The 214,269-nt window shown below is 34.1% G+C and overlaps 17 protein-coding genes, 3 long non-coding RNA genes and 1 other non-coding gene across 49 annotated transcripts; 6 read left to right on the forward strand and 15 right to left on the reverse strand.

The window, feature by feature from the left end:
- The first annotated feature begins 1,653 nt into the window (after positions 1-1,653).
- LOC105332567 (uncharacterized) lies at positions 1,654-3,497 on the forward strand. 2 transcript variants are annotated; one of them, XM_011435202.4, is made up of 2 exons: positions 1,654-1,847; positions 2,590-3,274. In XM_011435202.4, the coding sequence occupies exons 1-2, from the start codon at positions 1,833-1,835 to the stop codon at positions 3,130-3,132; spliced, it is 558 nt and encodes a 185-aa protein (XP_011433504.3). In that variant the 5' UTR covers positions 1,654-1,832; the 3' UTR covers positions 3,133-3,274.
- A 2,046-nt stretch (positions 3,498-5,543) lies between these two features.
- Positions 5,544-29,887, reverse strand: LOC105332566 (exportin-6). 2 transcript variants are annotated; one of them, XM_034455088.2, is made up of 24 exons: positions 29,715-29,887; positions 28,814-28,904; positions 28,434-28,546; positions 25,830-26,027; positions 25,420-25,579; positions 24,396-24,542; positions 23,789-24,221; positions 23,496-23,622; positions 23,280-23,389; positions 23,085-23,193; positions 22,817-22,909; positions 22,341-22,570; positions 22,136-22,228; positions 21,833-21,983; positions 21,410-21,556; positions 20,998-21,187; positions 20,575-20,730; positions 20,117-20,231; positions 19,577-19,636; positions 19,142-19,253; positions 9,967-10,137; positions 9,532-9,630; positions 7,273-7,503; positions 5,544-5,845 (listed from the first exon to the last, which is right to left on the reverse strand). In XM_034455088.2, the coding sequence occupies exons 1-24, from the start codon at positions 29,715-29,717 to the stop codon at positions 5,744-5,746; spliced, it is 3,441 nt and encodes a 1,146-aa protein (XP_034310979.2). In that variant the 5' UTR covers positions 29,718-29,887; the 3' UTR covers positions 5,544-5,743. The 2 variants fall into 2 exon arrangements, with proteins under 2 accessions (XP_034310979.2, XP_034310978.2); XM_034455087.2 differs by having other exon boundaries at positions 23,789-24,224; positions 29,715-29,886.
- Positions 10,306-12,801, reverse strand: LOC136270228 (uncharacterized). The gene is made up of 2 exons (XR_010707975.1): positions 10,624-12,801; positions 10,306-10,556 (listed from the first exon to the last, which is right to left on the reverse strand). It is a non-coding gene; the product is annotated as an uncharacterized lncRNA (long non-coding RNA).
- A 220-nt stretch (positions 29,888-30,107) lies between the features above and the next one.
- LOC105332565 (mitochondrial import receptor subunit TOM22 homolog) lies at positions 30,108-31,771 on the forward strand. Its single transcript, XM_011435199.4, has 3 exons — positions 30,108-30,297; positions 31,112-31,351; positions 31,512-31,771. Exons 1-3 carry the CDS (start codon positions 30,199-30,201, stop codon positions 31,629-31,631), a joined length of 459 nt encoding a protein of 152 aa, XP_011433501.3. The 5' UTR covers positions 30,108-30,198; the 3' UTR covers positions 31,632-31,771.
- Positions 31,772-35,819: 4,048 nt separating this feature from the next.
- Positions 35,820-41,059, reverse strand: LOC105332562 (N-acetylglucosamine-1-phosphotransferase subunit gamma). The gene is made up of 9 exons (XM_011435197.4): positions 40,935-41,059; positions 39,694-39,742; positions 38,853-38,987; positions 38,453-38,536; positions 38,119-38,212; positions 37,835-38,032; positions 36,649-36,804; positions 36,311-36,377; positions 35,820-36,166 (listed from the first exon to the last, which is right to left on the reverse strand). The coding sequence occupies exons 1-9, from the start codon at positions 41,047-41,049 to the stop codon at positions 36,051-36,053; spliced, it is 1,014 nt and encodes a 337-aa protein (XP_011433499.3). The 5' UTR covers positions 41,050-41,059; the 3' UTR covers positions 35,820-36,050.
- LOC105319575 (18S rRNA aminocarboxypropyltransferase) lies at positions 41,043-45,587 on the forward strand. The gene is made up of 6 exons (XM_066067204.1): positions 41,043-41,264; positions 42,564-42,768; positions 43,050-43,243; positions 43,373-43,549; positions 43,697-43,772; positions 45,247-45,587. Exons 1-6 carry the CDS (start codon positions 41,144-41,146, stop codon positions 45,458-45,460), a joined length of 987 nt encoding a protein of 328 aa, XP_065923276.1. The 5' UTR covers positions 41,043-41,143; the 3' UTR covers positions 45,461-45,587.
- Positions 45,400-61,464, reverse strand: LOC105332560 (vitamin K-dependent gamma-carboxylase). Of its 4 annotated transcripts, none has more exons than XM_011435191.4 (17): positions 61,350-61,464; positions 60,824-61,018; positions 60,241-60,403; positions 59,539-59,694; positions 58,963-59,128; positions 58,675-58,753; positions 58,304-58,410; positions 58,029-58,192; positions 52,054-52,235; positions 51,705-51,839; positions 51,299-51,430; positions 50,965-51,119; positions 50,624-50,802; positions 50,347-50,477; positions 49,904-50,051; positions 46,682-46,835; positions 45,400-46,520 (listed from the first exon to the last, which is right to left on the reverse strand). In XM_011435191.4, the coding sequence occupies exons 3-17, from the start codon at positions 60,389-60,391 to the stop codon at positions 46,397-46,399; spliced, it is 2,163 nt and encodes a 720-aa protein (XP_011433493.3). In that variant the 5' UTR covers positions 60,392-60,403; positions 60,824-61,018; positions 61,350-61,464; the 3' UTR covers positions 45,400-46,396. The 4 variants fall into 4 exon arrangements, with proteins under 4 accessions (XP_011433493.3, XP_034310981.2, XP_034310982.2 ...); XM_034455090.2 differs by having other exon boundaries at positions 61,356-61,446; XM_034455091.2 differs by having other exon boundaries at positions 60,824-60,951; positions 61,350-61,421.
- Positions 61,465-62,406: 942 nt separating this feature from the next.
- LOC105332558 (disks large homolog 5) lies at positions 62,407-95,289 on the forward strand. 7 transcript variants are annotated; one of them, XM_066067619.1, is made up of 26 exons: positions 62,407-62,811; positions 63,204-63,239; positions 77,063-77,122; positions 79,430-80,755; positions 83,137-83,353; positions 84,454-84,589; positions 85,935-86,062; positions 86,340-86,439; positions 86,600-86,672; positions 87,027-87,130; positions 87,243-88,558; positions 88,673-89,022; positions 89,129-89,213; positions 89,734-89,896; positions 90,321-90,423; positions 90,522-90,651; positions 90,784-90,961; positions 91,153-91,255; positions 91,393-91,615; positions 91,756-91,970; positions 92,086-92,127; positions 92,345-92,446; positions 92,794-92,921; positions 93,229-93,338; positions 93,478-93,587; positions 93,865-95,289. In XM_066067619.1, exons 1-26 carry the CDS (start codon positions 62,520-62,522, stop codon positions 93,969-93,971), a joined length of 5,937 nt encoding a protein of 1,978 aa, XP_065923691.1. In that variant the 5' UTR covers positions 62,407-62,519; the 3' UTR covers positions 93,972-95,289. The 7 variants fall into 7 exon arrangements, with proteins under 7 accessions (XP_065923691.1, XP_065923692.1, XP_065923697.1 ...); XM_066067620.1 differs by lacking the exon at positions 63,204-63,239; XM_066067625.1 differs by lacking the exons at positions 62,407-62,811; positions 63,204-63,239 and adding an exon at positions 73,645-73,890.
- Positions 95,290-97,502: 2,213 nt separating this feature from the next.
- On the reverse strand, positions 97,503-100,602 carry LOC105342108 (uncharacterized). 2 transcript variants are annotated; one of them, XM_034455095.2, is made up of 6 exons: positions 99,341-100,602; positions 98,574-98,684; positions 98,407-98,487; positions 97,981-98,066; positions 97,827-97,904; positions 97,503-97,714 (listed from the first exon to the last, which is right to left on the reverse strand). In XM_034455095.2, the coding sequence occupies exons 2-6, from the start codon at positions 98,627-98,629 to the stop codon at positions 97,632-97,634; spliced, it is 384 nt and encodes a 127-aa protein (XP_034310986.2). In that variant the 5' UTR covers positions 98,630-98,684; positions 99,341-100,602; the 3' UTR covers positions 97,503-97,631. The 2 variants fall into 2 exon arrangements, with proteins under 2 accessions (XP_034310986.2, XP_011447267.3); XM_011448965.4 differs by lacking the exon at positions 98,574-98,684 and having other exon boundaries at positions 97,506-97,714; positions 99,341-100,594.
- Positions 100,603-107,625: 7,023 nt separating this feature from the next.
- On the reverse strand, positions 107,626-108,903 carry LOC136270037 (uncharacterized). Its single transcript, XR_010707669.1, has 4 exons — positions 108,768-108,903; positions 108,044-108,129; positions 107,868-107,945; positions 107,626-107,788 (listed from the first exon to the last, which is right to left on the reverse strand). It is a non-coding gene; the product is annotated as an uncharacterized lncRNA (long non-coding RNA).
- Positions 108,904-113,844: 4,941 nt separating this feature from the next.
- LOC117684151 (uncharacterized) lies at positions 113,845-115,456 on the reverse strand. Its single transcript, XM_066066255.1, has 5 exons — positions 115,308-115,456; positions 114,904-114,981; positions 114,436-114,524; positions 114,261-114,339; positions 113,845-114,115 (listed from the first exon to the last, which is right to left on the reverse strand). Exons 1-4 carry the CDS (start codon positions 115,373-115,375, stop codon positions 114,269-114,271), a joined length of 306 nt encoding a protein of 101 aa, XP_065922327.1. The 5' UTR covers positions 115,376-115,456; the 3' UTR covers positions 113,845-114,115; positions 114,261-114,268.
- A 1,258-nt stretch (positions 115,457-116,714) lies between these two features.
- LOC136270039 (uncharacterized) lies at positions 116,715-118,464 on the reverse strand. Its single transcript, XR_010707671.1, has 4 exons — positions 117,853-118,464; positions 117,458-117,535; positions 117,231-117,316; positions 116,715-117,114 (listed from the first exon to the last, which is right to left on the reverse strand). It is a non-coding gene; the product is annotated as an uncharacterized lncRNA (long non-coding RNA).
- A 2,016-nt stretch (positions 118,465-120,480) lies between these two features.
- On the reverse strand, positions 120,481-123,096 carry LOC105323877 (integrase/recombinase xerD homolog). Its single transcript, XR_010707557.1, has 2 exons — positions 123,040-123,096; positions 120,481-122,118 (listed from the first exon to the last, which is right to left on the reverse strand). It is a non-coding gene; the product is annotated as an integrase/recombinase xerD homolog (transcript).
- On the reverse strand, positions 122,091-124,962 carry LOC136269775 (uncharacterized). The gene is made up of 3 exons (XM_066065862.1): positions 124,950-124,962; positions 124,422-124,850; positions 122,091-124,371 (listed from the first exon to the last, which is right to left on the reverse strand). The coding sequence occupies exons 1-3, from the start codon at positions 124,960-124,962 to the stop codon at positions 123,485-123,487; spliced, it is 1,329 nt and encodes a 442-aa protein (XP_065921934.1). The 3' UTR covers positions 122,091-123,484.
- Positions 124,963-126,774: 1,812 nt separating this feature from the next.
- On the reverse strand, positions 126,775-129,587 carry LOC105324110 (uncharacterized). 2 transcript variants are annotated; one of them, XM_011423166.4, is made up of 5 exons: positions 129,363-129,587; positions 128,996-129,067; positions 127,622-127,707; positions 127,463-127,540; positions 126,775-127,385 (listed from the first exon to the last, which is right to left on the reverse strand). In XM_011423166.4, exons 1-5 carry the CDS (start codon positions 129,431-129,433, stop codon positions 127,276-127,278), a joined length of 417 nt encoding a protein of 138 aa, XP_011421468.2. In that variant the 5' UTR covers positions 129,434-129,587; the 3' UTR covers positions 126,775-127,275. The 2 variants fall into 2 exon arrangements, with proteins under 2 accessions (XP_011421468.2, XP_065922325.1); XM_066066253.1 differs by lacking the exon at positions 128,996-129,067 and having other exon boundaries at positions 129,363-129,517.
- Positions 129,588-132,315: 2,728 nt separating this feature from the next.
- Positions 132,316-135,252, reverse strand: LOC117684150 (uncharacterized). The gene is made up of 5 exons (XM_034455096.2): positions 135,030-135,252; positions 134,145-134,222; positions 133,692-133,780; positions 133,496-133,580; positions 132,316-133,348 (listed from the first exon to the last, which is right to left on the reverse strand). The coding sequence occupies exons 1-5, from the start codon at positions 135,095-135,097 to the stop codon at positions 133,327-133,329; spliced, it is 342 nt and encodes a 113-aa protein (XP_034310987.2). The 5' UTR covers positions 135,098-135,252; the 3' UTR covers positions 132,316-133,326.
- A 607-nt stretch (positions 135,253-135,859) lies between these two features.
- On the reverse strand, positions 135,860-137,521 carry LOC105323423 (uncharacterized). 2 transcript variants are annotated; one of them, XM_066066252.1, is made up of 5 exons: positions 137,330-137,521; positions 136,930-137,007; positions 136,696-136,781; positions 136,281-136,580; positions 135,860-136,232 (listed from the first exon to the last, which is right to left on the reverse strand). In XM_066066252.1, the coding sequence occupies exons 1-5, from the start codon at positions 137,401-137,403 to the stop codon at positions 136,162-136,164; spliced, it is 609 nt and encodes a 202-aa protein (XP_065922324.1). In that variant the 5' UTR covers positions 137,404-137,521; the 3' UTR covers positions 135,860-136,161. The 2 variants fall into 2 exon arrangements, with proteins under 2 accessions (XP_065922324.1, XP_011420810.2); XM_011422508.4 differs by having other exon boundaries at positions 135,860-136,580; positions 137,330-137,519.
- Positions 137,522-141,267: 3,746 nt separating this feature from the next.
- On the reverse strand, positions 141,268-164,422 carry LOC105329786 (myosin heavy chain, striated muscle). Of its 12 annotated transcripts, none has more exons than XM_066065964.1 (38): positions 164,286-164,422; positions 162,735-163,026; positions 162,344-162,487; positions 160,231-160,387; positions 160,021-160,048; positions 159,402-159,534; positions 157,622-157,714; positions 156,983-157,046; positions 156,099-156,197; positions 155,767-155,870; positions 155,537-155,675; positions 155,307-155,425; positions 155,071-155,220; positions 154,798-154,968; positions 154,515-154,697; positions 154,284-154,410; positions 153,265-153,332; positions 152,958-153,163; positions 152,563-152,820; positions 152,187-152,268; positions 151,671-152,054; positions 151,354-151,563; positions 151,131-151,276; positions 150,883-150,973; positions 147,856-147,912; positions 147,642-147,728; positions 147,388-147,554; positions 147,039-147,117; positions 145,493-145,935; positions 145,010-145,359; positions 144,690-144,930; positions 144,392-144,584; positions 144,048-144,308; positions 143,711-143,950; positions 143,417-143,617; positions 143,156-143,320; positions 142,195-142,214; positions 141,268-141,687 (listed from the first exon to the last, which is right to left on the reverse strand). In XM_066065964.1, exons 2-37 carry the CDS (start codon positions 162,939-162,941, stop codon positions 142,197-142,199), a joined length of 5,865 nt encoding a protein of 1,954 aa, XP_065922036.1. In that variant the 5' UTR covers positions 162,942-163,026; positions 164,286-164,422; the 3' UTR covers positions 141,268-141,687; positions 142,195-142,196. The 12 variants fall into 12 exon arrangements, with proteins under 12 accessions (XP_065922036.1, XP_065922027.1, XP_065922035.1 ...); XM_066065955.1 differs by lacking the exon at positions 142,195-142,214 and adding an exon at positions 142,890-143,013; XM_066065963.1 differs by lacking the exons at positions 142,195-142,214; positions 147,039-147,117; positions 159,402-159,534 and adding exons at positions 146,310-146,388; positions 159,032-159,152.
- A 2,404-nt stretch (positions 164,423-166,826) lies between these two features.
- Positions 166,827-184,229, forward strand: LOC105329747 (meiosis inhibitor protein 1). Of its 2 annotated transcripts, XM_011431113.4 has the most exons (29): positions 166,827-167,135; positions 168,659-168,706; positions 168,987-169,060; positions 169,149-169,254; positions 173,483-173,683; positions 175,365-175,574; positions 175,694-175,739; positions 176,172-176,242; positions 176,337-176,436; positions 177,054-177,188; positions 177,907-178,104; positions 178,302-178,446; positions 178,790-178,944; positions 179,188-179,312; positions 179,408-179,498; positions 179,577-179,688; positions 179,795-179,840; positions 180,061-180,185; positions 180,307-180,435; positions 180,603-180,674; positions 180,761-180,863; positions 181,097-181,192; positions 181,294-181,404; positions 181,571-181,704; positions 181,879-182,124; positions 182,213-182,294; positions 182,900-183,009; positions 183,217-183,357; positions 183,720-184,229. In XM_011431113.4, the coding sequence occupies exons 1-29, from the start codon at positions 166,898-166,900 to the stop codon at positions 183,783-183,785; spliced, it is 3,516 nt and encodes a 1,171-aa protein (XP_011429415.3). In that variant the 5' UTR covers positions 166,827-166,897; the 3' UTR covers positions 183,786-184,229. The 2 variants fall into 2 exon arrangements, with proteins under 2 accessions (XP_011429415.3, XP_034310992.2); XM_034455101.2 differs by lacking the exon at positions 180,307-180,435.
- LOC105329748 (protein transport protein Sec24A) lies at positions 183,841-196,385 on the reverse strand. 3 transcript variants are annotated; one of them, XM_034455099.2, is made up of 23 exons: positions 196,073-196,385; positions 195,185-195,700; positions 194,844-194,936; positions 192,579-192,671; positions 191,296-192,194; positions 190,875-191,108; positions 190,605-190,714; positions 190,395-190,497; positions 189,453-189,579; positions 189,219-189,328; positions 188,885-188,951; positions 188,502-188,666; positions 188,224-188,381; positions 188,034-188,135; positions 187,796-187,919; positions 187,525-187,683; positions 187,239-187,406; positions 186,843-186,953; positions 186,554-186,732; positions 186,309-186,446; positions 185,918-186,115; positions 185,145-185,248; positions 183,841-184,974 (listed from the first exon to the last, which is right to left on the reverse strand). In XM_034455099.2, the coding sequence occupies exons 1-23, from the start codon at positions 196,161-196,163 to the stop codon at positions 184,860-184,862; spliced, it is 4,164 nt and encodes a 1,387-aa protein (XP_034310990.2). In that variant the 5' UTR covers positions 196,164-196,385; the 3' UTR covers positions 183,841-184,859. The 3 variants fall into 3 exon arrangements, with proteins under 3 accessions (XP_034310990.2, XP_011429418.3, XP_065922037.1); XM_011431116.4 differs by having other exon boundaries at positions 187,233-187,406; XM_066065965.1 differs by lacking the exon at positions 194,844-194,936 and having other exon boundaries at positions 187,233-187,406.
- A 6,239-nt stretch (positions 196,386-202,624) lies between these two features.
- Positions 202,625-205,242, forward strand: LOC105329785 (epididymal secretory glutathione peroxidase-like). The gene is made up of 3 exons (XM_066066405.1): positions 202,625-202,899; positions 203,698-203,933; positions 204,444-205,242. The coding sequence occupies exons 1-3, from the start codon at positions 202,698-202,700 to the stop codon at positions 204,699-204,701; spliced, it is 696 nt and encodes a 231-aa protein (XP_065922477.1). The 5' UTR covers positions 202,625-202,697; the 3' UTR covers positions 204,702-205,242.
- Positions 205,243-214,269: the final 9,027 nt, after the last annotated feature.

Here is a 214,269-nt window from a genome sequence, read left to right on the forward strand (position 1 = left end):
TAATAAAATCTGTCTAATTCACTTAAAGTGTCTCTTCTAAAACATTTATGCATCGATAGGTATACAAAGACGAGTGTCTCATGTAGAATATGATCAACCATGGCGGATTATATACCTCGAATTATGTAATTCTCTCAACAATCTTCGTCTCTCTCCATTAATCTACATAGCAGGTCTGTAGCGTGTGAGAGTTTCTCTTAGTCCCGTTCTCGAGTAAAACGGATATTATTACAAGCGGAACAGATCAAACAGATTATCTATGATTATCAATGACTATTATTAAAGAGACTGATTCATCGAGTTCATTTTAGTCCAACCAAAAAAATCCTAAACTTGAAATAAAGTGGATATAAAATTTCACAGGTTTAAAGTTCATAATCAGCAGAAATAGTTTGTGATTTTTTTTAAACCGGAATGAGTATTCGATATAGTTCAATAGAATTTTTATAAAAATCATCAATTCATCATCAAATTTATTATCGGGTGCCGCAAAACTTGCACAAACATGTTTTTTTTTTTACCAAGCTAAGACCCAAATGCGTATCGATTAGGTTTTTTCAATGAAGGTAATAACTGCGGCATAATAGAGTTAGACGACTCCGAAAACCGGGTGTCTGGAAAATCTCTGGCTCAAAAACACAAACCCAATTCTGTTCTTCGTCGGTGTCGCTTAGAATCGTTTATTGTTTTTTACGTTAAGTTGCTCTTTGTATATAAAACACATGGCTGTGATAACAGGATTGATGTATTTAAATTATTCCTAGCTATTCCAAGTCCCATTCAGTGAGCCTCTTGCGCAATTTTTGAGATAAAAATCATTGAAATGTTTTCGGTTATGGTTTACTTCCAGTTATTGAATAATCGCGTTAAACAATCGTTCTTTCAAGTTTTTATCTCAAACGGAGATATTTAGGACAGTTCTATACGTAAATTTGTCATTTTTTTTTTCCAAAACTGCCATGGAAACATAGAAGAGAGAAAAAAAATTCTTGTTCAATGGAATTATACTACCTATAGTCATTTTTTTAAAATGACCATCAAATATCTAGAGATAATTCCTTAAATATGAAGGGAAAAAACTGAACTTATTGCAAAAAATAGATAGTTTTCAACGTTGCTTGCTGGAACCAAACTATAAGACCAGATTAACGCGGGTGTCATAGAGAGCCATAAATACAATTTTCACCTGAAAATATATTTCATTTTGACAATGAAATTCAGTTACAATATTATCATTGAAATTGTTTTTAAATTCGGTCTCGATTTTGCACTAAACATTGCCAACTGTTTAATGAAACCGACATCAGTATTTTTACATTTTGTCACGTTTAAAATTTTCCAATTTTGATCATGTGTATACCTTGTCAGTAAATGAACACCTTTGCCATCAACAGAGAAACATTGGAAATCGAATGTCACTAAATTGCGTATTACAAAAGAAATTATCAGTGCTGTCAAATAAAATACATGTAATGGGTTTTTACATTTAAAAAAAAACTTTTAAAATTTACTGTTGTCGATGAAAAGTGTCGTTAAACAAGGAAAATTTACAATACTCCCATTCGTCATTCACCCACCAAAAAGAAAAATCCGAAAAAAAAATATTTCAAAATATTAGAAAAAAGCAGGTGTTAACAGGTCGGCGTGGCGGAGGAATTCTACGAAGTAGGGTGCCCGAACCAGGAAGTGAAGTAGAATGCTCATACCAGGTCTTTCCAACACCTTGTGCAGCAATCAAAACGTTGTAATTCATTAGGAAATTATTGGAAACATGTATAAAAGTACTCTTGACCTCTGGATAGTATTTGGGATTTTTTGCACTTCGATAAGGGATGATTAAAATATACGTAAGTACTTTTAGTTTAACCGCGTGAATAGAGAAGGTAAAGAAATATACCGGTATTTATATATATGCGAGTTAAATTGTAAATGGTAATTCGTCTGATGAATAGAAAACATCGCTAGATATATGTTGTGAAACAGAGACGATCCTGATTTTAAGAATGTGTAAACATTTTGAAAAATAATGCATTATCTATTTTTTTTTGTATAATGTCCTCTGTTATCTGTTTTCCAGTGATTGCATAAAATTTTACAACGGCATATTTTTGGTGACATGGGCAACAATTTTTTGATGTGCCCTCCAAATATAGCTGGCAAATAAACACGTTTGAGACTTAAAGTACTCAAATGCATAATGGAATTTTGTTACTATTCATCATAAATTTCGGAATTAAGTTTTTTCTCTAAACAAGTCGCGACAAAAGTGTGCCCATGAATAAATTTCTGCATTTTATAACACATTATTTTGAACAATTATTCAAATAAAAGAAAGAAAAAAATATTATATTTTTTAAAAAATCTATTTAATTTTACGATGTAACTTCAAACGCAATGAATGTGTAAAATCTTGATAACAGCCACGAAAATTAACAAGTACATGTAATATAGGTGTATTCGGCAATAATTTAGTTTCCTCTTATTTTTATGTTAAAGTATAAGGTACATCTCTAAATAGAAATACTCTAAATAGAAATACCGGTACTTCAAAGCGTTACTCCTGTTTGAAGAAAGCTGATTTTGTTACAGATTCAGCAGTTATTAGTTCTGGGAGTATTTGTGGATCTTTACTTCAACTTATGCCCCGATCCTATGCGAGTGAAGATTCTAGGCAGTCGCAGGAAACAAGTGATCCTATCGCCCTATATTTACGATCTCGACTGGTCTTTCGGTATGATCGCTTCATTGAACACAAAGACGGATAAAAACTGCGACTGTCAAACGCGCTCCGAGAATAAAACCATCAATATATCCGGGAGCAGGAATTGTTCCTTAAAGGAGCTTAGTAGAAAAAAAGTGGTGGACAGTTGTCCATATCACTACCAACTGAACTACGACCGATTCAGGATACCCCAATCTATAATACAGGTCAAATGTAACTGTGATAATTGCATCGGAAGGAAGCCCGACGGATCTCTACAGGAACTGCATGACGGGAGATGTACAGAGGTCATGATTCCCCGCAAGGTTCTCAGGCTCTGCAGCAAAAAGAGGAGAAAGGTATACACAGTACGGATCGAGGAGTACGCGGTGGCCTGCACGTGTCAATGGCCTAACCCTAACCAAGTCTAAGTGAACATAATCCAAGAATCGCCGCGTCCAAGACAAATACCTCAGTGTTGTTACAGATGTGTTGTTGTTATTTTTATACTTTTGTTAAATTTAAAGACTATTTTTATACACTTTTTTGAGAATTTTATTTTACAATGCAGTATAATGTCGGAGTGTCCATTCCGTTAAAAGTCCCGGGGCTGTGAACGCATATAGTCCATTGTGTCCCGGGGACGAGGAACAGCTTCATTGTGTTACAATCCGATTTCTGCTTTTTAAAAAAGAAATTTTTGTACATATGGTCAGTGCATATTTTGAGTGGACAGGTATAAACTTCAGCCTTGAGTAAAGGCTATCCCTGTCCACTTTTCACCAAAAAAAAAAAAAAAAAAAACAACAGTTAAAAGCTAAATGGCATAAACGTTTTGTGTGTGTGTGTGTGTGTGGATGAATTATTTGTTCTGTGTATGATGATTTACTTTTAACCAAGAATATGCATTCATACATCTTTGGTTTATTTGTCCATTGAATTCACGTCTTTCCAAAAAGGGAGTTAACGCTTGTCAAAACAGTACAACATACAGTCACTTCCATCTACAATGGATTTTGGATTGTGATAAATAGAATATTTGAGAAAATTTTTCCAATATTTTAAAATTGTGTATAGTATACATGTTTATATCAAAGTTTATCAATGGGTAGCTGGAAAACAAGCATTATGGGCCTTCTAAAATATTACACCGAAAGAGCTGCATTCTACACCATTACACGACCCAGAATTGAGGGATCTGTGCTGCAGGTTGTATTGCTCAAAACAACTAATGAACCCAGGAGACAATATCCTTTAAGTTAAATTTATACTTCTGTAATATGAACTTTTATTTTATTTTAAAAGTGTGTTTTATTTGTAAATTGCTGTTTTCTGTTTTATAGTGCATTCATTATATTTATCAGCTCTAGCATTATGTGAGAAATGTAATAATTATTGTCCCGAAAATATTTTCTGCTAATATAGATCAAATTATCAAATACACGCTCTCGAGTGATATGTTGACTTGCCAATTTAAAGTACTTATTTGTTTTATCATTATGTGAATATATAAACTGTAAATACATGTAAATGAATGCACCGGTGTTTTGTTTCATACAAAAATTGTTCATTCAGGGTTCTCCATCTTTACAATTTTGCAGTAGTGCAAAAAGAAAGTCATTTCAGTGCATGATCATGCATCCTTTTTGGCGATCAATGACAGACACTGTGATAGACACAAATGTCTATAGCTACATCATTATTACTTGAACACCAATTTGAGTGGAATTAATAACTAAATCAATCTGCAGAAATTAAACATTCAATGAAGTAAGAATTGTCACAAAAATTGTTGTAAGTAGGGCTTTTGTTCAGTAATAGAACGTTCTTAAAACTTTGAAGTTGAAAGAAAATGAAAAAAAATTAGAAATTGAAGAAGTTTTAAATCACAATATTCCATATCTATTTTCTCAAGAATAATTATCCTCTTCAGTATTTACTGAAGAAACCCATAGCAAAAAAAAAAAATTTAGTGTGTCAAGAAATATTCTTTGACAGAAAACAAGTAAGCTGTGGTTGTTGTTGAACAGAAAAAAAACTAATGGAGAACCTTGGCATAAATGTAATATGCACATTCCTTGAGATCTTAGCAAGACTGGTTTTATATTACTTTCACTTTTCAAGTAACTCTCTAAAACTTCTTCTTTGATATTGGTGAGATAAATGTCTATATTCAATATGTGCATTTTGTTTTTCACTTGTTTTCACTCTCTTATTCATGTGTATTAAGATAAAAATATATAATCTAAAGTATTTTGTTTTATGGGTTTTACATTGAGTATTGTTGTTTTACATTACATAACACTGTGCAAATTGAAGAAATCATTAGAATTATTCTATTTTCATCTTGGTGGTAAAATTGCACACCTAGAGTACCTTTCAAGTATTTAAATTTCTGAGGGACTTTGTCAATGACAGGCTGTAAAGCTGCCTTCTTGACATGAAATAGTGCACAAACCAGAAAACTGGGTTAGGAGATTTACATAGATAAGACTTCTACCAGTTTTGTCAACATGCTATTGACATAGCAGTCTGGCACCAAGCTATTTTCTGGTGGTGTATGCATGAAAATAGTATTGAAAATTAAATCAGAAAATCTGAACAAACATTAAATTGATTTAGCCAAAATCCTTGCTGCTTCTCAACAGCAGTCACAATGATTTATGTGATTTTTTTCAGGATGCTATAGTTTCAGGCCCTTAAAATGAAAATATTATCTGATATAACACATGTATCTTAAATAAATTTATAAGGTTTTCAAATCATATAGATTCTGTTTTTTAGAGTCTTAAAATGTATGTAATTTAAAACAGGAAAATTTGAGAAAAAAAAACCACAGACATTTTCTTTTAAAATTTATTGGTGATTTTGTCAAAAATAATTTCAAAAAAACGACAGTATTGTCGTTTTTTCTTTACACATGCATTTTATTTATATGAACTACACATAAAAACTGCCACAGAAAAGACACAAAGCTTGCCCTTGTAGCAGATCCTTAGCAACAACTGCATGTACAGGGTGAGAGAACAATTCAAGATATACTTAAAATGTGACTGAACCTTCAGGAAGACTACTGTTAATCAGTCTGTAATATCTCAAGTCGTTCACAAACCGATTCACATTCTGAGTAAAAGATGGCAAATCCTGCAGATAAAGAAACAACATAGTCTGTAAAACAATGTACGACTCAGCATAAAGGTGCACACTTTAACTAATCTCTCGCATATCTGAGATGGTTATGTAACGATTTATCTAAACACTATTGTTAAAAGAATTTAAATTCATTATTGTAGCTTTTGTGAAGTATGTGAATTTAAGAGTCTTTATCAGAGCATTCAAACAAATTAATCAATTCATGTTCATGATTTCAATTCATGAATTCATGTACTTATATGTATAGCATACTAAATTCACAAAAATGAACTAAACATGGTTTCACATTTGATAAACTAGGTTTATCTATAAGCTATAGTTAATGAATTATTAACTATAGTTTTTATCTGTAGAACCATATTTATAGTTTATGAATGCTAATTTAAGTTTGTCTGTAAATACCGTATTTCCAATTTTTTTTAACGAGTCACAAAAATTTGGAAAATGGGGAAAATCTGTAACATTTTTCATTTGCGTATGTCATTTTTAGCGATTTAATAAGTTTCTTATAGAAAATGCTACAGGACAAAATTTTTGCATATTCAATAATTTGCGATTCAAAAGAGGTCGCAAAAAAGTGAAAATTAGATCATCACGAAAATTACAGTATATACGGTAAACAATAGATTATACTGATAAATATCGATTCCCATCTGTGAACTATAATATACATTCATTAACTATAGTTAAGAGTTGTTTATCATAGTTTCACAAATCATTGCAATAGCAAATGATTGTTTTCAGTGTGAGTTATAGTTTACACTTCTGAAACATTGATTACAGTTAAACTCGGTTATAGGGAAGTCCTAGGGACCAAAGGATTTACTTCGTTATATCCGTAATTCGTTAAATCCGTATAACAAATTCGTAATAATAACTTGGCAAATTCACTATATACATGTTTTCTTTCACAAACTATAATTTTTACTTATTGAGGCTTAGAATTAAAATATATTACTTTGATACCTAAAATGATCGGACTGTGGGTCGAAAATTTATATGAAAATAAATGTATTCAAACTATTATGTGAAATAGTAGAGCAAACTACTATTAAACTGAAAGAAATTCGTTATAAAAGTGTTATATTTCATTATTATTAACTTTTACAGGACTCAAAATCAGTTCGCTATATCCGTAAATTCGTTATATCCGAATCCGTTATATCCGTAAAATTTTGCAAAGGTTTGTTAAGAATTTTCCTGGGGACTCAAAAAACTTCGCTATATCTGAGAATTTGCTATATCCGTGTTCATAGTAAACGAGTTTTACTGTATTGTGTTAACTTTTATGGTTTTCAGATGTGAAATAAAGATTAACATCGTTAACTATAGTTTAAACCTAGTTTTCTGTCTGTGAAACTATGTTTAGCTCAAATTTGTGAGTTTGAAATGCCATATAAAGGGGTTTTACAATTCACCTTATCTACTTTGAAATTCCTAACGAGAATATTTCGTTGATTGGCGTCCAGTCCTTCACAAGAAGACACAAAGTGTGGCAAGAACTCAGCATAGAATCGGCTGAAGTCCGCGGAGGCCATGTTGTACACTGTCACAACGATTTCCTCATGAAGCAGGTCATGGGATTTATGCACCAAAACTTGCACAAGAACATTCAAAAACTGTAGTAGCATCACTTCTCTGAAGATTGGCTACAATGAATGGAAATGCAGAGTTTTTTCAATTGATAATAAAGATATTGGAAGAAAGCACAAAAACATTAAAATACTGAAGTACATGTAGCATCACTTCTCAATAGATTGGCTACAATATATTAAAATGTACTTTATGTGTATTTGTAAAAAAGAATTTGGAGTAAAAGCATCACAGTTAATAAGTAATGCTTTCCTTCAAATCTTTTCTCATCTTTAAGCATCAAGTAGAATGTTGGTTGTGTAGTAAAGGGACAGGACATATCACTTGATTTCTATTCTGAAATTATGCTAATTTTAGCTATGCTAATTGGAAGGAATTTAAACCAGAGTGATTCTAATTTATATCAACTGATAAGACAGTCACGGTTTGGTGGATCACCATGTGAATGTTTCTAGTCAATTTATAATCCAGCATTAAAAACTCTAGTGTGTCAGCCAGTGAAGCAGCAAATGGCTTGTTCTCTGAATTTTGTTGACACATTTTACAGTTTATCGTTTTTGCCACTATAACTTCCTGGTTCTTGATTTAGCTAGCTTCATATATCGTCTAAAACCCAAAGAAACATAATACTATTATCGCTGGTTCTTCCAATTGCAAAGGCTTGGGTGGGTACATTTATATGATTTTGATGACTGCATTTCAGCAAAAAGTGTTAGTATGAGCATCAGGTCTTTACATCAGTTCTGTTATTTGATACTTTTGACACCAAATTATGCAAATAGTGCTTGAAATCCTGTACACCTGAAGGTCACAAATTGAATTCTGTGATTAAGTGCGGTATGATAATTTGTCTGCACAGTCTGGTATGATATAGGACAGACAATATCCAAAAATAAGCTAAATTAAAGTACATTTCCTAAAATAGAACACATATCTAACTTGCCAAGTGACAATTAACCATGTGGTTTTCAAGATTAAGTTAAAATTGTTAATGGATTACACACAGCAATTACCCTAAGTAAAAATACATGTTCAATATATAGCAATATTTAACCCCCCCCCCCCTCCCAAAAAAAAAAATAAAAATAAAAAGCCTCAACTTCTGCCCAATTGCCTGGGCAGTGAATTACACAATTTAACATCTGGACATTATGAACATAATAATAATAATATATGACTTAACTACTGCTATCATGACTGTGACAGTACAGAAAAAATATTATTAAATCAATACATTTTCACTATGTGGCTACAGGGACCATCAATTTCGCAATTTAATTAAAGAAATTCATGGACATCATAAGTAAAGAAATTCATGGACATCAAAACCATGCATTAGTTTTTTCTCAAATATATATGGAAGTAAAGAATGGCCATGTTGGACCTGCCCTAGGGCCTGAACCCCTATCCCATGGACCATGAATTTCACAATCTAAGTAGAGGACTTTATGGACATCAGAATCATGCATTTAGTATTTTTCCACAAATGTGGAAGTAGAGAATAAGATTTTTGAAAATTTGGCAGTTTTTGCTTATTTGGTCCCACCTATGAGGCCCAGGGGATAGTAAGGTCATAAATATCACAATTTAGATTCCTCTTATCCCAGAGTTTACATTTATATGCCATCAAACAATCTGCAACATACATGTATCTTCAAATGTCTTAATATTTTGAGCAAGGATTCAACCACTTTTTCAATTAATCTTTGAATTTTATCACTGACAATTAATCTATCTTTATACCAAAGTTAAACTTGAATATTAAAGCTATCAAAAAATACTTAATACAAGTGAATATGACTATGCAATATACATGAGTAACACATCTTAATAGATCCCGTAATACACAATACAAAATTAACTTCTCTTCGGCCATTAAACTGAGCTCCAAAATATGACCAAAGAACCAAAATAGTTCAAAATGACAGTGTCTAAAAAGATGCAATTAATAAAATATCAATCCAAATACATTTTGCAGCCCTGAGTTACATATTTCCATCAATGATCTTGAATAGATTCATATTACTAATAAAGTGGAACTACTTGAGCAGTTCTTTAGTCTAATTGATTCATCTGAAACTTACTTTTTGGTAAAGTTTCCATTTGGCATTCAAGGTTTCTAAAGATTCCAGGTTTTGTTTAAAGACAGCAAGGTCTGGTTGCAGGAATGATTGGCCGTATGACTGAAAAGGAAACCAAAAGCCATTGAAAGCAGTGGAGTCTATATCAAAGATATACAATGTAGTCTTAAATCATAGCAACATCTTTCAATGGCCTTTCATTTGTTAGAGTTTAAATCACCAAATCAATGGTTTTTTTTATAAATATACAGAAAAACATATGAAAAGTCATCATAGATACATCAAATAGACTATAAGATTTTTGTTTACCATTCCGCCTTCCTGTATCAATTCACTTGTTATGTAGTAGGTAACTAAGTATTACTTTTGAATATACATACAGTAGTTCTGAGTTACGAATTGAGGTCAACAGACCTCAGATGTCAGCATGCTACAAACCTGCATGATGGCAGTGAACTGTTGGGCGTTCTGGACATCCCCATTTCCATTCTGGGGGGACTGAGAATGTAAAGTCTTTAGGACACTTCCCTTGAAGAAATAACGCCAGTTGTTCATTATCAACTCATGGACTAGTCTATATAAACTTTGTTTAATATCAGGAGATGGACGCTGCAAGAAAAAAGAATAGCATGGAATCATTTTTATGTTACGAACAATATGTAATAAAATTGGATGCAATAATAAAGGGTAGACAATAATTTTTAACATGTAATCATATTTATATGATTAAGCACATTTAAAACACAACATTCCTTTTTACACCTGCAAAAGATAACAAACAAGAGGCCCATGGGCCACATCGCTCACCTGAGGAACAACAGGTATGATAAAGTCAGCTTAATGGAGTCATAATACAATCTGGACAATGTACATTAATACATGTAGATCCTGTATAAATAAAATCCATTTTTCCCCCTTGGAACTCGGATAGCCCTGATTGCTGCCAATATTTACAAGAGCAGACTTTAATCACCGCTCCTGCACATATATAGGGACTCAACGTTACGCAGGCAGGGATGACCGCACACCTACGCAACTCAACAGGTACAAACATTAACGCAAGCAGAGATAACGCAAGCAGGGATGACCGCACACTTGCGCCAACAGCTCAACCTAACGCAGGCGCCGCAATCACCACCAATACAAGCAGGTATGACCGCACACTTGTATTAATGCGATACAGGGCAGAAATGACCACACATTCTGTATCGTTGGTTAGAAAAACACGAAGATTAGATAGACCAGGGATGTTAACACCCTCAATCTCTCCGTACCTGTTCAAGTTTAACCCCAAACAGTCGCTCGGTACAAAGCAATAGACACTGTCCCTATATATGTGCCGGCCTAAAATAATTCATAGTATCTAAAAATTGGAAATCAAAAATAAACAAACTAATCCAGCCTAACCCAAAACTACTTATGCAAAACAACTTATATACATTGAATATTTATTATTGTATAAAAATAATCATCACAATAATTGGTTAACAGTGGATGCATTAATTAAAATAATCAAGAATCAATAAATCAAGGGCAATAACCCAAAACAGTAATACAAAAAGATTCTAATGAAAAAATAGCTGCCTGCTTCAATTTTATAGTCATATCACATGTTGAGTATTGCAGTTCTCAAAAAGATCCTTTACAATTGTTTATATATGGGATATTTTGCTACATCAAACTCTGAACCTTCTTGTGAGGCCGAAGAATTGTCCTGGAGCCAAAGTCTTAACAATTATAAAGAATCATCTTGCTGATTAATTACTGGGGCAGTAAACAAAGGTGAGAAAAAGTCTGTAAATAAAACCCCAGAGACTGACCAAATAAAACAAAAAAAACTGGTTCAGCTGAATTTAAAGTCGGCGCCTTCATCAGTTAGAAATTTAGTGGTCTCGGACAAAAATCCCCCCAAGAAGCCTAGAACAAGCAGTAGTGATCAAACCCCAGACGGCGATTCAGACTTCATTACAACAATACAGGATAGTTTAGCAGAAATAAAGGAAACGATGGTGAAAAAATCCGACATTAAAGATATAGTGACAGAAATAATAACTGGGCTCAAAAACGAGTTAAAAAAGGAAATAATTTCAGAAATAAAAAAAGATCTCACAAAATCAGTCACTGACCATGTCAAAACAGAGTTTGAAACCAAAATAGAGAAACAATACAAAGATTTCAACTCCAAAACAAAAGAAATCGAAGAGGGGTTCAATATGGATTTCGAAAGCCTTAAAGAAAAACTACATTCACAAACACGAGACATCAGAATCCTTCAAAGCTCTCTTAAAGACTGCCAAATAAAATCTGAATCTGCTATTGTCCTTTCAAATCAGAATCAACAATATTCACAAAAAAACAACATAAAGTTTGTGAAATGGGCCGAAAAAACTAACGAAAATCTGCGCCATGATCTCTGCCACATTCTCAAGAATGCGATCAACCTTGACCTGGATCCTACCGATATTCTCGAAATCCACCGTATTCCGAACGGAAACCAGAGAGGACCCAGGCCAGTGATTGCTAAATTTCGAAATTCCGAAAGTAAATTGAAGATCATTCGTAACAGGTCCAACAGCGAAATCAAAAAAGTGTTTACAATGCATGACCATTTGACACCAGCAAACGCCAAACTCATACGTGATTTAAACAACGATGAACGTATCCAGACCGCATGGTATTATAACGGAAAGGTATTTGCACTTGACGAAGAGGGACAGCGGTACAAATTTGACATCATGGACACAGTAAGTGATAAGTTGAAAAAACGGTAATAGCGGAGTCATTGTAAAATCAATTACCTCGGGATCGGTTTGACAAACTGAAAGTAGATCGGGATCGGCTTTACCGGAAGTGACATTTACTGTTTACCTGTGTGTATGTGAGATGCTAGTGTGTGAAAGGAAATTAAAGCTAGGTGCGAGAGATTACTGTGTATATGTTATTCAATCAGGTAGGGAGTTGCTTGTCTTGTTAATATTTACTGTAAATAATAGGTGATACTTTAAAAATTGCAAGGATTAACTGCCAGGGTTTATCTACAATATCAAAGCGTATAGATGTTTTTGAATTTTATAGAAAAAAAGGTTATTCGATTTTATGTTTACAGGACACACATTTTATAACGGAAAGTGAACCTATTATAGAATCACAGTGGGGATATCAGTGTATTTTTAACTCTTATAAGTCTAATGCGCGTGGGGTATGCGTATTGTTCAATAATAGTTTTGAGTTTCATATCCACAATATTAAAAAAGATGGGGAAGGTAATTTCCTTGCTGTTGATCTTACCATAGAAGAAACCAGGGTTACTTGGTCCAAACTCTGACCAGCCAGGTTTTTATAAAAATATTAGAAATATATTTTTAGAATTGGATAATGAGTTTTTTATTTTATGTGGAGATTTCAATCTTGTTCTCAATCCAGATATAGATACCTACAACTATAAGTATATAAACAATCCAAAGGCTAGAGAAAAACTTTTAGAAATTATGGATGATTTGCAGATAGTGGATTACTACAGGGTCTTAAACCCAGGTAAAAAAATATATACATGGAGAAAAAAAACACCTTTAAAGCAAAGTCGCCTTGATTATATTTTGATTTCAAACAGTCTGTCTAATATAGTAGAAAATTTTGATATTAAATCAGGCTACAGATCTGACCATTCTATTGTTATTTTAGAACTAAAGTTTAACCCTTTTGAAAGAGGTAGGGGGCTTTGGAAATTTAATAGTAGTTTACTGACTGACATGGTTTTCATTGATAAGGTTAAAGAAACTATAGATAGAGTAAAGAGTCAGTATGCATACAATGCTGATATTCATACATTTTTCAGTAAGGATATAGACGACAGTATATTCCTAGAGGTGCTTCTCATGGAAATAAGGGGTCTTTCTATTTCATACTCATCTCATAAGAAAAAGGAAAGAGAGAAGATTGAAATCTCCCTAGTTAATGAAATAACATCCTTAGAATCTCAAGAACACATTAATTTTGAACTAATAGAACAAAAAAAATCAAATCTTGAAAATTTAAGAAAACACAAACTTCAAGGCCATTTCATAAGATCTCGAGCAAGATGGATCGAGCAGGGAGAAAAACCAACAAAATATTTTCTAAATTTGGAGTCTAGGAATTTTCTGAACAAAACTATCAAAAAAGTGGAACTTGAAGAAGGGGAAATTATATACAAGCAATCGAATATATTGAATCACGTCAAAGAATTCTATGAAAATCTATATACATGTGCTGATTCAGATTTAATAAATATTAACCTTGAAGAAATTATTAAAGTAGATATTCCTAAGTTAGAACCAGATATATCTAGCTCGTTAGAAGCTGAAATCTCTGAAAAAGAAGTTCTTGAGGTTCTAAAAAATATGAAAAATAACAAATCACCAGGTAGTGATGGTTTTACAGTTGAATTCTTTAAATTCTTTTGGAAGGATCTAAAACTTTTTATCTTAAATGCAATCAACCTTATTTTTCTGAAAAAGGAACTTCCTATTTCCCAGAGATTGGGAATTATATCATGTTTACCAAAAGGTGACAAACCAAGACAGTATTTGAAAAACTGGAGACCCATCACTCTTCTGAATGTTCTCTATAAGCTTATATCAGGATGTATTAGTTATCGAATTAAATCTACACTAGACTATATTATATCTGATACACAAACAGGCTTTCTTAAAGGAAGATATATTGGAGAAAATACTAGAATTATTTATGATTTAATGTCATTCACTGAAAATGAAAACATACCAGGTCTTTTAGTTCTTATTGACTTTGAGAAAGCCTTCGATTCTGTTTCATGGTCCTTTATATACAAAGCTCTAGAATACTTTGGATTTGGAAATAATATTATAAATTGGATAAAGATTCTCAACAAAGATTTTAAGGCTTCTGTTTTACAATGTGGCTTCCTGTCAGAACAGTTTAAAATCCAAAGAGGATGTAGACAGGGTGACCCAGTAGCTCCTTACTTATTTTTGATATGTGCAGAAATTTTATCTATTCTCATAAAACAAAACTTTGATATTAGAGGTATAATTGTTAATGGCAATGAACATAAGATTTCTCAGTATGCAGATGATACTTCACTCATCTTAGATGGTTCACCAATGTCACTTTTCGCAGCTCTTGATACTTTAGAATTTTTTTCACACATTTCAGGTTTGAAGATAAACAGCTCTAAAACAAAAATTGTATGGATAGGTTCTAAAAAATTTTCTAATGAAGTTTTTCACCATTCACGTTGGAAACTTGATTGGGGCTCCACTTCTTTTAATTTACTTGGAATAGAATTTTCTGTCGACTTAGATAAAATGACATCACTAAATTATAACAAACAACTGCCAAAAGTTTTTTCTCTAATTCAACAATGGAGGAGGAGAATTTTAACTCCCATTGGGCGCATCACGGTTGTAAAAAGTTTGATTATTCCAAAACTTAACCACCTGTTTATTTCACTTCCAAATCCAATACAAGATGTCATTCTATCTCTTAGTAAGAGCCTGTTCGAATTCATTTGGAATTCAAAGTGTGATAAAGTTAAGAGAGAAATTGTTACTCTCGATTACCTAAAGGGTGGTTTAAAAATGGTTAACATTTCTAATTTCATGGCATCTCTTAAATGTTCATGGATTAAGAAATTAACTCAAGGCTACAAACCATGGATGGACTTTTTTTTATCAATAAATGGTAATGATTTTGCAAAAAAACTTATTGATTTTGGTGATGATTTTCTATCATGCATGGTTGTTCAAAGAAACAATACTGTGGAATCATTAGATTTCGTGGTGGCTCAATTTTCGTGGATTTCGTGGGTACCTCTCATCCACGAATTCACATCCTCCACGAATAATATATTAAGGTTATAAAGTCATATTTCGTTTTGTAGGTATAAGAAAATACACGAAATTACGTCCCCACGAACCTATAAAATTTCAGCAATCCACGAAAATTGGCCCCCACGAAAATTAATGATTCCACAGTATTTTTTGGCAAGATGTTTTTAATTCTTGGCTATGCTATACTAAGAAAATGATTAAAAGCTCATTAAATACCAAGAATGTTTTCAATATTCCTGTGTGGTACAACCCAAATATAAAAATTGCATGTAAATATGTATTTATCAAAGATTGGTATATGAAAGGGGTTAAAATCATTGGAGATTTTATGAATGAAAATGGAAACATATTGTCAAGAATAGATTTTACTGAAAGATTCCATTTTTCATATATACCTCCAATGTTATATAATAGTGTTATATGTGCAATATCAAAATACTTGACATATTTGTCTATTGATAAGTCTACTTTGAAGAGAGACTGCACTACATTTATGCCATTTTATTATGAGTCTATTTTTTTGAAAGAAAAAGTAACAAAGCATATATACATATGTTTAACCTTAAATGATTGTGTACCTACAGCTATCAACAAATGGAATGCTGAGCTATGTGATATTTTGCCAAATGATCTCTGTGTACATGATGTTTTTAAAATATGTTTTAGAACTACCAATGATTCAACTATTAATTGGTTACAATATAGAATTCTCCATAGAATTCTTCCTGTTAAATATTATCTTAAGAAAATCAGAATTACTACCTCTGACTGCTGTACTTTCTGTAATGATATGCCTGAAACTATAAAACATGTTTTTGCAACTTGCAAGAAAATCCAGTCTCTATGGAATGCACTTAGTATACTTATATATGAGAAATGCAACAAAAATGTTAATTTTGATGTTTGTAATGTATTATTTGGTGTTTATCCCCTTGTTTGGGAGAACAGAATTCTAAACTTTATAATCCTATATACAAAACAATATATATTTTTATGTTTAAAACAAAGTAAGAAGCCACATTTTTTAGGGCTTTTACACTATTTAAATCAAAGATACAAGACTGAAAAGTATATTTATATTCAGAAATCAGAAATTGATGAATTTGAAAAAGCATGGTCTCCTTGGATTGATTTTATTAATCATCTGGCAGTTTAGAATTAACATGTGTACAATAATGCATCAATTTAATATTTTATGTTTTTTGTTTTTTTGGTATTCTGTTTTTTTTCTTTCTTTGTTTTTTTTGTCTGGTTTTTTTCACATGGATTGCAGTTTTACTGCATAGGCATAACTATCACAAGCAACTACCCTACTCTTTATTTTATAATACAATATGGGATGAAATGTGAGTATGTGAGAAGTGAGAGAGTAAATGTTTCATAAAATGATTTATATATTTAACCTTTGTTTACAATAAAAAAAAAAAAAAAAAAAAAAAAAAAAAAAAAAATTCTGAGAAGAAGATTTTTAAAGATTTACTCTTTATTCCTATGTAAAACTTTAACACCCCCCCCCCCTATGTGGCCTCACCCTACCCCCAGGGGTCATGATTTTCACAACTTTGAATCTACACTACCTGAAGATACTTCCCACAAGTTTCAGCTTTCCTGGCTGTTTAGTTTCTGAGAAGAAGATTTTTAAAGATTTACTCTATATATTCCTATGTAAAATTTTAACACCCCCCCCCAATGTGGCCTCACCCTACCCCTAGGGATCATGATTTTCACAACTTTGAATCTACACTACCTGAGGATGCTTCCACACAAGTTTCAGCTTTCCTGGCTGATTAGTTTCTGAGAAGAAGATTTTTAAAGATTTACTCTATATATTCCTATGTAAAACTTCGACACTCCATTGTGGCCCCAACCTAACCCCAGGGGTCATGATTTTCACAACTTTGAATCTACACTACCTGAGGATGCTTCCACACAAGTTTCAGCTTTCCTGGCTGATTAGTTTCTAAGAAGAAGATTTTTAAAGATTTACTCTATATATTCCTATGTGAAACTTCGACCTCCCACTGTGGCCCCACCCTACCCCTGGGGGTCATGATTTTCACAAATTTGAATCTACACTACCTGAGGATGCTTCCACACAAGTTTCAGCTTTCCTGGCTGATTAGTTTCTAAGAAGAAGATTTTTTAAAGATTTACTCTATATATACCTATGTAAAACTTCGACCCCCCATTGTGGCCCCACCCTACCACCGGGGGTCATGATTTTCACAACTTTGAATCTACACTACCTGAGGATGCTTCCACACAAGTTTCAGCTTTCCTGGCTGTTTAGTTTCTGAGAAGAAGATTTTTAAAGATTTACTCTATATATTCCTATGTAAAACTTCGACCCCCCATTGTGGCCCCACCCTACCCCCGGGGGTCATGATTTTCACAACTTTGAATCTACACTACCTGAGGATGCTTCCACACAAGTTTCAGCTTTCCTGGCTTTCTGGTTCTTGAGAAGAAGATTTTTGAAAATTTCTCGAAATTTTTCATTAATTTCTAATTATCTCCCCTTGAAAACGGGTGTGACCCTTAATGTTCACAACTTTGAATCCCCTTTGCCTAAGGATGATTTGTGCCAAGTTTGGTTGAAATTGGCCTAGTAGTTCTTGAGAAGATGTTGAAAATGTGAAAAGTTTACGGACAGACGGACGGACGGACAGACGGACAGACGGACGACAGACAAAATGTGATCAGAATAGCTCACTTGAGCTTTCAGCTCAGGTGAGCTAAAAACATAAACAATCTCCCTCAACACTACCAGGTTTCTCTCAATACAGATGTACATCTCTGTACAGGGGTCAATGACATCTCATCCAAACTTTTCAATGACACAAAAACTCATCAAAACAACTAGCTGCAGAACTGTAACTCCACAGGAAATTCAGATTGAAGGATCATGAAGCTACAGAACTGTAACTCCACAGGAAATTCAGATTGAAGGATCATGAAGCTACAGAACTGTAACTCCACAGGACATTCAGATTGAAGGATCATGAAGCTACAGAACTGTAACTCCACAGGAAATTCAGATTGAAGGATCACGAAGCTACAGTTCCATATATACAAAAAACTGTACATTTATTTTACAGAAAAAGTTGCTCAAGGTTTTGGACTTATTAAATTTATTTCGATGATATTCTGTGAAAATTATAATTGTACGGATTGAACTGTAGATCCACAGTCGGTCAATCCAAATTTTCCGTGGAGATACAGTTCTGCAGCTACTAGACAACAAGTGGTAGAATGAACAACTTGTAGATATGACACCTAATTGACACAACAATTTACTGACACTCATTGCAAAATGAATAAAATTGTGACCTGTTTTTATCTTTATTGAAAAAACAAAATTGATAACATCAATAGGAGTTGTTATGCTCAAAACCTTCAGGGATGGACATCAATGTCACCTGAGTTCTATTAGTTACCTGTATCATATCATTACAACTGGTAATTTACCTGTGCTATGATAGGGTGAATTTGATCCATTAATATCACACTCAGGTAAAAATACAATGAAACTGTACTAGCATCAGGTTCCGCAATCATAATTTTCTTTTTCCAACCAATACATTTCAATCATATCTTGAAACTGCATGTGACAATTTTAATATTGTCTTGTGTATGTGCAAAATTGGGATCAATTGCAGTATGTGAAAATATATATATATATATTACTTTTGTTAACATGCATTTTGAAGTAAAAGATAGTGTTGTAATGTGACATTTAAACCAACTAATAACAAAGAATTTACCTGTGCTATGATAGGATAAATCTGATCCATACATATAGATATCACATTGGGTAAGAATGCTTTAAAGGCAGACCCTGGTTCTTGTACAATCAGCTCCAAAATCTTCAGGAATCTATAACAAAAAAATTCATTTTGTTAAACAGATCACAATGCACAAACACATGTAACCCTATCCCCAAATATTGCAGATGTCTATAGTCTTACAGGACAACAAAAAATGCGCGTACAAAATAACTTAAGGAGAAGAATTTAAAATCAGTCTTTCCAGTAAACATCTACATGGATATATGGTGAAGTTTTTAAACAATTAATTTTATATGCATTAATTTCAAGCTGCAATCTGCAAATCTTTTGGATGCAAAAATAATTCAACATATAGTACTCAATGTACAATGTTCAACATATACCGGTAGTACTCAATGTACATGTACATACTTTTCAACCACTTTATGTGCAGCACTACTTTCATGGCAAATGCTTTCTGCTAGTTGTTCTCTGTAAAATATCAACAAATATTTGCATTAAAGAAAGTTATTAATGGCAATGGAAATAATGCAGAATTTGTTAAAACAATTGTGTGTACAGTATTAAGATACATGTATCTGTGTGGAGTCATTTTAGACAATATCTACCCCAAAACAACCTAAGAAATATTCTTATCATTATACTTGTACATGTATGTTCATCTTGATAAGTAGTATTACAAACAATTGAATTCTAAAAATAAAATGTCACCATTCTGCCAGAGAAAAAGATCTATTTTCACAAGGAATTTTAAACAATTGTAAGGAATGCTTTTCAAATATACATAAACTTAACTCAGGACATCAAATACAAGTACATGTATTATACACAATGAGATTCTTTGACATCTATGTAATGGTCTTTATTTTTTATCTTTTCGATCTGACTTTGGTAAAACTGATTATTGAAATTGAAAAAATATGAGTCAGTTAAGATGTTACAACAACATACTGTGTGAAAAGAGTCATAAAAGTCTGTATGGTTTGTTCTGCAAAAGGAACTCCCATCTGAACCCGAAGCCCTTGGAACAAGGACAGGAAGAAACTCATCAAGGAGTCAACCACATCTATAAAGGTAAGAAAACCAATCGGTTTAATATCAAATTACAATTCAATACACAACACAACATTATTTCCTTATAATAACTGAAATTTTTTTCAATTCCTTACAAGCAAATTTTACTGTAAAAATATGCATTCAAAACTTCTTTCACAGTCATTCTAAATTTCCCAATGACCTCACTTTTAACAATCACAATAATCAAATAAGAATAAGGGGAATTTCAAATGAGAAATTTGAATTTCCCTCTTCCTTGCATTGAATTCAATCACGTAATTTTATACTGAGAAAATAACAAACATCTCGCAAAAACTGAAATCAAGTTCTGCATCTAGTTACATCACACCTACCTGGCTGATGCAAATAGACAGGAAATACAGCTAGCGCCACTTCAATGACTTCCTGTAGAGACCGATAACAGATTTGTTTACTTTTAACCACCTCCCCGGCAACATTCTCTATCCAATCCTCAAAAATCTGCAAGGTCCTCTTTATCACAGATTTAGCTGAAATTTTGATTAGCCACAATAAAGATATTTCTAGATCCTAACACTGTACAGAAAAGAGTCATAAACACATCAATTGGCAAAAAGTGAAAACAATATCTCTGACATGTCTTATCAAGTCAAGTCATATGCAAAAAATATCAGGTGTGTAGGGTGAAAAAAATATATCCAGTATATTGTTTTTTCTAGGTATGGAGGGGCACTGAGCCATAAAATGAATATATCAAAATGGAATACTGGTTGTAAATTTTTATTATGAATATGTACCCTCCTCCAGCAATCCTTTGTTGGCTGCTAAAGCCCTGGGATTGCTAAGCTGAAGAAAATGCCTGGCTATCTGTCTGACAAATGCTTGATGATCCTCTGCCCGACTGGTCCAGTTCTGGTCTGCATCTGCTACATTAGGCCAAGGCAGGATCAAGCTGTGAGACAGGGCTCTGTAAACCAACAGCTGTACCTGTCAAAGCAAAGACATCAAATCAAAATATACAAGTATCAAGAATCCATGTACCAGTAGTAAGAATGCAGGTATGATTAAAAAGAATAAAGGACAGTAAAATATTTTAGTTTATTCCACTACCAATATTTACCATCAAGTTTAACTATGATATGAATTTTGAATAAAATCATAAACAAATTAAATCAGTGAGAGTAACAAAGGAAAAGTATGGATACTAACCTCCATTGTGAGCTCAACATACGCTCCTTGACTAGCGTGTTTACACAGGGTCTGTGTACTGGAGAGGTGAAGAAGGAACTGGGGCCGCACTGTGGTGGTGATTGACAGTAACAGGTGTGCACTGGAATGGACTATTTTCTCTGGAATCTGAGACAGAATAAAACCACATTATATACATATATATACAGATATGTATATATACACTGCATTGGCATGTACTCTAAAAAACTTTTATGCATTTTCAATGCTTGCTTTTTTTGGTCAAATAAAAAGAATTACAAATTAAAAGAATTAATTCTACAATACTGGACAAATCTTTGTAAGATTAACAGCACCCGGTAAATTTTCCAGATTCACAATCAATCATTGACAAATAGATTTTAATGTGTTATATACTAATATGTACTAATAATAAGAGTTTACCTCTTTAGAAAACATAGGTACAATAGAGTCTAGAAGAGTTGATATAAGAGATGCAAATTTATCTTTATCCAAGTTGACTTTGTGTGTCTCACTGTAAAACTGTGACAGCCAATGGGCAAAGGCCTGTATTGATGAAATGGCTTGAGCATGCCTGTCAAAATAGAATCATTTTAAGAAGAATGTGTAAATGAATGTACTTCGAAAAGGAACAAATCTTCTGAATATAATTTTTAAAAACATTATCAAAGTTTATATCACATGTGGATGTCATCTTAGTAGAAGTTATATCTTTTAAATACTTACACCCCAACAAAATCGGTGTGAAGGACATTTTGTATTGTTGATGTGACATTGAAAAGCTGTGACTTAGAACCATATACAACTGTATTTACTAATCTGAAACAAGAACACAACATAACACATGTATAAATATACAAAGTCTACAGTTCTATCATATTCACAATCAACAGTCTCAAGAGCTTGGGTTTATTGAGAGAAACATGCCCACCTTTCCAACAACATCGTGCCATCTGTAAATCGCTCCAGAAACTTCTCTCCAATAAAGTGTTCAGCCAGCCTTCCTAGTGCTTGTAAAAGAGAGGCCAAATCTCGCAGCGAACAATGCAGCTTCCGACATTCATTCTCTGCAGTTATTGTCAAGTGTCTGCCTTGTGCATTATTTCTGACAAACTGGTCCAGACCAAGATAAATATCCAAATGCTCCCTGAATGGTTCATACTGCAGTCAAAATACAAAATGTGACATATTGCTTATTAAAAGGTCTATGCAATTGCAGTTTGAAATTTAAAATGATAAAGGAAACAATGTGCCTGCCATATTAACAGCATTAAAGACATACACATAGGTATAACAGTTAAAGAAGTGCGAGCTCTAAAATAGAGTTTCTTTCAGGAGGTCCTGCTTTTTTTATTCTTTTTTTTTTTGGCATTTAATGCTTGTAGCACTGGAAGTTATAATTCTCACCAATAGCCGGAATGTCTCTGCTGTGTAAATTTCGGCCACTTTAGCAACAATTTCCAAACTCTGACACAAGAAGGTCTGCCATTCTGTTTCATTCTGTTTTCAAAAAGGAGGACAATATTATGAAGCTCAAGTTTAACAGTTAATTAATTCAGTACACCTTTGAACCAAAAACCTTCTATAATTACAATTTCACAACAGTTTTGAACTTTTAAATGCCGACATTATTCCAAACAAAATTCATTAATTGTGGGTAATACGAGGAACCTACATCGTCATCCAGAACTTCATCGTCCAGTTCCTCCAGCTGTGACTGGTTGTAGCGGAACTGGAGTTTGTGTAGCATATTAGAGACCAGGGATAACAGAGCTTCCTGGTATCTACAATCAAAAGCAAAATCAACTAAATATATCTCTGTATCTCTTAGTATCTGCTGAATATTACCAGTTGGCCATGTGTAGAATACCTTGACACAATTGCTGCGCTATTTGTGGATCTGTCTTTTAATTTATCATCCAGGTAATCCAGGAATGTATTCCATGTGTCCAGACAGTTATAAAATCCTTCATTTGTTGGCTTCAAACAAAAATATGCATACACTAAACATTCAAAAGCGTGAGCATTCAAACATGTTCTGAATGCACTGTAACAATTAAACTAAAGTCATACTAGAGCTTTTTACCTGTCTGAAAGTGTACTTCAACAATAAAGCCAAAAATTCTAAAACCGGGAACTGAGGATTGGATTCAAATCTCTTTAAATGTATACCAACAAATAATTTAAGAAAGTCTGTAAACTTCTCCACATAACTGTAATAAAATAACAACGTATTAAATACATGTAGTAATATTTATCAATATTATTACAGTAATATTAATCAATAATAACAAATATGCAGATAAAGCAAGATTTTTAGATTCCAAAATTATACTGTTACAAAAAATTATTCAAAAAGATCTAAGTTTGCACTCATACCTTTCATCTATTTCTGACAACCTATTTCCTGTTGAATTTGTTCGACTATCTTTGGTTAATTTTTGTAGTAAATAAAATGTCTGTTGAAACATTTGAAGAAGATAGTCCTCAAATTCTACTGGAACACAGTTTTTGGACAGCAACTCATTAATACAGTTCATTGCTAGATTTCCTAGCACTTGTGTATTGGTGCTAAAGTTTGAATTCACACTGGTACTGGATTTCCGTATTTCACATCCAAATCCAGCAAAATGGAACACAGTACTCAATAGAGAAGGGGTAATCATTGAAGACAGAGGAATCCAGCTGAAGTACTGGGCTAAACATTTCAAAGCTAAACAACACAGATTTTGGGATTCAACATCTAAGGGAGGTAATGCTTCCAGTGGAATTCGACAGCTTGGCGATTTGAACATGTTGCTGAGCACATTTCCTGCTTTAAAGACAATAGAGCAACCCAGCTTCATTAAACATTTTACAAAATATTTTCAAGTTCTTTTTTTTTCCCCTTCAGTATGGTTATTTCAATTAGTGTGTCAAAATTTTAGTCTTTAGTGCAAAACATTTGATCCAAAAATATTTTATACTCATCAAACAGTATATTTACCAGTATCACTAGATTCTAGAGGAGAACTGAACAGCATCACTGATGAGGATCTCCGGCGGGTGGATCCATCTTCTCCTGAGGTGGGAGATGGAGGTGGAGTAGCAGCCACCAAATGGCGGTGCTTCTCAAGGACAGACTCCAAAATATCTACAAATATACAAAACAATTTCAATACACATGTAATTACAGAAAAACTTGTTCAATCAAGCAATTGGTGGTTCTGTAATTTTTTGTTGTTTAAGAAAATGTGGCCAGATTGGAAAATATTACATCTTCAAGGTCCAGTATTACATGTGTATTTTTTATAAAGAACTGCTAGTTTGCTACATAATAAGATTAACAAATTGTCACTATTGACCATGCATGAATTTGTTTTATACATATTGCCAAAGATATATGCTCAAAAAATCTATTATGTTTATTGCCTCTGCACTGATATTGATATAATTTGCACAGTTTTATATTTTATTACGGTAGTTAAAACTCAGTATTTTTCTGTATTTTTAAATACCATTGAATCAATTACTGTTCATGAACATTCCCAAAAAGGCAATGCTTTTGTGGCTCTTTTTTGTAACAAATTTTGATAAAAATTATGAAGTATCTCCATAATGTAAAGGAATCCAACACTTCATTAAACAAAAGATTTTTTGAGTCTATGTTGTAAGAACTGAAATTGCTGAGAGAGAACAGACAATAGGTCTATAATCGTCCAATAATTAACGAATGAGGTCAGTTAGGATCACTATTAAAAACAAGACGAAAATAAATGGCTGGACTAAATGAGATAATTCACACTTATTAAAAGTAGGGTCTTAACCTGTAATCTGTCATTGATCAAAAAAGTTTTAGGCGCTTACATAAATAGTCTGGTTTGATTGGACATGCCAGGTTGCATGATATCCAGATTTTACAAATTTTACTGTATGTGTGTTTAAATTGAAATGCTAAATACAGTGTATTAATAAAAGATGAAAGCCCATAATCTTGCACTAATATCAATGAACTAGAAATTTTGTCATACTGCTTAGCAAGCTTAGAATTGTAGGAACTTGTCCAAGAAGAAGACGCTGTAGCTCCTCTTTTCTTGCCATGCTGAGATCTTCTCTAGGAGAAGCGAGCTCTTCTGAAGAAGTGTGCAGAAGGATGATCCCAAGGACAGCTGTTTCTGGTTGTTGAGCAAGCTGTAAGTAGAATTCAATGCCCTTAATAATCAATTAACATGCATACTCAATTCCTTTTTTATTGGTACCTTCAAAAAATGATTTTAAAATATTTGTTTTATATATCCGGTTGTACTACATAAAGTATCATTCATGTGATGAACAGAATAATATATGTACTCCAATTTTAGTCATTAATATATTAATAACAATGGTAGGTTTTTTTTGTCTTCAAGCAAAATAGCCAACACAGTATCATTTCTGTGTGTACCTGTAGAATACTAGAGAAGAAGTCGGGGTAGAAGTGGGGCCAGTCTATTCTGCCAATATCCACTACTAACTTGACCAGTTTGTTTCTGATGTAGGTTGGTACTCTGTTGTGATGTTCCAGTAGGAAACGGTTAAGTGTGGAGCGGATTTCTAACTTATGCTGACCATCAAAACCAACCCACTGCTTGTTGATCAAGCTCTGAAAAATGAAAGAATAAACACTTCGTTTCTTTTCTCAACTTAAAACATACACACAGGAATTCTAGAAACCACAGATACCTGATACATATAATTATGTAGAATGAAGACAACCGTATTCACTTTTTTTTAATCTTAACCATTGTTACACCACAGGTTTTAACAAGTACCAATAAATGTGCAGATGTACATGTTCCTCTATCTGACATGTCAATATGAAGACAATTTGGAATGAGCAAAACCTTTACATCTGCTTGAAATTACCAGGGGTTTATTCTATGCAATAGGACTGGTAAACATAAAGTTAAAAACATTGGTCTATTTGATATATGATATAATTAATTATAATGTACCCTCTCAAGTATTCATAGATTCTTCATCACTTCACTGCTGAAGTTTATAGTGAAGCCACAAAAAATGCATATTTTCAGTATGTTATATATTTATCATAAGAAATAGACATACAATTCTACATTGTAACTGATTGGCTTACAATATGCTCTGTAAGTATACTTCTTTATACATGTTTACTTCTTTATATGCCTTTGAGCACATTTTTTCTTCTTTTGATAAATCATAGATGCATATAGTATGTATACTAGCTTATATGTATTTCTAATACCCAGTACGGTATATTACATCCCATATATTGGTACCAAAGTTAATATTCTAAAAAGAAATACAGGTGATTCTCGATAACTCGAACTTCAGGGGACCATGATTAAACTTCGAGAGATCAAGAGTTCGCGAGATCGAAAGTTTTAAAAAATCTGGAAATTTTTGTTTCGGTCATTTTGGTTCTAAAATTATAGTAGCCGGAAATTTATATATTAATAACTTGGAAGGATAGTCTGACATGATTTCAATCGTATTTTCTACTACATTACTTCAATTTCAACAATACAGAACTTAGTTGTGTGGTTTTTAATTGTATTTTTCACGTTAAAAAACTTTTAAGCATATTATGTTTTCTTAATCATTACGTTAGAATATTTTAAATAAAGATCGAGCAGTTTACCGTAACTTTATAAGTTATTGAAATAAATAGATCAGTTACAAATTACCTATCTACCCTTTGAAGGAAGCAAGGGGTAGCGTCACTTACGTAATCAACCAATTACCACTATCTCGCTAGCCCCCAGGAGTTCACTCAACCATCCAGGTAAGGTCCACGCGGAGCTATAATTATACGCTTGATCGGCCGCGTGTGTACACAGCAACCACTTCGAGTTATCAAGAGTGAAAAACAATGAAATATGTATAACAGGACCCAGGTTTCACTTCCAGAGATCAAGAACTTCGAGAGATCGGAGTTCGAGAGATCAAGAGTTAATTTGCTTAGTTATATAGAGAAAAAAATTGGGACCGTGAGTTCACTTCGAGAGATCAAGAACTTCGAGAGATCGAAGTTCGAGCCATCGAGTGTCACCTGTACTTATTAATATTTAAGGTCAAGATCTAGTAAATGAAAGAAGCCTACAGGTTTATGAAATTCGGGATATAAATTCTTTCAATATTGCTTTGCAACAATAGCTTTGGTTGTTATGGTGTAGTAGCTCCTGAATTTCTGGTAAACACAACAAAAATCATGTTTTTGGTAGTAAATTTCTAAGTACATGTAATATGAAGAAAATAAGTAACAAATCTCAGAGCTTTAACCATTTTTAACCAATGAAATATATCTAGAATGCCTACAATTTCTCCAAAAATGACATTAAACAAGCTATTGGCCTCCTCTTCAAAATGATGTCAAATTTAATATAAGTATCGTGACTACATTTTCCAAAACTTGGTAAAGAATGTGAAGAAACAGTTTCATTTTCTACATAGCTCCTTTAAAGCCGTACAGTACGGAAAAAATTTTCATCAAATCAACTATGATATCATAATGGTTCTAGCACCTAAAAGACACTCTGGAATCATTAACTAGGGGTGCTTTCCATTAAACCAGCATCGCCAGATTTTCCGGTGTTGCCTTCATCACCAAATGCTGGAACACACGTTGCTGGCGAGCAATAGTGGCAACGCATTTTTTCATTGCAGAATAGGAAACAATATGGTGTAAAGGTTACCATATTTTACAAAACTTGATTTCTGTAACTAAAGTTTGTCCTGCTACATCAAAAAACATTAAAACTGCAAATAGCCAACTTTTCTGGACCACATTTTGATATAAGTATCAGTTTTAAGCTGCAATCGTCATTGTGACATTGCCAACTGTTCCATTAACGTCATCGTTTACCGATAACGTCGCCGACGAGGCAACGTTAATGGAAAGTGCGCTAGATCTTGACCTTAAACACAAAATACTTCATGTACTGTACAGGAGGGAGAGAGTTTTATCAAATTTGTGCAACATTCTAATATTTAGATATCTAATTAATAAAAGTTATTAAGCAAAATTTACCTCAATAGCAGTCATACAGAACATCATAACATATTCATTGTTTGTGTTTGCCAAATAATATAAACAATGCTGCCAGGCATCTCTGGTCTGGGTAAAATTATTTAGGATTTCCTCTGAAATAGATCATTCTCTACTATATCATCATCATCATCATCATCATCATCATCATCATCATCATCATCATCATCATCATCATCATCATTTATACACTTATCCATATTGATAAAATTTGGAAATAACTTTGAATTAAAATCATTTTCTCTGATTTGTCACTGTATATAAAAAATTTGCAAATAAAATTTCAAGAGTAAAATAAGTTGACCTGACATTGCTGATTGAATTAAATATTGTATGGTTTATATTTCTTATATATTTCTCACCTATATTTCTTTTTCGTTCATTTGAAGTTCGTCCATCAAAGAACTCTGTCATCAAGTTCTCCAGGGCTTTGAGGGATGACTGGTCAGAGGCCTGAAATTTATAAGTACAAAATTAATTTCAAACAAGGTAGCTACCCAGTATTTTCCCCTGTACTATATATTGGCTCAATTTCATCCAGCATAAATGTGATCAAAGTGAGGTGATTCTAAAGTTGATTATTCATATTTATTTATTCACCAATCAAGGGCCCTCAGGGTGGCATATACATAAAAAAAAAATAATATCATGATTATAACAAATAATGAATGAAATAATAGTGCAGGTTCATATTACAGGCAATATGAAAACAATCATTTCAAAGGTAAGGAAAATTAATATGGTTGGAACGCACAGAACACATATCAAAACGATAAACTGTATATCATTACAAAATTGATGCGCTTGCCGTAATGCTAGCACAGTTTACATATTAGTAATTAAAATCCCCAAGCTAAGACTGAACACTTTAAATGCCATAATGAGCAGGGAAAGAAGATCTATACATATAGTGATATACGTGGATTGAAAATTACCTAAAACTACAGAATTTCAACCCAATGTAATGCTATGAAATTTGGCATTATCAACTGGCTTATAATTCTTACAGTTGAAACCTCTGGACAATTAATTGAACATAGAAGGAAGCTCCAGTAACAGTTCACCAATGACTGGGGATATTTTTATGGTCGTTTAAAGTCTCCATTAGAAGGTTGAAACATACACAAAATATTGAAACGCTCCCAGATAAGCTTTTTAAAAAAATATTCATTCAGCATCAATTTACATTAAATTTCCTGCATTCAGCTTGTTAGGTCATCCCCCCTTTGAGTGATGGATAGAGGTTTTGTATACATTACTTACCATTCTTTTTCTTTTTTTATATACTACTGATTTTCGTCAACAAGTCTAGGTTAAACAGAAATAATTTTTCGCGATATTTTTCAAGAAACTGCTCAAAACATCTTCTAATTTGATCAACCCATTTTTTTTTCTTGTCAGACGACAGGTTGATGAAACTTCTCGAGGACTTCCGAGTATGACGCGTTTATTATACAATAGATCGTGATCAAATTATTCGACTTTGAAAAATATGAAACTCATTTTGCTTTCTGAAATAAATGAAATGTTCTGGGAAAATATAAATCTTGTGTCTGTAAACTTTTAGGGAAGATGACATCCTATATACAATGGTATTCGCTTCACCAAATGTAATCACCAAAATGTTTTGATCAGGATAATTATTCAAGCGCACTTTAAATAAGTTTGCTGACACTGATCAAGGTTAGAGCACGAGTTTGGTAATTCAACATTGCATAGTGCTGGAAATTGCATGTCATATTAACTTATGGAAATACCTGCTTCTGGTGACCAGATAATGGAACTTACAGGGGACAAGTTGAAGGAGTTAACTAATGCAATTGAGGACGAAGAGGATGACGATGAGGTAAAACTAAATACCACGGACTTGTAAATCTATAGTCCTATTTGTTGCTAAACAAATTGTGTTTGGAAAAAAATGTGTTACCTTTGCATTTTGCGTATTTAGATATGAAGTGCATCTTTTTAAAAGATGACACAATAATGCATTATTATGTGCAGTTAAAAGTTAGCTCAACATATGCATGTCGTCCAAAATTTATTTCATTTTGACAAGAAAACTAATTTATTAAATTTAATGTACTCATGTTGAATTGCCAAAAAATGTAGTTTAAATTTCCAGCTGCAACTCACATCCTTTCCCATTAAAATTAGAGAATCTCACATTTGATCTCTGACAATTTTTCTATACAATACTGATCTGACCTAACCTAACAGAAAGTAAACTTAAAGTTAAAACCCTTGGTTTACTAGAGTGGACACAGAAAGTAAAAACCGTTCAGAAGTATACCCCTGAAAGCAGACGCAAATGTGTATTTTGAATATACAAGGGGCAGGAATTACAAGCGAATTACCTTATAAGCAATAAGATGGTATGATAAAAGACGGGCCTGCTTCACACTTCATTGCGTTCAGTGGAAAAGGAAAACCGCAAGTAAACCCAAATTAACCAAGAGTGGACCCAAAGTAAACCCCAAGTGGATGCAAATTTTCAAAAAGCAAACTCAGAGTAAACTTCAAGATAACCCCGAAAGTAAACCTGTGGTTTAGTTGGGGTCTGCTCTGGCATTAGGTTGGGTCTGATCGGTACTGTATATGTATTCTTTTGTAAAGATGAGACCAACAAATACTGACAATGAACATAATTGTATTTGTTTCAGGAATTGGATGAAACCCTAGTAGAAAGATTAATTGGGCTAACAGAAATGTTTCCAGATTCAGTCCGTAATGCTGTCTGTAGTGCAGGATCCTTTTCATGGAAAGCCATGCAGTGGAGTTTCTCATTCAGCAAGAGTGCAATGTGGGTAGCTGTGTCTGCAGGAACAATACTGGTTCTACCAGTGATGTTCGAAAATGAAAGAGCACAAATGTTAGACCAGCAAAAGCAGCAGGAAAAACAGGTGTGTTAAGATTGATCTTTACCTATTTTCATATCTTTTTTCATAATGGTAATCATGGTCAAAGAGTTAAAAAAAACCCATGTGATCAGAATACAGTTACTACTACATGGTAATGAGAGTATGCATTAAATAACACATGAAATGAAAAATTCTGTTTTAGATTTTATTAGGACCACATTCAGCTATGTCAGGGCCAGGAATGGTGCCTCCGGGAATGTTGCCACCAGGCATGGTACCCCCACCCCCATCAATGGCACCTCCCCCTCCTGCCTCGTCTTAACCCTTGGTCTTGTGTACAGATATGTGATTCATTTTTCTGTTGTTTAAATGATCATTGTGTGTTGTATAAATGTGTGTGTGGAATATGTATGGATATGAGTTATTGTAGCAGAGTGATGAAAATTAAAGATAATTTCGAAACACATAGTTTTTTATTTTTGTTTTTTTTATTAGGTTTTTGAAATACTGTAGAAGCAGAAATATTTGTTGAGGATTTAATTTTGTTATTTTCGTTGGCAGTATTTATTAATGAAATTAAATCCATGCTAATTTTTAACCAAAGTACATGTACATGTATTCATAAATACAAAGTTGAATTTAGAGATTAAGATGTGACTATAAAATTAAATTTCAACGAGATTGTATTTGGTTTAAAAACAATGAAATTTATGTGCTTCTGCGGTATGCCTCTGCATTTCTGCTATGAAAATTTCACACACTTAGCATTTCTTTAGCCAAAGTTTTCTTGATCAGAAGAATGAAAAGAAAATGCACTTACTTAACTTAAAATGCATTTCATTATCTCAGATTATTCTCATGACATTATACTACCCCACGATATTAGTCGCAGTAGGTGATTCGGAAATTGTTTTGATCTTTGGTCAGTCAGTCAGCCCAGTTTTAATGGTCAGTAGAACTCTTCTTAAACCACTGCACACAATTTGGAGTTAACAAGGTGATTCCTTTATACCCCCCCCCCCCCAACCTTCGTTTGCGGGGGTATAATAAGGACATAATTTATACATGAGCTTATGGGTCATTATCAAAATATGCAGACTTTTGAAAAATGTAAAACATGAGAAAATCATTGCTGAAAAAATTACTTTGATTGCAAAAAACACATTTAACAAACAATGAAGTATAACATCTAAAAATTTGCAAACATTGGAATCTACCATTTAGCTGATAATTAGACTAAAATGTAATGAACTGTAAAAATTTGGTCAGTGGTGTAACAGGCATATAGTATAGGAAAAAATTCTTAAATAAAATAAAATAATTCTTTTAAAATGATGGACATAAAGTTTATATCAACAAACTTCATTTAAAGTTATCAGAATTAGATAACAGAAAATATTTGACACATTTACATATTGACCAACATAACATTTGAGACAAAGTCTTGATGTTACTCAACAAATTTTTAATTTGAGCATTAAAAAGAACACAACTGGATTTTTCTTTTTATGGAGCATAAAAAAGACATTACTATAAATGCACTGGTGTTTTCAAATATACATGTATCATTGCCAGTTAAATTTATTTGGAGAAAAATGTACATGTTACACCACTGATTATTATGTTTTACCACTGACTTAAAGTTACACCAATGACCTAGCGATAATAAATAAGAGATAAGCGCATTAAATTTTGTAAAATAAACTAATCTCTTTTTTTGATTGCATTTAAAACATGATAAATTTGATCTTAAATAAAAGTTTTCGTACCTCATTCTTTCATAATCTGAAGAGAGATACACTGTTACACCACTTATAATCAGTGTTACACCACTGACACAAAAACGGCATGTAGATGTTTTTTACACGAATTCACTCATTCTTTGATGTTATATTTCATACTATTGGCATCCACACACTTTTATCTACCTTGTATCGAGTTCGAACTTTCTTTGGCTCATCAATCTCACAAACAACATCGTCAATACTATACCAGCTCATATCAATCATACATTTTGGACAATAAAATTGAATTTTCTCCAATTTTCTCCAAAATCTATGCATACAACTCGTATAAACTTCCTCTTTGTTTGTATATGTTTCTTGAAGCTCAGCTAGCATTTGTTACCTTTAAGAATTTGAAAGATTTTAGTATAACATAATAGGGAATGTGAAATGTCAGTGGAATAACATATCTTATAATACACTATAAGTCATTAAAAAGTTTGATTTTTTAATAAAAATAAAATGTGGATAATTTCAATTCTTTATTAGAATAAATTTGTTTTTACTTTTATCTTTTAATCAAGTATTTAAATGAGTAAAACATAATTAGAGCATACAAAATGTCAATGGTGTTTCAAATAATGTCAATGGTGTAACAGGTCTCATTTTCCAGATTAAGAAAACACAATTGCAATTAAATAGTCAAGCTTTCTTTATTGTGACAGTGTCTAACTTGTAAAATTGATAAATAACAATTGTTCAAAATGCTCAAAATATAAATGAAATGGAAGGAAAAGTAAAATAACTAGATTCGATCTCGTTGCGAGCAACGAGTGGGTCTTCCGTCCGATTTTTGAATAGATTAGATTAAACTTATCAATTCAAAGATAAAATCGTTGATCTAAGCAAAAAAAATGAAAAAAAAATTTTGCGGCACTCGAGGCTTGAACCTGGGTCGCCTGGGCCATGTCCACGACTATATCGACTGAGCTACTCGGACTCTCGCTTCAGGACTTTGACGCTTAATTTCTCGAGAACGCCTTGATCGATTTTGAAACAAATTACATATTCTGAATCAGTAAAAGGGTCACTATCATCTTATTGGAAAAAATATATAAAAATAAAAAGTTGAAAATTTTCATTTTTTAATTTTGCTTCCGGTGACGACCGGAAGTGACGGCGAACATTCTCTATACCGAGGTGCACCAGGAAATCGATAGATCTATCATCTCTGAAATTTTCAGCTCTCTATCTTTGCTCGTTTTTGAAAAACCTGAGCGACAAAATTGACTTTTTAAAATCGTAAACGGACGATAACTTCCGACCGGAAGTGAATTTTCAAAATCTGTTTCAGCGGTATAAATTTCAGATAACGAGGGTTCAGTCCTGAAAATTTGAGAGAAATCGATCGTCCCATCTCTGAGAAATCGCCTGCACAAAATTTGTAAGACAAAAAAAGAATAATAATAATAATAATAATAATAATAAGAAAAGTGAAAAAGAAACCGAAGAATAATAGAAGGGTCTTCCGCTGAAGACGGAAGACCCTAATTAAATAATGTCATGTGGTGTAACAGTTTTTTCAGTGGTGTAACAACAATTTTTGGTTACGCCACTGACCGTTATACCACTGATGTATCCATAGTAAATGTAGCAGTATGACCCAAGAGAACAGATACTACACAAAGCTACATAGCCTATGTTATAATGTGATAAACATTCATCATTTATGTGAAAAACTTTTTTGTTCTTTCATATTAGAAAACCTTAAATAGCACGTTATCCCACTGACACAATTTACATTGTATTTTTCGGAGCATACTAACATTTTCTGTCATATTTTCTATCACAATGATGTCATCACTGATACATTTATCTTTTTAGCAGCAGGGAATGATATCACTATGATCTGGGGGATTCCAACTGTAGTACAATATTATTTACTTGATGTATTTTAAGATATTTTTATATAATTTGCCTTGTAACACCAATGACAAAAATTTTTTGTACAAGCATACATCTCATCAAATTCATTGTTTTTAAAAGAGAACTTGTTAAGGAGCATAGCAGAAATTAAAATATGAATGTTGTTTTGAAAATTAACGGTGATTTTTGGAATACAGCATCAATATTATTGAAGATATTGTAGGGTAAAGACGTTGGAAAAATTTAATGACAACATAAATTCACTGAAATCTCATAACAAATAATATTTTTTTCATACTTTAAGCAGTAAAATTGTCGATTAATTTGTTCAACAATATAGGTTGAAGTTTCTAAAATCCAATGGTACTGTATATATTCCCCAGAACATTATTTTTCGCCCTTTAAATTGACACTGACACAAAAGGCTGCATATTTTGAGAATGACCCTTATATACACAGGGAATTTCTATTGAATTATGGCACTCTGATTCAAATTTGTTTATGGTTCGAATCTTGTCCTCATCAGTATTGTTCTTGTCAGGGTAACTCTTCTGAACTCCTCACTCAACAAAATCTCAAGAAATCTTATAGTTAACCATACTCTAGCCTGTGCACGCACAGGTTGATCAATTAAGATGAACAGAATTAAAGTATTGCTGAAACCATGCCCCTTCTACCATCCTTTCTCTCCATAAGGTTTGTGTTTCCAACAGACTTTATGGGTGGAGATCATGGAAGAGAGTAACCCCTCTCCAGGTTGGATGGTCTTTAACCAAATTTACTTCTATTCAAATCATTATAACACATTGTATTTGAGCATGCCTCAGATATAGGATTATTTGGACATTGACAACAGAAGAAAAGTTATTATTTTTAGTTTAATACATAAAGGGCATTTCAAATAAAAAATACATCACATGTAATATAACTAATATTGCACAGGATCCAGTCTTCAGTTTAAACCACCATTTTAACATTCATTCAATATAATGAATTCTAATGAACATAATGAAAACCAAAGATATGTTATAAATGTATAATGAATGCCTCAGTTAAATATAAATGATTTTATGAATTGTTATAAATCAATATCATGTCTTTGTTTTGGATATTGATTTCAAAAATTTCCCCACTTTACTTTTACGTTTAGACTTCTTTGTCTGTGTTGATTCTGATGTTGAATTACCAGATAAAACATCGGTAGCATCTAAAATTTGAAACAAAGCATATTTTAAATGAAAAAAGTGGAAACATTTTAACTGAAACCCACAATTCTGGATATTCAATTGTGTTCATGGGTCATGAGTGCACCCAATGCACAAAACAGCTTGTCAGAAATATCAAAATTTACCTTTACTTTCTTTCACTGCTAAGAGAGTTCTCAATCCTTCAATTTCTTTCTTCAGTTTTCTATATTCCTGAAAAAAGCAAAACACAAAATAATAAGATTCTTGCTACATGTACCAGGAACTAAGATGTACTGGTATTATAATACCCTTGATATTTTTTTCATCACATAAATAATCAAAGAATTGTCAACATCAATTACAAGTTTTCTTTGATTGACACATTATAAGCAACATTACTGGTAAGTTATAATCCTACAGAAAATGAAAAGTTGTAGTACATATATTGACATTATAGTAATCTAATTCTGAGTGGTTTGTAAACAAATTGCAAGTAATTTACCTCTGTACATTTAAGCAAGGTATCAAACTGTCCGTTTTCTTCTTTTTTCTCCTCTTCCTCACGCTTCACAGCTTGTTCTGATAAAAGCTTTTTTTCTTCTTGTGGAATGTAATATCCAGCTTTCTCGAAAATTTTCCGCAGTTGTTTTTTATACCCCTTAAGAAAAAACAATGTTTTACATTCAGATACTTATGACTAAATTCACTTGCATAGTATATATCATAGTCAAATGTTGGAGATGATATTCAATACCAATATTTTTATTTAACAATTATTATTAAAAACAAGTTTCATTTAAAATTGAATCAAATTGTGCCTGCATTTATTAAGGAGGTTGGGCAATCAACAAATTATTCCTCGGATCTACCCTAAAGTTCTAGAGATCACCTAGTAAACACAAGAGATGAAACACTTATGCATGCCCCCTCCCTTTGAAACATCTATGAAGAAAATGAATGGAAACTGCAAATAATGGGAATTTTTCTACGTCAAAGGGGCATAACTCTGTTGAAAATTGCTCGATTGTAATTAAAATCAAACTTGACCATAAACATTATTATGACAAATCTGTATATTAAATTTCATTTCAATATGTTCAAGCTTGAAAGGAAACTGCAAATAACTGGATTTTTTCTAAGTCAAAGGGGCATAACTCTGCCAAAAATTGCTCGATTGTTATCAAAATCAAACTTGACCATAAATATTATTATGATAAATCTGTATATTAAGTTTCATTTCAATATGTGCAACCTCCGCAAAGAAAATGAACGGAAATTGCAAATAAGTGGAATTTTTCTAAGTCCAAGGAGCATAACTCTGTCTAAAATTGCTCAATCATATCCAAAATTACAGTTGACCTAGATATTATTATAATAAATCATTACACTAAATCTCATTTCAGTATGCCCAACCTCTGCGAAGAAAATGGATGGAAACTGCAAATAAGTGGAATTTTTTAAGTCCAAGGGGGCATAACTCTGTCTAAAATTGCTCAATCGTACTATCCAAACCTCTGCGAAGAAAATGAACGGAAACCATTGGTGGATTTACCGACCGACCAACAGACGAACAGCAGCAAAGCAATATAACAAACCCTAAATATACAGCGCTCTTCTTCTAAAGAGATATTAAACATAGACAAAAACATTAAAATAGAAATGAAGCTATCTAGCTCAATAGATTATACTTTCTGAGTAAGCTCCTCCCTGTGGAGCTCCCCCTCCAGCTCATCCCACGCCCCCTGTAGCTCCTCACTGAGGGTGGGGTACACTAGCATCGAGTCTCTGTGACAGACGTAAGGGGAGATAAATCTCATGTGGTAGTTACAGGTGGACGGCTCTGTTACGTTCACTATGTCATGCTTATCTCCACAAACAAAAATCACCTGTAAAATAATCACAAGAAATACTGACATAATTAGAATCACTCACTAAGCTTTATATTGAATTTCAATTGTTCTAATTGCTCTACCTTGACAGTTCGATGAATATCACCACATTTTTCACCCTCTCTCATTTCCATGGCAGTAAATGTATTATTCTCAATCTCCCACTCTTGCCATACCCTAAAAGACAATACTGTAGTTGTATTTATATTTTAACAGGGCAGCTGAATTGAAATCCTTCTTTTAAATTTTGTAAATGTGAAGAATAAACAAAGCATTTATGCATTTCAGTAATGTCAAAGCCTATTGTTATATTCCTCACACAAAAGCTGAGAAGTGTAACAATAAACTTTCACATATTATGCAGATGGTCAAAAATAAGATATTGTTTGAAAATAGGTTTGATTTACGACATCTTACCCCAGTACTCCGCTAAATGGATTCCATCTGTAGGACTGTTCATGTTGAGTCACATTAAAGAATGGACAAAGCTCATATCTGTACCTTAAAATCAAACCAACAAAAACGAAGTTCATGAATTTCTCTATCAAGTAAAATTTAATATACATTGTAGAAACTTTTCAGATTAATCTTCATCATTATGTACAGTCAAACTTTGTTATCTCGAACTAGATAGGACTGTTTAAAAACTTAAACATATTCAAGTATTCGAGAAATCAAGGGTAAAATACTTTAAAAAAATAAATAAATGGTTGGGACTTACAAATCACTTCGACATATCCATTGTATTTGAGATATCAGTGTTCAAGATATCAAAGTTCAACTGTACATGTTCAAAAGAAATAAAATGGATCCTCACTCGTTCATCTCCTTTGAGAAACATTTCCCATAGAGCCTTTTTAAATGAGCAGGTCCTGAGAAATTACTTGGCTGTATCCTCATCTTTAATTTTTTGTCATCTGTTGTGTGACTAGCGAAGTTGTAACTGTTGAGACTGTAGCAAAACAATAATCATTAAATCATTTTCCCAAATAGACAAATAAAAAGTGCCCTGTCTGCAGTAACATGGCCTTGACCTTGGTCATATGACTTTAGATCAAGGTCATGACAAACCCATGGGTCAGGACTGTAAACTGTACCAGATAGCTTCAGATGTTTCATGTTAAAGTGTGACTGACAAGATCATTCCTATAAATTCTCTATTTTATTTGTTTGTTTGCAGAGGGTATAAAATTAAAGAAGACGCCCATTGGCTACATTGCTTATCTATATCATATTATCATAATATTAAACAGACTAAAGGAAGTTCAGGTGAGCTAATTATATTTTTCAATTTAAAATCTTATTGACATCTTATAAAACAAACTTATAAGATATTAATTCCATGTCTATTGAAAAATCAATTAATGGCATCAGCCGCTTGTACTTTCTTTTGCGGTCTAATATACTGGCAAGTAAGTACAATCATGTATTCCACAAAAGCCAATGTTCTACAATTCCTTACAACTATAAGCCTATAAGTACATAATATACTCTCTTCAGGTAATATTAGTTACAAAGTTATGTAGGTAGTCTAGGGACTGGGTACGGGATGATACCTGGTTATTAAATTTCATACCTGGGGAGCTGAAGCTCCACGTGAAAGCTGTTAGCCAATGATATCCTTACGATTTAGCAGGAGGTAAGAAATAAGTACTTACCCATAGCTGGATGGTTCCTCAACAATTTTCATGCTAACCATCTCTGAAACTAAATTTAAAATCACTAAAATTACTAAAAAACTAAATTCTAAAGTTAAATATGTATTTAAACATGAAAGGAAAATTAAAAAAAATACTATGAGTGATAAAAAAGGAGAAAGAAGATTTGAAGTTAAACTTTGATGGTGACTTGCATTGGTAATATGTTTTCTGTCAAATTCTCATTAAAACAACTACAAGTTCATTAGTTTCTTTATCTCTGGTAAAATTAATGGTCAATGCCAATGAATGTTAGGCCAATAAAAAAAACAACAAAAAATTCATAAGATAAAAATTCTACAACTTTGTCTGGGCCTGGTTGACTTAATATTTAAGCATTGTTTATTAATGACCCAGACTGAAGCTTGTTTGTGTTGTGGCTCAGTCACAGGTAGAACTCCTGACTAGAGTTGAAGGGGTTTTTGGTTCTATTCCTGGTCCAGCCATGTTTTCAATGAATTCATATGCTTATTCCTCCTTTCCAATAACATTTGGTGCAGTGACCTGCCCCTGGAACTGACATGTTAACTGCTGCCAAGGGAAGAACTGATGATCGATCATATAAGGAAGGAACAATGTTGTAGTTGGTGCTATATTGACCATGGATATTGGCCTGGATAGCTCAGTGGTAGAGCTCTTGACTTGAGATGCAGGGGTCCTGGGTTCGACTCCTGATCTAGTCATATGTTTTCAATGAACTTATATATATGCTCATTCCTCCTATCCTTTACACTTGTCTTGCTAAGAAATCCAAGAAAACACAACTTTCAGCTAATGATTATATATTTCGATCTCGCCTTTGTTAATTCACTATATCATATTCATGTGTTGATAAAGTGACATAAATATACTCTGGTGAGAAATAGTTCTTCTCAAGAGTTGCTCTTAGGCTAGTAGAGTCAGTGGAGAACAAGTCCATGTGACTTCACTGGCATGGGTGCTTATGGAGAAGACTATACATAGCCAAATGCCTTCAAAAATAATGCTGGAACTATGATTGAGTAGGCTTATCACCGATTCAAAGGCTGTTGGCCTACTGATACACTAGACATGAACAAGACTGACACTCATGCAGCATTGTCGGAACCGACCAGGGGTACTCGTAGAGAAAATTTTTGGAATAATTCTAATAACGTCAATATATGATCATAACAAAAAGCATAGAAAAGATGACAGTCAAAATCAGTTTTATAAAAACTAACCTGTGTGTTTCATAACCATCAACAGACACAATAAAATAGGTAAAACGTGTTCAAATGCAATACAGATGCAAAACAATCTCCTCCTTTTCGTCGAAGCAGACATGTTTTTCTTCATCGGGAACCAGCAAAGGTCACATGACCACAATATGGCTGCGCCCATGTATTAAAATGCTTTAACAAAATTTTGGTAAACATGATCAACTAGGAGAATGGGAAAGCACAATAAACAGTTCACAGGAAAAAAGAAAACAAACAACGACAGAAGGCGACACAGAGACGACAAGTTTGATGTCGATAAGTGTAACAGAGATTTTGGCTCATGTCAGATTGGTAATTAAGATAAGTTCCGATTACAGGGGGTATTGGAATAGCTTGTTTAGAATAGCATCATTAACAAAATTGGGCACCTCTAAGGAAAATGACCACAGATTGGGACCACTCGCCCAAATGAGATATAAAAGCCCGTTTGGGATATATAATATCCAGAATGGGATATAAATTTGAAGTGCATGAAAAAAGGGGGAACACAGTACGGTAATTTTTAATGTACCATGTAACAGGTATTTTCTGCGTCTCGAAATTTTTGCGATGTAGAACCTAAGAGGTATCAAATTACATTCTGTGTTTCCAATTTTCGCGATTACATTTCTCCGCAAAAATTGAATTCAAGTATAATATTACATTTTACAGGACTCCACTGGGATAAGTACTGCTGATAGCGAGTGTGATTAGGGTGTACCCATTTAATTCATAACCAGCCACCTGTTGATTCTAGCTGCAGTATTTGTTGGGAGGCACAAATATTTTACAAATAAAGATTAAAAAAAAGTTTTTTGTGACCAGCTGTAAGCAAATTACGTGTTTATGTTTGACTGACTTCGTATTATTTAGGTTAATTGTTCATTATTGAATATATGGTATATTGAATGACACTTTTCTTAAGTGAGTGTTCAATATCTATAAATTAAAGACTGCTGTTGGTTTTAATAAGATTTGCAGATTAATTTCATACAAGCGCTTGGAATATGTGTAACCTGAAAAATTAATCACGTCTGATAATTTTGTTACTTTTTGTGTGTGTTTTTTTAAATGAACAATTATATTATAAAATGATTTAATTAGTATAGTAAGTGTGAATTTTTAGAACTGTTAACCCAAACGATATTGATCAGAAATGATGCATATTATGAGTTTATCACTGGTGATTACCAAATACAGACTATTGAGTAACATATTGACCACATTTTTGATTACAACTGCATGCATTTAGTGTATAATTGAAGAATATTTTGCTATTTTATGTTTTGCGGATTTTTTACACCCACAAAATACCGCAAAAAATATATAGCAACATAAAATACCTGTTAGACGGTATATCCAAATACCGCTAAATGTATATAATTATATAAAGTGCAACAAGTTTTGGTTACCAATTTTTCATATAATTCTATGGTTTGTATTATATTGACTCCCAAAAAGTTTTGGATCCTGTAAATTAACTTTTATTCGAATGCAAGAAATTTTTGCGAGGTTCATGAGAGCCTCGTTGTTGTCAATATTTATTGTATAATTTATAGTTACCAATTTAAAATTATTTTATGCCACAATGATATTTGCATGAAATTTCAGACAGTGATGAAGAATCTCCATCATATGCCCCTGAAAACTTCCCATGTCCATTAGGCATGTGGGATTTGGAGCATTGTGATCCCAAAAAATGCAGTGGTAGAAAACTAGGACGATTGGGATATGTGAAAACTCTTAGACTGCAACAGAGGTTTAGTGGACTAATACTGTCACCAATGGGGGTCAAGTGTGTGTCTCCACAGGACAGGTACCAAACAAAACTTACCAACACTTTGCATTTTGTTTACATTAACAAACAGTCAAAGTGTGACCCATTTGGAAAAAATGCATGTACTGGTGCATGCTTGTATTTAATACATGTATTTATATATTAAATAGATGAAATACTGGAGGTGAGATGTAGCAATATAGATTAATAAATAACAACAGAAAAATAGAAAAATAAAAAAATTAATGATAATGACTAAATATAGACTCCATGATAATTCATTTGAAGTAGTTAAATTTTGAGAATGACCTCTTCTTTAGGGAGATTGTGGGGGAGCATGGAGTGGCCGTGATAGATTGCTCCTGGGCTCGATTAGAGGACACCCCCTTCTCTAGAATGAGAGGGGGCCACCCTCGTCTCCTTCCTTATCTGGTGGCCACAAACCCAATCAACTACGGAAAGCCGTGCACATTGTCCTGTGTAGAGGCTTACGCTGCAGCTTTCTATATCACAGGTAGTAACAAAATGATGATTGTGATAGACAGAGGAAATCATATACCAATGTACTTTCATTTTGAGAGGAAAGTGATCCATCATATATGTGTGCAATACTGTAACTAAATTTTAACCAATTACATTGTAGGATACAAAGAACTTGGTGAAATTCTCCTGAAAAAGTTTAAGTGGGGTCATACATTTTATGAGGTGAATGAGGAATTGCTGGAAAAATATGCCAAGTGTAAAGACAGCGCTGACGTTGTGGCAGCTCAGAAAGAGTACTTAGAACAGTTGGAAGTGGAACACAACAAGCCTAAACAAGGTAGGAACACTTTATAAACAGTAACATTGTATGCTTTCTCTTTAATGAAGAGAATTTTACATTGCTGTTTTTTCATGCTGATGAATATGGTCATTCATAATCACGCACAGTATTAAATTCTTTTTGCTTTGTTTATGTTGTCTCTAGATCTGACAGACATAGACATGGATCTGGAGCACTGTAATCCAAACCGGAGAGTGGGAGAACTTCCACCTAGTGACAGGTTTGTGAGAATCACAAGAAACTTTGACTGATTGGTCTTATACTGTCTTATACGAGGGTTGTTCGGAAATTATTGAGACATTTCCATTTCTAAGTGACGAATTAGGGTGAAAATTGGCATGAACATTGAAGAAACCTTTACAAATAATTAAAGAAAGTAATATTTAAAAAATGTTCAATATTTTGTTTACAACAGTAGATAAACAAATCGGTGGTCGGGGTACCCGGCGCAAGCATAAACTCGGAGAATAAGAAAACTAAAACATCGTTTATCTAAGTGTCTGCAAACTTGCAGCTTATACTAAAAGAAATCAGATTATATATGTCCATTTTGCTATTCATTGTGACTAACGTTTGATCAAGTTTCACTAGTGTTTGAGTTGAAATACGGATATAGTACAGATATATTTACCAAGCAATAGGAATTTGAAAACGACAGTATATAGAAATTTGACGTCAAGGCGGCGCAGCAAATATACATCAAATTGATGGAAATATTCTGAAAAAGACCTTTTAATGCCACACAGTTGCTTTAACAAAAACTATACGATGGCAAGGGATAAAGAACTTCAGTTTATCGTCTTTTTTCACTAATTGTTTAGCTAGAATACAGACAAAGTGACCAAATAACAAGTACTTTTTACACACTAACTGATGTCAACAGTTCAAAAATATGTACACAGAATCACGGTAGAAGATATTTCACAGTAATTTGACCTTTGGTTAGAAATGACCCGATTTTCCCCCACAAAATTCAAGTATAGAGGGAATATGCAAATGTTGACATCTTGAAATGTAAACAAAAGATGAGAAATGAAGAATTAATTCTAATTTCCCTTTGTTTGTAAGCTGTTTAAAACATAGGATCAATAGGAAGCGTTAAAATGACGTTGCGGTAAGTTTGCGGTTGCGCCGGGTCACTGGGCGATGGCAACTTGGTCTGCTTACCAGGAATGTTCTAATCATGCTATGGACAATACATTTTTTACATTGATAAACTCTATCCTTGTGTACATTTTGGTGAAATTTCAAGGGTTTATCTTTTCCCCCAAGGAAATAAGAGTACATGTCTCAATAATTTCCGAACAACCCTCGTACTATGTTGTTTAACATAGTACCTGCAGATAGAACATTTTGTATTTAAGTTGGTTGTTTTAAATTTCCACCAACTATATATTTGATCACAGTTATGATAATGGAAGTAAATGTACTACATGTATTGGAAACATTTGTGTTTCCTTTGCTTTGGTAGTAGATACTGATTTCTCCACATGTGATTGGCAGACTAATGGTAGCACGACACTTGACTGATGTTACTGAGTATTATGCCCTCTTTTATATTATTGAAATAACAAAAATAAATGATCTTCATTGTCAGTTATTGGTAATCATATATTTCGTTCTACAGGAAGCAGTTTTGACAATGAGTACCTGGTAGTTTATTTTCACTATTTTCTATTGTTTGAATTTTCAAGTTCTGATGACAGTGAAGAGGAAGAAGATGATGATGAAGAAGAGAAGGAGAGAGAGGAGAAGAACGAAAATGAGGAGGAGGAGGAAGAAGAGGAGAGTGAGGAGCAGCATTCTGCTGAGGAGTGCAATAAGAGGGACAGTGCTTGTGGAGGCACAGATAAAGGGGAATCTCCCAAATCCAAGCCTCACAAAGGAACCTCAACAAGTCCAACTTAAAATCTCAATATAGTGAAGAAGCTAGTACATTAGAAGATACACTTTAAACCTGTTTTTAAATGTATATACATGTAATTTATAAAGTATTATGAAAAAGATAAATAAATAATGAATTGATGCATTAAAATTGTTTTTTTAGTTACAGATAAAGCGTAAAGCTCTTTTTGTCAAGTAAAAAAAAAGGTGTTTTATTACATGTAGTATTCACTGAGTATTAACACTAGTCCTATATTTCTTTTTTTTTTTTAATCTGTATTTTCATTTGAGCTATTTTATGCTGAATTACATACTCAAGTGCTGTAATAACAAAATACCAAATTTCCACTTTTCATGGTATAGAGCACAAAAATACAATTTAAAAAAAAAGCATTTTAATATTAAACAAATGCCAAAAATTGCACAATATTTAATCTTTGGAAAACAAAAGTAATCTAATGGGACTGCCATGACTATCAAAAAACAGACAATACACAAACTCACTTTTAAATAATGAAGCTAAAATGTAAACTGGATTTCATTTATGCATAATAAGTTTTAAATTATATTGTACAAATATGTCAAATTTTAAAACATAAAAAATAAAGCTTACATGTATATGATCATCATAACAGTGTAAATATATGGATACAAAATATTCCATCTAAGATCATGAAATTATTACTGACACAAAAATTATACTGTTTGTTGTTCGTTATTCAAATTCACTGAAATGATAAATGCTTGCAATAATATTTTTTACATACACTGTATAATATCAAAAAATATATTTACATTAATCACCCTAAACACAATGAATTATACATGTATTCACTCAAAAATAACTTCTCAATCTTTAATACATGTACTTGGTTGGTCCATACAAGATTAGCAAATTGTCGTTTGCCTATATACACTTGTTGATCCCGTAATTGCAAGAGGAACAGTCTGAAAAGAAATCTAGGTAACAGTTTCTGGTAAGATAGAATTAGCCTTTTCATTTTCACTATATTTTTTGTCCAGAAAATCATCAAACGAAGACCTCAGCACAACACTCTGCAAAGCTCCAACCAAAAATGTCCAGCTGTAAAATGTAAATAATTACTTATATTATACAATAATACATATAATACATATATATCATATTATTACATAATATTGATATTAGTACGTGTATATGTTATATGGTGATAAAAGTCTGTTAAAACAAGGATAATGATCTATTCATCGTACGATTGCCATTACCTTCTAGTGAGCATCTTTACTTTTTTGGTTATGAATTCTTTGACTCCATCCAAGAAAGTCTTTTCCTTTACTTCAGTGTGCCTTCTTTCAATTTCTTGCCTCACATCATCAACATATGGGTCCTGTCTGGATAGTTTTCTCTTGATAGCTGTTTCTGGAATGATAGAGACATGTAATACTATATGCACCCTGGTACTTTTATTAAAAATATGCATTGAAAGGTTTAATTCAAAATTTCCAAAGCAAAGATGGATCATATACTGAATGTACAAAAAAATATTTAAAACATAGGTAATCACAGATTACAAAGCTCACCAAGAGGAGACATCACCCTTATGAGACTTCACCTTTATGTGACCACCTTAATCATATTTAATGAAAATCATACTTTATGATCTTGGATATTCATGGATTCTGTTTTGACACAATATCGTATATCATCTGTTAAAAAATTGTATGATAATCATATGTTCATATGTTAATCAATACAATAATATAAAATTAAATATTGCATCCTATCATATTAACAACATATATCATATACTACAATAAAATACCATAATAAACAATGATGAGATATAATATTGTAACGTATGATATGACATTGTATAGTGTTATACGTTATTGTATTTGATCACATAATACAATATCATAATATATAAAACAATATAGTATTATATTAAAATATCATATTACATAATACATCTTAACATTGAAACATATGATATTATATTGTATAATATAGTATTATATTTTGTTATACTTTCATGTTAAATACTGAAATCTGATTGGTTAAGACGCAGTTAATAATATTTACTATTACCCTCAGCATTAGCAACGCACTTGGCAACGGGTAACATTAAAAAATGTTACATGCGCGAAAATTATGCGCGTACGGTTCGCTGTAGAATTCACGTTATTCCTATATAAAAGCAGTAAAATTTTCTTAAAAATTTAAAAAAAGACATTCAGTATAACAAAATAAATAGTGCCTGTTTGGGAGGATAACAGTTGAAATTGACACCCCTCGAAAACCATTGTCAACCTCCGCTTCGCGTCGGTTGACAATGGTTTTCTCGGGGTGTCAATTTCAACTGTTACCCTCCCAAACAGGCACTATTTATATAGTATGATTCTTTATCATTTTTGATACATAATATGATATTGTATCATATGATACAATATAATTTGATACAACATTGTATCATATCAAATGATACAATATTATGTGATAATATATAATATAACAGTATAATATTAAACAATTTCATGTGATATAATTCTATATTACAGAAACTAATATCATATTATACAATATCGTATGATACAATATTATAGAACATACAATATTGTATCATAGGATACAATATTATATTTTGCAATATCTTATGTAATAGTATCATGTGATAAAATAATAAATTAATAATACAAATAATATTATACAATATTGTATCATAATATACAATACTATACATATTAAACGATATCATGATACAATATCATAACATAAAATATCAAACAAATTAATACAATATCATATCATATAACTTTTTATTATATTACATATGATATTATATTGTATCATATTAAACAATATTGTTTCATACCATACAATACTATATCATAGGAATCATGTGATATGATTTATCAACAAACACATCTATCTATCAAGCAGGTTTGAGTGAGGTAGGAGATTTCTTTAGCATCCTTGATTATGGAGATCAGGCTCTGCATCTGAAGCAACCTCTGCCTTTCATTTATAATATAGTTAAATCAACTATGCAAGCTATCATCTATAAAACATGTGACCTGTTCCAAAAAGCTAAACCTCATCCAGCATCCGAAACCTATGGCTCAGATTCAGCATTCAAGCCTGTCAGGTGCATCAGTATACATAAGACGCATCTCCATGCCAGTTTGGTGAAGTTCAGACCAGTCTAAGATATCATCATCAGAGGGCACTAGCAATTAAAACCTTAACCTGCTCCAGCATCCGCAACCTATGGCTCAGATTCAACATCCATGCCTGTCAGGTGCATCTGTATCATAAGACACACCATCCATTCAAGTTTGGTGAAGTTAGGACCTGTAATAACTAAAATATATTTTTTAGCATCCTTGATAATGGAGATCAAGCTCTGCATCTGAAGCTTCCTCTGTGATTCATTCATATTACAGTTTAATCAACTATGCAAGTTTGAAATAGTACTATTATCTATTAAACATGTGACCTGTTCCAAAAAACTTAACCATATCCAGCATCTGAAACCTATGGCTCAGACTCAGCATTCAAGCCTGTCAGGTGCATCAGTATCATAAGACGCACCATCCATGGAAGTCTGGTGAAGTTAGGACAAGTAATAACTAAGATATAATCATCAAAGGGCACCTGTTTCAAAAACTTTAACCAGCTCTAAAAACATTAACCACCTCCAGCATCCGAAACCTATGGTTCAGATTCAGCATTCAAGCCTGTCTGGTGCATCAGTATCATAAGACGCACCATCCATGGAAGTCTGGTGAAGTTAGGACAAGTAGTAACTAAGATATAATCATCAGAGGGCACCTGCAACAAAAACTTTAACAAGCTCTTAAAACCTTAACCTCATTCAGCATCTCTTACCTATAGCTCAGATTCAGCACCCAAGCCTGCCTGGTGCATCAGTATCATAAGACACACCATCAATGCAAGTTTGGTGAAGTACGGACCAGCAGTAACTTAGATATTACTATCAAAGGGCACCTGCAACAAAAACTTTAACCTGCTCCAAAAACCTTAACCTCCTCCAGCATCTGAAACCTATAGCTCAGATTGAGCACTCAAGCCTGTCTGGTGCATCAGTATCATAAGACACACCATCCATGCAAGTTTGGTGAAGTATGGACCTGCAGTAACTTAGATATTGCTATCAAAGGGCACCTGCAACAAAAACTTTAACCTGGTCCAACAACCTTAACCTCCTCCAGCATCTGAAATTTAGGACTCAGATTCAGCATCCAAGTCTTTCAAGTCCATAAGTAGGTCCAGATGCATCATCCATGCAAGTTTGGTGAAGATAGGACAAGTAATAGCTTAGATACAGGACCTGCAACAAAAACTTTAACCAGGTTCCGGACGCCGACGCCGAGGGTATAGCATAAGCTCCCCCTGACTTCGTCTCGGTGAGCTAAAAAATGACCAACATTCACACAAGTAAACTCATTGCAACAGAATCAACTCACCTGCACTTATATTTTTCTCACTCATTGTTTTCTCAACTGTCTCCACCTTCTCCATAATTTCGACATAAGTAGTGTTGATATAGATATACATGTAACAGGAAGGTTCCTCAGACACTGTGTGAACTTTGTGGAACTGACCAGGGGGCACCTGCAAAATACCCAAAAAATTTAATGTTGACTTCAGCAATGGTAAAAGTGAAACATCAACTGAATGTACATGTATTTATTTCTTTAAAAGAACATCATCATCAAGGGGGGATTTGAATCAACATGTCTGTTTGTCCACCTGTCTGTCCAACTTTCATGTCCGATTCAAAACTTTTCTGAGAAGTTACACCAGTAAAGTTGCCTATGACCCAAGGATGACCCTGATGAGGTCATTGGGCAAGGTTAAGGTCACTCCATTGCATTACTTAAAATATTTAAGTGTCCCAGCTGCTCACCTGAATTTTATCACCTGGGTTGAGGCTGTAATTCTTTTTTAGCTCCACAAGCTCCACCAAAACACTCCCCGATAGTAAAGTGATGCTAGTGTTCCCAAGATCTTCTTGGATAAAAGCTTCCAGGTGAAGCCCTGAAGATGGAAATAAAGGGAGACTACTTGTGACTTCAGAGTGTTAAGAGAATACTTTATAATAATATAATTTAAAAGTATGAATACAATAGGTTAACAAACATTTAATGATTTACTGTACTGAATAGGTATTACAAATATATTACCTGGGAAATCTGCCACAAAAACAACATCTGTATAGTTAGAGGTATCTATCAGCTCCTTTTCCATCTCCTGTAACTTGGATCTCCATGGTGATAAATCAAGTAGCAATGGCATAGCAAAGGAGACCTCTTTAAAGGGGGACCACTCCACATCCATTATATTTACTCTGGGGTCAAACATTCTGTCATGTTCAAATGCAAAATTTATTAACACAGTGCCTTTATTTAAGTATACAACCAAGTCAACTTTACATGATTTGCACTCGTAAAAGTAATGGTAGTTTATACAACATATATACAGGCAACAAAAGAAAAAAAAAATCGTAGGAGACATCAAAACAAACCTTTGTTGAAATCTTTTATTCATTGATTTCCAAATGTCAAAATAGAGTTCCACTGACATGTTGTAATTTTTCAAGATGTCTGCCACACAATGTGCATACTGGACTACCATGTCTCCATGGCTACTCCATCTTTTTCCAACACTATCAACAAATGCCTATGATAAAATAAAAACAACAAATGTTATTGTTTTTTATAAAACTGAACCAACAGTTAAGGTTACTTATACCTGTAAAAGTGCCATCCCATCTGAAATTGTCTTTCTTTGTATATACCTAAAAATTTTCTTTGAAATATCTTGCCAATTGCAGTGATCTTAAAAAATGTGAGACTTACAGCCGGATCAAGGAACCCTTCTTTTCCTGAGATCTTGTCCTTATAGGAGAGTCGCACATGCTGTGTTGTCCAGGAATGAACCATCATATCCCAGGAGTAACCATAGAGACCATTGGTCCAGTTGTTGTACCCCTATAACACAGAGTCCCATTCTTACAGTTCTCTTTTATGTGTTAATAATATGTACAATATATACATGTACCAGTAAAAAACAAGTAGAGGTTACCTAAAAATCAACCATAGTTGTTCCAAAAATCAATAAAACACCAAAAAAGCTTGCAACAATTTCTCTCTCTCTCTCTCTCTCTCTCTCTCTCTCTCTCTCTCTCATTCATGCTTACTTGATAATAGATTTAAAATGGTGATACACAGGTAGAGAGAAAATGATGATTCATCAAAATTTTACCTTTGTTATTCCATGGGAATATGGCAGGAACAGTTGTATAGCAATATGTATAATGGTAAATGTGACTCCAAGTCTGTGAACCAGTGAGGGAGAGGTGGGTGGGGCTGATTGGGAGTTAACAGGAACTTTATTATCCTGTGCATAGGGAAAAAAGTTTTTAAAATAACATGAAATAAAGAAAATAATATAAGAAAAACATACCCAAAGAGTTTGAAACAATAACTTTTCTTTTTATTACATACATGTACATGAAAACTGAAGATTGTTTAGAATGAAAGTTCAGACTGTTTGGTTTTACAACTATCCTTAATTATCCATAATATGGGTAAGTTATGCACCATTATCATACCAGATTCTCTCCCTCTGGCTTGATCTCCTCTTTGCTATATAAACAGTGAGAACTGGATTGGATTTCTGTTTCGGTCGAAAACAGAACTCTCAAAAACTTTGGCAGTCTGGGAATGACTTTCCTTGGCCAATCCACAGCACAGAATAATGGCAGAGTTGCAAGCATGGCATAGGGAAACATTCCTGGAAAAATCATATAGTAATATATTTTATTATATACCCATCACTTTTCCCTTCTTGATAGTGTCAAGTTTACATCAATATCTATACTTACCTGCATCAACTTTTTGCATTTTCCCCGAGCTGCCTACGATCATGCCTGAACTTTTGAGACCACCCCTGTGGTATCATCTAGTGTTTACCCATAATGCACAAGCATACTTCCGTTTCAGTTTTGTTCGGGCATTCGAGAAGAAAAGCCGCGTGTTTTTCTTCGATTAAAATTTCTTAAGCCTGCGGTCTTAAAATGTCTGATTCATTTAAAATTTGCGTAAAATGTAATAGAGAAATGACCGTTTTGGATGACCACGCAGAGTGCTATAGACACAGAGTTTGCAACGAAGCATTTCCATGCGAAGTTTGCAGTAAGTGGTCAGAGGAAAAACGGACGTTGATCAGAAAGATGATCGAGCGAAAGAAATCTGAAGCGGGGAGAAAGTCAGCTACATTGCCAAATCCAGAAGTTCCCTCTGTGGGGAATAGTGGCAATCGTTCTGATAGTCAAGTTTCCTCTGCGGGAAACGTAGCTGCGTCAGAAATTCTTTCTCCGACAGAAATGAGTCAAAATGGCGGCGACTTGACGCAGGGTTCAGTCCCACCTCAAGTAGGTAATTTTCCGCCTTTCGTGTTGGGGAATTTCGAAGCCCAATGGCAGCAATATCAAGAGAATTGCATGAAAAGGTTGATTGACGCTAGAATTAAAGAGTTGGTCCAGGATTCGAATAAACAACCGACTATTGCTATTACGTCTGATGTTCGTTCAGACAGGGCGTGTAACAGGTTCGATAGATTTCGACCGTCAGATGATCAACGCTCCAGAGAATCGGTTGACGATGATCTGGTAAGCCACAGAGGTGAAACTGATCAAGTCTTAAGCAATTCACTTGATGATGTTATTGATGTTCACGAGGATAATCGTTCAGAGTTTGATAACTCTGTCTTGGGTTCAGTACATACGCATGACACAGACTCTAATGGTTCATGCATGGTAGACTGGAAAAATTTTGTTAAAAAAGTGTCTACAGAACTGAACATCAACTCAGTTGATGCCTCTGAAACTCAGAGCCGAGACTTCAAATCATACATGTCAAATCGTTTGATTGGGACAAAATCATCTACCCCACAACAGTCTTTGCCTATGGATGGGTACATTTTAAACACATTAACAGATGTTGATGAAGAATTCCAGCGAAAAGGTGCGATTCGGACTTATAAAGCATCAGATGATGAAAAATACCGAGTCGCTTCTTCCGACTTTGACAAGTACTGCACAACGCCGCGCCTTGATGACAACATTGAGGACAGCAGTTTTACAACAGGGAGAAAAGGAAACAAAAATTCTTATCGTTTCCGCAACCCTATGTTGCATTCACGCAACAATGAGTTATGGAAGATAGATCAAGGATCTCGACTTCTTCTAAGAGAGTTGACATATGCCTCTCTAATTACGTCCTACGTTGATAACGTTGTATCTGATGAGGACAAGACAGAGGCCCTACAAGCACTCATGCAGGTGTTCAAGTCAATGGCTGATGTTACTTCCCGCATGTTAGTGGGTGCAGTTGCAGCCCGCAGAGCCATTCACATTGAGGATTTGGCTTTTAAAAACAAAGCAACTGAAAACAAACTCCTTGTACAGACAACTCTGAATCCTAAGCTCTTTTGTGGGAAGTATTTTGATATTCTTCACGCAAGTGCAGAAAGTATGCGCGATGCTAAAGAAACACAGCACCTGAGGGGTTCAAAGCAGAGAGATGGTTCAGCCCTCAGCTCTGCAAGGAAAAGAAAGAGAGATGATTCAGTGGGCACCTCGGAACCGAAAGAACAGCAGTCATCCTTTGCAAAGAAGGGAAAGTTTGCTGCAGAAAAGAATCAAAAGACTACTATAGGAAGAGGACGAAATTTCAATTCAAGAGGTTCCTTCAGAGGTCAAACTCGTGGCTCTGCACAAGATCGTTTGGGGTTTCGTCCCCCAAAGTAATTTTGACGGATCAATTAGAGACTCGACTCGAGTTGCAGAAATCAGCCAAAGTAGGCTGTCGGATCATTTCGTACCACAGGGAGTGGATGAAAATTACATCCGACGATTGGATTTTAAAAATAGTCCAGGAAGGACTCAAACTTGTGTTCATAAAACATCCTCCAAATACAGGAGTAAGAATAACAAATGTACAAGATGTCGTCCAAAGACAATGTATTTTAGAAGAAATAGAAAGTTTATTAGAAAAGCATGCCATAGAGATTGTTCCCAAGACCCAGGAAGGTCAGGGGTTTTACAGCACCTTTTTTGTTGTTCCAAAACGAGACGGAGGTTACCGTCCGATTCTCAATTTGAAACCGTTAAATATATTTCTCCAAAATCAACATTTCAAGATGGAGTCTCTAAGGTCAGTAATACAGGCTCTGAATGTAGGAGACTGGGTGGCATCAATAGATCTAAAGGATGCATATCTACATGTTCCAATTTATCCAGAAGACAGGAAATACCTCAGGTTTTGCATAGACAATATCCATTATCAATTCAGGTCAATGCCCTTCGGTCTAGCAACAGCCCCAAGAGTGTTTACGAAATTAATGGGGGCAATAGGTGCACATCTAAGAAGTCAACAGATTTCCATTTATATGTACCTGGACGATTGGCTTCTCAAAAATGCAGATCGAATGACATTAGTTCATCAACTAAGGAGAACTTTGTTTCTGCTGATGGACTTGGGCCTGGTAATAAATCAATCCAAGTCAATTCTGCAGCCAACGCAACAGATAACTTATCTTGGAGCACTATTCAACCTCCAACAGGGTATGGTCTACCCCAGTTTGGACCGTTTTCTCAGTCTGTTTGGGGCAATTTCTACCATGGTTATGGAATCTTTTATCCCAGCACGTACATTCCTCAGAATCCTTGGTTTAATGGCAGCCTGTATAGATTTGGTACCTCTTGCCAGACTCAAGATGCGTCCCATTCAGTTCTGCCTTCTGTCCCAGTGGCGTCCACATGTGGACGAACTGGATCATCTGATTCAAATGGACAGTTTCCTCATCCCACATCTTCTCTGGTGGATAGAGAGAGGGAATGTTCTGGCAGGAACGTCTATTCTGAGCTTCAGAGCAGACCTAACCTTGTGGACGGATGCATCAACTTACGGGTGGGGAGCCCACCTAGAGGATCGCAATGTGTCGGGGAAATGGACGGTGATAGAACAGTCATCACATATAAATCTGTTGGAACTCAGTGCAGTGGAGAATGCACTTCATCACTTCAGGGACAATGTCAAACACAGGCAAGTCTTGCTGAGGACAGACAATTCAACAGTAGTGTCTTACATCAATCGCCAAGGGGGGACAAAGTCTGCAGCCCTATGCGTGATGACATGGAGGATTCTGCATTGGTGTCACCTTCTCGGGATACAGCTCAAAGCAGCTCACATTCCAGGGAAAAAGAATGTAATAGCGGATCAGTTGTCCAGAGGGCGACAAATTCCCAAGATGACAGAATGGAGTCTCAACCAAGAAATAGTTCAGCAGATTTTTCGAGTTTTTCCCACTCCAAACATAGATTTATTCGCAACAAGGGAAAACCGGAAACTAGCAGTGTTTTGTTCTCCGTTTCCAGACCCCTTGGCATGGGAATGCGATGCGCTAGCTGTAGATTGGACAGGAATGTTTGCATATGCATTTCCGCCTCCCATATTAATTCCGAAAGTACTCAGGAAAGTGGAACAGGAGTCGTGTGTTCTTCTCCTCATCGCTCCGTTTTCACCAAGACAGTCATGGTTTCCAGACCTACTACATCTATTGGTCGACATTCCAAGGGAACTTCCAATAATAAGAGACATGTTGACTCAAAGAAGAGGGCAGTTCATTCATCCAAGTCCAGAAAGTCTGCATCTGGCGGTTTGGAAAATTTCAAACAACAAAGAACAGAGAATAGATTTTCTGAGAAAGCTAAGTCATTTATCTTCAACTCACGAAGACAGTCAACAAGAAAAATGTATGATGCTAGAATACGAATCTACAAGGAATGGTGTGCCAAGAACCAAAAGGATTCAGTTGAGGCCACTGTAGCTGATTTAGCAGACTTCTTCATCTATTTGCATGAAGAACGTAGTTGTAAGCCAAATACTTTAATGGGTTATAGGTCAGCGATAGCATCTATGCATAAGGGTTGGAGCAATAGTTCTGTCAGTAACAACACTGATCTGTCAAAGTTAATAAAAGGAATATACAATTCTGAACCTAATGTACGACCATTACTTCCAAATTGGGATTTGCCGACTGTTCTTTGGAAGTTGTGTGACTCCCCATTTGAACCGATGAATTCATGCGATATGAAGTACCTTACATGGAAGACAGTGTTCCTTGTGGCTCTGGCAACAGCATCAAGAGTAAGCGAAATTCAAGCTCTTTCAATTGGAGAGTCACATTTACGTCTTGAGCAGAATGGAATACGTTTATTACCAAATATACAGTTTTTAGCCAAAACTCAGAGATTAGGAAAGCCATGGAAACCAATATTCATACCAGAGTTTAATAGCTTTGCAACAGACAGTAGAGACTTGCTTTTGTGTCCTTGTAGAGCACTTAAAATGTACCTAAAAAGGACAGAGTCTTCTCGTGGTGATGAAAAGTGTTTATTCTTGACTTACAAATCGGACTCGCAAAAACCAGCATCCAAGAATTCAATTTCAAGATGGATTGTGTCACTAGTAAAGTTTGTGTATGAACATAACAGTGAGACCTTATCTCATGTGCGTGCACATGATACAAGACGATTGGCAACTTCATGGGCCCTTTTCAATGGTGCAACTCTAGAAGAAATTCTACAGACAGCTCATTGGGCAACAGAAAACACCTTTACTTCATTCTATATGAGAGATGTTCCTCAAGGAGAAGCTCGCTTTGCCAAGTCATCAGTTCTTGATACATCGAGATGGGCAAAAGAAAAAGAACAAAAATAGAATATCTTTTTGGGTGAGTGTATTCTTTATTTTACTATTATATGATAGTGATTGTAATCCCGCCCAATATTTCTGCTACAAATTCTGCAAAAAGTTGATGCAGGTAAGTATAGATATTGATGTAAACTGGAGGTTTTTAAAGGTAAAACCCCTGTTTACGAGATATCTATACTTACCTGCATCACCCACCCCTGTTAATTGGGTCCTAGTTGTGTAGGCCCTCACAAAACTGAAACGGAAGTATGCTTGTGCATTATGGGTAAACACTAGATGATACCACAGGGGTGGTCTCAAAAGTTCAGGCATGATCGTAGGCAGCTCGGGGAAAATGCAAAAAGTTGATGCAGGTAAGTATAGATATCTCGTAAACAGGGGTTTTACCTTTAAAAACCTCCATTTTAGAGAGTGTGATCCGATTATCTGGATCACCACACTCTGGTTTTACAATTCCGTATCACTACTCTCTGAAACTGATGACATAGTACACATGCATCCATAACGTCTCTATTTTAGTGCGTTTTAAAAGAGTTCATTTCAAAATAGCATTGTTATATAAGTAAACGTCAAACAGTTCACTTCAAAAACAAAGTTTTGTAATTAAAACTTTTAAATAGACAAGGGTATATAATAAATTTATCATTATAACTGTAACTTAATCCAAAGAGCCGGATCACGTCTTGTTGCCAAGCACGGATCATCAGATCAAACTGGACGCTTTGCGTCTGGAATATTTTTTATATATATATACTACTAAGTACCCTTACAGAGTGACAAATGCAATTATTATAATACATATACCCACCTATGGAAAACATTGTGGAGTTCATGATATGAAATGAGGACAGGAAGAAGATGGCAATGGGTCTAGTTTTGTCAAACAACAGGAAAATTCCTCCAAACATGTCAATAGTCAGGCCTCCAATGTGTACAATAAATAAATCTATCTGCTCATCCGTCAATAAAAGCCTAAACAGGAATAATTGAGACAGAATTTATTATAGGCTTGACAATTATTTTTTGTACTTTGACAAAACAAGAAAGTAAATGGTGTTGAATTTGCACGACAATGGATTTTACCTAAATGGATCAAACACCCAGTTTCTGGACAATTTCTGCATGGAATACCCAGTGATCCAGTCCTGGTCTAACTTCTTTAAACCAGCAATGAAGTACACCAGAAATATCTGAATCAAAGGAAATGTTCACTTTTAATAATATCTGAAAATGTTGGGACACTGGGACTTTTAACAGATAATAATAATAGACAGTCAAACCATGGTCACTTAAACTTGAATATTTTGAATTCCATGGAAATATCAAATGATTTGAAAGTCCCACCCATATATGTACATGTATTCTATGCATTTAAACCTCCATATCTGGAATCTCGGATATCTCCAAGTTTTTTTTACTGAGTTTGTTATAATGAGATTTGACTGTATTAGTACCTGTGTTCTGCAGATGAAGTAATTCCAAAATGGCACATGTGCATTGTTGATAGATTTGTTAATCAGGCCATCTAAGGACCTAGAAGATAAATAAGTACATTTATCAATTGTTAGGACAATGAATCTCTAAAATAACATTTCATATTTAATTATAATATTCCAGTAGTGTTCATCTTTGATGTTCAAAACTACTGATTAATAAGAACTATAAATTTCCAAAACAGAAATTACTGGATATATACAATGTGCTGATGCAGTTATGGTACAATTGAACAAGAATGTATTTACCAACACCGGTTACCATCTACTGCCATTAGAAGAATTCCCATCAGGCCATACAGATAGGAGTGGTTGTTCCATGCTGTTTTGTCCAACAGGATTATGTACCAGTAGGTCGAGCTAAATAGCAGACAGCTGATGCGATAAAATAGTCCTAAAGTTATACCTAGGGCACCTGTCAGTGACACAACACACAGTCAATCAATAACTTTAAAAGGCTTGCATTTGTAATATTACAAAATTATCCCATAGGGTCATGCACCTTCAAGAAATTGTTTTTATGCCCCCCCCCCCCCCCCCCCCCCCCCTGAGCTGACTGACAAAAAGGTATGGTAGTCTACTTAACAAATTTTCATAACCAGTAACAATCAAAGATGATTTTCACTTTTTTCTTTTTAAATCTAGCTGTACTTGTTTACAAATTAATTATTTTATCAACTTTTTGTGCAACTTTAAAGAGAAGATTAATTTACCTCCATCCCCCCCCCCCCCCACCAGAAGACGTTTTTTAAAGGTGGCTAAGTGCCCCAAAGGTACTGTATCAGCCAGTTTTAGTAATCTACAGTACTGTACTATTATTACTACCTATAAACATAATGAGATATATGATATACATCCATTCCAGTGTTGCCACTTTGAGGTCACTGAAAAGAGGGAACCTGCAGACATCTTTCCTACCCCACCTAACGTCTGCATGGGACATTCCTCTCTCCTGGGGAATGTCAATCATCATCAGAGTACCTGTAAAACAATTTATTGGGATCAGTACAGAGGTGCTGACATCACCTCACTCATGGTCAGATTAAGTCAATTATGTACCAGCATCATTCATAAATAACCTCATATGTGAGGGAATGCACTTGTATGTGTGTTGTTTCTCTTACATGTACTTCTAATCATTAATGTGTGGTCCTTTTTTTCTTGGGGATGTCTAAACTACCCCCCAGCCCCTCCCCTTCCCCTCTCAATCTGCACCGCAAGTGAGACTTCTAATGATTACATTGAAATTATGGTAGATTAAAAATTGTCATTGCCATTTCAAAAAAAAAAAATATCATCTAAAATAGCATCTGACTAAAAAAATATAATGTCATTATAATGATTCATCAAAGATTTTATGGGAAATACAAAGTCCCACTAAAATAATTAATATATACCAGTACATCTGATGATATAAAAATCAAATGCGACCAGTTCTCCCACAGCAAATCAATACTTTGTGATGTGAACAATTAACATCACTAATGATAGCCATTAATGTTTTACACCTAGGGATAAAACCTTTACCAAAGGCAATCCTCAGAACAGCCAAGTTAGCTGGGTCTGTGGGTTGACACAGGTATCTTAAGACGGAAGTGGAGGGTGAGGCTGCACCCCTGTTAGTGTCCATCTGCTTGGGTGTGTTGGTGGACCCCCTCTGCTTTCCTTTGTTCTTCATTATTCTGCTTATCTGTAAAATAAACGTGAACATCTGAGCATCTCACAAAACAAAAAATTCTGCAATTATGTCATATAGTTGACTTGAATTATTTAAAAAAAAGTTAAATGGGAGGTTGAAAAACCTTATAGCTACACGTAGACATTTAAGACCTTATTGCTCTTATTTTTCCAATCTTAGTCCAATAACTGTAATATTGATATACTTGGTCATAATCATAAACATGCAGTGTTTAACCCTTTAATCTATTTACTTTGATTATAACTTAACCAACTAACAGCTATAGAGACACCCAGCTAGTGCAGACTGGTACAGTACCTTACCATAGAGAAGTGCATAAATGTGGGTTTAAGCTGAAGTAACTTGCCAATTAAGAAATGATTTAAATTAACATTAATGTATTGTTAGATCTAGAATCCCTTTCATACTCACTTAAAGAGTATCCTTAGCTGAAATTAAGTACTCTCATGGAAACAAAGAGCTGTGTGATCCTGAAGAAACTCTGTATATCTTGAATCCCAACAAGATTCTGCGATGAGGATGGGTTATCTAGGATTAATCTGTGTGGGCAATGTAACATAAAGGCTTCACTGCCTGATAACAATCTCCTTCCTACCACCAAACATGCTGCATATACAAGGGGAAGAAAATCAATAATTGTCACTTTTCTGATGTCTGTTATAATTGAAATACGATACAAGTGTCATCGGAATAAAACCAGAAGAAAGTTCATTGATCTTCACATAAAAAAATCACATTCAGAAAAAAATTTAACTAATGGTCACTCATACATGTAAATGCATGGTTGCATGTGTAGAGAAAATTAGTCCACACTCAAGTTCCAATGATTTTCATAAGAACAAAAGAAGGGTAATCAAATACTATCCTTAAGATTGATGATAACTTAAATGCAATAAGGCCATGAGGTGGAAATACAAATTCAATACAAATTACACACCTTTACCTAGATGAAGGATCACAGCAACCGCTCCATGTGATGTCAACTTCCTGCTTGATAAACCAAAGTATGGAAACCTCATCGGGTCTCATGTTAACATTTCTTAAAGAGATTGTTGACATCTTCTGCATTCGAAGGTAAATCGGAACATCTCGCACAATTTTTCAACTATATCAACCGGGTACGTTTCATGTCGTTTGCAGTGCAAAATCCCCGAAGACTTTCAATTTTTGGTTGTGTATTGAAACCTGAAGCGATAAAGGGAGCGTTTCAAAACAGAAAATCTGGACTTTTTTCATTCTAGATAGTAGATGAACGTAGTTTGGTCACAAAGGTATTTATGATTATGAAATATTAATATTGATGGAAGCAAAAACTTGAGACAGAATATAAAAATGCTATGACTAAAAAATATATATACTTTACTGTACCAGCGCCACACTGACATATATCAATTACAGGTCTACAGAACTGCAATGCATTTTGTTTCTTTTGCAAATGAATGGATATTTAATACTTTTCCATGTTAGTCAGTTTAGTTGTTTTGTTGACTAGTATTGTTAAAAATGAGTCATTTAATATACATGAGGAATGATTCAATATGCAAAATAACATGTAATGATTAATGTACTTTTAAATTAAAGGACTGTTTTAGTACGTGCAATGAAATTATCAACAAAAAGTACAATTAATTATAATAGTAATTTATACTATTTTTATTATTACAATAAAAGGGACAGCTTCGATTAAGATTCTTAATAAAAAAAATTGTACATATCACAAATCAAATGTTACGGTGTTCTCTATTCGAACACACCACATCCTTGCAAATCATGTTATTATAGCAAACTCAGCGTTCCATATACTATTTTGTAAACAAATCAAATAAAAGTGTGCATTAATTGATTTTTAATAATGAATTTATCAAGAAATTATTTTATGCTATATTGTTTATGAATTTGATATTTAGTTATTTAATATTGCTATTAATTTTGTTTCTCCGTTAAAAAAAATACCCAAATTCGAAACTACGGCAGGTTCCCCGATCAGCTGCTCGAAATAGCATTATTAGATCAAACATGGCTGAAATCGAAGTGGTACGTTTCAACTCATAATGTCAATATATATTCTATCGGTTTGTGATCGGTAGTATGTCCTGTGACATACACCATGGAGGAAAGATACAAGGAACTTTTGAAGATTCACCATGAAAAATTTGCTACCACTATTGAAGTGGAGCGGCTTTACCCGATTCTACAGGGCGCCCAAGTGCTTACGACCGATGACATATTGGAAATAAACAAACATCATAGAAGCGATGAAAAGGTCGGGAAGCTGTTGGAAATAATTCAACAGAAACCGCACTGTCCTTTCCAGAAGCTGTGCTTTGCTTTACAGTCTACGTATCCCCAATTGTTAACTACAATGTTTCTGGGGCAAAATCTACCGGATACCAATACAGGTGAGTTATTTATCAGCCCAATCAATACATGTGCACTGTTAAAAAAGCCGTCTCAATGTCATGATGTAATAACTGGTCTGCAAACAGAGGGTTCGCAAAATTTTGATAAAAGTTAAGTTACCAAGCAACAAACGAAAACTTGACATTTAACAAGCATGCGGCATGTTTTAAATGATATATCAAAATGATATAAATATAAATATTGATATTGAACTATTGATTAAGTGGACATTACTGAAAAGTTGTAAAAAAAAAAAATGACAATTACCCTGGTACAACAATAAGATTCCCAAAAATTGAATGTCTGAGGATGGTATTTTATTAAAGCATTTCTTTATACAAGAGATTTAGTATGGAAAGAAGTACAAAATTATTTTTATTAACTTTTGTAGGTGGGAGCCCATTTGATATTTTATACCAAGACAGAAGTAAGTAAATTAAATAGAATGCATGCTTTATTTATCAGTATATAAAATAAATTGGATTTCTGATCCATTCTAAATTTTGAATATATTTTTATTATTAGATTAAATAGATAGGGTTTCATGGTCCATATGGTTTTTGGCTGTAATTGTCAATCATTATAAGTAAAGTGTTCACAATAGCAGAAATCTGCTTCGGAAATCCAATAAATTAAAAATCTCAACAGAACATTTGTCAGTTTATTAAAAGAAAACAGCTTGATTTAAACTAAAGCACCATGGGACATTTTTTCACATATCAGTTGTCATTTTAACTGGTGATTTTTATCCCTATCACAAGTAACATATTCTGAATTATTGATGTAACATTGTATCTCTGTTTTTAAGTCATGAAAAGTCTTGGTTGTAAATATATATATAAGTCTGACTCATTTGACTTGAACAACAAACATTATTTTTATTCCTATTACAACTAATGTGTATTCTGAATTATTGATGTAAAATTGTCTCTTTGTTTTAAAGTCTTGAAAAGACTTGGTTGGAAATAATATTATACATAGTATCTGTATAATTTGAGTTGAACAACACAGGTACTTTTAATGTAAAGAAAGGACAAATGGAAGAGTCAGACTGTCTTAGTCAAAATTGTACCGGTACTGGTAATTAATTATGATGCCAAATTACCGGGATATATCTCTATGATTTCAGAAGTATATTTGTGTCTTTGTTTTCTATGAGTCTTGTTCTTTTTTTGTCGCTCTGTGGTAATGGCCGGTCCTTTGTTTTGTCTGTGATTGATTCAGTGGTACGCAGTGCAGAGTTAAAGTGAACTAAACTGGTACATTGTTACCGTAGTGGGACAACCAGTCACAGACAGATGACAGTTAATATGATTGTAGGAACCAGTCAAGCATGGCACTTCAAGTCAAATCAACCTATTACGCTGCACTTTTAATTACCAAAATCCACCCTATTGAATTCATGTCCTGTTTAAATCAAAGATAAGGTCCTCAAACCTTGACAGTGGAACACACTGTGCTAGCTGCCAGAGGAACCAGAAATTAAGACTGTGATAAGGCCTTTGTTTTCTAAAGTGTTGAGCCAAGATAATTACAAATGTGTTTTGATATAAAGCCTGAACACACCCAGCCCCTTGATGCATTCAATCTATGCAACCGAAAAGATTAATTTGTTTGTTCAGACAAAATTATATAAAAATAACAACAACGCAGACTCGTATAAATGCACAAAGAAAGCCCTTTTTACCAGGTAATTTTATTGATCAGCTGATTTAGTGCACAGAATCTTAATATTTACCTTTGTTATTGAAAGTGTATAAATCATGTGCACTTGCTCACTGCATTTAAAAGAGTATAGTACACATTAGCATAAAGATCACATGAGAACGCCTCAGTTTGTAACCTGTAGTTTCCTCTTTGATAATGATCAAGAAAAGTATAAATCTTTTCCACAAATTAATGTTTATCATTATGACCTTACATGTATTTTTGTATCCTACTGTATGCATAATTAATTATAAAACACCCAATGACCTTCATCCCATCAAATACAAGCCTAAATCACTGTACTTTTTCACACCGGACTGTAAATCCCAGGGTTCTTTTTTTCCAAGGTAGCTGAGATTATTTTAGGCAAAGTTTAAAGGAAACTAGTAGTAGTCTATCAAAGTGAAGTCTGACATTAGTGTATATAAATGATGAATGGGCCTCAACAGATGTGAAACAGCTGTCAATTACTGATTTTAAACTAAGGGGGTGTCCCATGTTGAATGATTCAGGTTGTTTTACTTTCTCTTTTTTTAATTTGAGATAATGACATCTCCCCTGGTCATCCCCCAAGAATCGGCGTCATCATTGTAATTTTCAGTCGACTTCCTCCTTACCTATAGGTCAAAACATGATGACACATACTAAACAGAACTTGTTTTCAGTCGTTAACGCAAGTCATTCATATGCATACATTTACAATTTAAAGCACACAGGGAAGACTGCCTCTATTCTATATAATAATGACAATGCTAAGTGATAGGGCAGAGATTATTAATCATTTTGACCATGGGAAATAAACATTTGCATAGCTTTTTGTATAATGCAGTGAACTTTTACTCTTTTGTCTGTCGATAAAAGGCTTTTGTTCTTTGTTGTTTTGTGCAAGGAGTATGACAGTCTCACTATAGTGTTACATTTACAGAATTATTTATTATCCTAATTAAAGCAGATTAAAGTTACAAAAGCTCACTGTTTAGGATGTAAGTGGTTATAAATTTATTTTAGGTCAGAAAGAGAAAGTACAGTATTACAATTGTCTCCTTGTCAGGTGCAAATTATATAAATAAGATCTCCATCACAACATTAAAAGTAATACAATTTTGATGGTCCAGTACTTTTTATAAGATCTCTAAAAAAGTGTATGATATAGTAATTTAATACTGCTGCTGATGAAAAAAATAGGGATATGTATCATATTGTTAGGTGCTGGTAAATTAATTAAGAAGAATATTAAATGTTCAGACAAAGAAGTTCAATATTATCAATATTCTAACGTAGCAGAAGTTATAATTAGCTTGGTCTATAATTAACATTGTATAAAGAAAGACAACTCTGGTAGCTAGTCTCAGAAAAACATTCAATACAAAGTAGACTGATTTAAAACCTAGTGTTATGATCTTGTTATTTTGACCTGGATAGTTATTTACTTCAATTCAATCTACCAATATTCAATCAACAACTGCTTAATGATACATAGGGTGACGTACAAGGAAGAAAATATTGATGACAATTAATAGAAATGATATTGATTAAACAACAGGCAGTGGGAAAAAAACTCAGCCGCACATAATTTTTACTATTTGGATGATTCATATGATAAAAGAAGAGAAAGACTGGTATGTCACAGTAACGATACAAAATATATAGATTAAGTTGCTAAAAACTTTTCTCTGTACTAAAACATGAACAGAATTAAGGTAGTCCTATACTCGGCACTTAATGGGCTCAATCATTAAAAGCTTAGCTTTAAATGATAAATATACATTCTAGCAATACATATACAAAAGAAAATATGTATGTTTACATGCTAGTTTGTTTGTTATCACCTCTCAGACGGGTGTACCCCCTTGCGAAAATTATTGACAATTATGAAATTTGCCAGACGTCCGTTTTTCATAAAAATAATTACAAATTTTGGGAAAATTAGAACTGAACATACAAAATAGAGTATAAATATTTATTTAAGCCATATCTCATCAATAATTTTGCGCAATTTTTTGTAAGTAAGTACGCTTTAAAGACCTGATGTATCAAAATAGAATACAAAAAATGCAATGCTAGTATCACGTTTGGTAATTTTTTTACTATTTTATGGACTCAAACTTAAATTTATGGTGTTTATTCTATAGATTGACATCTTAGAAAAAAGATATGGTAAAATAAATTATATGTTGACGGATTACTTTTCACGCTATAAGCTCTAAACCAAGTAGATCCTGACGAAAAAATCCGTAAAAGTCACATTTTGCTACAGTTTTCTGCCTAGATCTGTCAACAATGTTAGATATCATTTAAACATTAATTAATTGACGATTGATTAAATTCAAAATAGCTTCTGTCTCTAAATTTAAACCGGTTTTAGTAAAAGAAAAAGAAAAATTTGGGGGGGGGGGTCAAAACAAAGAAGATATAAGTATACCTGAGATTCTGGTTAATCAGAAACTTCGTTTTTCATTTTACTTTCACAGAATAGAGTTTTTCAACATTAATCATTTCTATCTCTCATAGAATACATATATTACCGTTCTAATTGCTGATTATTGCCATTGTTTACAACAGCGATGTACAGCAAAATCAATACCGGGTATCAAAAACGCTGTGTAAAAGTCGAACCAATATTGTAAAATCTGTATTATGACGTAGTGTGATACTAGGACTACTTTAATAGACAAGTTGGTGTATTAATGAAACAATTAAAGTTATGATCATCAGTTAATTTTGATAATTTAATCTTTTAATACACTTTGATTTTCTGTAGTTTGGAAAGGTCTTTGACAAACCATCTCAGTCTTATATTGCATATCCGGTAATTTTGACGATGATCTAATTTTAGCATTTTTTGCGACTTTTTTAAAATTGCAAATGATTGAAGACGCAGAAATTATATCCTGTATCATTTTCTATAAGAAACTTTTTAAATTGCAAAAAATGACTGATGCAAATTAAAAATGTTACAGATTTTCCCCATTTTTGCAAATTTTTGTAACACGCGCAAAAAAACCCCCTAATATACGGTTGTTCTTTTTTAAATTAATATATGCAGTTAGATTTTTGGTACAGGTTATGTGGATAAAAATTAGCTGTCACCCTGACACTTGCTGTGTACTCCCAAGAGTGGGATACATATGAATCTCTTCTCAGGTGTAACTGTTACAGCTTTACTGATGTATTAAAAATTGTCAGTGACAAAAATGAATGACTGGGAAAGTATCAATATCAATGTCAATTTCATCTAGATTGGCTACTTAAGAAATAAACAGCAATTTAAAAAGTTCATTGGGATATGAACTTGGTTGGTCACGTGATCAAATCCTGTAAAGCCCAAAGGGCCCAAAGGGTTTCTCAGAAGATTTGATCACATACCAACCAAGTTCATATCCCAGTGAACTTTTTAACATTGCTGTTTATTACTTATGTTTACGTTTGAGAATGGCAAACTGTTCAGAATCATTAATACAACAGTGCTTTTACATTTACAATATTGCAATTATCAAGCGATAAGCGCATGCGGTTATCATTGTGACGTCACGAAAACATTCATACCAAATTGAACGTTTTCGTTAGCTATTCTATAGGTTCATATAAGGAAGCATATTTGCAAATGTAAATATTTGTTAATGTGACCAAACTGTTCATAGTGTCAAAATACATTGTATTATTCATACCAGTAACATGCTGTAATAAAAATCAGAAATGTCAATATTTCATGAAGGCATGCATTACTTTCATATTTATCCTTTGTGTAATTTGCACTATGTGCAGCAAATGACCAGATGCAGATTTATTAAAAAGTCCACCTGCTCGTAATGCAGTATGCCTTGCACATTGGCCATCAAATGCTACTTTGTGTGCAGAGCTACACTTATACAGGTGTGCCGACTGCTGTGAGTGATTTGGAACAGGAAGTCTCTCCAAGTTAGGATCCTGAATGTAATGAATGAAGTGATACAGCTGCTGAGTAAAAACTCAGTACACAATCATTTCTGATTCCAGTGCCATTTACTGGTTCTTGAGTCGATCTTGATGCTTTAGTATTAATTCTTCAGAATCTGTATAAGCCAGGATCACGATAAAAGTCATCATACAACTGTAATGGGGTCAAATGCTATTCACAGACTTGTACTGTTCATCCACTGTTATTTCTTCTCCATGTAAAATGTATCAATAGTATATGTATGTAAAGTTACAAGTTGCTTAAGGATTTCTTAAACAGTTGTGATATGTATGTTTTGTATACAGAACATTCAGATGGATGATTGTTGGGAGGATATGCTGTGTGTAATTATTTTCTACTCTGTGACTATTGCCTGGCAGTACAATATTTTATATAATGCTGTATAATCACATTGAAATTGCACAAGCTGTGGAATTGTAAAGACAAGCTTTCACCACAGGTGATTTTTAGCTCACCTGAACCATGTCAGGGGCCAGATTTCATTTTATCTGGTGAAATATTTTGGAGCAGAACAAATTCAAGTAACTCCGAATCTTATATATGTATATAGTGGCAGGGTGGTGCATTTTTGGTTTCATTACATAGTTAAACATTTTCTATATGAATATCCAGTTTCAAACCTTTTAGAGAAGGTCAAAGATTTAGATGCAGGTCTTATTACCAAGTATCTATAGACCAATGTATGATCCAGAGCTGCAAAAATAATGTATCTTGGGATGCAGAATGCAACTAGTTTTAAGTTCCGGTATCTATGAGCCAGGTACTAAAACAACACTTGCATGAATGATGCATCTTTTGATGCAAAATACAAGTCATGCTGCATGTTACCTATAGTCTGTTCCACAATATTTATGCAGCACATTTGGCCAATTTTTAATTAAAATACACATAAACATGAGAGAAGTGCAATTGAATTGACGAAATGGAAAATTTCCAAGATATCTTCATGGACATATCATTTTTCACTCAGAAAAATTCACGGATTTATTACAGAGATTTATAATGGGGAATGTTTACATTTTTTCTCCATTCGGAAGTCATTTGGAATACCTCGCGCAATTTTTCAATCGTATCATCTGTGCAGCAATACAAAATCCCTGTAGATATCACCTTTTAAGTTGTGTATTGAAACATGATAAGCTGGAGGGGGTGTTTCAACTCAGAAATCTTGGAAATTTTTCATACTTTTGAATGAACATCGTTTAAATCCTGAGTTATATATAAATATCGAGTACCGGTAATTAAGCAAAATGTGAATCGAGGATATCTTGGGACATAGTATAGGGTATATTCTAAGTGAATGAGTAGGTAACAGGCTGATTCTCAAACATTATATTCATGCATGCTATCTTTAGACAAGAAAAGGTTATAAATGACATGATACCAGAAAGCACCAACAAGACCATGGAATATGATACAGTACTAATATACATGTACCAGTATTTGAAAAAAAGTTTGGTCAATGTACCGGCAATATGCTTCTCGAGACTGTGTGGGTACAGTTTGAAATAACAATATCATTGCTACTTGAGTCTTGTTGGTACAATGTCTGATGACAATATCTATTTATCTTTCAAGAGAAAAAAAGAAAGAGAGGTAGACAATTCATTAATAGATTTTTTTTTTTTACCAAAGACTCAATAAGGTAAGCTTTGTGACCTAAACGTGGTGTTTGATACTGAAGTGAAGTAATTTGATGTCAACATCTCTATCTTCACACTTTATAATACTTTTAACGTATCCTTTAGATACACTTGATATACAGTTAGAATCGTTATCAGAGTCTTTTTTATGTCCGTCGGTGGTTAAGACACGCTATTGCTGAGGGTCTTTGGAGTGTCCCCTTCCGATTTTACGTTGATTGCGGTCACTAGCTGGTGATGTAACTCAGTACCCACTTCACTACTTCTGTAGTGTATTTTGCTATAATAAGCTTATGCTTTTGTTGCACTTCTGGCTGATGTTAAATGTGTTTTTGATTGATACTCTATTCACACAAACAAAGTACTTCACCTGCATGTTCGTCAGAAGCTGTTATTAAGCAATATGGTGTCACTGTTATAAAATTTGTTTTTATATTTTTTTAAATTGTTGTTTATTCATTTTTTTCCCCCCATTTTAATTTGACGTAAACAAAGTACATGTACATGTATGCTTTGATGGTCAAATCCAAATATAAGGTGCATGAAATTTATCTTTTGAAATTCAATATTAAATTGATATTTACATGTAGATGTTCTGTATAAATTTTAGATTACATGGAGTCTGTACTCTGCACATCATCTTCAGGTCTTTGTCTGTAAAATCAAGTACAATGCACTCATTCATTCATTAAATGCTTCATTAGTAATGTCTGCATTGTAAGTGTTTATTTCGTGTCTGCAGACATAATGTCAGATTTTTATGTACATGAATTAGGTGACTAGGTCAATTAATTACTGCATGTTAATTAATGCAAACACAAAGATCATGCCAAATTAAAACAATTTTAAAGGTTTTCTGGTGCTCATGTTGTATTTTAACCATGTTATATACATGTACACCATTGTCAATTTAACATCTTTGTTTCACATAAAAAGGGCTGCTTTTGCAACTGAGACATAGATACTGAGTGTATTTATTTATGCATATATAATACAATTCTACTCTAACACTGTTGATCCATGTCAGCATCACAAGGAGTGTAGGTGAACAGTGATTATGATTAAATGCATCCTTACTAGTAACTAATTAAACAGAAGTACCCTAAATTGCATCTTTCCAAGTCAAGGGTTTCTGATCCAAACCTCTAGATCTTGCATTTTTATATGTGGGGAGCGGAGTGGACTTAAAACCTTTGGCTAGCAAAGATGCCCCAGTTGATAACAGATGTATTATTGAATGCATGAATAGGTAAATCAGCTTAATGAATGTGGATCCAGTGAATGAATTACAATGTAGAACTTTATTATTATGGAGTCCTTTACAAAAAGTCGATGATTCACCACCAATAGAAACATATGTAAAACTGATAGTCGGGAGAATGGTGAATGGATGAATTTCACAGGAACATGACGAATCTTGGTCTATGAATGGTGATGGATAGCTGCAATAATGTAGCCCTCTCCCGATTTTTTTTTTTTTTTTTTTTTGGGAGAGGGCTACAACTCCATAGGATCTCCGTAATGGTGCAAGTGCGGGAGTGATTCACTCCCGCAACGATTTCGTCTCAAATCGTATATAAATGACGATAACATCTGCATTTCTTACCTGAACTCAAATATTGTAGATGTCTATGGCATAAATTAATCCAAAAATATCAGGTATAGTCCATATATCGGTTATTTTTCGTGTATGTCAACAACGCAAGTTGAATTTGTCCGCCATGTTTACTGACCTTGACCGGTTTTATTTTGAGACAGCCAATGAGAATTTAGGAGCGGATCTTGAACTGAATATAGGAATTCCCCGATTTTAAACATAATTAACGCGGTAAATATGAATTTTTCATTACATACCAGTTCCTTAAATGATGTTTTAGTGATAGAACGAGGTTAGATAAATTATTTATAGTGACATTCACGTTATCAAGCCCATCAAAACTCCAAGCGTAAATCCCATAATATCACGCGAGAACTGTCATGGCTGCTGAAAAAGACGACTGGTAAACATGCTGATGTGTTTTATCTGTTTTTGATTTATATGCGGTTAGTTTGTTCAACCTGAATTAAAAAATCATTTTATCTAAAGGAAGTCAATTATAAAATCGATCTTTTCAGACCGAAGTCAGTCGCATTAAAAATTTAATTTTGCACCATTACGGAGATCCTATGGAATTGTAGCCCTCTCCAGTAAACATCAGATATAAAAAATCGGAGAGGGCTACATTATTGCAGCTAGGTGATGGAGGACCTAAAATAAATAACAGTTTACTGTGATCGACTGCTGAAAACAAGTGTTATTAAACTTGGATAAACTCTGTAATTATTGAATGTGGTATATACACCCAAAATTAAGGGAAATTTGTATCGAAGTTGAGTCATACAAAAGTGTTTTTAAAATGTCAACTCAAATTGTGTATATACATTGTGTATATGCGCAGTTCTTAATTTCAACCAAGTAAGAAAGATATGCATAGTATTGCAGCTACAAAAGCATCGATAAGTGTCATGGGGGATTAATTGGTAGTTTGATATTTTGCCGGGAATTTTTTTTTTTTATCACTGATGCTCTAATTTTCATTATATCAGGAAATATAAGATGATGCACCCTACCAAGAGATTCCTGATTAATAATTCCTTGACAGTATTCACAGCAATAAACATTTATCTACAAAGTGAATGTTAACTCATGTAAAGAAACCCAGAGGGTGACATAAATAATAAATATTGACTGCTGCATTGAGTGGATTATATCTCAGGGCTATTGATCGCATGCATGGATGAGTTCTCCTCTGTTTTAGCACTAGCTACCTTGTATAAATGTGTGTCAGTTTATAGCACTCTGCAAATGATTAATGATTATTTACAAATGTTTGAAATATGCACTGTTTGATACAAACTTGATTTCCTGACTCTAATCAACTGAAAAAAAATATGCAGATGCAATTGGAAGAATTTAAAGTTGATCATGACTTACGAAACAATAAGAAATTGTATATGCCTCGGTAATTATTCGTTATTTTCCACCGAAGCACTGGCTGTCATATTATCAGTCTCATTTACAGTCCAGTGACTGAGAAGGATCATGTTGGACCATGTATGTGTCTAATCTTAATTATTCTGCTTAGATAATTTCCATACATACTAGTGCTTAGTTACCAAACAGGGTGACCTCCTATCATTGTGAAGAGCAACAAGATGCCACCATAAATCTCTGTCAAATTCGGACACTTTGGATATTGTTTATAAAATTTTATACCCCCCTAGTATCACTTGAGATAAGGCTTTGTTTTTCTCCACTAATTTTCTGAAGAAGAGGAAGATTATGTACTGCTCTTTCTGTGAGGGCCACCCATATGTAATATACAGCACAGCTGTTATTGTACCTGACCCCACCCTCCTTACTTCAGAAGAAGGGAGTCGGAGATGTCTGTCTCCACTCAGTGTATCGGGGTCACTTGCCTTTCCCTGTATGCATGATTGCTATACTGTAGTGCTTTATCATTCTACCGGGGCAGTAGACCAGAACTGTAGTGTCAAACCCAGTCCTGTCAGTGGAAACACATTAGCATTCCTGGTCATTCCCCACCAGGTTGTCAGGATTTCCCTAGGGATCAGGAGAATTGTGGGAAAAACACTCAGTTTTTGCAGTGAAGTTGTTTCTATTTTCAAGACTGTTTTGTATGTTTTTGTGGATCCTTGTTTTGTAAACTAGCTGCTGATTTATACAGAGACCTTTTATAAATAGCAACTCATCACGACTCATGACCCAGGTAAGCAAAAGGAGATACTTATGTCAACAAACCAGTGACTCCTGCAGGTCTTATCTGTTACTTTGTGAATCTCTGACATTTTCTTTGTAAACTTCAAAGTTTGAAAATAATTTTGAATCTGGAGAGGTATGTCCTACATTCTGCCACATGGTTGACTGATTTTTGTTGGTTTTGAAATTTTTGACCAGAGGGGATTGAGTGCCCTGAGAAGTATTTGCAAATAACATATCAGTATAATCTCTTGCACAGATGAACATACAGGTTAAGATGTGAAGGGAGAAAATGATGAATTGATGTAAATTAAGATAAAATTGTCAGTCATTTTGGTCATTTTTTTTTCAACCATATTTGTTAATAATTTTTAATTTGTTTTGGCAAAAGATACAATAGATTTACATCTGTTTCAAGCAGTGAATATGTGTATCCAATCTCTCAATTTTCTGTCTTACTGAACATTTATTGTCAGTAAGAAGTGTGGGAAAAATTTCCAAACAAGGAATTTTTAAATGTACTTTGAATGCTGGTGAACAATGAAACTTGTGTACCTTTTGATTTAAAAACCCCCAGCAAATATTATATCCATTCTTTACAGGCAAAATTGATATACCTCCCACAAGGATTTGGAATTGAATTAGGCAATTCCTGAATTGTTGATTTGGTATTTATAGAATATTTGATTCAAAGTTTACTGGTATTAGGCAAGCATCCTGCAGCCATTTGTACCTAGAATAATCCCATTTAGTTTGGTCCACAAGAATAAATGTGTATTTTTCAACCCAATCCTGCAATTGATCATAGGAACTTAAAGAAGTCAAGGTTATATTTTGCACCAAGACAACAGAAAGTAAATGCCAAGCTGGCATGCTTTGATCTACTGCATTAGATATCACAGATTCCTTATTTATTGTATATAACCCTGTGCTTACATTACACTATATGGTTCATCAGTGACTCTTGTGTTTGAGAATGACAGCTGTTTCAAGGTTATCTACAAGTGTTTGAAGATCAGTAATTACTATTATGCTACTGGTATCTACAGAATTATTGTTTTCCTTGTTTTGTAGGAGTTGATGTAACTTCAAAGTGGTTGATAGGCTTTATTAACAGTAGCTTGATTATGTTTAAAGATGGTTTAACCCACTGTGAGTCGAGGTTATTAGTGTGGCGAATGAAGTTAGATTAGAAGAGTACAACTCGATCCTTAATTAATCCTCTTTTCAGACAAACAAACAACTCAAACTTTTTATTATCCTTCATGTACATATGTTGCTCAATCTTAGAATAAAAAAAATATCTTTATATTTTTTTAAAATTCTTATTAACAATCAGAATTCTTAGTAACAATCAAACAATGAGATGCAAGAAGTTAGATTGAAAAAGAAAAAAATTAAAGCATTAGAATAATTGGTTTTATTTGGATCATATTTTCAGACTGGAAGTTGACTGTTTATTCCCGTGCGTGTTCATATCCATTGTTCTCTTCTACGAGGTGTTTGTATATTAGCATTGATTAAATGATCTATAAATAATTAATAATGTTATAAAAAGTCTAGATCAAAAAAGTGTTTGCACAGTGCAGAACCTGTGAACTGGGGCCGTTCATTGATTTGCTATGGTAGATGTGTGGTTTTACCTTGATGTGTTATTGATGGGGTGACTCTCTTGGTGGTGTTTACTTTTCTATCTGAGGGATTTAGTCGGGCGTTGTTGTGATGTTTTTACTGTGACATCCAATGGAGAGATGGATGCTGCAGGCCAGTTATGACAACAGGGCTAAGATGGTGGACTTCAGTGGTCATCTAGCCAAAGGTACACTTGTGCCCAAAGGTAAATGTAGCACAGGTAAAGATTTCTTGAGGTGTTTACAGGTGGGAAATTTACTTTCAAATGTTTAAAGTAGAGTGCTTTTTCTGGCCTGGTAAAGACTATTTGTTTTCCAGTTTGGAGCTAACTAAATGTCTTTGTTGCAAATGTGTATCTTTATCGCCAGATTTTAAAATAGACCTAACAAGTCGGATCAGAAAGCCATAAACAAGACACCCTGATCTGTGGTTTTATGGTGTATGAACTGGATGAACCTGTAGTAACTCTCAGTCTTTGTTGTATATACCTGAGGAAAATCTCACAATAGGCTTTCTGTCAGAAATTTTTAAGGTCAAGACGAGGAGGAAAACCAAGGACAAAGCAGCTGAATGACAAAGGGAAAATGTATTTAACCTATCATCATGACTTGTCTTCTTCATATTTTACCTTGGCTCTGAATTTATTGTTCCTGTTTGATTTGTTGTGTCTGCTGCTACATGAGTTAACCTTGGATGGGGAAATGTTTGATGGTTACCACTGATGTATGTAGGTACATATATATTGCTGATCACGGCCATTGTTCCTGTCAGTTATTGCACACCAAGCAAGATCTCACCAAGTAATATCTCTAGCAATAAATATTGGCCCCTGGGATTCAATATTGCTTGTATTCATCTGTGTTTTCTGGTGGTATATTGTATCTAATTGAATGTTTGTTGGCAAGTTTAGTATGGAAAACCCACATATATACAGGCTGGTCACAGCAGATTACAACCAATGCCTTTATTGTACCCCATCAAAGATTGCATGAGCTTTTGATCTGTACCAGAATTACTTTCTCTTTGCAGCAACACCTGTTGTCAAAGCTTTAACATCTTACAACAGGTGGCTTCTTTAAGATTTTAATAAGGATTAGCAATGATATTTGACTTCAAGTTCATTTTCAACTTTCTTTCATCTGCGATAATATTTCATTTTCTTTGCAAAATTTAGTTAAATTTAAATTATTTTGCCATTGGAATGAAAATGGATATGTTTGTATAAAAAGGTATGCACAGATTATTGTTTCCCTAAAAATATGAATAAACATCATATGTGACATGTTGTTTTGCTTTCCATTACTGGAAAACAACCTTGAATATTTGACACTGGTCTCAGAAATTGGTTTATAGATGAAACAGTTTTTAGTATAAACTTAAAAGCAATGCTTGTTGAATTTCTGATAATCCCTAGAAGGTATGCAATTCTACCTAAGGTGAATGCCTGAAAGTACTTGAAAATACTTCAATATGAAGCATTTTTGTGGTTTCAGAAACAGATGCCTAATTAGATAAAGCATATGATTACGCTTTTGTTGTCTTTTTTCCAGATTCCCAGTCTTTATCTCTAACATCTGATTCAGAAGACGACATTTTGAGCAGTCATTCAGGTAGGATCATACAAGACTCTGCTTCCTTCACTATTCTATGCATTAACATGTCAGGGCCGATTTTTTTTTAACAGCGATGTCAAAATGTGAGGCATTTTTTTTTTGTGTACAGCAGATGTTTCCATTGGAATTATTGCAGTATTTTTGCTACTTCTGGCTTTTTCAGTTTTCTCTCTTTTTAAACAAACCTGATAGTGTGTTTACTTGTCTGCCTATTCTGTCATCCTGAATTCATAACATTTCTCTCTATCTCCAATTTAGCAAGAGGTGATTTACATTGCCATGTTTTTAGTGCTCTTATGTCATTTGGGGTCTGGAGTGGCATAAAGTATATAAGGCCCAAAGAACCTCAACTCAGTAGACATTGGTTTGGAATCCAGTTATTCATGTGCAAAGAAAGCAGTTTTGAATAAAAGCTGTTTTGTAAAGTGACTTGGTTGCAATTTTTTTTATAGGTTTAGTACTTTGGCATGTAAATACTAGACTGTTAATGGTTTACAGGAATGGTATAATTTGGCAAGATTTGCATTATTTTGGTTGACTAATTGAACATGTTTATCCAGATTTTGGACACAGCGTCTGTAGGCTAGGTAAAGGAGTGACTGTGTAAATGGCTAAGGACTTTGACCCCATGTAGAAGTGATATGTGCATGACTCTTTGACACAAAGATGATGGATTATTCACTGGCCTCCTTGGAGATTATGATCAATTAATGAACCTTTTATGGTGCTCTAATAATATCCACCATGTAGCTCTATACGGCTTTAGTTGTTACTTTAATGCCGTGGTTAATTAACAAGCAAGATGCATGGGTTTGTACATATTAGTGTGAAAAGACTTAAGTGTGACAGAATTTTAATGAAGTACGAGATATAGCAAAATCTTTCAAGTAAACACATTATTTTTAGCTTAAGAAATTTTTCTCAAGTATTTAAAGTACCACTGCACAGAAGTAAATAAGCCTTACTAAACATTATGATCAAGAAGTGTTAATCGGAAGTCAGTAGTGCTGAAAATCCTTCTACAACAAGAAAGAAGAAAAAGGAGATTAATTTAATAACACTTAGAATATTGCATGATTAATTCAATAACTCCTAGGCTATTACATGATCTTTTTTCCTGTGAACTCCGTGGAGACCCTCTTGTTAAATGTGGGTTAATTGTGTTTCATGATACAATCACCACTATCCAGCTTTTGATCAGCTTTTCGTCTGTGACCCCTGTAACCTTTGAGAATAAACAACAGCAGCAGCTTCTGTGAGCGGGATATATATCCCAGAGTTCCTCAGCATATGGCCAATCACTCAGATTGAGCTACTGGATGTGCGAGTGTTTTTCTCTCTGCACAAAAAAGTTTATACTGCCATGTTTAATGTTGAAACTGGCAGCAAAAGTCGTGTAGTGTGGTTGTTTTTAGTTGGTTTAGTGTGGTTCTACTAGTTCACCATCATGCAAGGATTACGACATCATAGTGCTGCTAGTCCAAGGCCTCGGGTAAAATATGGGTTAACTGTGGGAACAGTCGGACATCATTTGGGTAAGTCCTTATCAAGATCCTACGACTCTCCCTATTATACGATAGTCTTTATTGATACATGTATGAGAAGAGCATCTTTGCCAGCAGTTCAAATGTTCAAGGCCCAAATGCTTTGAATCAACCCTCTGAATTCATCACCTCCTTGAAGGTGAAACTTGAGTCAGGAAATGAGAACCTGGAAGGAAAGATCGGCCAAAATCTGAGGCCATCTGCTCCTGGGAGAAAGAGAGATGTGCAGGTGTCTTGCAGGTTTGACCTGGGTCATAGTGAAAGCATGTTTCTGTTTACTTCTAAAGTTTCTCCTCCTACTCACAATCAGAACTCCCATGCTGAGTTTGTGAATTGTGTGAAATTCCCATGAATCAAATCTGATGAATTAGCCAGCTCCAATTTTCTGTATGACTGACCTACTTATCTGTACTTTTTTCTTTCACTCTCTCTATTTCTTCATTGGTTGTAATTGGTAAATGGCTTGATATGAGATTTCATGAATGAGGATATTGGTTAAGAGGGCATAAATTGTAACCTCATGTTTTGGATATATCTAAATTATGGTAAGTTAATACAAGTAGCCAGTTTGAAGGAAAGAGTTAATCAGAACTCTCCTTTGGAAAGCTACTTTAGATAAAAATTGTGTATAAGAAGGCTTAGAAATATATAGATGTTGGCACTGTAGATGTTTCTTGTCACTTGAAAATCATGTAATAATAATACACTACAGGCAATATACATCAATTTGAAAGTAATAAAAATTATTTGAATTTTGTAGAGAATCGATCCCAGGATTTGGATCCATCTACTCCGCTAACCTACACCAGAATTATCCCATCCGATGAATACGACTACGAGCTTTTAACACACAAACAAGATGATGGGCATCACAAGCCCAAGACATCTGTAGACAAAGGAAAACATGGAATAAATGGGGACTGGCATCAAGAATACCATAGACTAAGATCTCAGTGTGAGAGAGCCATGAGTGAAGTACAGTCTCTGAAGCGGTCCCAGGAGGACACGATTCGTAGGTGTGAGCAGGCAATGCGAGAGTCCGACTCAAATCGTCAAAGATACATAGCAACTCTAGGAAATCTCCAACAGTCCAAAGAAGAGATCGAACATCTACATGGGGAAATTAAAAAGTTGGAATCTGAGAAAAAGATTTTAGAACAAGAATACAGAAATCTACAAGATGAAGATAAGCAGGAGATATCAGACTTACGCAAACAGTTACGAACCATCATTTCTGAGAAGGGTTCAACTGATGGAATGGCAAGGATGTACGATGAAACATTGCAAAAATATGAATTGTTGAAAGAGGACCATGATTTACAAAGAAAAGACTACACAGAAATTTTCACTAAACACAATGACTTGATGACAAAATTTGGTATGTGTAAAGATGAAAACACAAAACTTATGAAACTTAACGAAACTTTGACAAGAGAAAGAGACAGTTTGAAGCTTGACAGAAATATCCTCAAACAACAGTGTACATCTGCCATCAGAGACCTGGCCAAAGTAACACAACAGCGGGATGAAATGATGAAGGAATCAAACCACCTTCTTGCAGTTCAGAAACAAAAATACGAAAGTGTTGTGAAAGACAGGGACGCTGCAAGAAATGAATATAATCTCGTGTGGGCAGAGAGGGACAGTGTTCACAAAGAAATTAACCAACTCCAGGATAAGTTAAATGAGGTCACACAGAAGAACCAGACCATGGAAATGGAGAAAAAGAAAGCAGGAGAGGAAACAGAAATGTTGAGGCGAGAACTTCTAACAATAATTCAGCAAAAGGAAGAAGCAGACAAAGAGCGAGAAGAAGCTCAGAAAAGGTATGGTGATGTGAAATCCAAGAATGATGACCTGGAAAACCAGAGGGATGATTTCAGAAAGGATTATGTGATGGTGACACAAGAGAGAGACATCGCTCGTAAGGAGAGACACGAGGCAATTAAAGATCGGGATCGGATATTACGGGAAACCTATGAAAGGGAGAGAACCCAAAAAGAACAGGCCGAAGAGATTGATCAAGTGTCCAAAGAAACAGAAGCTCTGAAGAAGATCATCGAGAAGTTACAACATGATTTGTCAGGTAAGTTCATTCAACTGGATTTAAGACTTCAAAGCAACAACACTTACAGGCTGTTAGCTCTGACATGATTATTATTTGAGAACATGATATGGGTGTTCATTTCTAGGTAATCTTCTGGGGACTTGTTTGTAAGACTCAGTAAGTTATTTGATTTTTTTTATGAACAAGAAAATGCAATTATTGACAATTTCCTCTGGATCGGAAAAAAAAGTACAAGTGATTAATCAGATGTGACTTTAGTAGACATAAGAAGTTAGCAGACACTGAAGATACAATAAGGAGAGGAAAGTTAATTGAGATCACCCATGTCTAAGTTTAACACTAAATTACCTCAATTTCCTGTAGAAAAAAAAATTGTCACATCTGTTTTACACTTGAAGTCTTAATGAATTATATCAATTACCACTGAACAAACCATACTCTATAATGAATGAAGTAGATCCAGACTAAATATTGAACCAGATAGGAGACAGTAAAAAGATTAAAACTCCTGACCCAAATGTACACTGACTTTAGTATTGGCTCTGTTTACGTTAGAATGGACATGCCTTTTGTACAGTGTTTAGGTGTAAGTCTGTGTGTATATACCATCAGTGCAAACCATGTTATTAAATTGGATGAAACAGCAGCAGTGGTGCTCAATTTATTTGGTGTGTGACTCACTTGTTCCTAGAGATAAACTATTTTACAGCACCCAATTTGTGTCATTCAAGTTTTTAGTTAGATAAGATTCTCCGCCATTTACAATATGACTGCTGACTTTATCACAAAACATACAGAGAAGAGTTTCGATGACTTAACAGATTGTTTTTCAAAGTTGACAGTGTGAACACGTTTCAGAGAGCCAACTTGATTTACCATATGGTTCGCTTTTCTCAATGTTTTCATTTAAAAGAGAGTTTAATCTTGTTGATTTAGTTTCTGATGGAGTAGAGTTGCACAAAATCACAGAGAAAAAAAATCTGGGAATGGATCTTGTGGTGAACTTGCCAAGTCATGCCTGTTTAGTCTCTCTGTACTTACTTTCAGTTTTAACATAAACTTGGCCTGCATCCAAAATATATATTTTATTGATTGATAAATGCCTATCAAATATCAGAAAATCTGGAACACATCAGAACAGAGTAAATACAAGCACAAAATGAAATGCACTCTGTGGTTGTCGCGGCCCTTCTCATTTTGTGAAAAACAATCAAGTGCTCAGGTTTATACCCCAAAATGTCTCAATACACACTATAGATAAACAAACTCATTAGTTTTTGGCAGATTAGGGTTAGGCAAAGAGATTTGTCTTTTGCAAACTGGGTTCAAACACTAAATGTGCCAAAACCCAGTTTGTTGTATGTGTGCTAGCTGGGTTTGGGTCTCGAGATGGGGCTCAGTTGGATGTGTGGGGCTTCATGGCTGTAGATGAGATCTCTATAGTGAGAGAGTTGGTTCACCTGATGAAAAGTCATTGATGTGTATCTTCTACTCCCAGCATGGAGGCCCAAAGGCAGTAAATATTGTGGATGTAGTTGGGGGGTTGGAGGGGGGGGGGGGGGGGGGCTTCACAGTTTACTGATCACACAGTTGTTTACCTTCTGTATGTCTCAGTGTAATGCAGAAGTTATTATGGCCTCTTAATCATGATTGGTAGTGCTTGTCTGCTTAATGACTGTTTGCACTCTAACTAGGTAGACCAAAATATATCAGATTCAATCCTACATAATCTTAGAAATAGCTAATATTCTGCTCCCTTGATAAATGAAGAAACACATTAATTCAACCAATGACCCCCAAATCTTCTCTGATTGAAGAAAAAGACATAATCATTAGACGGTAAGGATTATATTCTCTGCTTCCTCAATATACAGAGGATTATTGCTAGGTTTAGAAACCCACAACATATTCTTTCCGAGAATCTGATTGCTGCTTTTTTTTTAAGGAGGCAGATGTGCTTTCCATATGGAAATGTTTATTTGATTTTACCTCAGGTGATGTACAAAGATGGGAATCTTTTTATGAACGAGAATGAAAAATGCATCTTTTTTAAACTACCACACAGGATTTAATGTTCTGAAGATTTTTATGATTTTCCTCCCCCTGTTTATCTATTAGAATTGATTTTAAAAGATCATCAAGTGCACTTAAATAATTTCATTGATAATTATTAAACATCTTGAAACAGATTTTTATCACTTGAAATTTCTTTAAGACCACACAAAGTGAATAAGTGCATGCATGGTTTTGAAATTTCAACTTTTCTGCTTCATGGTAGTTTTGAGTTTGAATGTAACATCATACACATCAAGCTGTTATGAACTTTCATAAATTCTAAATAAAGTTTTTATTGCCTTGAGAAAAATTTGTATATCTTTGTGTGAATTCTTGAATTGTAGATGCCAAGACGGAGGCAGAAAAGTCGAAAAAGAATCGAGACTGGGCCCTTGGTGAACGGGACAAGATTGTACAGGAGAGAGAGGGGATCCGGTCACTGTGTGAGAGTCTCCGTCACCAGAGGGACAGGGCGGTCAGTGACAAGGCCCAGGCACTGAGGGACTATGACAATATCAAGAAGGAGAAAATGGAGGCATGTAAAGAACTCAAGGAAGTCAGGTGTGTTTCACTGGGCCAATAATCTTGCAACGAGATACACCTGCTAATGCACAGATCGTGTAGTTCATATGGCAGTCAGATAAACCTGTAAACAAGCCTATTATTAATTTAGTATTTTTAGAGAGATACACTTGTATAAATAAATCATTTAAGAATTATGTAAAGAATACACCTAATAGGTTTAGTCTTTTGATTCTTTATTTGAATCAACAGTGGTGAAAGTAAGAGTTTTGTTGTATTTGGGATCTGAAAAAGTAGTTGATTGCACAAAGCAAATCTAAAAATTTTCCTTTTGAAAAGAATTTGGCTTCGGGAAGTAATTTAGATGTAAAGGAATCAAAAGATGTTTTTTAAGTTTTAAGCATGTGTGTGGGCTTGTATTCCTGTGGAAATCAAACAAACCTATTTCATGTTGTACTAGTCAGTCTAATATAGCAGAAAGAAAAACATCCTGATATTTCTGTTTGAGACCCAATTGGCGAAATACATTAAAATCAAATCACATCAAAATGTCATGTTTGAAAATACGCCTGATTGCAAACCATTGATAAGAGATCAGTCAAAGAAAACTTAGCCTTCAAATGATATCAGCAATGAAGAAAGTGCAGATGACATAGAATGCTCTCTCTCTACAGTATAGTACTGCATAACTGTCTGTCTGCAATACACTCAGTACTAGCCAGGGTTCACGGTGATATATCTCAGATTCTCAGCCTGATTACAGTAAACCTGAGAGGTGACGGATGATGCGCAAACAGAGAGAGAGGGGGGCACTGAGTTTAATGATACAGAAAACAAAGATGGGAAATCGTCCTGTCTTCATGAATCACAGATTTTTATTGTGCTCTGGTTTTGTCTGTTAATTTATATATGACACTCTTTTGAAACTTGCACAGTGAGGTGTTATTACTCAAGCATTTTATAAACAGATGTGTTGCCAAGCTTTGTGCATCTGTTTGTATGTGTCAAGGAGGGGGGGGGGGGGGGTTGCGGTTTAGCTTTGTTGTTTAGAATTGTCATTATTAAAGAATACAGTTTTTTTTAATATCATCAAACTGTGCTTTAAATGTTTTAAATGTTTAAATCTGAATTATTGACAGGGAGAAGTATGAGGCCATTATGGAGAAAGAAGCCAGGAAGAGTCAGTTGAATGGTGTTGGACACAACCACAGTCGAGACTCCGCCATTGATGCCGACCTACAGGAGCTGGAAACTGAAACTGTGCAAGTAGACATTGTAAGTTGAGGGGCAGACACCATCAGTATATAGTCACCTTGTCTAATCATTTAAATATACCCAAATTTCATAGAATAGCATTGCTCTTTAGGGGCCATTTTAGTATTTTATACCTTTTATAAAATTCAAGGAACACATGCTGGTACATGTATTAAGATGGATTGGGAATTTCATAATTAATTCCATGAAAACTCACTGAAAAGCCTGGCACTGTATTATTCGCCCTGCATTGTTTTACTACTAGTCAGCACAATTAGTGTGCTTTTTCACTGGCGTTGACAGGATTTGTGGATATGCACCCTGTGCTCTTGTTATTGTTAACAAAAACTAAAAAAAAAATCAAACAATTATCAAACAAGTCTGTGGATGCCTCAGATTTTAGAAGTACAAAAGAAGTCATTTTATCAGGGTTAAAAAAACATCAATAATGAACATTATCTGCGTAAAACAGCAGAAAAAGAAGTAGAACAAGTTTCTATGGGTTTTAAGGTGTTGATAACGCACATGGATTATGTTTTGAATAACAACAATGTTTGAGACTTAAGACTGTTTTGTCTAGGCAAGCTAGGTGCACAAATATTTGATGCTTAATTAATCAGCCTTGTTTACCAATTACACGAAACTTTTTTGAAAAAACCTGTGCATGTAAGTTCCCATGAAATATATTTAGGTGTGATTAGCAATTCCGTATAAAAACAAGGGGGTTGAAAGCATACTCCTTGTGGTAGTTCAAGATCAAAAAATTTAATAAGATACTCTGCAGATTGGATAATCTACAAGAAAGATGCATGTATATCTGTGTGAACTTTGACCTCCCTAACTGTTTCTCTGTGTGCCAGAACAGCTGAGATCTACAATTAACTGAAATCTGTAACCGTGATGTTCCCAGATAATAGGTTTCCATGCCAGCTTCTTAAACCATCTCACACTTAGTTCACCAAAACAGCTCCTTGTGAACAACTTTTTTTTAATTCGTAAATCGAGATGCGGTAACATCAAATACTAACTTGTGCCAATATTTGTCAGTGGGACCTGCTGTTTAATAAAGATAAAGTGATGAAGTATTTGATTTACTATTTGTGTGCTGAGGATTTTATGTCTGACAGAGCTTTGTAAACAAAAGCAACCACAGGGCCTCCATTCTTCATCCAACATTTTAAAGGGATTAAAATTTTAAATTGTAAAAACCAAAGAAACAATTTGAATTCAGTTTGTATTTATGATATTGCTCACAAAAAGCTAGCTTGCAACCCACTTCAAGGGCTTAATTATTATAAAAATCAATATTCAGCAATTTACTGTTAACAAAAGCTTTATGTATGAAGTCCTATTGGTGATTTTTCAGAGGGGACTGACTCCGGATAATCTTGGCTTTGATATTGTGGGAGGAAAAGATGACCCTGTTCTTCCCAACGATTACGCTGTATACGTCAACCATGTTGTCAAAGGAAGTGTAGCAGACGGCAAACTAAAGTAAGCTGTCTCAGAAACACTAAGTCATGTTTCTCTTACACCTGAACTTTCAGCACATAAACATTTTACAATTCAAGGAAAAATGTAAAATCATTTCCCAGTAATTGCCTGCTTCAGAGTGTAAATTTCTGTGGTTCATGATGCATTTTAGGAATGGTAAACTCATTATTTTCGAGTATTTTTGAAAATGTTTTTAATATATCTGCAGTTTTTGGTAAATTCAGGATATTCATTTTGTTAAAAATGTGACAGTAAAATTTAAATTTTTGTCCTTTAGAATCAGTGATGTGGTTCTGAAAATCAATAACATGGATGTAACAAATGTGGACAAACGAACCGTTCTCCAGTCTCTGAAAAACTCTTCACATGTATCATTGGTAATTATTTTTTTTTATTGTAAATGTTTTTCTCCCCTTCTTAATTTTGTTTTAAAATATGTACAGATACCTTTAATTGGGCAAAAATAAAACCTTAATTTAATTTGATTTTAAGCAATGATTTCTTATGATCAAGTTTATTATCTTTATTATACATCAGCTGGTCAGGAGAAGACGCTGTGTTACACCTAGAATTTGGCAGCCTATTCAGCTGAATTTGTCATTAGGAAAAGGTCAGTTATATATCAGTAACATTCAATTCTAAACCAATTCATGGTCTTCCCATAGTGATATACTACGAAATACCGAATATCTGGGGGGTTTTTGTGTGTCTCAAAATTTGCAAAAATTGGGAAAATGTAGCATTTTTAATATGCGTCAGTCATTTTTAGCAATTTAAAAAGTTTCTTATAGAAAATGATGCAGGATATAATTTCTGCATATTCAATAACTTGCGATTTTAAAAGAGATCGCAAAAAAGCGAAAATTAGATCATCTCAAAAATTACCAGATGTACGGTACTTTAGGGATACACAGGCAGAATGTCCAGTGACATAAAGTGAGCTCTTCTTTGATTTTGGTTGTAGATATTGGAATTTACATTGAGCAGGGTCTCTACATAGCCCGTATAGTCCCAGGGTCCACTGTAGCCAAGGAGGGCATGCTATCCACTGGTGACAGGATCATCTGTGTAAGTACTGGAAACTTGCTCACTGTTTGTGCAGTGTAGTTCTTATACCTTACATGAATTTGGAAATGTTCAGATCCAGTCTTTAATACATAACCTTGATTTTTCACTTTAGGTCAATGGTAAATCTGTGGAGAATTTCACCCCCACAGAACTAATGAAACTTCTACAGGGATGTTCTGACCCAGTGTCCATTGAAGTGTGGAGACAAATGTCACCTTTCAACTCTGCAGGCTCCTCCCCCATTCCTGTCAATCACAAGGACATTTGTCAGGACTCTGGAACCCAGCTCTCACCAACCTTTTCTAAGAGTGAGGACATGAAGCATTTGATGTGGGAGGGAAATGATCACATGCTGGAGAGCCAAAAGAGTTCAGGTAAAGTCAAGACCAGCAGCTCTCAAACTGATGATTTGAATAATTCTGGAAGTTCAGGGTCAAACAGCTTGACAGTGAAAGGTTCCAAGAGTGAAAAAGACCTGGACATCCATAAATCAAAAAATAGAGACAGACTTGAGAAAGCTTTTGTGAAGATTTTCAAACACAAACCTAAGCATCATGATCGGCATGAGCATGATGACACAAACAAGAGACATTCTGCTACTCGACCAACTTCAGCCATAAATGACAATGTGTTGATTGAATTTAGTCTTGGAGACCCCAAGACAAATCATGGAACAGGACAGAGAAAAAATATTCAAAAGCGTGAGTTTGATAATGAAAACAGTGGTACGTGGCCAAAGTGTTACAAAATGCAGCCAATGAAACAAGGGACTGTAGTGATGCCTTCCCCACAGAAGTACCCAGACAGGCCATCCATCACAAACTTTTTTTCCAAGGGACCTGACAAAATTCCCCCAGTGCCTCCAGAGAGGACAGAAGCTTCACATATAGCTGTGAAACAGAGTCCTCACCACAGTCCACAAAGCAGTGATTCTACAATCAAGCTGTCCAACTCCCCGATACACTCTCCACCAGTTAACCCCAAGTCTACGAAATATCCACACAGTAACAGTAACTCCAATGTGTATCCCAACCTTCCGTTTGTGTTTAATCCAGACAATGCAATGCCACAAAATAATGTTATGAGGCACTTTCCACATAATAAAAAGAAACGGCCACTCCCTAGTCACAATAGCCACCCTGAGGGGTCCTCCATGTCTCCACGAGAAAATTGGGAAAACTTGAGGGCACACAGAAATCGACCCCGATCCTCAGAGAAGGACAAGCTACACAGACACAGTGCGAACTTGCCTCCATTCAATTCTAGTCAGCTTCATTCCTCTTGTGACTCTTCTGTGAGTGGTACAGGACTGCCACCGGACTACCAGACTGTACAGTCAATGTTTCCAAGTGATCACTCTGCATTTAATCCACCTCCACCATTTCATGAACGGCCCATAGTTCATGGTAACAGGATTCAGCATAACAGGTAAAACTTTCACTTTTTTCAAAGCAGTTTACACTCAAAATGTTAGCACTTACTGTTTCCAGTTATGAACATGTAGCTGTATTTTTTGAGTTATTTGTATGTTTATTTTTTCAGTGGCAACTTGGTTGTGAAACCTCACCCTCATTATCAATCTGTTCATGGCAGCCAGACTAGTGCTCCTGTCACAGTCAGTCCTTCTTTCTCCCCAGCCTATAATTCACCTCCAGGGTCATTTCCAGACATAGAGCCCCGGAGATCTCCCTATGACTTCTGTAATTCCCCGTGCCCCTCAGTGGTCAGCTCAGCCAGTGATCCGTACAGTTACATTCCAAGTAGAGCCTCCTCAGAAAGAACAGTGTCCGACATCGATGGATCAGCCAAACCTCCCTACGTAAAGAATAACTCCAAACGAATCTACATACCCACTGTCAAAACACGTGGGAACTCAGGCTCTGTGGAAGTTGGTAAGGTTACACAAAATGTGCCATTGCTTGTTCATGTTAAGCGTTTAAATGGACATTGTTTTTACTAGTGGTTGAGTCTGGTTCTTAACTGTAGAAACTTGTTTAGTTGCAGCAAGAACTAGTCCTACATCCCCAAGCTATTCAGAAGAGCCAATTACTAGTACAGAATCTCTCCATCAAAGAAGAAGAAAGTAAGGAATCTGTAAATTCGTTTGGTCTTTTTTTCTTTTTAAATCCACTATGCATTCTCTAAATTAATTTTCATATTTATACATAAATTTCCTGAAAGAGAATCAACTCAAACCAGAATAAAGATAAATAGTATAAGAACTGATCAATCCTCTGATCAGAGACTCATACAACTAATCTATCATGAGTAAATGTATTGTTGTACACTCACCGAAAAAAGGTCTAAAAAGTTAAAGTGATTAATGCAAAGTCCATGGAATGTCCATGCATTTTGTTAAGAGGGCTTGATCGTCTTGGCCATTTCTATACTATATTTACCTCCTAAGACAAAGAGTTTGCTATTAAAAATGCTCAAATTTTAAAGCTAAAATATTTTGATTTTTCCTTTACTAAATATTAGTTAATGGACAAAAATATAGTATGTCAAAAATTAAAGTCAGGTCTGATGGTTGATTTTTTAACAAGCCAGCCACCTTAACCATCGAAATTTTACAAGAATCACATGTATTTGATTGATTGCAGGCCTCTGATGGGTGAGACGAGGAAGATGAACATAGAGCGGGACTCGCAGTGTGTAGGGTTCACTATCGGGAGTGGTCCCCAGGGTGGGGTGTTTGTCTCCTCCGTACAGGAGGACAGTTTGGCCATGGAGGCGGGGCTCGTCATCGGAGACCAACTCCTGGAGGTAATTTATCAGAATTGACAAAAAATTGTATATTCATTGATATCATACTTCTACCTATTTTACCCTGCAACAATTGTTAGCTGTTAGAGAAATTCCAAGGGTCTAATATCTGTTCTACTGTGCATTAGTCAAGTTGAGCTTACCCATGCTTCAGAAGCTAATTCTGTGAAATCTGTATTCCACTAGTATTGACTTTTTTTTTTTACCATTTTTAGATATTTTTTAAATGGAAAATTTCTGATATGTTCCAAATGGAATCATGTATTTATCATAAAATAGAATTGCATCACAAATTAACAGATTCCCATCATTTTAATTAATTATTGCCATTTTAAACTACAAACAATAACAATCATGGTTTATGACATACATTATTAATATTGAAAAATACCTGACTCTACATTGTTGTGAAATAATCTTTCAGATTTGTGGAATAAACATGAGAACGGCCACAGAAGATATGGCAGCTAAATTTTTACGACAAACTGGAAATACATTGAGCCTTCTTGTGCAGTACAATCCTGAAGGTGAGAAAAGTCACCTTACTTAAAAAATCAATCAGCGTCCATTGATTTCTATTGATCTTATTCTATATCTTACTCTATGTGAATGTTTGTTTGATTAGAATACAACAGGGCAGCTGATTCGTCAGGGGAGAGCACTGGAACTTCTCCAATGAATTCTCCTGAGTCGGATACATTCAGGAGACCCAGAAAAGTCAACTCCAAGTCCAGCACACATATCAGGATACCCAGGTAAGTCATCTACAGGTACACAGTTGCTGGGAAGAGAAGAAAATGATAGCCTAATATTGATTTCCAAATGAAAGTAGGATTCTCTAAGGATACAATAATATTTCTGATTTCTGCTCTTCGTTACACCTGTAGCTCTGACCTGCCCTCTGAACACCCCAGAGTGATAACAGCAATGAAATCTTTACCAAATGAGAACCTGGGTGTTGCCATTGTTGGCCAACTGAACTTTGGAATTTTTGTCAAAGAGGTCCAACCGAATAGCTGTGTGTTTGGTCACGATGGCTTGAGGTGTGGTGACCAAATTCTGGAGGTAAGATATATATATACTGCTTGTAATGATATGTACATTGAACTGTTTCAAAAGATTTCTAATGCACGCAAAATGTAATATGCAAAATACCGTGGTATATGTGTGTTAGCTGAACTAATTTGCTCTCTACAGTTTATAATTATCAATGTATTACAACTACAACTAAACTATGTATTTTTGTTGTTTTTCAGTACAACAATGTTGATTTTTTAACAATTACCCCAGAGAAAGCCTCCACAGAATTAAACAAACCTTGTGCATTTGTCAGAATGCAAGCACAGTATAACCCTGCAAGTAAGTAATTAAGAAAGGACAATTTATACACATCCTATACTTTAAAGTATCAAACAAGTAAGCATCAACAATAGATACTTAAGTAGATTTATTGTACTGTTGAATTTGAATTTATATTCTGAGCAAATTATTTACAGAGTATCGACATCTATGTAACCAGTTTAACAGTGAGTCTTTCTATGTGCGGGCACATTTTGACCACAAGCCCACTGGGGACGGAGAACTGAGTTTTAGGAAGGATGACATCATGCTGATCGAGAATACGTTATACGACGGCAAACCAGACAACTGGTATGCGTGGCTGGTTGATGACGATGGCCATAAACTGAATTACAAAGGAATCATTCCAAGCCAAGACAAGTAAGTAAATAACTTGGTGAAAATCAAGGGAGTACCTTGAGAGTGGATATGTTGTCAAAAATTCAAATTTTTTATTTAGAACAGAGAAAAAAAAACAATTTTACAGGCAATATGTATATGTATTTTAACTATTTTTTAAGGCTAGAGATGGAGCTCCGAAGGAGTCACTCTGAGAGTCTTAGTCTTCATGACCTTGAGGAGATCCGTGGATCAACTCGCCGGATGTCTGGATCTGCTCGGAGTAGTTTCTTCAGAAGAAGGACCAAACACAAGAGAAATAACTCCAAAGACAGTCGTGAATTTAACTCATTCTCTGAGACATCTCTCAGCAGTGATTCAGTACCTGTCTTAGAAGGTAATACATGTATTAAATTGCAGTGAAAGCAAAATTAACCAAACTGAATGATTCTCTGTTGATTATTTTCTTTAAAAAACATCTAAATCATTGTTGATTTTATTTAACTTTACAGATCTGGCATTCAACAAGTACACAAAAGTGGAGAGAATGGAATGTAAGTTTTGATTTGCATCAAAGATTTCATACGGTCACAAACAAGTCAGAAATTTTTGAATATCTCATATGTAACCAATTTCTGAATAAAAAAAAGAAATGATTAAGTAGAGCTACAGCTCATCTTTATCGTTCTTTGTTTTATATAGCACTGCATTTTTTCACTGAATAAGTACCGGTATTTATATGTTAAATATGACCATTTGTTTCTGTTGCAGATAAAAACATCCGACCTGTGATTCTGTTGGCTCCTTTGGCTGACTCTCTGATCAAGAAACTGGTGGCCGAGTCTCCAGACAAATACAGCACTGGTCAGCCTAGTAAGTACAATGATACTCAAGTTGAAGCAGTCATGATTCTTTGTGTGAATAAGAGTGAATAAAATCAGTGGCTGGTTTCATATAAATGGCACATTTTATCTCTATTAGCAAAGTTTCTGATTTGCGTTCTTTCTGAATTAAAAGATTTGGCATGGGAAGGGATTATTTACCAGTACCAGTTTTCTAGATCAGTATGATTTTATTGCCTTTTCCAAAACTGAAGAATGTCTAAAATGGCATTGTAGATCTAGCTAGCATGTTTCTTTTGTTTCACTTACCAGTAGCTGTAGCCAATGTTACTCTTGTTTCACTTAGCTGTAACCTCTGTTACTTTTTTTTTCACTTAGCTGTGATGCAGACCACGAAGCAGGTGATGGAGCAGGGTCTAGCAGATGGCATCTACATTGACTACTGGCAGGAGGAGGACAAGTTCCAGTGTATCAAAACCTCAATCATCAAGGAGATATGTGATCAGGTATAGGAGCTATCAGTATCTAAAAGTATGTCTTGAAAACAGTTCTTGTACCTTATCTAGTAAAATATAATAAGTATCGTTTAACTCAAAATAAAACAGTTACCAAAGGGAAAGAATTAGTTAATTTAGTTACAGATATACCTAGTTCATATTTCTTATAAGGTAAACTTGTTGATCTTTTTTTTTTTTTTTTTTATTTTGATTTGACTTACTATTAAGTTTTATACATATTGAATGGACAAATTTTAAATGTAAACTTTCTATGTTAAATTTATGATTGATTTTCAAATCTGTGTTGTTCCTGCAGGGTAAGCATTGTCTGCTCAGCATCAGTCCGTCAGCCATTGAGAGACTGCACAGACTCCAGATCTACCCCATTGTTGTTTTTGCCAGGCATCGGTCACATAAACAACTTAGGTAAGAACTGGTGCAAAAGTCATTTATTGGTAATCTTCTAGACATATTACATGTAGATCTATTCCAATTGCCATTTTCTAATAAGCTAAGAGGTCCATGAAAGTCAATTAAACAAGATGTATATTGTTATGTTTTGTAGGGAGATAACAGATCCTCAGTTCCATTCCCAGAAACTCAGTGCTAAGTCTGCAAAGGACTTGTATGACAAATTCCAGAAGCTAGAAAAGGACTACCAGCACCAGTTCTCTGGTAATTTGCCTTATTTTTTTTCGGGAAATATCCATCACTGTTGCTCCTTTGGGTCTTTATGTATAAAATTTTGAATTAATGAACATTTTACATATTATATCTGTCTTGTGAAACTTCCTAGAAACTTGAAAAAAAAATAAAATAAAATGAAAACATTATACATATACAGTTATCATGATATGCAATATATCAAGGTGTTACAGTGCTAAATTATGCTAGATAATACATATAATTTGTGAACAAAATAAGTAATGAAGTTGTTTTTCTTGATTTTCAGCTGTAATTCAGGGTGGCAACTTGGCAGAAATGCACCAGCAAGTCAAGACTGTGATAGCAAACGAACAGAAGAAAGCCATCTGGGTTCCAGTGTGTCCCCGAGTGTGAGGGGGTACCCACAGGATCAGACTTTTGGTATCCCCATTCAATGGACAACAGTGCCATCTGAGAGTGTGATCAGATGTAGCCAATTTGTTTGTTACTTAAGGAATTCAGAATACAGTGGAGATGTTGTCATTATTCAGAGGATATGTGTAACATTCTAGTCTTATAAACTGCATATTTTTTTTTCCAAGTTTGCTTACATATGGACTATTTTGTATGACTGTCTCATAGGAGGGGCAAGGATTGTAGCATGAATTGGCAGTCTGCACATTCTTAACTTGAATCAGCAGTCTGCACAGCCTTGTCAACAGTTTTCATTCCTTTTCATCTTTTACTATCATAGCAAGTAATTTGTCCAAATGTTTACGTCTTGTTTACAACTGTGATAAAAAGTGTCAATAGACACAGTTTTGGTGTTGTGACCTAGTTTCTATATTTAGTGGTGCATGAGCAAAAATAGTGCAGTTTTTTAATACATTTGCTGTGTATCTTTGATTTTTTTTTTTATTAATACAGCTTCAGAGGATTTATTTATATATTTTTTTTTTTACGTTAGCATTGACACAAACCCATGTTGGGTTAATGGCAACCTGCTGTATATAACGTTTTTAATGAAAAAACCATTCCAACACTTAAAGACTAGTGACAAGTCTGAAATTGGCAATTCATTATGGTTAGGAATCGGAAACAGGATGAAATTGTCATTATAGCTGTATCTGTAGTGTATGAATCAACTGTGAAACGCATCCCCAAATAGTATACTTTTATTCATTGACATTTACTTCATGAGTTCAGTGAAACTGTTCATATTGAGATCTCAAACAGCAGGCGGCTAATGGGTCAGCTTTCTTAGAAGTTGCTTCTTTTAATGTTTAATGTTGTGTGCTGTCTACGTTTACTTCAAGGCATTCAATAATTCAGTTGTGAAGATCTTTATTTGGAACAGATGAAATTATCATCATGAAATGATTTATCTGTATATAACTTTAAGATGTTTCATTTTAGAGCTTCTGTCAATTTTTTTTAATGCATTGTATTTAACAAAGTTGTGAACTAATTTTAATTTTATTTTGTATGTTTTTTTTATTTAGGCTCACCCTAATTTTTTTTTTCAGTTCGAAAGCTGCATTTTTTCAAAAAAATAATTTGTATGCTTATTTTTGTAAACAGCCGTTCAGCCATTGATAGAATAGCACTGGGTAGAATAGATCTAATTATTGGGTTAAGAGATGATGGTCAATTTTTGTACATTCAAATTCCTGTTTAGTTAATCAGGGACACTGCACTAGAGAAAGTGAGAAATAAAATGATGGGAAAATAGGTCAAGTCTTGGTGTTTATTTAATTAACATGCTTTATATTGAATTTCACCATCTTACCTTCTATGTGTATTTCTTTTTACACATATTTTGATGCACTTTTGTCATCAAGGTTTGATGTGAACAGCCAAATCCTAAAAGATATGTTATTTTTAAAATTTTACATACAAGAGAATTTATTAATGGCAGTGAACTAGAAGTATTTCGAATATATTGCAGCTAATTAAACTTTATTCTGGTAAACGTGAACACTGTTCCGAATGTTGAATTGTAGCATACAAATAAAGGGGCAGATAACTCAAACTGCATTCAAAATACCATTCATTTACTAGAGGCTTGGCCCACGAGGGAGGACAAATCTGGATAAAGAATTTTCTGCTCAAAGAAACTATGTAAAAACAGATTAAGTTATGAAAAAAAAAAATTCTACAAAAGTTTATAATTATAATATTCGGCTAGCGTATACTTATGCTTCCAAAGCTTTAAATCTAAGGAGTTTTAAGGTTTTTTTCCATTTACATGTATAAAGACCGCGAACTCATGTGAGTAGATAAATCTGATTTGATAAATTATAAACTTTACAAACCACCACATGTGCCACCAAGAAAAGTTGGTACAGTAATTCTGAACAGGTAGTACTGCCACAACTTAGTACAAAATTTTCTTAAAAGAGAAAAATTAATATACAAAGACAATCTCAGCTGCGAAGGTTCTACTTCGTCAATAGGACGTCAATTTTAGACCCTGTTTTACATTCCTTGTTATTTGAGTTTGCATAGATAAAGATATGGAAGTATGGCCATATGTATGAAATTATAACGTTTAAAAACCACAATATGTTATCCTCAATACTAAAATGACATTGATGCTTTCCCTCTTTTCTACAATGTTGATATCTTAGAATTTTCTAAAATTATATATAATTGCAAATAAAAGTCCCATACATCTTTTATCAGGGATGAATAATTATTCATGGAAAACAAATGTTTATACATGTACATGAGTTTGATTTTTAAAAAAGTCTGAAGCATAAGGAGAAATATTTTAATTCCATTTGGCGAAATAAAACTCGACTTATTAAAGCGTCATTCATCGTTGATAGCTGTATGTTTGTGAGAGGAGAAATGAATTAAATTGGAATGATAAGATCAGCTGTTCTGTGGGGTTTTTTCAGTTGATTTCATTAACTATTGATGTATTAGATAGAATCACCAATATTAATGAAAATATAATTTTTCAAAATTTAGAACGGTTTTAATAAAAAAAATAAAAACCACAGTAATTTAAGAAATTAATTTAAAAAAAAAAATCAATGGAGAACAGTTGAGTTTTTCAATTCAACTGTTTTCTCAAAACTATATTTAAATGGTATAAGAAGTACAAATTATATGAATTTATGTATAGGGGTTGGAATGTTTCTTATTTGCGATCCTCCTCTACCCATCTTATTTTTTTGTTTCGGTCTTTGCTTCTTCTTTTTTTTTTTTTTACGTATTTGTACATAATTTTCTCTTCTTCTTAAGTTATAACTTTCTTTTACTTTAATTCAGTACATATGAGCGTTTCAAAATCAGTGCCATCGGTTATTTATTTTTTGACAAACTTTTCTCTTCGTATTGGAATATACATGTTCAAATTTCAATTCTTTGTGGGTATTCTACGCAGTTTACCCGCAAAAATCTGATAAATTCCGTGAAATTAAAGAAACTAGTATTAGCGGTTTTTTGCTTCTTTTTTTTTAAATTTTGTTTCTCTGAGTTGACCTCACTTACCTGCAGCTTTCAGAATGTCAGCTATAGCCGTCCAATAAGTAGAAACTTAATGGAAGGACACTGTTTACTTATTAAACGCTCTCCTGGACAATACATTATCTACCTGACTTATTTTAACAAAAGACGAATCACAATCACAAACACAAACAATTTCTACATTTGATCTATATCTTTGTTAGGCTACATGTATGCAGAAGTATATGGAAAACACAAATTTATACAAATTATTTTTTTGATATGAAGACGGCCGTTTGTCAAATAATGGAAAACTCTCTGATACGCGGGTTCCCGAAATTTGAACCTTTTTGTTGTGTTTTCTCCATCATCTGCTATAAAATGAAAATTGGTAGGATCATACGGGGAGGGGGTGTTTATTTATCTAAGATCATTTTTCACACTTTTTGTCACATTGACAACACGGCGGCAGAACGTTATGACCAATAATATGAAAAGATGAAAGTCGTTAAATGCGTTAAATTTATTGACATCCGGATGTGACAAGTAGCAGGACAAGTGTTTAATCTTTTGATATATCTTTAGTCCCTCTTATAGTTTTTGGTTTCTGGAAAGGAGCTAGTTGACCTCTACTTTGGATTCAGTACTGTTAGTAATGATGTTGTTAGCAGTGTCATTGCTGTTGCCATTACTTATAGAGGCTGAAATAACGAAAAACATATCGATATGTATATGTATTCTTACCGACAAGCTCTTGTCTGGACAACGAAAAAGTAGACAAGTTCAGATATGTACCGTGTTAACAAAACTCACCTATAGAATTGGGGTTCGGGGTGCATTCGTCTGGTGACGTACAGTCATACCCAGGTTTACATGGTTTCCGGCAGAATGCTACAAGACAAATGGTACTTTAATTGTATTTCAATGAAAGATAAAGATATTAATTCAATTTTTTTTAATTTCTTACGCGTTGAACAATCCTTTCCAGTGAAACCGGGACAACACACCTTTCCAAGCTCATAAACAACAATCCGTCTGTAAGCTGTGCGAGTGCTAAGGCAAGACATGGTAATCATATCACTAGCACAATGTATTATGTTTCTTGATATAGATAATATGCTCTTCTTTGTTTAGTTAGCCTGTTTAGTCTAGACTTCTCGGTACTGGTTAAGGCAATTATTTAAAAACCTGTGTAACATCTCATCTGATTTCAATTAATGAAAATCATTTTCTCTCGTATAAAAATATGTTCTATTTCACGGTTTGGTTAACACTTATAAACTTTGCAGAAAGAATGTATGTTTGTACACTACTTTAAATAGTTTTTTTTTTTAAATGCTAGCATTTCATACGTTAACAGATAACTACTATGTTTACTATAGGTTTTACATACCACCAAACAACCCATGCTACGGTATACCATGTACAGTAATTCTGAGCAGCGTAGTAATGCCATTTTTTGGTGCAAAATTTTCTGAAAATACAGAGAAAAAACATATATACAGTGTCAATAGTTATGGTTCTTCTTCCTCAATATTAAATAATTACTTTTTGACAAACCTGGTGTTTGAGTGATGTAGACGTTTTGCCTGCTGTATAACAGTTAAACTTAACATGTCCTCAACACTACTTCGCCTAATTTACACGCCTTTCAGTCAACTTTTGAAATGTCTGTAGATTTCAAAGATGAAATTAATCTACATATATATTTTTATATAACTCTTATTATGGGGCAATAAACGACAAACTAAGACTAATTAGTTATACATGTACATTAAAGCTATTACGTATAAAGAAAAAAGAAAGAAAATATATTGTCTTTAAGGCGAAATAAACAAAACAGAATAACTACATTGTCATTGTTTAAGCAACTGATATGCAGCTTAATTCTAACTGAATGTATTCACAGTATGTATAAATGTCATCATAAATATTTCTTGTACTTACTGAAAGTAAAAGTGTTATTTATATGGACTTATGAGGTAATTATAATATTTCGTACACCTGGGAGCGAGAAATCAATAAAGAAAATTCAGTCACACAAAGAAAAACAATCAACACCTTTCTATCCATCTTTTGTTAAATCCTGGTACGTTAGATTTAAATGATTTATCATATTCCTAAATACTTACATTTATAGATGTGCCTAATGTATTCATGTTAAACTGTCCTTATGGTTTCACAAATTATTCAATCAACATTCCTTCCAGAAAAGCAAAATTCTTTATTCAATTTAAGAAAATTGTTTGTTTTTAAAATGGGTGCATAATGTTAAAAGAAAATGTCAATTAGTAATAAACAATATCCGATTCTTTAAAAATTCTTACCCCTGGCAGGTGGGAATCATAATAGCAAGCAATATCACACACAGATATGTAAGCATTATTTTCTTTTCCATAGTTTGCCGAGTCTTTTATGCCTGTTGTAAATGATTTCTTCCGTATCAACTTCAGATAGTCAACAATATAGTTTACTTTCAGACCTGTAGGTTGTTTATTTTTGCTTAAATCATCAACTACATCTCATTGTATAAAACACACAAATGTTTCATATGGGGTGTATTTCAGTAAATTGCCAGTAACACGTGTTCTTCTTACCTTCGTGTGTTAAAATGAAATAAGAGAAGATACATAATCACCTGTATTATCAAACCGATATCCGTGATTTTAACATTGATAGTTTTTCTGTAACTCTTGTTTTCCTTTTATTTTGAGAGATAATCTTGTACATACTTTAACAAATTAAACTAGCTTATAACAATCAGCATGTTAAGATAAAATGACCATCTAACAATGTCACCAATTAATTCTGTTTCTAAATATTTTCTGTCTTCTACATGGAATTTTACTTCTGTCTCTTTCGCCGTCACCTCTGATACAGTTTTTTGCGCTAGGTCATAAATTTTAAATACTATTTTATTCGGTTAATCAGTAGTTTCATTTTATGAAAAATATTATGAAGAAAACACACCCTCCTTCGATTTACGCTGATTCAATTAGCAGGTATGACGACTTTTGATTTACGCGTCTGTTGATATTACGGCTACACTATACACCTTTCAATTTCTTATAGTGGTAAAAGTTTTATTTTGTACAGCATATCGCTTTTAAAAATAATCATCTAATGCACCAATGGAACCAATTTAAGATATTATAAAGTTGGCAATGTCGTGAATTAAATTGTCCAGCTTAATTCTAATGATGTACTTGATCTGTATGTACACAATATTAAGCCAGATGTTGCATAAATACGCTGCAATTTATGACGTTTGTCGGTGTATTGACCACTTTCTGACACGTCAGCTATTTGTGTCGAATGATATTCAAACATTTGTTTGTATTTTATTAACAGTCGCTGTGAATTATAAAAAAGCTTATCAATTATGAGAAATCTGACGTTTTCTATATTAAGAATAATCTCGCTTTATGAACAAATCTTCAATTATCTTGGTGTTGCGAATAATACAATTGTTCTCAAATACAATGAAGCATAACTGATCAATTAGCTATAAATCACGTTCCCTTCTCTTTTTAATATAATTGTTATACCTTGGTATTATTCTAAGTTATAATCTATTCTTAATGCAGTGTATATACATTAACGTCTTTAAAATTCCTTTATCTTGAACATCATGAATATGCACTGTGACTTTTAAGGTACTAGATATGCACCCCTGGTGATCTTAACAACAATTATATACACAGTATCCATCACACTTAGTATATTTGAATTGTTCTTGCCAACTGTCAAAACTGTGGTAGTAGACACTTGGATCATTAAGAAAATCGTAAAGACTTAAAACATTGTGCACATGGTACATTCAACGTAACCATAACTACTTTATTACTAGAAATATTTAATCTTTCTATATTGTTCCTCCTAACATTTGTGTCGACAGAATAAAAGCAACAACAAAAACTACATATGTACTACAAATGACACAGTATATAGATTACGAGAGAAAAATCGAATTATTTGTATTCGTTATAATTTAAAATCCCAAACCATTGTTGAATACGTCGACATTTATTCATTTGTAGAGTGTAGAAACAAAGACTGCAAGTTACATATACTTTTTTACATTGCTGCTCTTTAACGAATATATGAAAAGCTCTAAATTATCATTTAAGAGAACTAAGGACATCAGCTAGTTGAAAATTTCACTTGGTTTCGTTTGATTGAGCACCTTCAATAAGTTTGGGAGAAACAGTAGTAGTTTTGTTTACCACGGTACTGGTGGTGTCTGAAAAAAAGAAAGAAATATGCTTATAAATAGATATGATAAAATGACAAAAGGACTGAACTGTTGAGTTAACCTACCGATAAAAGTTGTTTTGGGGGTACATTCATCAGGAGAAGTACAACTATACCCAGGTTCACAGGGTGTCGTGCAGATTGCTTCAATGCAATGGGTAGTTGAATCAGTAATTAGATTTTAATACACAGACAAGAGTTTTTGTTATATAATTGCGAAGTAATCATTTCTTACCCGTTGTACATTCGGTTCCGTTAAAGCCAGGGCAACATTCCATCACAAGTTTGGGAACTTTAATCATGCGATAAGCATTATAAACGCTTCAAGAAAGAAAAGGCAATGATAAGTCTTCATTATTAAGATGTTTTTTGTTTAAAAAATTGTTTGAAATGATATCCAGAATTCTGAGTCGCTTTGGTGACAAAATGGGATGCATCCTCATCCGTCACGAAAAACAATTACATTTTAGCAAAGTTTGACGCATTACCTGAAACGTTATCAGCGGGACAAAGATTTATTAATTAATTGCATTTACTTTTGGTTCCTTAATGCATCGATGTCCTGTTGGTAAGCAAAAACACAAATTAAACAAATAACGATATCAAAACAAAAGATATATATATATATATATATATATATATATATATATATATATATATATATATATATATATATATATATATATATATATATGAAGAAAATTTGAAAAATGAAAGACAACACAGAGTAAAACGTTAGCGCTTTCATTCAATCTTCAGACGTCTGAAGATTGAATGAAAGCGCTAACGTTTTATTTAGCGCTTTCATTCAATCTTCAGACGTTTTTTTTTATTTAACTATATATATATATATATATATATATATATATATATATATATATATATATATATATATATATATAAGTCCTTGGTATAGATAACGATGTAGAAAAAAACCACACTACTCCATTTCTCTCATCTGATCGGCTCTTCAGTGGATTTCAGATTGAAATTTCAATTTGAAATATATATATATATATATATATATAACAAGCACAAACATTGCAATAACTCTCAAATTGACATATACCTGCCCATAGTGAATGATAAAGATATATATAAAGCACAGAGAAATTCACTTTTGTTGGAGCTCCACCATCCGCCCCGATATATATATATATATATATATATATATATATATATATATATATATATATATATATATATATATATATATATATATACACAAAATAAAATATTGAATTTATTGTGTAGAGACTAGTTAACTCTGAAATAAATATTCATTAATGAATTTATAACAAGAACGTGAAAAAAGTCGTGTTTTTTTTTTACTGAATGTATGACCGAAAACTATATCTTTGAAATAGCGGTTTTGACATTAGATCTTAACCATCACTTTAATGTTTTGCAGGTCACTTCCAGGCATTTCAAATCAGTAGCTTATCTGGCAAACAAAAAAAAGGAGAACAAATAAAAAAAACCCACAAAGAGCAAAACAAAAAATATTGTTAACGAATTGATTGAATTTCGAGTTTTTAAAGTAATCATTTCATTATTTAATTTAGTCCGATCCATTCTTCGAACTTTAAAAAAAAATCTAGTTATACCTCATATTACATCGCCTGCTCAAGCTATCTGTACAATCACGGAGGAAATGTGCAAAACCAAGAAAAAACCGTCATCATATTTGATTTTTAATAGCCCAGAACTGTTATATAAGTGATTCGAAATGCGCAAAATGACTGTAAAGAGAACTACATGCTTTGTAGTTATCAACTCGTTAGAATATTGTGCCCAATATTAAATGTAAAAATAATCGCATCTTTTCAATAGATAATTATGCAAGTATTATAAACATATATCATTTATGTTACATACCAACCGAACCAGGAAAGATATGCGCAGTAACGTTGAAAGAAGTAATGATATTGATTTCTGCTGCAAAATCCACTATAATAAATGTAAAAATACAATATTAAAATGCATCTTTAAGATCGCTATGAACATTTTTTAAAGTTTAGCTATTGGCATCCTGAAAGTGAGAACCCACGCTATTAAAATTTCACCGAGAAACAATTCCATTAGTTATATCCTGTGACGTTGAGTCAGTATGTGTGTATATATATATATAGAGAGAGAGAGAGAGAGAGAGAGAGAGAGAGACAGAGACAGAGACAGAGACAGAGAGAGATGCTGTATAGCGCTCGCGAACTTGACATAAAGGATATCAATATACATAAAGCATTTTAATAAATCTTAAAATTCTTTTATGTATTACGGTATTATTGTTAGATAATAACATTTATGTAAACTTTATGAGATTTCTTTTAATCTGATTTATTAGCATGTATAGTGCCTTCAGGGGTTCAGCATCAGGGGTTACCCGCAATGCTTTATGACCAATCAAATTTGTGGGTCAGTACGCGTGACAAGTTTCAGCGTCATTTTGGCGGACTTCAGTGTTCAGTGTAAACGAACAGAATTTATCGTCAGAATTACCCACCCTCCATCCCCTGCATGCTCCCCTGTATATTGCTGTTTCGTATTTTTTGTTGGCATTTTTTGTTTTATATGACGCCAACTTTTTATTTGTATTATTGTATTATACTGTTATTTCATACTCAGTATTAACAGGGGAGATTATTAGCTGAAGTGTAAAGATTTTTGTCGTTTATGCAAGTTGATGTAAAATAATCTCCCCTTATATTAGTTAATTTCTAGTCATTTAATAAAATGACTAAATTCGCAATATATGTGTTGTCTCATCTTTTAAGCTCGTAGTAAGATCAGAAAGTATTACATAAAATTATTTATAATTGATAATGTTCCAAAAAGACAATTCCTGCATGTAGAATAATTCCCCACACATTCCTCAATTAATATATCAGCTCGAATCTACACCACCTGAGCCCACCATCTTTACAAAGTAAAACATTACAAAACAAAAAGGTATATGTTGCACTCTGCCACTTTTGTGACTTTTGATAATGTAAAAAGACAAATATTTAATGGCAAAAATTAGTACGCCTGTGGACTTGTTCGTGAACATATAAATAGGGCAAAACAGGTCCTCAACAATCACTTTAATACTTATTTTGATAAATTTACTTAAATAATTAATACGCTACATTCAAAGAAAAAACCCTTTAAATAGTCTTCCTTACCCCTGGGAGAAAGAAATCAAGGAAGAAAAGACGGTCACGCAAAGACAAACAAATACCGGTAACACTTTTCTGTCCATCTTTTGTTGTTGAATCTCTTTTTTGATATAAAAAAAGTAAGCTGTCGCAAGTCCCATGGTTAATGATATCATAATCTACTGGCAAAACGATAGAATGTCAAGTGATACGGAAACAGAATGAAATATGAACAAAACAGATTGTAATGCGAAACTTTGATTTTTTTTTCAACAAGCTTTTTTATGCTACTGTATCGAAGTTAAAATAAAAATTCAAATTTTCCCAAATGGCAGGTTTTTGAAGACAGCATTCATAAAAACATTAATTTAACAAAACGAATCAATACGTCAGTAAAAGTTGCCGTACCTTGTATTTTTAAGCTCAGAACTGTTAGAATAAAAGCATTTTGCCCAACCACGAGAAAATGTTTGGGCATTTAAAAACGGTGTATAAGTCGCACTCTTCCTTCCTGCCTGTGTATCTCACCCTTTAGCGTTGAGTTGAAATAATAATGCAGAGAGGACAAAGACACACGAGAGAACTTTAAAAAAGTCTTTAACATTTATTTATGTATTTGCTTTAATTCCACAAGTTTCCAATTAGTACATTATATCCATTAGAGCGTCTATCATATTTTGTTTTTGTAAGTTTCAGGAGTCAATTTTTAAAATCATCTATTTACTGGAAATATAAATATATCATAATAACAGTTACTTGATCTTGTCGAGTTGCTAGGCGCAGATCATCCAGTATGATGATAATTTTTATGATATACCTTTCCATTATGAGGTAACGATAACAAAAATATCCTGTAAATTAATTCTACATTGTAAACCTTTTAAATATAAAATACCTTTTGAAAATAAAAGCCTTCAAAAATTCATAAATGGTTGTCATTAGTGGCAACAGTCAGTCTTAAAAGTGTTTATGGCAGACTCCTTTTGTATCCAAAATCCAATGAACACTTTTTGGATTTTCAGACAATGCACGTTACCCTCCTCAACAGTTGCGCATTCTTTATTGAAAAATCGAGATTTGATGATCTTTTCTTTGGGCTGGCACTGAGGTATATTCATATTAATGTTAGTGCTCACAATGTAAATAAATCTGCTTCAGTGATCTGTGATATATATTTGACGGAAATATGAAATAAGAATATTTTTTTTCGTTTAAGATGGTAATAAAGCTCGCTATATTTCATTACAAAAATACTCCATGAACTCTCAACACTTTCCCCCCAAAACTCGGAGAATTTAACCTACTAGTATATTAATAAAATTAAGGAACATGTTTATTTAAGAAATAAGAAATCACTCTTTGGGTATTATGAGGTGATAATTTCGGTCGGGGAGTTGTTAAATCCAATAAAGCCCGAAGGTTATGCTATAAGACACGCCGATTTTGTTTCATTCATGTTTTATGAAGTTAGGGTGAATTAACCATGCATCGGACACATACCTTGGATCGGACAACTTTGTTTATAAATATACAAATAAATGTGCATGCGCTCATGTGTTGTTTCGTATATTCCTGAATTAGAACAAATGAACTTTATCATTATTAAGAATTTTACAGTCACATTGTCAAAGAAATAGCAATATAGGCGTCGTAAAATGACATCAAATACGCCATTATTGAAAATTTTGTTACGAAGATTTTACACTTAAGCATTATTTGAATGTTGTGCGTTTGATTGTGAATTAGTGAAAATGCACTAACTGCGTAAAATAATTAGTAAGAAGTAAGTTTTGAAACAAAATTTGATTGAAATAAGTCCAAGAAATTTGAACAATTAATGTCAAGGTCATTATTGCACCATATGTTCATTTCACCATGGATCGGACACAAATTAACCATGCATCGGACAGTTTTCACTGCATGATTTCTTCTAATAATATGGAGATTATGTGCCCATTCCTTGTGATATACTTTAAATGTGAAGTAAAATAAAAATTTAAAAAGTAATTGATACAAACATTTTCCTCAGACCTCTTTAAAATCGAGTTTTACGGATACAGCCTTTTTAGTCCAAAGTTATGATAAATATTCCTTTAAACAGAAGTACTAGTCTAAATTCCTATATGTAGATTTGAGGATTTACATTAACAGAAATCTGAATAGCAATTGAATAAATTAATTTTTCCGAACCTTTGTATTTTTGCATTAAAACCAGAAAATGTTGTTATTTTTAATCTCTACTGTACTGCTATAGCTGTCCGATGCTTGGTAAATATTGTCCGATCCATTGTGAAATAGTTCAACACTTCATTAATTTGCTTTATTTTCTACATTTTAAACAATTTTACAATTTTTTCTCCAATAATTAAGCAAGAGGAAAACCTGTAACTTTTAAAACAAGTCTTATTTATATTTGGACGATATTTGATGCGTGAACAAAGGGGAAAATCCAAAGGTGTCCGATGCATGGTGAAATCACCCTATAGGGTTTTAGGGCTCAAAATTGATTCGTAATGTTATCACAGACAAAGACAGTTAAAAATGTAAATATATTCCAGTAACCATTCCCATTATGTTTGTTAAGATCTCATGCAGAAATCGAAAAGTACATTCCCCTGTCTTTTATTCCGCAGTGAATAACCCTTTTGGTAAGATGACACAGACACCTAACGTTACAATTGTTTATCATAATAAAAGTGAATATCCTATTGGATATAGGTATTTATTAGTCCCCTACCGGTTTTCACCGGAGGGGACTATAGCTTTCCTCTGCGTCCGTCCGTCCGTCTGTCTGTCCGCCCGTCTGTCTGTCCCACTTCAGTTTTCCACACTTTTTTCCTTTATGCGTTTGAGCAATAATATGAAATTTGCTGAACAGCTTCAAAATGTCAAACTACAGATCAAGTTTACACTTTTGTAGCGTCTGGTTGACATATTTTCGAGAATTTTTTTTTATATTCCAATTTTTTAATGTTCGGGTTCGATATTCTGCATGTCACAATTTCCACAAACTGGTAGGGGACGTGTATTGCTTATGCAATACTCTCAAAATGCTTGTTTTATTATTAGAAAATTTTATAACGTCTCCTGCCTATCTTTGTCTTCATATTAATACAAACTGATGCACCAAAGGAGGCATTGAATGGAATTTAAAACCATTGTTGAGTACGTCGACAATTATTCATTTGTAGAGTTTAGAAACAAAGACTGCAAGTTACATCTACTCTTTTAAATTGATGCTCTTTAATGAATATATGAAAAGCTCTCAATCATCATTTAAGAGAATTAAGGCCATCAGCTAGTTGACAATTTCACTTGGCTCAGTAGTAGCTGTAGTAATTTCATTGACCATAGTACTGGTACTAATTGGGGTGTACGTAGTGTCTGAAAAAAAATGAAATATATTTTAAAATAAATAAATATGAAAAAACGACAAAAGGACTGAACTGTTGAGTTAACCTACCGATAAAAGTTGTTTTGGGGGTACACTCATCAGGAGAAGTACAACTATACCCAGGTTCACAGGGTGTCGTGCAGATTGCTTTAATGCAGAAGGTAGTTGAATCAGTAAATAGATTTTAATACACGGACAAAAGGTTTTTTTATATCTTATATAATTGCGAAGTAATCATTTCTTACGCGTTGTACAGTCGGTTCCGCTAAAGCCAGAGCAACATTCCATCACAACCTCGGGAACTTCAACAATACGAAAACCATAATAAACGCTTCAAGAAAGAAAGAAGAGCAACCATCAGTGAAATGTATTCATAATTAAGATGTATTCTGTTTGGAAAATTGTTTGAAATGATATCTAGAAATCTGGTGACAAATTGGGATGAATCCCAAATTCTGATGTACTACCTGAAAAGTTATCAGCGGGGTATATTAATTAATTGAATTACTTTTAGTTCTTTTAATGCATCGATGTCCTGTTTGTAAACAAAACCAAAGAACAAAATAATGATGATAAAAATATCAAACAAAACAAAAACAAAAAACCTAGCCAAAAATTCATGAATTTGTAACAAGCAAGTGAAATATTTTTTCACTGATTGTATGACCGTTAATTACATCTTTGAAATAGCGGCCTTGACACTAGTTCTTATAAGCACCATGATTTTAATGTAATGCAGGCCACACCCGGGCATTTCAAATCAGTACAGTAGCCCAAGAACTGTAACATGATTGATTCGAAATACCCCAAATGACTGCAAAGAGAACTCCATGCTTTGTAGAAATCAACTCTTTAGAATAGACTATTGTGCCCAATATTAAATGTAATAATAATCACATCTTTTTTTGATAGATAATTATGCAAGTATTATAAACATAATAATTATTATATCATTTATTTGTTACATACCATCCGGTCCAGGTATGGTATGCACAATAACGCCGAACGTAGTGATGATATTGAATTCTGCTACAAAAACCTCTGAAATAAAATTAAAAATGAAAATTGTCAATGACGCTCCCACAATTTAACCGAGAAACAATTACATAGGTTACATCCTGTGACGTTGACTATATGAAGATGCTGTATATAACAAATATTTAAAGAAATCTTAAAATAATTCAATTTATAATTATAGATATTGCTTTAAATGAATTTACTTGAATAAATAATAAGCTACATTCAAAGGAAAAGCTTCATAAAAAAACTCTCTGCATAACTTCATCATTAAATAGTGCTATTCTTTTTTATATAAAAAAGTAAGCTGTCGCAAGTCACATAGTTAATGATATCATAATCTACTGGTAAAACGATAAAATGTCAAGTGACACGGAAACAGAATGAGATATAAACAAAACAGATTGTAATGCGTTGAAACTTTGATTTTTTTTCAACAAGCTTTTTTTGTTACTGTATAGAAGTTAAAATAAAATTTCAAATTTGTCCCAAACGGCGGGTCTTTGAAAACGGCATTCATAAAAAAATTATTTAATTTAACAAAACGAACCAGTATAAAAAGTCATACTTTGTATTTCAAAGTTTAGAACTGTTAGAATAAAAGCATTTTACCATACCACGAGAATATTTGTGCATTTCGATAGGGTATATAGATTGCACTATTCCTGTTTGCCTGTGTATCTCACCCTTCAGCGTTCAGGTGAAATTAGAAAACAAAGAGGACACTGACACACAAGAGAACATTTAAAAAGTAATAACATTTATTTATGTATTTACCTTTATTCTTCAAGTTTCCAAAAAGTATATTATATCCAGTTGAGCGTCGATCATATTTTGTTTTTTGTAAGTTTCAAGATTATATTTTTAAAATCATTTTTTATTGGAAATATAGATGTATCATTATAACAATAACTTGATCAGAAGAATCGGATCATGTCGAGTTGCTAGGCGCGGATCATCCGCTATGATAATAATTTAGCCTACCTTTTAAAAATAAAAGCCTTAAAAAAATCATAAATGGTTGTCATTATAGTGGTAAGTGACAGGTGACAGAAAACATTCAATCTTCATAGATTTCTAACTCTACGGTAGTGTCCTTTACAAAAATTTAGATTATTGAGAATCAAAATTTGTACATGACAACATATTTTGATTCTCAATAATCTAAATTTTTGTAAAGGACAGTAGACTCCTTTTGTATTCAAAATCCAATGATCTCTTTTTGGTTCTCCAGACAAAGTACGTTGCCCCCTCAACAGTTGCACATTCCTTTTTTTTTTTTTGAAAATCGAGATCTTGATGGTCTTTGCTATGGGCTGGCACATTCATATTAATGTTAGTGCTCACAATGTAAATGGTAAATCTGCTTCAGTGATCTGTGATATATTTTAGACGGAAATATGAATTTAGAATATTTTTGAGAATTCTTTCTTGAAAGATGGTAATAAAGTTCGCTATATTTCATTACAAAAACACTCCATGGACACTTAGTGAAGACCTTTTTACCAAAACTCCAAAGAGTTTAACCTATCTTTAAAAAATTAAGGAACATTTTTCGGAGTTGTTTTTTTTTAAAAGGTAATACTTAAGAGAACCATCTGTGTTGAGGTATATCTTTCATGAAAAAAAAATATGCGGTTTTAAACCTGCTATGGACAGATATACATTTTGTTTATTAAAGTGGGGGAAACTTCAATATTATTGTGCACATGCTTAAGGTAGCTCGCGGGTTTACCTGCTTGTGAGAAAACCTACCTTGAAAATTTGTCCATGTGATCTATAGGTTTTATAGTTTTATTTCTGAAATTTATTTAAGATTCGTCTGCGCGGTAATAATGTTATCGTGTTTCAAATACAGTGTCATTAATAAAATCAAGCAACGCCATTTCAATGAAATATATAGTAAAATGCACATTTTAAGCGAGAAACGCATTACAAATATATGCTCCACACTTTTAAACGATTCAGACGAAATTAATCATACTCAACACAAAAACAGAGGGGATAATTATGAATCAATTCATAAAAAAATATCAGTATGTGTTCTCGGCCAATTTTTGGCAAAAAAACTTTAAAGATTTAAAAGATTTCTCAAAACCTTATATTTTCATTACAACGTTAGCCTGACGTCATCATTTCCTTACTTCTTAGAACACCAAAATTGAAATGCATTTATTGAAAAGACTAGCTGTTTTACATATTTTAGAACATGTTAATGCTTATTAGACATTATTGTGAATGTAATTTATAAATGCAATTAATGTAAGGCTGTAAAGATACAGAAAATTGCTATTTTTGTTTTTTATGAAACTCTGAGTCAATCAATGCAAAAATAAAATGCCAGGCAACTACTGACATTATAAGTAAGTAATTGAATAAAACAGTTATCTCAAGCCAAAAGAAATTTAAGAATTTAATCGGTAGTACAGATTACGGAAGTTATAATTGTAAAAAAAAAAAAAAAGCGAAATTAATGCATACATTCTATTTTAAAACATGACTTTAAATGGAAGAGTTCTAACGCACACTCATTCTTTATCTTTATAGAACAAAATGTGACAATGTATGTGACATTTTTTAATTTTCAGCACTTGATATTATAAATCTTTGTATAAACAGTCATAAACCGCATATAAGCTTTTTAAAATATTTTCTTTTATACTTCTAAATATCTCATTGTTCATTTTAAAATAAAATTATGAGTTTACTATGACGGTCAACTCTTTACGTCGATTCCTATTGTGACGTCAGCAAACCCGCGAGCTACGTTAAACAGGTAAAATATACACCTAAAAATACACCTGTTATAGTTTGGTTGACTAATCAAAACCGGATTAACCCGGGTATCTACTTTATTCATGGCGTATATAAACATGTTGATGTTATGTTTAATATGTTGGTAGCGTAACCGATCATTAATTGTAAGGCAAGTCAGGCTGAAATAGGACCAAACTCTTTCCACGTTGCACAGTTATCTTTGTAAAAAGGCCTGGACAGTGAAACCCAAGTCCAAATCAGCTTAAATTTCTGAATATAAATGAGGTCTCCATTTACGAAAACTACTCTTTAGCGGGACAAATACATCTCCCCACACACACACACACACACATTCTAAGCAAACATCTTAAAAGAAATAGAATTCTTAAAGTATCCTTATTTTATTTTTCCGTCTAAAATATCTACGGTCGAAGAAGAAAATTTATCCATTGAAAGTAAAATATGAAAACTATTCATATTTTGGGACAGCCCATACAAACGATTATAATGATAAACGTTCATCGCTCTTGCAAGATCGATTTTGATAAATAAGAACGTCAGTTGTTGAGGACGGATCAGGCACTGTCCGGAGAACCAAATTGTGTTCAGTGGATATTTGATTACAAAAGAGGGTCTGCCATGGAGTCAGAGAGAAACTCATTCAGATGGACGGTCGTCTGTAACATGACAACCATTCATGAGTTCCATTTAGAGGCTCCGGTCCGGTAGAGTTATACTATTACGTTATCTGTCTTCTGCTTTGCTGTCTCTTTCCGGATATTGACGGAATTCTTTCTTGCGTTCAGTGGAATAGGAATAAACAGGTGTTGATTGTTAGATAAAATATTTTATCGTTTGAATATTTGAGATTCTAAAATTGAATAACTAAGCTTACAATACCTGTGGATTTATTAGTCTGAATGCCAGGCATGCTTCCAGCACGTTTGTAACTTTGTTTTCTCGTATTTATTTTTGCAATTCCACAAATGATCTTTTTTTCTTCAACAGTTTCACAGATTTTTATATTTACATCCACATGTCTTCTACGGAGGCCAAAGTCGATACATAAGATTGCTTTATACAGAAGCTACTAATAGTGCTATTACCTTGATATTTTATTTGAACATTGGCCAATTCTATTTAACACATTAAGTATAAAATTCAGTTACAAACCTGTGAAAATTAGGTAAAGATGCAAAATATACACAGGCCTGTGCCAATATTGTAATTTTTTTTTACTGTGACAAGATTTACTGAAAAACATTTAGACGCATATGTTCATTGAATGGATTTATATTCAAATGCTCGTTGATTAAATTTCATTTTTTTAAATTAATTTGTTGCAAGTTATAAACATATAAAAAAAAAAAGATTTAAAAAAAATTGGTACATAGCATGAATTATCTATCAAATGCAGAGGAATTAAACGATCAGTTGATTTTTTTTTAAACATCAACGAGCTTGAAATACAAGACTGATAATGATCTTAAATGAAGACGTCCGGACTCTAATATTGGCTCTACACCAAGAAGTTTCTGGCCATTGATTGGGAATGAGCTCATATCCGAAACTTTAAATACAATGTATACGAAACTAGATTGAATGATGCATATATAAACCTTAAGAATAGGTTAAAGTTATACAAAAGATGGTCGGAACAACATGCAAAAGATAAACAATCTTTTAAACATGATAATTAAAGGTTATGAATATGTCAATAAATGATTGTCTGTCTTATATAATTTCGTGGGTATTAAAGTACGTTATGTATCGTTTTATCCAACGGTTTGATACCCATTATGAAAGTACTAGTGCGGGTTTGACAATAATGTTCTCAATATTAGGTCATCTTTAACTCATTCATCCAGATCCATCTTTCTAACACGTCGATTGTTATTATGGCTATATATAAAAGCAAGATGGTTATTCCTCAGAGTTAAACGAGGAAAACTTAGTATTGTTTAATTAACTACTTGTAATTGAAATATCACCTCGACTGTTTTAAATGGGTATTTTTCTATCCTGTCGGCAGCACATATACTGATGTGTACGTCTTTGCCACTTCCTTTATCATATGGTTTGTGAGAAAACATGACATGATATTAAAAAAATGCTTATATACCGTGAGAACACCCGACGCAACATGTGGCACACATGTACACATATAATTATCGAAGAATCGCTCGTTATACAAAAAACCCCAATAATATACAGCACCAATGCCCCCCCCCCCCCCCGTTTTACAGCATATACTACAATAACTAATAATAACAATATTTGTTACATGATTGTACTGTAAAATACAATTGTTTTTATTTTTTTATTTTGGTGAGAGTTAAAATATTCTTAAATTTCAGTGCACAACAATCAAACTAAATACAATGGTATGTATGAATGTCTTCTTTTTTGTTAATAGATGGGTTTGTTACAATATCTAGCAGCATATTTCATTACAAATCAAATTTCTCAGTTAATTTAGATTTAATTTTGTCTGCTGTTGAATTGGACTACATGTATGAGGTTACCAGTCTTGGACCGGTGGTCTAGAAACAAAGAGCAACAATTAAAAAAACCCTCATATAACAAAAGATATGTAGATCGAAGTTTGGAGAAGTTTCAAGTACTTAGAAAAATGCAGAGGAATAATTTAAATGCACATGCAGCTAATAGATATAAAACATTGCTTACTTGTAAGGTCAGAGACAGGGTTCGCAAGTACCCGGTGAGGTACACCTATAGCCTTGTTGGCAAGGTGGATGGCATATAGCCTTATTTACGAAAAAAATCATCACAATAATTATACAAAGAACTTTAAAGGAAGGTAATTATAAAAAAAATGTATTTAGTATAAGTATGTTCTTACGAGTGGCACAGTCACTCCCTTGGTAGCCAGGGCAGCACATTTTCTTCATGCTGTAGCCATCACAGGCGGTTCTGTAAGCGTGACTCCAGCTGAGAAGTCACAATTTAAAAAAAGAATAGTCTATAGCAGAAATATGATAACAAAAGCATACAAAGTACAGATATGTATATATATTAAACACACACACACACACACACACACACACACACACACACACACACACACACACACACAATATATATATATATATATATATATATATATATATATATATATATATATATATATATATATATATATATATATATATATATAGTATTCTTCACATTTAAATACAAGAAAATATAGAAGTAAAAAACCTCTATGCCAAAACGTTTATGCAACAAATCTTTATGCATCATGTACCCTACAACAAATTACTTTACAAAAACTTATTTGGAATGCTTCCCGTCCCCCTGAACCACTTACCACCATAACTTCCACCAAGAATAACTCGAACAGTACCGCTCCGCTGCGTATTTAGTGACTCTCGTGTAACAGAACTTCCTGAAATAATTTGATTGAAATTTTAAAAAAAACAACTCAGCATCCCATGTATAAAATAACTACTTTAAGATCTGATGACAGTAACCGAAGAGTTTATATACTAACAAAGCTGTGTTTCAACGCACTTTGATAATATCAATTTGTAGTTATCAAAGAGACAAGGGTGAAAAGTTATTAAGTATTAGTCGGATATGAAATACCTATCAAACTGTCTAACAATAATCGTATGCTACGTTAATATAAAAAATAAGAACAAACTTATATCGGCGAAATTTGATAATTCTTGCTAAAATATTCGACAAGGATAAAAACCAATTTACACTTACTCGTTTGAGGCATACGTCTGCCCCAACAGCAAAACTACTGACAGGTAGAAGATAAGTTTCTTGTCCATATCTAACGAATCAAGTTTGGTCCCGATTCCAGTTATATATAGGTAGCGTTTCTTTTGTTCGTTTTTCACCAATCAAAATGTACTGTTTTTTTTTCTTTTTTTTTTGGGGGGGGGGGGGATTCTTGTTGAGTAAACCTGAAAGTATAAAAAAATGGCTTTTACTTAAACATTTGAATTAAACACTTGTTACCACAAATATATATTTTGTTGTCTTTCCATAACACAATTTATTAAAAAAGGAATCAGTTTTTCATTTTTCTACTATTTAACATATGTATTAATAAACATGACTCATAGCAAAAATCCCAATGAATATGTTTCTTTTTGGGTAATTTTGGCTGCAGTTTATTTCGTCAAGTCAAACATTTTAGTTTTCATAATTGTGAAGCATTACCAAGATCAACCAAACTAATGAGAAACTATTATTTTGTCACTGTCGATTTAATTTCTTAAAAAGTTCTCTGATGGAAAAAAACTGTTTCCTTTCGATAATGTGCTTGTATTAGTCATGTCTATAATTCTTTTCCTTAATTGTGCAAAAATAATATTTGCAGAAATATCAGTTGGTCTATAATTCAAAATGATCATTCGTCTACATCTCATTACAATTCTTTCTTCTTTTACATGATTGCAGACAAGAGCCGTAATTTTCAACGCCAACCCTAATGAATAAGTCAAAGTACAAAAATAGAGTTAAAGTACAGAAGCATTATTCGTTTCTATTTATGCCTCATAATATAACGTGCATTTAATATGCGTGCTTAAACAATTTCTGCTTTTTTCTTTGCTAATAATTACTGTTGATGATATCTATAAATAATGCATACGTACACAAGTTTGATACTAGTGTCTATAAAGTATACCAATTTTGGATCTCATATTCAGAATTGGCTGTGCTTATTTATCTAACGGGTTTTGGTGATATTTGCAAGCGGCAGCTCTTGACCAATAATCCTAAATTTAGTTATTTGCGAAAGAAAAAAGGCAAAATACTAGTACGTAGAAATCTTTATTATATATAATTCTTTAACATGCATTATTTTAGACAATATATTCTGATAAACTAGTAACAATCACATGCAATTTACCAAGTAGAAAGATAAACCCTTGTTTTCCTCTAGAACTAAAAAACTCTAAGCATCCCATAATTTTAATCTATGGATTTATAAGGCAGCCCTTATCTGTAAAAAAACGGAAAGTTGAATCCAATACACACCAAAAAAATCTTCTGTAAATCAAAACAAATAAACTGTTTCAGGCTGAAATCGTAGTCAACAATCAACTGTTACAAATTTTTAATTGTTGCCCCTCCCTCCTTTGTTTGAGTTTGATTCATTAGGTTTTACTGTTTGGCGTAGGTTTAGCAGTATGGTCCGGCGTAGGTTTAGCAGTAGGGTTGTTAGGTTTTGGTTTTTCTGTAGGGGCCATGGTTGTTGGTCCTTCAGTGGGGGCATTTGTCGCTGGTTTTTCAGTGGGGGCCTTTGTCGCTGGTTTTTCAGTAGAGGCCCTCGTTGTTGGTCTCTCAGTGGGGGCCTTCGTTGTCGGTTTTGGGGTAGGGGCCTTCGTTGTCGGTCTTGGGGTAGGGGCCTTCGTTGTCGGTCTTTGGGTAGGGGCCTTCGTTGTCAGTCTTGGGGTAGGTTTTTTTGTTGTTGTGGTGGGTGGTTTATAATTAGGATCTGGTAAACATGTGTCGGGAGATGAACAAATGAACCCTGTTCCACATCTCGTATGGCATATTGCTGTTAAAAAGTTAAACACTTGAATTGAGTTATGCGATGAAATTACAACAATAACAATCACATAGAAAAAAATTAAATATAGTAACATAGACACTGTATGACAATAAGTGTCTCACGTGTAGCACCGTCTGTTCCTTTGTATCCTGGACAACACTCTCTCTTCATGTAATTCTGGCTAATTCTTCAATATCCATATGATAAACTGATCAGAAGATTGTTTAAAACAATTATTAATATTTTGGCACAAAGCCCTTTACAATATTTTTAAAAAAAATTGTATTTGAATGCGTACAAGAATTTATCCAAAACTTTCGAATAAAGAAGGAATTGTGATAGTTCATACCAGAACCAATTCCACCAGGAATGTTTTGTACAGTATTTCTGTGAGGAGTATCGAACTGCTTGCTTGGGGCACCATGTTCTGAAGAAAATGAAGGAAATTCAGATTAAAAAGAAATAGAGTTTCAGTCTCAATTCTCTTGTTTGTGGCTGTATCTCTTTGAATGGAAATAAAGAGAGAAAATTTGTCTTTTTGAAAAAAAATCTTTTGTTGTAACATAAAAAAACCCCGGTAAGACTCTTATCGGTAAATTTCCCGTTCAAAACAAACAAAATATTACTATATTATCCCTAAGATTGTTAATGTAAATAAAATCATTATTTATGTGAAAACTCGGTCTATGTCAATTGTCAGAGCCTTAAATTCTAAACACGGTGTGCAAAAAAAAAAGATCTTACCCTTCTGATGGAGAAACATTGACAACGATCAGGACGACCGCCAGCAAGCAAGCATACAGAAGCTTAGAACCCATGTGATCAGTTCGGAAACACTAAACTTGCTGGAGAATTCAGGAACTAGCTTTATCAACTAGTTTTATCAACGTAACTGACAAAATGGGTAGACGTTTTAAAAGAGAACAGAAATCCAAAAAGCTACTTTTTCGAGTACGACCTATCTCTGCTCGTAACTTGCAGCCAAAAAATGCTCTGATCTATCTCTGCTCGTAACTTGCAGCTAAAGAATTTAAAGAAAACTGAGATGCAAGTTTTAAACTTCTCAAAACATTGTTTGACATGTGCTGAACACTCTCTTCTAAGTAAAGGACTAAAATTTATATCAAGTCGTAAGTCGCACAATGCCTGAAACAAAAGAGATTTTGACAAATTTGCACAAAAAAGAAAACGACTTATGAAATACTGGGATAACATACAACATGACGAAGTATGCAAAAAATTATTCACAACAACTCCTATGGTTGCATACAGTAAACAAAAAAATATAGGTGATCTAATCATTAGATCCAAATTAAAACCAAATGAAGTTCAAATAGATAAATTGGTTAATGCATAAGGTGAACTCCTGACGAGGCGGGCCTTATTACAATTCAAAAATGACATGTGCTATTAATACCGCCGAAACACTGTTAACTAACTATGACATATAAGCAATTGACCAACTGCTTCATTAAGAGTATCGGGTTCTAATAAGTTTAAGACATGTCTGGATGTTAGGATGCCGTCGTTTTATTGCACTCACAAACATCAAGAATGGGGAGAAAATGCTAATGTTGACATCTTGAAATGTAAACAAAAGATGAGAAATGAACAGATGCATAAAAATGAATTTACATAACGTCATCATTTCCGCATATTAATATCTCCCAAAACGAAATCATTCTTGTAAAAATATATATGAAGTGGATAACATCCATTTTTTTCATATAACATCAAATTTGAAGTACTACATTTAACAGTTAAAGTTTAAACGTTCGATAGTATCAATATTTTTGAAACCCCATATTTTGCATCCATAAAACAGATCAGGAGTAACCATTTGGTCAAATAAAGGAAGCTGTCAGTCAAACGGTAAATCATATAATCCAATTTTTTCTAACCCAAGTAATGCCGTACATTACTTTTTGTGCTTTATCACCAAGGTGTTTCTTCGCCTTTAGAACAGAATTATCCTGATATTGAAAATAAGATGATTCAATTTATTTCAAATGTTTGTTTAGGAACTGATCGTTTCGAAAAAAAAAATGACCATTTAAGTTCTGTTGACATTGATATGAAGTTTCCATGTTTCACAGTACACAAAAAAGTATCGTATCATCCTAATGTACAAGAAAATTAAACATCTCAAATTTATGAGTGTCAAATAGCGTAAAATAAATTTTACTTAATAAAAAAAAGTAAATAAAGATTTTTCTTTACCCCTGGGAGGGAGAAATCAGTAAAACAAACATTACCACACGTGACCAAACCACCAACACTTCCTATTATCCACTGTTTATCCATCTTGGTTGTAAGATGTAGACAATTCATAAATTTTCCAACCCTTAAATAGTCAGATGGCCATAGGAAATGTTATTGATCAAACACGAATGTGAATCTATTTCACACTTAATACATTTGAAATCTTTTTTAGAAAGCATCGCTCACCTGAGCATAAAGGTCCAACTCAAGTTTATGGCTGATGTGTTTTACAATATCAAATAAAAAAGAAAAATGTTTTGGTATTTGCACATATATTTTAACTAATTTCAAACAAAAATGTAACTGAAATTTTTATTGCAATTTCTTAATGGTAATGAAATATCTTAATTATCGTCATGCTACATTTCTTTTAAATGAAAATTATTCACTAACAGCTTTTATTTGTTATTTTAAACAAGTTTTCTCCGTATGTCGCTATGTCAGGTTGGGCAACTGCCAAAATGTTTAGTTTTTATATGACTGGTTTTTTAAAACAAAACATGAAGATTCTTTTTTTAAAAATCACTTAATTTTATTTTCATTCTTTTTTCTTATAGTCTCTCTTTTGAGAAGGGTGTGGTCCTCTTTGTGGACAAACTTTGCATTATGCCAAGTTTGTCTGAAAATCGCCAAGGAGTTGTAGGAAAAAGATAACAAATATTAAAGGAAACGACATCACCTATTACAGAGAAAACCATTTCGATCAACATATTCACTCGAGCATTTAGATCAGACAAGCTCAAACCTCTCTTTTCGCAGATTCAAAATATATTGTATTTTTGCTTTTTGATTTGCTATATTTCTAATTCATCAAATGAACATGCAATTGTAACATGTTACCGGTATTCTTACTCACGATTATTAAAATGAAATAAGAGAATTCTCGTAGTCATCTTATTACAAACCAACATAATCAATATTTATATTATTTGAATCAAAAGGATTTTGTCCCTTTTCATGTTATTTTTTTTTTAATCATAATAAAAATCATACCCCTTCCTAGAATTTATTAAGGTATGCTCATATGGAAACAAATGTGAATGGTTAAATATCATAACTCCAAAAGTGCCAGTTGTTTTGTCGCACAAAATATGAAATCAATAACCATTTACAAATTTTGTTTTTATGATTTAATAGCCATATACATGTCTGCCAGGTCCCGGAATCATGAAGCCACCTTAGACCTAAAGTCAGTATTTGTACACAGTTCAAAGCTTTATTATTATATGCAACTAAATTTAGAGTCCACACTTCATTTCATAACTTACACGTAATAAAAACATCCTTTAATTGCATTGCAGCGCACCGAGCAGGCCGACGCCAGATTTATTTTTCAAACACATAAACAAGCCATTGGACAAGGAATTAATATTAAGTTACATAAATTAACAATATGTGCATCCATAATACTATGGTATAACATGATTTAAGCCTCCTCCGCCACCCAGGAAAAACCATAGATAAAAAACAGATGTTTAAAAAATCCTATGGAAACCTGTGTATCCGCGGCCAAATGCGGAGTCAGCAAACATGCGAGTGGCGGAACCTCACTCTTGGAATAATTTATAGAACTAAGAAATATGAAATAGACCTATATATATAATAAAAAAAAAACTAGACAAAAACACGACTTGCTCGGGACGGTGTGCGCTAGAAAGTGAACCTTACTGACAACCCATGAATCAGTTCGAACACGTACACCCAATTCTGAAATTTCATTGGCTAAATACTACATAACAAGTTAAACTTAGTAACCCCACACTTTCGTAATTGTTTACATGTCGCCAGGATAATTATTTTTTCGCTATACTTCGTAACGCGAAAAACTTTTAGTCCACACTTCATTTCATAACTTACACGTAATAAAAACATCCTTTAATTGCATTGCAGCGCACCGAACAGGCTGACCCTAGACATTACCAAAGAAAGGGAGAGAAAAGGAGAAAAAAATCATAATTACAATTGTTTTGACACATATAACCTTTTTTCTACAGAATCCTTCACATAAACATTTTTGCTAGACACCGATTTCCATCGCCCGTGTCTTTGTAAACACCTTTCATTGACACTAGCATTTGCAGTACCAGTTGCCCCTCCTGATCTAAGGGAGTGTAGACCGATATTTAAATCTGGAGCTACAGTTTTTAAAAGATTAACAGTATAACTAAGCTTTTTATTTTTTGTCACTAATTTGGAAAAACCATTGCTTCTTAAAGCGGGCTTGAAAATAAAATGATCAGAACACGTATCAATTTCTGCCTCCTTTGTATGACGTAAAAACATGTCATATGGGCAAGCACTAGTAGAACCTTTTGCAATGAGTACCTTGTTTCCATCTCTGTATTGATCATTTTTGCATTTTTCAAAAAAAAAATTGTAAATAATTTTGTTCAACGATGACATCTTTACATTTCAAGGAACTTAGTTCGTCAAATCTTAAAAATCCGGCAAAACCTATCAAAATCATGGCTAAATTTCTAAGCATAAGAACGTCCGTAGTACTAGTATTTGTATGCAAATCGTACAGTGTCTGTAGCATCTGACGGTCGACGGGATCCTTTCTGCGCACTGGTCTTCCCGTTAATCGTTTAGCCGACTCTTGTAGTGATTTCACAAAGGAATTATCTGTGGGATCTGGATAACCACTGATTTCATGCATCCATTTTATTGAATAAATTGCAGTGTTTACTGTAGAATACGAAGCACCAGAATCTAACAAATAAGTAAAAATAAAGCAACATGAATTGGCTAGAATCTTACTGTGTTCGTGGTCATTTATGAACTTTTCCATCGTTAAAAACCATGTTTGTAGGTCTTGTTGGTACTGTCACTCTTTGATTATAAAAGGTACCCACACATGTGCTCGCTGAAAGTCCCCAATTTGCTGTCCAATGAAACGCCGCTATCGGTAACTGCTTTGTTTATATGTGACTGTACTCCTAGTCCTGGAAAAAACTAGTCATCACCAAAATGAAATATAATTTATAAAAAAAATTAAAACATGTATTTATTTCTAAAACTGTATTCTCAATACCAACATCTTAAACTTCAGTGGAAATTTTGCAAAAACTGATTTATTACTCTTGCCATGCGTTATCAATTTTTTGTCAGGTAAATAATAACAAAATTTTACAAAACTTTTATAACCGTTTCCCTCAAATATCAAAGGCCAATATGAGGATGACTTCCATTCCGGAATAATCAATGTACCTGTAGCCTTCTCTGCTATCATTTTGTTAATAACTCTTGGTATATAACTGGGCGGAGGAACTAACCAGTTATTTTCACTTACCCAAAAACCTGGGTAAACGCATCGACTGCCTCTGTACCAGGACACCAATATTTAGAATTGAACCTTTCACACTTTTTATTGTAATGTGCAGCAAACCTATCAACAGTATGCATACCCCATAGTTTTCCGTAACTGTGAAACACATCATCGTGTACTGACCAATCGTCCATGTCAGTCGCACGACTTAAGAAATCTGCTCTTTTGTTTTCATTTCTGGGCTTCCATACATTACTTATTTGAGTGCTGTTTTCAGTGCAAGATTCAAATATTTGGCTTGCAATGATTTGCAAATATGGCTTTTTGCTCCCAACTTGCATAATTTTTGCAACATTTTTACTGTCTGACATAACATTTTTTGAATTTCTTATAATACTGACTTTACTTTTCATGACCCTGTTAACGGTTTCTAATTCTCTCCATGTTGAGCTCTGCATCGCTTCTTCTGCTGTCCAATTTCCTACTACACTCCCCATAAAAACATTTTCATTGTTATCATTGATACATTCAAAATAACCACCAAAGCCTACATCCGAGGCGTCACAATATAAGAATAAGCTGCATACATCTGATGCACTTACAAAATCAACGAAACAACCGTTTTCATTCAAAATTGAAACACTTTTTCTCCAAAATTCAATTTCTCTCAAAGCATCTGCTGTTATTTTTACCTGAGCTTCCCAGCTAGCCTTGCTTGATATGCAGTAATACAAAAATCTTGTTTTCATTCTAACAATATCACCAAAAACAACTTTCATGGAAATAATTTAACCAACAATTTTTGCCAAAAATTTTGCACGAAAATACAATATATTTTTCTGTACCTCACCATGTAACGTATCTAAACACAAATTTAGACGATAAATTCTGTCGTTGCTGATGTGAACTTGACCTTTTCTCTGTATTCCAATGCAGACCTAACCAATCACAGTTTTGACTTGGAATCCAATTACATATGTCGTCTGCAAACAAGAAACCCAAATTTTGAAAAAGCATTTTTATTGAATAACTTACTTTTGATGTCACTTCGAAACTGCTGCCTGCTGCTATACCGTCGTCTAAAAATGTTATAATTTTTATTCCTTCTGATCTTAAATGCCTCACCGGTTCTCTAAGAACTTTTGAAAAAATGTACCCTGCTGCAGAAATGCCAAAAGGTAATACATTGTATACGAAATATGAAATTTTGCCATTTTCTTCCCATGAGAAACCTAAATATTGTCGGTGTTCCTCGTAAATCTCTTTATGGTGATAGACTGATTTTAAGTCAAAAGTAAACATAAAATCTGCCATTTTAAGCATTTCTTTTGCAGTGACAGCATCTTCGTATCTAAACTTAAACTTGTGCAAATGAGGATTCACGTGCCTGCAATCCAGTACCAACCTTCGCTTACCGTTTCTATTTTTGGCCACCGTCAAAGGATTTACAACTGTTGGTTTTTCCCTTACCCGTGCCACACATTCCTTTTCTATCAAAATCCTTATCTCACCTGTGACGAATTCTGATTCATCTCTCGCTGACCTATTGTTGTTTAATTCAATAGAAGAAGGATTTGTTTTGAATGGAATTTTATATCCTGTCTTTATAATATCTAATATTGTTTTACCTGTCCCAATTTTCTCCCATTCATTGTAACATGATCTTAAACGACCAACTGGAGATATGATATTACTTATATCATTAAAAGCGCCAAATTTGAATGAGGCAAAAAATTATCTAAATTTTCACTTATCTTGTTTGCTTTGTCATCTTTCTTCGTACAATCCCGACTCCAATGTCCCTTAGCTCCGCAGTCAAAACATCTGCCGGGTTTTCCACTGCTCGTTGATCTTTCATCTGTCTCCATGCGGGTGACGGTCGCCGGTTTCTTCTGATAGGGTTCGAATCTCTGTCGTTTTCTCCCGCTGAAAACTTTCCGCTCGGCTCTAATCTGTGCTCTGTACATCTTCTTCTCATCATCCGAATCGTCTGCTATGGGGTTTGCCTGATACTCTTGCACTATTTTCCAATCAAGCTGGGACGAATCTGCCAACTTAATCACTTTCTGACGATTTTTAACCATCTCAATACCTTCAGCGATACTGCTCTTTGCCGACTCCACTCCATCGTCGCTCCCGCACTTTAAATGTTCTCTGGCCTCCTCCAACTTAATGAACACTCGGGCTTCATGTTTATACAGATTCTCGTTTCCTTTATTACGAAACACATAATGTTCATTCAAATTGTCATCAATTTTGCTTATTTGAGACGCGGAAATTTGTTGAATGTTTTGCTGAAAAACTGACAAACGACTGTCCATCATATTTTGCAAACTGTTTAACAATTCGGACTGCTGATGTGAAACAACTCTGTTTACTTCTTCAGAAATTGAGCTTTGTATTTGTCTGGCGTCCATGACGAAAAACACGACTTGCTCGGGACGGCGTGCGCCAGAAAGTGAACCTTACTGACAACCCATGAATCAATTCGAACACGTACACCCAATACTGAAATTTCATTGGCTAAATACTACATAACAAGTTAAACTTAGTAACCCCACACTTTCGGTATTGTTTAAATGTCGTCAGGACAATTATTTTTTGCTATACTTCGTAACGCAAACAATTTTTATTTTAAAATGTAATTTAGGATGTTTTCCCTTTCTTGTTGCTCTCTTTGCATTTTAAATCTCAATATAGGATTAGTAAGTATCTCGTAAATGCTTAAAATTTTGACTCAAGATAAATACGATGCAATGCATGACGTACGCCGGTGTACTGACCATTTTCTGATACGTCTGCTTTTTGTGTCGAATGATATTCAAACATTTATTTGTCACAGTCGCTATAAATTATTAAAAAAAAATCACAATTATGAAATATCTGACGTGTGTCATATTAAGAATAATTTCGCTTTATGAGAAATAATCTTCAATCATATTTGACAATTATACAATTTTTCTCGAATACAATGAATCATAACTGATCAATAAGCTATACATCACATTCTCTTTTTTATATAAATGTAATAACTTGGTATTTACTCTAAGTTAAAATCTAGTTATTAATACAGTGTATATGCATCAGTTTCTTTAAAATTCCTTCATCCTGGGCGTTGAGCAGGCAAACGGGATGTAGGGCTAGTATTATCAAGAAAGTACATGTATCTACTTTACTTTTGAAAATCATTATATACGAGCCATTAGTTGTCAGGGCAGGGCTCTATTCCTAATACAGTAAAGATGCATTAATTCATGTAAAATTTCATTTCTGGACATTAAACAGGCCAACAGAGTGCATATAAGGGCATATAAATGGAATAGAACATCCGAAAATGCATTGATCTATGTCACAAGAGTTTCCTATATTTGATTCTTTGTATCTGTGGGATCAATATATACAGGCAATAAGACGTATCATCCATCACACCTGATACCCTTTCCAAACTCTTTTAATGAATTGGCAAAGTTCTTTCTTTAAAGTGGCATAATCACGATTTTGGACTTTCAATTTTTATTGTTTACAATGCTTAATTTGAGCATTATTAATGATTGACCAAAATTTGATTGTCTGTCGTAGAGTTGTAAGCAAAATTCAGAGCTTAGAAATCTTTGTTTTATTTACAACGTTCGTGCCATGGTTTTATTTATATTGGTTCAATATACCGGTAAAAGTTCCTTTTCAAGCTGATTTTTAATCTGTTTTTCCTTTTTGATACATAAATGATTACTTCACATTTATCACGTTTATCACATTGAATAACGAATGACCCTAAATCTGGATTTTTTTTTAGGAAATAAAAATTTAAGCAAAAACAGAACATGAGCTTTGTTTACATAAAAAATTATTATGGGCTCTGTATCTCGCTAGTAACTTGACGACTGGCATTGAATATTTTTTGTCTATTAGAAATACCTATCTTAAACATTGTGAACATTAAAAACGAGAAAATAAGTATTAACCAGAATTGTTACCAAGCTCTTTTAATCCTCCTCAGACCTAATTCTTCATACCGGTATATTTTATATATACATAATGGCTTTTAATAGTAAAAGATATGCATCCGCGCGATCTTAAAAACGATAGTCTACACACTCATATTGTTTGATTATTTGTACATTATCAAGAATATCTACTGATGTATAACTTTTTTTAATGGACAATTATATGAAGTCTCAATATACAATTAATGTACATGTACATTTGTTCTTGCCAAATATAATATATTTGGTAGTCGACATTTGAATCATGAATAAGATTCCTGTAAAATTTCACCATTGAACACATGATACATTTAACGTAATCATACATTCTTCATATTAAGAAGCTTGGTATATACATAATATTCCAATATTATTCCTGTTACCTCTTGTGATATTGACAACAGAATTAAACAGAGAATGTTATAACAAAAAAAAAACACACAAAAACCCCACTGTAATTAAATTTAGAAAGAAACATTATATTATTCGTTTTCGTTAGAATTAAGAATCCGAATCGATTGTTGAATGCATTGACATTTATTCATTTGCGTATTGTATTAAAAAAAACAAAGACTGCGAGTTACATTTTACATTGTTGCCGTTTGATGAGTGAGCGATGCTCCCAAACTAATTTAAGAGAATCAAGGACATCAGCTAGTTGACAATTTCACTTGGCTCAGTACTGGGACTATTACTAGGTTCAACAGTAGCACTGGTAGTTTCATTGACCGCAGTATTGGTATTGATAGGGGCGTTCGTAGTGCCTGAAATTTATTAATGTGCTGAATATTAGTATGATGGAAAAAACCCAAGAAGGATCAGGCTGTTGATAAAAACTCACCGATTAAAGTTGTATCTACAGTACAATCATCCGGAGAAGTACACATATACCCAGGTTCACATGGTGTCTGGCAGATTGCTACAAGGCAAAGGTTAGTTAAGTTAGTCAATTGATGTTTAAAAGGCATTAAATTTCAATCGCAAAGCAATCATTTCTTACGCGTTCTACAGTCACTTCCTTCAAAACCAGTACAGCATCCCATCACAACGTCGTAAACTGATATTGGTAGGTATCCGTAATGTAGGCTTTAAGAAAGAAAAAAACAAATATAGTCATGACGCTCTCCGTCTAAATCGACGCCTTCGTCGTATGTTCATTATCTCGGTCGGAAATAACTTGTGTTTCAAACTATGGTTATTTTAAACCAAATTTTTATTTCAATAAACAGTTTACACTTCAAACTGAACAGCTAAGAAATATGCTTATTTTGCATAAAGCAAACTTTGGCCACTTCGGGCGGACATAAACAGATCAAAATGGCGGAAGTTGCAGGCTTGGTTATTTCCATAGTATAGAAATGATCTTTTTTATACACCGATTATTCATAATAAGATTGGAGTCGCCTTTGCTTTCATTAAGGCCTCTTCATATTTTCAAATGAACATTGAAACATGTTTTAAAAACTTCAGGTTTTCTGAGTCGCTTAATATTAGGTGACATATTAAGATGCATCTTCATAGCAGCTATTCTCTAAGATTAAGTTTTGTTTTGCCGATTTCTTATTTTTATTCACAATGGGGAAAAAGTATCATAGAATACATAGAATTTAATTTAGGTAAATATTGTTGATAAATCACAAGGCTTGACAAAATATTTTAAATGAAAAATGTTTTGGTGATTTTTCAATAAATTTTTAAAATTCAAAACAAACAAAGCAAAACCAAAAAAAAAAAAACACGCAAAATGTTATACACGAATTAGTTTGATTTGTTTTCCTACAGTTTAAAAAAAAGTAAATAAACTATTTCATTATTTTAGTTCATTCTTTGAATTCTTTAAAAATCTAGTTATACCCCAGATTATACCCTATAGTGCATCGCATGCACACGCTATCTGTATGAACACAGAGGAAAAGTGCAGAAACAAGAATTATTCCGCTACCATAATCAAGTTTTTTAATAGCCCTGGCATTGTAATATAATTGCTTTGCATGAGCAAAAACAATTAAACGAAAAATATCCATTACACATATGAATGACGCTGTTTAATATTATGAGGCATTTTCTAATATCAAAAAAATGAATTTTTAACCTCAAAAACTCTTCTTTTTAAAAAAAAAAAAAAGTGGATATGTTGATCTCAGAACCGATATTTTGAAATTTAAATTTATTTTCTGATACTACAAAATAGGTTTCTGATATCACTTTAAGTCGAAATACCCAAAATGACTGCACTGATAACTCCATGCTTTGTAGTAATCAATTTGTTAGATTAAAATGTTGTGTTTAACCTTTAATGTAAAAAAAATTAACATCTTTTTTGATAGATAATTTTGCAAGTTTTACAAACATGTATCATTTATATGTTACATACCATCCGAACCAGGTATGGTATGCACAGTAACGTTGAAAAGAGTAATGATGTTGAATTCTGCTGCAAAAACCACTAAAATAAATTAAAGAATACAATCTTAACATATTTCACTGTTTTGATAAGTTTCACCAATTAAAGGAAAACCATTGTAAATGCCCATATAAACTACAAATGATTACATTCGATGATCAAATTTAAAAACCATAAGATCGCTAGTAGTCAAAGTTATAATGATTGGCAACACAGGTACACAACAATCACCATAAAATGATTAATTCAAAACTGAATATGTTTGTATAATTAATAATTTACATTCAAAAAAGAAGATGATTTTCAAATAACTGTCTGCTGTAATTTTATTCCTTACCCCTGGGAGAAGGAGATCAAGGAAGAAAAGACGGTCACGCAAAGACAAACAAATATAACTTTTCTGTCCATCTTTTGTTGTTGAATGTTGGAAATACACCCTGTTATTATTAAATAGTCAAGTGCTATTTTTTAACGTAAGCTGTCGCAAGTCACATGGTTAATGATATCATAATCTACTGGCAAAACGATAGAATGTCAAGTGACACGGAAACAGAATGAGATATAAACAAAACAGATTGTAATGCGTTGAAATTTTGATTTTTTTTCAACAAGAATTTTTCATTTTACTGTGCATAGAAGTTTAAACAAAAATCCAAGTTTGTCCAAAATGGCAGGACTTCGAAAACAACATTCAAAAAACATTACTTTAACAAAACAACTCACAAAGTTAATGCAGGTGGCCATACCTTGTATTTTAAAGTTTAAAACTTTAAGAATAAAAGCATTCTGCCAAACCACGGGAAAGTTTTGTGCATTCAAAACGGCTAATAGGTCGCACTGTTCTTGTTTGCTTGTATTAATCTCATTCTCCAGCGTTCTTAGAATATAGAGAGCAACAACATATATAACTTTTCATGGATAATAATTTTTATCAATGTATTTGCCTTAATTACCATTGTTTCCAAAAAGTACATTATATCCATTAGAACCTCCATTATATTTTGTTTTTTGGTGCCAAGAGTAAATTCTTAAAGTCATTTATTTATCAGAAATATAGATATATCATCATAACAGTTACTTGATCAAAAGTTGCAAGAATCATCGATTGTCAACCTTTTAAAAATAAAAGCCTAAAAAAAGCCATAAATGGTTGTCATTAGTGGCATGTGACAGGTGAAAGACAGCATCCAGCCATAAAAGAGTTTCTAAGTCTATGGTAGACTCCTTTTGTATACTAAATCCACTGAACTCTTTTTGTATTTCCAGACAATGCACATTACCCCCTCAACAGTTGCGCAATCTTATTTTTGAAAATCGAGATCTTAATGGTCTTTTCTATGGTCTGACACTGAAGTAATGTTAGTGCTCACAATGTAAATGATAAATCTGCTTCAGTGATCTGTGATATATTTTTGACAGAAATATTAAAATAGAATATATTCTTTTTCCTTAAAAGTGGTAATAAAGTTCGCTATATTTCATTACAAAACACTCAATGAATACTCAATGAATACCATTTCTTACAAGACCCTTTTTCCAAAACTCCAGAGAGTTTATGGAATTAATATAGTATGTTTTCTAGGATTAGTTTCTTATAGTTTGGTTTGTACCAAAAGCAGTTCCGGGTATAACTTATAACTTATATTGTTTGTTTAAAACCGTCTGTTTTTAGATGACAAAACATGCAACCATCTGTGTTGAGGTATAATTTTAATGAAAAAAAATTATCCGGTTTTAAACCTGCTATGGCCAGATATACATTTTGTTTATTAAAGTGGGGAAAACTAGAATATTATTGTGCATATGTTTAAAAAGGTAAAATGTACACCTACAACGATTCAATAGTTTCGTTGACTAATCAAAACCGGATTTACCAGGGTATCGACGTAAATAATGGCGTATATCAACAACACCTGTTGATGTTATGTTTACTATTTTGGTAGCGTAACCAATCATAAATAGCAAGGCGAGTCCGGACCAAACTCTAACCAGGTTGCACAGTAAAAGGCCTTAACAGTGAAACCCAAGTCCAAATCCGCTTAGATTGTCTGAATATGAATGCTGTCTCCATTTAAGAAAACTACTTTTTAGCGGGACATAGACACCCCACACACACACTCACACGCATTCTAAGCAAACATCTTAAAAGAAATAGAATTCTCAAAGTTTCCTTATTTTAGTTTTCCGTCTAAAATATATCACAGATCTACGGTCGAAGAAGAAAATTTATGCATTAAAAGTAAAATATGGATACTATTTATATTTTCGGACAGCCCATACAAACGTTTATAATGATGAACGTACATCACTCTTGCAAGATGGATTTTGATAAATGAGAACGTCAGTTGTTGAGGACGGATCAGGCACTGTCCGGAGAACCAAATTGTGGATATTTGATTACAAAAGTGGTTCTGTCATGGAGTCAGGGAGAAACTCATTCAGATGGACGGTCGTCTGTAACAAGACAACCATTCATGCGTTCCATTTAGAGGCCCTGATCCTGTAAAGTTATACTATTACGTTATCTGTCTTCTGCTTTGCTGTCTATTCCCGGAAATTGACGGAAGTCTTTCTTGCGTTCAGCGGAGTAGGAATAAACAGGTATTGATTAGAAAATAAAATATTTTATCATTTGAATATTTGAGATTCTAAAATTGAATAACTTAAGCTTACAATAACCGTGCATTTATTAATTTGAATTCCAGCACGCTTGTTACTCTTTTCTCTCGTATTTATTATTGCAATTTCACAATTGATAAGCTTTACGGTTACTAAAATCTTTTATTCTTTCAAAAGTTTCACTGGTTTTTACTACACTTGAACGTTCAAATAGCTCTTTAATAAATAACACAATTTTTTACATCCACATTTCTTCTACAGAAGCAAAAGTCATTACATAAGATTGCTATAGACAGAAGCTACTATTAGTGCTATTACTATGATATCTTATTTGAACTTTGGCTAATTCTATGTAACACACTAAGTATAGAATCCATTTACAAACCTGTGAAAATTAGGTAAAGATACAGAATTTTTATGCGGAAAATATAGATCGTTAGGGGTCTGTGCCAATATTTTGTTTTTTTTTATTTACTGTGACGAGGTCAGCTGTTCTTTGAATGGATTTATATTCAAATGCTCGTTGATTATTTTTTTTAGATACTATGTTATAAGTTATAAATATATAAAACATTTTTTAAAAAATATGCACTGCTTAAATTATCTATAAAATGCAGAAGATTAAAACGATCAGTTGATTTTCTTAAAACATCAACGAGCCAAAGATACAGAATGATAATGATCTTCAATGAAGACGTCAGTACTCTAACAATTGCTGCTCTACACCAGGAAGTGTCTGGCCATTGATTGGGAATGAGCTCATATCCGAAACTTTAAATACAATGTATACGAAACTAGATTGAATCATGCATATATAAACCGTACTGTGTAAGAATAGGTTAAAGTTATACAAAAGATGGTCGGAACAACATGCAAAAGATAAACAATCTTTTGAAAATGACAATGATAGGTTATTGATGTGTCAATAAATGATTGTCTGACTTATATAGTTCCGTGGGTATTAAAGTACGTTATGCATCGTTTTATCCAAGGTATAATACCCATTATGATACCAATGTTGAAAATGCTTCATTCATCCGGGTCCATCTTTCTAACACGTCGATTGGTATTATGTTTTTACATAAAAGCAAGATGGTTATTCCTCAGAGTTAAACTAGGAAAACTTAGTATTGTTTAATTAACTACAGTACTTGTAATTGAAAGATCACCTCGACTGTTTTAAATGGGTATTTTTCTATTCGGCAGCCCATATATTGAAATGTACGTCTTTGCCACTTCCTTTATCATATGGTTTGTGAGAAAACATGACATGATATTAAAACAAAAATGCTTACATACCTTTAAAACACCCGACGCAACATGTAGCACACATGTACACATATAATTATCGAAGAATCGCTCGTTATATAAAATAAACCCAATAATATACAGCACCAATGCCCCCCCCCCCCTCCGTTTTACAGCATATACTACTAATATTAATAATGTTTGTTACATGATTGTACTGTAAAATACTTTTTTTTTAATTCTTTATTTTAATGAAGGTAAAAATATTCTTAAATTTCAGTGCACAACAAGCAAACTATATACATAGGTATGTATTAATATCTTCATTTTTTTGTTAATAGATGGGTTCGTTACAATATCCAGCAGCATATTTCATTACAAATCAATTTTCGCAGTTGATTTAGATTTCATCTTGTCTGCTGATAAATTGGACATTACCAGTCTTGGACCGGTGGTCTGGAAACAAAGAGCAACAAACAAAAAAATTATAACAAAGGATACGTAGATCGACGTTCTGCTAAACTTTAAAGTACTTACAAAAATGAACATGAACGTGAACTAAGGTTGAGCTCTATAAGCTATTAGATATAAAACATTGCTTACTTGGGAGTCACAGGTATAAAGTCAGGTTTGCAGACATTCGGCGAGGCGCAGCTGTAGCCTTGTGTGCAGGCTGGATTGCATATAGCTTTATTTAAGAAAAAGAAAAGAAAAAAATCATCACAATTATTATGTAAAGAACTTTCTTAATGGCAGGTGATTCTAAAAAAAAGTGCATTAAGTATAAGCTTGTTCTTACGAGTGGCACAGTCACCCCCTTGGTATCCAGGGCAACACATTTTCTTCATGCTGTAGCCATTAGAGATCGTTCTGTAAGCGTGGCTCCAGCTGAGAAGTCACAATTTTAAAAAATGAATAGTCTATAGCAGAAATATGATAACAATATATATATATATATATATATATATATATATATATATATATATATATATATATATATATGTGTGTGTGTGTGTGTGTGTGTGTGTGTGTGTGTGTGTGTATACTATTTTTCACATTTATAAAAATATAAGAAAATATGGAGGTGAAAAACCTAAAAACCTCTACTATGCCAAAATGTTTATGAAATAAATACACAAAGGCACTTAATAAAAAATTTCTATGCAACAAATTTTTATGCATCATGTACCCTACAACACATCATTTTACAAAAACTAATTTGGAATGCATCCCGTCACTCAGAACCACTTACCACCACCAGTTCCACCAAGAATAACTCGAACAGTACCGCTGCGCTGCGTATTTAGTGACTCTCGTGTAACAGAAGTTACTGAAATGATTTGATTGAAAAAAAATTAAATAACTCATGTATAAAAAAATACTTTAAGATTCGATGAAAGTAACCAAAGAGTCTATATATTTACAAAGCTGTATTTTAACGTTTTTTGATATTATCCAGTATATATCAGTAGATATCAATGAGACCAGAGCGAAAAGTTAATATAAGCATTAGTTGGATATAAATTCGGATATGATAAGTGACACGATTTGAGATGAAAAAAATTATATTCAATTTTTTAGAATCAAATGATTTATTTGTTTATTTTAAATGATTCACCAAAAATTCAATGCTAGAAATCAAGTTACAAGCAAGTTACTGAGGAAAGAAGCCAGTGTTATGTAAACAAAGCTCGAGTCTTATATTTGTTTACAAATAATTGAAGTAAAGAAATTATCATTTCTTTGACAAAATAACTTGTGGTAACAAGATAAATTGATTTAATGTGTTCCTAAATACTATTATCAACAACAAAGGCAACAGTAGAGTGAATTGTATACCAATACAATGCACATGTAAACAATAACAAGTTGTTTACAAAACAAAGAATTCTATACACTGTAACTCGCTTGTAACTTAATATTTGACTTTTAAATTTTGAAAATGCATTAAAAACATCCATATTATCCATTATAGACAATAAAAGTGAAAAAATAAATTCATCGTGAAATCGTGCCAAAGTCCGTTTATCATGGTTAACAATAATCGTTTGCTACTTTAATACAAAAATTAAGAACAAACTTATTTGATAATTCTTTCCAAAACATTCAATAACGATAAAAAACAATTTACACTTACCCGTCTGTGGCATAACTCTGCCCAAACAGCAAAACTACTGACAGGTAGAAGATAAGTTTCTTGTCCATGTCTAACGAATCAAGTTTGGTCCCGATTCCAGTTTATATAGGTAGCGTTTCTTTTGTTCGTTTTTCACCAATCAAAATGAATTGTTTTTTCGAGGCATTTCTCGTTGAGTAAAACTGAAAGTATCAAAAGTAATGACTTTTACTTAAAGTTTTGAATTAAACACCCGTTATCACAGATATATCTTTTGTTGTTTTTTCCATAACACAATTTATTTAAAAAAGAATCAGTAATTTAATTTTCTACTATTTAACATATGTATTAATAAACATGACTCATAGAAAAATCCCATAACACAATGTATTTAAAAAGGAATCAGTAATTTAATTTTCTGTTAGTTAGCATATATATTTATAAACAAGACTCATATCAAAAATCCCAATGAATGTGTTTCTTTTTGGGTAATTTGGGCTGCAGTTTATTTCATCAAGTGTCAATAAATTTTCAGTTTTCATAATTGTGAAGCAATGCTTTTTTATAAACCGCTTCGCAGTTTATAAAGCGTAAACTGTCCCAAGTTATGTTATATCGTGTAACATAGGTAGAAATTAAATTCATTCCTTAAATAATGTTGATAATATCTATAAATAAAGCATACATACACAAGTTTAATACGAATGTCTATACGGTATGCCAATTTTTAGACCTTATATTCAGAATTGACTGTGCTTTTATATTTCACGGGTTTTGATGATAATTGCAAGAGACAGCTCTTGCCTAATAATCCCCAAATAAATTATTTGCGAAAGACAAAAAAGGCAAAATACGTAGAAATCTTTATTATACAGAATTCTTTAACATGCATAATTTTAGACAATCTGTTTTGATAAACTAGTAACAATCACATGCAATTTAGTAAGTAGAAAGATAGACCTTTGTTTTCATCTAGAACTAAAAGACAGTAAGCATCCCATAATTTTAATCCACGGATTTATAAGGCAGCCCTTATATCTAAAAAACACGGAAAGTTGTATCCAATACACACCAAAAAAAAATCTTCTGTTAATCAAAACAAATAAACTGTTTCAGGCTGAAAGCGTAGTCAACAATCAACTGTTGCAAATGTCTAATTGTTGCCCTTCCCTCCTTTGTTTGAGTTTGATTCATTAGGTTTTTGAGTTTTACTGTTTGGCGTAGGTTTAGCAGTATGGTCTGGCGTAGGTTTAGCAGTATGGTCTGGCGTAGGTTTAGCAGTATGGTCTGGCGTAGGTTTAGCAGTAGGGTTGTTAGGTTTTGGTTTTTCTGTAGGGGCCATGGTTGTTGGTCCTTCAGTGGGGGCCTTTGTCGCTGGTTTTTCAGTAGGGGCCCTCGTTGTTGGTCTCTCAGTGGGGGCCTTCGTTGTCGGTCTTGGGGTAGGGGCCTTTGTTGTCGGTCTTGGGGTAGGCTTTTTTGTTGTGGTGGTGGGTGGCTTATAATTAGGATCTGGTGAACATTTGTCGGGAGATGAACAAATGAACCCTGTTCCACATCTCGTATGGCATATTGCTGTTAAAAAGTTAAACATTTGAACTGAGTTATGCGATGAAATCACAACAATAACAATCATATAGAAAAAATTAAATATATTAACAGATATACTGTATGATAATAAGTGTCTCACGTGTAGCACAGTCTGTTCCTTTGTATCCTGGACAACACTCTCTCTTCATATAACTCTGACTAATTCTTCGGTATCCATATGATAAACTGATCAGAAGATTGTTTAAAACAATTATTAATGTTTTGGCACAAACCTCTTTACAATATTTTTTTAAAATGTTTTCTTTTGTATTTGAATGCGTGCAAAAATTTATCCAAAACTTTCGAATAAAGAACGTATTATAATTGTTCATACCAGAACCAATTCCACCAGGAATGTTTTGTACAGTATTTCTGTGAGGAGTATCGAACTGCTTGCTTGGGGCACCATGTTCTGAAGAAAATGAAGGAAATGCAGATTAAAAAGAAATACAGAGTTTCAGTCTTAATTCTCTCGTTTGTGCTTGTTTGTTTTTGTATGGAGATATAGACAGAAAATTTGTATTTTTGAAGAAAAAAATCTTTCGCAGGATAAACATCTCGAACATAAACCGGTAAACTCTTACCTGTTAATTTCACGTTCAAAACAAACAAAATGTTACTATTATCCCTAAGATTCTTAATGAAAATAAAATCATTATTTAAGTGAAAACTCGGTCAAAATCAGTTGTCAGAGCCGTAAATTCTAAACAGGATGTGCAAAAAAATAATCTTACCCTTCTGATGGAGAAACATTTACAACGATCAGGACGACCGCCAGCAAGCAAGCATACAGCAGCTTAGAACCCATGATCAGTTCGGAAACACCAAACTTGCTGGAGAGTTCAGGAACTAGCTATGTGTAGCTTTACCGGAAACTTTCTTTTAAATATTAAACCATGCTGAGATTGTCATCAATGGTTGTCAAAATCTTAAGAACGAATGTCCACTTTCTTTTGGACCTTTCCGTGATGACTGGGTTCGAATTTCAGCGATATATGCCATACTTGTTGTTTGAACATGCAAATGCATTAATTAAATTTAATTTCAAATTCAAAACTTCTTCAGAAGTCAAACACAATCCACCGTAGGCAGCATTTTTAATTTTAACTTAAAGATGACATCTTAAAGTGTGTGGAATGAAGTAGAACTTTTGATTTACATATGCCATTTTTGATCGATTAGCCACTCGCAGAATCGTTCGATGTTTAACAAAGACCAAGGCTTGGATTAAATCTCACAGTCCTAGTTTTGGGTCCTATATATTCCATGTGTAACAAATATTCATTGAACAGTTGTCAAAGGGACGTTAGTTGTCTTGTATTTTTTAGAGTTTCATTATATAGCCACTTTATTTCCAGCTTTTAGATTTAACAAATGAACCTCATGTTGATTGCGGGATCTTAAACTTTGAAATTATTTAAAGGGGCATGGTCACGATTTTGGTCAAATTTTATTTTCTGTTTTTATTATTTACAGTGCTTTAGGAGTGCATTTTTAATAATAAAATGAAATTTGAGAGTCAGACGTAGTGTTATAAGCAAGATACAGAGCTCACAATTCTTTGAAATGTAAACAAGGCTCGTGCTCTGTTTTAGTTCACATAGGTTCAATACATCTGTAAAAAATCTTTTAAAGCTGATTTTGTATCTTCTTACTCATTTTAAGCATAAATAAACAGCTCCTAATGTTTAACATATTCAGTTTAGGTCTAAAACGGGAATTTTCACCTTAACAATCAAAATGTAAACAAAAGCTTTGTTTACAGAGCAAATAATTGTAACCTCTGTAACTTGCTTATAACTCAACGAATGACAGTCAAATATTGGTTGCTTATTAGAAATGTCTAACTTAAGTATTGTAAACATTAAAATCGTAAAAATAATTTTTGACCAAAATCGTGACCATGCCCCTTTAAACTTGTTAAACAGACAAGAGTCAATAGTGGTAAAATGCTTCATAAAGAACACTCGTAGCTAGATTTAATCACATTGTCCATAAACACTGTGGTGTACCCCAAAGCCTTATCTTATAGCAGACAAACAGACATATTGTTAGAGTTAAATATCAGTAATTAGAGAAAAAATCATCAAACTTTCTAACTGAATATGTCGACGAATGCAGTGATTTTCGGAAATTCATCCACAAACAAGTGAAAGACTTTGTAGTTTTCAGACTTTCTGATTTTAGAACAACTTGTAAACTGAGCGAACATTGAACTTCCTCAATCCGTCTGATGGGTGTATGAATATTTTTTTTATCAAAATTGCCATTTTTATGAATCGATTTTATTTCTCGCCATTGAAACCGGTTTTAAAGTTTAAAAAACCCAGTTTTTAGACGCAAGCATACTTTTGGTTTGAAAACAGATCAAGAAAACAAACAATCCTCAAAAATAAAAACATAACAACGAAAACAGCCGGAGCGGGAATACTTATTATGTATTTAGATAGCTGCAAGTTTCTGTAGTTTGCATAAGTGTGTATGTGCTTTCCCTTATTAATATCATTTGCAATTTTGATTGTATTGCTTGTATCAATTTTTTCGGGTGCTCTTCAATTAATTAGCTTAAATGAAATAAAGTATACAATAATTTGAATGATCAAACGTATAACACTTCTATTGGTTATCATGGATTCACAGACAACTAGCCTGGTTCAAGTATGCATGTTTGCGTATTTTTTTTTATTACCATGCAGGCGTTGATACAAGGTTCTAATTTTCAAAGAAATTGTTTTGAAAGCAAATTCATCCCATGTAATGTGTATTGTAAACTGAACTTTTAATTAATCATTAACCGTTTTCTAGTGTTGTAAACAATACTTGAACAAGCGTGGACGTTTTACTCAGATATTATCAACAAAGCAGCAACAAAACCGCTCAACACTCTAATGGAATAACTCTTCTACATCGAGGTTACACTCGGGGAGATGGAGGATTAAAAAATTCAACAAAATTTTTAAAATGCTATTTTTTACTGTTTAGAAGTTCATGAAAAGAGCTAACTTTGTAATTATCTCTTCAACACCGAAAACGTAAATCTACCATTATGTGATTTGTAAATACGAATATCCTCAGAGCAGACATTTCTTTCTCCAAGAGTGTCATCACAAAACGTCATTCAAACGTTGGCAGACACAGGTGTGTCGCTCCCTATTTGGAGTGCTCAATGCTAAAATGTATTTATCTTTCTTTGTGTCTTTTTTAAATCTAAGTTGGTAGGACTTTACACAAAACCGCTACCCGTTCATGCATTCAAAGTCTGTAGATCTAAATAATGCATTACCTGAATGAGTAACTTATATATTCTTCCGCCTAAAACTTCTCTGACTTTGTTCTATTTATAGAACAGAAAGTTGTTTTACCCTGGTAGCGAAAGAGTAAGCGCTCCATTGCGATGCCAAATATTACGGTCACATTGTTAACATAAGACAATTTGAGTAAGCATGTAACCTTAGATTTGTTGGTCTGCTTAGTACAAATTAACACTTAGGGGTATAAAATAAAAGAATAGCGAAATACGTTTAATTATACTGCAAATCTGGGATTGAAGATATGAATATCACAACCTTCTGCCTCTTTCAACAAAAGCCGTGATTTTGTGACGTATGCTTTTATATATACATGTATAATTGGAAGTTTTAAATCATCACGGAAAATATATGAAAATGTTTGGTCGTTTGCATGTCCATATACATGTATGTAGGAGTAAGAAATAAACTGACTACTTCTTTCAACAATGTACAATTAATCTGATGTCACTGAAGTATACCATTATGTCCTGTAGCTTAATTAAACTCAAACAACTTCGATGGAATGGTGACTTCAAAACATCTATATATGGATAAACATTCCTAAATGTCCTCTCGCAGCTGAATGGCCATTAGTATCCGATAAAAGGTGCATGTGTTTATTTGTTGTCAAGGAATCAGTTGAATTTAAAGGGGCATGGTCACGATTTTGGACAAAAATTATTATTTCGATTTTAATGTTTACAATATTTCAGTACGGCATTTTAAATAGGCAACCAAAATTTGAGTGTCATTCGTTGAGTTATTAGTGAGTTACAGAGTTTACAATTCATTGGTATGTAAACAAAGCATTTGTTTACATTTTGAATGTTAAAGTGAAAATTCCAAATTTAGACCTAAAATGAATGTATTTTACATATTTAGGAAATGTTTATTTATGCTTAGAATAAATGAGAAGATATAAAAATCAGTTTGAAAAGGGATTTTACTGATATATTGAACCTGTGTAAACAAAAACAGGACACGAGCCTTGTTTACATGATAAAGAATTGCGAGCTCTGTATTATGCTTATAGCTTAATGACAGACTCTCAAATTTATTTGATCAACAGAAATGCATCCCTAAAGCATTGTAAATAAAAAAACAGAAAAATGGGACTTGACCAAAATCGTGATAATGCCCCTTTTAAACAGGTTTTTTAGTACAAAAGTTCAGCAATTCTTCGTGCTGGTCGGAGTTGCACGAATTTTTTGCTTTTTATTTTTGTATGAACAGTTTAACTGTAATTCCATTAAGAAATACATGCATATTCTTGATCAAGATAAATGTTTTGCAGGCTTAACATATTTACGTATTCAACAACATAAAATTTACTATGTACCTTCATCTCTCTATGTAACCCATAAATAATAAAAAGAGTGATATTAATAAATACAATAGCTTTATTGTCTATGTCACAAAACACAACAGAAACCAAAAAATATAATCGTTGTTTCATTGTGCTAATACATCAAGTACACTCAAACCTATAGAAGTGATAGACGCTGTACCCGATTTTAAGACTTCAAGACAAAATGAACAATGTATAAATAAAAAAAAACTGCACATTCACAGAGAGTCCATGCTAAATATTAATAAAATTTATTTTCACGTTCTTTCTCCCATTGGTAATCTCACAGTGTCTATTTGTTGACGATGGGGCGCATTTGCTAAAGCTACATATTGCACAATTCCGGCACTTTTCAATAGCTGTCATTATTAATATCAAAAGAAGGGGTGACAGAGCGATAAGAAGAAGATGCGCGCATGCGTGGTGACAGAAAATTTGGGTTCGAGCTTGGCCCCTGTAAAAACAAAACAAAAAAAGTTGTTAAAAATTTCGTCATTAAGGTATGTACAATAAATATCAAATTCTTTTTTTAATTCATCCATGGAATGCAAATCTTTAATACAATTAAACCCACCAATTTACAAACTCATAAATAAAGAAAACAAAACCACAAACACACACAAATGTATGTGAAATCTGTAGATGATGTTCCTGTTAAATAAAACTGTCGTCTAGTGTCACACAACGTAGGGTGGAGGCGACATGCGCAGATATCAAACACGCAACTGTGATCTTTTAGGGGGAAAATTTGAATTGCATATTTTAAAGTAATATGATTTTTTTTCTTAACCAAACAGTGTGTAAAAAGATCAAACAACAATCAACACCATGCTTGAAGCATGAACATATGTTAAATGCAGAGGATGTGATGAAGTTTTAAACGGACTTTGTTGTCAGGTTGTAAATGAATTGGAAGAAAAAATTAAAAAAAACAACCAACCAATCAGCAGAGGAGACTTACGGTTACTCGGACTGTCTGGTCTGTGGAAGAGGAGGAGGAAATGACGTAGTCAGTAAACAGTAGAGGAGGATATGACGTATTCAGTTAACAGAAGGAGGATATGACGTAGTCAGTTAACAGTAGGAGGATATGACGTAGTCAGGTAACAGGACTTGCAAGGACTTGAACACAAGTTCACATGCCTTGGTTTAAGGGGGGGGGGGGATTTGTCTTTTTTTCTTTTTATATTTTACATTTCACATAAAATTGTAATAGTAGTAAGAGGAGAATTTTGTATTTAACCAACTCAAAACGACAAATCAACATGCCTTTTTTTTAGAGTTTGGATCATTTATGAGATTTCACTGTTATATAGGAAAGTTTGGTGTTTTCTGGAATTCTTTTTGTTTTCGCATGCTATAATCAGTTTCATTTGTAAAATTTGTAAATCAACATAGAACATTAATGTCTGGGACAACTCTGGGAATGGGACGTCTAGATAGGTCAATGAACATCACTTACTCTATCTGATTGGTCATACTCCATCATGGGGGATGTAAATAAAACATGACATCATGAGCTAAGTTTTGTTGTTGATCGTAATACTACATGTCTAACACTAATCTATAATCACACCACTCCAATGACATCACACGAACTGGTCCTACACACGAATACTCAGACTCTAATGTCCTCTACGTTTCTAATACTTTTACCTTTACAAATGGGACCGATCATTTATTTAGGAGCAACAGAGGATGCTGCCCTATCGGCCCTGGCAATACTACCCCCGCGGCCAACGACTGGGGCAACGCTACCCCCTCGCCCAACAATTGGGCCCTGGAAAACGTTGTATAGAAAGAGGCTATGCGTAATTTCGTACTCAAGAGAAAGTAGTTGTTCCTGTCTATGCTACACTATCCTATAAAAAGTTAAGTCGGAATTAATCATTATCGATATCTTTATGCGTTGTAGTACTTACCATTGAAGAAGATGACACAGAGGTGCGGGTAACAGACACAGAGCTTCTGTTCTTGGCACGGAGCTTGGTAAGCGAGCCCTCGGCGGTATCGGCCCTCTCCTCGGCGTCCTCGAGCTCATGCTGTACCTTGCGGTACTTGGCAAGGTTGATAGCGGCGATCTCCTCCTGCAAAACCAAATAACAATAGTTTTATTAAATCCAGAGGAACTATCAATTGGTTCATGCAGAGGAAGGTCGTGAGAAACATTTTGAGATACGTACAGCCTCTTCGACTTGTCTCTTGTATGTCTTGATCTTATTCTGCAGTTTTTCAATGAGTTCCTGCAGTCTCTCGTGGTTCTTGCGGTCTTCGTCAGCTTGGAAGGCCAGTTCCTTCATACGGCGATCGGCCTTGCGCATGTTCTTCTGGGTCTCGGCGTGTCTTCTCTGTTCGCTGTCAAGTTCTCCTTCAAGTTCTCTTACCTAAATAACAGAACCACAGTACCGTTCAACAAAGTTCTGCACCAAAATAAAAAATCATGTAAATATCAGGCATAATCAACATATTGCACCCACTCTTTGTTCTAGTTTGGCGATCATCTTCTTTCCTCCTTTGAGTGCCTGAGCCTCGGCCTCCTCAAGTCTGACTTGAAGCTCCTTGATTTGTCCTTCTAATCCCTTACGGAACTTCTCGATCTGCTGGCTGTGCTCCTGTTCGGCGCGGAGTTCGTCGGTGAGACGAGCGGCGTCAGCCACAGCTTTCTTAGCGCGTTCATCAGCGGCCTTCACTTCGTTGTTCATTTCATCAAGATCGGTCTAAATAAAAAACATTGTCGTATCAAAAGAGTAAAACTATATGTATTTATGCATTGGATATTATTCAATAGAAAAAATAAGGGTGTTGACAGCACACCTGCATAGCCTGGATATCGCTTTCAAGTTTCCTCTTCTGTCCCTGGAAAGAGGACACTTGGGCAGAAAGTTCATTCACACGTTCGTTGGCTTCAGAGAGTTCGCTCTCTGCTGCTTTTCTTGCCCTCTCAGCTTGTTCAAGGGCTGTTCTGAGTTCCTCAACTTCACCTTGAAGCATCATGCAGCGGCGCTCAGCCATATTATAAGATTCACGGGCCTCTTCTCTCTGGCGTTGCTCCTCTTCGATTTGAGTTTGCATTTCCTGTTCAAAAAATCTTACATATTATTTTTCTATGTATTTGTATACAAGAAGAATGCAGATTTTTAAGACTCAAGATGACCCACCTTGATTTGTTGTTGGTACTTTTTAACGTTCTTTTCCAAATCAGCCTTTCCTCTGTTGGCAGCATCAAGAGCAATTTCAAGTTCGTTAATGTCCTGTTCTAATTTCTTCTTGATTCTCATGTTTTCAGCTTTGCCCTTGGCCTCAGCTTCAAGACTTGCCTGCATGGAATCCATTGCACGTTGGTGGTTACGACTAAAAAGAAATAAAATTGAAGCTTGTAATGTAAATAAGCACTAAGCAAATGAGCACTTCAATAGTATTTTATAACAACAAGCTAAATGGTTGACTATAAGTTACCGAGTGTTTTCGAATTCTTCCTCCTTCTCCTGAAGCCTGCGGTCAATCTCAGATCGGATAGTAGAGATCTCCAGCTGAGAACGCATAACTTTAGCTTCCTCTTGTTCTAGAGCTGCTTCAGCTTCTTCCAGGGCTGCCTGGAGCTCTTCCTTTTCCATTTCCAGACGGCGTTTTGCTTTCTCAACTTCGTGAACGCTGCGACCTCCCTCGGAGAGTTGATCAGTCAGTTCGTGGATTTCATCTGCAAAACATATCGTCATCATTGGTAACATTTGCCACTAACATTGAATATAAACGATGCAAATAAACAGCATACTTACCAGCAAGGTTCTTGTTCTCCCTTCGCAATTGTTCAATAGAGTCTTGGCTTTCTTCGTATTGGGCCTTAACACGGAAGAGCTCAGCAGAGTAACCACGGGCCTCTTTCTGGGCATTTTCAAGTTCCTGTTGAAGATCGTTAACCTTTTGCTGCCATTCTTGAATGGTTTTGTCGAAAGCACGCTGTTTCTTCTCCAGGGAGTTGGCGTTAGCGTTGGCTCTCTCGACATCGATCATTAGATCTTCCATCTCGCCCTGCAATCTGGCTTTGCCCTTCTCCAAAGCGCTAACCTTGGCCTCAGATGCCTCTGCATTTTGCTCGGCCTCTTGAAGCTTGGCCATGAGCTTCCTCCTAAGGAAAAGAATCAACCGGCAATATTTTTAGAGCATGTACACTTGCTTTTATCTGCAACTCTTTCAAAACTAAGAGTTATCTAATTATAAACACAATTCTAATGAAACACGTAATACATCCAAGAACTTACTTTGCCTCTTCAAGTTCCTCAGCACGAGCTGTACCCTCTCCCTCGAACTTGGCTCGCCACATCTGTACCTCGGTGTTGGCCTTGGACAGTTGTCGCTGCATGTCTGATTTGGACTCCTGCTCTTCCTCTAGCTGTTCACGGAGGGTGTCGATGTCAGCATTCAGGTTCCTCACGTCGCTCTGCAACTTCTGTCTGGCTCTTGTTTCCTCATCAAGAGAACGTCTGGCTTCCTCCAGCTGGCTAGCAAGAGCAACCTTCTCCTTGGTAAGAGCGCCGATTCGGTGTTCGGCATCCTCAAGTTGAGCGGCGAGGTCTGTGGACTCCTGACTGTACTTGGACCTCTGGTTATTGAGGTCTTGGATCTGTCTGTTGGCTTCCTCAATTTTAGCATTCGCCTCTGAAAGTTGGCTTTCGAGATGCTTGGTAACCTTATCAACAGCTCCCTATGAATGAGCAGAGTATACTTCGATCACAATGCGTAATAATGGATATATTTGAGGACATACTAGTAGTTTGATTTTCAAAATAGTTATTCTATTAATTCAGTAATTGGATACTATTGTAACAGACGAGTAAATATTTTAAGAAATAAGAAAAACACAGTACAATAGTACTCTAATAAGGTTGATCTAATATTCATTTGTTATGATAGTATAGAAATAAGAAGAAGGGGATCAAGTGACCAGTAAATTCACATGATCCATTACTAAGCCCTCTTTAATTACATTTTTTATAAAGAAGGTATAGATCCACAACAAATAAATCATGCGCAGCGTGCAGATGTGCCCGGTGATAGGTGTACAGATCATAAAAGTACCCGTTCTTTCTCCAGTTGTTCCAGGGATAGGAGAAGTTCCTCACACTCGTCAATCAGTTCCAGTCTTTCTCGCTCCACTCTGAACATGCATTACCGAGGAAAGCGTTAGTAAATTGCTTAGTCAGCACACAATGGAGTTTAAAAGAAAACAAGTTAATATCGAGTTTTATCCCAATAACGTCACTTTGTTCTGATGTAAACTTAGATTAAAACAAAATTACGTTCCACGCTTTAGCAAGCAAAGTAACAATGTATAGCTATATTTTGAATTTTAAAAAAAAATAAATTATTGCTTTATTTGATATGAAAAACAAGCCGAAAACAAAATTATCGTTGGCCAGATCCAAAAGCGTTGTCTGCATTGAATAATGAAGCTAACAGCACTTTTTTGTCATTCAAACAGAAATTCTCCGACTTTTGAACCGAAGCCAAACATCATCCAGACAGCAGAGCTAGCCAAATCTCTCCAGTACCTTATTTTTGACAATACTTTGAATCTGAGCCTGGAGATCTTCTACTTCGCTCTTCAGCTGACCCTTTTCTTTCTCTGCTCTATTAGTATATATCAAATTAAATAACAAACTAAAGGAAAACAAAAGTAGAAAGATGGGGCTAGAGTATGGATAGGGTCAGTAGGGAAAACGGGGAGACAGGAAGAACCACTAGACTGCAAGGTACTACTATGGTTGCTACTAGGAGCATGCGCCATCGGACACCTCGCCGGAGTACCTTTTGTTTAGTAACATGTTGTATTTGAGCTTGCAGATCTTCACATTCTCTGTGCAGATCCTTTTTCTCTTTTTCAAATCTGTAAAGTCCCGATTTAAGTACATTTTATGCAAAATAGAAAACACCAATTTATCCAGATAATACTGATAAAACAAATCAGAGTCAGTAATCAAATGAGGCACGGGGGATCGGTAGAGCTGATTATACATGGTCAGTAAAATTGCCATCAGTAATCTATCTAAAGATAAGATACTCTAGAAATCCAACACATCTTCCAATTAGAATTTGTTTTGAATATCTGAATAGTACATGTGGCCATTACTGGGTAAGTTTTGAAACGTTGAGTTACCTAGATTTAGCTTTCTGAAGTTGGTCGATTTGGTCAGCCATTTCATTAGCGGTGTCAGTTTGCTTCTTGCGAAGAGAGGACACCTGTGCTTCATGTTGAAGAGTCGATTCCTCCAAATCACGGCGAAGCTTCAACAGTTCTTGTTCCCTCTTTTTGTTCAACTCGATCTAGAATAACATGATTAAGTTTTTATCAAGATAGTTTAACAACCTCATTAAAGATAAAACTTTGTTTCAACAGAGAAAGTAATTTACCTGAGCGGAAGTTGCACCACCAGCCTCATCAAGGCGTTCGCTAAGATCTTCGAGTTCTCTAGTAACTTCAGCACGTTGTTTCTCGACCTAAAGAAGACGTTCGATAGTTCTAAAAATAGTTTACATTAAACTTTCCCTTTTCTAAACCAGCAATCTCAAGCTATTGAAATACCTACAACTTAATGTAGTTTATACTTGACAAGTGTTGCTTTACCTTTGTTCTTGCAGCCCTTTCAGCTTCCAATTCCTCCTCAAGTTCCTCGATCCTGGCCTGTAAATCACGAACAGACATTTTAAATCACAACACGTACTCGAATAAATAAGGAGATTTACGTAACCAAAAACTTTTTCTAAACTGAAGAGGCGAAAACTATACGAAATTTATCAAGAAGAAAGCGAAGTAAACTCTTCAGAGGTATTCTTCACTTTTCCGCCGGATTATCAGTAGCCGACTCAAATACTTGAGAAAATGTTAGTGAGTGCATTTTCAAAGCATGAGTCACCAAGTTTGGCGAGCGCTGTCAGATTTTGCTTTTACAAATATGTGTATCAGACGCACATGCATGATCAGATAAGTGTTGGAGTGAATGTGAAAGATGTCAAATAAAATTTCCATTTTTCTCGGCCTCCACTACTCAACATCTCTGAAAAGGAACTGTCTAGTGCCGAAAATGGTCGTGTAGAGACTGGCATGCAACAGAAGCTCCAAGAAGCGTCTACATAAGCCATCGCATTTTTCTTTTGAGCAGAACATATGTACTACTGACAATAACATCGCAAAAATAGCAAGGAATGCTAGATTCTTTCTTTGATCGTTCAGCTGGCCGAAGAACATGCTCGATTCCAGTGTTCTGCGTTACAATCGGTATAGGTAACTACGAATAATATGTGGGAACTTATAGAAAACAATTAGTCTCAAAACACTAAATGATCATTATCACAATAATTTTGATATTCTGCAAATTCACGAGTAATAATGATATTTAGCTGTTTTCCTTTCTAAATTTTTAAAAGGATTAGATAAAAAGAATATTTTTTTCTCTAGTCATACAAAATACGGTATATGAAACATATCCTTGCTTGCAATAGAGATATAGAAAAAGCTTTTTTAAGCTACATTGACGTTATGTAATTATTCGTCATTTACCTGTGTAGTGACATTACATCCTTTTCGCGAGCCATATTAAGCTGACGGTAGAAAATCGTCTGCTTACCCACAACATACATAACCAAAACAGAAACAAGCAGAATTTTGCAGCCAGCGAAATTTGAAATCTGAATACTCTACTTCAAGCAGATTTTTAAGTCCCGGTGAAAAGATGGCTAAATCAGACGTTTCTCTTATTATTTTCTTGCTTTTTGCACTGAGGCGAGGATTCACGGGTTCGTAAGCTCTGCTGAATAAAGCCGGGTGGTGAGCTATTCCTTCTAGAACAGCTGGACTGGTTCCTCGGTAGTTTCGGGTAAGGTCTCCTAGAATATCATCCGATTGGTACTGAACCGTTTTTTTGGAGGTGGATACCGTCTTCTTTCCTGATGATGTAGTAGATGAAGAACTGGTTGTGATCGAACTCTTTTTCGTCGGTGTAGGTTGGGCAGCTGCTTCTTTTATTTTCTGGGGTTCGTTCTTTGTAGCATTAGCTTTGACTGTACTTCTGACTGCAGTAACTGTCGCTGCTGTCGGGGCTGGGGTGGACACCTCCTCTGCCTTTGATGTTTCATGTACATCCACAGTGGCAGTCATTTTCAGTGGTTGTTGATCAGCCATGTCGATGGTTCCCGAAATTAAAACAAAGTTGCAAAAAGTACCACGTCACTCAAGGAAGAAAAGCCTGCACTAAGTCAAGATGGCTGACGACTGAGTCTTATGCTTCCTTCAAAGTCAACTTCCTGTACCCAAGAACTGCTGAAGCTACCAAGACCCACTGATGTGTGCGTAGACAAGGAGGCACAAGAACTGAATCACTCTCACAGCATCCAGCCTTTAAAGGGATCATCTGTTATTGTCTCTCACTAATCAGTGGTGTTTATCTATGGAACCATGCCAGAATCGAAACGACTGTGATCAAATACTCAAGAATGCCCTACTCAGCGCCTACACCAAAGGCTGACGACGGACTGATGCCGACAGAGAATGGCTTCGGCTTTTATACAGGGCTGGAAATGTCAAAGGCATTAAGGAATGATGGAGAGATTGTGTTTTTCGAGCAAACTGATGTAACGATTATAGCGCACATTGTACGGCCCATTCAAGTTGTAACCCCAGAAAACCCCTCTTTCATGTAATCTTCTGACAAACACTGAACACATTGCAAGAGACAGAAGTTAGAAAAACTACTAAGTTCGTACAAGAGATATCCTATTTCAAGTCCTTGAATATGATTGGGTGCTATCCTTATCCTTACCTTTTTCGCTAGCTTATTATATAACATATGTTATAATAGTTTCCGCATGCCAACAATTTTAGGAACGCTACACACTCTCGTCTTTTTGCAGATTCAACAAATGGTTAGTGCACGTTTCACAAATATTACGCAAAACCGCATTTTTTTCGTTTAACTTTTTTTTCAACGATAATTGCCTGTAGGTTGTCTGTCATGAATATTAGATTAAGCAATTAGTTTTAATATAAGTATTAGTATAATAAAGTTGATTCAATTACAGTCCTAATGTATGACTTTCATAGGCGTCGGAAGCAAATTGAAAGTGGGGGGGCTAGACTAATCCTCAGAAATATTGAGAAAAAAGTAATTCCCAAAATCATGGAAATCCTAATCCGTGGGGGGAGGGGGGGGGGAGTATACCTATACTTCCAAAAAAAAAATTACTTACCCAAATGTTTTTTCCCAAAATCATGAAATTCCTAATCCGTGGGGGGGGGGGGGGGGGGGGCTAGTAGCTAGTATGCTTCTGAATCTAACTTTTCAATCTTTCTTGAGGTAAATTTAGGAACAATAATCTTTCCTGCGAGAAAAAGTGGGGGGGCTGAACCCTCTATCATGCTATGTTTCTAATGCTTAGGTATAACTTTGCAAAAAAAGTGGGGGGGCTAAGCCCCCCCTAGCCCCCCCGGTTCCGACGCCTATGACTTTAAAGATCGTAATTTGTATCAGCTACTGAACCAGGGGTTAACTGAGTATTAATATTTTTGTTATTTTCCCTGTTTTTTCGTGAACTCCCAATTCAATGCCTTATTTTTAAATATACCTAAATATATTTTTAACAAATAAATGCTAAGAACCTGAAGCTCCTTGATTTTCCTCTGTAGAGAAGCCACGAGTCCACCCTCATCTTCCAGACGAGCGTTCATGTTGGCAATCTCGGCATCTTTCCTGAGTAAGAACATTTTCTGTATCAGTGCACAAAGTCATATCTGGCAAATTTTGAATTTATATACAATCTTTATCTTAATCATTCTTAATCTTTAATGCGAAAAGTGTAAAGCAAATTCGATAAATTTATGAAATTTTTGTTAAAGAGATGATTTACTTTCTGTTGGCTTCCTCGAGGTCGCGTTTAATGCGTTCGAGATCTTCCACAGCGCCCTGAGTGGATTTCAAATCTTGCTCAAGCTTCCTCTTGGCCTTTTCAACGTCACCTCTCACTTTCTTCTCTCTCTCCAGATTGTCCTCGAGCTAATTACGAAAACGCAATATTAGACACGTTCAGGCAATCTCGTACCCGGTGCAATTCGAACTGAACGAAAACTTACCTCATCTAGAGTAGACTCCAACTTCTGTTTAAGTTTGTTGAGGTGATTGACCTTGTCTTCCTCGGCCTGAAGTTTCTCGTTGAGCTGTTTTGTACCCTCATCCATACTCTTTTTATCTCTATTGAGGCGAGCAATTACCTCGTCTTGTGATGCCATTTCGTCCTGAAGAGTCTTAATTTGGTTATCTCTAGTTGCCTTTTCTTGTTCAGCCTATACAAAGAGATAAAATTTTAATTATATGATGAATTTATTTCATCTCATCATAAAGTGGGAAAATTTAAATGCATGCATGTGAAAATGACGACTAGTGATAGTACTTTGGCCAAAGAGTTTTCTAGGTCTTCAATGTCTTTCTTCAGTTCGTCGTTTTCTGACTCCATCTTCTTCTTGATGCCTTCTAGGTCTGCTGCAGCGTCCTCCTCGTCCAGAAGTCTCTCCTCCATCTCCTTCAGCTGGCTCTCCAGGTCGGCCTTCTGGTTGATGAGTTTTTCGATTCTGTCCTCAGCGTCCACCAAACTGTCTTGCTCGGTCTGCAGCTGAAGGTAAATATCGTTTTTCTGTTCCAGAAGGGTCACGTTTTGCTCCTCAAGCTCTTTCTTGATACGGCTGATTTTCTCAAGTTCTTCCTTGATCTTTTCCATTTCCTCAAGCTTTTTCTTCATTTCCTCTTCAGCGCGAGCAATGTTCAACAAAGGCTTGACCTAAAGAAAAACAGAGCAACTATACAACGTAAACCTTCCAAACCAGATAAAAAACACCCCTTTTTCATATCATAAAACAAAATCGTAAAGACCATGAATAATCATGTTTCATATATTAAAATGACTACTTACTTTGCAGTACAGTCTCCACCACTGCCAGTTGCGGAGCATCAACCATTTTCTGATGTTCCTCTGGATGATGGAAAGTCCGACTCTGATAAAGGAAAAGGCATTTTAAATGAAGACATCAGTTTTGTCGCCGTGGTATAAAGTAACATATGTAGCTGTTAATAGCCTAAATAAAATATATACCTCTGGTCTTGAAGCATTTTAAATGAAGACATCAGTTTTGTCGCCGTGGTATAAATTAACATATGTAGCTGTTAATAGCCTAAACAAAATATATACCTCTGGTCTTGAAGCATTTTAAATGAAGACATCAGTTTTGTCGCCGTGGTATAAATTAACATAATTATGTATCTGTTAATAGTCTAAATAAAATATATACCTCTGGTCTTGAAGCTTTTTGTATTGCTTGCGGACGAGGTATCCACGGATATGAGCCTGGAACATAGAGATGATCTTTCCGAGACGTTCATCTCTCATCTCTTCCAACATACCGAGAACACCAGCCTTGAAGAAGACCTTGGTGTTTCCGAGCCTGTACTCTGCGGGGTCCAACTGCAGGGCCAGAAGGATTTTCTCAGTGACAACCTTGCCATCAGCAAATCCTTGAGGGATGGCGTTGGGGGCCAAAATGGAGTATCTACAAAATTAACCATTATTACTATTAGAACAGTAGGTATTTAAAGTCTTTATACAAACGACATACATGATAAAACACTGCATCGATAAACATAAACATAACTGCAGATGATAAAAGAACTGGGGCTAATTACTAACCTCTGTTTGAACTCAGAGTAGATAACTCTGCTAGGGAATCCTTTCCTGCAAATACGGATTCCTTCCAGGACACCGTTACATTGCAGCTGGTTCAGGACCAGGGCGGCATCAATGACGCCTGGTTGTTTGAACTCGTTGGGAATGATACAGCGGACAAAGTGGGGGTGAGTGCTGTACAGGTTCTTCATCAGCTTGTTCAGGGATTCCTGGCAAAAGGAGAAGGATACAATAACGTTTCGAAGTCATTATGGCAAGGTATTCAGCTAATCTCCAAATATTTAACAAACTATAACAATTAATAACGTACCCTGTGCAGAGCTGAGATGGTCTGGAAGGAAGCGGACTTCTTCTTCTTCTTGTGGCCACCACTATCAGCTGAAGACACGGAGACAAATGGTTACAGTGATTATGAAGAAAGGTCATTACAAAAATTATTTAATCTACCAACTACGTATCTACATTGTACTTCAACGTTATTCAGGCACGGAGCAACGGGAGGGGGCATAGCTCTTTCGATTTTTATGCATTGTAGCATTTTATTTACATACAAAAAATTTCAAGCTATTTGGTCCTCTACTTTTTATAAAGGCTTGCCCTTCAATTAAAAAAGCGATGCTACGTGCCTGCTGTTCATTTATCTTTTCATGGAACAAGACAAACACGTACACAATACAAACATAAACGAAACGAATACATTTCTGGACCACACGTATAAACTACAGGGTGTATAGATACCAGGAATCGTTTTGAAATATCGTCTACAATAGTCTATAAGAATATATCTGAATATCAATGCAGAATAAATCTATGTAAACTATCATTATACACATGAACTCTGTTCACTAGTTCACCAACATCACAACATATTCCAAGTTACTGCACAATTTTCTAACACAATATACAATACCTATCTACAAAAGCAGGATCAACGCGGAGAAGCGACATATTTTCTCTAACAATTTTAATGATATCAAAAATTTTGGCCAGTAACTGGACAAGCAATTCCTTCAATGCTCATCTACAATGTATGTACTGTTGTCACTGTTGATCCTGATATATCACAGGTACTTACATTTAGTATCCCCTGTAAGTTACGATAAAGTTGTTGAAAAGGGGAACAAATAAATGAGTTATTGAAATAAATTAACGCTTTTTATTTTGTGAAACATGATATCATTTACTTGGTTGAAGTTCAATCTACAAATAATGGCTTCACCTCTCATTAGTAAAAAAAATGTAAGAAAATTAAAAAACAATTAAAAAGATTGCAAGAAAAGGTTGATTTAAAAAGCCACGCAGTGTTAGCAACAAATTAAATCATAATACCTGGGTCATCATGAGAAGCGAAGAGGGTCTGGACAAGGTGTTCCTTGGAGTGGCTGAGGAGCTCCACGACAGTCTCGTTAATTGGATCCTTGTTCTTCTCTAACCAGCCACCGATGTTGTATGGCACCTAATTTACAATGAATATGTCAGTGAGTAATAAAATAAATACTTATAATTATTGCGGGTTTTTTTTTGTTTGACGGTTTATGGTTTATTTTCTAGAAAACTTACACTTCCGGCATAGTGATGCAGTTCAAAGTGAGGTGCAGGAAGACCGGGCTTGGATGCTTTTCCAGGCTTTCCAAAGTTGGGAGACTTGCCCATGTGGTTGGCATACAGTTTCTCCTTGAAGGTGTTATCGTTGGCCTTGGGGAACATGCACTCTTCTTCCAGGATGGACAAAATACCCATAGGCTGGAAGTATACATTATTTATTGTTGAAGTTCAAGAAGCGAAACAAAAAAAAAACTTCAAGATTTCCTCATTACTTAAATGATTGTTAACTACACCTTACCTTTTCAATGAGATCGATACACGCCTGCAGATCCATTCCGAAGTCGATGAATTCCCATTGAATACCCTCCTTCTTATATTCTTCTTGTTCCAGAATGAACATGTGGTGGTTGAAGAACTGTTGAAGCCTTTCATTGGTGTAGTTGATGCACAGTTGTTCAAAGCTGTTGAACTATAAAACAATATTTTTCGTCCTAAACACTGATGAAACTTTTCCTTAACTACTTCAAAACAGCGCTGGATCAAAGATTACAAATCTTTTAAGATAACTTACGTCGAAGATTTCGAAACCAGCGATATCCAGGACACCAATGTAGTAGTTTCTCTTGGCCTTGGTGTCAAGAGTCTTGTTGACACGCATAACCAACCATTTGAACATGCGGTCGTAGATGGACTTGGCGAGGGCACCAACGGAATAAACCACCTGCAGACAAGAGTCTCGTCAAATCACAATGTCTAGATCGATTTATAAGAAGTTGATTTAATAACGGAGTAGAGAAATGTGCTTACTTGGTCTTTATTTCTGCCCTGGGTGACAACTTCGGTTCCAACCTTGATCTTGGGTTTCAGGAGAGCTTTCAACAAATCTCCAGCATTGACACCCAACAGGAAGGCCACCCTTTCAGCCTCTGTAAATATGTACCGCTTATATTAAACATGTACAAATATCTGGAGGATTCTAAAAACATTTACATATATTAGGCAACAATTAACGGGGATGCTTTAATTGTGTAACTGACCAGCAGTGCCATCAGCTTCTGCCTGCTCTTCACGAGGCCTTTGTTTGAACTTCATCTCTCCCATGTGGAGAATGGCACCAGTGCACTTGTACATGCTATTCTTCTCTTCTTGAGTAAACCCGAGAATATCAAAAGCTTCCTACAAAGATAAGCGAGATCGATGAATGCAGAGATGTATCATTAGTAAGTAAATTAATCTGTAGTTTGAGTTAACAAACATAGACCCTTACATCAGTGATTCTCATTTCCTCCACGTCATCAATGCCTTCCACAGTCAGAGCTCCCTGGTTGATGAAGGAGAACAGGGCGGGGTCACACTCGCAAAGGAGTCGCTCTGTCAATGAAAGTGGTCAGTTAGCAACCCACTTGTACAGGACAAACTACAGATAATTTTTCAATATGATAGTTCAAGCACTTATAAGTACTTAATTTCATAAGTTTTTTTTTCAATTATCAACTTCATGTATATAAACAACGTGTTTGTTATGATTAATATTGAGTGATACCGGTATAATTGGTCATCGTTTCAGTTAATTAGTTAGACCTTAACAGCAATTCTGACCTTTAATGTCCTTCAGACCCCCAGACAACAGCTGGTAAAATATGTGGTAGTCTCTCTCGGCTGGTTGTTGGAATGTCACACGAGATTTCTCCAGCAGGTCTGCAAACGATTTATTTTTCATATCAGAGAAACGTTTTTGTAATTTTAAGACATCAGTATTTAATCTTTACTCAGATAACTTGAAATAAAGAACGACTACTTCCAAAAATCTACTGTCTTCTGTAAGCATATTGATAGAATCACATTTTACTCTTTCCTTATATTATTTCCTCCAAAACATTACGCCTGTTAACTCGGGGTAACAAACCGGAAGGAAAACCCAGGGACTGAAAAGGGTACCTACCTGGAATCAAGGTATAGGACGTGTTGCAAGGAAAGGTTTTATTATTTTTGTTGGAGTTTGGGGCGGCATGCAGTTGTCAAGAAAATTTTCAAGGTGAAAATTGGATAAATTTGTACATCGCTGGAAAACACGTTGTTGTGTTGATTTTCCATTTTATTGCGGAATGAATAGCAAACGTCAAAAACAGTGTTTGGGTGGTTTCAAGGAATTGGAAATGTTTTTATGTTATGGGATATTTTCAAACCGACTTTTTTCTATATTGAAGAAGAAGACATATTATTAGGCATAGGTAAGGAAGGAGTTGAAATGGTTTTCAAACAAGACTGTAATCAGACAATTTGATTAAGGTTTAAGGTATGAAAGGTTTTTGGTGGGAGAGATAAAACAATAACCATTGTCTTATGAAGTTTCAGAACCAGAGGACTGAAGAGCGCTGAAAATATAATTCATGTGTATAAAACCGTACTAACAAAAACAAATTGAAACTTGTACCATTGAATTATCAACAGAATATTTCAGTAAATCATAGGTTTATGCTTACATGTTTCAATATCTGCTCCAGCGATTTTCCCGGTAGGTCCAAAGTGAATTCTGATGAATTTTCCCTAAAATATTGTGAAACCATCTCAGCAAATACCAAAGGCATTAATTGCAGTTGAAATTTAATAATTCAAAAGTTTTAATTTTAAGAAAAACAATATGCTTAATGCCGTGAATAATCCTTGTGCATAAAATCTAATACTCTATTCTAGTTCCTTTAGAAGAAAAAATACAAGTTTTTGAGAGAGATATGATAGAACGAGGAAGTGATGAATGGGAAGGTGGGAACGTTTGAATGAACTTTGATCTACACTATAACGGGATGAATCTACGATAAAAACATGTTAAATGTTTGGTGGCAAAATCACACGGTTATAAAAGGGTGTCGAATTGTAAAATCCAAATGGGTAAGGTAAAGACATGCGTTTTGAAATAGGGGTATTCAAAACAGTATAATATTACCTCGTAAGATTTGCAAATACATCTGGTACACTTAATAATTCGGTACTTAAATAATCAGTTGGACTCAATGTTCTGAACAATAATATCTAAAAGTTTTCTGTGTTCGCATGTGAAGTAAAAAAAATTGTAATTAGCAATTTGAAGACAGATGCTCTGTGATGCTTCATCTGTTACTTACGAATCGAGAGGAATTGTTGTTTCGAACTGTCTTGGCGTTACCAAAAGCTTCTAATACAGGGTTAGCCTGAATGATCTGGTCTTCCAGATTTCCCTGTGTACCGGGGATACAAAAGGAAGGTCATCACACACCGTTAACAACTAATCAAGTCATAGGTGGTTAATGGTGATTAGCTATCTCCTCAAATCTATCCACATCTGCTAACTGACCACTACAGTGAATTGTAAATTTAAAAAAAAACTAATTTTTAATCTACCTTTTTTTCGGGATTATTTATTCTATGTTTGAATTCTTTTTTTTTTCAGTTTGGTGTTGTTTTACAATCAAATCTGTAGTGAGAAAAATCGACGAGGAGATGTACATACAGAGGAGATAACTAACCATTAAGGTAGAAAACAAAACAAAATAAAAATAAAATCTGGTTCGGGTTGGTGAAGGTCTGCATCCGTAGGTGGGACCAGAAACTGAAAGAAACACGCGCAGGCAGTGCATGGGTAGGGTCCAACGGAAGGGTTCGAGGTTCCACTAAGGTTTACTTACGAATCGTGACGAGTTGTTGTTTCTGGTTGTTTTGGCATTACCATAGGCCTCAAGTACAGGATTGGCCTGTACAATCTGATCCTCTAGGGTGGTGGCCTGTTTTTGGGAAGGGGTAAGGGTAAAGGGATTGGGAAAGGAGCAGGGGTGAAGGGGAAGAAAAAAATATACAGTGTTACAAATACACAAACGTTTGAATTATCTTTAAAAAATCATATTTGTATAAATACATTTTAAGAATTTTAAAAAAAAAAAACATATCAAAAACACACAAAATAGTCTAACTCTAGAGCGGTTTATCTGGTGAGTGGTTAATCGATCAAGTTCAAAGGTTAGTGACTCTTTGGTCGTGTAGGGTGGGTGTCAAAACGAACAGCAAACCGGAGGCACACAGGGTGACGCCTTGTTCATTCATGATTACATGATGTCACGGTAGACTTGCCCAGTCTTATAAGGAGGTTTCACACCATGCAAGGAGGCCTAAGATTTCTGAAAGACGGACGTCACAAAGGTACAGAGGACAGATCGAACAAATAGAAAAGGGTGGAAAAGTGATTTGCTTTTAATCTGAAACTGAACTAACTATATACTAATGTCATCTTATTCACTGATGTTGCAGAAAATAAAAATGGACGTTTAAGCATTGTTCATTGATCAAACATTAATTAGCTAGAACATCCATTTTTAAACTAATTATCAGGAGCAATCCATGCAATTAGAGACTTTCCTGTGAATTGTTTAGGGGGAGGCAAGTCTATATGTTTTCATTTTATTTTTTAAAAAGAAATGCCGTTTTTATATTTTTAAATGGATATCTTATTATTCGAACTGTGTGACATCATGTTCTCATTGAATGCGGCGGTCCCGTACAACCTTCTTAGTATCTTTCTTTTCCTCAACATCTCCGCTCTTCTTTTGTAAACTAGCGGCAACGTGGGCAAAATACTGGATGACTTTTTTCGTATTTTCAGTTTTACCAGCTCCAGACTCTCCTCTATATCAAAATATTTAACAAAACACATTGTACTTTATATATCACAACACTCAAAGCTAGTGGCCAGCGGAAGGCGGCATAAACCTTGTCTGAAGTTTACCCCCTTCCACTGCAACCAGGAATCTGATGCAATCAAGTTTTCAAAGGGTGAAACCCCTAATGAACATCGCTTAAAACTTTGAGCGATTTGATGCAGTCTCCTTTGAAAACTTCTTGAATCAAGATCCCTCGACTTGCATGACTTAATACCTGAACACTTACAACGTACGGACCACCGTCGTGTCCCCGCTTTTGAGATTCACGGTAGATATTAGCCGCCACTCTAGCAAAATACTGAATTACTTTCTTGGTACTTTCTGTTTTTCCGGCTCCGGATTCACCTCTATATTCAAAAACAAACAATCAGCGAAGTATGTATATGGTATACATATTTTGTCCCTAGTTATTATTTAAAAAAATATTCATACGTACTTTGCTGAGTTGTTTTTCAAAAAAGAATGTCATATAATCTTCTATGTATATATGAGCTAATAAAATGAACATCATTTCTGGCTGGTTATACATGCATTATCAATGATACGTTGTGGTAGTACAAAGGAATCTGGATTCAAGCTTACAAAGGACAATGATGTCCTTCATCTACAACCTTTTCTGTGTTTGCATGTTCCATTTTTATCTTTAACAAGTTCTGTTTTCCCCAACATTCATCTTTGTCTTTTTAGCCCGTATATCAAAAGTCCTGGGTGTGTTATGATGTTGAAATAATTTTCTACGCGAGCTTCACTATGCGTGATGACGCCCTGCGCCCACTGTTCTTACTGATAAGAAATCGATTTGGTGATATGGATACATTAGATCGCATACTTACGTGATAAGCATAGACTGGTTTTCACGATCTGAAAACAATGAAAAGGAATTCTGTTAAAAAAGCAAACAATAGATAAAAATTCTGTCACAATAAAACGAACATTTCTTAAAGCTGTTGCATTATTTTTATTATCACAAGTTTTTAAAAAAAAATGAAATGCATCTTTGCTCCATTTTTACATTCAGTATGATGGAGGGTAAAGCACTGTACCTTGCACCATGAACTGGTAGGCGTTGTCTGCGATTGAGAACAAGTGAGGGGGCATCTCCATCCTTCTCTTTCCTCTGTATTTGGCGATGATGCTCTCTGTGTAGATGGGGAGGCGGCGGTAGGGGTTGATGGCCACACAGAAAAGTCCAGAGTAGGTCTGTAAAACACCGCCAATTATGTAATGTTGATTTCAGCACAAATAACAAATGGACTATAATCAATATGATACGTTAATACAAATTTTTATTACAGTAAAATATTTTGCACCAAACAGAACTGAATTCTAAAATCGGGGACAATTATACTAGCATTGAATATAGAATTTACAAATACATGTATCATACTGCTAAACTTAAAAAATAACATTTCTTCATGTACATGTTAACGGGGCATGCTGTAATAAAGTAATTGATCAGAAAGTTTTAAAAGTAATAATAGTTTGTTTTATATTCTCCAAATGTGAGAAGTGCTCAAGACTGTCAGAACTACAGGTATTACTTGAGCTGATATTTGTATGTGTACACATGGACATTGTTGCTTTTCTGAAATTTCCTAGCTGTTAATCTTGCAATATCAGTGTTCATTAACAATAGAAAATAAGACTATCACCTGTGTAACCTTGAATTAGGTATTCGACATTGAATTCGAAACGCGTGGTGAAAAAAATGGGCAATTTGACAAGACCACATTCTCAGTTGCAAAATCCCCCAAAATATATAGGGAAGTATTGTCTGCTATACACTGTTAGGAACCAATCTATTATCAAAAAATGAAGATCTATCGCGGGGCACATTCCGCGGCGTGGGTAAGTATATATCATATCTGTACAGCTGCCAAGGAAGAGAGCTCAGCCAGGAGGGATATGCAAACTTGCATATTCTACGTCAGGAGTCGAGTTACCGACTAGTGAGTTATTTTTAGCTCCCTTTCCAATACCCAAATAAGTATTTGCGATAGGTGAGCGAACGCTCAGCAGAGTATGTAGGTGTGCTATCTACGTTTCAATATTGCAAATATTAAGAGTAGGAGATGCAACTCGCAAAATATAAAAGTAATCTGAGAGCCCCGATGAAAAGATAATTCGCAGTCTAAGTGCTCTGAACTCGCCTGCCTTTGAATTCCATTGCATTCTTAGCTCTCTTGTCTATGACTCCTCTTTGTAATCATGTAAAAGGCCTTTGCATTGCAGTTTGTAAATAATGATCATTATACTAAAACATTTGATGGCGTCCTTTCATGTTATAACTGTTTAGATAGCCAGTATGTGTAACCATGATAAAATCTGCTCACTTGCTATGAAATTTCAGCTATCAACAAGATAACCCCAACCCCAGTGTCCAGATATCCCTGTACATTCGGCTTGTAAGAGTTTTGGTAAACAACAATTCACGAAATTTGTTGCCATTTAACTTGTATACAAATTCACTGGTTGAGACCAGACCGGCAGTAAGCTCGGGTAATGATCTTTTCCGGTAGCCCAACAACCAATTACAAATAAAACATCTAATTTACGCAGGCGAGCTACCTTTGTTACAAAGTTAACGTTATCTTAATAGAGACGTTTGAGAAAAAATACCTATATTTTTTTTTTACTAATCATGTAACATCGTAAGAAAGGACAATTTGTTTGCGATCCTATGTTGTTTGCGACCAATAGATTTTTTTAAAGTTGTTTTGTTTGAAAGATTGAATTCAAAGAGTCAAAACTTTGTCCTTTGGAAAACGGAATGTTTAATATGATGTCCATGAGGCACTTTGAAGGCTTATATATCATAATATGACAATTATAATCATTAAAGTGTTATGAATTCCCATTTTACAGCAAATGCCAATAAGGTGTCAAGGTATCATAATGTATCATATTTCCTCAATATTGACACATGATATTTCCATATCTTCACTTTTTTGTGCAGTGTTTGAATACATATGTAGCCTTTCCCCATGATTAAAAAGGTTTGATTGATTGGCTAGATTTGCACCGTGCTAATTTCTGTACATGAGACATTTATATGTTTTGAGCACACGTCTTAATAAGTGACTGGCCTGTAAAATTGTTTTAAGGCTTAAGTTTATAATCACGTGTCGTCGTGTTTCATAAGGAAGAGTGACTTACATAGATCATCCCCAGGTAGTAACGAGATCTCAAGTTGTGCAGTACAGAGGCTTCGTTCAGATACGTCATGTTGGCCATGTCCTCGATCTTCTCAAACTTGGGTGGGTTCATCTGTTGGATATCATCCTTCTTCACTGTACGGTTCTGTAATTTAAAAAGTTCAAAATCAATTTCATAGTCCATTACTTCATTGCTCGTGTTTTAAGGTTATAAAACCAAGCTTTATGATAGCTCTGTTTGAATATCATCCTTAATGAAGAATATGCCATATTCCTTTATACAATGTACATTGTTACTAGCATCATTAGGACATTAGGTCATAAGAAAACATTATTTAAAACAGAAAAGGGCTAAATCGTCATCCCTGTTAATGCCATTGCAAAATCCGTACCTCCTGCTTTTCAATAGTCTTGACGGTAATCTCATCTCCTTTAGAGGACTGGATTTCGGCTCCCACAAAGCCCTCTTTCTCGTCGGGCACCCAACACATTTTCTTGCCGTCGAAGGGCTGGGTCTGTTCCTTCAGCATCTTCTTCCGGTCCACGGCCAGATACTGGAAATCTGGATCCTGAGGATCGAAGGGTCCAACATTCGACATGGTTGCTGTTTCTTCGAACTTGTTCACGAAATCAAGGAGAAATAGAACTAACACTCAACGACACGGCCAACAGCGAGCAGACAGCCTGCAACAGAAAGAGCAAATAGGGTTCTATTGAACTTGCATTTTTGATTCACTTGGTTTTGAAAATTAATCTCTACTATGTTGACAGCAAAACACAATTAGTTTACATGTACGCTAAGAACAGAATATACAAGTTTCCTAAAAAATTCAGAATGCTTCTCCCCACACATCATAGTTATACACAGGTCTATTGTGTCATCACTCATCTCACCAGAAACACATATACTGTGCTACTTGTCAGCATCAAACGTCAGGATATGTATGCTGATGGAGTGGATAAGCGGATTAACACGTATTAACACAATTAATCCATTTTAGTGACCCGTAAAATTTCTCGTTGTTAGCATGTCAAGTACTCTGTAGACCCATCGAGAGCTAATTGGCACCTCAGCAGGGTTCAATCCGTATCTGATCAATGTCCACTTGTTTGTATATATATCATCAATAACAATATTTCATTATCAATGTGCGTGAAATAGGCATGTTAACATGCCTTTTATCTTATTTTCTAGTGCTACATCTTTGCTGTGCTCGTTCCCTTTTTTTATAGTTTGACCTTCGCCAAGGTGATAAAAATCAAATAAAAATCGTTCTCTAGCAACAAACCAAAACCTGTTCCTGGAAATCAGGCACTTTAAATTATCTAAATATTCGGGCTGTGAGGCTGTAATCAAGTAGGATGGGGCATACAGTGTTTTGATCAGGATTGAGAAGAACCAATGCTACAGACGTTTAAAGTTTGCTTGCGTAGTTTGAGAGAGAAATTATTTTGCAGATGTTTCCAACCTGTGAGAGATAGCAGCAGACATTGTAATGTCGGTGAAGAAAAATTCAGCAAGAATGCCTGTATGGGTATCTAGAGCTGCGAATGAGTTTTTTGTGTATCAGCTTTTACAAATTTATATATCAAATGCATGTATCTTTAAGGCGTAACCTAAATATTTGTATAAATAGAAAGACATAAGTTGCAATTGACGACGTTTACACTAATATGCAATGTATTTATGAATAGGGTCCAAGTATGAAAATCCAAACGAAGTGTAAAATTAATCAGGTTAAATTAATAACCCAGTTATTACACTTCAAACGCCTTAAGAACACATATGCAATATTTGATAAATATGATATACATCCAGTAATACGGTGGGAATCCAAGACTTTGTAGTCATGTCAAAAGTCAAACTAAGACATGCATACGTAATTATAATCATAAAAGGTGAATAGAAAGTCAACTATAAAAGAAATCACACACATACTTACAGTAGTGAAGAGGCTGCTCTGATAAGAGGCTCGGCTTCCGTACAGATTTATAATCACTGTAGCAGTCGACAAAATTTAGCTAAATTGGTGCGTATTGGAGGAAACTTTTACTAAAGTTGCAAAGCAACCAATCAAATTCTCTGTAAGAGAGGTTTCCTGGAAGCCCTAAAAAAGCTGCGGCTCAAGGAATCCAAGATGGGTAAGCGCCCCGTAGTGATAAAACGCGACAGATAGCGCGGGGATTGGGGGCTTGTTACAGCCTCCGGAACTTTACGGCTTCTGACAGCTTCAGCTTTGTTTGTGTTTTAGATAACATCAAACGCTTTTATACCTATACTGTCAAGACTTTGCCAATAGATGAATGACTGTCTCCTATAAGAGCTAATTTCAAGAGAATCGCTTAATCGTGGAATTTAGCATTTACTGATAGACCATTTTGTTAGATTATTTCTCTTCTTTAAATTTCAAATTTCTTTTATTCAATACATGTTTATTTGAAAAAAAATAATAATAACGCCCCCCCCCCCCCCCCCCCCCCCAAGGAAGCTAGAGAAATGGTTGATACTTTTCGATCCAATATATTTCGCGATAAACGAAATTTTAAGTTTGCTTCCTGACATACTACATTAGCTTTTTACTGTTCACTAGCGCCAGTTCTAATCCCTTGCACTCGTCTTCAACTTTTAGTTTTTGCCGCCAAAGTGGCAATATCATGAAACCTAGCTTTAGATGGTAATTAAAGATTCCCAACTTCAAAAATTTTTCATCCTCAATTCTGCATGTTATTAAGTCAGAGAAATCTGATAAAATGATTCTGAAAATCCATCACATTCCACTGGTAAACTCGGTGTTGGATTTGTTGTTGAGTTAATACAGCATCATATATTTTTATCACGTGACCTAAGCACGCTTACGACTGTTCTCCCCTGTCAGGTATTTATCTGTCGGTGGTCCCGGGGTGGTGTCAAATGTTGTCTTTGTGTTGAAATTTAAATGTTTTAAAAAATTTGGACTTTTGATTGATTCATTCATTTGTTGACTTAGTGGTTGATTGATTGATTCATTAATTTTTTTCATATTTTTTTTGCAATCAAAAACTTTCATTTAGTACAGAAAAAGCTTTTACTATTTTATGATTTTATGGGTTGGATAAGATGCAGTTTGACAAAATAAAAGACAGTGAAATTGCGATTAAAGTTTGATCTGCACAAAGATATCTATAACCAACAAGATGCCACCAACCTTTGAATCTTCATCTGCTGACAGAGCAACGACCTTGACCCTTAAAATCTTGAAGGATGACTAACTCACTGTCGATCTCATGCAACATAGCCTATGATATGATCGACAGTGTTTGTCGTAGAGGGCAACGTCAGGAAAACCTGCAGTGCAAAGTTTTCAAATTTATTTCAAAATAAATGAAATAAAAATTTCAAAAATCACATTATAGCATTTCATATTGATCAACGAATCAAACAACCAATTTACACTCATATGTTGTGCAGTTTGCACAGTTTAAAGTGTTTAAGATTAGATTAAGAAGGTGGTACTCGGCGAGAAGAAACCCTGAGAGGAATATACAAGAAGTTAATTAGCCGCTGAAATAATTCACTTACTCAACAACCCACGCACAGAGATTGGGTTTAACTTTAACTCTTTAGTTTTTTATTATTACGTGAATGAATAACACGATGGTGTATTAGAAAGATGGCACCTCCTCTGTTAAACACAGAACTTCAGCTGTCGTTTTTGCCAGGATTTTGTGCAATCAAGCTCTTCCTATAACCATATTCTGTACCAGATCCTAACAAATTACATCGTACTTCTGTTGTGTAACATGCACTTCCATTCGGTTTATTCGGTCGATGATTTCCGACATACATGTATTATTTTCCAACAATAAATCTAAAGTACAAAGTCATACACATAATTTTTTTTTATCTCTTGCACGGTTCCCATGGCCAAAATTGGTTCACGAAGTAGATTTTAGAGAAGGGCAGTTTATCGATGCTATTATCTGGTTTTCAAAAGTCAAGATTTATTTTTGATATATAAAAATGATTTGACACGGAGGAATGACTTGTTTTTTTCAGTTTTGTTTATTTCTTGCGAATTTGACTCAATTTTTTAAAAATTAAAATTTGAGGAATAATTTGCCTAGAGATCTTACTGATTTTTTTTTTGCAATCAGTTTTGTATAAGAAAAAAAAACCCAAAGTTGAACAAAAACTATTCCTATGTCCCTCCCCCGAACGCAAAATAATCAATCAGATATCACACTGACAAACAAATGCTACGTAAAAGAACTCTAAAACGAGAGAGAGAGAGAGAGAGAGAGAGAGAGAGAGAGAGAGAGAGAGAGAGAGAGAGATCAAAACTGACCTTACAACAGCACATCAAAGAGAAGAGCTTGTATATTGACCACTTGAACATACATGGAGATTGTTTACAAGATTACGTTCAGGTCAGAAACGATTTACATTTAGCCTACATAAAAAAAAATTACTTGCTTAGGTACGAGTTAATAAAATACATTGTAACTCTTCAATTCTAAGAGGTGTCTTTAGTGGCGAAGAGTTGAGGCTACCTTGTCGTACGTAAAAATTACGGCAATGAACCAAAGAGAAAACCACAACTTCCACGGTAACACATGGAGTTACACAGTTCCTCACCGCAAAGAACGTATCTGTTTTGCCTGCTTGACGGAAACTTTGGAAGATGACGCCATGATCATGGTCAAGAAAAGGCCTGCTTTAGCAGAGGCGCTTCATTTAATTCAACTTCAAAATTTCATCGATGATTTGCAAAGCAATATTGAAATAGCTGTCCATTTTACATTTGTACTAATAGGTAATTTAAAGATGTTATTCAAGACATATTTCTTTTTCTCTCGTTTGAAAATGACAGTCTGTGGGTGTTTGATCAGGTTCGGATCCAGTATATTTTCAAGAGGTGGGGGTTCACCACCTACTTTTATTTAACTTATTTATGATATTCATAAATACTTCAAACTGTTTATATTCATTAGAATGAAACATATTATTTCTTTTAACGATGCCGAGTACAGAACAGGAACGCACGCTTTCGCGCAGCGTTTCATTTGTATTGTGACGTCATCTTTTTGCTTGGTTGACGCCATGGCGTGATAGTTTCAACTGCAGATATTCAGCGAAATTTTTGAAAATAGCTCGTTTGATGCGTAAAATTGAAACCATATTGTGGAATAAACATAAATGTCTCGAAGTATAAGCTACATTTGGGCTCGGGTCAAAAACGTAAAGAGGGTTCAGCAAGCCTATCCCTTTGTCACGTTTTTTTGACCCGCCTAAATATAGCTTAATTCATATATTTCAAGACAGTAACCATGTATTTTATATTAATGACCCTTAATATGTAATGTTATATATTTATTTATTACTTTAATATGTCTGAATGTTTTAATAATACTATAAAGATCACCATTTCCGCCTTTGTTAAATAAAAAATAGCCATTATCTGACAAATCTGGGAAATTGGGCATACAAAAAACAACTTTGATCTTTATTTGACCATTTGATGCCTTTTAGCAATAACTTTAATATGTAGAACAGAAAAAAAAATCCCTAGGGCAGAAGTTTAAAAAAAATGTAAAAAATGTGCAAAATTGATACATTTCAAGCAAAATCACATAGGGTCCTATGTTAAAAATCAACCAACTTTGAGATGACCTCTTAAACGGTGTGGTAAATGTCTTATTTTTTTGTCTTAAAATAATAATTATATCAGTAGAAATTCATGTAAAAAAATTCATTCAAAAATCTAGGGCAGAACAAATTAGACTCGGCCTCGTTAAGTTAAACTTAATAACTTTGAAATTCCAGGAAGTTGGGTTGTGGGGGATTGTCGGCCAAGTTTGAAACCACACTTCCCTAAGATCTGTGCATGTATTTTATTTATGTTTACTGTGAAGAATGTACTTATTAAGGTTGTATAAGTAAAATGTGGTAGGCTAATTACTAAATTCTTTTAAATTTTATTTTTGTTATTCTGCATGTTATAAAGGACAAGTTAAGCTGCAGAATGTTATTAGGTTGTACTGAAACATTGAAAAAAAAAAGATTATTGATGCCAGTCATAAATATGCAATGTAAATTGTAAGATATTTGATATTTAAAATCTTTTAAAATCTTATACATACTTGCCTAGATGCTTGCATTGAAATTTTGATTTAGCCAAAATTTGGTAGAAGAAAACATCTTTATACAATCACAGTTACACAATGTACCCCATATCTATTTAGAGATGTATTACAAAAAATAACATTAACAGATGAATGAAAAGATTAGCTAAGTATTTTATCACATTCTGACATCTGGTCAAGTACTTTATTTTAGATTTGATGGAAAGTTCAGAATCATCATTTGCCTCGAGTGCTGTTGAAGGTAAATATTTTAAGATAAATTCATCATAATTGATATGTTTCATTATTTTCCTATGAAAATATTGACCATACTTTTTTAAATAAAAAAAGATTTAAATGATTTGAATTATGACAAGTATCAATAACATCTTTTCATGAGAAGCAAAATATTCTTATACTAGATAAATCTACTTTGAGATACTATGGTATATTTCTCTCAAAGAAGTTGTGAATGTAAAAGGAAAATGTTTTTTACCGTATATACCGGTACTCTAATTTTAATTATCTTTCTAACTACGCAGTTTTTCTGAAACTACTCAGCAAAATGGATTCTCGAGATTTATTGGAGAGTGTCTTAGATCACATACAGAAGAAGGTTGTAATGTACATTTGTTGGTTTTCATTCTAATCAGGAACACCTGACTTTTCTTCTTCAAACATTACTTTTACTTCTTGCAAAACAGATGTTCCATACAGAGAACCCGAAAGAGTCGCTGCCCCTGATAGTCCTGTTAGGCAGACTGGTGAAAACCTTCCCTCCCTTGTCAGGGATCCTTTGTCAAGAGTATGGTAAGACTATATGAACCGTTGTATGAAAGCATTGCAAATGCCTGGTATTTTGATTTTAATGCAATGCTAACAAAAATATACCAGGTAATATGTTTTCAAGAATGCAATGAAGTTTATTAGATATCATTCAATTTTAGTTTTGATTGATTCTCAAAAGTTACACTGAAATGATTCTATGATGATTCATATATGCATGGTTTTGATATTTTCATTGCTTGATTTAAAATAATTATTTTGAGCATGAAAGAATGTTTCTCTGTTGAGACAGAGAGATCCATGCTATAGAATTTTATACACCTGTGAAGACCATTTGAAAAGTTTTTCCTGTTTGAGTCTGATACTTGTACCATAAGGTGTAGAGCACTAAATGTTTAGTATTAAAAGTCTGAAGAAGACCAAAATCAACAAACCTATAACATACCATTTGAATCTTAAAGTAGGAAAATTTTAAGCTGTATGTGCATTTTACATGTAAATATGCTGTATTGATAAGAATGCCATTCCAACATGCATCGTTTATACCACCAGGGACAAGAACTTGCATCATTTATAGAAGTTCATTTTAGACCCATGTATCAATCAGTGGCCAGTGTATCCTTAACAAAAACAGCCTAATGCTTTATCAGAGCAAATCTGCTGATACAAGATGAACTTGTATACATTTAAAAATCCTGCTGTGTATATTGCATACTGTGATACCTTGCTAATTATGTGAGTAATGCAAAATTCCAAAATGTTTCTGGTCTTGTAATTTACATTACCTATCTCAATGTCAGGGAGTATCTTAGCACAGAAAACACCAATATCTTGTGATACAGGTAGTTAATTTTATGTAAATGTTCTTACTTTTGTTATATCTCCCATCAGTTTAGATGATTATAAGACTTTCCAGAAAACTAAGCATTATTATTTATCAATTTCATTATAATCAATTTTTTGCTCTTTTAAGAAATATGTTTGAGTCTTTAGTTCATTGGTCATAGGCATTTGGCTAGTAAACAAAATATCATGTTTTTGGCAACAATCATTTTAGGCTAGCTCAAAGACAATTCATTTGCATTGTTTCAGTCCACACAGCTGAATATAAGTACAAGCTTATGTTTTTTTCCCATATGCACAGGTTGATAGAATTCACTAAATGTAAGTTTTCTAAAATCCCATTCATTCTAGGTGCTATATTGTGAAGGAAAAATAATTTTGATACATTTATAATAATAGGTAACATGCTGAAATAAGCACTGAGGATTAATTTTTTTAATACCTGGACATAATGCATATTTGCAAATGCAATTTTCTGACAATTTTCTGCATATTGCGGTGCATAATTTTTTTCAGCAATACATGTATATGATCTTCATTCCACAGTCAAGGATGACTCAACCTATAGTTTCCAAAAAATGTTTTTGAATATGTTTTTCAGGGTGGTGCAATGACTTCTTTAATTTGTATATATGTTCCTGTCATTCACATTGGAAATTGTGTGGCCTAAAGGGTGTGGCTTCCAATAATTCACAAGTAAAAAGGACTAAAATTTACTATTTTTTTACAACATGAAACGATTTTATCATTTCAAATAACAACTTAAAAATCCACTACCGATAATCTATAAGATTGGCACTTTCTATTCCCATAAAATCTTTTGAATGATTGCATATTTTCTTGTTTGATGCTTTTTGGAGAAAAAAATGTTTCTTACAGTGTATCTTGTCAATTATGACTTTTGGCTGCATGTTCAGTCAAACTAAGTAAACTGGTCTTTCATTTATCATGATGAAACATTATATAGCCTTGAATGAACTACACAAATGCAAAGCCATTCAATATTAAAGATAAATGAAATTTAAGAAGAGTCTAACAATATGACATATTAATACCAATCTCTGTCACCCTTTGCCTCGTTGCAGAATTTGTATTAATTTGAATATTAGTAGTTGCGTCAACTAATCAAAGGTTGTACAAAGCATTCTTATGAGAAAAGGATTCTTATTTGGTAGGATAAAGGTGAAACCATTTTCAAAGGAGAGATAAACATAATTTAACATCTGATGAAAAACCACGGAACTAGAAATACCAATATTTACACCAAAGCTTCTTCATGTTGTAAAGATTCCAAATTATAAAAAGCATGACCCCTCGACCAAACTTGAGGCCTCATGTGAAATTCAAAGTTAGATATGGATTTAAGAAAAATGTTCAAAAATCTTCTTCTCAAGAAATACTATGCTACATTTTGTGAGATTACAAGCATCCTCAGATATTGTAGATTCTATTAAAATTATGACACCCAGACCAATACTAGGGCCCTAACAGGGGTAGAAGGGTCAATTTAGAAATACATGTATATGGGAAACATGTTTAAAATCTTTGAATTCTTCTCAAGAACTACAATGCTACAATTTGTAAGATTACTATGCAAATTTCGTACTTAAAAATTTAGTTATGTTAATGATGTGGCCCATGGGCCTCATGTAGATTTATTTAAATAAAGAAAATGAGTTTTATGTGTAGTTCATACTAATTAATGCTGTTAGTAAATGTAAAATTGGAAATGTTTAAGACATAGTAATTTTTATAGATGTGTATTTACATACACATAAAGCCTTCAAAAATCATTGCTCTTGATTCCTCTTTTCAAGTACTGTAAAACTATAACTGATCCAGATCAAAGGTTTTTTCTGTATTCTGTCTGGAAAAGTAACAAAACATTAGAAACATTCTGCAGACAGCATCCTTCGAAATGGCAGGCTGCTAAAATTAGCTCTGTGTTTTCTGATTATCTGATGTGATCTTTATGATTCTGAGAATACTGAATTATCAGGTGATATTCCACTAATGCATGCCAAGAAAAAGAGAGATCTTTTAGAATGCTTACGATCATGGACCATTCTGCTGTACACTTGATGGAGTAAATGTGAATTAATTCAGACCAGTTCAGTTACAGTTTATGATGAGTACATTTACATAGGGCCCATGGCCTTGCCTGCACCTAAGAGGATGCATTGGGAAGAAAAGTATCTCATTAATACTTATGAAATATTTGTTGTTATATCAATGACCACTTAGACCATGTAGAAATCATTTTAATCCAAATATGATGCTTGCAAAAAATCTACTGTGGAACAACTTAATGTATGTATTAATAAATTCAAGTCCTTCAAACTTCTTTTTTTATGATATTGAGACTATTTCAATCGGAGGCAGAATCAAACTCATGTCATGTCAACATCTATAACAGTTGAATGATGAATTTATAATGCTATCAACGCAAGAACTTTTCATTCCAATTGTGATGTCCAGATTTTGGCACAAAAGGGACATATATATGTATTGAACCTGTCAGCCAGAATGTCAGTCACTTGCTAGACCCAATGTTGTCTTATTATCGATAATATCTTGGAAACCTTTTGCTTGATAGACATCAAAATGGCACACTGTTACTTTCTTTAGAGTAACTGACGCCAATTCAATTTGAAATATCAAGAATCATGCAAACTACTATGGACATCAACTAGTAGACTCATTGCAGTCCTCTTGACACCTTAGGAATCCTTTGCCTGAAAGACGTACATCAAACTTGTACCCCCTAGCTTATGGGGTCATAGGTCAAAGCTCAAACCTTTCTGAAATCAGCTGTTGTATACCCAGTGTCTTACGATTCCTTTGCTGAACAGATAACATTTTTTTTTTCACAGGTATCTCTTATAAGGAGGAAAGGAACCCCATTGATTAACATTGTCAAAGATCAATGGTCAGCTACTCTAACCATAGAAGGATTTGATCCTTTAGTGCCCTCTGAAAAAGTTAATCCTTGTAAATATTGCCACACGCAGGAGATGGGGAGGGGGACAAAAAATGATGTGGCTTTCATGCACCAATGTAGTTTGATCAATGGGTTCCTTTACATATAATCGTAGCAAAGACAAGAATATTTAATAGAATATTATAGATAGGTAAGCACTACAACCTTCGGCACATAAATGGGTCATAGTCTTTTCTTATATTTCTGAAAAGCTACTTAGGATGATAGATATACCTGTAAGTATGAGGTTTGCTCCATCTTTAGGGTATTCTTTTCTAATCTTTGGTTCCTTCTAGTAGACAATTATTCCTCTGTGTGCTGCAGTATGTCATTCACAAAAGTAAGAGATATATGTCATGAGAATATTTTGTTGTGCAATGTTTGTATTTGTGGAGCCTATATTTTTGTTGTATAATACTTGTATTATAGAGCCTATACTGCATGGCCTGATTAATGGCCTCAGTCTCCCAGACGAGGACGTCCAGAGTAACACTGTCTACCTGTTCGTCTACCTGTTAGTGGGCCCCTGGGAGGCACTTGTCCCAGTCAGTATGCAGCAGGCCCTGGCCCAGGAGCTAGTATGTCTCCTGCACACAGCCAAAACACCCTACCTTCTCAGGAACCTCATGGGTAAAGCCTTCTCAGAGTTTTATATGCTGTTCAAGTAACTCTTTGCCTGTTGGTTTGTTTATTGATTGCATCCATAACTCTTTGTAATTCAGTTTGTACATGAAGAATACCAATTATTTTGGTTTATTTATTTTTTTTATGTGTTCTGAATTTTTATTGATGGAAAGAACCTTTTGTTACTTTATTAGCTGACAACATTAAAGGTCTACTTGCATACACACTTTTCACATCCTTTTCTTCTGAAAGAATGTAAGATTAGGTTAGGTTCATTTGCTCCCTTCATCCAAAGTCCAAAGGTCAAAGACAAGGCATTTACAGGCAAAGACCAGATTTATAAAGGGTAAGGGACAAAAAAGCAGGTGAAGCAAAGATTTAATATGCATTTTACTTTACTTACCTTTTACTTGATTTTGTGACACCTTTGCAATAATATGTTTGATGGATATGCCACTATTTACAGTTTGAACAGCATATCATTTAATGGGTTGCAGAGGAGTAGGGCGAATGTTGAATTACATTTATACTCCATTGCCTTCAAATCTTTCAGCATTTTTGCCATCAAAATTTTAATCTTTTGCTCCCTTGCAAAAAGTTGAAGGCCCCAATGAAATGCCATAGGTAAGGTGATAAACCACATATATTACCAATTTACCATGTAGACATTGAATACATGTCTCTCAGCAGTGACAGGTTTGTATGAAATAAATCTGTAAAAGTCCTTTATTTGATTCCTTTCATTGAGTTTCTTCATTCTGGCAATGTTTTTAATTAGAGTTCTTTTTACATAGAATAGCTAAGGCTGTCAAAATGCAGAAGTTAACAGAAGTAAAACATTCAGAATCCAGTCTTGTTTCTTGTTACTGCTTCTTGATATTATCTCTTTTTTGAATGGAAACTAATGCCAATGAATGCATAACATGCAAATGTTTAATGTACTTCTGTTGAAGGATATAGAAAAGCGTAAACAACAGGTGCTAGAAGCAGTAAAAGCAATGATGCAGATTAAAGCCATTTATTTATTTTAAACTGCACGCAGTTACTGCTTAATATGCCTTAAAGTTGTACATGCAATTAAATACATGTAGCTCACCTGAGTTGAAAGCTCAGTATAGCTTTTTCTGATCACCTTTTGTCTGGCAACTCTGTATTTTTCTGTAAACAATTACAATTTTCACTTCTTTTCCAGAACCACTAATCCAAATTTAACTAAACTTAGATCAAGGCATTCTTTGATGAAGGGGATTCAAGTTTGAAGATCTTTTTCAATAAGATCTACTTTACTAGATTGTCAAGATGTTATTTATTTGATACCATAAAGCAGATTTGATCAATCGAAGTTATGGCTATCGTTGTTAAGGTGAGTGAGGTGGCCTCTGGGCCTCTTGTTTAAGTTACTTAGAAGAAAATTTTTGTATATCATGTTCAGTGAAATTAAGTGTATATATAACCAATCATTTGATGCCATGATATACTTGTACACAATTGCTATCTCTGGGACATTTCAACAATTATACTCTGTATCAACATGAGTTAACTGATTAAGCACAAGAAATATTGAATTAAAGATATTATAGATTATGTATTTATTTACACAGTTGGAAGTGGCTTTATTTGAAGCTATCTGTAACTTTTAAACGGACTAATAATTGTTGCTGAAAATTTGACCTGTCTTTGTTTTCAGCCTTGCTGAAAAACTTGATCAGCAGTGCAGAATTGACAAAAATTTTGATGACCCTTGACCTGAATAATTTGACCCTTCTGACCTCTCTCAAAAAGCTAATCATCAGCAAGGACTCTGACCTTCAGAGGTCAGCATTGTACGTCCTCTCCTGCATCCTATCATGGGACAGAGAAGACTATTGCAGTGCAGTGATAAACTCGGACATCATCGGTACTACTACATGTATTACGTTGCTATTTCTTGTTAATTTGATTTTACTGTAATTGAATTGAAATCTTTGATTAAGATGGATAAGAATAATCTTATTACCATTTTGACATTGCATTTAGAGTTCATGTTTGAAGCTTTGCATTGTCAAAGCCCAGACCAACTAAAGTAAGGCATGCTTAATTTGTTCTACATGTTTTTGTTGGTTTGTTTAACATCCTTGATGCATAATTTTGCCTAGCAACTTTTACATTTGGACACTTTATAACTAAATTTATTTAATGTTTGATTTTTTTTATATGTTTTGAGCGTTTACTAAACTTTTTTTAAATTACCGATAGGTACTGACTTGAACAATATCATTTGCAATTAAGACAATTTGTCAAATGATTTTGACATTGGTTGTCTTGCTGTAAGCATTTATTAAATTAGCTTTCATTCAGGAACTCACTGACAGAATTATTTGCAATTAAGACTAATTTGCCACAGCATTTTATATGTTCAGAAATTTAATTGCATATTATCATGGCATTTAATTCCTGTGTACCAATTTTCATTAAAAGTGAACATGTAAATCTTAGAGTACTTGAATATCCTCAGATTTGTTCTGGATTGTGTAGAATCCCTGTGTCAGTTTGATTTGTTCTACACAAAATGCCACGCTGTCTATGGTATGTATTGAGTATCAATCACAATTTAAATCTATCGCCTTTGTTATAACCACTATCTAAATAGAAAGTTTGATGATATGCTGTTCATTTTCAGGACTAGAATCTCTATTGTACGCCTTGGATAGCCTGCTGGGAAGAAAGAATTCAGAGCTCTGTAGAACAGCTTTCTCTATCTTGGCAACTCTTTTGACAAGGTAAAGTTCTTCTTCATGTTCATCAGAAAAGCTATTTTGAGGGATTTCTTTGTGATGTGCATTTCCTTCTTGCAGTTTTAGTCTCTATTTTGAGATAACATTTAACACATTTTAGTGCATTTTATTTAGATTTACAAGAAACAACTAATTGCAACCATTACTTTCCAGAGCACATATTTTTGGGCAGGTGTCTGGGCTTTTTTAAACTTATTGATAAATCTAGGGTTATGATCCATTGCCAATTACCTACCAGTTTGTTCTTTAATTAAAGTTATGAAGTATTGAATTTTATTATAAACTTTTAAACCATTAGTTAAGTATATGTACATTTATTATATGTTAGGTTTAAAGAAGGCTTATATAAGATTTTTGCAAATAGGGTTAATTTTGCCTGTGTTAATTTTGCTCCCATTGTCAACATCGTACATAATAACAGTGCCTAATTCACAGTGATTATTCATTGATGGTGAGTACCTTTTGATCAGGTTCACCAAGTCAGTGAGAAATTTCTTTTGCAAGGGTGATTATGCAAAAGCACTGGTAATTAACTATGATATATGTACGGACTAGGGAATGAAGTTGTATAGTCTATACCAATTATTATACATTGTTTTCAGACAGCCCAGTAATGTGCCCCTTTTCATCAATGCCTCCTCTGTGAATTCCTGCCTCCAGCTGATTGGTCAGGGGGTAAAGCAGCATCACCCGGAGGTTTTCCTGACCAGCTTACAGTCCCTGTCAGCCATTATCAGGTCAGTCCTATATACACGAAATTCACCCATGTTTATTGCATGAATTTTTAAAGTGCTAAGCATAGCTCAGCGCTTTATTTTCGTTAGACTTCTGCTTCCGGTGCATCAAATAACTGCCCCCTATAAGTAGAATTATACACCATTTAAACTAGTTAGAGAACCATTTTCAGGGGTTTACGCACATAATTGCACGGGCTATTGTGAATCTAAAATATATTTGGGCTATTGTTAATCTAATGTGCAGGGCTTACGTACATAACTGCAGGGGCTGCCACAAAGTGATAAGGAAATAGTACACATACAGAAACTGAAATATAGAAAAATCAAATCGATTCTTTTTAACCAAGCTTGCACAATGTAAATTTCCTTTTGAACCAAGCTAGGTTAGTGCTTTTCAGTACTATCAGTACTTTGATTATTAAATATGATCTATTGTGTAAAGGACATAACGCTAATTTTTTCTTAATACAGTAAAACTCAATTTTGCTTCATTATAAACACACATATAATTCACTATATCCGTTAGCTTCATAATGTTTTAAACCCATGGGAATGAAAATCATTATAAGGATCAATTTATTATATGCATGTTTGCTATAAGCGTGTTTTACTGTATATGATAAAGGTGTTACGTCAAAGTTAGAATACATATGTCATATTATTTGTAAAAAAGGATCAATAAGTCAAACTAATTTCTCTTTATCTCCATTTCATCAAGGAAATCGTATCTACTTTTACCCATTCCATTCGAAGAGTTGGAGAAAATACTTAATCTAATGATCAACAAACTCTTAAAAGCAGAAACATCTTTAAGCTCAGCGATCTTTGAGGAAAAGGAGGGACATAAGGGCTTAATAGAAAACAGACCTTCAGATCCTGTAGAAATTGCTGCACTTATATATGGATCCTGCATTCAGTGTGTACTTGGCCATTGTTTTACTTATCTTCTTTAAATTTTGGATTTCTTATTTGTCTTAAATTACATGTTCTTGGTTATAAATAGTAGATGTTAACTTTGCAGTGTTAATACATGTAAATGTTTGTATTATTGATCACAGACATTGTAAAAAAGAACAAGGTAGTGAGCATTGATTCTTCTGATGCTCCCTGTAGGTTGGTGGAGGAGTGCTGGGATGACCCTTTGACCTGCACCACCAGCTATGTGTCCCCAGACTCACAGCCCAAAGAGACCTCAATACAGCAGTTCAAGGATTTTATTGTCAACTCCTTTGTAGTGAAAATTGTACCGTTAGTCATGGTAAAAGTCTGTTATATTCAATAGTCCTGTACAAAATAGAAACAATAAAAATAATTTGCTATATTTCAATTGAACATTGCTTATTTGAATTTCATTAAAATGGGGGAAAAAGCCACCATGTATTAATTGGAAATACATTAAGTGAGAGTCTACAAAATAATCTTTTACATTAATTGGTTATTTCTGCTATATTATTGTAAATGGGTTGGGAATATGTAACATGTATGTAGGATCTGATCAGATGGATTTTTATGTATTTTATCTACATTGCTAAGAAGAATGTGAACTATTACAAAAAATGAGTGGGCTGGCTTGTACAGATGATGATTTTTTTATTCTTCAGAGGAGTATTGACAAGGGAGGTAACCCTGTGTTGTGTAGACAGCTCCAGAAGCTGCTGCTGTCGCTGTATGGTACAGACAATGACAGGTGCTCCCAGGTCCTGCTACAGCTGACCTCAGAGGGACTCCTCTCTACTGTCATCAACAGGAGGGCACAGTCTGTACTCACCAAACTAAGTCTTTCCCATAGCTTTTGTTGCAATCATTAACTTAAAAAAATATCAAGCGTCAGTTTTTAAAAAAAAACTATATGTTGTTATAATAACTTTTAAGCAAGTATAGCTGATAAACGCATGTTAGCAATGAACATTTTGACATTTTTACTTCCATGTTCTGTTTTAGAACTATATCAGAGCCTTACTTTTTTAGTTGTATGCACTCTGAGTATTTTGATTTCCAGTGTTGCTGAGATGGTAGAGGTAGAGGACCAATTCTTATTACAACTTTGTCATGTTTTACATGAAGAGGACACCCCAGAGATCCCATTCCCTGCCTGGGTGGACAATGCCATTCACAAGCTCAAACGTACTTGCATAAGGTTCATTTAGTCTGAGATTGAAATACTGAATTCTTCAATTGTTTAGATGCATGTGGATAACTTTCATTTACATTATTTTTAGATTCTTTGCAAGACTCCATTCACCTCACCAGTGAAGACACCAGGAATCTTTATGTATTCTTGATTTACCATATGTGTAAATTAGATGATATGTAAGTATGAGTCTTAATTTTTTTGTATTATTTCATGAAGCAAATATGACATTCTTTTGTGACTATCTTATTTTCCAGACCCCTGACTGGAGAAGAAATTCTTGAGATCATCAATAATTGTGTCGGGAGTATGTATAATCCTACCCAGTTTTCTCCCTTGACAAAGAAGCAACTAGTCTTTCTTTGGGCTGTGGGTATTTCATTCTTTTCATTAATGATTTGATGATTGATATGTTTGGTCTCCAGATATTTTATCTGCATGAGCCAAAAAATTGAATATTTTGATTTGACTTTAGTTTGCAGTCTCCCTTCTCCAGAACAACGTTGATAAGAAAAGCCCTGGTAAGTACCTGAACTGTGTGTAACCTCAGAATGATTTTAACAGCTGACTCACCATTTTCATTAAACTGTAAGGTTGTGCATGTTTGGATAGTTGTAAGTTTTGGTTCAGCCAGCACTTGAAACTTCACTGATATATTTTCAATCAAAATAAGACTCATTTCCAGCTACAGTGCTCTTTTTTCTTCTAATGATTGTACTCAGTAGTGTCTGTCATCTTTAGCTGGTGACCTGGTACTGAGGACAGTGTGTGAGGAACCAGCCAAGGAATGGTACACCCACCACACAGCGTTCCTATACTGGGTGTTCCTAGACTCTGAAGTCTGTCACAAAGCTGGACCTCTTGTTGTAAGCCTTGTCTCTACTTTGAGATTATAGACTTTACATAAAGTTCAATCATTTGACTGGTAATCAGACGCATTTTTAATCAGATGCATTTTCATCATAACCAGAAGATTTTCTCTTTAAGATTGACTGTTGGTTGAGTGGCATAGCTGATAGTTACAAGATGGACCAAGATGATTTCATCGAAGTATTGGAAGAAAACTATCATTTGTTTGAGATGTTTGCAAATGCAGAATTCACAGAGGCTTTCATGGTGAGATTCTGATTTTTATTTTTCATAACTTTCATTTGTACATGATATTAATATGATTTAATCCATTCTCGTCCACCATTATACATTATTCATTGTTGGACCCACTGTAGGTAAAAGAGTTTGATTTTAAATCATTTTTTCTATAACGATTGCATTTTTTATTCTAGATGACATTGCTCTCTGTCTCAAGTGAAGTAACCACCCTGTCCTCTGTTATTTTAAGGAACTGTCTGGAGAAGGTAAAAACAAGAGCCCCACATGTTCCATCAAGCAATGAAAGATTCTGTAGGATACATGTACAGTTGTTTCTATTTAACAAATGCAGGTAATGGAAGTGGACTCTTCGGATGATTTTATTTTGTGTGTAAGAGCAAAAGGGAGACAACTCCTGCAAGATATATTTCTCCGAGAAGACAAGACTCTTAATGGTATGATTTTCTGTACAGTACTACAGACATTAATCATTTTTGTTGTTGAAATTTGTACATGTATAAATAATCTATTAATCCACATTCACTGTTGCATCGTTGACCTATATATAAATACTATTTCAACTTTAATAAGATTGAATACAAGTTCACTGTTATAGGGGTACTTTCTGCCTGACTATCATTTTACAGAGCTCTGTCAATTAGTTTGATACTTTGATACTTGTCTTTAGAGGATCACCTACAGAACACACTGTCTATATTTCTGATGGCCTTTAGTGCTCTCCCTGCATCAACAGATGGCAGAGATCTGAAACTTTTCTATCATGGTAAATTCCTTCTTCAATTTATCTCTTTTTCCTTATCTTATTTTCCTATTTGTAAATACAATGTACATGTACATGATTTAATTAATTGTGATGTGTTTCAGTTTGTAAATGGCTGTGTGAGGATACAGTGGACAGACATCCAGAACTGACAGAGATGTGTTTGAGGCTGATCATTCTGTTCATAGAGGCTTCTGATTCACTCAACAATAGTGGTAAGAAGATAACACTTAGTACATGTACATGTATTATCTAAAAGAATTATTTTCTTTTTAAGAAAATGCAGTCCAATCTGATGCAAGTCCTTTTTTCCTCCTCCCTATGGTTTAAACATCTGTTATATCATGCCAATGCCATTTAATACATCTATTCCATTCGTAGTGTTACCCATGATGGCCCAGAATGTGAGCCTGTTGAGGACATTTGAAGGACTCCTACACAGCGGGGACAGTGACAGTGTGTCGGGGCTGACCTTTGGCATCATCTCCTATCTGATGGACTTCACAGCGACACAGGTGAGTACTTTGATCGTCTCATTCTCTTGGTATTTGAGAAGACGACAGAAGTATATCTTCATATGTTGTATTCCAGGTCTTCCATCTGTCATTAAATATGACATTGTAACTTGAACTTGAATCATTTTTTCAAATGTTTTGGTGGTTGGAATACATTGTACTTTGTTTTTGTAGGAAAACTTGCACTCCTATGTGACAATAACAGTTTCACTACATCCTTTAGAAAAACGCCTAAAATCAAGCTCTCCCATCATGCAACAGTGCTTTCTCCAAGTTCTGGCCGCATCCTTTAAATGTAATTTTGTGAGCACTGTCTTCAAATTTTCAAATGTAGGACGATACATTCCAGACTTAAGATGTCCTCTAATATCCAGAGATATCACTTGTTTGTTTTGTTATCTGCAACAGTTTCTGGTTCAGGTAGGTAAAAAAAATATATTTTACGATTGAGGTTGATTCTTTTTGTACTGTCACCAGTCATTAATCTCATAATTCCATGATTTTGTAGGAATGTCTGAAGACAAAACAAGCCGCTCTGTGGTGTCTACAAGCATTGATCACCTATCTCTCAAATACTGATGTCAAATTATGTAAGCAGATACCTATATATTAGATCAGACTTTACAAGCAATATGATGACTTCAGTATTACGACTTTAGTGTTATATTCCAAATATATGCTGCTTTCCCGATCATGCATATGTACAGTACCGATCAGACCCAACCTGACACCAGAGTAAACCCCAACTAAACCCCGGGTTTACTTTCTGGGTTTACTTTGGGTTTACTTTTTGAAAATTTGGGTCCACTTGGGGTTTACTTTGGGTTTACTCTGGGTTTACTCGAGAATTGCTTTTGGAGTCAACAATACGCACTGAAGTGTGAAGCAGACTTGTATTTTATCTTATCATCCTACTGCCTGTGATTCCTGCCCCTTGTATATTCCGAATACACATGTAGCGTCTGCTTTCAGGGGTATACTTCTGATCGGGGTTTACTCTCTGTGTCCACTCTGGGTTTACTTGGGGTTTACTCTGGGTCCTCTCTAGTAAACCCTGAGTAAACCCAGAAAGTAAACCCGTGGTTTAGTTGGGGTTTACTCTGGTGTTAGGTTGGGTCTGATCGGTACTGTATACATATATAAATACAATTCCAACCACACACACAACCTGTAATTTTTCAATTCTATTTTACAGATGAGGAATTGCACTCTCATCCATGGAACACTGCTATGCTAGAAGTCATGGTTCAGTTGACAGACGATAACCCTATGTCCATAGCTACAACTTTAGATATGCTTCAACTTGTAAATATGATTGCACAAGATATTTATTGCTATTTTCCAGACAGGTGGGTGGGTAGATGTTGAAACCAAATGATCAAGATTATTTTCATAAGGGGGAGGGAGGGAGAGGTTTCAAAACTAAAAAAAAAACAAAAAACTAAAAACATTTCTTCACCTGAATATTTACAATATTGTCTCCTCCTGTGATGATGTACCTCAACATTACAGGTGTTGGACAATAACACTGGACACACACTTGTCACAGAATCTTTGGAGACAATGCTGATTGTCTCTAAATTTCTCAAAGAACTAAAAGAAAAATCTCTATCTTCACATCTTACGGATCAGTGTTGCAATCTTGTCAAGAAGGTACAGTAGATCAATTTTCCAAATGGGCTATTTGATCTGTATTTGTATACATGGATAGTATGCATACTACATGTATGTTCTAAAAATTGTGCTATTTGATCTGTATCTGTGCGCATTAATAGAATAATTTCTATGTGCTCGTCCCATTTTCTGATGCTTCGCTCCTCTCATGAATTTTGGTATTATTGAAAGTTATGCATAGGAAAAGGATTTCTTATGGAATGTTAATAAACATGGAAACTTTCAGAAAGATTACAACTTCATAATTTACGAGTTGCATCCTTGTATATGTTGTCTGTTAACTTTTTCATTTTGTGATAGAGTATTATAATAATGTATTTTGTTCATTTATAATTTTTCAGTTTCTACAAGTTGTCCCAGTTCAATGCAAGCAGCAATTTCAAGCATCATTTCAGGTCCAAGAATGAATGGACCAACCAATACTGTGTATTCTGATGTATGAATCAATTGAATAAAAAGAAATTCTTTAACCATTTTATTTTTGACTTTTATATTATAGATTTATTCTTTCCTAAAAAAAATTGACATGAAACAGATTGCATCCTGTCTCAGAGTGTACTTAGATTTGTATGTACAAATTTAAAGAGATCTTCACCAGTCATAAAAGCAGAATGGGCTATCCACAATGAGGGCTACACAATACACATGAATAAGCACCAATGATACACCTCTCATAGCCTCGTAATCGCCGAGACCCCCACTGTGTATTGACCTCGTACAACATACTGCTAACTACATAGCTCACAATCCAATCTTCTATCAATGTCACATAAAAGTCAATGAAGTACTGTTACAGCGAATAAATAAAATTTAAAAGGATAGTATGAGCGCACAGCAACTTTGACATGTAATTGCACATTTAAAAACATTGTAAGATAAATATAATTAATGATAAGAGATAATTTTTTGTCACTCGGAACATAGTTGTCAATAGTTTCTAAATCAAAAGATGTACACCATTTTTGAAGAAATATTGTATGAGCATTTTTATAACATGCATCAAAACAGTTACTTTATCCATTTTAAACAGGATAAAGAAACGATATAGAGAACTCTTAATTTCTAAAAGACTAGACATTTAGGTTTTCTTCGATGTGTCTTTAACTTTACCCCTATAAATTAAGAGCTGAAACATACACATGGCTTCAGAAATTGCCCTGCACAGTTAGGACCAACTCGCTCATTCAACATAAACCAGGTGAAAGACAATTGCATCAACAAAACATTACACACCATGCCATCATATGCTTTGTAAGCTTGGGAATACATGACTACACCATGTACATCAGGTTCTATGTCACATCGTCATAAAATACATCTGTTTATATCATCACAGTTATACTACTTGGTAGTGGTATAGTACTTGACCTTTGACACAGGAAGTGAATAAATAAGTCACAATAAACCCTAAAACTGTCCCTTCCTGTGTGGAATCACATCAACGCGTAACATTTTGGCTGGCGGTCCCCCCCGGACAACCATCAACTCTTGACCTGCTTCTGTAGGTGCTGCAGGAATTCGTACAGAGACATGGACGATTCAGACCGATCCTCCACCATGTGCTCAAAGAACTGTAGTCTCCTCTTGCTGTCGTCTCTGTCAATAGTTTATACAGGACTAAGCTTCTTGGCTTTCTCAATCACAATTCAATAAAGTATTGACAAACTTTAAATAGTAATTCATGGTTATAATTCACTGTGGTGTTTTTGTCACACTCTTTTCAGTAAAAATTTGTTGATTGTAACAAAAATGTATGAAAGGTATACCTGATCACGTAGAAACTTGCTCCTCCTGGTCGGTTATCTAACAAGTCGGTGATAAAATTCCTCATCATCTCAGACTTCTCATTCTCTAACTCTGGCAGATCAATCTGTAATAGATAATTGAAGAGATAAATTTGGCAACTTGCATCATTTCACTAGCAATATAATTTAATGGGTAAGTTCATATTGGGTTAATAGAAAGGTTTAGCAGACAAATGGGTACACATACTTGTATGTGTAGGTTAGAAGTTAGAACTACGCGTACCAGCTTACATTACTTTTATTGTTAAGCAATTGTAACGTGTACCTGTACGTGTAAATGTTTAATGTAATTCGAGATATCCTCTCCTACTATGCAGATAATTTTAGTCACAGTCAAAAATTGAGAATTGCATGTTAGTTATATTATACATGATTGTTTAAATATGTATATTTTTTTATTTATCACAGATGAATAAAATAACAGAGCCATTGCATGTTTTGGAGGAAGAGATACTTGTATTAAAACTCTGATAACATATTAAATTTTATTGAAAATTTATGCTGAAGAAAAAATAAACATATTTGTTAAAATAAATAGCCAACAGGGAAACGGAAGCTACAAGTTTGACCTTACAGGTACTTTGCAAATACACATGTTCATTCGGATACATATGTGTAGAAATTCGTCATTACACAAACTGATGAAGTAATGCATATATTTTCCTTTCTACACGTACACGTTGGTTTGCTAAACCTCTCTATTGAGGTCAAGATTCAATGAATTTTTTACTTACCATGCCTTCAGGAATGGCAGTAAAGCTAGGTGCATCCAGAACTTCCCTGACAAAGTCTTGTGGAGCACCACTGCCAACATACAGGTAAATGGTGTCAAAGGTGTCCATCAGGTATACACCTGTCCGATCAATGTTAGCAGAGGACAGGTGAAGCAAAGGTAGCTTGGGAACAAGAATGTCACCCTTCTTTTCTGTATTCTGTAAATAAATATCATTTACATTTTATCTATGCATATAAGTTAAATAGAGGCATAATACTTACCTGGTACACATGTAAAAATATTTGAAATCATTATTTTTAAATGCATAAAACCTCAGATTAACAAAAAAAATTGATTAAATGATAAAGTTAACTCTGTGAAATTGCTTCAAATTTACACATAAAACTTACATATTTTTCAATGCCATGGACAGGATAAAGGTCTGCGTACACGGACTTCAGAAGCTGACCGACAGGCAAACTCTTGCACTGCTGCATGCCAAACACTCGATCATCTAAAGGTGTGTTCACGCCCACACGGAAAGCTTTCTGTATCAAACAAATTTTATATAACAGATTAAATATATGTATGTAAAATGCTCAACACGATGGAATGAAAAGTTTTCTAAAAGTCTAATTAACAAATGAAATCTTACACTTTTGAGCAGAGCCAGTATAAATGTGGGTATCATTCTGAGAGTGTAACAGATGGGTAGACTTCCTATCCTTTGAGCTGGAGGAATCGTGTTACCAAACGATGCCAAGGCATCCATAGCAGCATTGATCAGGGCCTCCCTAGCATCCGACAAAGACGAACTGACACTCCTGTCCACAGCTACAAACAAATTAAAAAGATTTCATTATACACCTCATGTACTCCCATTATACATGTGTATATGATTATGTACATTGAAAACGTTGATTGGCCTATTCTCGTGTTCTTACCCATTTTGGCCAGAAGTCCAATGATAGCTTGCTGATCGGCTCCTGCGTAGATTTCTGATAACTGGTTGGTAACAGGGAGACACAGTGTGTGGACCCTTATTCTACGCTCACCTACAAACGGCAAAATATACATGACTATTTTCACAAGATGTGTACGATTACCTTTACTATATGTGTATAATTACCATTTCATGGATTAGATGTAAACATTTACAAGTACATGTACCTTAACAATATATGTAAAATTAGTTTAGTTACATTGTATAATTAACTTTATATCTAAAATTACTTTTACATCATTTTAAAAGATCTGTACAATTACCTAAAATAGATGTGTATTTGAACATATACTAGACATTTACAATTGCTTAAACCAATGTGTGATGCTACCTTTACTTGATGTGTAGAGCAATGCTGCTTGGAAACACACTGTATTTGTGTCTACTAGAGAATCTTCTATAGACATCTGCATTCCAAATGCAGCATCTGGATTAACATTGGGTAAGGAGAGAAGATCCGTGGATCGCACGAAAAAGTTCCCATGAAAAGTGTGGATACTCAAACCTGTAACACAATTAACATCCTTAATATCCCTCTGTCAGTGCATTCAACAAATACAGTCAACTTTTATGCATTTGAAAACAGATAATGGTTGATTTAAAGAGAGCAGGTGTGCTTTTACCTTTGGTACATCTAATTCTCATCACTGCTTCAAACCCGATCTTCCTTGTTAGATACCGCCTCAGATCTGCCTCATACTTCTCAGTCAGTGACGGGTTTTTAGCAGCATGGAACATAGGGTAGTGATGGACACATCCGCCAGAATACTTGGATATACAAGCTGAAAATAGAGGAAATCTACATGATCTTTGTACATTGATATCATCAGATAATGAAGATTCCAACAGCATTTCACCCCACTGAGCAATACCATGTTTCAATCAAGTACTTACATATAGAGGCTATATCTGTATACTGGCCATTCAGCATAAACAGATCCACTGCCACTTGCTGAGCTGAGCACTCTAATGCTAGTTTCTTGTAAAAGTCTGTTGCTGGACCCAGATTTGTTACATTCTACATGGAAAAGAAAAACAGAGTATAAATAAAATATTTCACCTTTATCAATGTTCATTCAAAGCCTTAGAGCTGAAACTCATGGTAAAATTTTTCTGGAATTAATGGTCTAACCTTTCCTGACCGCAGACTAGGGTCCTCTCTTGACTGTAGAGATCCCGGTCCAGCGGTAGGCAGCACTGTCTGCATGATTGTAACCCGACCCCCAACAGGACTCTGCAATAAATACAAGCTTGAAGTCAAAAAGCACTCCTTCAATATTCAGTAGATAACCTCCAACTTTCTCTCACTAGCCGACACTTACCACAAGTTTGTGTGCAGCCTGAAGGGCGGCACCCAGAGCACTTCCGGTTTCCAAATTTTCTTCGAACAACGAAGGTATCTGATTCAGTAAATCAAGAATCAGCTCTTTGCTCTCGTGTAAATTGACTAGAAGATTATCAGGGCATGGCAGGAAAATGTCTATAAATTAAAAAAATAATAAATTCTTCTTCATTGTTGAATTCATTTACTGATACTTTGCTTTTTAAATTTGTTTTATACCAGAAATTTTAATACCATTCTTTTGATAACTCTACATACCATCTATATCAGATACAGTCAACATCTGAGGCTGGGACAGTCCCTCAGCCAGGTTAAAGAAATGTAATGCCCTGTCATATGCAATAAATCCTATCTGAGCCCTGGAATCTCCTGGTAACTTGTCTATCTCCTCCAGCAACACCTGGCAGAAAACACTCAGGTAACCTGTCAAATATATCCCACACATCTTTAATACCAATACCCTACACAATGTCTCTTTTTTTATATAAATACTAGGTACATGTATCAGGTTAGCCACACTTCTGATGATTCCTATATGTACTTTGTGCTACAAATTATTTTGGTTAATGTACATTATGTTTCAACAGTGTTGATTCGTATATTTTAAACAGATTCTGATTGCCAGTTAGTTAAGTTCTAACCTGTCTCTACCGCATTAAAGGAGACATCCAGCAGGAACAGGTACACAGCAGGCTGTGGCGGACGCAGCTAAAACAGTGAAATCATGGATCAGTGCTCCTGCTCACATCTGTCTAATTACCCATTCACCATAAATATTCATTAATCAAGAGACAAAAATACATGTATATATCAACGACATTAATATCGACCCTAAGAAGCTGCTGAAATTAGGCTCCATCACAACTGGTCATTCCTAATATTCAAAATCTGATCTGCTGCTCAAGATACCACCCAGATGCTTGTTTAGTTTGTTCAATGTAACCACTTGGACTTGAATATGAATTGCTTTCTTACCATATAATCTGATGGAGCTATGAACTCTATGGTAGACGACTTTATCTCAGGTCTTCTTTGGGGCTCACCATAGGTTTTACTAACTGGGTCATAGGAAAACTCATCTGGTACTGGAAAAATCCCCAGGAGTAACAATTAAACAAAATTTCACACTAAATCTACCTTTCCTTATGGTTTAAAAACAAAGTTCAGAAAACAGAAAATGGCTCCTATTGTAACACAGTTAACACTTACACTCATTGACTCTGTAACAGAGGTTGCACTTCCATCTCCGAGAATCCACAAAGTAAACAAAGGGGTTGATGTATGTGCGACAGGACCGACAGCGGACAATAACACTGGACTGAATCACAGGAAGTTGCTGCAATAAAGAAGATAATGTCATCAGACAATATTACATGTATTTAAAATATGCATGCAATTAACTCAATCCTCGAAATCCTTCATTAATGTACTTTTCATTTTTTATTATCTTTGAAGACAACAGTAGTAACTGAAGACAAATATTGGTATTGTTAACTAGCATTTTTCTACTAAAGTATTTGTTTGGTTTCATTGTCATATGATTTATACTAGGATTAATGAATAAGGATGCAGAGAATAGCTTTTACTTGTATGTGACTATGGCAAGCAATCAAGAGACTGGTGTCATTTCGAAAAAAAAATGTAAACATAGTACAAATTCACAAAAAATTTGAATTTCTTCTGGGCACCCAGTTGGCTAATGATATATATATATATATATAAGTGTATATCAAAATATTCTACTTAAGAGCAATGAATATTATTTCATAATTCATACATTAACATCAAAAGAGTCAGTCTACAAGAGGCCAACACAATATTAGCAATTTAGCCGTAACCCAGCAAGTCCAGAAAATCCAAAGTTACGATGTATATTTTGATACCTACTTAAATATCAGAGTAAAAATATGTATCCATGTAACATTGGAATTTCTGTTGAACCCATTTGACACAATGGAAGAAATAGCATGCATTTCTGTTGGATTGGAAAAGTGTTATGCACTGGGTATACATGTAAATAGAAACGATAATTACCTCATCTTCCTTCTAGAGACGGAGAGTGCAATGAAGATTTTACTGGGTAAAATAAGCTCTTTATACAATACACTGTTTATAATTGATAACGATGCAGTGTTTAAAACTAATACTCACCGACAAATCTTTAAATGGATGAATTAATATTCCTAGAGGCAGTCTTGCTTTGTTCAATAAACTTGAGGTTTGAGGTATAGCAGTTAATGTGCATCGGAATACACTGAAACCAAACACAAAAACATTTCATTTTTTTAAAAATCCTTCATTAGAAATTCTAAAACATCACATTCACAGGACTTATTCAATTCAATTTTGAGGTTGACTTACTCTGCCTGACAGTTGACCTTTTTGAACTCATTGTTTAGTCTTGGTTTCACCACTTCCAATCCCTCAGGAGGGATGAGGTTTTTCTCATTCAATAGATTCACTACTCTGTCCTAAAAAACAATCAGAAAATAAAGGATTTTAAAATCAGTATACCTATAAATAAACTTCTTCACGTGCGACTGTCAACTGGATTTAAAATATTGTAATATGATGCAAACAAATATCACTAGTACATGGCCTAAACGAAAGGTGCTATAGTATAGTTCCTACCTGTAGCGACATTGAGCCAAAGCTGGAATTAAGATTGCTTTGTTGGGAGGACATAGGGAAGTTTCCAATGCCTGATGGCGGCATTCCCCCCTGCCCCACCCCTGGCTGTGCGTTTGACCCTGGGTAACCCTGAGGGAAACCTCCAGGCTGTGTATTTGGCTGGTAAGCCCCTGGCTGGGATGGCTGAGGAGGGAATTGGCTCCCTGGTTGCCAAGTATTAGCAGATGATGCTGGCTACAAACAAAATCATACAAAGTGAAACACAATTATTTTCAGATCCTTGAAATTTTTATGCCCAAAAAATTATCTAAATCTATGTTCAATCAATTTTTCATTTCTGTCTCACAGTAGAAAAATTTTGATACTGACAACATTCAATTGTAAACGCTCTCCATTACGTCAATAATAATTGTTTGCCTACCATTTGTGGATATTTTGGTCGTGTGGGTGTGGCTCCCATTCCTCCTCGTTGCGTCTGAGTAGGGGTCCCTACTGGTGGTGGCTGGGTCATTCCAGAGGATGGTGGTGGTGCTCCTGATGATACAGGAAACATACCTGGTGGCTGGGGGTAACTTGTAGAGCTTGGTGGCACCCCTGGTTTTGCCATGGGTGGCATCCCTGGTGGTGCTGTACTTGATGGCGGCATTGAAGGTCTCATAGGAGGCATCCCTGTGGGTCCTGATGGGGGGCCTGAATTGTACATCCCTCCACTTCCTGGTAATGGGGGACCACCAATAGGTACCTGCTGACCACTAAATGATGTGGGAGGAAAGGAACCAGGCATCGAAGTGACAGGTGCCTGGGCAGTGAATGAAGTGGGAGGCATACCTGTATAACCCCCAGCTGATGAAGGAGGACCTCCCATGGAGGGAACATTGTATGGGTTAGGTGGTCGTCCCATGGGAGGTCTGGGTGTACCCATGGGTCTTTGACCTCCTGCAGGTGGCATTTGACTCCCAGGCACTCCCATTCCTTGTTGACCATACCCAGGCTGTGGAGGTCTCTGCTGTCTTGGTGGTTGACCCCCATATGATGTAGGAGTTCCCATTCTTGGTGGTATTCCCATAGGGGCCATTCCTGGCTGTACAGTTATAGAACCCTGGGTTGTTGCTTGACTTTGGTAGGGATAAGGGGGACCGCCCTGTCCTGTTGGGTTTGGTGTGAATGATGATGGTGGACCTCCTATGGCAGTTGAGGGATTCCTGGGGGTAACTGGGGACCCTCTGTTAACATTTCCCTGGTTAAAAGTGTTACTAGCTCCAGGTTGATTTTGCTTCTGTTGATCTTGCCCGTCATTACCAACTCCTGGGAAAGATTGATCTACCCAAAACCAAAACAAAAAGGCATGAACTTGATTTTCAACTCTTAATTTTAGGGTAATACAGAACAATATTAGATACATTGTTCATTAATACTCATTGTAACAAATTTTTGGTCATAATACGTTGTACAATACTTAAGGTATACATTAAAATTTGCAAATCATCTTCAGAACAATAGAAAAAAAATCTTTAAAAAAAGATATCATATTCACAGTTTTTAAAGTTTTATAGATATAGCTTTTGTCAAAATAAAGTTTTTTTTATCTGCAAGTCAATTGAAAGAGGTGTTTTAAAAAAAAATTGCTTATATTATATAATAGCACAGCCAAATGGTTCAGAATACAGCAAATACATGTTTTTCTTAATAAATGGACTTTCTTACTCTGAGTGCTTTGGAAATCTCCTCCTTCCAAAGCCTCATAAGACTGTGTCTCTACAGGGGAGGACGTCCTAGAGGTTCTCGTGGAGGTTGGTTCTGGAAGTCAGAATACAATTCGCATTATATAATCATATTGCAGTGCATACTTTATCGGCATTCATACTTTATTGAAATTAAAGAAAAAAATTGTTTCAAGATAAAAATCATTCTGTTCTGCTCTTCATATAATAATATTTACATCTACAGAGTGTTATTTCCTCTATTTCTTATGAAAACTTATAGTTAATTCATAGCTCAATAGAAACAGTCAGACTGAAATCATTTGGCTGTTTCATTTAGCTAACGTACTTATGTACATTAACGGTAATTTAGTGAATTTTACTTACTTTTGATAATCAATTTATTAATTAGTTAAAAGAAAGATGTAAATATAGATAATAAAATGCTTTCTTTGATGATTCATGCGGGTTATGAAGGTAGCGATCATTGCAGAAAAAATTTACAAAACCTGCTAACACGGATTATGTATTTTTCCTGCAATGTCGCTACCTTCATATCCCAAATGAATCACCATAGAAAGCATTTTATTGTTTAAGTATGACTTAAAGGGTTGATCTTGTCTGTACCAATAGAGGTCCTTAGTAACTGTATCCTTCATGAAAACCCAACAGTCTTCAGAATACAGCCAAGTAATTTTGAGAAGTGAAAAAAAGTTTAATTAACTAGTCCAATTGACTTGCAGTTATTAAAAAGTCACACACTTAAAATGTTTCTTGCAGATACAAATTATGTACAAAGTTATTGTAAGAATTGAACCAATTACAAATATTGCTAGTGAAAGTGTACAGGTTTTTTTCTAGTGCCTCGATATTATGGAATTAAAGCAAGGGTTCCCTTTATGAACTTTCATGTAATAGTATACACAAATACTATTTAGGGGAGGTGGAGGAGGCTACACAGAGAATATCAGAGGAAAATAGGACATTTTAGTATTAACATCTATTTTATTTGAAAGTTATCACTCATGAAAGACAATATCCCCTGTACTTCATCAATTATTAACTTGCATATTTTTTAACAAAACACCTGATTTAACTTGGCATGGATGGTAATGCCTGACTGACCATGTCTTTATTAATTACAATGTTGCTGATGGCTTTCAAAAAATCAATATTCCTTTTCTTTCTCAAGTTATTTGTTGGCAATTTTCATGTTAAGGTATTCGATGTATAACGACCACATTTTGTACCTAATAAAAGAATGGTCCAATATTATTAATCATGATATCATTTTGAAGGTGTTATCAAAAAAAAATTCTCCACCAAAGGAATTTTCAAAATATTAATTATGGTCCAACTAACTTTACCTTGAATTTTGCATTGAAGTCTATGGGCAACATATGTTTTAATAAGAAATTGTAAAAAGTAACTAAAAATTTGTAAAATTCTCTTGGTTAATACATGCATAATCTTTCTCTTTATTAAAATATGAAATAAAATGAATCATTTACCGCAGATATTTTGACCAAATTAAAATTGTCTTTTTTTCAACAAGGGGAGATAACTCTTTAAAAAATTTTAAGGTGCAAAATGACCGGTTTTTAATATGTTGTCAGTCATGTGAATTTGGTTTATTTCACCTCCATTGTTATCTTGCAGTACATATTTAACTGGTTTAAAATGATTCAAAATTGTTCAATTTCCTTTCATCATACATTGAATACCTTAAGGCTAGTAATACATGTTTTTACAGCTAAAATTCTTAAAGCATATGGACTTTTAATACTTTTTACATTTGGAGTTATACATGTACTGTTGATTTCCATAAAGTAAACATCAACCTTGATTCATTGAGTAATCAATTGCAAGTATTAATGTATCAAACCTCCTAGGTTCAAAAAGTACAGAGGAAATTGTTGGCAGAAGAACTGTCCAAAAAATAATTTACAATATAACCATCTAATTATGATCTTGGAGACAAATAATTGGTTCAGACAACACTTTAAGCAAGCTTCTTAAGCAGAACAAGCATAGATGTAAAAAATAAACCATGATTACTGTACAAGAACTTTAACCAGTGAATATGTAGACAGATGTAAAAACAAGTAACTGACAAAACATACTGATAGACACATACTGATCAAGCACTTCTACTGGTATCAACTGAACCGGATGTTTCTTTTTTTTTTTTTGGGGGGGGGGGGGGGTAGATGAGAGGGGGGTGTTGTGTTGAGATAATACAAGCTCTTTGGTTTGAGGCAAGATATACCTGAATTGTTAGGTGTTAATCCAGGGGTTAAAGACATGCCCACTTGGTGAGAATATTGACCTTGTCCGTGAAAAGGTACAGGCAGACCTCCCTCTAGAAAAGTTTCAAACCATTTAAAAAACAAGCAAATTAACATAAATTACGCAAATTAGTAGGCTTTTGAGCATTATTTCTTATCTATCAGTTTTATTCTCAACACTATTTCAAAGAACTCCACATCATGCATGTGCAACCTTTCACAAAAATTAATGAAAAAAAAAATATGGCCATGCTTTTGATATGCACATGAAAAAATAAAGAAAAAAATAATATCATTTGACAAGAAAATAAACTAAATTCACCTGTTGGGGGTGTGTCTATTCTCTGTTGAGAAGCAGATCTTTGCTCAGCTATACTGCCTGGAGGTTGAGCAGAAAAATTTGGGGGAACTGGACTATTTGAATGGGAATTAGTCTGACTGATATTAAAATTGTTCATTGCATTTGCAGAACTTGAACGGGGCACTCCAGGAACTGGTGAAGAAGAAATTCCGCCAGAAAAATTTCCAGATGCTGAAAGAGAATGTGGAGGCATTCCAGAAGCTTGAGATGAGTTTGAATTTAAAGGCCTGTTCACTGGACCATTCATAAATGTCTGTGGTGGGGCTGAAACATTCACCATTGGTGATGGAAACCTGTTCGCTGGTGACCCCATTGGGGGTGGCATTCTCTGCATTGGTGACTTATTCATAGGAGGGGGTGTACCATGACCATTCAAAGAAGAATTATATCCCACGGACATTGGATTATTTGGAAAATTTCCTGGAACTGGTGGTCTACTCATGTTCTGTCCTTGAACGTTTTTTGACTGCAATCCTCCTGTAACAAAATCAATAAATAATATTAAAAGACGATGAAAATTTGAAGAGTTAATCATTTTACAGGAATAAAATAAAATCTAAATGGAATGACATTACTATTCTTACAACACTATGCTGTTAACTTTATGTTTTATAATGATATAAAATAAGTTTGAGTTAAAGAAGCACACGATATGTATCCAGCTGCTTTATATCAATGTTGTCTAAACAGAATAAATTTGAACCTTTGAATGTGAATAACATGAAAATATCTGCAACGTGTTCTTGTGAACGTCATTTTCGATTTGTCAATACTCCAACTTGTTTCATTCTAGAAAAATTTAGTTTAAAAAAAACAATCTACACCCAAACGTATGTGTATCAGACTCACCAGGGGGGACCATAGGCACTGGTTGTGAGTAAGGGTTTAGATTCGGCGGTCCATTTGGACTGCTCTTGTACTGTGAATGTTGATCCGCCATATTCTTTACTTTTACACCAAAATACCGCAAGATAACGACATCTTAAACAACAGATTATGTTTGAGAGTAAAAGTTTCCGTATTAGAATCTAGTACTCCACTCGCGTGTATTAAAACTTGAGTTATAGTAAAATACACCGCTTTCAAATGAAAAAAAGATTCGGTGTCTCTCTATCTGTTTGACGAGTCCATTTTCTGAACCGGAAGTTGCTTTGTGACAGTCATGCGCGAGGGCATATCAAACGTGGCAATCGATTACTTCCCTTTTTACTACCTATTTATATTCATGGATTATATAATTTTCAACAACTAAATTAATTGATTAACGATTATTAAAAATAAGATTTACCTTTTCTCTTACTAATTCAAAACGGCTTTGGTTTTCGATATTATAAAGTAACGAAGGCTGATCCAGTGTCGGAGCAGAGACATAAATGTTATTTATGTTTCTGGTCGGAGCGACCCCCGCCCCCGGTTAATATTTTAAAATAAAAAATGCATTATATAATTAAGGTTTAGAATGCTTGTTCATAACTTCACATTTTCTTCGTGAATTTTCAGATAAATGACCAGCGATTTTACACGTACAATCAGTGCCACTAACGAAAGGACAAAGGGGGGGGGGGGACAAACAGCTAGTCTTAATATACATGATATAGACTGAAATTTATATGCTGTTGGGGGGAAACTGACTCGATTCTAAAATTATATCAAATTAAAATGATTGAGAAAATGAAGCTTTTATGCCTGCAATTCAGCAAACGATATAAATGAAATTTAGCACTGACATGCGTCACATATTGCCTATTAATATTTTTATGAGAAACCATCGATGTTCAAGCTGTTGCAATTGTTTAATAACGAAAATTTTAAAGATATGTGTAACCTCGGCAAATATATTTTACTATAGTATGATATCTGTAATTAACTTCAGATGTTGTTCATTTGATTCTTCTCCCCCGATGAACCCGATAAACAACAATGTTACCACAATGATACAACAATGAATTTTATTAAGGTGATAAATGTTTTTCAAAAGGTATAAAATTTCATTAAAGTTTAATTTAATGTCAGATGCGATCTATTATCAATTACTTTCAACTTTTTCCTATCTCCGCAATGTGAAGATTTCCATTTCTGTAATCCCCAACTTACAGTTGATGTTATTTGATATTTTTCTATATGAATATATAATTTCTGTTGAAAATGTATACTACTACACTATCAAAAAGCATTCAATTGCATTTTGCACGCTAACAAAAGACAAAACCGAACTTACAATAAATGTAATAGGCGAAGAATAGATTAGATGCCTTAAAAAATTACAAATGTTTTTTATTCATAATTACATTATTAATACGAATTCTGTACATGTTGCTATAATTTCTGTAACTGTAACTCACAATTAAACGCATTTTTATCCAGAAGCGGTCATTGTATTCACACGTGATTCGAAATTCCCCATTCTGAAAGGGTGGGGGTGGGGGGTTACAAAATGCAGCCATCTTGTCCACATTTTATATATGCTGTGAAAAATTTACCTTGTATATATTAAATTTTTTCATCAGATGATCAAATAATCTAGAGTTTACGTGAAATGACTGATTACTTTAAAATTAAACAGATAAAACATTACGAGAACCGAGCTTATCATATATTAAGCTTGAAATAACAATAACGTCTTGATTATATTAAATATCAAAAGAACAGGGGCGTACAAGGCGTTGTATATCCCCCACCCGAAAGAATTTCAATTCAAGTTAAAATATGAATGTTTGACTTGTATGCATTGTTTTTATTATAAATTTCACGATGGAAGTCAATATTGTGATTTAATTAACTCTATTAACACGACAGGTATAGGTTTCCAAATTAAGCTGCACGTCGTTTTTTGCCTAAATCTTGGACCATTCACTGTTCTTAATTGCAAAATTAGGTATGGATGGGTCCTGCCTCCATCCTAAAAGTACTTTTATTTAAAGAATTAGTTTATATTGATTTTTATTATTGATATATTAAAATGGAGTCTAGACCCATAATGGGTCAAATTTGTGATTTTCACCAAAAACGTTTTACTTTGTTAATAATTGTCAAAGAGTTAAATTCATTCGCTTGTACTCTAACGTGTCAGCGTCGCTCACTGTGATAAGCGGAGGCTCATATTCCTTCCTTCTCCATGGAGAGGGTGTTCGAATCGCATAGACTGCATTTTATTTTTAATTCATTTGCTTTTAAGTAAAACATGTTTTGCTTTTTTATTGGATTATTATAAAAAAAAAATCTAATACCATTTATATAATGACAACAATTACGTAATGTTCATAATCTTAACATAATGTCGGATAAAATTAGCGCTAGCATTGATATGAGATCATGCTGTAATGCTTAGAAAGCATCAAATAAAACAAATGAGATAAGTAGCAATTTTTACGAGGGTCAATCAAAAAATACGAAGACAATGTGGCTGCATGTCTTTTTTATGAAAATCATACTTAACAAATTAATCTGTGCACCAACACTTATGTTATTGATATGCAAAGTTTTAGTCCTTTTTATGAAACGGTATTTTTGTTACCCCTTTTTAAAAACAACATGTTTTGTCACCACGGCGCATGGTAACGTTCAAAACATGACGTCAAGATTAAACACGTACAGTTTATATATATATACCCCATCTTTATATCACGATTAGTCTCTTGTGTCTTTAACCTTACAATTTAAAATGGCACTGAACCACTAAACATCTTATTTGCACACATTTGTTCGAGAATCATAAGTTAGTTTTTCAAAGTTTTCATTTTCTAACCGTGTGTCTCTTAGTTTACAGTAAGGATAACCCTGAACGTCGGTTGACGTTACCTTTTTTTTTTTTACCAAATATTTACAGATATTCGACTCTCTTGTGGACTGTTTTATATCTAAAATACAATTATCACCACCCCCACAAAATTTATTACAGTTAAACACAAACTAGCAAATAATTGTTGATTTATTTTTTGCACCATTGAACATTTTCACAGCTTATATCGGCTTTTTCCTGAGTGAAATATATTTTGTTTGTACTTCTCTTTGCGCCGTGACGTCAGGCGACGTCGATGTTTTTAGTCAATTCTAAAGAGGACTATCTGTCTTTAGTTACTAATATCTATTCGACAAAACAATATATCCCGTCATTATTTGGAACATAGAATACCATGACTATACTTAATTTGAGGTTTCAATATTATTTGGTTTTAAGCCCAAATTATAGAGATATTATTTTCAACATTATATGGTTTATTGTTGACATAACACAAATTTTGACCGTGCGCCGTGACCTCATTTTTGCAGGATTAGATTATTTATAATTTTTAGAAATAAAAGAATTTATTAACTTTTTTTCTTGCAAATTGTCTGAAACTACCGCTTAATTATGTCTACCAAATTTAGTAATGATATGACGTTAAGTAACATAGCTATGACAAAAGTCTTCGTATTTTTTGATTGACCCTCGTAAATGCATGTATTATTGTATGTTATGTATTTGTAAGAGAATGCAGTTCTATATTATATATGTACATGTAGTGATGCACAGTTTTAATTATAAAGATTTTTTATACGTTCATATGACATTTTAAAAACCCTGGGTACGGGGGATTTGTCATGCCTTGTACGCTCTTGTCCTTTACACTGTATTTATTAATATCTTCATTGCTGCTTTTCTTTTAAACATCAATCTACATGTGTATAAAAGTTGTTTTAAACAATTGAATGAGATAAATAAAATATTGAGGTATAAGGTTCGTGCATGTGCCAAATAAAGAAGACAATTTTTAACAGCATTTTAAAAATTCTTTGACATATAATCTGCCGTCAAATAGGTAGAATTAAAATTGAAAGGAATTATTTACCTTTTAAAGACTAATTCTCATCCTAGTTAAGTTAATTTAGGTTCATTGTGGTTCATTGTGGTTAAAAGACGCGCCCTTTTCCCCTTTACTTATGTCATTTTTGATATTTTATGTATGTACTAGGGTCTCCTGTAAAATACCCACTTCTTACAAAGAGATTTTGTTGTTTATTTTGAAAGAATCGAGGCCTCCTATTTCCTTATCTATTTATTATTGTTATATCATTTATTTCAACTTTGAGTCATTAGATTCACCAGTATGGTACACAAATACATTGTACGAAGTATAAATAAACATATGCGAGGCACGCAACATGCGAAACCAGTAGGCTTCAGAAAGTCTCTGCAGAGCGTGCATTTTCGTTATAGAGAACAACATACAACTTTTATATAAAATCATAACATTATATATATATATATATATATATATATATATATATATATATATATATATATATATATATATATATATGGAGATTCTTATAAATATGATTTAACAGTTGGAATAAAAAACTGTATAATTCTAGCTAGAGCAACACTTAATTTGTCTCTGAACTCCTAGCTTTATTGCGATTAATCGACGGTTGCTTTGGAATGATTTTGTTATAACAGACCTCCTTTTCTAAAAATTTTTAAAGATAAATGAAAGAATTTCTAAATTAAGGCACATGACATCATCATTGTGAATAATGAAATTAATGTATCAATATTTTTTAGCATTAATTGGATTAATAGGCTGAGTTATAGAATTTAAGTGATAGTGCAAATCTAGAAAACGATGTATCGCCAAACCCTGAGTAAATACAAAGGCGTTTGGGTAGACTGACCATTTGAATGTTTTCGTGAAGTACGTCGTTTTTGTTTTAAAAATATTCATACATTATCTTAATATAAAAATATAATGTTTAAGCTGTAAATATATAGTGTCCATAATCACTAAATCTTTTCATTGAGAGTTTCAGATAGGGCTACGGTTTTTTTTTAAATTCGAATATACTGAAAATAATATTGTCAATTCATATTTTCACCACTTACATGTAAAAAGGAAAATCTGTTTGACCAAAAAAATCTCAATCGATAATTTCTGTTATCAGAAATTGAATACACAAAATACACAAAACATGAGTTCTCGTTCGTGGCCCACGCACAACAAACATCCACCATTGCCTTTGGTATTTTATTAAACGGTTTCCTTTAAGGCAACCTATCGTATTTTTAATCAGATTACTTAGTTCTAGCTAAACTTTTTGATATTTGTTTATGGTCAATCTAATCTAATGGACCTGTCGACAAAAATCATAATGTATGGATCCGACGAAACCTTGACCTTTAATTCACGAGCAAGTTTCAAGGTCATATTCTGTACTTTATTTACTTGTACACCACAGACTGTAGTGGTGCCTTTGCTTTCTAAATGAGAAGGTAATGAATTTCAGAATTTGTACAATTCAAGACATTGTTTCAAATGTTTTTTCCAACTCGTGAAAATGAGTTAATTGGTGAGCCTCCTGAGATCAAATTTCATATTATGTATTTACATGTATTTTTTTATGCCCGGGGTTCTTTGGGCACGTTTAGATCGATAATGTAAGAAATCGACCCCCACCATCCACCCCCACCCCCGAATAAGAAACACTTGCAGAAGGATGATCTGAAAATGAAGTACATGTATTTTGATTTTTTAATGTACAAAATGTATGCATTATTCAAATGTTTTCCTATAATAATATATAGCTTATATTTTCAAGCATGATAGATGTAATAACTTATATTGCTCTGCCAAGATTGACAAATACCCCTGAAGTCCTTTCATAAAATGATCGTCCTGGGCGCCTCGATCATTAATCTAGCGGTTAATCTAGTGTTTAATCGCCACACCTATCCTCTCCATCAGTGTGATTCACTCTGTCATGTGGTCATCTCTCTCTCTAGCTCTCTCTCTCTCTCTCTCTCTCTCTCTCTCTCTCTCTCTCTCTTAATTTTAAACTTCTCGTTTTTTAAATTTATGTCTCATTAACTCTTATCATTTTAACTAAACAAGTAAAATATGGTATGTACAACGAAATTGAAATTATTTTACGCAGCATGCATTCGTTCCAGATAAAGTGATCAGTGATAGAATAATTACTGAATTATAATATATGAACATCTGTGTACACCCCCGGATAAAAGGACAAAACTGTCCATAGTTCTACTTACATGTATTTTGAAACTAAAAGTCAAACCAATTACACTGTCAATATACATAAAATGGCCACTTTTTAAACATTTTAGCAGACTACCGACTGTGAGGCGCCGTGCATATCCGTAGATTGCATTAAGATGCAGAACTTTACTAACTTTACTAAAATAATACCAGTTAACGATAAATTATTGTGCTTGAACTGTCGAATGTTTCGTATAAGTAATTTGCATAGTCGCAAAACAAAACACCTGGGGACAAACTTGCCCTCGATGACATATAGACAGATGAGCTGAAGGGGTGACGTGTGGGTGAATGTTGTGATTTTTAACTATTCCCCATGATGTTCCCCAAATAAATGTTATAAAACCAACAGAAGCCCGGATGACAGCAGATGTTTATACAAATATATCTAGGTCTGTTGCCACAGCTTCCAAGGCCGTGTGTTGTAGATAGAGGCAGACATGAGTCCGCTCGTTGTCTCTCTGCTCCTTCTCCCCTTCCTCTCATCGACACATTGTGGACGGTTCTATTCTTTATGCGACAAAAAGCCAAAGGACCAAAGTTTCTATAACTTGCAAACTGTGGATTTGGATGGAAGCAATCGAACGCTGCACCATTTCGCCGGGAATGTAACCTTGGTTGTTAATCTAGCAACATTCTGAGGTAATTTGAAATTCAACACATATAATGAAGGCAATTTGCTGTTAGATCGATATCATTTCGGGAAACCGTTTGTCATTTCTCTTTATATGGCGTAACTGTGTGCTATTCTGGACACTAAACGACAGGATATTTCCTTTTTTCTTTTTAAGCCATAAAAATTTGGAAACATTACTCCGTTTTACATTTTTACTGGGTTTTTTTATGCCACTGTCAGAGCTCGCTGACTTGAGAAAGTGTTTCTAGATGTTCGGACATCATATATGTGTAGTAACCGATAACCGACAAAAATCACCTCTCAGATTTAATTATATAATTAATAAAAACTGCCAGATTATAGAAAATATTTGGTAAAACATTCATAACTGAATAACCAGATATCATATCTAATGGCGAGAAGTTGCAGCTACAATTACGTAACTTCCTTTCAAACTGGTGATCATACAGGGGTTTTCTATAAAGCTTTACCATTGAAAACATACGTGTGTTGTATGATGGTAAAATGTCTATCAGTCTTTTAACAATTGCATACATTTACGAAAATGTTGACTTTAATCAATCATGTTATATTATTTAATGTACCATAAAGATGTATCGGTTGAAGAGGTGATTAATCAACAACTACGTTTAATTATTACTCCCATTTTATTCATTCAATTACATTTTATAGACAGATTCTTAAAATGTACCTAGTCATTACCATATGACAATAAAATCAGATATGGCAAACAAACAATTTTTCTATTTGTGTTTATATAAATGCTGAGGTCTTTCGTGATACCTTTGCGGTCTACCTTGCAGGTTTCACCTACCAGTACCATCAACTGAATGCATACGTGGGTGAGGACAGTCACCTGAGGGTGATGGGATTCCCCTGTAACCAGTTTGGTCACCAGGAACCGGCTGACAATGCGACGGAGCTCTTTAACGGTCTGAAGTACGTTCGGCCCGGTAGTGACTTTGTTCCCGCATTCGACATTATGGGAATAGGCGATGTCAACGGCGAAAAGGAATCGTTTGTGTACACTTATCTAAAGGTATAGAAAAACTCAGCATGACAAAGTGTCATTTGTAGCGGACTGTAAATTGAAATTGAAAAAACGCTTCCGTAATGCATTTCCTGTAGTGAATCAAAGACAGTCTTGGCGGTATGTCGTGCCCTATCTGCTGGCGGAAATGATGCGACCGCCGCAGGAGGCTGGTGACAGTGTCATAGAATGGTTATAATGGTTAGACGTTGTTCGTCTGAAGCGACGCTGATGAAGTCAAGTGTTAATGTCACCCCGACAATCGTCATATAAAAAAATCACTGTAATAACCAGCAAACACATACTCTTTAAGTCATTTAATAGAGGCGTGAACATTTGGCCCCATTAGATTGCTCTTTTGTAATGATGATCAGTGTTTTTCGTATTTTGTCAACATGAATCTTTTCTTTGTCTGACCTTGTTAACCTTGAATTCTTTTTATCAGTAATTTTTTTGTTGAATTGACCTTCTTATAATATGATTTTTTATTTTAATTTTTCTTCTGTCATTATTCAACAGGAACGATGTCGACTTCCCGATGAAGCCAAATTTAATCCTCACGAAAGTTTTTGGAAAACATTCAAGATCCGAGATGTCGTCTGGAACTTCGAGAAGTTTCTTGTTGACAGTAATGGCGTCCCCGTGCTCCGATTTCTGTCAACCGTGGAACCAAGGGACATCTTAAAAATTTCGAAACTGCTTCTTAATGACCCATCCTGCAACTCATGTCTGGAAACCGAGTTGCAGATTCTTGAATCAAAGTATCCTAAAAAATGACGTCCACCCTATCTGTGTCCGAATCCAACAACCTCTTCGGGGAAAAGGATTCTCTTTAGTCTGAAATATTTCTTTGTATTTGTGTTTTTTCTTGTTAATTTTAACTTCTTTCATATGTAAAAAATGATACAATTTGGAAAAACAAAAAAAAAGAATACAAATTAACACTCTAGTTTCTGGAAATGCAAAATCATGATTTTTAAAAAAAAATTGTTTTACTCAATCACTCTCTTTCTTTTCAGTGGACCTTACTAAATTTTTCGATACATATTATCGATATGTGTTAATCATGTTGGTAAATTTTCTAACTACTGTAAACTGACACATGACAGGTATCTTCGAAACTGACCGGAAGTTACTTCGATGTCGTTCGCCTTCATTTATTTATGCATTCGTAAATGTTGGTGACCGGGCTCAGCTTTACACAGTCAGGAAATTAAAAACATGGTTCTCAACGATAGGCAGTGAGCGTCCACTGAAATATATAAGCTGTGTTGTAGACTTTAACTGAATTGTAATTTAATAAAAAGGTTTCACATGAGTTATCATTTGTCGATCATTGTTTTGTTGAAAGTGCAAAGCTGATAAGACTATACCAACCAGTATTGGAGGTTCGATAATATCTGACTTTTTATATATATATATATATATATATATATATATATATATATATATATATATATATATATATATATATATATATATATATATATATATATATATATATATATATATATATATATATATATATATATATATATGCTAATTATTGCTGTACTAAGAACCTCATATATATATATATATATATATATATATATATATATATATATATATATATATATATATATATATATATATATATATATATATATATATATATAAATGCTAATTATTGCTGTACTAAGAACCTCATCCGGAGGTTGCTTTATCTGAATAGATGCTTATCTTTTTTTTCACAAATCTGCCATTTCTATTCCAAATTTGATTCATATAAAACACTTTGTATGCAATTGGGTCAAATAAAACCCTGCACCACTCTTAAAAAAAGCGTCTAATGTAAAGAAGAATTATCGCCTTACCATAATTACACGTGTATTTCGTTAACGATTGTTATCTGCCTCTCTGGACCACTGATGTTTACAGTTGGTATACCGGTATTAATCACGTGTCGATCTCTCCTAGTAGTGGGCTATTTCTCCTTTAAGGGAAAATGATCCCATCTTATCTGTCTGATTTTCCCCTCAGCTGTTTAAAACCGTTTTCGAAATCTGGGTTCAAGTGGAGATACACAAGTTTTTGGGACAGAGAAATAATACAGTTTAAGTGCTTTTCTATTTCCTAATTGTATAAAGTTATTGACTTATTGACTAATTAGTTAAAGATAAAAGTCATGTGTATATGTAAGTTAAGAATTACGTTTTTCATGATTCTTGTTATATTTAAAAACGATCCAGAATAATGACCAGTTCATCTATTTCTAATTAAAGTTAAGTTATAATTATTAATGTTCAATCATTAACTATAGTTACAAGATTAATGTTCTTTTTCGCATACATCGGTTGTCGGGATACGTCTTTCTTGTTACAGAAACTATTAAATACACTATCAATCGTGACTATCACGATATTTTATCCTCAGATATCTTTCAGTAATACGAAAGGTATCAATGATAACATAACACTCCATCGCCCGTCTCATGAACCTGAAAGTCATCTAGGTTTCTCCATCGTTTGGAATTTTACGATGTTGGAGACTGTGCGCGAAATTTCCAGCGTCTTTGATGGAAAACTGTAAGAATCAGGACACTGTGATGAAATGAAAACAGAAATGTATTAATTGCTTGGTCTGTTTCTCAGATAGCTTATTTTTTCAGAACATCGAACTTTGTTACAGTACACACTTTAAGTGAAACTGTGCATCTTTTCCAAATGCGTTGCCATAATGCAGAACCTGTTCATGATGACCATAAATAATTCATTCATGCAGCACCTGTTTTTGATGAATATGGTACATTTCTTTTCAGTTCTTCACGAACCTTTTAATAATGAGTATGTTTAACTCCTCGCAGTACATCAGTACAACAGTCTGGCCCTGAAGTCACCAACTTGGACCTGTGATGAATACCATGCACTCCCTTATACTTTAATGAACACAGAGTCAGTTCTTGATTAATATGAACACTCTCTTCTAGTTCATTACACCGTTTGGACCCTTTTCATGGTTACAACATGATGCACTATTTCAGTACATCATTTGGACCCAGCTGTTCACGGCTAACATGATGCGCTATTTCAGTACATAATTTGGACCCTGTTAACGGCGGATGATGGTCCCATTATCTCTGTTCATCATATGATATGGGACTTGCTCATGTTTAATATATATGACGCTTCTTCAAAGTGTATCATTCAAGGTATGTTTATGGTGAGTTACTACACTCTCTCATTATATCGTTAAAACCTATTCATGATGAATATATATATAATGCACCTTTCAGTACATTACACCATTCAGATATATTTCATTCTCTTTATACTCCCCACATATCTATGAATATAATAATTCCTTTAATGCATCTTACGCGCCCTGTTCATGGTAAATCTGATAAAATCTCTTAGAACATCACGTGGAGTTATCTCACAATTTGAACACGATTCACTGCCCTCTGTTCTTTATTCACACGGAATCTGTTTACAGCGGGCGTGATTCCTGTACATCTTTGCTTGATTTAATGTCGGACTGGGACATTTTCTATAACTAGAAAATTAGATGCGTTGTCTCGGAACAAATTAATCCGAATATTTTGATCTCTATCACAATGTCTCTAACACAAAAAGAGCGACTTAAAAGAGCATATTTATCAATACCACGGATCAAATAAATTAAGAATCTCCGTGAATAGATCACAGGCATTTCCTCAATTTTTTTTGTTCTTGTATATTTTTTTTTATTTGCGCAAGCAATATGGTAAAATCATTGTGTATAAATCTATTTCTTTCACACATTTGTGTTTTGCAGACAATGAAGAGATGTTGAAGGACGAGATTTAAATACACACAAGATATAAGCAGGCAAGAAATGAGGTGTAAAACATTGATAACATGAACTATCTAAAATTTCTACACGTAAAATCACAAGCTAGTGCTATCTTCTCATATAAAATTTCTGCATGATAGATAGACAAGCCTATATAAATTCTAAAAAAGCAACCCATAAATAAAGAGTTTATCCAATACATCGTATGATATTTCTGCTCATCTGTACTGCTCTTTTTAACTTTCTTAAACATTTTTTTTTATTTTCGAAGAGTTTATTTTTTAAACTCTGTACAATTTAGATAATATATTAATCATAGTGTAAGAGAATTTTTTAAAAGTGTATTCAAATTAGACTTAAAAATCACCATGTAGGTGACCAAAACAATAATGAAGTTCCCTAGAATTTTGCTTGTTAGAAAATTTTCATCCTACATCTTTTTATAAAAATACTGTATAATGTGGAACTTTTCAAATTTACAACACTGTAATTTCCCCTGAAATACAAAACACAACACTACATGTTAATACATAACGTATTGTGTTACATATAAATGTTAATGTTTTGAATGTCTATATCTTTTCAATTATACATATTTAGTCTACTAAATAATAAATAATATTGTTTTAAACGTCTACATCTTTTCAATTATACATACTACTAAATAATAAATGATATTGTTTTAAACGTCTTTATCTTTTCAATCATATATACTACTAAATTTTCAAAAGGATTAAAAAATCAGGATGGTCTAAATTTTGAGCAGTTTCTATAATACAGCTCCAATGAAACTAGACATGCAATACTAGTGTATGACATTACGTTTGCGCAACCTTCGGCTTGTATAAAGACAACATAAGACAGCAAACATAGCGGGGACTAAATATTCTCAATGGGATATAAAACTACTCACAAATAAAAAAAGATACCTTAAGATCTTTTACAGAACTTTTATTTATAAAACAGTAAAAACTGAAAGCAGTCTATGAATTGTATTCTTTTAAACAATGAATTCAATTTGAAAGAACCCTTGGTTATTAAATACCATGGTAAAACCAAAAAAAAGAAAAGAAGAAGTTTCATCAAACAAGAGGTTTTATTCTGGGCATTTTACGATGGTTACTGCATTTAGATTTGGAAAGGTCAGAAGCAACCACAAGACAAACTGACGTTTTACAGCGTTTCGATTTCTATCAAACGATCAAAGAATTCTCCTCTAGATCATAAGAAGAGCACAAAAGAATTCCATGATCTTTGATGTTTGTGAATAATGTGACGTTTTGCATACGGAAGAGAGGAATAGTTAAAGACGTTCTCCTCGTCGTCATCAAACTATAATATAAAACGGGACATCCATTTCCTACTCCCTACCTTCAAACAGCATCATTAAACTCGCCATTAAACAACAATTAAGGTAATACAATGTGCGTGTAGTGATTGCGGTGATTGTGAAATGATAGAGTTGGCATTAACATGATGTTCGGTAATCGAAACCAAATTTCTCCGAAATAGAATTCCTACCTAGGCTATTGAAACAAACTGCTGTATCACGCCAATCGATCAACAAGCAGTTGATAAATATAGAAATAGTTCCTTTTCTTACCGACCATATTTCCGCAGATAGAAACAATTTAGCCCCACGGAAATAAACTCTACCTGTTATAGAGCGGCGCTTTTTTGTAAAGGTAAATTCAGAGTCAATAAATTGAAAATTAAATAAATAGATTTTGAGCAATTACTGGTAATCAGACGAGTGAAGAATAAAAGGTCATTGATCTTCATCTTATAGAGGTTTTGCATTTTTCTTGTTCCTGATATTGAATTCACTGACAATTCATATTCACTGCGTTTTTATGCTTTTCATCTACCTCACACAAAGGATCTTTCATCATAGTTTGCCTTTGAGAAAAATATGATCGATGTTTCAATCCCGACTTGAGCATGAGGTAGAAGTTAAAAGTTTACATGTCTGGATTTTTTAACACGATTACCCTCCATAGAAGTGAGAACAGACACGTGTTTCTTCATCTCAAAGGGAGTTGCCATCATCATTGCAAAGTTGGCAAAGTAGAATACTGAGTATTTGATCTATCTGAATCTGTTGAATCTGGACTGCCGTACAGACCAATACGGGAGAAAACTTTAGTTTTACACTATTTAAGCTTATGTTACATTTACAATGTATAAGTATATGGAATACAGGGACATCTTCAATTTATGTTAAATAGTAAATTATTGTAACTGTGGATTGATACAAATATTTAGTTGGAAAGACAGACTAAAACATTGTGCATTGACAGAATAAAAGAGACACACACACATGGGTGAAGCTATTTTAATTGTGGATACTATTGGGTTTTGTAGGTTTTCTTCTCGTTATTAATTCAATCCGGAACTCTGATTTACTGATAAATTTCACCCTTTCGTTGTTACTCGCCATCTTTCCAAAAACAGAAGATGTTAATCACTGTATCCCAATCGAATATCAATAACTTATGTAAAATAAACCATTATTCCGTGATAAAAAGAGAATACTATGTATTTTATTCATTAATAAGTAAGCGTATTATTTGTTAGGTCCTGAGGGGCCAAAGGCAGGTTTTGCATTTCACGTGCTTCTGGGGTGCACCATAAGTTGGTGCTCTCAAATGCATTTGTCGTCGTATGTAGCCATCGACTGTATCGAAAAAACCCATTGGCTAAGTCACACCAAATGATCTTAGTATCTTTGATTTTTCTTGAGTAAAACAATTTTGAACCAGCGACCACCTCCATCGAATCAAGGGGTTGATTTTATTGGCAGTTTATGCCGTGTATAATCATTTCGCTGAACCAGTCATTAGATTATAAAATGAATTATCACTACTCTGGTCATCGAAGCTTATCATTATATATCAAAAATCTAATAACATTATGAGGTTCACTTTTCGTGAAGGATTATTAGATGATGAATTACATACCATCTACTCAAAGTAGATAAGGTTAATTGAAAATGATCATATTCTACCTTTTCCAAAAGAAAAATCGATGATTTGGCGATCCTTGATTGATTATTTTTTTATATTATTGCCACAACATTGTAATTAATAGTTTAGGATCGTTATTAAATGTTGATCAGTAAACTGAAGGAAACTGGTTCATTAACCAGTTATTATTATTCATTAAAATGCTCGGCAGCTTTAGAACCAATTCTCCAATAACTGAAGTACCATTTTCAGCCCAAGTATTTGAGCTTGCATGATAAATAGAATGGCAAGAAAGTAAGTCTTGTAAGCTCTACAACAGCTTTCATAGATTTATCAGATACAATACAATATCAAATGAACGAATATCAAATACTTCCGCAAAAAAGAACTGTAAAGCGTATAAAAAAACAAAGGATAGTTGCTATATATACATGTACAATCAAGGTTAACTCCAATGATTTAAACTGATATTGTTGATGTTCTTTTTTTAAAGACTGAACATTTTTGTAGATTTTTAAAATCGTATCTAAATCAAAAAAATATATCTTCCTTACATTGCAACATATTGGCCATTAAAATAAATTTTGTTCACATTTATTTTCTACCATGCAGTAACAAAAAAAAATGAACTCTGTATACCTTTGTCCAATTAAGACTTACAAGGAAGATGGTAACGGCATGTACTTTTATGATATACTTAGTACCTTCCATTTGAACAAGTCTCTTAACCCACGTGGTTACTATTCCCAGAACACGCTTTTCCTGTCTGTATGACTCACATGATATATCTCAAATCCACACAATCTATAAGAATTTCTACGATTTCTTCTCCACCATAAGCTTTCTAATTTCTATAGACCTCACGATATGCCACGGTGCTATAGATAAAAGAATGGAAAAAATTCTCGTGATGGTTAAACTAACTAATAATCTCACGAGATATTTGAAACTAAAAATCTTGAAATTTAAATATATGATTTGCCCTTTATTGTTGCATATTTTTCAAAACTATTTCCCTAAAATGAATGTTTCTTTTCTTTTATCTTAATTTTTACAAGACATTGTTTAAAATGTTTCTATCGACTTAAAAGAAAAGAAATTATTATTAGAACCATTTTAACAAGACCTTGGACTTTCGGTATGATGTAACTATCTTTTTCTTGCGTCAAAACAAGAAAAAAAAATGACACTGCTTTTGAGTGAAACATGCACAGATTGCGTAGTCTTCGCTCAACAGTCAGACAAATCTTGTTGATTTCAAAGAGCCCAGGCTAATTGACCAACAATGAAATAGACAGGCCTACGTCACATTGCTGTTTGACAAAACTACCCAAAGTCCAAGTTCTTGTTAAAATGGTTCTACATTGAACACATTTTATAACAAGTTTTTGTTCTTATTTATCGACAATCATTAATGTACAGTGTAATGGTTTTCATTTAATTTTATTTTTACTATCAATGCATGTAAAATAAATATTTGGTCAAACAGTTTGATGTTGCAACTTTCTTCGCCGGAAATACCCCCTTAAATTTCGAGAAATTGGACAAACATTTACTATATAAAAGATAGCTTTACAAAATAATGATCCTATAAAGTCATTAAAAATCAACACGGGGGGTAGAATTCATCCATTCATCACATCTTGGCAGACCAAAGAAATGCACACACGAATTAACCATTACAGTTTCATTGCAGTTTCTGCAAAAACATTTTGCAATCAATAGGAAAAGCTTTCTTTCTTGGTTGCTTAGAAATATCTTACGATTTCATAGTTAAAATTGTTTTCTTCATTCTTTTCATGCAGTATTATTCAACCAAGCATGTGTCAGTCATCAACGAAAAGAGAAACAATTTTCAGCAAAATATCTCAATCAGAAATCTGAGTAGATATCTGGAATAATTTCACTTACTTTTTGTGGGATATGATGGACCTAGTCACCGTGAACTTGGTACACACGAATACACAAATTTGCCAAAATGTTTTTGTAACAGTTTGTCTACTAAAAGAACAAATATTTACCGGAACAAGAAATGAATTCTTCTTGCACAAAATGATGTTTCATACTTGTTACTTTCTCGATGTGGGCTTTAAAATATCTAACATACAAGTTTATTTTTCAAACTGTTCAGCACATTAATTTTATCTACATATTTCAGCATCCAGTTGTCATATTGTAAATTTTGAATTTACTGGATGGATGTAAATACAAAATTAACAATAAGTTGTCATACTGTAAATTTAATATTTAAACCCAACCTGTAAATTCAAAATTTACAATGTGACACTGCTGTCGGTTACTGCCGATTAAACTCTAAATATGCCAACGTAAGGTTTGCAATGCTAGGTCGCACCAGTCGTTCTATACACCTTATTGATATTGCATTTCAACATTAACCTACAAACAATGACATCTTTCACAAAACAAAACTGAGCGGTTTTTGAAATTTTCTTACAATACAAGCCCCTTTTGAATTTAAACGATATAATGAAATCGATTACAGCGAAATAGCAGAGAAACCGTTTCTTAGTTCTTTCCTTACTATTTTCCCTTGACAGCAGTGAACAATCATCTCTCTAGTTATTTTGACAGAGGTGTCAGCTGGGGGACGTCTTCCTATCCATATACATGTATTTATAACAGAACTGTTTTGTCTGGCTTTAAAATGGTACAGCATGGAAATCGAATTCCAAGAGATCCGAAATATTGAACTTTTGACTTGGGATTGTATAGGTATTGACTGTTATTCCTACCTGCATGTTGCAGGTCTCAGGAAGCACAAATCTTGCTCGTGGTCCGGTTTTGACACCATTTCAACTTCTCAAAACATTGTAATCTGACGTTATTGAATTCTTAAAGCATGACAAGTTTCTTCCTTCTCTCGGAAACCATCGTGATGAAATACCAAATCTTTACTTCGAATGTATTAATCATATGATAAACCTAGTATAATAAATGTATTTTTCTATGGCTCTATATAATGACAAAGACCATTGAGTGTATACGTTGAACATAGTGTATAATTATAAAACTTACTTAATACCAGTAGTTATTTTTTTCTTAGTATCGGGCAATCAAAACATAGTAGTGAAACTTGCCAAGAAATCTTGTTTTTTTTTTTTTAATTTCAAAAATAAATGGCTTAATCTATAGCTAGTGACCGTTAAGACCCATGGGCGTCTTATCGATTTCACCAGCATTGATGCTTTGACAAGGTATATAGATGCAATAGATTATAAACTTGTGGCATAGATACCGGACAGTTATCAGAAGAAGTTTGATCATAAAAATATCGGTAAAATAATAAACATTCCGCACGTGTCTAAATAGTATCCTGTGTCTCAAAGTGGGATTTACCATAAAGCCGTAACCACCGACTTTATTTGTTTGTGCCCGAGACCAAACGAAATTGCACCGATAAACTTTGAAGTCTCTAATTAACCAATAAAAACCTACGGGCCATTGTCATTTCATTGAAGTGATTTATACAACTTTGGTAGCCGTGTAATAACTTTTGCACTTTTGTACCGCAGATAGATCAGAAACACCCTTTTATTTGTGACTAC

This window comes from Magallana gigas, chromosome 7 (genome assembly GCF_963853765.1).
Source record: "Magallana gigas chromosome 7, xbMagGiga1.1, whole genome shotgun sequence".
NCBI classification, from domain to species: Eukaryota; Metazoa; Mollusca; class Bivalvia; order Ostreida; family Ostreidae; genus Magallana; species Magallana gigas.

Bases quoted from the DNA above. Each gene is read 5' to 3' on its own strand.
- LOC105332566 (XM_034455087.2), bottom strand. The intron at 22,229-22,340 runs GTGGGCATGTTT...TTCTTGTTTCAG, and splicing joins GGCACGATGTTGTTGGAAAG to ATTAGTAAATACAGTTGTAT. The intron at 21,188-21,409 runs GTTAGTATCCAT...TTGCTTTGACAG, and splicing joins ATGTTGAGCTCACAATGGAG to GTACAGCTGTTGGTTTACAG.
- LOC105323423 (XM_011422508.4), bottom strand. From the start codon at position 137,403: ATGGGTTCTAAGCTGCTGTATGCTTGCTTGCTGGCGGTCGTCCTGATC. The intron at 137,008-137,329 runs GTAAGATTATTT...CATTTTCTTCAG, and splicing joins AATGTTTCTCCATCAGAAGG to AACATGGTGCCCCAAGCAAG. The intron at 136,581-136,695 runs GTGAGACACTTA...ACTTTTTAACAG, and splicing joins AGGAACAGACTGTGCTACAC to CAATATGCCATACGAGATGT.
- LOC117684151 (XM_066066255.1), bottom strand. From the start codon at position 115,375: ATGGACAAGAAACTTATCTTCTACCTGTCAGTAGTTTTGCTGTTGGGG. The intron at 114,982-115,307 runs GTAAGTGTAAAT...AAATTATTTCAG, and splicing joins CAGACGTATGCCTCAAACGA to GAAGTTCTGTTACACGAGAG. The intron at 114,525-114,903 runs GTAAGTGGTTCA...GTGACTTCTCAG, and splicing joins TCTTGGTGGAAGTTATGGTG to CTGGAGTCACGCTTACAGAA.
- LOC105332560 (XM_011435191.4), bottom strand. From the start codon at position 60,391: ATGAAGAACAAAGGAAAGCAGAGGGGGTCCACCAACACACCCAAGCAG. The intron at 59,695-60,240 runs GTAAAGGTTTTA...ATTGTTTTACAG, and splicing joins TGTTCTGAGGATTGCCTTTG to GTACTCTGATGATGATTGAC. The intron at 46,521-46,681 runs GTAATGGCAATC...TACATTTTACAG, and splicing joins GTAAAGATGCTCACTAGAAG to CTGGACATTTTTGGTTGGAG.
- LOC105324110 (XM_011423166.4), bottom strand. From the start codon at position 129,433: ATGGACAGAAAAGTTATATTTGTTTGTCTTTGCGTGACCGTCTTTTCT. The intron at 127,708-128,995 runs GTATGTAACATA...TCTTTCTTAAAG, and splicing joins TACCATACCTGGTTCGGATG to CCTACATTACGGATACCTAC. The intron at 127,541-127,621 runs GTAAGAAATGAT...TTTGCCTTGTAG, and splicing joins AGGAAGTGACTGTAGAACGC to CAATCTGCCAGACACCATGT.
- LOC105329786 (XM_066065956.1), bottom strand. From the start codon at position 162,941: ATGTCGAATGTTGGACCCTTCGATCCTCAGGATCCAGATTTCCAGTAT. The intron at 145,360-145,492 runs GTAAGTTCTTGG...TCTTTTCCTTAG, and splicing joins GAGGAACTTGAAGAGGCAAA to GAGGAAGCTCATGGCCAAGC. The intron at 144,931-145,009 runs GTAAGTATGCTG...TATGTTTTGCAG, and splicing joins GGAGAACAAGAACCTTGCTG to ATGAAATCCACGAACTGACT.
- LOC105319575 (XM_066067204.1), top strand. From the start codon at position 41,144: ATGGGAAAGCACAATAAACAGTTCACAGGAAAAAAGAAAACAAACAAC. The intron at 43,550-43,696 runs GTAGGAACACTT...TGTTGTCTCTAG, and splicing joins ACACAACAAGCCTAAACAAG to ATCTGACAGACATAGACATG. The intron at 43,773-45,246 runs GTTTGTGAGAAT...TGAATTTTCAAG, and splicing joins GAACTTCCACCTAGTGACAG to TTCTGATGACAGTGAAGAGG.
- LOC105342108 (XM_011448965.4), bottom strand. From the start codon at position 99,411: ATGGAAAAGAAAATAATGCTTACATATCTGTGTGTGATATTGCTTGCT. The intron at 98,488-99,340 runs GTAAGAATTTTT...CTGTATTTTCAG, and splicing joins ATGATTCCCACCTGCCAGGG to AAAATTTTGCACCAAAAAAT. The intron at 97,905-97,980 runs GTAAGAAATTAA...TTTGTCTTGTAG, and splicing joins TGGAAAGGATTGTTCAACGC to CATTCTGCCGGAAACCATGT.
- LOC105332562 (XM_011435197.4), bottom strand. From the start codon at position 41,049: ATGAAGAAAAACATGTCTGCTTCGACGAAAAGGAGGAGATTGTTTTGC. The intron at 38,988-39,693 runs GTAAGTACTTAT...GTTTTGCTACAG, and splicing joins GAGGAACCATCCAGCTATGG to TCTCAACAGTTACAACTTCG. The intron at 38,213-38,452 runs GTAAGATGTCGT...ATTGTCTTTTAG, and splicing joins CCATTTAGCGGAGTACTGGG to GGTATGGCAAGAGTGGGAGA.
- LOC136269775 (XM_066065862.1), bottom strand. The intron at 124,372-124,421 runs GTACGAAGAAAG...AATTTAGATAAT, and splicing joins GGGACATTGGAGTCGGGATT to TTTTTGCCTCATTCAAATTT.
- LOC105329748 (XM_011431116.4), bottom strand. From the start codon at position 196,163: ATGGCGGATCAACATTCACAGTACAAGAGCAGTCCAAATGGACCGCCG. The intron at 194,937-195,184 runs GTGAATTTAGTT...AAACTTTTCTAG, and splicing joins AATAGACACACCCCCAACAG to AGGGAGGTCTGCCTGTACCT. The intron at 186,447-186,553 runs GTAAGATTTCAT...TGTTTGATACAG, and splicing joins TACTGGCTCTGCTCAAAAGT to AAAGCTTTCCGTGTGGGCGT.
- LOC105332565 (XM_011435199.4), top strand. From the start codon at position 30,199: ATGGAAATACCTGCTTCTGGTGACCAGATAATGGAACTTACAGGGGAC. The intron at 30,298-31,111 runs GTAAAACTAAAT...TATTTGTTTCAG, and splicing joins ACGAAGAGGATGACGATGAG to GAATTGGATGAAACCCTAGT. The intron at 31,352-31,511 runs GTGTGTTAAGAT...ATTCTGTTTTAG, and splicing joins AAAAGCAGCAGGAAAAACAG to ATTTTATTAGGACCACATTC.
- LOC105329747 (XM_011431113.4), top strand. From the start codon at position 166,898: ATGAACCAAAGAGAAAACCACAACTTCCACGGTAACACATGGAGTTAC. The intron at 175,575-175,693 runs GTACTACTACAT...CATTGCATTTAG, and splicing joins GATAAACTCGGACATCATCG to AGTTCATGTTTGAAGCTTTG. The intron at 176,437-177,053 runs GTAAAGTTCTTC...CATTGTTTTCAG, and splicing joins TTGGCAACTCTTTTGACAAG to ACAGCCCAGTAATGTGCCCC.
- LOC117684150 (XM_034455096.2), bottom strand. From the start codon at position 135,097: ATGGACAAGAAACTTATCTTCTACCTGTCAGTAGTTTTGCTGTTTGGG. The intron at 134,223-135,029 runs GTAAGTGTAAAT...AAATCATTTCAG, and splicing joins CAGAGTTATGCCACAGACGG to TAACTTCTGTTACACGAGAG. The intron at 133,349-133,495 runs GTAAGCAATGTT...CTTTGTTTCCAG, and splicing joins TTTATACCTGTGACTCCCAA to ACCACCGGTCCAAGACTGGT.
- LOC105332558 (XM_066067619.1), top strand. From the start codon at position 62,520: ATGGAGGAAAGATACAAGGAACTTTTGAAGATTCACCATGAAAAATTT. The intron at 77,123-79,429 runs GTAGGATCATAC...TGAATTTTGTAG, and splicing joins CATTTTGAGCAGTCATTCAG to AGAATCGATCCCAGGATTTG. The intron at 92,922-93,228 runs GTATAGGAGCTA...TTGTTCCTGCAG, and splicing joins TCAAGGAGATATGTGATCAG to GGTAAGCATTGTCTGCTCAG.